The following is a 256,525-nucleotide window of genomic DNA, read 5'->3' on the forward strand; positions in this document are numbered from 1 at the left end:
GTGTGGGGTGGCATTTCTTTGGGGAGCCGCACAGCCCTCCATGTGCTCTCTAGAGGTAGCCTGACTGCTATTAGGTACCGAGATAAGATCCTCAGACCCCTTGTGAGACCATATGCTGGTGCAGTTGGCCCTGGGTTCCTCCTAATGCAAGACAATGCTAGACCTCATGTGGCTGGAGTGTGTCAGCAGTTCCTGCAAGAGTAAGGCATTGATGCTATGGACCGGCCCGCCCGTTCCCCAGACCTGAATCCAATTGAGCACATCTGGGACATCATGTCTCGCTCCATCCACCAACGCCACGTTGCAACACAGACTGTCCAGGAGTTGGCGGATGCTTTAGTCCAGGTCTGGGAGGAGATCCCTCAGGAGACCATCCGCCACCTCATCAGGAGCAGGCCCAGGTGTTGTAGGGAGGTCATACAGGCATGTGGAGGCCACACACACTACTGAGCCTCATTTTGACTTGTTTAAGGACATTACATCAAAGTTGGATCGGCCTGTAGTGTGGTTTTCCACTTTGATTCTGAGTGTGACTCCAAATCCAGACCTCCGTGGGTTGATAAATTTGATTTCCATTGATCATTTTTGTGTGATTTTGTTGTCAGCACATTCAACTATGTAAAGAAAGGAGTATTTAATGAGATTATCTCATTCATTCAGATCTAGGATGTGTTATTTTAGTGTTCCCTTTATTTTTTTGAGCAGTGTATTATTCTGAACTTATATCCATCTTTTTTTTACAGATATCAGAATATGTGTGCTGCCATTTGGATGTATAAATTGCACTTTTTTGCATTTTCACAATTCAATAGAATGAAGGCTTCACAAATCTGAAAAATGATAGAAATATACCAATTACCAAACTTCTACAGTGTTTTGTTTCTAGCATAAATAACGCCCATAGAGCTTAGTTTTGTATGTAGTTCATAGTAGCTCATTGATTTAGAAATATTTAAAGCAAGCTTGTGTAGCTTTTGCTAAACTGTCAATGTGACCAATAGTTGACAAATAAGGGAAAATGGGAAATGCTAAAATATAGTAAAAGCAGCACAAGTAGAGAAGCGACATCAAGTCTGCACACTGACTCAGTGATGTTTGTTATGCGGCAATAGCTACCTAAAGTTGCTAACATTACTATGGAGGTAACATTAGCCAGCATAAGGTAGTGATCATACCAGACCAGGTAAAGCTGTAGCTCCTGAGTGTATTGAATTGCACAAGAGCGCGTATGAACGTATCTTTAAATGTGTAAGAGGAAGATTGTTATTTTGTTTGTGAAAAGCCACAGTTTAAAACCGTAATTTCCAAATAATTTGACCAGACTGTCTTTTCCTCTTTGCCTGTTTGAAGAGAAAGGTTTTAATCCCATACATTTGTTTAACAAAGTATAGCTATTTATTGTTCAATATTTTGTCATTTTAAGAAATTATACTATTTTATAACAGGCTTTACAAGGTATGTGTAGTGGTGACATTAAAACAGGGTTGTAAAATAAAATGTGGTTTGTAAATCTCTTCTGCGACATAGCAGACAATATTTACATTATTACTTTAAAAATATTACTGTAAAATAATACAGTAGTACTTTTAAAAGATCCGTCTGTGATGTTTAATATTAGCATGCATCTGTCCAGGTCTGCATCTGTGCTATAAGAGAATAAATATGAAGGATACCTCTAAGATTTACATGTTGCTATTGGAATGCATGTGAATGGCATTATATTGTTATATTGTCATAATATTATACTGTTCATCTATTATTGACCAATAACATTATGACACAACATGCATTGTTATAGATCTATGACATATTGCCAAATCATTTGTATGTAAATATGTCAAGGTCGGGAGTTAATTTGACAGTTTGTTTCACAATCACGACATGTTCAAAACTTTATTTTCTATGCAAGTATAACATTAGATTAAATGTTATAAAGGTATCACTTATTGTCAAAGTTGTAAATGTTGTAGAAATGTTAAATGTTATGGGCAACATTTCAAAAATACTATGACTTTATGGTCAAAGATATAATTGTTATAAAGATATAATATTATGGTAAAATCTTTTGTTATGGAACTATAACAATATGGTCAAAACATTATGTTATAATAACACACATTCAAATTATAAATCTTTAATATGACGAATGTGATAAAGAACATTTTTATAAAACTTTGAAACTGTATGCTACTCATATTTGCAACCATGTGTGCGACCCCTGTGCAGACACATGCAGCAGCAGTGAAGCGTAGTGGAGGGTGTGTTTGTGTGTGTGTCTGTGTGGTTTCTGTGCAGTTTCAGCCTGACCTCATCCTTCCCTTTCTTACGCTGGCAATGTACACAGAAAGAACTCTTTCTTGAACATCTGAAGAGTGCAGAGTGTAATACATTATAGGTTCAGGCATTAATGATTATGCAGATGGTCATTATTGCGCCTTGCCTTCTACCTGATTGATTGATTGCTATGACATTTTCTGCAGATATTTGTCTGGGATTATGGTTTAGATGGCATCAAGGTTTATATTAAATAATATAATAATTATTATTATTATTACTATTATTATAATATATAATCGTATATAAAGTTATATTCACCTCGGGGCACCACTCGAAACTAGAGAAAATTGATAGTCAATTAATTTTAAATTAAATTTACTAAACTATTTGGAATTTTGTTAATAATTGAGTTCTACACACCGGGAGGTTGGCAATATTTTCATTCTTATTCAATATTAAAAGAAACCAGCATGTATATACACAAGCATTTATTTACAAGGGAAACAGAGCAAAAACACACAGGATGAAACTAACTAAAATGCACTAGGCTAAGACAAAGAGGTTTAAGCATGTGGTCAAACAAAGAACAAAGATGCAGGGGAAGCTTTAAACTTCCTCCTGCATGTGTGTTGGTTTAAGGCCATATCAAAATATATTTTTGTGTGTGATCTTTGCGGAGCATAGAGACACTGTTAGCTGTTAGCTAGTGGCCATTTAGCAGCTAAAACGCCAGATATTTTTCTTAAGAGTTGGTGGAGACCAAACCAGAGCTAAAAGGAGAGTGAATATTTGGTTAGGGTTGGACACCAAATGAATGATAATGTTGCTCTGTATCTGCTGAATGTTTAAAAAAGCAAATGTTTGCTAACATGTTCATGCCGAATCAACTTAACAGTATGCTCAATGGTGCAGGCCCAAAACCAGTGATAACACCCTGTTATAGTTCCTAAGCCTATCATTGTCTGCTAACATTGGCATGCTAACAATATAAAGGATGTGTAGAATGAGTATCATGAACAATTTTAAATCTTCCGTAATTATCTGTTTTTTTACGAGACCCCCTCAGGCCACTAACATAGCCTACCAGAACTCAGGAATCACAACCCAAGATGTGGGGAGAGAGTTCACTGCATGCTGAAGTAGTACGATGACCCTGAAGTGCAAACCACAACAGCAAATCACAATACACAACATTATTTTGCACATCACGACAGCAAATCGCACAACGCGACAGCAAATCGCCACAACACGACAGCATTGGTTAGACTGAAACGGAAAGGGTATAGGTACCAATTGCCGGGCCCCAGCCCAACAACGTCTGCAATTTTTCACCCTGAGCCCAACCGGAGACTGACATCTTTAACTTCTCTATGATGTGAGCTCTTTGTGATATAGGAAAACACATGCTTCTCGTTGATACTCTGCATGGTCAATTGTCGCGTGTATGGTTATTCATGCGTAGCCTAAATGCCTATTGCATAGGCTAGCCTGTATAGTGTATAATATATACAATATTTATAATACAATCAATATAAAATGTATATGTCATACAGTAGCCTATGTGTGTTCTGTGCGTATAGTGGCACGATAATGCCTATATAGCCATATCTATAAAAAAAATTCCGACAGGTTTGCAGACCTTTAATTTCAGTCCCTCATGGATTCACTAAGTTTATACTTCTGCTTGAGCACTTGCTACATAGTGAACTGCCCTGAATTGCTGTGGTGTTGTGGCGAATTGCTGTCGTGTTGTGGTCAGTGCTTGAAGTGGGTCGGTACGCTGTGGTACACAGTACTAGCACATTGACATTTTACTCTTTGGCGTACTTAGTGAGGACTCGAGCAGCTGCGCTCTGAATCAGCTGCAGCTGTCTGATGGATTTCTTAGGGAGCCCTGTAAAGACACTGTTACAGTAGTCGAGTCGACTGAAGATAAATGCATGGATAAGTTTTTCCAGATCCTGCTGAGACATAAGTCCTTTAATCCTTGATATATTCCTTAGGTGAAAGTAGGCTGACTTTGTTATTGTCTTAAGGTGGCTCCTTAAATTCAGGAGTCCATGACTACACCAAGATTTCTGGCTTGATTTGTGGTTTTTAACATTACAGATTGAAGCTGAGCACTGACTTTCAGTCATTCCTCCTTGGCTCCAAAAACAATAACTTCAGTTTTATCTTTGTTTAATTGAAGAAAATTCTGGCACATCCAATCGTTGACCTGTTCAATACAGTCACTCAGTGTTTGTATGGGATCATAGTCCCCTGGTGATATGGTTATATAAATCTGTGTGTCATCTGCATAATTATGGTAACATATTTTGTTGTTTTTCAGAATCTGCCAGTGGAAGCATGTAAATGTTAAACAAAAGAGGCCCCAGAATGGAGCCTTGGGGAACTCCACACTAAAACTGAAGTTGGGAGGAGTAGACTCGAAAAGGACAGCTGCACTGTTATGTTGGTCCAACCAAGTTTCAGTTAAAAACATGAAATTAAGATTGTGAGTGATTATAAAATCATTGATTAAAAATGTGCTTCCTGCCAAAGACCTAACGTTTAACAAAGCTAATTTTAGTGTGTTAAAAACATTATCTGGCCCATTTTTTTCGACAGGCTGCGGCTGACGAGGAATTTAATTTGCAGGATATGTTGAGTGCTTCCTGTTCCTGAACACGTTTGTCGTTCTTTTTCTGTTACCTGTCAAGACAGGAATGGAGAAGGCTACCAGCACACTGGGTCCCGGCTTGTCCTGGGAATTTTCCTTGTAGCCTGGACCCAGCACATATCACTCAGAGCTTGCTGGGCTATGAAGGTGCGGGGAGTAAGGTCCCAGTTCGTTCATGTGATCAGTGAACTCCAACAGGGGGGAGGGGGAAAAAGGGTGTCTGGAGATAAATGTTACCTAGATGAGAATTGGGGGACGCAGAAAGTAAAACAGGTTGGAGCTGAACAATTTTACTCCTGACTTGTTATGGCGAAGTCCATCTGCCAAAGATGTCTGCGGTCCCACAGAAAGTAAAATTTTTTGATTAAATGCACTGAATGGACAGTACATGCCGTGTTCAATGCCATCAATCTGCTGAATCTCTCTGCTCCTCTTCGGATTGGCGGTATAGGCTACTGATAAACACTTCAACATTCAAAGAGCTGACTGTGTTCAACAGATTATTAAAGTCCTCTTTCAACACTTCAGACTGTTGCTTCACAACATCATTGGTCTCTATGTGCAGTACGATGTTTTTCACAGTAGGGGATACAAACATGTATTGATTTTACTTCACTATTTAATTTGCTGTTATAGGCACTTATATTCATATGCATAGGGACATACACTCACCTAAAGGATTATTAGGAACACCATACTAATACTGTGTTTGACCCCCTTTCGCCTTCAGAACTGCCTTAATTCTATGTGGCATTGATTCAACAAGGTGCTGAAAGCATTCTTTAGAAATGTTGGCCCATATTGATGGATAGCATCTTGCAGTTGTTGGAGATTTGTGGGATGCACATCCAGGGCACGAAGCTCCCGTTCCACCACATCCCAAAGATGCTCTATTGGGTTGAGATCTGGTGACTGTGGGGGCCATTTTAGTACAGTGAACTCATTGTCATGTTCAAGAAACCAATTTGAAATGATTCGAGCTTTGTGACATGGTGCATTATCCTGCTGGAAGTAGCCATCAGAGGATGGGTACATGGTGGCCATAAAGGGATGGACATGGTCAGAAACAATGCTCAGGTAGGCCGTGGCATTTAAACGAGGCCCAATTGGCACTAAGGGGCCTAAAGTGTGCCATGAAAACATCCCCCACACCATTACACCACCACCAACAGCCTGCACAGTGGTAACAAGGCATGATGGATCCATGTTCTGATTCTGTTTACGCCAAATTCTGACTCTACCATCTGAATGTCTCAACAGAAATCGAGACTCATTAGACCAGGCAACATTTTTCCAGTCTTCAACTGTCCAATTTTGGTGAGCTCTTGCAAATTGTAGCCTCTTTTTCCTATTTGTAGTGGAGATGAGTGGTACCCGGTGGGGTCTTCTGCTGTTGTAGCCCATCCGCCTCAAGGTTGTGCGTGTTGTGGCTTCACAAATGCTTTGCTGCATACCTCGGTTGTAACGAGTGGTTATTTCAGTCAAAGTTGCTCTTCTATCAGCTTGAATCAGTCAGCCCATTCTCCTCTGACCTCTAGCATCAACAAGGCATTTTCGCCCACAGGACTGCCGCATACTGGATGTTTTTCCCTTTTCACACCATTCTTTGTAAACCCTAGAAATGGTTGTGCGTGAAAATCCCAGTAACTGAGCAGATTGTGAAATACTCAGACCGGCCCGTCTGGCACCAACAACCATGCCACGCTCAAAATTGCTTAAATCACCTTTCTTTCCCATTCTGACATTCAGTTTGGAGTTCAGGAGATTGTCTTGACCTGGACCACACCCCTAAATGCATTGAAGCAACTGCCATGTGATTGGTTGACTAGATAATCAATAGAAATTGAACAGGTGTTCCTAATAATCCTTTAGGTGAGTGTATATAGCCTATCTGTATTGTCGTAAATAACAAATGTTGTACATGATTGAAATTTAAAGCTTTAACAGTCACTTGGTTAAGTGGTTAATATCCAGTTACATTTTTTTTCAATTGGTAACAAGCATCGTTCAATACTGAAGCCACTTTTTCAAAACTTTTCATTCAGTCTGCATTAACAACATGCATCTTGGCCAAACCATTCTCACCTCCAAAACTCAGTCAAACCACCGAAATACTTGTTCAACCAAACACTGGCTCAGTTCTCAGTCAGGAAGCATTTTTTTCACTCATAGCACACAGACCTACATAGCACTACACAAATGATGAACTTTTACCTTCAAGGTTTGAATGGTTTTTCACATAAATCGGTATGTCATTATAAAATAAGAATAACACATTTTTACATTATTGACTGTACTATAGTGTAATGTAACAAGAAAGAATCAGAAACGCAGCAATTTGCTTCAATATTCTTTATTTATTTTTATTAGTAATTTACTACATATTCCTGAAATTCCAGTGTTGCTACAGTTTTTTTGATTACACACTAACACTGGTACTTGGGACACACAATGATATACATGCACACTTCCTGCTTTACACTCAGATTGCAGTTCTAACCTACATTTTTTTCAAAACACTACACAGTTCTCTGCTCACATAGACCTAAACATAAAATTAACTGTAAATATTCTGCTTTTTTAAATGATTTCCCATACATTTCAGCCTGGTTGCTGCAGAATTGCAGGAAATTTTCCATAATTCTATTTTGAATGTGTTTTTAACTGTTTTGGACACAGGGTATTAGCATAGTGTTTGGTCCACATACACAGTGTTATTTTATAAAATGTGCCTGGTATCATTCAGCAGCAAAGTGTCACACTTTTATAGAATTAAACTGGTAACACGTTTCATTTATTCTTTAGAAAGCTATTAAAGCAAAAAAAGAAAGAAGCCAGAAACAGTTTAGGTGGGGGTGGAGTAAGGTTTTGAAGTATTTACATCAGAACTCCTCCCCCCCCCCGGACAGAAGACAACACAGCCAGTGATGACGCAAGGGACTCCTCTCTTGTCTTGTCCTAGTTTTGTTCACTAGTCAACTTCAGCTCCTCTCCCTCTTGCTTGTGGGCCAGAGGAGGGGAGAACATACACCCCACAGATCCACTGAATCTTGAGCCGCAACAGAACGTGCTGAAGGCTGACATCCAGCCAACTTTGAACACAAGAACTTTCTAGAGGGAACCCTGCTCCGGACAGCTGCTCACTACCTGTGTTTCTTACATTACAAAAGTTAGGCGAAGTCTGAACTGTGACGGAATCATGCACACCTAACCACTTGTGTGAAGATGCTGCTAACTATCTTATTGTTGAACTGAATTAAATATTATGGTGGACAATCCTTCTGTTTTACATGCATGTTTGTGGAGGACTGTGAGGAGATATTTACAGAAGTGCACAAAAATACACGCATGGGACTGAGCCTGTCTTCCACAGAATGACGTCCATATAGGTAATTTTAGCCGCACAAAATTACGACTGATGTTTACGTTTATTGTTGCAGTGACCTCTAGTGGCCATAAAACGCAGACACCATAAAGTTGTGTTGCGGTGATGGTGGGTCTGGTGGATGGATAGACAATAAGTAAGCTGCACGGTTCCTGTGTGAAGCAAGATTGATTCGTTTTTTAAATAAAGTTAAATAGCGTTAGCTACGTTACCTTCGTAATGTTAGTGCTAGCTAGTTGAATATATTAGTTTTTCACAATTGCTAAGACACATTTCTTGAAACCTTCACCCATTTTCTCAAAACCTTAAACACAAAACCTAATGTATAAACTACATTCACAAAACCCCTGACTCTTCTGGCAAAATCAACGTGATCTGTGCTCAAAATCAAACAAAGCTTTCCGAACATAAACACAGCCAGTCAATATGTAAAACACTACAGAGCATTCTTTAGACACTACATCAAAAAATTCAGAACACAGCGTCCAAGGCATGTAGTTACAAACAAAAGATATCTTTTTTTGTGTATAGAAAATATTTTAAAAATAGTATAGTAATCACAACTTAGTCCAGTGAAATATTGTAGACTGTACCGCAAGTAATACAGTATTGACTGTCTGTGTATTCAGCACAAAAATAACCCCTTGATGCCTGAATTGTTTTTCAATAAAATTTTTTTAAAAATTTGTGTTTTCACTTGCTTTCAAGCTGATGTTAAATTAAATGAAGATTGTTCATTTGTCTACTGAGCATAGAAAATAAATCAATTCACATATGATGCAAATTAGCGACAACAGGCATAAACAAGAAATCAGGGCTTGCAAAAGGTTGCTAGGTACGTATTGTGTGACGTATTGTGTATAACATACACAAACAGGGATTGGGGCAATCCATGTGCTATCTTGGCTTGCAGTCTGAAAGGAAGAGGTGTGATGCAAATTTGCGACAATCGGCGTCGAGGGGCTAAAGAAAACTCTAAATGAAAAGGCCATTACACGCAAAATTGTTGCACAGCTGCATAATCAAAGTCAATGAAAGATTTATTCTGCCTCAGCATCATGTCTTTGTGTTGGGTCCATCCAGAGGACTTAGTCCACATCACATGCAACCTCGTCCCTTGCCAAGCAAAGGGGGAAAACTCCTCTGGTGAGCTGGATGCAGCCTTACTGTAACACTCCACACCTATCTCACCACAAGCCAATTCCATTGCCTGTAAGAGATTTTCCCTAGTACAGTAAATCAATTTTGGTCATAGACCTTCCACCACCAGCAGGGTGCAAACTACGGGGGAACCAGGGGGAGCATAGCTCCCCTCACAGTTTTTTTCGAATGCTAACAAGTGTTTACCTAAACTTAAGATACTTTATCGAAACTCTTAACACAGCAACACACCTACCTCACACAATTAGCCAAATAGTACATTTTCTGCTCAAAACCACATTTTTTCACTAACTCTACATTTCAAAATGTAAAAAAATGTTCTCTACATACACAAACTTTGTCAAAACACAGCAAACCTGACTCAAATCAAATCATCCTGTCAAAACACTAGCACAATCATTTTCTAAATACAAACAGTTGATGGCATTACAAAAAATGCATTGTTTCAGCTCTACCTACATAGACAATGTGAAATCCATTGTTTTTTGTAATTCAGTTTCCTTTTACTGTAAACCACCCTACATTTGGCTTGAAGGGTCAAATGTGTGCATTTTTGGCAACAAACTATGTAAAAGTGAATGAGTCATCTTTACTTCATAGAATGTAGTAATATGTAGTAAAATGTAAGTGACAGAATTACAGAAGTAAAGTTTTATTAGCACCATGAAATTGCAGCCAGGGATCAACATGTGTAAAAATTCTGTCAAATTCGTTTATGTTCCTTCTCGGCCGCTACGCTCCTCCAACGAACGCCGCCTGGCCCTGCCATCCCTTCACACAAAGCAATCCCAGTCCCTGTTCTCATCTGTGACACCACGATGGTGGAACGAGCTACCACACGCCATCAGAGCAGGGGCGTCCCTCTCTAACTTCAAGAAGCTCATAAAAACTCATCTCTTTTGATAATGCTCCCTCTTACGATACCGCTAACCCCTAACCTCTGCACTTTGTGTGTGTCCCTTTTTTGCAGTCAGGTGTGCAGGAGCCTGTTACCAGCTGCCAGCCATCAGCCTCATTATGCTCTGCCTTTTATACTTGGTTCCTGCTTTCACTCAGCACCAGATCATAGACTCATGTTACTAGTCAGTCATGTTCAAGCCGTTCTAATCTAAGACTAGTTCTTGTGCCTGTTCCCTGCTAAACCTGTTATTCTGTGCAGCAGATATCCCTGCCTGGCCCTTCTCCTGCTACGACTCCTCTCCTGCTCTTGCCCGCCCGGGACTGTGGGCCCATGGCCCGCGGACTTCCATTTTCCCGGATTCCCAGCCTAATGCTGCCCCTGGACCCTCCACTCTCTGAACCCAGCCTCTCACACCCAGCATACTGTTAATAAACCCTGTTTCATTCACCACCTTTGAGTCTCTGAGTCTGAATCTGAGTACTGTGTTCGAGTCTGAAAACCAGCCACAGCCTTATTGTTAACTCTTACTTCTTTCCCAAGGTATTTACCTTATTAATGCTGGGTGTGCTAATAGCTCTTACTTTTTTTTCTTAAATGTAAGACTCTCTGGATAAAGGTTTCTGCCAAATGACTAAATATAAATACACAAGTACATTGAAACAAAAAATATATTATATATATATATATATATATATATATATATATATATATATATATATACATATATACATATACACAGAAGGGAAGGAAACTGTATGATTTTGTGTTCATGCTTTTCCGGTTTAGGTCCGTTTTCGGTTCTGTGTTTCTGTGTAGCCTTATTTTATTCAGTCTCATGTTCATGTTTACTTAGTATCTGTTTTGTCTCTTATCTTGGTTCCTTGTTCTGTGCCGTAGTTCATGCCTTAGTGTTTACTTCTGGTCTGTAAACTTCTGTGTTAATTTGCCCATGTATGTTCCAAGTTCTGTTTTATCCCAGCCTGCCAGTCTCTCAGTTTCCCCTCTGTCTCTCTGCCTGTCTCATTAGCCTCATCTCTGTCACCTGTGTTGCTCCCACCCTGCTCGTTAGTCCTTGTGTGTATATATGCTTGCTTGTTCCCCTTCGAGGGAACTCGAACTGCGTCGGTTACGACACTATGGGAACGCCTCTAGACGAAGCAGGTCTGAACGTGAATGAAATCATTCCAATCCTACTGGCTTGTTGCTAGAATGGTAAGGTGTGACGGAATAACCGGAGGAGTATAAAGCACACCTGTACACACTCATCATTAGCTTAAACTATGAAGCAGGCGCTTCAGGCAGGGAGAGAGGTGCGGCGGGCCGACGCAGTGTCTCGTTCCCCTTCTCGGGGAACCAGGGTTACATACGTAACCCAAGACGTTCCCCTTCGAGGGAACTTGAACTGCGTCGGTTACGACACTATGGGAACGAGATACCCACTAAACCGTGCCGAAAACCCCGCCTGCCCCAGTGTGCAGTAAAGTGGCACGACTAAGAGGAGAGCGCACGAGTGCCAGGTGCCGAAGGAAGGTCAAGACTGTAAAACCGAATGAATGTGTGCGGAGTGGCCCAGCCAGCCGCTAAACAAACATCCTGCAAAGAGGCCCCGGAAAGGAGGGCTCGAGAGGCCGCCATGCCTCTGGTAGAATGAGCCCTCACAGCCACAGGTGAAGGCAAACCGCGCACCTGATAGGCCAGGGAAATAGTCTGAACAATCCAGTTGCTAATAGTATGTTTGGATGCAGGGAGCCCGGCCCTGGGAGACCCAAAACACACTAGCAGCTGGTCAGCCTTCCTCCAACGGGAGGACCTCAGAGTGTAAATACTCAGTGCTCTGACAGGGCAGAGCAGATGAAGTCTCCCGTCCTCCGCCGTCACATGAGGTGGAGGATGAAATGCCGGCAGCACTGTGGACCCTGCCGCACAAGAAGGCACTTTAGGGATGTATCCTGGACGAGGGTGCAGGATAGCCCTAATATTCCCCGGGGCAAACTCCAGGCTTTGCGGGGAAACCGAAAGCGCTTAGAGATCCCCCACCCTCCTCAGACAGGTGATGGCAAGGAGAAAGGCCATCTTGAGGGTCAAGTGCTTAGCCTCAGCTGACTCCAGGGGTTCGAAGGGGGCCTCAGCCAACGCCCCAAGAACCACTGCCAGATCCCAAGTGGGAACCTTGGACCGAGTCGCAGGTCTCATCCTCCGGGCACCACGGAGGAAACGTACAACCAAGGGAAGTTTCCCCAAGGACCCCTCCCTCAGAGGGGTGTGGAAAGACGAAATAGCTGCCACGGGACAGCAGGTCTCTCCTCAGGGGGACCCGCCACGGCGGGCCGTCCAGGAGCGACATGATGTCCGAGAACCACACCCGGGTTGGCCAGAACGGGGCTACGAGCAGTAGGCCAACATTGTCCTGGCGGACCCGCTCCAGAACCCCCGGGAGCAGAGCGACTGGGGGAAAAGCGTACAGACGTAGCCTCGGCCACGAATGTACCATGGCGTCCAGACCCAACGGGGCTGGAGGAACGAGAGAAAACCATAGCGGGCAGTGCGTAGTCTCTTGAAACACAAACAGATCCACGTCTATGGGGCCGAACTCTTCGCACAAGAGCTCCACCACTTCGGGGTGAAGTCTCCATTCCCCGGGCCTCAGCCCCTGCCTCGACAGCAGGTCTGCTCCCTGATTCTGCGTCCCCGGGAGATACATCGCCCTGAGCGATAGTAACCTCTGCTGGGACCACAGGAGGATCTGACGCGCCAGTCTGTCCAGAGGGCGCGAGCGCAGACTGCCCTGGTGATTCAGATAGGCCACCACCGCTGTGTTGTCGGAACGAACCAGGACGTGGTGGCCTTGGAGATCGGTCAGGAAACTCCTTAGAGCCTGGAACACCGCCAACATCTCGAGACAGTTGATATGCCACTCGGATTGATGCACCTGCCAGGATCCCCTTGCCGTCCATGACCGCGCCGTCCATGACCGCGCCCCAGCCCGTGAGGGAGGCGTCTGTCGAAATAACCAGCCGGCGACAAGACCCTCCCAGCACGGGCCCCTGGGACAGGAACCAAGTTTCCTTCCAAACTGATAGGGAACGAAGACACTTGCGCGTAACCCAAATCAGACGGAGAGGATTTCCCCTTGGGGAAAAACCCTTGTTCCTTAGCCACCACTGCAGGGGTCTCATGTGCAGCAGTCCAGATGGTATTACGCTGGATGCAGCCGCCAGGAGAGCCAACACTCGTTGAAAGTGTTTCATAGTGATGGCGTGGCCTAACTTCACCCCTTTCACGGCAGCCAATATGGTGTCGACACGTGCCGGAGACAATTGTGCCCGCATCATTGTCGAATCCCATACAACCCCTAGGAACGTAGTCCATTGGGTGGGCGCCAGCACGCTCTTCTTTGCGTTGAGCCTCAGCCCTAAATGCCGCAGATGAGCCAGAACGACATCTCGAAGTCGAACCAAGCCGAGCCAACTCTCGAGACTGGGCTAGGATGAGCCAGTCGTCGATGTAGTTGAGAATCCGGATGCCCTGGAGCCTCAGCGGGGCCAGTGCTGCATCCATACACTTGGTGAATGTGCGAGGGGAAAGTGCCAGGCTGAATGGAAGAACCCGATACTGGTAAGCCACACCCCCGAAGGCGAACCTCAGGAACTTCCTGTGAGAAGGACGGATGGAGACGTGGAAATAGGCGTCCTGTAGATCTATCGTGACGAACCAATCCTCGGATTGGATGTGCGACACGATGGCGGGGATGGTGAGCATCTTGAACCTGAATCTCCTCAGAGACCGGTTTAGAACCCGCAGATCCAAAATAGGGCGCAGCCCTCCGTCCTTCTTGGGGACTATGAAGTACCGGCTGTAGAAGCCGGTGTCTCTGTCTGGGGGGGAGACACGTTCCACGGCCCCTTTCCTCAGTAGAGTACGAACTTCCTGTCCCAACACCGGACCTTGCTCCGGGCGGACCACAGTCCAAACCACCCCGTTGAATTTTGGAGGGCGGGTTTTGAACTGTAGTCGATACCCATCTATGGCAGTGCGCAGGACCCACGGAGAAATGTTCGTCAGGCTCCGCCAAGCCTCTGCAAAGTCTGCCAACGGAACCAGCCCCTCGGGGCTGGTGGTCGGTGTCTCGTGTGATCTTCTGGTGGACCCCTGAAGCCCCAGAATGGCAGGGGAGAGCCGCCAAAGATCCACGGTGAGTGAGTCGGGACACCGCCCGACCGCAGACCCTCGGGGGGCAGAGATCGGCGTGGAGGTGGCGCGTGGTGCTTAAGAAACCTTTCATCAAGCTTACCACAAGCCTGTGGTGTCTGCTCCTCCTGTGGCCAGTTGATGTTGAGCTTAGCCACGGCTCTAGTCACCACCTCCAGCAGCTCGTCATAGTCGGGCGCAGCCTGATGACGTTGCCCCGACACCCGGAAGTCATCGTCCATTACGCCGAGCACGTCCACCTCCTCGGAGTCGGATTGCTGCAGCGTCTCCGGATCCAAACCGCAAGCGGGAGAAGCCGAGAAACGGACTCCCGAACGAGGGAAGGAAGCGTCGGAGCCAGCGTATGAAGGTCGGGAAAAAGCCTCAGCCGTCCCGAAATCCTCCGACAGATCACGCTGTGAGCCCCATGAGTGAAGCCGCCGGGCCGCCTCAGCGCCCGGGCGTGCTCCATCCCCAAACATGAGACACACATCTCATGAGAATCTCCATCCGAGATGTACCGAGGGCAAGAAAAAAAACACACCTTCTGTACATCTGATTGCCGGACATGCTGGTAGACTTCTTCTTCAGGTAAGACATACTGCTTGTAGGACTGGAGCTTCTTCAAACAACATACAGAGCGCCTGCTGAATAGAAAAAAGCTAATGATGAGTGTGTACAGGTGTGCTTTATACTCCTCCGGTTATTCCGTCACACCTTACTGTTCTAGCAACAAGCCAGTAGGATTGGAGTGATTTCATTCACGTTCAGACCTGCTTCGCCTAGAGGCGTTCCCATAGTGTCGTAACCGACGCAGTGTCTCGTTCCCCTTCTCGGGGAACCAGGGTTACATACGTAACCCGAGACGTTGTGAGTGACCCGAGTGGTTGTACTTTGGATAAAAACACTTACTGGTTCAGCTACTCCTCCCTGGCCCAACTATTCATCTCCCTTGTTCAGACATTATTCTTTCTTTCTCTCCTCTTCTGTGTTCTGTATCCACATTGATAAACTCAACTCCAGAAAGTTGTGTATTTAATTGAAAGAACTTCAACACCTGTCTCTGGTTGAGATTGTAATTAGCGGTGGTTGATCTATTTTACCCAAATAAGAGCTATTAGAGCAGAATGCATTATACATTATTTTGCAATCACGTGCATCACAGTGCAAAAATAGTTCTTGTGAGTGAGAATGTATTTGAGTCTTGCAAAAAGAGGGATTGATTCAACAAATGGGTTTGGGCCACTGAGCATTTGGTTCAGAGAATGGGGTTAAGTGTTTTATCAATCCTGGAAAAACTATAATCTTACAGTTTATCTCGATTGCTTAAACACATTAATTGAAATTATGCCTTGTTTTCTTGAAACTCTAAACACAAATCCACAACTTCTCACCCAGTTCCTCAAACATCCTATTTTCAGGTCAAAATGAAGCTCTTCACTCAAAACCATTCAATCTTGCTGAAAAACCAAATTTTGCCCTCAGACAAAACACACAAGTCCTCAGAAACACACACACCAGTTTTACACACTGGTGAGATAAATTGAAAACAATACTACAAAAACTGGTTATTAGTAATGTTGCTTGTGGTTCTCCCCCTCAAAAACCTTTTCACATGATGAACACAACAAAAGAAATAAACATTTGCACATTTTTAATTCCTTAGTGTGCTGTACAGTACAACACACCAAACAACTAATTATTCTGCCCCAGTGTCCTGTCTTTGGTCTGGGACAGGCCGGAGACTATTCTCCTTCACCTCCTCCACTACCCTACTCCCATCCCCTCCTCCAACTCCTACTGTTCCTCTTCCTTCACTTCTTCCTCTTCTCCACACTGCTGTTCCTCCTCCTCCTCTCTGGTGTCCTCTACCTCTTCCTTCTCTTCTCTCTGGATCCATTGTTCCAAAACTGAAAGAACTGACTCTGGCCCTTTTTCTATCTATTGAAGCTTCTGATTGGTGTGTTATCAATTCTGACTGTTTGTGTTTCCACCTGGGTAGCTGTGTGCTAACTGAGCTCAACCTGTGCTGATTGAGTGCACAATATTGACTGTCAGTGCTTTCTCAATGACTCCATGGTGTAGGCAATGAGAAATAAGAAATGAAGGGATTTGTGTGTAGAGTTTTGGTTTTGAAATCTTAGTTCAAGGGCCTGCTGATAGTTTTTAAGCAACGGAGAAAAACTGTATAAGACCTACAGTATGTTGTCATTTAGATTGGAGGACTTGATGGGATTAGAATTGCTTATCCAACCTTTAAATCTATTAGACTATGCTACAGGTACATAGCATTTTCTCAACATTTCTTATTTCATAAAACAACAAATCACATATAGAAAGACACGCTCATCTAAATACTATGCTTGAGTGCAATTAAGGTTTAAGTTGCCCTTTAAAGGGAATGTTGTTCAGCAACTTAATTCTCACTCTTTACTTTTATCACTTGGTGAAGAGAAGTGATATTATGGTTGGCTAGATGTGAGATTTTAGGGTTTATTGGTTTTAGCAGATTAATAAATACAGTCGTCAGTTGCTGATAATGAAAATGACTGTGTGTGAAAACCAAAGTGTTCTTTGTGTATTTGTTTTTGTAACAGAATCCTTCCTCTGGATGCACTTATGATGTGATGTGATGTGTATGTGTATGTGTGTGTGTATGTGTGTGTGTGTGTGTGTGTGTGTGTGTGTGTGTGTGTGTGTCTTGTCAAAGTGTGCAAATAATCCAGACAGAAAGAGGACTTTAAATGTGTGTGTATGAGTAAATAGGAGCCCCTTGAACAATTGTGGAATGTGTATATTCTGGATGAGAGAGTGTGTGTGTGTGTGTGTGTGTGTGTGTGTGTGTGTGTGTGTTATGAGAGAGGTAGAATATGTATATACATGTGAGTGTGTGTGTATTAATCTTGGCAGTATCAGCTGCTGCTGTCATCAAGCAGGAAGTCACATTAAACGTGGGTCGTGCCAGGGTCAGAGGTCTCATTTGAAAAGGAGATTAAGGGAGATGAGAAGAACAGCATGACCGAACAGAAGCAGGGAGGAAACTGCTGTGTTGAAACTGCCACCCATTCTTTGGCTTTACATCATCAAATATTTACTAGATTTTCTTGTTTTTCTACTGAGTTCAAAAACAATCCTTGCACTTCATGTTTTAAGGGAGTTTGGAAATAATAGAAGCAGAACATAGTTACAATAAAAGATAGTAAATAATAAAATATACCTATTTGATTATATTATTGAAAAATAGCACCAAGGGTTAAAAAAGCCCCTTGCATGTAGCCAAAGAGAAAAGATGAACAGTGATGAAGCACTCAACTGTGTATAAAAAAGAAAAAATTTATTTCTTCCTTTGTTATTTATTACATTTCTAAAATACAGAAGGGTAAAGAGCAACTTATTGGAAGAAAGCCTTGGAGATTAAAATCAGTTCTTCAAATGATCAACACCAAAAATGTAATCCCAAAGGGAACAGGAATCACTTATTAAAATAAAATGCATTATGTTGAGTGGTAAGAGATTTAAGGCCTCAGTGTTTTGCTTTCATCCACCATCAGATGACACACACAAATCCAGATGAAGACATACAGTGTGACACCTCCTTATCCTGATAAAGTAAACACCACACTGCAACATCAGATTTAAGTGGATAACTAGATAATACCAAATTATTATTTAAAAGGAATTAACAAGCAAAGTAAAATAAAGTGTATGTTGATCTTGTGGGTTTTCAAGACCTTAACTAAAGGTTTCTTCCCAAATTCCCCAATAATCATAAGCGTGAATGTGAGTGTAAACGATTGAGTGAGCCGGTGTAACTGTAACTACTGGGTAACAGTGTAAATGTAAATGCTCTGTATTTGTATAGCGCCTTTCTAGTCTTTGCGACCACTCAAAGCGTTTTTACACTACATCACATTCACCATTCACACACTGAGCCTAAGTGCTTAACCATCATTCACTGGCGGAACAGCCACCAGGGGCAATTCGGAGTTCAGTATCTTGCCCAAGGACACTTCTACATGCAGCCTGTAGGAGCCGGGATTAAACCGCCGATCTTTTTATTAATGGGCAACCCGCTCTATCTCCTGAGCCACAGCCGCCCCATTGTGGCAATGACAAGATAATGACACATTAAATTTCCCTTCTTCAGTGGTGGTATTCAAACTCTTTACTTAAGTTCACACTGAGAAAGTAAAAGTCCTGCAAAACCTTACTTTAGGAAAAGTATGTAGAGTAATTTCAGCAAATGTACTTAAAAGTAACTTAAAAGTTCCAAAAGGACTCATGGTGCAGAAAATTCTTCCTGTCAGTGTTTTTGGATTAACATAGATATAAATAAAGATTCGGATAGATTGCAGTGTCACAGTTTGCATTAGTTTACACAACTAAAATAAACATACAATTACAGTTATGAAACATGCACAGCTTACACAAAACACACGAGGTATGTGGCAAACAAGCATGTTGTTTCCTGTAGCGGTCCTTATTACTGCGGAGCTGAAGGAGTCTCTGACCGAAGAGACTTTGTTGTCTGACCAGTAGTTCATACAGAGGATGTGAAGTGTTTTCCGTAAATTTAAGCAGATTGTGCAACAAACATGCAACAGGATTAATATTACTGCTGCATTAATGTGCATGTTGCATTTTACTGCTGTATACGTTTGTGCTCATTTTAATTAGGTTTAACCTAGTTAGTTTAATCTAAGGCAATGCATCACAATCTATAAGGTCATCATATATTTGTACCACTGCAGTCCTGTGAGAACCATGTATCTCTAAAAAGTCACCTTTTCATGAGCTCAGAAACACAGCCCTGTTTCCAGCTGATCTAAGGTTGATTTTAATAGTTTATTTAGATCAAGTAGTAGGATGCTTTTCTCAAGTGAACAATTCATCCTTCAGTTTATTAGAAAAATTCAATTTCAGAATCACCACATTTGTAGATACATGGTTTTCACTGGAGAGGAAAGGTGTGAAAGATTGTAAAAAGTAACTAGTAATTAAAGCTGTCAGACAAATGCCTCTGAGATGTAGTGTGTAGGAGTATAAAGTAGCATACAATGGAAATACTCAAGTAAAGTACAAGTACCTCAAATTTGTACCTAAGTACAGTACTTGAGTAAATGTACTTCCACCACCGCCCTTCTTTCCTCAAGATGGTGATCAAGAAGATGAACAAGGTCTTACCCTTACTTCAGTTAGTTGCTTTGAGAGGTCATTATTAGGCAACTGGGAAAACTGATGCAAACATGGCATGCCTGTTCATCTGTCCTTTATGAAAACCCTAGAGTTTATAAATTTAACCCAACAATTCATGCTAAAACGGAGTGTAACAGTAGCACGAGTAGAGGGGAGTCATTAAGCCATTAAACTCACTCAATGTCAGTTACAGAGCAATATTTATATAAAGTTGGCTAGATGTCTGTGAAAGTGATAGCTATCCAAAGGATGTTAAAGTCAAGAGCAACTGGACTTGGTTGAAAGTACTAGAGGACGTTTTGTCCCTCATCCAAGAGATGTAAAAACTCAACTGAATTTGTTCAAGGTTCAATGACTGAAACTGTTCCCGGATGAAACCATTGGTGTCCTGTGGTGTGACTTCCTTGTTCACCTGCATCCCCACTATAGAGGCATTAGAAACCGTAAGGAAACGGCTTCTACGAGACAACACCCTGGACAACAGAACCAGCCTCAGCCCTGACCAGATCTGTAAATTAGTCAGCCTCCTACTTCCAGTACAACGGAGGATTCTACAGACAGAAGCATGGCTGTGCCATGGGCTCACCGGTATCCCCGATTGTGGCAAACATCTACATGGAAGAAGTGGAGAATAAAGCCCTCAGCTCCTTCAGAGGAACAGCACTGAGCCACTGGTACAGATATGAGGATTTTCAACAAACACCACAACCCTGTGTTTTTTAAACCCAAGAACACACTAAGACAGATGCTGGTCCACCCCAAAGACCGCACACCCAAACACAAGAAAAGCAATCTAGTGTATGCGGTCCAATGCAGTGAGGAATGCACAGACCTGTATATTGGGGAGACTAAACAACCACTACACAAACGCATGGCTCAACACAGAAGGGCCAACTCCTCAGGTCAAGACTCTGCTGTCTACTTACATCTGAAGGACAGAGGACACTCGTTTGAGGACCACCAGGTGCACATTTTAGACAGAGAAGATGGATGGTTTGAAAGAGGTGTCAAGGAAGCATCTACACCAGGGTTGAGAAGCCATCATTGAACAGGGGAGGGGGTCTACCCCACCACTTATCCCCCACTTACAATGCTGTCCTTTCATCACTTCCCAGGAAACTCAACAAGCATTTCCACTTGGCCTCAGGTGAAGATACCAACAATGGTAGTTCAGAGCTGGCCTCAGGTTGTTCTAATGACCATGACGACTGTCGTTACACAGCCAGGAGCACTAACAAACCAGCGGTATCAACGATCTTGGCCAGCGACCCCACTGAGGCTAAATAGACTAGTCATTTCAGAACTGAAGAAGTCCTTTGGATGAGGGACGAAACATCCTCCAGTATCTTCAACCAAGTCCAGTTGCCCTTGACTTTAACCTTCTTTGAATACCTAAAGTTGGCTAAAATGAGCTAACATTAGCCACACTAAATTTTCACTCAGATAAGATTAAGGTTGTAGCAGCAAAACCCCTGAGTGTATTAAATTCCACAATAATTCAATTGTTTATAAATTTATTTCTTATTTGTAAGAGGATTAATGTGGTGTTTTGTACAGAGTCTTATTTTAAAACATTAACAAAGTGCTTAGAAATAGAGTTTATTTTTTAAGTTTGCACGTTGAAGTTTGTAATGTACCTGGAAACTGCATCGGTTTATATTGTCAGGTCTGTGCAGGCTTTATTAAATCTTAATAAGGTTTCTGTCTGTAACCTTTTCACAAGCTTTGAGGAAATAAAATTCATGCCAGAGATCCGCCGTTCTAATCTAAGTGGATGTAAAAATGTACAGAAGATGACAAGAATAAAACTTAAAAACACTTTATTATCCATGAAAAGCATATGCCTTTGCCAGCATGCTAGATTTCATATTACATCACAACTTGACAATATCTTTAGGATACAGCCATGTAAACAAAGGTTCTGTGGTCACATATCCTATTTCATTCATTTCTTATGTAAGTTGATTTAAGTTGACCGAAGGTGGCACATGATGAAATGGAACGATGGTCAAGGTGAAATGGAAACCATACTGATAGGGCACAAACCAGCACTGGCCGAACTGTCATGGTGCTGTGATGAACAGGGGATCTTTGCTGGACGCCTGTCTGTCCCCCCGTGTATTCAGGTACAATCCCCCCACAGTGAGCAAGTAAGAATACTATGAAAAGACAATGGTTAAATGAAAGGTCTAACACTGGCTGGTTTGTTTTCACTCCAGCTCCTCTGACACAACACTAAATATACACACAGGGCCAGCTGGCCTTCCTACCAGACTGATTAGTTACTGTAACTGCAGCTGTACACCCACAGCCTAGAAATACAGTAACTAGAAAAATGTAATGACAGGCACTCTTCAAACTCCATCTGGGAAACCAACCTCAGCTGTTTACATCTGCGTATTCCCTGCCCCTCCCTCTCTGTGGCGCTTTCTTTGCTTTGGGTAAATTACAAAAGTCAGAAAACTAGAGCAAATGTTACAACAATAAATGTTTAAACTTTTGTGATGGACATGCTACATACACACTGTTGACCAAGATTGGCCACAATTCAACCATTCCGTTCATTTTATGGAAACCATGAGCACCAAAGTATAATCTATTCAGATTTACTGGCATGGTGAGAAGAAAAAGAAGTGGTGACTCCTCACCTCTGAAGTGGTCAAGTGCAAATGTGTGTCCATTCTTCGATTACTTACCGTATTTCCCATCTTTTCTGAGAAAGGGCTTTGTGGGAAAGGAATTAAAGGCCTGTCCCATGTAGACATCTGTCCCAAATATAGGCAGGGTGAGTTCAGTGATTAAAGCAGATAAAAGCTTGGGCTATTAATTGAAGCTATCAGCTTTGCCAATGTTTCATAAGGAAGAAAATGCTTTCAGTTTGTTTCTTAGACCTTAAGGATACACACAAGTAACACTGAATGAAAAAATAACGTGTTTGGCTTGTTGAAATGAAAAAGACAAGAAAAGTTCTAATGTTGTGTCCCTGTGTAAAGTGTTACACAATGGATGCAAATGTATGGAATACGGAATGTCTATCCTCTTTTCATCTAGAAGTCAGGGGTGGTTACGTGAATGCATCCAATCAAATGTGATTTGGGGCAACGAGAAAACGCTCAATATATAAACTGCATTTGAGTGTTAGCTAGTGGGTAGTTAGCTGAGCAAGGAGTTGTGGTGTTTTTGATCATGTAAACTCTTTAGAGGTTTTAATATAAAATGAAACTTTACAGGATCAAATAAGTCAAACATGAAAAGCTCAGATATATCACTTTCCAACAATGTGGTTAGCACATAAGTTTGTTCAGGTTCAGGTGCTTGATCTTAATCTAAACTTCATCTTAAGCAATTTTTACAAATAAAAAATAAAATAAGTTTAGGATAAAATATAGGATAATACATTCAGATAGCCTTAGGTCAATGGTAGGCAGCAAAAGTAGATTACAGCAAAAATGAAACCAATATATTCAACACAAGCAGACACCATCAGATGTCCTAACAGTAAGCTGTATGCCTTCATGTATTCAAATTGGATGGCTTTCTGTTTCATCCATCCCATCACCCTGTGTGTTTTTCTCATACCCTGAACCCGACCTCAACTGCCACAGACTACAATTTTCTTGAGATTAACATTACTTCGAAATGAAACAGTGAATGCAGCCAAGACGGTCATTAAATCCATTTCCCCTTTCAGGCACGGTGGACATAAAATAACTCATTGTAGTTCTCGCGCTAACCCAGAATATGATCACATGACTGTGACTTGTACTGACAGCACAGACGTAGGTTTTCCTGCTCTTGTAAACCTTAGTTATTTCCTACGAATGACATGTCAAAATAATGTAAAATAACAACTTGGAATAAAAAGTAGTTGTGAGGTCTACATGGAAAGGTTTATGCTCTTCTAGAGGACTTCCTGAATGAGCCCTAACCTCAACCCTATGAGATGGGGAGCAGCAGTGTTTGTTACAGACTGAGCCTCCTGTTGATGCTGACAGGAAAGTCACTGGACGGGACAGGTCGGTTGAATGTTTGGGTTAACCTTAGGCTGTGAAGTACTATAATAAATGTAACTTGAATATTCTGGAATTTTCTACTCATGTATTTACACTGCAAAGACAAAGAAGGGAAATGTCTTGCGTAGGCATGTAAGTTATGACTTCGATATGTAGTGTAACAAGTGGTGTAAGGTCAGTGCGACTAAACAAAACTAAGAGACAAAATATTAGTTTCCATATTGTTGTGCATACATGTTGACACTGGTTACTATTAAGACATGGTATTAATATGAAGAACTACACATTAAATAATTTTCTTGTTGAAAAAACTAGCTCTACTGCGTATATGAGACAAAGCAAAATCCTTTCCATCTTACACGAATGAAGGAACCATAGCTAAACAAAAAAAAAAATACCCCAAAAGATAACATCAGACAGACTTCAGATTGCACACATCATATTTTATTTAAATTACATTATAATCTGCACAAACTAATTTTCCTGCCAACATTTAAATAAAAGCTTCAGTTCCTGCAATATTTTACTACACAGTTCAGTGTTGTTGCGGAGCAAATCGTTTTGCTAATCATCATAATGTTTGACAGATATTGAAGTTGCTTCTTTTGGGTGAAAAGTTTGCTTTTAAGAACTGACACATTACTAGACACCCATTGTTCCCAACCCACCAGGAGGGGCTCCTGGCTACAGCACGGGACTGGCAGCTAAAGGTTGAACTTGAGACAGCTCATCCCAGACACAATCTTAAGGACTACACCCATGCTGCGTTCCAGACTGCTCGGTACTCGGATATTTCCCAGTTGAAATTTTCCGACTTCCGACCTGAAAGCGTTCCAGGTGCATGATGGTTCATGACACCGAAAGTGAAAAAAACCCTGATGGTTCTTTGTCAAGTGGACACACAATGGAACCCTCAGCAGCGCTCTTGGTGTACCTATAATGACATTGGCAATATATTTTTTACATCAATTTACATTCAGAACAGGTTTTACACGATATTTTAGGATGTATTATTTTAATAAAATACAAGCAAATATACTTTTTAGTTCTTAGTTGGAATAATTCCGAGTTCTGAGTCGCATGGAACACAGCATTAGGCCAGACATGGCCCTGGTGTCGGAAACAACAAGACAAGTGGTCTTGCTGGAGTTCACTGTTCCCTGGGAAGACCAGATGGAGGGGCAAGTCTGAGGGGCTGCAAACCAGGGGATGGAGGGCCCAGTGGGAGTCCATCGAGGTCGAGTGAAAATGCTTCGCAGGCTAGTCACTCTATAGGGGACTCAACCCCAACCCATCAGGAGAACCATTAATAACATCTGAGAGGCCTGATCACTCCTGGACCTGGGCAATGGTATCTGATGTTGAAAGACCCAAAACACATGATGAAGCCATGTAACATCGCTGATGATGTGTCCGAGTTGCACTGAAAGGTGTTAAAATCAGACCAATGAATGGTCAGTGTTTAGAATAATATACATCAACAAACTCCTGAACCTCAAGACCAACTATGTAAACTGAGCAAAAACTGACTTTGCTGGATATTTTAGGTGAAGTTTGAGTCAGTTTTCCCAGTTTTGACTGGGCTGTCATTGGTCTTTGCTTACAGTTTACAAAAAGCACCCATTTAGAACTGGTATTAACATACGATCTGTACCTGGATGCATTATCTGGATAATGACATCCGATCCAATAATTAAATATTAAATCACCCGCAGAATGTAATCTAATGGCATTCTGATCCCAATACATTCTAAATGCATTTACACTTGCATTAATATGTTCTTCCTTCTCCAGATATGATATCCAGATACAGACTGCAACTCTTGAGCACCAAGGCGCGGGAATTAAACTGCATATATGCCTGCGTTCAAAGTGACAGTCGTGGCAAACACAAATCACTAGCTACATAACTGCCTTGGTGCTTCATTAAATGCTCGAGATTAGATCAGAGGATCTCTGGCACGGCAACCATGAAGCTTAACTGATCGAGACAATGTCAAAATGAAGAAGCAGCCTGGTACACGAACTGTTAAGATACTTGGGGACTGACGAGCAACTGTTAATGTTTAAGACCCATTAATGTCATTGAGCCCATTAGAGGCATAAAACATTGCCAATCTGTGCGAAAGATCCATTTGGTCACACATCATCGGCTAGTTCCTGTCAGCAACAATACAACGAATAACCTCTGCCATTCTAAAGTGTATTTTAAAACATTTCTGTTCTTTAAAGGCATCAAAGTCATACCAGAACTCTGATTTATTCATTAGCGAGGCGGACAGAGAGAGGGAGAGGGAAAAAAGAGAGCTGGTTTTACTTGAGTCTACTTCACTTTGTCACTGGTAGTCAAGGAAGAGGGCTGAAAGGTAACCAAGGCATCTAAAATCTCACTCCCTCTCTCTCACACAAACACACACACACACACACACACACATACAGCTCTCTTGTCATTCTTTTTTTCTCTCTCTCACTTCCTTTCGGCAGTCTGAGTAGAGAGGTAACACAATTGCACCCAGTGGAACATTGATTGATTGTGAGTCTGTGTATGTGTGCCTGTGCATGCTTCAGTGTGTTTCCCTGTCTGGTGCTACATTCTCAGGGCTCTAAGCTTAATGAGCATTCACAGCTATTTGGCCTCAGTCGCCACACCGGTTAGCATCAAGGTTATATTAATACTCTATCTCACAGATGGGCAATTGACTTGAACTATCCCTCTAGACAGGAGCAGTCGATCAAGGGTTTGGAGTGGCGGAGCCCAGTGTGACTTCCAGTAGTCTGGTGATGATATCAGAGTGTGTGGGGTGAAAGGTCAAACCATCCACTTCCATGGCCAGGTGACCAGTTTTTCCACTTCTAATCCCAAAACGCACCAGAGTGGAAAGGATAGACTCCTCCTGAAGGAGACAGAGAAAGAACAATGTGTGTAAATGGCAGCTCTAGAGATCTGATCCGGTAGAGACAGAGCTGTACTTTCTAAACTCATGCTCTAAATATAAAACATTAAGAGAAAAACACATGCAATTATTTCCCGAATATACCCCGAATTCGAATTTATATCAGACACACAGAAACTCCCCTATTTACTGGGAGAAATGCCACAATGCCAAATAATTGCAGCAAAATATGTCTCCTCATGCCATGAACAACCAGTGGAAACTCAGAATGGACTCATAAATATATTAAATAACTGTTCTGAAAAGTTTTAAATTATTATTATTTTCACTGTCTCTTATTTTGTTTTAGTAATTGTTCCTTTATTTGTTCTTTTTTTATTTCACATTTGATAGATTTAAAAAAAAATTTTTGCCTATTAATATACACACACTCACACACACACATGTTTATTGTTTTATTGATTTATTTTCATTTTTAATATTACATTTTTTTTTAACACACACTCCCACTTTACTGTTTTATTTACTTTATTTTATATATATATTGTTATTATTTTTGTTATAGTGATTAATGAATTGTATAAAATTTAATTTAGTTTTGGCAATCTTGCTAGATTGAATTGCATGGAATTTATCTGCAATAGGTATACTTTTTTGTTTGATTCCAAAGGTGGCATCAAAGGAAGCAGTTAATTTATTTATCTTTAAAGCTTTAAAGCCACTTGGATGCAGCAGGAACAAGATGAAAATCCAAGGAAGGTTAAATCAAGGGCAACTGGATTTGGTTGAACATACTGGAAGAAGTTTCTTCAGTTCTGACTGACCGGTGGGGACCCCAAGCTATTTAACCTCTGTCGGGTCGGTGATGGTGATGGCTACCGCTTGGTTCGTTGGTGCTCCTGGCTCCTTTATCCTTCGTGTGTTGTGTAGAGGTTGTTTATTTCTCCCAATATGCAGGTCGGTGCATTACTCACTGCATAGGACAGCATACACGAGATTGCTTTTCTTGTGTTTGGGTGTGCGGTCCTTCAGTTGGAGCAATATCTGTCTTAGGGTGTTCTTGGGTTTAAAAAACACAGGCATGCAGTAGTTACAGCACAGACCACAACAACTGTCATTACAACAGTGTAGTGAACTTTCTAAAGTAATTAATATTAATACTTGGAATATTAATATCAGAAGGTGTCGTTCAAAAAGGGGGCAACACTGAGTTTGGGAAAAGAAAATGAGAAACTTTGGGAAATATTAAACTATCAATTTGTTTTTCACTTTATTAATCAATCTCATAAATAAGGTGGAAGTTCTCAAATCAGGGATTCAAACTCTGTAAAGTAGTCCACACAACAACCAGAGCATGAAGGTGAATATATATTTATTTCCAGCCTATGGTGAATGCAAGTGAATAAATAAAATAAGGGCTATATGAACAACAATAAATACAACGAATGGTTAACAGAGGTTAACAACAGGGCTGACATGACGGTTATGTGGCTAAAGTGAAAAGAGTGGATTTCCGATGGAAACAGGTGGATGCAAGAAGTACTGTATATCTAATATATACAGGAGATTTGAATTATTGTACTTGGTTTAAAGCAAATTAGGACACGAACCTATCTGACCACAGATGAGTGCTTTGCCTTACTGTTTTGCAGTTTCTCTCAGCGGTCTGTTCAAGGGCCTGAAGCTGTCGTGACTCCAATACGCTACACAGGAGGGCTTTCACCAGAAGACACTGGTGGTTAGGGAGCCAGTCCGACTGTGGATTGTTCCAAGGGTCCCTCATTGGAAACGGCTGAAAAAGTCTTTTCAAACTGTCTCTTAACAGTTTCGTTAGCAGGCAATGGCTCTTCAGCCCGTGAATCAGAGTTGAATGTCTGATGTCAGCTCTTTCTACTGGATCGGTTATGTTAGGCCTACTTGTTTGATACCTTTGGAAAGTAACTTGCTGGTCCCACAGTGTTAAAAGGTGAGACAGTGAATACAAAAATACTTTGAAATAAGATTCTCAAAACATGAGCAATAAAGGCGAAGAAAAGTTTAAAACAAAAGTAAAACTTTAAAGATAATTAATGGATAAGAAATATCTTATTTATTAAGATAATGTGTGAGTGAATGATGAAGAAAGCATGAATTTAAATGCTAAACAAATCAGCAACATTATGTAGTTATTTCAGCATCATTTTGATCCATTTATTGCAATTTAACCACAGCAGAATGTTTATTTTGGGTCCATAGCCCTGTAGTAAACCAGATAAAAGGCGAATATATATTGAGTGTTAACTCAAGTTTAAAGAGTTGCATTCAATACTACAAATTTGATAAGCCACCTAAAAAAATAAACACTCAGTGTCATCAATTTACATACCCCCTAAAAATAAATACGTGCAAACTGGAAAAATTATTTACAAGCACAGTGTGCGAGTAAAGATTAGCATAATCCCCCTGGCATATCACCTTACATCCCTCATACCACCACAGTAGAATGTCTCATTGTTAATCCTGCGCTTTCATTAATTTGTAAGTTAGTCTTCTCTTGTATCATGTCTTATCAAATCTTTCTTTCCCAAGCTCATAAAAGTGTGACAACTAAATAGTTAGGATCCTAGTTAAAATATTATTGCCACAACATGTTGTGAATGTATTCCTTCATGTTAAATGCTTACATTTTAAGTTAACCTTGCTTTACTTTCTGAATTGATCTTCTTTTCCATTTTCTTTCTTACGGGTATTAGAATTTGTTAGGGCTGGGAACGTTAACACATTATCATCACATTAACACATTAATTAATATACGATAACAATTATTTTATCTCTAATTAACGCAGTTTTTATTATTATTATTTTGAAAGTCCGTTGCTCGCTGGCTGTGAATACACATCGAGTCAAACCACGGGTCACAGGAGGGGTGGGATGTTGATCAGCCTGCAAATCACCCACCCAAACAAGCAGTGGAGGGAGGCTTCGGCAGACTAAGCTGGATGATAAACAAAAGCAAGACAAGCGATCAAATGCCATAGTGAAGTGGAAGCTACACACTGCCCACCTTGTGCTCAACCACTTCACCTCACTCTGACAGGGACACTTGCTACTGAACATAGACTGTTTCTGCTGATACCTGTTCAGAAAAAAAAACAAGAAAACTGGACTCTGACTTGTTTTAACAAGCTAGATAAAGGGTAATGCCCTGGCAGTGGCAAATAGCTTTGGTTTTAGATTTGATTTGATTACATAAATGTTTAAGTTGAGATTGAGAAAAGAAATATTTTATTGCTACTGTGTAAAGTGAATACTGCTGTAAAAAACAAAACAAACCCTTATTTGTTTAGTGTTTGCAAACCACGTTATTAAACTTTTGTGAATATAGTGGTACATTTAAATTAAAAGTGCGCAATACACTACTTTAGAATGCATAATTCAATTTTTGTGCATAACAGTGCGATTAATTGCTCGAAAATCATGCAATTAATCACGATTAAAAAATTTTAGCGTTGCCCAGCACTAGATTTATATTTGACCCCAAGAATACTCAGGGATGTTAAGTTTTGGAAATTCCTTTATGATGAAGAGATCCTCCAATTTCTAATGTTACTATTTTGTTAGGAGTTTATTTGTGTTTTATATTTATTTTTCTTATTATCATAATGAATTATTGATATAATTATTAACATACTTATAAGTGATGACCCGATCAGATATAATGAATGTGTTTTATTGAGAACAAACCTAGGCCCAATCTGAAACCGTCTACTGTACTAGTAGTACGTACTGATTTGGCCTAAATGTAGTATGTAGTATGCAAACAAACGCTAAATCTGCAGTGCGCCAAAATACCTGGATGTTGTATTGATTCGGAAAAAATCTCCAGTATGCATCGGACCAGTCTACCTCACGCGCTGTGTCCCATAATGCAAAGCATTAGAATAGTAACAACAACCGATCTTTTCTTTAGAGGCCAACAACAGAACTTTTTTTTTTTTTACAATTTTTATTTGGTATTTATCACTAAATCCACTTCTGAGAAGTTTTGAGGCGAGAAATCAACTGTAGATTTCGAATATTGGCAGTTTTAAAAAATGTATGGCAAATTGAAAATGTGCTCAAATGTTTTCGGAGTTGAATGACAATCAGTTTCGTAATTACATTTCACAGATAAACATTTAGTCATTAATTCAGTTTACACTTTTATTAGAATGAATTTGAAACAGTATAGGGAGAGGGTATTTTCCATGGTCGTTAGGGTTTTTTTATGATCCACCTCTGGTGAACGTTGCACAAAGCTGTGCAACAGAAAGAAGGGGGCTTAGATGTTGTCTGGTTGGTTAGGTCTGAGTGTGTGTGTGTGTGTGTGTGTGTGTGTGTGTGTGATAGTGTGGTTCCACGGGATCTTTTTATGGTCCTTTCAGAACAAAGATTATCATTATAATCAAGATAATCATGATGAACCTCAGGGTCATGCAGAGTTTGGGGTCCTAGAGAATAGTGGGTCTAGGGTCTGTGTGGTGTCAAAGCAGACACTTTAACAGTCTCTGGGTGCTCTTTTTCAAACCAGCTTGATGAGCATTTGATTAAGAGAGCTTCAGTTGCATTCCATGTCTTTTGATGTAGAGCCTAGTCAAGCCTCCCCCCCTCTTACTGAGTTAGGGTCAACTTTGGCTCAGGCAGTGTCTCTGTCTTTTGGGAGTGAAACTCACCTGCTTTATGGATTATAACTTCAAACAAGTCCAGTTGCCCTTGATTTAACCTTCCTATTAGTTTTAGTAACCTATTATTTGTATATAGAGTATCTAACTTTATCTTGTTACTTTTTATCGGTAAGAAAAACTTATATCATGCAAGGACATAAAATCGTCTGCTTTCTACATAATTCACATCTTAAAAATGCACAAAACTTAAATTAAGAGGATGTGAGAGAGCAGTGTGTGTGTGTGTGTGTGTGTGTGTGTGTCTCTGCGTGTGTCTGCGCACACGTGGTTGTCACCTTGTCCACAGATGGCAGGTTAGCAGTCCAGTCCTGGAGCTGTTCTCGGGGGGTTGTGTGTTCCAGTCCAAGTCCTTTCTTTAGGTATCGCTGGTGGGAGGGACAGGTGTGAAGCAGGTAGAGCCCACAGGCTACAGCATATCCTCCCCAGTTAGACACCCCTGCCGGCGGGAGGGGTGGGGGTGAGAGAGGGAGAAGGCAGATAAACAAAATACCTTCTGAAAAGCTAATATTTGGCTCTTAAAAAATAATCATGGTGATCAGCCAATGGCAAAATGTACTGTAGCCTACGTTAATCCACACCTGTATTTTATTTTATTTTTTAAATAACTAATAAAAAGCAGAAAAAGACATTATCATGGCAATAACTCCCGTTAAAATGACATGATGTTTGCAAGAGACAACTGAAACTTTAGCATACAGGCAAAAAAAACCCTATAGCTGGCATCTCATCTGTCACTTTTTAAATCAGCATCTAGCAATGCATCACATAAACAGAAAGCTGAATATGTCATTTCCTTATCATTTCCTCTGTCTGGATTTATTTACTGACATATAGTGTTAGCTCGGTATGTGAATTTCAGAGTATATTTAGTGTGTATCCATACCTGAGCAATGTCATGAGCAGTGATGTTAAAATCGTAACCTGCATGTTAACAGCCTTTCTGTGCTGTATGCACCCATAACAACAGTAAAAGCATAATCTGCAGTGCTTGCTTTGTACAGTTATTATAATGATTGTCCACACCAGCAGTGATGGCGTAGTCAGCGGGAACATCACAGGCTATGAGACTCCCATTCGGCATCAGGGTTGTCACCTTTTCCTTCAGCTTACCCATCCCCAACTCATTTCCACCATCACCGATTCCTGCAGAGACATAAGAGAATATCTGCTGTAGCATAGGGGATACGGGCGACATTAAGAGTATAGTGAGCAACAGACATACTCATATTCATTTCTTTCATCTCAAAATACATTCAAAATAGTCAAGTCAAGTCAAGTTTATTTATAAAGCATATTTAAAAGCAACCAGAGTTGACCAAAGTGCTGAAAATAGGGCTAAGAGTCTGTAGTTAAGCCTGTCCAGATGATGAATATTCAGTTTGTGTGTAAAAAAGTAGTATCAATAGCAAGCTTATCAACAGTAAAACATTTGACACATGCGTAAGGCCACTGAGACCATCTTACACACCTTTATATCACCACGCCTGGATTACTGCAACAGCCTTTTTACTTGCTTGACCCAAAAATCTATTAATCGACTCCAGACTGTGCAGAACTGAGCTGCCAGGCTTTTAACCAGAACAAAGAAATATGATCACATCACCCCTGTTTTAGCTTCATTACACTGGCTCCCAGTGTGTTTTACAACAGACTGGGAGGAATTTTATTGATTACTTTTAAAGCTCTTCATTACGACGGAGTATTATGGTCACATTGAGAAGGAAAAAAAATTGGAGATTATGAGAATAAAGTTGTAATATTATGAGATTAAAGTTGATGGCGATGGCGCAATGGATAAGACACATACCTTTGGTGTGATAGACCCAGGTTCAATCCCCCACTGTGATCCACCATTGTGTCCCTGAGCAAGACACTTAACCCTTCGTTGCTCCAGAGGCGTGCGACCTCTGACATGTATAGCAATTGTAAGTCGCTTTGGATAAAAGTGTCAGCTAAATGAATAAATGATATATTACGAGAATAAAGTCGTAATATTATGAGAATAAAGCCTTGCAGTCGACCACTACCAGCCATTTCCTCTTCCACAAAATAGAGAGAGTTTCTTGCATAGTCTTTTCAAAGTCCTGATACTTGATATGATATGCTGATAATTTGGTTTTGTTATTTGTGAAACCTATATTGAAGTTTAACTTCAAAACATTCTCTAAGTTCCTCATTTTGGAAGCGGCAGGCTGCTCTTCTGACATTTCCCCTAACATGTAGCTTAAAAATACAACTTTATTCTTGTAATATTACGACTTTATTTTCATAGAGCCTGGGTGATATTGTAGGGAATTTAGTGAAGAACTTTGTAAACGCTTTTTAGCATTTATTGAAAATAAATATGTTTCTCTTTGGATGAACGCCCTAGGAGAAACTAAAAGGCTTTTCCAATTTGTCTCTGTCTTCTTCCCCTCTTCTAGACTGGTAAGTCAGTATTTACTTACTTTAACATCCACACTGCCTACATTAACACACCTCAATACAGATAACCAGCTACGGACTAGGGAACTTGTGAATCTGGAGTTCGAAATTCAATACAGAGGGTCAGGCCAGTACCTAGTGTTGAAACTAGCTTGTTATCAGAGGTCGCCTTTTTTGCCTAAGTGGTATCTTCAAACACAATGTGCTACGGCCCCCCGGAGATGGTGACCCGAGAGAGCGGGGTTCCTTGCGGTGGGCCACTTGTCGCTACACTATTTTAATTATAACTGTATTTTATTTTCATAACTTTCTTCCTGCTTTTACAGTGTATCTTATTTTTTTTTGCTGTGTTTTATTTTCTTTGCTCTTGTGAAAGCAATTTGTAACATTGTTTTAAAAAGTTCTCCATAAATAAAGATTATATTATTGCTGTTGTTTTTGTTGTTGCTATTATATATTCTGTAAAGTAAAGGCAAAGGGGCCAATACAGTTTGCTCCTCTCAAATCATTTTATAAGAGCACTCCGCCAATACACCATTGTTCTACTGTAACACAGTCAGACTCATAATGGACAGTTTAATAAAAAAGATCTAAATTGATGCAGCAGAAGCAGAGATACGCTTATTTTTTTCCCGTTTATTTTATTCCACGCATTCCTGCTCTCCTCGTCTAAACCTGGCACCCACATTAGCCACAATGCAACTCGGGTGTGTTGTGCAAGTAGCAGATAACGTAGCCTGGAATGTCTGGCCTCAAGGAGAGATGAGGAGTGAGCTTTTTACATCTTTTATAGAGGCGTATAACATGCTGAATTATTAAGGTACATGTTTGGAATCCTGCTTGATTCATTTACTTGATCCTTAACTTTAACGCATGAAGCAGGACAAATAATTGTATGATTGCATTTATAATGATATACCATTATACACGAGTGTGACTGGTTGTTTGTCTATGTGTGGCCCTGCGACGGACTGGCGACCTGTGCACCCTGCCTTTTGCCCGATGTCAGCTGGGATTGGCTCCAGCACCCCGCGACCCTGTATGCAGGATAAGCGGTTGACGATGGATGGATGGATGGATGGATACCATTATACACATAATATTATTATGTGATGACTGATATGTGAATCATTTTGTGTGCTAATAAAATAATTAACATGGTATATCAGTTACTGCTTCCAAGGTGTATTCCTAAACTATAGTTATAAAAAGGTAATATTAAAGTAATATGAAGACAATAAAATGCATGTTACCTACCTGTAGTGGTAATTCCTGGTATATGGTTGGCAGCAATAAACAGGTTATCAATAGGATCCACCAGATGTTTGATGTTAATTCCTCTCATGTTGTAGTAATTTCCATCTGTAGCACGTCCACTGCGCTCTATCGCCACAAGGTGGTCGTACCTGGTATTAAACATTACAAGCACATTGCCTTCACACTTCTGAAGCAGAGACACACACTACACTACTCAATAGACTATGAAAAATATGCAGATTACACCATGGTTCGAATTACAGGGGGGATTGGGGGGGGTCTGACCTCCCTAATTAAAGCTTGGACCTCCCCAAAAGAGGCAAAAACAACAGTTGAGGGGGGTCTTCCTTACCTGTAATAGTAAATATTAAAATATATTTCCCATATTCATGACTTAAATTCAAGAATCTTGAAATACATTTTCAGACACCCCAAAGATCAACCATACGTTGACGTTAGTTGAACATCTTGTCTGCCCGCGTCACTTGCAGTGGCACAGACTGTAGGTTAATATCAGCAGTTAATCTAGCTGCTTTAATGCACTTAACTTTTCTATCCTTAGAGTTTCGTGATTAGCATTTATTTTACTTAAAATGAGCTATGTGAGGTTAGCTAGCTGACAGCCCACCCTGTCATTTCATTACCACTATTTCATTTCACATATGTAATTGTTAGCTAACACTGGTGCTCAGGCATGAGCAGTGCAATTGAGAATTAGTTATTGTAGAAATACTTTTTGACATCAATATAGAGTTCATTATTTCATCAAGTCTTTTGGGATTCTTTTTACAATAAGGATTAAGGATTAATAAGGATTCAACATGTTTTCACTCTGGAATTTAGGAGTTCTACCTGGCTAGGTCAATGTTAAAATCCAGGTTTGTGTATTCAGTTTCAGTTTTATTTATATAACGCCAATTCCTAACACTGCACTTTTCATATAGAGGAGGTCTAGACTTTATGGTACTGTTTATTATTAGTTACAGACCCAACCTCCCCCTATTCTCCAACAATGTATGACTTGTACTTTATTGAATGCGCATTACATTGCATTCACAGTCAACATGAACAAGAGGAAAGGAGATATTTGCTAAAAAAGAATAAGTTGAAACGTACTTAACTTAAAATGATAAGAATTAAGAATTAGAGATGATAATGCAGCCTGTATTTTATGATAGTGTCTTTGGTTCTGGTTCAGCATTGTGCGGGTCTGACTGTCTGGCAGTTTTGCTCTTGAATACTTGTTGACTCCTGACTACAAAAGTTGTTTTGTGGTATGGGGAACCTATCAATTGGTATAATGAATTTGATTTATCATCTACAGACTGCAGACATTAGTTAAATATGCAAGGATAATGATAAGCATTGTAAGATTTTAGTTCACTGAAGCACACGCCGGCACTGTACTGGGTTTCCTTTATGACCTGGAAAAAAAGTTGACCCCCCTGGTCTTCATTGTATAATTTGCAGCCTGGATTACACGTTCACTGACTGGCCTATTTCTTTGTATAGGTGTACGGACTTAGCACACAGGTTGGATTTGGAGAGTATACGGTCTGGGCTTTAACACCATCATAAAGATAGAGCTTTTTATTGTCTGCATTTATTGTTCTCTTCAATGATTTGTCTTTAGATTTGAGTTGTTAATGTAGACTTACCAAGACGGAAATAGTAAAAGATTAATGTTTGTAATGATGCTGGTAGTCCCAACTGCACAAGACATTAAAGTCCAGTTACACTGAACAAATATCTATACTAAGGACACAAATTTAAGTCCAACCCACACTAATCTAGAGTCAGTCACAATTTTTTTCTAATAGGGCTAAAAGGTCCTTAATTGTGTCTGTATGTATACTGCAATCACACATGGCAGGTCAGTTAACCTGGGCTTGCTGGGGTCTCCATGGTGGCAGAGGAAGTGCAGTGCAGAGCCTGGGCTGCTGTCTTCAAATGTGACCAATGGGATGGCAGTTTTCAGCACACCTGAGGGTGGAATTACAGAGTTATTAAACCAAGTAGAAGCTTTCTCTTTAAAATTAAAAACATGTCAACAGCAATGATGAAGGATAATTCAATTATTTCAGTGGTAACAGATCCTGGTGGTGGAAGAGGACACATTGCTCATCAGGTTACACAGATTTTAATTGAAACTCTTTCCCACCTGTCTGCACAGCTTCATCAATGATGGCCTGGTTCATCTCCAAGGCTCTCCTGTCTGTCACCATTGACACCTGTTTCCCTAGCGACAGCAGCATGGTTGCCATGGCAATGGCTCCAGGTGGGCCGTCAGTCTCGTCAGGAGGGCTAAAGATCAAACACCAATAACAATCATATTTTGGAGTCATGCTTTAAGACACTGACCCGATCTCAAAGTTATGTGCGACACTGCTTCCTGTTTCAGCTGAATACGCTGTTAAGGTTGTGTGTTTCCACCGCTGTTTGGGGCAGTTTGATCCGTCAAGACAAGTCAGGCTCACTGCTAATTCCCTGCTGCACACTCCTCATCAGCCAGCGTTCACTTGTGGGAACTAGTTCTGCGTTGTTTTCCCATGAGGCACTGCACCTGATCTACCCCTGTTCTCACATTTGGCTCACAGAGTTAAGAGATGTTATGCTCTATTGGCGTGACACAAAACACAACCTTGGCACCAAATAAGATCCATGCTGAATAATTTACCATGCAACAAAGTGTTTGTGCAGTGTAAGTTGAGCTGCAGGCTAGCATAATAAATGGGGAATAGGATGATGTATCATAAGAATACTTAGATGATATTGAGAACCACTGCTTGACAGTATGTAAATATATGTGTGTGTCAGGTGTATGTGTATGCGTGGGTACCTATGCATGTAGTGTGTGGGGAAGCCGGTTGTTATGGCAACGGAGGAAGCGTGGGAGAGCGCCAGACAGGAACGCAGAAGTTCATCCTGAACAAATAAAGCTCTGATCCCTCGCTGACCTGGTGACAGAAAACGACAAACTCACATCCACCTCCAACCAGCATGGTACTGACACCAAGACGAAGGACAACACTTAGTGGCTTTCCAAACGTGACATGACCCCTGAACTCTCCATCATCCCTACATTCCTGCTAATAACAGAGGCTCTCAGAGACTTAAATACAAACGTTTAGGGTGAGAAACATCTTTATAGCTGGACATTGTCAAACACGTTTACTTCTCTGTTATTTTTCACACAATAGATTTAGATTTTTTTGGGTTCTTCATTTTTGTTTAAAAACGGAGTTTTAAAACCAATACGATCTCCGTCCACACCAGCGTTTTAGCTGAGTATCAGAGTTGATCTCTGTCTATATTCAAACGACTGAAAACCTGAAAACGCACATCAAGTGGCCGTTCACGTACACTGGGCATGAGCGTGCCGGTGTAAACACTGCTAGTGTGGCATGTAGATTGAAGCCTGTTATTCTGCTGCTGAAATACCATTTGAATCAGATAAATCACTGCTTATATGACATCACTCTTTGCACATGTTTACCTGGGTCCTCTCCAATAATCGTCTCCAGCTGTCGGATTTTTGCTGTGGCCCTCCGAGATACTAAACTGTACAACAAGGGATTGCGGGACACCAGAAAGCAGAGGGGGATCAGTTCAAGATTGGGATCCGTGGCGGGAGGGTCTACGCTGTCAGAGGGAGGAGGTATGGGGGAAGAAGGGGAGGAGTCTGGGATGTCAGTCAGGAACATACAGCCTGGTGAGTGACTGAACGCCAAAGAGGGCTCTGGAAGGAGACAGAACGAGACTATTATGCTCGATCACTTTTTAGAGTCTATGAAATTGTAGAGGAGGTTCTGCAGCGAATACACAACTATCATCAATAATTATGATATTGCTCACTGCTGCTGAGTATTGCTTCTATAGCAGTCACTCCACAGGCCCAGAACACCGTGACATCACCAGGCTGCAGCTCTACTCGCTCCCCATAGTCTGGTCTGGACAGGTTCTGTATGCCTAGGAGAGCTACAAACAAAAATAATGCCAAGTGATGTACTGCTAGATCAAGGTTACTATCCTGTGTAAAGTGTGTGTGTGTGTACCTGGGTCTCCTATGTGTACAGGAGCTCCATGTGCTAGCGGGCTGAGGTGAGTAGCTTCTACTGCTGCATCCAACATGCCAGCTGGAACAGCACGCATAGTGACCACTAGAGGGCAGCTGAACACTCCGGCGGGAATACAGGGAACTGCAGTCTGGACACACACACACACACACACACACACACACACACACACACACACACTGTGAGTACAATCATGTTTTGTTCCTTGGTTCAAATTCATTACACTTGTTTTTATCCTATTTCCATAGATTCTTTTCACAATGTTTATATAATATAAACTACAGCTGAAATAATTAGTTACCAATTGATTGGTGAAATGAAAGATAAATAATCATCAACTATTTTGATAATTGTGATTAATTATTTAAGCTATATTTCAGGTTAAAAAAAATCCAAATATCCAGTTTGGGTTTTGGACTGCTAGTCAGACAGAACATCGTAAGATGTCACCTTGGGCTCTGGAAAGTTGCATTTTTCACTTTTGAAGGACCACATGTTAAATACATGAACTGAGAAACATTAATCAATAATCAAAAAGCAGAATAACATTTCCTACATTACAACTGTTATATCATTTGTAATATCCACACTGGTGTGGTGGTGGGGCGACGCACAAAGTTGAGAAAGTTGGATGTGTCCAAACAGGGTAACAGTGTGTAATTCCAAATGCTTGATGGTTGACAAAATCCAGAAGTGTGAGAAGAGAACTGCAGTACATTAAACTACTTCTGGTGTTGCATAGTGTCACAAACTTTGAATCTCTTTAAAAGTTACATCACAGCAGTTTTAATACACAAACTCATTTGGCCAAGATACGTAATTACATTTGACAGAATATATCCACAAATCTCATTACAAATGTACATCAAGGAGGGGGAGATCGGGTGACAGTGGTGTGACGCTCTAGTTCATCTCTACCTTCTAATCTACTATGGTAATCATACAAAGATGTTACAATTAATTTGCCACACTATAGGACCCTTGTAGATATTTGTAACATACCCTATACATGCTGACATTTGTGCCCTGCTCCACGTTCCTGACAGGGACTCCAGCTTTCTTCAGTCTGCCCTCAAAGCCAAAACTGCAGCCCAAATAGAAACACACCATGTCTGAGCACGGGCCATGTTGCACAGCCTGCTGCTCTGACGCAATCCTGGGAGCACAAGAAGGAGAAGTGAAGCTGGTAGGGTCACAAAGTCACGTCAAGATGGGAAAATCATGGGAAATCAGTCTTGTAATTAACTATCAAATACAGAAAAAACTGTACTGGACATACTGTATGCTCAGAGATTCCTTTGATGCTCTCTTGGGTGGTTTGTTCAAATATTAACTGAATTATAAATGTAAAAAAACACTCATTCTTAAGTTTGACTAGGGGTGATATTATTTTGTTGACTTTTCCCCAGGTACAAATATAACAGAAAGCTATGAACATATATCTTTTTCCATTGAGTTAATCCCAATTAAGCTCTTCACATCCCAGTTTCCCCTTCATGTTGGAACTCAATCAAACTGCTTTAAGTGTGATCCTCTAAACTGCACTAAAAGAAGTGCTTGTCTGTTAAAATACCTTGGCGGAGAGCTGTAACTCCACAGACTGGAGACTGTCTTCACCAGGACACCCTCTTCGTACACACAGTACTGAGAAATATCTGTCCTGAAGACACAAACACACGTCATGTGTCATGGTGAGTTTTGTTCGGCAACAATAAAGGGAAGCACAGAGATGTAAGGTGGGAGGATAAATGCGAGGGATTCCATAATGCCATAACTTACCACACAAAATTTCATATCTAATTGGGTGGGATGTATATAAAACTTATAAGAACAATTCTATATTCAGTACTACCTTCATTAAATAACCGAGATGAAAAATGTGAAAATTATTTGCAGTGGGATGTGACCTTCTCCACACTGCTCAAGGTGGGTCAGTAGCACGAAAGGCCAATTTCTGTGAGGTGGATGGGGATCTCGTTGAACAGTGGTGGAATACATCTTTACTATGGTATGGTGTATTCTATGGTGTGTGGAAAGTATTATGTCAATGTTCTACATTTGATTGGTTTAACTCTAACCCACATGTTTAGAGTAAAGGCGCTGCTCAAGATATTATTGTAAAATTCTAACAACTTTTAAAAATCATTAGCAGGCAGCTGCCGTAACACACAAAAGTCAAAAACATCAACCAAAACTGAGTTAATGTATAATGTGCTGACATTTGTTTATACAGGGGTGAATCATTCCAACCACGGCGGGACAATCATTCATCACGAGGAACGGACAGAAGTAGATTCACCTTAAAGCTTCTTGAACTGATTAAAGGAGACATTTTGGATTCTGCTCAATTCCTGACCTTCTCTAGATCTCTGTGGGAGGCAGTTTCTGCTATTTCTGAATGTTTTATTGAACACAGCATGATAGGGGTGGGAATCACCACGATACGAAATTATCACAATACTTATGTCACGAAACGATATTATTGCGATTTAAAAAATATTATGATATATTGCAATTTTTTACCCCCCCGACTGATTTTAATCCTTTAGTACCAAAAAGTAAAATTCTCATGTACAATTTATATAATAAAAGATCGATGTTTGACGTCCGTGTAGCGATACAATATTGCCACAGAAAATATTGCAATACTATGCTGTATTGATTTTCCCCACCCCTACTGCATGACTAATGTACAAACCTATTGTCATACTGGAGGAAGAAGAAGACGAACACAAATTGTCAAAGAATAATGGAAATCTGTGGGATGCTTGCTTAGTCAGTGGTGTAGGCATGTTTGTGTGTGTTTGTTCTACCTTATGTCAGCATGTTTAGCAAGATCCGGACAGGAAGTCTCTCCTGATTTGCTGCGATAAAGGAGTGGCAAAGGGGCGGGATTTCTGTGACATAAGGCTTCAAAGTCATTGGCCAGATGACTGGGCAGGAGGATGACATTAGCCTGCAGGTATCCTGACACAAAGACACATACATTTATGTATGTTATAATAGAAACAAAACAGAGAATATTATTTAGTCCAGTACAAGATTTCATCTCCCATTTCTTCAAATGCTTCTCTAGTCCCCAAGGCAAGTCTTTCTATTTCTTCATTTGCAATTACCAGAACACTGAGGTGCCCATTTATGCTGCAACAAATCGTTCAACAAGATGAAAATGGGTTCTCCGTGCATCTTCCAGCAGTATGCAGCTGGAGGACAGCAAACTTCCAAAGAGGGTGCTGGAGCACACTGACTGATATACAGCCTCTAATAGTGCAAAGAGATCAACATTTTAACACTACTGTGTCTTCATCAGAGTCAGATTGGACATCTGATAGTTGGTTGAACAGGATTTCAATCTATTTGATAATGGATCCAAGGTTGCGAGCCGTTTCTATGCGCTATTTGGACCCGGAGGGTTGTGGGTTCAGCCCAAAAAGTTGGCTTGAGCCCAGCGTCTGTGTTCAGTTCATCCGATAACTAACAAACCTATTTTTTGCAAATGTATGACTCAAGTTTTTAAGTTTTTAAATTTACCGCTTTAATCTCTCGGACTAATTTTCTTGTACTATTACCCCCCCTCCCCCGGCTCCATAATTTTGTCCTGATACACATTTTGATGGATTTGCTGATTATAAAGAACTAAACTGAATTGTAAATTGAGCTGAAGTTTGTGGTTTTGCTCGGTACAATCATACCTAGACTTGTACTTGTACTTTAATTTATAGAAAAAAATTGCAATTTAAATTGCAATCTACGTAGACAAAGCGCATTTTTATATGTTCCTCTAATTGTTCAGCCCTACATTTTTACATTATTGAAAATTCCACAAGTAAGCAAAAAATATAAGTGCACGGTTAAGGTGTCCTATACAGCCCTGTGGGTGATACACTGGATCTTACCGCTAGCTAATCCAGTCGTCGTTCTTATTCTGGGATCTTCCTGCCTGATCAACAGCCTCAACTGAGCAGGACTCAGAGAATTAAAATTAGTCCACTGCTCCATCATAGCCCACACACTTCTGTAAGCCAGTTACAGCAACAGGTGACTGAAGTGGTGGAAGAGAGCTACATAGTATATGGCCAAACCCTGCCTATTGAAGACTCAGGTTACTCTGACTTGTTTCACTAGGGTTAATGTTCAAGTGAAGATGACTTGGGTTTGGTTAACCTTTGGAAGGCAGAGGAGGAGGCGTGAGACAACGAAGCAGAGGGATGGAGTCACAGAGAGACAGTTGAAACTTTGGGTCATTTTGGTGCTTGTGATACATAAGCTCACATTTTATTTAGTTGTCTGTTGTACTTGGTCAAGCTGCCATGTAGTATTTGGGACTCACTTGACTTAAACATACAGTTTATGAGGATGTGAGATAATCAAAATAAATGAAAACAAACCATATAATTGTCTTATAAAAGAGTGAGAGAAGGGATTACTTAAAATACAATTTAAGGGAGTCAAGTTTTAAGGAATTCTTACTATTAATATGTTGTTAGGATTTTTTAAAAACTGCCAATTCATTTTTAAATGCTCCAAAAACAGGAGGAGATCTACATATATGAGCTGAATCATACTGTTTCCAAGATATTCAGTAGGCCTTTATCAGTATTAGTGGCTCTCATGTACTCCGTTGTATTGTAATGACCTAATGTCATGTTCTATAGATGCCTGTAACAACTTTTGATTTCAAAAATGATTAAAAAACACATAATTTCCTTCCATTTCACTAATATTGAACCAGTAATTGTACTTGCAACGCACCAAAGCCTTAAAAACTAAATAAAGTGCTTGCTTCCCTATAATTAGACACAATCCCATACAAAGGGACATAGTATGTATCTGTGTTTGTATACCTGAGTCCATGGCAAAGTTAGAGACACTGAGTCTCTGAAGGAACTTCTGGTGGTTCAGACAGCAGTCAGCATGTTTCACCTGGACATCCACAAACATATAAAGACAACAGAGTTTGTGTCCAAAATGATCTTTTTTACATTAGTGCCGCAGAAGAAAAAATATAACTCAGGTTCCAAAAGAGAATCTTTACTTAAACTTCAAAAGAATACAGACGAGAATACAGATGGTTATGATGAGCATTCATGCAGCATGGTGATAAACACACCCTCAGGTTGAGTCAGTATTTCTCTGCATCCTAAGAGCAGAAGTTTTATAACCTGACTAACACAAATGTTTATCTGAGGTGACCCGAAGGCAAGATTAAGAAAGAGTAATACAGAACTGGATTCTGGGCTTCCCTGGATAAAATACTGCAGTGTTACCTTGGTTGCTGTTAGAATGACAAAAGAGCAAAAGTCGGACAGCGAATGAGATTCTAGAGCAAGATGAGTTCCCATGTGAGTTAAGGTGTGACTACTCACAGCGCAGACCTGTGCTCTCCTCCCAACACAACAAAACGTTTCAGTCAGGGATCTGTTACTCTCTGTAAAGTAGTTTGTCTCAGCACAGAGCTTAATGACATACGGAGAAGCAGAGAATCTGCTGGCCTTGATTCAAATTTAGACTGTGTACCTAAACGCTGTCCTGTAGGGAGACTTTAAATCCCGTGTGCATCTCTTCACACCACTGAAAAGTTTTTTTTGTTTTTGTTTTTTAATAAACTTATTCCCCAACTTCATTGAACATTGAGAAAATTTTACAACATTTTAGAACATGATATTAATTTATTACAATATCACTGAGAACGTGACAGCCAAAAATACTGACAGAAGCAAATCATTTAAATAAAATAAAATAATCAAGTAGTTTTAAGGAAGTCTTGCTATCAGTATGTCATTAGGATTATAAACTGAATATCTACATGTGTGTAAATAATATTTTGTCAGCAATATCAAATTGTTTACAAGATATTTAGTATATCAGTATTTATGGCTCTCATGTTCTCAGTCATGTTTCCTACAGACGCCTGTTTGAACTTTTGACTTCAAAGTTGATAAATAAACTTAATTCCCTTACATTTCACTGCCATAAACACACGCACACTGGCATTGAGGTTCGGGTGGATGCACAATGAGTGGCGTTCCCAAACAGTGTTTAGAAACAGCAACTGAAAACGCCCTCTGGTGATCATTGTTTACAGGTGCATGAAACAGAGTTCACAAACGCTGGCTGCAGTTTGCAACTGCCTTTATAAAGCCAGCTGGCGATCTAAAACTATATTAACCAATGTATAAACTATTGAAAGGCAGGGGAAAGGAGATAAATAATAACACTCTTACCTGAGTCCTTGGCAGAGTTTGAGATACTAAGTATCTGAGGGAACGTCCGGTGACTCGGACAGCGGTCAGCATGTTTCACCTAGACATCCACGCACATGCTTTGTCAGAAAACACAAAAGACAACATTAGAATAAAATACAAATAAAACTATTAGGTAATACATTTACAGTGCCAGTCAAATCTGTATGTCTGATTAACTGTTCAGCCTACTGAATCAATTATTTATTATGTTTGTGTGTGTTTATTAATACTGTGTTTAGTAAAAGTGATTAACAGGAAGATGGAACATGGAGACATGAGGCAAGAGACAGAAACAACAGGAAGGTAATAACCAAAGTTCCCTGAATATGTGTTTAAGGAAAGTGGAAGAGAGAGAGAGGGAGAGATAGAGTGTCTGGGTGGAACCTGGACAGCTTAGGACACCTGGGTCAGGCCAGAATAATATTCATTAATGTATTAATGAGATATTGCTAATTAATTCTCCTTTGTATCCATCTATTTGTCTTTTTAGTTCAGTATTGTTTTTGCTGTGTCCCTGCTTTCTTTGCTTTCCCCTGCTTTAGGCCCAACACCAGATCTGAAGGAGGTCGCTGGTCTGATGCAGATTTGAGGCGTGTTCATTTGGGACTGAGGAGCCACCACCAGGGCATATATATGCTGCCTATATACAATCTGAAAAATCATTTTTCTGCAAAGTCATCACGTAATGCATCAAACATGTCTTTATTTAAACTGTCAAAGACTTGTTTCCTTGAAGTTTGCTGAAATTTTCAATAGATTCCTCTTCAGAATGACACTGTCCATGTAATATTTGATGTTATTTTACTGCACAGTTACACGATTTGGGGAAAAATTCTAATTATGATTTTTTCTGCCAGATATTGCAATTACGATTCGATGTGCAATTTTTTTGTTTTTTGCTAAAGTTCACTTCAAGCAGCACGGAGTAGATGAATCCATAGGCATAGAGAATCCAGTCGATTTTCAAAATAAAACACCCTTCACAAACAATTCTTTCACTGTGGCTTAATGGCATGAACTAAGCTTCAAGGATAGTATCCTAATCTCTCTCTCTCTCCATTGTCCATTGTTCTAAAACAACAGCTAAGCAAAAGTCACATGTATCAATTATCATTACGTCAATATACACTCACTGGACACTTTATTAGGTCCACCTGTTCAATTGCTTGTTAACACACATAATCAGCCAATCACATGGCAGCAACTCAATGCTTTCAGGCATGTAGACGTGGTCAAGACAACTTGCTGATGTTCAAAGCGAGCATCAGAATGGGGAAGAAAGGGGATTTAAGTGACTTTGAACGTTGCATGGTTGTTGGTGCCAGACGGGCTGGTCTGAGTATTTCAGAAACTGCTGATCTACTGGGATTTTCACGCACAGCCATCTCTGGGGTTTACAGAGAATGGTCCAAAAAAGAGAAAATATCCAGCGAGCGGCAGTTGTGTGGATGAAAATGCCTCGTTGATGTCAGAGGTCAGAGGAGAATCAGCAGACTGGTTCCAGATGACAGAAAGGCAAAAGTAACTCTAATAACCACTCGTTACGACCAAGGTATGCAGAATACCATCTCTGAACGCACAACACGTCGAACCTTGAAGCAGATGGGCTACAGCAGCAGAAGACCACACCGGGGGCCACTGCGGTCAGCTAAGAACAGGAAGCTGAGGCTACAATTCACACAGGCTCACCAAAACTGGACAACAGATGATTGAAAAGTGTTGCCTGGTCTGATGAGTCTCGATTTCAGCTGCGACGTTCAGATGGTGGGGTCAGAATTTGGTGTACACAAGATGAAAGCATGGATCCATCCTGCCTGGTATCAACGGCTCAGGCTGCTGGTGGTGGTGTAATGGTGTGGGGGATAGTTTCTTGGCACAATTTGGGCCCCTTAGTACCAATTGAGCAATGTTTGAAGGAGACAGCCTCCTTGAGTATTGTTGCTGACCATGTCCATCCCTTTCTGACCACAGTGTACCATCTTCTGAGTTCACTGTACTCCAGCGGCCTCCACAGTCACCAGATCTCAATCCAATAGAGCACCTTTGGTATGTGGTGGAACGGGAGAATCTCATCATGGATGTGCAGCCAACGAATCTAGAGCAATACCTGATGCTATCATGTCACTATGGACCAAAGTCTCTGAGGAATATTTCCAACACTTGCAGTACTGGCAAGGCCATTTAGTGTAAATTGCTGTGTCAATGCATTTTGACTTTGGAGGTGAATTCCGCTTATATTTCCTTGTGTACAATAACGTTAGAGTCTTGAACGCAAACTAAAGGACAGTAATGTGAGACCAACGTTACTGCAACGTTTCTGGTCATAGTCAGGAACATTTTGGGGAAAAAAACCCTTGTGCTTCTCAGCAAACCAATGATGGCAACAGTAGCGTTAGAAAACAATGTCAGAAACGGTTGCTGAAGCTGAAGTGCGAGTCTTCGTCCTTTTTGTCTGTTCCAATCACCTGCAACGTTAACGTTACTGTTATAACGTTAATAGCTCAAATAGACGCGCATCAAACTCCAAACGACGCTCACTTGCCGCAGTCTTCTGGCCTCAAAATGCACAGGCCAGAAGTTAGCTATACGGTAGTTACATTTATCCATTTATCCCTTCTTTTTTACAGTCTACGATTCGTTCATTTCCTATCCGATGTAGGAATCAGCCAGTAATTTCCCACCAACGTTTTCAAACGCACTGCGCACTTTCGCTAAATATAAGTAGTACCGTGATTCGCTGGCTTCTAAATAACTCCTTTCCATTTACCGCTGTTTATCCATGTCTTACCTTACAAAGTGTTATAGCAATGTCCTTTATGAAAGTTGAGAACCTATGTGAAGTTCAAAGACATGTCACTGCCTAGACAGGAACATGTTTACAGAGCGACGGAAGTGCTACACTTCCGGTCTGCCTTCATAATAAAAGCCGCTTATTGTCGAACGTGTAGGCAATATTTTTAAGAAAAAGAATAGGGCAATTGAACAGTTAACATCTTGCTGTTATATTGGTATATCTTATGTTAGTTAATTTAGAATAAGCCTGTGCAAATCTGTGGACATTTTACCTCACGACTACCTGATTGTACTGCTGTTAATGAGGAAATGCTTAGGAACATAGTTGTGAAATTAAACCCCTCTAGGCCTACCTGTTCACTTGATCCCATCCCCACCTCCCTATCTAAGTCTGTGTTTTATTGTCTTGAGGTTGAAGTGCCTGAGATGATAAATCTTTCTCTGTTAACCTGTTTTTCCCACAATACTGAAAACTGCTGTTGTAACCCCTGCATAAAGAAAAACAACCATGTCCTGTTAAAACTCAACAACTACACCCCAATCTGAAATATTTCCTTCCTAAACAAAATGTTTGAGGATGGTTTAGTACCAGCTAACTGAGTACCAAAATGGCATATTTCAGACATTTCAGTCTGGCTTTTGCCCCCATCATAGCACTAAAACAGCACCATTCAAAGTATCAAGGTATCAAGATAGTTTATATATTATACAACACTGAAAATTTGTAGTCAAAGTTTTAAATGATTTGAGAATTAAAATGGATGATGAGAAGCTCTCCATATTAGTAGCTACTCCTAGACTTAAACCAACCAAATCCATGCTTTCATAACCAGCAGACTCGACTATTGCAACGTACATTTCTCTTCTGAAGTCCATAAATAAGATATATAAACCATTCAGAATGCTGCAGCCACGGGTATGTCAAATATGTTCCCAATAGACCCCTCAGATCCTCTGGTTTTCTAGTAACCCAGGTGGTAAGGACAATGATATATAGAGAGTAGCTCTAGTGTATTTTCTTATATTGACAATAATATTCATTTTAGTTCTCTCTTTTGTGCTTAATTATATATTATTTATCTTTTTACTTTTCTTTATTCTATTTCTAATTCTCATTTTATTTTCTTAAGTTTTACTTTGCTGCAAAGCAATGCAGAATGTGTTTTGGGTACATGGTTATGTTGGAATTTTAACACAATGTCAAGCACCTTGTATTGTTATTTTGCACGAAAGGCAATACACAAATAAAGTCTGATTGATTGATACACACACATAAGGAAGAGAACAGCAAAAAATAAAAAAACAAGTGAGAGGGTTAGAATTAGAATGTTAGAATGCAGCCATCATTCCCACTCACCCCAATCTGTGATGTCTATTTGTTTCTACTTAAAAGAAATGCAAAATATTTGCCAATATTGTTATTTTCTTCTTTTCAGAAACACATAACATAAACAAAGATTATCTCTCCATTTGTTATTTGGAGTCATGAGACCACCAAGACAACATGACATAATGCAGTTTATAAATAGTACTTTGAATTTGATTTGTGGCATTCCAAACACTTGTGTTGCCAACATGGAGTTGCAGAGCGCCCTTTGGTGGACAAACTATGCAACAACAACACTCATAACATGATTGAAAGATCGGTCTTCTGTCTCTCAGTTTCTTTTTTAATTATAATTAGATCAATAAGTCATTTATCGGCTGTTATAAACACAGATACCAAAATATCTGCAATAATACTGACACACAGAATTACCACTGCACTACACTACATCCACTACATTTTGAAACAACCTGCCAGAGGAGATCAGGCTTGCAGAGTCAGTTCCCTGTTTTATCTCACTTCTTAAGACACATTGTGTGATGTCTATTTTCATTATTTCACTTATTTGTTTCTTTTTCATTGTTTTTTGTAAAACACTTTGTTTCCTGTATTGAAAAAGCTATTAATGTTATTATTATTATTATGTACTGTACTTTACCCTTATATCTACCCTTTTATCGTTTATTCTATAGGTACTTTAAACTACATTACATTCACCCTGGTTGCACTTTGTGACCTATTCAGTCTGTCATTAAGTCGTCAGAGTAAAACACATGTGCACTTATCAGAAATATAACAGTAGCAAAGTGACTCTGTCCAGGAAAGAAATTACAGCCCAACACTCTCTGCACCTTCACTTAAAAAATTCCTTGACTTAAAAACAACAACAATGTTGAGGCCAGAAACAGGACAGTTTCACCACTGGGCTGTTTGGTCCTAAACTGAAGGTCTTCCAGCAGTCCTCCCTGAAACATACCATAAATTGGAGAGAGGTCCCATTAAAATAGGCTTTAGTTTGCATCCCCAAGAGAAACATCTATGTGCCCATTTTGTCGCAACTGTAACGACACTGATGCTCATTTACTTGGATATAGTGAATCAAAGCATTCATAAGATTTGTTTCATCAGTAGTTTCTCTATAACCACAGTAATGCTAATAATGATTAAATCTAATTATAAGTTGATTATTACAGTACCACAGACTGATTCATACAGAGAATGGTCCAAAAAAGAGAAAATATCCAGCGAGCGGCAGTTGTGTGGATGAAAATGCCTCGTTGATGTCAGAGTTCAGAGGAGAATCAGCAGACTCGTTCCAGATGACAGAAAGGCAAAAGTAACTCTAATAACTCGTTATAACCAAGGTATGCAGAATTTCATCTCTGAACGCACAACACGTCGAACCTTGAATTCAAAGAATTTTAATTAAATACTAAAGTACAGAGAAAAGCAACAAGAACTCCAGTATCTGAGGTCTGGGGACACCTAGAAATCCTCACTAGAAACCGCTATTTACCCACCCATAACCTTCAGTGCTAGTCAGAGTTTGAACTTTGAAACGACCTCACAGGCTTTGCTGTGTCTGCATACCTGTATAAAAGATCTGGGTAGATTTGTTGTTGTATTGGTCAAGACTGAGACGGCTGAAGAACACAGAGGGAACCCTTTTATTTAACCCATGATGGGTTACAGCAAGCTATGTCTGATACTGCTGCTGAGCAGCTACACGGTGGCTCGTAAGTAGTATTCCGTTTTGATTCAAAGTAATTGGATTACTAATTAGTATCGGATAACATAAGGCATTTTTTGTCATGATTTGTCATTTGGTTTTTATTTTGAGGTAGCTACTATACAAAGGCCTATTATTATATTTTGATTGTCATGGAGAAAGCACAAGTGTTAACCATGTGCCTTTCCTACTATAATGAGTCAGTGGCAGAGAAAATGGTCTGTTTTTAGTCCTTTTGAATTTAATGGCTCCTGGATATGACAATATTTGCTCAGTTTGCAGTTTAACAATTATAATTTAACTGCATGTGCAAAGTATCCGCTGGCATTCAAGCAAGTAAGAGAAGTAAGAGAAAAAAAGAACATGAACAAGAGCAGAGGGAAAAAGGGGAAATATGGAGGGAAAGTTAACAAAGAGCCTAAAAAGTCCCACCCTTTCACCCTAACCCTCACAATTCTGCTTACGCTTACTCATAAAAAAAAATGAGGGTGTGACCAGGATTATACACTTATTAAAAGGTTGATACACAAATAATGTATACTTGATGTTTTACTCATTCATTCATTGCAAGTTGCAAAATAGATCAAATCAACGCTTCATTCTAAGGTTTGTAAAATCAGCTCCATGTTATTCCTCAGTGCGTTTTGCTTTAGCTGGTGAAATATACTCTTGCCCTTGCCCTGACAATTAGACAATTTCTTAGAATAATTCTAATAATAATTCTAATCAATATTGTCTATTAACTGTTTATTCATAATGTATGTGATCCTTCACTCTGTTTTGTGTTTCAGAGGAAGGCATTGACAATAATGAACAAACTTCAACATGTCTGTGTAAGTTGCTATCCACACATCAGTTAGGCGACATTCACACTAAATGTCCACTACTTAATCAGCAACAGCTAACAAGCTTTAAAATCCTTGTTTTTGTCATCAGTATTCTGTAGTATTTTAGTAAAAATAAGAATGATGCAAAAAGCTTATATTGTACTTTTGAATGGGTTGATAAGGCTCCTCTGGACTTTGTCAGTTTCTCCAAGAGACTGGATAGTGTGTGTACCTCTAGAAAGAGCTGAGTGTGTATGTGCATAGTAGATAGAAGGGGTTAAGTGGTGGTATGTTACTGCAAACAGACACATTGACCACTTAACAGATCGATGGTGGTTGTGCTAAACTAATAAACACATGACCTGTTTTCTGGAGACAGACCAGGAGCTGATGAACTCTATCTCCATGCTGCTTATGAATGAGTACAATAGCTGCTGTTCACTGCTAGGAATATCATTTTGCTACCTCTAGGCCGGAAGGTCTGCTGCCAAGTAATGCTGTGGAACCTTGACAGTTTACTTATGATTCAGGAGGAACAGAACGATCCTATAGGTTTTATGTAGGAACATGACCTCATCTTTAAAGGCAGTGTTTTGTTGAAATAATTTGCTCAGCACTTTGTACATGACAAAGATCTTAGAGAGTCAACATTACCAAATGATACCATCATCTTATTGCAGTGGCATCCAGATTCAAGGCCCATAAGAAATATGTGTACCAGTACACCACAGAGAGCAGAAATGGTGTGATGGGCACTGCCAACCTGAGGAATGGCCCTAAGGTCTCTTGTCAGGTACGTGACTGTCTGTGTCCCACTTTGTCAGTTCACTCCATAACAGAATGTTCTTATCTGAGCTCCCTCCCTGTCTCTCCATTGACCCTGTGTCTGCTGTCACATATCTTTAGGTAGAGATCGAAGTCCCTATGGCGTGCAGATTAATCATGCACACCAAGGACTGTGCTCTCAGTGAGGTGTCCGTCATGGATCCCCAGGGCCAGCCGGTCTATAGGCAGTCCCCCGGCTCCGAGGCCTTCCGGGCTGCCATGGAAAAGTTAGTGCATCTGATCTGATACACCTGCAATAACATGATGATGTCTTTGTAAATTAAGATGAGAAACGAGTCAGAGTTTTTTGGTGTCTCTGTTGAGCCATGACAAAGCAACATGGTTAAAAAAGAAAAGAAAAGCAAACTTGAAACTCTATACAAGTTCAATCTCAGCCTGAGGCCCTGCAGGGCAGTTTGCTGCTCCAAAACCTAGATTACACGCCATTTGAGGTATTTGCCAGACTTGGAACAAACTGGCTGAGAAGTTTACACTCAAAACATTATATTATCTTTAAATTTGTGCATATCAAATATACCATCTATATTTTGTGACAGTGAAAACAATGTGACACTGTCAAAGGGGTCTCTTGTAGTGATATACCTACAAAGAATTAGCACCTGAATCTGCAGCTTACTGAGCATTTTAGTGAGCCTGTTCAGCTCACAACATTACTGTTTTGGTTCACTCTCACGGCATCATTTTCAGCCGCATCATCCGGCTGCAAAGCTCTTAAAACCCAAGGCTAGAGACCAGTTGGTGAACATAGTGGTGCATTTAGCACATATAATGTTTCCCTCAGCTGTTGGTAGAGGCCAAAAAACAGAGCTAAAAGGAGAATGAATATTGCACTCCAGGTGAACAGAAACACTCCAAATGAATGATAATGTTGCTTCCATAACTGATGGATGTGTAAATAAGCAATTGTTTGCTAACATGTTCGCCATATCAACTTATGGAAGGCCAGGAGGACACTGCACTCTGCAGTAGTCTTGCACAAAAAAATATATAACTTGATAATTAGTGAGCTTTTGAGGTACTGCTAGATAAATTTTTCCAGACAGATCCAGTATAACAAGACCTTTTCAGACCGCCAACAATGGAACTGAATATAAATGATAAATGGATTGAGCATTTCTTGTCTTCTGACCCCTCAAAGCGCTTTACACTACATGTCAACCCATTCACACACATTCACACACTGATAGCAGAGGCTACCATGCAAGGTGCCAACTGCTCATCAGAAACTAATATATTCACACAGACATGTCTGTTTACTGCAAGATATTACTAAGCAGTTTGCCTTTTCTTCATCCAGGAACCCTCTGAAGTTCACTGTGGACGAAGTCACCAGTATCCAACTTTACCCTGAGACAGACGAGCCAGCCAACATCCTCAACATAAAGAGAGGAATCGTATCAGCACTCATGGTGCCGGTCCTGGAGGATGAACAGAACAGCCTCATGGTTAGTATCGTCTCACAATGCAATGCAGTGGCTTGTCTACAAAAGTATCGGGAAAGTACAGCATGGGCCAGTAGATGAACACGCGTTTATAACAGATGTACATTTAATGATCCGCTTGATGATTAATGATGCGCTTACATGTGGCTTTGTCTCCTGTGGTCTAAAGCTAATAGCCAAGAGCTAAATCCCTTCTTTTTTTCAGAGCACAGTGCATGGGCAATGTTTAACAGACTGGACAGAACAGAAGGATATCGCCACAACTCTGACACTGTCCAGAGATCTGTCCGAGTGTGACCACTTCTACAGCAGGGAACTAGCCAATAGCCCCCTAGCCCTGCTGCAAAATCTGGTAAGTACCAGCCCTCTATAGTGCCTCTAGCACTATGCCCTGTGACTGGAAGACTTTAATGCCATTTAATTGTGTGGTAAAGGCAATATGACACTGGGCTACTTTCTCCTATGTACATGGAGGCCAAAGGTCAGGAAACTCGTGACACGTGATCATATACAGTACTTCAGGAGAGGGGGAGGTGGGAAACAACCTCTTGCCAGGGAACAAATATGAAAATATGAAAGAGGTTTAGTTTCTTGCCACTATAATCTCTGCTAACCATTAATGGGAAGCTATTTTTACAAAATCTAAAAGTTGGTTTAGACATTGAAAGCCATAAAATTTGTCAAAAAATGTCATATTGTGCTGTGGTCCAGTTTTTGTTTTGAGGTTTGTCCTGTCTATCATGCACTATAGTCCAGTAAGGCAAGTCCCTAACAATGTTTGTTGTAATGGCAAAACAGTTAACTCAACTATTACTCTACTGATAAATTAAGATTAATACACTGTTATGGCATTTATCTTCTATGTGAAACGAAAAAGAACTGGTTCCATCTGTGTTAACTGCCAATCGTCATACATAACGTGTTTTACACTACGTAAAAACGCTTACATTTTTGTCATTTTGGTGCATAGGCTGCCAGAGCCATTTATGTCACACATACAACCATTGTGTTTTTTTGTTTCCAGCATCGCCCCATGTCCAAGCTGATCAGAAGCACTCAAGATTGTAGCTACCAGTTTGATAACAAGGGAAAGCACATCACAACAGCCATATGCAAAGAAAAACACATCTACTTGCCCTTCTCCCATGAGTAAGCCATCATCTGAGTGCATGTTTGTTTATAGTGCATTGTTTTGCCCCTTGCATCACATTCTAACCTGCCTTGCAGGGACAATGGGATATCATCTGTGGTGACCCAGGAGCTCACCCTTCAAAGCTCCAAAAGGATCAACAACAGAGTATTTGGTGAGTGATTATTTCAAGCAGACCTGCTGTGCCTGGCAGTAATAGTTTAAGTTCACATCTCTTATTGCTAAATGCAAACTTAATGCTAATATGTACGTACAGAGGTGAACCCCAGCCAGAGCAAGACACTCCACTTTGAAGACCCTGATGATAAAGCTCTAGTCCAGACAAAGGACACTGTTCTGAGCACCCTGCGGGACCTTGTGGCTTTGGCAGACACAGATCAGGGTCAGAAGAGGACCAGCCTTTTTCATAAGCTGGTGTCCAGCCTGCGCGTCCTGAGGAACGAGACCCTGAGCCAGACAGTCACTGAGATGCTGGATACATCAGCCTGGCTCACCTGGCAGGCCTTGTTCCAGTGTGGAACCCCAGAGTGCACCAGTGGCATCCTGCAGGTTATCAGGACCACTGATGGGGTGTCACTAGAGGCGGACGCTCTTGTCTATGGGCTGAGTCTACAGGCTAACCCTGATGCTGCACGTGTCCAAGACATGCTCAGCATGGCTCAGTTTAAACAGAGCAGGGCAATCATGTATGCTCTAGCCAACACAGTCAAGAAGTAAGTAAAGTAGGTTTCTTTAAGACCGATAATTATGACACAAGACATAAACGTTAAATGTTTATGTCCTGTTTTGCTTTACTAAAGTTAATGTCTTAGCCAACTTTGTAACTCCTATAGGTGACCACTAAAGGCAAATGTAACTTTTAAACACAGTCTTTATCCAAATTAGATTATCTGATCATACCTTCTCTGTCTCTGGTCCACAGGTTCCATAAAGCAGAGGTTACTCCAGTGGTCAACGATGTGTCAAAGTTCATGGAAACACTCTTAAATGACTGCTCGGGAGAAATCCTTGATTATGACTCTGAAGAGATTCCCTTCCTTGTGCTGAGGGTACCAATTCAAGCATTTCACTTTATATATATGGATTCTGCGATGAGTCAGCTCTTCTGCAATCTGGATCAGGGGGGCAGTGCCCCAAATTATTATTTTTCTTTCTAATCTCCAGGTTGTTGGTGTCATGGGTCAAGCCATGCAAGCAGTCAGCCCCAGCCTGATTTCCTCTATTATGCGGTGTGCTAAGAAAACAGACATTCCACTATCGAACCAAAAGGCAGCTATACAGGCCTTTAGGTTGATGGATATCAATGATGAGGTATAATTATATCACACACACACACACACACACACACAGTAGGGTAATGATGACCACGGCATATTTCATGAGAATTAATTGACAAATCGACTTTTTAACAAACGTACGTACAAAAAGCAAAAAAGAGCACAGAAGACTTGAAATGAGTTACTGAAACTGGAATATTGTGAAAATGTACAGTATGCACATTTTTTTGCAAGCCGTTCTTGCATGAACAAAGCACTGGTTACAACCAGCCAACCCAGTAATTTGCCATTTGGTCGGCAATAGGTCAGAAACGTTCTCATGGAGGTGTACCAGGACGCTCGGAGCCCTGTTGAAAAACGTATCACAGCCTACCTGATTCTGATGAAGAACCCAGACCAAGCCCTGGTTAGAGATGTTGTGAGCAGTTTGGTGAACGTGAGGGAGGAGCAGCTCAAGAGCTTTGTGGTCTCCCATCTGACCAACATACGCAACTCTGATGAGCCACACATGCATCAGTGAGTAATTAGCCAGCAATGATATTAGCTAGTTATTACCTGTCCAATAAATGAGTAGTTTACATACATGTTCATTTTATTTATAGATTCAAATGTCTACTTTTGTGGTAAAATGATGATGCAATTAAATGTACAACATAAATCCCATTACATAAACACAATAGTCCATCAAACTCCAACTCCAGCTGTAACTCCAGGGTGGTGAGAAACTTGGGTGTCATGATTGATGACCAGCTGTCCTTTTCAGACCACGCTGCTGCTATCTCTCAGTCATGCCGCTTTGCTCTATACAACATAAGGAAAATCAGACCCTACCTCACTCAGTATGCCACCCAGCTTCTGGTACAGGCCATGGTTATCTCTTGCCTCAACTATTGAAATGTCCTCCCAGCAGGTCTTCCAGCTTGTGCGGTGAAACCACTAAAAATGGTTCAGAACGTCTGGTTTTTGATCAGCCCAAAAGGACTCACGTGACTCCATTACTCAGTGACCTCCACTGGCTCCCCAATGAAATTCAACTCACTAATGCTGCATACAGAGTGACTACTGCAGTACCTATACTTCATAATACAGGCCTACGTTCCTTCTCGGCCACTATGCTCCTCCAACAAACCCTTCACACAAAGCAATCCCATTCCCGACTGAGAGACAGAGATAGAGAGATCATTGCTTATTAGGCCTACGTGATTCAACATTTCCCTCTCTCACACACACACAGCAGTCCACTACTTACCCCAGATGTCTGTGATATTGCAACAGGGTGTAGGCCTACTCACACTAGGCAATCCGTTAAGTTTCTGTTATACGCACTGGTTGTCCCCGGCACACAGTAGCAAGCATATTATCATTTGTAGCGCTGCTAATTGTAGGATGCATAAAGAAGCCAATAACACTAAACAAATAAGCTGCAGTCAGTACAGAGTAATACAGTAGGCGATAGTTTATTTTCGCAGGTCGCGGTCTCAACCTGTTCGGTCAAAACTGTACGCACGATAGTGGCTGATGGTGGAGAAGTGCAGCCATCCTGTCAATCATGCGATGTGCAGCGTAGTTCATTAGGAAAGTTTATTCATTTAAGTCTGTCTATCTCGTTTAATGTAAATAATTAAAGTAGCCTACTAATTACTATGAAAAATACATTTGTGATTCAAAATAATGATTGTTGATAAATGAATTAGAGACCCCCACAGATGCAAGATTTTACTGCTTCCATGGGAGTTCAGACCCTCCTTATCGGAGATGAGCTCCCACTGGCTCCCACATAACTCGAACCCGGGTTGTAGATCTCGTGCTGTATTTATGCTTGTATGCTGTTCTTCAAATGTAAGTCGCTTTTTATATTAGCCTCCGCCAAATGATATGTAAATGTAATAGTCAACCATCCACCTAGCACCAAACCGCAGACAGACAATGGCACAGACAAAGCTGGAAAAATTCAAACAACTAGCAGCTGAAGAGCCAGATTTTTTCCCTCAGAAGTCAGCAGAGATACAATTGAGTGAATATTGGTATTACATTTATATGTGGCCAGAAAAATTACTAAAAGTTATTCTAATTTTGCTGTGTTTCTGCTTTACATGGGCAATATCTTGCTAACCTATTGACCATAGCAATTTTAAAGGTTGAGAAATTGTTTCAGAAGGTTTTGTCATGTTGTTTCTGACCCTTTCTGTTGTTGTTGTTGTTTTGGAACTGTGCCATCTTAGTAAAACCTTGTTTTTTCTCTTTACTAAAGATTCAGGGAGCACATTGAGTTGGCCTTGAAAGATCAGCTATCACCCACAAACAAGGTGTTTGATGGCATTTCACGCAGCTACAAAATAGACTCTCCATTGGGCTCAATACAGAGCAACATCATCTTCGATTCCACGGACACCTTACCTAAAGAGGTGATGCTGGAGACAACGCTAAAGGTTTTTGACTACAGCTATGACATCTTTGAGGTATGTTTTCAGTTTTGTGATATGTGGTGAAAACACGCTTTGTAAAGATTTTTAAACTCTAAATATCTCCCCTTCAAGGTCGGTGTTGAGGGAACAGGATTTGAACCGACAATTGACGCTCTCTTTGGAGAAAAGGGTTTCTTCCCCGACTCTATCTCCAAAGTCATGTACTGGGCTGGTGACAAAGCCCACATGCTCAGAGAGGTTTTGGCCAGAATCACCCCTGACAGAGAAAGAATGAAGAGACAGGTAAAATGACTTTTGGACACATATTATACATATTTTGCTTGTTTATGCACATCAATAAAACCCTGCCTCTTCAATTGGTATGGAAGCTTCATTGCAAATGAATGGCCAGTAACTAAGACACACACTTTAAAAATCTCTCTAGGTCTCACAGGATCTCCTGAAAGATATCACAAACAGTGTACAGAAGCTCATGGACGAGGTGCGTTTCTCTCCAGCCCCTGAAGCCATAGCCTACCTTCGGCTTCTGGGAAATGAGATAGGCTACATGAAGACCAGCGAAATGAGAAAGATGGTTGAGACTCTATCCATGTACTACCATGTGTTCATCAGGATACTGCCTATGAAGGTAAGGCCTATTGTTTCCTGACAAGAACTTGGCAGGAGAAAAAAAGAAAAACACATGCCTTTTTACACCCACAACAAAAGTGGAATTCATTCCCAAAAATGTCAAGGTACAATGCTTAGTCAAGGTACAAAATTTTAAAAGCCTTTGTTATATTGGCAAAGTGAATAAAAACGAAACCACCGTGTGTATTGACCGTACACCATTCTTCCTCAGGGTCGCGGGTTTATTGAACAAGCCTTTTTACTTTTGTCTGAGAAAACCAAATTATCCATAACGCTGATAGTCTTCCTCTAACACATCTGATTGCTTTGGGTAACCTACTCATAAAAAGATACACTTCATATGTAGCTGGTAAATGATTACACTAACATTAGTTAGTTCTTTGGTTAGGTTAACTAAGCTATCAGCAGCCACATCTCAATGTTATGAGCCATGCTAGCAGCTCTGTGATGCTGTATTTGGGCACAGAGGTGCTTTGAGCGTAATGCTAACGTCAGCATGCTAATATGATTATTTAAGTAGTAGTGTTGTTGTGTTCATATTCTTAGCATAGCATGTCAGCATGCTAACATTTTCAAATTAGCGCTTAGCACAACAGCTGAAGCTGATAGCATTAGTTTTGCAAGCATTTGGTCATAAACCAAAGTACTGGACTTATTAAAATGTTGAACTGATGATGGCATAAGGGATAGTCATCATGAAGTCCATGGGGACCATAAATGTCTTATAAAATATCATAACAATCCATCCAACAGCTGCTGAAATATTAAGTGTTGGAAAGACCAACTGACCCTAGAGAAACGGCGCTAGCTTGGCTGAAATAAAAGAAGTTAACATTAAGTTAGAGCGTTAATGATTAAATAGTATCCCTCAATTTGACAGTGGACTTCCATGATATAATTTAATTGTATGGTAAGATGTCTGACTTAAATGCAAGCGATATTATCACATAACATGTTCTTTCCAAAAGGTCTTTTCTGCATTGACATCTAGCACTGAAAATGAAGTCTTTGCCCACTACATCTTCATGGAGAATGCCTTCTCTCTACCCACTGCCTCTGGCTTCCCTCTGAAGTTCTCACTGGCTGGTGTGTTTGCACCTGGTGCCAAAGGAGGCCTCACTTACTCACCCGCTAACATGATGGTAAATTAGCGTCTCTTCATCTTGTATAATAAAATTAGAATTTGTGTATGTCCGCTGTGCATTACTGTTACTACAGCTATTTTGTTGCATCCATCTCCATGCAGACTGACTTGTCCTTCATGCCTTCAGTTGGGCTAGAATTCATCACCCAAATGGGTGTGCACATACCAGACTATGTGGAGGCTGGGCTTGAGATGCACACTAATATGTACCATGAGAGTTCCCTCAATGCTAAGGTCACCATGAACAGAAACCAGATGAGACTGTCCATCCCTGCTCCTAAGTCAAACACTCAGTTGCTCAGCATTAGGTTAGTGGCATGTGTGTCAAATGATAAAACTCTTGTGCAACTCTCAGTGATTGTTCTCCCTCACTACTTCATAACTCTCCTCTCTCTTTTTGAAATACAGCAACAAGCTGGTGTCAGTCTCCTCTGGTCAAACAAAAATACTGCCATCTCTGGTGGAGGACCGGACTGACTCAACTGACTGCCAGCCCCTATTTAGTGGTCTGAAATTCTGCACTATAGTACGTTACTCCAATGCTTCTTCCACAGAGCAGGCCCCATATTACCCCCTGACGGGAGAAACCAGGTAAGAGTGAGCCACATTAGCAAATCTGACTTGAACCCATTAGAAGGGATGTAAATAGTTACTGTGGTTGATCGATATTTTGATTACTCCTTACTTACTAGATAGTTAGCAGATTTAACCAGAGAGCCAGATTCAATGAAAACTGTGTTGTTTTCTCAGGTTTGCAGTTGAAATCCAGCCCACAGGGGAAGTTTCGGAGTACACTGCCACCATCACAGATGAAACGCTCAGAGAGGGTAAAAAGAGTCGTCATAAAGTAGAGTCTCTGAAGCTAACCCTGAAAGCAGAAGGTACATAAAACAACGTGTGTTTGTGTGTGCATGCATGTAAATGTGTAGCTGTCAGGCCGGTAAGGGGAAGTGTTGGAATATTTTAGCTTTAAGTTAAAATTTGTAAATAAAAAATAAAAATAAATTAAAAATGTAATGCTGCTCTGTCTGCGGTTCATTGTTGTCATGGTGTGGTAGCACTGCTAGTCCCTTCCTTTTCCTCTTTCTCCCGTAAATACTGGTAGATATAAACACCAACCATCAGTGACCACGTGCACACCTGGGCTGAGTTCAGCACAGACAAAACATTTATTTCAATGGAAACGATTGGGGCAATATGGCATTATATGGGCACCTTTCTTAACAGTTGCCACTGTTCCTGGAGATAAATACTGACTAATGAGTTTCATTTCTGCTGTTACTAGGTGATGATTCAACAGAGGCGACTGCATCTCTGAAATATAACCGTAATAAGAACATTCTCACCACTGAAGTTGTCATTCCCAACTATGATGTGGAAGCAGGCATCAAGCTAGCTGTAACTGACAGTGATGCTGAAGGAAAGAAGATGAAAGGTATCACCATTGATGTCACCAACAGGAAGATCCCACAACTGACTATTGTTGGACGTACACGGTACATTGTTCTATAAACATCAGTCCTTCCTCTGAGATATAATGCTGTTTCAGCTGTGCTGTCTGGTTTCTTGAGAGTTCTTGAGAAGAAATAGTCTCAAGAAACCAGGCAGGAAATGAGTGGTTGAAAACCATCACAAGAAATTAAAATAATTAACAAACCTATTTGGCGTCTTAGCAACCTACATTTCCTTGTTTTAAATGTAGACTGGACAAGATGAAGGATGCCATGCTGCAAGTCCAGATGGTCATTCCCTCTCTGAAAACTGAAGCCTCTGTCACTGCAAACCTGAAGAAAGATGAGGTTATGCTCATGGACTTAGAGACAGTCATCAACCTCCCTGAGACATCCTACCAACAAAAAGCTTCCCTCAAATACGGTAACTGTCAGCCATCACTGACATTTTCAACATAGAATACAAATTTAGAACATTAATTAATTTGTATATTTATGAGTGCATTTGGATTTTCTCTTTACAGATAATGACAAGTTTGAACTGGAACTCAAATCGGATTTGTATTCAGAGATTCAGAAACTGATCCCAAATGTAGAGGATCATCACAGGCATCTGCAACAGCTCATTGATCATATGTTGGACCAGAGAGTGACAAAGACTGATATGAAACTGCGTCACATAGTCACCAAAGGAATCGAGGTAGCACTTTGACATTTGACACAATAATTATCACCTTCTTCAAGAAGCTTTTAAGTCCGACTGGTCTTTCTGTTTGTCTGATTTAATATGATACTTCAAAAGTTAATTCACAGGCCATGGACATACAGACTAGTTTTTGGTGTGGATAGCGACACCATGTGGGCATTTTTATTTAATTAGCATTTTATACCTTTTTATACCTAGATTAATGAGGGAGAGTTTAAAGAAGAAAGAATCAAAACCATTGCAGCTGAACGAGAGATATCACATTACATGCATTCTTCTTCTTTGTAAAAAACTGACAAACAAATTCCGAGATTTGTGCAGTCAAATGTAATCTCACCCTGAAGGCAGGTCATATATGGCTGGACAAACTGACAGAACGCCTCCCTTATCTTGCAAACCTGCGAAGTAAGAGGGGCATCTCAGATCTCACACTGCCGGCCCTGCCTGAGAAACTCTTTCTACAGTCGTAAGTGTTTAGTATAAAGTTTAGGAACATCACTTGCTTTCCTATTCACATTACTGGGCATAAACCCTAACTCAATAGTTGTTCTGTCCTCTGATTCCCTATCCATGTAGGGTTTGGTTATATATTATTCAGATGCAAAGTCCAAAGTTGGAACAATATTGGTTATGCTTTTTTGTTTTTTTACCTCGACAGTGACAGCTTGTTTCAATACCAGTTCAACAAGGAAAAGATGTCCATCTCGCTTCCTCTACCACTTGGAGGCAAAAAATCAGAAGAACTGAATATTCCAACCACTCTGTCTATTCCCCTCATAGATTTGCCAGTGATAGGCTTATATATCCCTGCCAAAAACTATCGACTACTATCATTCACTATACCGCCTTCTTTGGATTTCACTGTCCCTCTTCTTGGTCTGGCTGAAGCATCCACCAAGATCAACAGCAACTTCTACAGCTGGGAAGGCTCCATCTCTGGGGGCAACAACACTGTCGATGTCCCCAGCTACATTGTACAGTATAGGGCCATGGCTCAATCACCTTTCAACCTAATGTCATACAAGCTTGAAGGTAAACATTATCCTAAAATGTCAGTTATTAATAGTTAATAAATAATGATGTGGGCTGTTGTTATATTTGCTCAGTAAAAAAGTGGCATGACAGGTAGGGGTGGGAATCACTATACCCACGATACTATATTATCACAATACTTATGTCACGATACAATATTATTGTGATTATAAAAATATTGCGCTATATTCCAATTTATTACCTTTTTTTAACTTCAAATTGTGTCCCCAAAGGAAAACCCTTTTTCTATTGGACTGAAAAAGCAACTGATTTTATTATTATTGTACCAAAAAGTTAAATTCTCATGTACAATTTATATAATAAAAGATCGATACTTGACATCTGTGTATCGATAGAATATTGCCACGGGAAAATATCGCAATACTATGCTGTATCGATTTTTTCCCCCACCCCTAATGACAGGTAAGATTAGGACGGCTTTGTGCATATTTAGTTACTGATAGTTGGTCAAATTTTAGTTATTTGGTGAAATTGAGCTTCTATCTGGAAAGATGGAATCTGGAGCACATGGGTACAGTAAGAGCTTATGGGGTGCAGCAAGTAACATTTTGACATAAAGCATGTGTTAATCAGCGATTATTCTGCATCTTTGCCTGTATTGTTACAGAAACTGATAATGGTATAAATTCTTTCTCTCTGTTCCAAGGAACTGGGATGATGTCAGGAAGAGCTGATGACAATCTCAAGTATCTTCTAAATAGTTCCTTCAGCCACAGCCTCATTGACACAAGCTTCAGTGTCATAGAAACGTTAAGAGTAACAAACAAATTGAATGCAAGAGCCAACTATAAGATTGAAGCCTCTAGTCCAGTGGGACTGCAAGCCTCTCTCTACTACTCTGCTCAGTCAACTTCCACACTAAATTCAGACGAAGTCTCAGGAGATGGCACCGTGGACGGATCGCTTAAATTAGGTTCATTCTACACCAATACCTCATACACCCACAGCTACAACCTACGTCCACTAGATAGAGAAGGAAGAGGAGAGTCCACCCTGCACTTCAACTCGCCATTCATCCAAGTTCACAACATGATCCACGGAGTCTACGCAAAATCTGAGTTGAACATTGTGTCCAAAACTAATGCCCAAAAGGACATCCTCAAGCATGTAGCAGAGCTCAAGTACAAAGATTCACAACTGACCCTAAAGTGCAACGCTGTTGCCACAGCTGTGGGTAAATCACTCAATAACAAAGTTGAGCTTGGTGTGTCCAGCCACATGGCCATCCTCAGACTTGAGTCACAGGCAGATGATGACACAAATAGGGCATACTCACTTATAACAGGATCTCTGGATTCAAATGGGCTTAAGGTAAACTCTGAAGGTTCCCTCACCTTTGACACAGGTCTTCGTGGATTGCACAAAGCTTCTTTTATGGTTGGCAGAATTGGTCTGACCACAAGTGGAACTAACAGCATTCAGTGCAGCACTATCACAGTGGAGAATACATTCAACGGTGCCATAGACCACAATGGAGCAACCCTGGCCTCCAAGACCAAAGCGATGGCGGAAGAGAGCAGAGGAGAGCTGAACATTGAGGGTAAATTCACAGCAATGGAAGCCTCTTTCAATGGTGCCCTCAAGGCCCATGCATACGATGCAACCACAAGAAATAACATGAATATTGTACTGAACCGAAGGGCTCTGACCTTTACTAGCAATACCATGGGAACATTGAAGCAGATCAATACAGAAAATAGCCACACACTGACCCTCACTCTATGGACCCTTGCCCTCCACTCCAAGACTAACAGCTTCATCTGTGAAGACATTTACTACAAGCAAGACACCAAGGTTGATATGAAGCCATTTGTTATGTCGTTAGATATGACAAATGACCTCAAGTTTTATGATATCGGTTTGAACAATGAAGGACACATTAAGCTTGAGCCAATTAAGGTGGATTTAAGTGGAAGTATAAAGGGAGCGTATGGAGAAAAACACAACATTAAACATACCTATGAATTCACCTATGAAGATTTTGCGGGTACAGTGAAATACAGCACGTCCGGAAATGTAATGGAAGCCCAAGTAAATCACAACTGTGAACTTGAGTTTGCTGGACTGTCCTCCAAGTCAAACTGTGAAGCACGGATAAATTCTGAGACTCTACGTTTTGACAGCAACCTTCGCACCTTTGCACTGCCTTTCAGCCTCACTGTTGATTCTCTTGTCAACAGTGATGGAGAAATTAATCTATACGGGAAGCATACCGGACAGCTGTACAGCAAGTTGTTGGTTAAAGCAGAGCCCCTAGCTCTTGCATTCTCACATGACAGCTTGGTATCAACTACAAAAATGCTTCCAAGTGGGGAGTCTTCCGCTAATTTAGACAACAAATTGGATGGCCTCCTGACGCCAAATGACCAATCTCTAACCTGGAAAGTAAAATCTAAAGTGAACAACCACGCTTATAACCAGGACATCAGAACGTACAACGATCCAGAGAAGATTGGATTTGAGTTTTCAGGAGTAATGTTAACGGACATTGTCAGCAAAGTGAGCAAAAATAATAGCTCAATACCAGAAATACAAGAATTCAGTGTGGCTGGTTTCTTCAAGTATGACAAGAACAGTGACTGTCATATAATTGAGATCCCATTCACCAAGAGCTTTCCTGCTGCTTTTGAGCAGCTCAAGAACACACTTGTACAAGCCTTAGAATCGCTTCAACAGTTCATCAACAATTTAGAAATTAATCAGCTAATCACTGACTTTAGAGCCAATTTAGATCGGCTGCCAGTGCAGCTGCGTGACTTAATGCGAGAAATGGACTTGGAGAGCAAAGTGAATCAAGTAAAAGCAAAACTTGATTATTTAATCAATGAATTTGATGTAACAATGGATGACTTGGAGGTTGTGATGAACAGCTTGAGAAAGAACTTGGAAAATACTGTGACGGACATTGCCACCAAAATTAGACACCTCATTCTTACAGTGAAAGACTATGTCAAGGCCGGACACCTTGCTGACAAGATAACAAATGTACTTTCACAGGTTGGAATTAAGCTTCAGGCATTTAATGAGAAGTATGAAATCAAGCAGTCACTCGTCAAAGTACTTGATGCCATCGAGGACGTCATCCGACAGATTGATTTACAGAAGCTCACAGAAAGCAGTGCTGCGTGGCTGCGAGAGCTTGATTCTAAATATGGAATCTTGGAGAAAATAAAAGACAAACTGTCTGAAATTAAACAGGCCATTGAGAACTTTGACGTCAACGTGTTTTTCCAAGATGTGAAGGATTACCTTCTCTCAATTGATTTTGCGATGTATGTTGAGCAGCTATCATATAAAATACCCTCTTCAGAGATAGCAAAAGTGATTGAATCTATGAATGATGTAATTGTTAACTGGATTGACGAATATGAAATCCCCAACAAATTCAATGCAGTGTACTTTTACAGTAGGGATCTTCTTTTACAATATGAACTTGATGATAAAATTAAAGAATTAATGGATCAGGCAGTGATTCTTATCGAGAAATTAAAAATTGAAGAGACAGTGCAGTCAATGGTAGATGCTCTGAAATCTATCAACTTTGAATTTGTTTATGATAAGATTATGCATTTCCTGTACAATGTGACAAGCCAGCTCAGAGCAATTGACTTTAAGAAAAGCATTGATGAACTTAATGAACACATTTCTTCAATGCTTAAGTCAATGATGAACTTTGACTACAGTGCATTTGTTGATGAAACCAACAAGAGGATTATTGAACTAACAAACTATATCAACAAGCAGATTAAAACATATGAGATTGTACAAAAAATTGAGGCCGTAAGGGCATTTTTCAGAGAGATCCAAAGTTCCATCTTCACATATCTGGATGAACTCAATAACACAAAGGTGGCTGACGCTCTAAAGAACCTAAAAAATGTGATTGACACCACATTTTACAATGACATTAAGCTAAAAGTCCAGGATATCCTTGAGGACATGAGACAAAGGATCCTTGACATGGATATCAGGGAGGAAATGTACACTTACCTCCAAAGAGCAAGTCAATCCTACAGCAACATGGTCGCCTACATTTCTGCGCAGTTCAACCAACTGATAGAAAAGATCAGAGAAGTGGTGAAGGAAGAGAAACTCACCCGGATGAAGCAATCTATAGATGGAGTTCTGGGTGCACTGAAAAGAGCTGAGCTTGAAGTTCCCACTTTTACTGTACCTCTCACTGATATTGTCATTCCTGCATTTACAATTAACCTGAACAAACTGCAGGAGATCAAAATCCCAGCTCAAATTTCAGTCCCTGAGTTCTCCATCCTTAACTCCTACACAGTTCCTGCCTTTACCATAGACTTTGATGAGATCAAAGCAAATATAGTTGCGATCATAGACAACATCAGAGAATTTGAGATCCAAATGACTGACCCTGAAGAAATATTTGGTGACCTGAAAGTTCTCTACCTGTCTGAACTACCAGATCTCACCTTACCGGAAATAACTCTTTCAGAAATAAAATTTCCAACCATCAACATCCCCAAATTAAATCTAAACAACTTTGAAATCACAATGCTTCCAATTCCAGAGATCAAATTGCCTGAGGTTGCCAGTGACATTTGTATTCCAGTTTTTGGCAAACTCCATGGAGAATTTAGACTAAACTCCCCACACTACACACTTGTAACTACAGGGAAGATTGAGAACTCAACGTCCAATCAAAAAACCCAGCAGTTTACAGCCACTATTACTTCTCATGCCAAATCACCCATTGAGCCCCTTGAATACACCTTTGAAGCCACTGCTCAGTTGGAGTCTCCCAGAATGAAGAAGTTGCTATTCACAGAAACAGTGAAAGCTACACATATGGCCTTTTCCATTGATCATGAAGGGTCCTTGACACTCACTGGCTCATCTGCTGAGGCCTCTGCTAAGACTACTTCCAAGGCCACAACCCAGATGTACACAGCAGACTTGGCCAATAATATCTCACTTACATTAAAGAGTGGAATCTTTGCAGCCATAGACACAACCTACAACCACAACTTGGACATCCCGTCAATTGAAACTTCAAGTCAGGCATCAATGAAACAGAATATGGCAGCCACAATGGAATCTGGCAGAATTACTGTGACCAATGAAATTACTGGTAATGGAAAGTGGTCCATTGAAGACTACTCTGATGAAGGTACACACAAAAGCGAGGCGGAATTTAACATCAATTTTAACACCGCCAATTTACGTTTTGTAGGAGCAACAGAGTGCAAGGCTTTGAAATCGAAGCAAGCACTGAATGCTGAATCAGTGATCTTAAGCCATATCATTGTTGAAGCGAGGTGTGAAACTGAAGTTCAATCTGTCAAGAAGAGTGTTGTGGTTTTAAATGGAGAGGCTCACATTGGGGACTTGAAAGTTGTGCTGACAGCCTCTCATGAGACTGAATTCACTGGAAGTTTGACTGGATCCATGGACAACTCATTGGAATTCATGGCCCATCCATTTGAAATTGTACTCGATGTTAAGAATAAAGTAAACTCAAAGATTTTCTTCCCCCTTAAACTCACTGGTAAAGTGGATCTCCAGCATGATTTTGGTGTCATACTAAACCCTGAGAAGCAGCGTGCTTGTTGGTTTGCTTTGGCAAGATTCAACCAGTACAAGTATAATCATAACTTCACAGCAGAAAACAATGAAATGAACATTTTCTTTCACTCATTGGCTAATGGAGAGGCTAATCTGGACTTTTTGACCGTTCCTCTCTCTATCCCAGAGATAACAGTACCTTATTTCGAGATTAAAACCCCCGAGGTTAGAGACCTCTCTCTGTGGGAAGAAGCTGGATTCAAAATGTTGCTTACCACTCCTCAACAGTCATTTGATGTGAACCTGAAGCTTAATTACTACAAGAACCCTGACACACACAGCTTTGAATTACATCTTGAACCAATCTACAGTGCAATCAGTGACAATGCCAACATCATCAACGCTCAATTTGAACAATATAGAGACAAAGTAGTTGCACTTCTAAAAGATTCGTACAACAAAGCAAAATCGCAGTATATCAAACACAAAATTGACACTTCTAGCCTGCCTCCTAGAATTTTCACTGTCCCTGGATACAAAATCCCAATATTAAATATTAAGGTTTCCGCTTTCAGGGCTGAGATGCCGGCTTTTAGCTACTTTGTTCCCAAGGAGGTCAGTACACCAAGCTTCAAAGTTCCAGCACTGGGCTTCTCTGTGCCATCCTATACCCTTGTGCTACCATCTTTTGAGTTACCTGCCATCCATGTTCCACAAACTTTAAGTGAAATAACGCTGCCCACTTTTACACTACCAGGCATTCAGAACAACATTGTGATCCCAGCCATGGGTAACATAACCTGTGACTTCTCCTTCAAATCCCCTTTGATTACCTTAAGTGCTAACATTGGGCTTTTCAACCAGTCTGACGTTGTTGCTCGGTTCGGTGCATCCTCAACATCTGTGTTTGACACTTTGAACGGAAAAATTGATGGCACCACCAGTTTAACAAGGAAGAGAGGAATAAAACTGGCCACCACTGTGTCCCTGGAGCATGACAATGTGGAAGCAAACCATGAATGTGCGATCAGTCTCACCAAAAGGAGCATGGAAGCTTCTCTAGTCAACACTGCAAAAATCAATCTACCCTTCCTCAATCTAGAATTTGATCAGGAACTCACTGGAAATACCAAGACCAAGCCAAATGTTGCTTCCAAGAAAAAAATTAAATACATGTTTAACTTTCCTCTGATTCAGTCCATAGGCAAAGGAAACCTTGATATGAATTGGTCACTGGAAGCACTCTCTTCCTATGTATCACTGGAGACCTCAACCCAAGGGAAGTCAGACATAACGATAATGGATAGTTGTAACTTTGCTGGAGATCTAGAAAATGAGGCCAGTTTCTATCTTAATGCCAATGGCCTGCGTTCAACTGCCAGGACTGTCTTGAACACAAACATTGACAAACAAGGTAAACAAAAACGAAGTTCAAACAATAACATCTTCCAGTTTGACTTGAATAATAACTTGGCTCTCGATCTTTATTTACGGCGTATGTTTGCAACAGTTGATTACACAAGCAATAACAATGCAGATTTTGCATCTTTCAACACAAATGGAAAACACATTGTTAAAGGAGAACTAGAGTTTGTTCCTTTGACTACCTTCAAGACTACAGTGAACATTGATGCAAGTCAGCCAAGTAGTTTGGGTCATGCTGGACTAGTTCAGAGCTTCAGCCTTGCCATCAGCTCGGAGAAACAGTCTTTCATCTGGAGTGGTGAGAACCAGCTAGCATCTCTCATCCAAACTTGTGATTTACTCTTGTCCAATGATGAATCTGAAGTGCGCATGGACCTGACTGGATCAGTGGAAGGCCACCTAGCTTTCGTGAAGTCAATTAAGCTTCCTGTATATCAGAAGACCCTCTGGGATGTGCTCAAGTTTAATCAGGTCACAAAAATGGACGACTTACAATCCTTTAACATCTCTTCCAGCATTGTATACACAAAGACCATGGATGGCCAGGAGTATATGATACCATCTAAACTTTTTGAAAACGGCGTAACTTTTAGCATCCCTGAGATTAGCATTGCTGTGCCTTCTTGGGTAAAAGAAATTCCATACTCAATAAGGAACATAGACATGCAATTTGAAAACTCTGATGTCCCTGATCATCTTACATTCCCCCCTGTAATATCAGTTCCAGCCTTTGATATGCCATTTACTAACTTGCACGTGGAACCCTTTACAATTGATCCTAAGAATCTTAACATCCCTAAGGTAATCACCACCACAGCCTTTGATATCATGCTGCCTGGCTTGCCAATAATGTCAGTGCCCAGTTACGATGTTAAAACAGAGTATCTACAGGGGAAAATGTCATTCCTTTCATTCAAGATGCCACAATATATAATCACAGTCTCATCTTTCACGCTACCAAAATCCTTCACCATTGGAGAGCACACCATCGGCATAAATGAAATTGCAAGCCAGATTTCAAACTTTGAACTCCCAGCTGTCGTCATTCCAGAGCAGAAAATTGAAATCCCTGAAATTGCCCTACATCTGCCTTCAAGTGTGTATATCCCAGCTTTTGGAGCCCTCAGTGCCAATCTGACAGTTTCCTCCCCTATTTACAATGTGTCAACAACTACCAGCCTTAAGAAAAGGGACTCTAGCTTTGTGACTTCACTGAATTCTGTCTGCACTTCTACAATGATCTTCTTGGAATATGACCTCATTGGTAAGACTGGCACACTACATTCTTTGATCCGACTATTTTGCATAAATTGCCAGATCTAAGACATTGCAATATATATAATATTTTATTTTGCTTATGTCCCCCCAGCCAGTACAACCATTGGATTTGATAATGGAGTAATCATTATAAATGGGAAGTGCAACTTGATTCACAATGACATAAATGTCGACTGGCAACATAATTTGGCACAAAACCTCAGGTAAGTGTGTAGAATGCATGAGTGTTGTCACAATACTGGAATCTCTAACTTTGATTTAATACCTTGAAAAATATTTTGTTCGATACCATTTTTGATACGACGGGAGAAAGTTGACATTGATTAATTAATATAATTAGCCTACTGAATTCATCATTCATTCATCAACATATATTGGTAAGTAAAGTTAATAGTACTGTGTGTTAAGCAGTACAGCATCAGTTAGGCAAGGATTGTACTTTCCGAGGGTACGAGGGTCCACGTGATGAAAAAATCGTCATCAGAGGGGGCACGCGTAGGGTCTGTGCAGATGCCTGCGTGACTCTCGTTTTTTGTGACCGCGCGCCAGGTCTGCTTGGCGAATAGCGCTACCAGGGCACCAACCGATCTATTGTGTAACCAGCTGACTGCAGAAAGTAGTGTAAACAGAAGTGTCCACTCCCGAGTAAATTCGAGGCTGAGATTTTAATTTACCTCTGACCTTAGTCAAAATATTTCCTATCAATTGAAACTCTGCTGTCAAGTCTGATAGCTCTGAGGGCTTAGATTAGCTTAGTTTTGAGAATTGTAAATGTCTGTTAAGCAAACAGGACAACTATTTTATCAACAACAATTTACTGGGACGTCTAATTTAATACTTTAGTGGTGTTGAAAGGGGAGACATCTTCCAGGTTCTTTATAGGGGAAGGCGTGTCGGTCCTGCAGGTCCTTGCTTTTCCATTAGCACCACGCTGTAACGTCACTTTTATATGGAGTGAGTTCAATCAGAAAACGTTTTGCACATGTTTCCTTGAAACGTTGCGCAACATTTCAAAACGGGCGTCGAGGTACGTTTTCTGCCGTTTGGTGGGCGTGTCACAGGTGTTACTCAATCAGGGGCGAGTTCAATCTCAAAGCGTTTTACACCGGTTTGCAACGTTTTCAGATTGAACGGCATGTTTCCCTGAAACTTTGCGCAACGTTCTGCAACGGGCTTCGAGGTATGTTTGCTCCTGTTTGGTGGGCGTGTCTCAGGTGTTACCCAATCAGCTGTGTAAAGTTTGTAAAAATAACAGTGTTAAAAAGGCAGGAAAATGCAGTGCGCTTGCGTACACAACAGGGTGTTCAGGGGAACACCGTTTCCGTTGAAAAAAACGTTTCGATACGTTTTGTCTGCGCTGAACTCGTCCCAGGTGCGACAAGAGTGTAAACACAGCAGTGTAAAAAAGGCAGTAAAAATCTGTGTGCTTGCGTTGCCTACACAACGGGGTGTTCAATGCGTTTATAAAACTGTTTATGTTGAAATAAACGTTTTGCTGCGTTTCTTCGGCGCTGAACTCAGCCCATGGCCTTGCTTGTATCCTTTACCAGCGTCCAATCACAAGTGACGAGTACTAGCCAATTACAGCCCAGTAGGGCGGCACGAGCGAATGAGACGAGAAGAAAGCGCTGTGAGTGACAGGAGGCGGGGCTGTGTGGGCACTGCAGCGTTGTGTGTATCAGGGGTGAGTTCAATCTCAAAACGTTTTGCACCGGTTTGCAACGTTTTCAGATTCAACGACATGTTTCCTTGCAACGTTGCGCAATGAGCTTCGAGGTATGGGGCCTTTCTCATTTCCCAAATTTCCACCTCCTCGAGCATTTTAGTCCATCCCACCCAAGATGCGAGCTCGAGGAGTCGAGGAGGAGACGCGAGGAGAGAGGAGTCGAGGAAACACGCATTTAACGAAATGAGATGTCCTTTCCTCTGACCCGTCATTTTAAAGCTACGTCCATTAAATCTGACCTGTTGCATCATCTGTCCACTGTTAGAGCTGTGATCTCTGTCAGAGCAGCAGAGCAGCTTTTGGCACTAAAGGCTACAGATCATTTCTTCACAATCCAGAAACATGTCTGTTAACATTAGAACATGTAGAAACATCTCGAGGTTCCAATAAACATTATCTGTGGAAAACAGTCAGATTACAGCAGCCTGATCATTCACTGTACTACACAGTAGGCCAACCACTTTTTTGCGGTGCGCCTTTTGTCTGTAAACAGGAGATCATTTCAACCCTCGGCTGCTGTCAGTCATTTAAACGTTTCCATCCGTGCAGTAATGTCACAGCAAATATCACGAGACAAAACAGAAAAAACCTGCAGTAATAAACTTGACAGGACAGAGAGAGGAAACAGAATTAAACTTTCAGCTTCTATAATCCTTTTGGTTAAAGGATTTAACTGTGTTATCTGATTCCAACCCTTCCTGATCTTTTCCTTTTTTTGGTATCAGTGTAATAGTTGATTCATTCACGTGTGGGGAAGATCTCCATTATCAAATGCCTGCCAAAACATTTTATTTAAGTAGGGAACCAGAAGATAGCTGATCTTTTAGATCCATTTCTAAACCCATCCGGCCCTGGGGTTTGTCCATTTTTCAAAGATTTCATTGTTTCTGTAATTTCCCCACGTTATCTCTGCTCCCACATGCTCAGTTTTGTCTTAAAAGGGTAGGAGATCTGCTTAGTGTTGTTACAAGTTAAGGTATTTTGCTCTTTAAGATGATGTCCTTGGTTAAGCAAAATAAATTGACTTACCCTAAAATAAATATGACATTTTTCCCTCAGGATGAAGCGCCAAACCTCTTTGGTTGATTCGATGTAAGTTCTTTTACTCAAAGGATGATTTTCTGCTTATGTTAACAATTTTCAAAAAAGTTCTCGCTAAGGGGGTTCAACAGAAAATACATCTGCTAACAACCTTTTCTCTGTTTTAAAGGGAGTCTCATCATACTCTCAATGTTGACATCACCAGCCGAACATTTGATAATATGAGCTTCCGCTTTGCTTCCCGCAAAGATGGCATCTCTGCATCAGTGTCTTCTCCGTCCTCCGGTTTCCTGGGATTGCATTTTCAGCGCAGGTCTCCATCACAGTTGTATGGGAAACTGTTCAGTCGCTACCTGGTGAGACACACTCTTCTCTTTATTTGTAGATCATCTACAGATGGATTTATACTCTGAATTACAACTTGACACTGCTATTATTCTAATCAATTTCTTTCCTCAAATTCAGTCTACTCCTGAAAAGGATACTGATGTTTTCACTGGCAAAGCCACACTGAGAAACTCTCAGAAGTTAATCTTACAGACGTCATGGAATTGGGAGTTCCTCCATGATGTGATTGAGGGGACCAAGGACAGGATTCCTGCTATGACCAATGCTCTACTCAAGTTCATTAACAAGTATCACACCGCCCACTTTGGCTTTGATCTCAACCGTGGCGGCACGAAGCTGAAAAACACAGTTTCCAATATCATAGAGAGAGTCTATTATGAGGTTCCTTTGTCTTTCGACACGCTGCAGAATTCAATTGAACACCTCAGCGATCAAGGAAAAGATGTGTACAGGAAGGCTTCAGACGCCTTGATGTCCACGAGTGTGCAGGATGTTATAAACACGTTAGCTCATAAGGCTAGACAAATCTTGAAACAAAGTAAAGAAAAGATTTATATCTTGCTAGATGCAGTTAAAAAGTTCTTGAGTGACACAAAGTATACAGTGCCCGGATCTGAAGAGAAGCTTTCGAGCATGGAGATGTTCCAGCGAGCTCGTCGGACTGTATCAAGAGCCACTGACAGAGCGATCCAAAGGTTTACTAGCCTCATGGAGAAGATTTCTATATACATCAGGGAAATAGAGTTTACCATACCTGGAATTGATGTCGTTGTTAATGGAAATGAGATCATGGATAAAGTCACGTCTTCTACGAGATCTGTATATGATCAGCTAAGACATTCAGTGCACAGGGGGTATGATTTGCTTCTCAAGACAGTTAATGATCTCTTCCAGGTGATTGCTGAAAAAGGTGAGAATTTCTTCAGCTACCTAAAAGATGAAAACATGAAAATATCTTCTCAAGTTGATACTATCCATGCTGAGGTTCTGCAGTCTTTCAAACAGCATGTTCAGGAGGCAAAGAGATGTGTGGCTGAGTATAAAGACTTTACCAAACTGAAGATTCAAGGGGCTTATAATAATTTAAGTAGAGAGCATGTAAATAACAGTACCAAAGAGTTTATCGGTATTTTGCAATCACATCTCTACGGAGGACTCAATGAAAGCGTAAGTCTAATGAAAAGGACATCCCAAAGCACAGCACCATACATTAGAGTGAGCAAGAATAAGATGGACATTGAAATTCCTTTACCCTTCCTTTGGAGGTCTTTCAGTGAATGGCCGACACAGTCCAGGCAGTGAATCATGCCTGTCCTGATAAAGTGGTTTCATTATGGCTGACTGAATTATGTTTAAATGCCCAAAAAAAGTGTTTTAAGGTCTTTTAACTCACATAAAATACAGAAGCTTTTCTTCTGTGAGATTTCTATGAATTTGATGATTTATAAAATTATGACCTACTAATGTTTTGCATGTAAGTTGCTGTTTGATGATGGTGTCCAATTAAACAATACTGAAAACAGATGTTTGTGTTTTTAATACGGTCTCAACATTTACTTAGCAAAGGGAGACATTTGTCTTAAAGAAAGTGGTGACAGGTTTAGTGCCTAACCAAACTGTGACAGTTTCACAACGTTAAACGTGTTTCATACAGACGCTCAAGTGTATGCAGACAAAGCAGCATCTGTATTTGACGGCCTGGGATGAGAACATGTTGCTTCTGCCTAGCTTTACCACAAATCATCGTTAGACCAGTCTCAATGTGCCCCCTAAGCCCTGAACCCTCACAAATTTATATGACGTCACCTGCAAGGGCTCAAAATGCTATAAATAGGAATGAGACAGCACTTTGCGACATAATCATGTTACCTTGATGAAATTGAAATATGTAGCGCACTAAGTGGGTTTTGAACTTTTTATGTTATGTTATTTACTATCTTTGTGGCAAAGGCAGTTAAGGGGCCGACTGCTTGATTTATATGTCTTGCAGGTTCTTGCCCTACAGAGTGGTTATCAATAATCATCATGCCATCATAGAACAAACATCACACAGTTATGGCTATATAAGCCATCAGTGTTAATGTCAGGGTTGGTTGCTCCATCCATGCTTGTTGTTTACTGTTCTTCTTCTTTCTTCTCTTTTGGCGGGTTTTCTGGGATTTTTCTCTCGCTTCCGGGCATCCCTGGTTACTCCCGTGTTTCACATCACAACGCTATGAACTGTGGGCAATTCCCTCAGGCAAAGTCTGCAAAAATGCAGACTTAAGAAAAGGGTGCAAAAAGGGCACAACATGTCTACGAGAGAGCCCTTGCACACTTGACGATTTCACAGTGGGACAGTGGCCTCAAAGTCTGTGAATGTGGACATCAAGATTCATTTTCATTCAGAAAACATTTCAGTTGTTTTAGTATTTCCTGAAAGTATTTCAGAAATGATTGTGTAATTTATAGGCTTTATTTTACACAAAATATTCATGTAATTTGTTATTTGATAATTATTTATGTAATATTAAACACTATGAAGCTCCATCTAATATACATGCAAAATGTCCTCTATTGTATTAGTAGTATTGTAATTACTTTGGGGGTAGTAGTATAAATACTAGTAACATATCTAACACTATATTACATATACATTCAGTATATAATAATATATAAAATACTACTTTTATGACTATTAATATTATATTCATGTGGTTTTCTGTTCTGTGTGGTATTTTGTTATAGTAATGTATATAATGTAGCTTTTTAATTTCACATCTCAAATTTCTTTAATTTATCTTGTTTATTTATTCCTCATATTTATTTATTAATTTCTATATATATTTCAAATAGATCCTTTTCTTCTTTCTTACAACTTAGCCTGTTTCTACTGTAAGATATTAATTTCCTCTCCTTATCTTATCTTTCAATAGTTCTATGTGAAAGAGTAGGCCCACTCCTACAGAAATTATAGAAACACTGACAATGTCCCCAGATCAGGCCAATGGTTTTAACCAAAACCAGATGTAGCCTTAATAACCTCATAGCCACAACGTATAAAAGCAGCAGCAGTGATTTTAACAACAACAAAAATACCAGTAAATGATTATTGTTTATTGATCGGATCCAGAAGGGTATTAACAGTCAGTAATGATATGCTGTATATTGCAGTGGCTGAAGTCACTATGCAGTGTGTAGGTTCCTGCTTATATATCAGCTACTGTATATGTTCTTATATGCCCTTTCCTTCACTTAGCAGTAAGGCAGCTGTAAATTAAACTGCTCTTTAACGAAAAGATGACAAGTATTGTGGGACGGCCGCTGAGCTGACCAATCAAAATCCAGCAGTGTGCGAAGCAGGAAGTCCTCACACTGGGCAAACAGGAGACACAAATCAATAGTGAACATATCATCTTAATCTTGATGCCGTTATTAAGAGGTAAAATATATTTTGGTATACATTGTACTTGTCAGATAGCGGCTATCTGAACCAGCTACGAGTAGTCAAGCTAATGTCACTCAGTATCTTGTCATTTGAGATAGTGTAAGCTATTGTCAATGCTAGAGCGTCTCACACCAAACTACATTTAACGTCTGTCAATTAAAAACAGATTCATATTGGTAGTGGTGCTTACGTCATTAAAAACGCTCAATTAAAATTCGTTTATTACAATAAGCAGACATTCTTTCATTCGGCACCAACAAATTAGCAATAATTCAACCAGTTCAATTAAAATGGCAACTTGTAGTTACATTTATGTTAACTTTACAGCCTATTTGATCGCCTTCTCACTGTGTTCTTTTTTTTACTTGAAATATGTGTATGCTATACTGGTGGAATGTTTGTTTTTAAATTATTTGTATTATAGTTTGAGAGAAGCTATTCTTTGAATATGACTCAGCACAAACGCACCACATGCACGACTCGCCTTTTAACCTTTGACGTGGATGAAAAGCATCACCTTTGGACCTTTTGTCGGGTCCTCAGTAGCTTCCACAAAAGCGGTTGCTGACATAACATCATTTTGGCCCAGTCCAAAATCACAGATCATAACTTAAACAGTGCACAGAGGTTGTCATGCAAAGCAGTTAATAACCCAAACAAAACATCATAGTGGGTGGCATTATTCCTATTATGTGGTTTCCCTCATTTCTTAGTTTGTTTCAGTCTGAGTAATGTTTTGAATAGATATTTGCTTCTGATATATCAGAATCATATATAGGCCTATGTACAAACTTTTAAATCAGTCGCTCTCCCCTTCCACACTCACTGCGCTTAAACACAACATGCATCTGTCTTCTCTGTCTTTTAACTGCAGCTCTGCATCGCGATGTAACATTGTGTATTATATATAATACTAACTATTAATAATTAAGTTTTTAATTTTGAAAAAAATTTACAAAGGAAAGTTTTCAATTCAGGTTTGTATTTCATGAAACAATTTGTAGTTATTACACTACTACACCGCCATTACATTTTTCCTGTCGTGCTCAACCTAAAGGCAGCTCGTGCGCCACACTTTGGGAATCGCTGCTTTACAGAAGGGTCTGCTTTTCAGCTAGCTTGGTTAGTTTTTCCATAAATGTGTACAGAGCAATTTCTGGATCATTTTCCATACACACACCTGACCACTGGTCGTCTTTAACCTCCTTCACAAACATGTCTTGATTAAAGCTCCTAAAAGACCGGCAGAGATAGACCTTTCTTCCAGGCATAGGTGTCTTGATGGTCCTTGTAAAGGCAACTGAGTTGTAACCTCTGCAACCTGTGGCTAAAGATTCAAAAAGATACTCAATGGAACATAAAATGATAATATTGTAATTGTTCTTCATATGTTATCCCTCTTTTCCTGAAAGTTAATCAGATGGACAACATGGTAACAGACAGGAGGGATGAACCACAGACAGACTTTATGTACTGCTGTGGAGCCATCACGGAGGTTCTTAAATTTGGCTCTTGTCAGCTACACTCCGGGCACAAGGTGCTTTTTCTCATCATTCCAGGTGAGTTGGGCTAATATTCTATATTCAAAAATCTGCACCACTCAAATACAATATCAGTCTTCTAGAGGGAGCCCTGTGTTAAAACCTTTATTATTGTTGTTTATACAGTGCTTGCATGGTGCATATTTCTAAATAATATCACAACAAACTAATGCACAGAAGCCCTGGTGCTAGATAGAATTATTACAGCATAGGAGTACTGATGTGCACACAATCAATACACAGAGAGTGGTTGATAGGAGTAGGTAGGGGCCAGACAACGAAATTTGACCCTCTGATACTTAACAGGTTAATCTGACCATGACTGTATCAGTTGGTATGGTCAATAGCAGTTTGCAGCAGTTCAACTTATTTTCTTTTTAGGCAGAGATATTTTAAAAGTTAGTCCTAGATCACACTCTTCTCTGTCGTAACGGAATTTATATAACAACCAATCATAAGTAGTTAGATACACATGTACACTGTTATTAATGTAACTGTTACCATTCAACCACAGTTAATGTTGAATTTCACTTTATCATGTTAACATACTGATTCAATATTCCGGGGATATAACAGGGAGGAGGGATTTTTGAAAGGTATCATGAAAGCTTGACAATTTGAGAAACAAGCTTGCTGGCAGATCATTGGTTTAAATAATCAGGTTTTTTGAAAAATCCAGGCATTGAAAGTGGAAGTCCACTTCCCCCCCGCTTTTTGTTATATGGGGAAATGCGCTCATTTGTTGTTGTCTTCCTTACAGGTAACCCAGGTGTGGTGGGCTTCTACAGAACCTTCATGCACACACTTCACAGTATGTTTGGACACCGCCACCCAGTGTGGGCTGTAAGTCATGCTGGCCACTGTGTCCCACCAGACTCCATGGACATGGTAGACGGTACAGATTCTTCTCTGGTTCTGTTCACTTCAGGGTTACCACGCTGACTTAGTTACTAATTATGCCAGTTGAAATAGGAATGTTTATCACACCTAACATATTTGAAAATCGGGAGTTAATGAGTAAGTTAGTCAGGCTAGTTGAACATGGACACCAAAGAAAATCTTGAAAACAAGGTCATCTGATACTGTGCATTGTATATATTATCCAGAACATAGAGGGAAAGGTGTAATGTAAATGGACTTGGGGGGGGGGGGGACATCTGGAGGACATCCACATCCAGCCAATAAGAGCAGGCAGCTACTTTTTCACCGCAGAACACTAAACTCACCTCCAGCTCTCTCTGTTGCTCAGACAGTCCCTGCTACCTGCATGAGCTAATCTATTTTTTCACCCAGATTCTTTGTCTTTATAATTTTATAATCTTTATAATAACAAACAACAGCTGTTTCATGTGTAGGTTCGCATCATTTCCCGTTTCACATTTCATGTGTTTTCTTGACAAAATGTGGTTTGGAGACCGGCCGTTGGGTGACGGAGCCGCGGTCAGTTCGTGTAGTGTGTGACCCCCTGTCACCGATCAGTCATGTAGTGTGAACGCCACGACTTCAAGACTCCCGTCACAAGACGGCAAGTCATGTAGTCTGAACAGCACGGCGATCTGCCGACGCTGTAAGGTGTCTAGCCTGCACGAGCCTTTACAGAACTCCCTATCAATGACAGAAAGCCTTCTGACACAAATGGTAAGAATTCTAAAAGCATAGCATTGCTAACTGCTTTCACATCTACATTGCACAAGACAAAGCAGAACCTGGCACAGGCAGATTTCATACATCCCGGTAATGCTTGCCCATAGCTCATTTAACAGGACATTCAGCTTTTCAGCCTCTTTTTCCTTAAATAATTACACTTTGGCATCAGAATGTTCTGTTCTGACCTAACCGTCCAGTCCAGTCATCTGGCCCCTTTTCCCGAATGCACCTTAACACCAGTATCACAGGCAAAGGACTCAAAAGCAACTTTATGTGTCAAACCATTATGTCTGAAAGTGCAGCAGCCTCAGCACAAGTGACTTTACGTTAATAAATGTAGGTGGCAACATTGCTCGGCAGATAATTTTAAAATGATCCAAAACCATTAAATTGGACAAATTGTCAAATGTTTTATTTTCAAGAGCCGTACACCACCGGCTAAAATGAGTTACCAACTCCCTCGCAGCACCAGTGTTCACAAATTCACAAAACAAGGCCCACAGCCTACTAATCTACAACCGATTTCCGCAGTCACGCCAACACTGCAGACTGGAGCCTAGAGCTGACCCTGAATAGTCAAAGATTTGATGCTTTGATGGTCGGAGCCTCATTCGACTGTCAGTCTCACAGTCAAAGCTTCGCAGCGAAACAAGGATTATGCCATTTTGGCGATATGGGGGTGCTCAACGTCTGATTTTACATAGAACTACCAGTTTTCTCCCAATAAGTTAATATACAGCCTATTACAAGTTACATTTCAATGTTTAATGCTGTAAATAAACATGTAAATAGAAAAAAACTTCCAATAAATGTTTTTAAAGTAAATAAATCCAAAATTGTCTTCAAAAAGCCTCAGTTTAGCTGGAAATTTAAGTTAAAATTTTTTATTTTTTTTATACAAATACCTACACAGAAGCCGAGGACGATGTGTTTGGTCTGAACGGGCAGATTGAACACAAGCTGGCCTTCCTCAGGAAACATGTTCCCAGAGAGACCAGCCTGGTCCTGGTGGGACACTCCATCGGCTGCTACATTATTCTGGAGATGATGAAGAGAAATCCTGAACTCAAGGTTAGTTGCTGTATGTCTCTTTCTTTTTGGGGAAACCCATTGTTTCACATTGTGACAACAATTAAACATTTAACCTCCAAAAGCACCCAGCAGATTAAAAGACATGACTCCCTTTTTAGATTCATTTTCCAAAATCCTTAGCTCAGTGGCAATATTTTACCTCCTGATTAACCTCCAGGTCTGATGTCCTGTTAATCCAAGACATGCTGAAAAGTGTAACCTCTTTATTTTTGATTACAGATTATAAAGGCCGTCATGCTGTTTCCCACCATTGAGCGCATGGCTCAGACTCCTCAGGGGAAGGTCATGACTCCTGTTCTGTGTCACATGCGTTATGTGGCCTACCTGCCTCTCTTCCTGCTCTCGCTCCTGCCTGAGGGACTGAAAGCCGGCCTTATCAAACTGGTGTTTGGTGGCATCCCCTCCCTGGACCACACTGTGGTCCAACCTACTGTAGGTCTTCTCAGTGGAGACTGTGCAGGTTAGTTGTGCTTTGTTCTTTACTCCTCATGCATATAATGTTCACTTTTTTAAGAACGTTTTATAGTGATATTTAATCCACAGTTGGTGCAATCTTATTGTGCCAGTAAGCCGTTTTTCAGACGGCTTGTATTCCAAGCATGTAATGCTCACTCAATGCACACTACTGAGAAGTCAATTCCTTTTACACAGTTGTAGAATGTGCAGTGTGGTGTTTGTGGTGTGGTTCAGTGGTCCAAAATGTTTAAAGGAGAGGTGAAGCGACAGGAGAGGAGCTAGATTCACAAAGACAAATCCAAATGTATGTATATATATGTATATGTGTCTGTCTGTCTATATATGTGTGTGTGTGTGTGTGTGTGTATATATATATATTAGGGCTGGGCACGTTAACACGTTATTATTGCGTTAACGCATTAATTCTTTAACGCCGACAATTATTTTATCACATGTTAACGCAGTTTTTATTTTATTATTATTAGTTTGAAAGTCCCTTGCTCACTGGCTCTGAATACACATCCAGTCAAACCCTGGGTCACAGGAGGGGCGGGATATTGATCAGCCTGCAAATCACTCACCCAAACAAGCAGTGGAGGGAGGCTTCGGCAGACTACGCTGTCATCTTTTTTCCATATTTTTCCACCCGCAATCCATTATCGCAGCAGCAGGTGAGCCGCTTGCTTGTTCATTTGAGTTGCTATCAAACAACTCAAACAGCCGAAACCAACATCTGCACCCTGTGTTCAATGCTGCTTTAACGTTACCTGGTCTGTGCTTGTAAAATATCCACCGCCACTTGTAACGTCATTTCAAGTTTTTAACCGAGTGAAGTCTGTGCGAGTGAACACACGCACCGACCCCGCTACTCCACCCCCCCCCATGCCATTGTCCATCCCGATGTTTCAATGTAGTTTTGTAGACATCGTCCCAACCCTACTGAACAGACTGTTTCTGCTGCTCCCTGATAAAAGATACCTGATGCTGATACCTGTTCAGAAAAAAACAAACTAATGGTTACTTGTTTTAACAAGCTAGATAAAAGGTAATGTCCTTTAATATTTGATTTGATTACATTAATGTTTAAGTTGAGATTTATAAGAAATATTGTGTAATACTGTGTAAAGGGAATACTGCTGGTAAAAAGCACTTTATTTGTTTAAAGTGTTAAAAAAGTGTTTACACTTTTGTGTATATAGCATTACATTTAAATTAAAGTTGCGCAATACACTACTTCAAAATTATTCAATTTTACGCATAACAATGCGATTAATCACGATTAATCGCAAGAAAATCATGCGATTAATCGCGAAATTTTAATCGTTGCCCAGCACTAATATACTATATATATATATATATATATGTGTGTGTGTGTGTGTGTGTGTGTGTGTATACATGTACATAATCAACCTCTGTCAACATGTCTCCTATTATTTGCAGGATCCTCCATGAAATGCATATATAATAAGGAGAGAGACAGAACTTGCAAACACAAATGACACACAAACTGTGTCTCCAGCCCACTGCGTCTGTATCTCTGAAATAAAGTAATGACTACACTAGTGTAATTTTATTTCTTTTTTTTTAGCCAATGCTATGTACATGGGCGGTCAGGAAATGAGAAAAGTTCTGGAAAGAGACAACATAACGATAAAGAAACATCTTGAAAAGGTAAGAAAGACCTTCCTACATGATTGCCTTATAAAAATTTACTGTACCTAATACTACTGGTCAATATTTGATAACATAAAGACAGTAAGCTTGCTTGAATGATCAGTTAAGGCTTTACTTGTGACATGTTCTTTTTAGCTGTTATTCTGTGTTAAATCTAGACAGGACAGTAAACTAACTATTTTTGCGTTTTCATTTTCAGCTTATATTTTATTATGGAGCTACAGACCACTGGTGCCCTGTTCAGTATTATCATGAAATTAAGGAGGACTTCCCATGTGGGGATTTCAGACTGTGTGAAAACGGGTTCCGCCATGCCTTTGTCCTGGATGCAGGAACAGAAGTTGCCAAAATGGTGGCCGAATGGATCAGTGGAGAACTGAGGACATGAGTTCATTCTTCTCTTGCCATCTGTCTGACATGAACGCTGACTTTTAGCGTTCAGACGATATCATGGAATTGAATTGAGAAGAAATATCAAATATTAATTATTATTATTTATTTTTATTAATTAAATATAAATACAATGTGTTTATTGATTAAAATGGCATTCTTTGCATAAGCACAACAAAAACCCAAATGTGACATGAAAAATGATGATAATGTGGTTTTATTCATTTATAAAACTGCTTTTGTTACAGAAATGATCCAAAATCTATTTAAATGAAAACATATATTTTAGTAAAACCCTGAACAGAGTGCTGTCTCCAAAGATGAAATAGAAAAACCCTCAAAGGCACTACTGTAGCACTTCTCATGTTAGTACCTGACAAGTGGGATTATTTAAATTCTATTATGTTGCCATTTTGCACTGATGCCAATTTTTTCCTCACATATACAATAATGTGTACATTTGGATTTAAGTATTCCCATGTATGATGACTTGAACAGCATACTGTATATAATGGGGGAAATACATGCCTTATTTTTCATCTATTGTATTTTTCATTGCCTGCCCTCTGATGCGACTGTGCTGTCAAACATCACAGCTGTCATGATGATTTCCTATTCTATTCTTACTGTCAATGTAGAAAGTCTGGACGATGGATGGTACTGTGAACCTGCTGCCCAGACCATGGTGGTCCGAATCTACCATCAGACATTATGGATCTCCTTGGTCTTGCTCTTCCTCCTCCTTTTACTCTCCACTCCACTCCTATGTTGGCAACTGTTGCTCCAAAACAAAAGAGCTCACCTGTGGCCCTTTTACAGTTTTGCTATGGCTCTGATAGCCTATTAAACAAATGTGCAGCATGTGTTTGCCCATGTGAGGGGTCAGAGTGGACGGCAATGAATTTTAAGTTTAGCATTGTGAATGGCAAATTTTTGATTCATTAATATTGTGCCAGATGTAGAGATTTGTGTGTAGTGGTTTGAACAAAGTGTGGTTTAGTGTTAAGCAGGACATTATGACAAGAGGTTTACAACCTCCTGTCATCATTTGTTCAGCAAATCACATTGTATTATATATATTTACATATTTATTGAGATACTGTAAATTGTGTGACCTATGGGTAGCCTTCTTAAGTAATCTTAAATGTTTTCTCTGTAACACTCATGAACATGCCAGAGTTAAAGTTTTGAAAACAACATTTTAGGTAGTCTCTATTAACTGGAAAACTCTGCTACTCTGTCTCATGCATTGAGTCAGATGGCAGCCTCTGCTCCCAATGGTGGGGAAAATGATGAGATGCACTGCCGAAAATTACTTGGATATAAAGATGAGGGCTATATTAAACAAACCTGGGTAGAACGCCAATGCTGCAAAGATACCTGTTCAAACAAGGGGAGAAGCAGAACGTCATATTACCCTAACTCTACCTAAAGATTGGATCCGAATGAAATGATTGGCTGGGCTTATGACAGACCTATGCCACAGATACCGGATTTTTTTCTTTTTTGTGTCAGCATTTGATTTATTGAGCCTACCTCAGCTTTAAAGGTAATTCTGAAGAAATCCAACACCAGGACAAAAACCATGATCTAGAGCGAACAACACAGCAAGTAATGTAACTAACGTTAGCTAATTTGTGGGTTAGCAAACTGCTAACATCACAACAGCAGCATGTCTTGGTGAACTAGAAAGTAAGCGGAATATCTTTGGGCGGAAAGAAATATGAGTCAGAGCTGGAGAGAGGAGTTTGTTGTGTTGTGGTAATATTAGGAAATAAAAGTCTTGCTGGCAGTTCCTCTACGTACAGAAAAACTCTTCTCCCTTGTTTCTACCGGTGTTTCCTGAAACAATTCGCCTCATGAGATTTCAGAGCGACAATTGTCCTTGAGCAAGACTTCAGTTTCTTGTTAAAACAAAGGGTGTCCCCAGGAGTCACTTGTTGTCAGGCGCCTTGCCTGGTGGCAAACTTAGAAGCACTTTTTGTGGGCATAATTTTAACTTTTTTTGTGTATGTGTTTTTTGTGTTTCTTCTAGCGAGTGTATCTTACTCTTTAAAATAATGTTTATCTCTGTAGGGATCCTTTTTATAATGTTGCCAGATGCATTTAATATCAATCTGAGCGTGTCAATGGTAAAAACAAGCACTTTAGTGGACGTACTGTGACAGGATACAATTGCTGGTGAGGATTTCGTTGCAGCCTGTTTGCCCAGTTTCGACTACAGCGTGCTAGATTAATAATGGACCAATTTTAAAAATGTTGTCCCAGGTTTGTTGTATCTAAATCTGTTTCATATAATATTTTTGTCTAAGTGCAGTGAATTTATGGGTGTGTTTAGGTTTGTGTGTGGATATCGCCATGCACATACTTGGACTCATCCTAATTTTATACATGCCTTTGTCCCTTTTTTCTTTTGTTCTATACACAAATCACAAATGCACTGAAAATTGTTGTTTATGAAAAATGCTAATAAAAAGTGTTCTGAAAAAAAAAAAAAAGTTGTCCCAGTAAGTCATGTAGACACAAAACCATGAGAAAATAAGATTCAGGTTGAAAAAAAAAACTGAAGGTCCCCTTTTAGTTTCACTTTCAGTTTCAGGCCGAGCTATTACATCGGTGCCATCGGCGGCATCTCTGAACATGTGCCAGTCTGTGCACCTGAATCAGTTCTGCAGAGCTAGTGTGGACAGATGTGCACAGCAGGAGGAATGCAGGAGAAGCAAAGAAATATGGTCTGAAATACCAACATGAGGGTGCATGGCTTTGTAGCTGCCAGAAATGTCTGTGCATGGTCCAGCATTCACAGACATTTTCTGCAGAAATGCATTTGTGTTGTTTTCATTAGTTCTTTGTCAGTTGTGGTGGTCTGGTTTTATTTGTGTTGTATGTGTGGGTGGTTTCAGTTTATGTTTTCTTATGTAACCATGGCTTACAAGCCAAAACATATGAAACTAAAAAGTCCCACAAAATACTAAATGATCTCATAAGCACATTATGAGCCCTTTAATGAATAGATTATCTAGAAAGAGAACTCTAAAATGTATTGTCTTTTTAAAACCATTCAAACAGGTGAGAGATGAAGGCCAATTTATACATCTGCGTCGTGTCTCGCTATGCTTTTTCCAGCTTGTCCTTCTTCGCCGCCATTTTACAAATTCTCTTCTCTCGTTTCTGCATGTTAGTAATTTCACCAAAAGTAACTGCCGTTCAACATCAGTCAGCTCCAACGTTTCAGTCACCATGGTTTGTAGCCTACACCAATGAAGAAAAAGAAAATCCACACAGTAGGCTACTACTCGACACAGAAGTTTAAATTGGCCTTGATTAGGAACGTGACCATACCTCTCACCTCACATTGCCACACAGGAAGCCTTCTCTGAGCAGTCAAAAAGCAGGCTCAGTCTTGATATCTCTTCTTGATGTCATGTGATAAAACACACCTGAGAATAATAATCTTCACCTGCCCCATTTACACCTGGTATAAACGTGTGATCTGTATCTGTATAATGACATCCAATCTATGGCTCTTTGCATTTACACCCGCTATTAAAATAATTTGTTATCTACCGATCACAAAATGTAAATTTGTTAGACAGGCTGGAGGACTTCTCAATAAGCACAGCGCCTCCCAGGTCAAGGAAAGCAGTCCCAAAAACTGAGGCCATTCGTTTATAAATCCCTTTTTGTGAAGAGAGACTAGCAAACAGCTGCTCCTACTTGTAGCTTTTGCCTGGCTAGTCAGCAGGAAGAGTCAGCTGACCTTTCAACTTGCTGGGCGGATTTTTGTCTTAAAAAAGGGGGTCTTGTTGAATGGATTGCCTGACACCTGGCTGAGCGCCTATCACAAAAGCGCGCCTGACCTCCTCCAAATACCTTAAAACCAAAATTGTTACATTAAAGACACTGTTTCATTTCTGCTTCATTCTGCTAGAGTGCACGGTGACAACAATGAATGAAGTGTCACCGCACTACTTACAGATGTACCTATTCACACTTCACATGTGAGAGTTGCAGCAGGTGGTTTGTTTCATGTCTCTACAGTATCATCAGAGTCACAGCTATGTCTCCTCTTCCCATTCCCTCTATCTGCTGCTCCCTCATGGTACCCCACTGTCCGGCCTGCATTGGTCCTCTGGTGAGAAGAGGGTGTTTCTGGAAATCTCTGCCCAGGCCCCAGGACCTGTCTGACAGTCATATTCACTCTGGAGCTCTGGATGTACCTGGAGCATACCGCCCAGTCCTCCTCTGACACTGGCTCCACCACAGTGTTGTCCTGCAGGGCTGAGGCCAGGCTGCAGCTTTCCATCTCTAAAGAGATATGTCCCTGTGGTGCTGGAACAATGCGTGGGACAGCATGGTAAAGGAGGCGGCTCTGTCCCGACATCACCATCATGTCCCCACTGTGCATGTACATAGCAGTGGGGGGGTCCTGTCTGCGGATGCCTCCCAGGAGGAAGATGGCTGACTGCCCAAAACTATCAGAAAAGACAACAAGGTATACAGAGAGGGAGCTGGAATGTTTGTCTGTAATTACCAAGGCAGTGAAGACTTTCCCAACTGACCACTAACTCATACTGGTTGATTTCAATAATGTCCCCTTGCTATATATAAGGCCTAGTTTTATTCATGCATTTTCTTTTATAAGAACTGGTTTGTCAGCTTATGGCATCAGTTTGAATCTGAACACTCACTCAGTGCAGTTACCTTTACTTTCCACAAGTTGGCAGCCAATTCTTTATTCGGTCAACTACCGCGCAAAGATGACTAGGAAGCCCTGTCCTTCAATAAACCAGTTTGCTACCTGTCATAAAGAGCATCAGTAGCATGGCGATCACAAAGCGAAAAGAAGAAGACAGTTTGGAGATATTCCAACGTGTCCTGAGGCAAAGAGGAGAGAAAGCGACTCGCAAATCCTGGTTTTAACTGCCTGAATTGCTGGTACAATAAACAAATATCAGAACTTAGTAACTACACTGGCATTCTAAAGATGTGTTAAAGAATTCCTTCCTCCTTCCTTCCTTACCTTTAAAGGTGCCGTAGAATACTCATTTTCAGATTCATACTTACATTTTGGGATTCTACTAAAAATGTACTTTAATGTTTTCAGTTTTTTCTGTCCGTTTTTCAGGGCTCTTCTGCATGCGTAAGATTTACATATGAAGGAGGAAACAATAGAGACTGAGGCTCACGGTATGTCAGTTCTCTGTACTGAACTCTTTTTTTCCCCCAACTATGCCAAAGAAAATACAGTTTTCCATTCAGCGGCACCTTCAAGAATGTTTTCCCCACTCACCTGAATGACAGCAGCGGTCGGCTGTGATCTAGTTCCGATTCATCCACGTGGATTCCCAGCGATGAATCAGATCGGTAGTAGTTGAGGATTCCAGCCTCTGCGTTGAACCCCCGGAACCCACACGCAGCTGTTATTTGCGAGGACAGCAAGTGGAGATCAGCTGGGAAAGGAGTGTAATGGTTGGCAGAGTAAGTCTGTGAATGGAACAAGGTACAATTGGACCGTTACACAAGTAAAGCTGTAATAGGCTGTGAAACATTAAATAACGTGATGTTTTCCCAATATATACGCAGACGAGATAAAAAGAGGTTCACCAAACCCAGCTGGACTTTTGTTGTTTCACGTTCAGTATTTTAACTCCTTAGCCACTGAGGTGCCCCTGAAAGTCCTACTGTTTCTTAACTTTGTTTAGTGCAGCTACTCCCCTAATGTCCAGCTGGATATACTGTAGGCTATATACATTTAGAAAGGTGTCAGCAATTTTCTGGACATTTTAGTGTTTACAGAGCAATGACTATGTGGCACATCTCATGGATGGCTGCAGATTGCAATGGGCTTTCATTTTCCAAGCGTGTTATGCCACTCAGGACTTTACATCCTCATAAAGAAAACTAAATATTTTAATGTTTGAGAAATGTGAAAGAATTAAAATCTTGTGAGAAACTGCAATGTAGGTATACTGATGAACTGTATCTTCATGATCAGAATATATGTATCAATTAAATCCTACCTAGAGGGTCCCCTAACGAAGCAGGGTGCGCTGCTTACCTTGGTATCCCAGTTGTAATGATATCCCAGAGTGACCCAGCGCAGCCGCTCCAGTAGAGTCTTGGGTCCTCTCTTCCCAGAGGGAGGAAAACTGTGGAGGGGATTAAACACAAAGCACACTTTCAGAGGCAGGCTGCTGGGAACCTGGCACTAAGCATGGAAACTGGATGTGGTCAGAAATGTAAGAGTATTCTATGCAGAGAAATGGTCACAAATGTATATTACATGATCTTTCTGAAATAAAAAACAAGATTTACAAATGCGTTCAACAATTTGTGCATAACTGAGTACTCACGAATGTGTGTTGCAGTGCACACATAGCAAGCAGTTTTAAACAGTTTTACAAATGCACACATCACAAGCTGAGTAGATAATATCTGACATATAGATTTTTAACTTGAACCTTAGAAATCTGACACTTTTTGCTTTTAAAAAGCTTCCTGTGTATAAAAAATTTCTAAACATATATTTGACATTCTTGTATTTATTTACAGTTGCCTGACACGCATGGATCAGGGTACATTTGTGCGTGGAGCAACGACACAGATCCACAAATGCTTGCTGTGTTTATGTGTTGGTGGAAAACTGGGACATCTGGGCTTTCTGTGCATTCATTTGCAATTTCAGAGTGGGAAAGACGTTTTTCTAAATAGACAGAATAGCTTATCAGAACACATACATTTGCCAACTATAGACTATATACAGTAGGCTTATAAATATATAGTTTAAATAAGCTAGTGCCAGGTGGTGGACTTCTGCTGGGAACAGCCAGGCCACTGAATTTGATGAATTGACTGTTCATCAGATCACAAATGAGACAAGAATTAGGTTGGAATAGACGCCAGTGGAATGTTTCTGGGGGCCGGCCTCACTGATTACTGTACAAAAACTTTAGGACATCAGTGTCATGAATGTACTGAGGCTTTGAGCTGGTGAAATGTAAGAAGGTCCAGTCAGTTTTACTTCAGGTTTGTGTGGCTGTTGCTTCACGCAAACTAAATTCCCAGGACGTTTTAAAGTAAGAGGACTAGTATAAGTATACTTATCAGTCCTGAGTTTTCTGTGGTTATTAAGTACACTAAGTGTTACATTTCAGATAAAGCAACATTTTGAAAGGAACAACTAATATTTTGGACATACATGTATTTTAGTTTCCTTTCTACACAAGAAGATACAACATCAATTTTATCTCTGTCTGGTAGATCTGTGATGAGATGAAAGTAGCTTAGCACAACTGGAAGCATGGGGAAACTGCAAGTCTAGCTCGATCAAAAGATATGCCCGAGCTAGGCAAGTAGTTTCTCCCTGCTTTTACCTAAAATGCTTTAAGTCATGACACAACAGCAGTTACCTGGCTCAGGTTTTGGGTCAGACAGATCGACTCAGAATTGTCAGAGGAGAAGAGCACTTGCTAATCTTACCCGAGGCCATGTACACTCTTGTCCCAGATGTCCTGGGTGTCAGAGGGAGACATGTGCATGTCCAGGTTGCAGACATTGGGCTTCTGAGGGTAGGTTTTCAAACACTGTCTGACCCAGAAGGGTTGGGAGCCCAGCAGGAACGGGTTAGAGATGAAGATGAACCCTAAAGAACACACAACGGTACAATACTGGGTCATAGAAACAGAAAGTGAAAAATCTTTAATAAGATGAAACCCGTGTTAAAATGCCAGTTGGCACCTTGCACGGCAGCCACTGGCATGTGAGGTAAAACGCTTTGAGTGGTCGGCAGACTAGAAAAAGCACAATATGAATGAAGACCATTACCAACCGAACACCTATGGGAGATTTTTGGAGTGACGTATTAGCCAGTGCTCTCCACCATAATAATCAAAACACCAAATGGGGGAATATCTTTTGGAAGATATTCATCCCTCAGTAGAATCTACACACTTGGGGAATCTACACCACGGAGCCCTGTTCTGGTGGAACAGCATCTTTCTGACATCCATAGGTGTTTTGCTCCATGTCAGTTTTCTCTCCAAAAAAATGCAGAATTCAGGTTTTGGTCTGATAGTGTGTCGAAATCTTGGTATGTGAGGTTGGTTTAGGTAAAGAGCAGCTCGTCTCCCCGTCTGCCCAGCGTTTACCTGGGTAGCCCTGCAAGCCGTAGACTCTCCAGTCTCTGACAGGCTTTAATCCAACCCTCGCAGCCTCCACATCACTCACTGCAGCAGGGTCCAACTCAGCTGGAACTATCTATCAGTCACACAGACACACAAAGGAACATCAATCATTAGCTGGGCTGAAGCGGCTGATGTAAACATTAAGTATAGGCTATGCAGACTTGCCGACCACAGAAACAGAGACTCTCTAGTTCAAACCAATACAACTGCTCTTTGCCACAAAGTCATCTTTTTACGAAACTTAAAACTCTACAGAGTCTGTGTCAGGGATGTAGATTAATGAATCTGTGGTTTGAGGCTATAGGCTATAGATTGTGCTGGGGTTCCATTATACAACATTTAAAAGGTGAATCTCATCACTTTTTCTACTGCAATTTATAAACTATTGCCCTCTCTCAACTTAGAAACTGAGTATGAATATGGTTACTGGGCTACTTTTACTTAAAGGTTCTGTATGAAATTCTTAACAATAATACAGCAGCAGACAACTACTCAATCACGTGATTCTTGAGAACTGTTCGGTCTTGTTTTCTTGGTCTGACATTTCCTACCTTGTCACTCGGCGCAGCTTTGGAGAAGTCAATAACATCAGTGAAATCTGGCGGAGGGTTTCTCCTCTTGTAAAACTTGAACAGTTTTCTAAATGCATCTTCTCCACTCTCCACCATGGAGGCTGCCATCTTGGCCATGACTTCTTCTTCTTCTTCTTTGAGGTTTAGCGGCAGCTTGGTGTTGCATTACTGCCATCTCCTGGCGAGGTCAATGCTTTTCCTGAGGCTTTGCCAAATCTGATCAAAGGAATGTTACAATATTGACAACATCCGTTAATCTCTTTCATAATAAATACTATTTATTAGAAAATGATGTGATAACAATTTTTTTAGGTCATTAATGACGAAACAATGTTTTCCTCTCTTTGTGAAAAGGAAGATTTTCAAAAGTGGACACCTTCAAAGTTCGATCTAGATTTCAGTTATTTCTGTTGTTTCCTAGAATGAAAGAGGTTCATTTCAAAACAATTAATGATATTTATCCATAATGAATTTTCAAGAGTAACATTTAATTTAGATAGCAATGTATGTACGTTTTCTCAGACTGATAGTGAATCTCAGGAACATCTTTTCTACAGCCGTAATGTTGTTTAAAAAATGTTTGGACAGAATATATGATTGGTTAGGTACAAAGAATGTAATAGCTGTTATTACCATAATGTTACGTTTGGGTGTTTTATGGAAAACAAAGATGTTGAGTTCTTGTGTAACTGAAATTGTATTTTCATTAAAGCAAACTTTTATATTCATAAATGCAGATTTTTTAAAGCTGCCCCAAATTTCTAGTATTTATAAATGATTTGAAGATTTTTTTTTTTTTTCAGTTGTTGAAAAAACTGGAACAGGAGACTCTGACGTAATCGGATGTAACTGACATTTCTGTTCCGGAGCTTTTTCGGCTAAATTACTTTAACAAATTTAAACGATATACATGAACTCGATTAAAAGCAGATCAGCACGCGTATCGAAATTAGACTTAACGTTGCTTTTCAACACATTGTTCCGTAACATAACTGGCCACTCTGCATCACGTGATTTGATGTCATAGGTCAGAGTGGTATACCAAGGGCGAAACATGGCGGCGACGACGACCAAGAAAGTTTTCGAGGTCTTCGTGTCTAAAATACCCTGGACTATAGCCAGCAGTAAGTCCATTCAGTTGTTCAAATTATCCGTAATAACGCGCCTGTAGTCACTCTCTTCATTTTGTATCCGGTGTTTTGCTGTAACGTCATGCAGCCGTCACCTCTGTTCCACTCAGGAGCCGATGCTGCAACACACAGCCTCTGCATGTGAGGACAGCGCGTGCTGTGAAAATGTCATTAAAAGACAAACTTAGCAGAGCTTTCCTGAAACACGTAGAGCCGTTTTTCTATTCGCTATCTAAAACATCGAGCAACGTTCACTCAGGGGTTTATACAGTTTGTGGTGGCGTTTAGCTGTAAAGTTACCGGTGTTATGCCGAGTTTTGCCTGCCTGCCGAGAATTGCGTGCACCTCCAAATACTGCTTTTAAACTCTATAATATTCTTTATGGGCTTCATCAATGGTGATAAATGATTCGAAGTATATATTTTATCTCTTCAGAGTCTTTAATATTTTAATACACTTAGTAGAAGTACCATTCCTTGACATTCAGTAAATATATGTGGTGATAATGCTGTTTGATCAATGAGCACAGCAAAGTGTCTGAGAAGGACCCAAAGAGGTGGATGCATAATTTGGCAGATCAAATTGTGTAGACTACCTGCCGAGATTTGCATCCACCTCTTTTCTCAGCATCAATGACCGTTATCACCCATGAGGTGCGTGCAGTTCTCGGCAGCCAGACAGAATTCGGCACAACACCGGCGGCCTCCAAAATTATGAGACACAGTTGAATCGACGTTTCTCTAAAACCCTTTACACCAGGGGTTTTAAAAAGTATGAGACTGTGGGCCTCCCCTTAGACAAAGCTTGGGAAAGGCGCCCCCCCCTTAGTTTACTTTGTTTACTTGCTCAGTTTCTCAATAACCTATGGGATCATGGTCATGTTGTTTGATCCCTAAACACTCAACAGTTGAGCCAAGATAGCCTAATATGGCTGTTTGACATAACTTCGGACCTCAGCAAATACATGGAAATGGTCTGTTGTAAGGCATTTACTAGTGTGACTGACTCCGATAAAGGACCAAAACAATTGTATTTCTGAACTCTTTCCACTCATAGTGATCTCCTTTTGATAACGGTATATAAATGAGCGGTAATAATGTCATAACACTCCTAGTAGTTCAGGCATGAAGACATTAGTTGAGTCAAAAGTAGGAGTCAAAGCAAACAAAACGTTTGTGCTGGAGAACATGACATGTTCTGTTTGTTTTTCAGAGGAGATGAGGGAGTACTTTGGACAGTTTGGCCCAGTGAAGAAGTGCCTTCTACCATTTGTAAGTTGTCCCAGCATTAGGATGACTGAATGACTTGTATATTTTTTTTGAGGGTGCTCTTCCTTCCAGCAGCCATTGAGTTCCTTTTTTTCCAGTATGGTGCAAACATTAACATACAGAGACTTAAAACTCTTTGAGTTATCCATCCCAGTGAACACCATGTTTGGTTTTACACCTGCAAACTCTTGCAGGAGTTGCGTGTGTGTGTTTGACTGTGTGCTGTGTGTTCATCAGGATAAAGAAACAGGCTTCCACAGAGGCTTCTGCTGGATCGGATTCTCAACAGAGGAAGGACTGAACAATGCACTTCAGAAGGACCCACACATGCTGGAGGGAGCCAAGGTAAAAGTAACATTCTCTCTATCACTAAGCACACGACCTTGTGGGCATTGAAGTCTTCATTAACACAACAAAAACTTTAGATTGCTGGGGTTCTTTAAAACATAATGCCTTAAATACCCAACCAGGGTCAGGGTGTGTGCTTGCTATGTCAGGTTCATGTCACTCTGACCTGCAGCTTGAACATTTCATTTTTTTTAAATAACATTAGGCCAGACCTGGAAATATATAACTGATTCTGCTGTTTGTTTTTCAGCTCCAGGTTCAGAGGAACAGGCGTCCGTTTGCGGGGCAGAAGTCAAACAAAGATAGTGAATATGACTGAAGCTCTGTGGTTCTGCCGTGTGGATGAGACGGACAGAGATGCGCTATAGTCATTCTCAGGCCCAGATTCACTAAGACCGCGTTTTCTTCTTCCTGCCTCAGCTGCTTCATGTGAAACTTTTGCACTTCTGTTTGGGCCATAACGAACACTTCGATCAGTACACAGCGATGGTGTGTATTACCAGAGAGCGTTCCTCGTACACCGTCGGTGAATTTGGGCCTGAGCGTTACGGACACTGTCTCAATGGGTTGTCCAGTAGTAATGTCTTTATTTATTGTCAGTGATAGTGTTGTACTTCCTGTAACCATCCTGTCCCACACCATCTACAGTACATACTTTAATGCTAACATGAAAGGTTTATGAAACATTCACACATTTCCAGTGTATGGCAATAAAAACAGTGTTTAAGACTTGTGTGTTATGCTGTATGAACACGTTCTCCACCACTGCTTTAGCCAATCAAGCCAAACAATGGGTTATAGCTGATTTGTGCTGGTTAAACCACCAGCAGACAAACAGGCTCTTTAATGGGTGTTGAGGTGAATTTTGAAGAAACTCATATTTTCTCTAACATCGGCTCTTATTAATCTTATGGTTCCTTAAAAATGACTCAACATGTTCAATAAAAGGTCATCTTATTACTCCTCTGGTGAAGCTTTTGATAAAGCAAGTCACAGATGTATAACAGCAATGCATTTGTTTCTGTGGCTTAATTGGATCTTAGTTGGCTTTCTTCTTTTTGACTTCTTGACATTGTGAATCTTTCCTTTGAGGTCAGACACTTGAGGAAAACTGCAAAGAAAGGAAGCTGTATGCACACTTTTTTGTTTAATCCTAAATCCTGATTTTAAGTCATGTTTTCCATTTCTTTCTTTTATCACACGTTGTTATCATAGACTGTATATAAAAAGGTTATCCAGCCTTTTAGTGTCTGTTTTGGTGGACAGCTGACCACCGCGTGTGACGCGTGTGGAAAAACGTCATCATGGTGGGCCGAAGTGTAGTTGCCGTCTATCATAAGCAACGACAGTCAACCCGAACATTCTCGCACTGACGCACACACACAGACTTATTGAGATGGAAACATAAAGGTAATCTTTAAATCGGAGCATCGGGTGAGTCCGGTTGCAAATTTAAATTTTGTTGCCGCCTTCATCTCCAGCAATACTACATTAACCAGAATTCTTCGCGCTGACGTCGAAAACTCGCTAAAAAGGTCGAAGAAAACCCGGTAACAGTCAGACAACGCGTGTGGAAACCGAAGACACTAATTAAGGTAGGTAACATTAGTGGTTCCACGTGTCCTTTTCGACAGCTGAGGGTTCCGTGCGGGTTTCTGTGGCAGGTGTTTGTCCGCTTAAACACGCGACCCGTCTTTGCATAACAGACGCATGAGGCGTTTAGGTAACGTTAACTAAACCGCCGCGTAACGTCACTCCACATTAATGTGCTCTTTTACAAACGAGCTTTGACTTGAGACGCCTCCAAACCACAGACTCTAAACTCGAACCAAGACCCAACAATCGGTGAACACGTAAATCTTCCCGGTTTCGCACATTCGGTTGTGCGCGAACACAGTTTGTGGGAGAGACCGGAGAACTTCTTGCTTTGACAGTAAATGACTGCCTCTAGCTCTTTTGGGCGAATGCCGAAGTGAGACGTGTGTTCTGGTGATGTCCAAAATGTTTTGTGTGCAATTTAAATACACCCAAGTGTGACGGCACAAGCAAGAAGACGAAAATTTTAACTGGCAAATGTATGAATGCAACATGGTCATCTTGTTTATTAACCCGTTCGTGCATGCATTATGCCTACACCTTTTCTCACTATCTTTTATTTTGAAATTAGCATCATGCATCATTTGCATTATTATGAAATATCTGTCTTGGTGATGTTATCAGGATTCCTTCAGCTTGGGTTTGAAGCAGTGGTGATGTGTTAATTTAATCTACACGTTCCTACTTGTCACTTTGATCATGAAGGTCACACAAGTCTATGAAGTATAGCGTTCAGGCTACAATATAGAATAGAACTGAGTATTGTAGTAGGTTATATAGTTTAAAGATTATAGACCCAAGACGAAACTGTTTGAGGGGTAGGACTGAGAGAAAACCCGTTTATCTGAGCTGTGATTTTGCCCTGATGTGTATAAGGGCATCTGTGTTCTGATTCATGTTTTCAGCACATTTTCTCCTAACCTCTGTCACTTTGTGAAATAGTTGTTACTCTTCATATTCATTCCTCCTCCCACAGTGCCTCTGATGGCTGGTCGACTCCTCAGAGTCTCTCTGACCACAGCTGTGTTTGCCTCTTCTGGGTTTTACCTCTATAACAGACGGCTGGACTTCAATGACCTCAGTGTCATCCGCTCCGGACGAGCTGCAGCCACCGTGAGTTACTGCACACCTCTACCCCGAGAGTCTTGATTTGGGGATTGTGGATTTGATGCACAGTTTAGATGTTTTATGTATTTGTCTCGATGCTTTAATACTTTGTTGGACATTTTGTCAGTTTTTGCACCCAGGGGCCTGTGCCTTGAGGCTTAGTGGTAATAACTCAGGGTTTTTTTGAGGTATCATGGTCAGGCTCAGTGATCTGGGCTAGATCACCCTGATAACCTATAGAGCCCGACCAGTTTATTGTTTTGCAGATTATCGGCCGATATAAACTACTTGCAGATATATCTGCATTGGCGTTTAGAACAGCTGATATATGACTATTAAAAAGAGAAACAGAGTCGGATCCTTCCCTCATGTCATGAGTGCTGCATAGTTTGCCCACCAGAAGGTGCGCTGCAGCTCCTCGGTTAACAACACTGCAGAACCACAGAACAAAACATCAGCTGACCGCAGTCTACCAGGAGCCACTGTGAGAGCTCCTGGGAGCTCTCACACTTAGTGTTTTAAAGAAGTAACAGAGTGTTGGGATAAACTATATATATATATATATATATATATATATATATATATATATTTCTTTTTTTTTTTTTTTTTTTTTTGCCTATTCAGGAGAGAGTCCTGTTTACCATTAATTAGGGCTGGACAGTAAAACAAACGTATCAAACATGAATTTGGACCTAATTGTTTTATTAAGATGTTTATTTTGGTGAGGAAAAAGGACTGAAAAAAAGCTTTTACTGAATTTTACTCGTGCATAGTTGTTGACAAAGATTTTTATCATAAGTGTTTTGAATGTTCTACTTCAGATCGACCTCAGAAGTGACCCATGGTTTGGCCTCAGGTGTTGCCCATAAAGAAAAGTTTAAATCACAATTAACCATCAAGTTTTTCCACTTTCACTCAGAAGCAAAAATCAGCCTTTAAACTTGAAAGAAATAACGATTTGATACTTAGCGTTATAATTAACGATGAAACTTTTTATCGTTTTTAACATGTTTGGCCGTATTGTCCAGCCCTGCCATTTATATTATAGCAGTGACATGAGATTTGATATATGGTGGTAGTCGTAGTAGTATTTTGGTATTTTTTTTTTTTTTTTATAGTTTCTGTTTCGCTGGCCCCCACAATACATACACTATTTAATGTTCAATTAGTAATGGTACTCATAAGGCTACATAATTTATAACAAATCCGATATTTGTAAAATTTTTTCTGTAGTTTTATACATTTGAGTGTTATTTATTGAAACTTTAACTTATTTTGTTATTTCTCTTATTTTATTTTCTAAGTACTATTTATAACAATAAAAAAGTTTCCTTTGAAACTGCATTATGTCATGGTATCTTGGTCTGCACGAGCCTTTACAGAACTCCCTATCAGTGACGGATAGCTCTGAAACAAATGCAAGCTAGACCTGTCTTACTTTTCCCTGTTACATCAATTAAGCCCCCTAAGAATATTCTACACTCTTCTACCACTCACCAGTATCCAAAAGCACACTGCGGTCTCTGTCTTTCTATCCCACTGGATTGGCTGCAGTTTAGACTTGAAACCTGCTTTTGGAGACTGGACATCTGAGTGAACAACATTCTGTTACTGCTGTCGAAGTTATGCTGCTTTTTCTTAGTTGTATAGTTTAGCCAATCCTCCATCCTGTCACTCAACCCTTTCAAATCCATATCATCCAATTTATAACAGCTGTTACACATTATAGCTGATACTGTCATTGTTATTCCACAGTGTGTCTTTTGCTCCTTTTATGATTGTTTGTACAGTAGTTTAACTGCTAACTCGTTTTTTTTTTAACACGTCACTGCTCTGTTTGTCTGCAGACGGCGGCCATCAGCTACGACTACCTGACCGCTTTCAAACATGTGGAATATGGCACAGAGGAGTACTGGGCCCTCAAGTCCAAGGTAGATAAACACGCAGGTGTTTTCCATACAGGAGGGGATACTTGTGATGAGTCAAGCTGTGGGCAACTGAGACCTTTCACCTTGCAGTGAAAGGGGTTGATGATAAGTAGGTGTGCACAAGCCGCAGTTCTAACAGCTCACTGTGGATGTTTCTTCTTGTTCTGTTCCATCCCAAATAGCGCAAAATATGTACATATCTTGTTGTGTAGACCAATTTTTATTGAGCAAGCTCTGTTAACTCAGCGACAAACAAATCACTTTAGCTATATTTTTAAATGTAAAGCATAATAAACTGTCCGGTTTGCACTAGCATGAAATTAACACCGCTCATATACAACTGTGATATGATTGGGGAGTAATAAGCAAACAGGCAGGTATCTGAACAAAAAACAACTATAAAAGTGTTGATAGATTTTTGAGTTTTTGCAACTTGGGGCAGAGGAATCAAGCTGTAAACACAACATTGATATATCGATACCTTTTAAACTAGATATGGGGACTGAGTGTTTTAGCATATAGTTGCGTCTTTCGACAGCCAAGAAACATTGTAATTCTTTTTGAATGTGTTTGTGTTCATCTGCTGAATCAAAGTCCACCCCGCACACCCGCTGCCTTTTGGCTCTGGTTTGGTCTCCACCAACTCCTGAGAGAAATATCTGGCTCTTACGCCGCTAAATGCTCCGCTGTGCTCACCAGCGAGTCTCTGTCTGTCTGCTGTCTGGTGCTGAGCAGGTAGTGAGCACTGAAAACAGCCACCTCTGCTCCTGGGAACCAGGGGCCTGTTCTACGAAGCAGGATTTGAGCTTATCCACATAACTTCTTGGTAAACCCTGGGTTTTCAGCACCACGACGGCGGTTCAGTTCTTACCGGGGTAGATCGCCGTGGTAACTTGCTGAGCGCCTAACCTGCTCTGGAGCAGGTTGTGTTCCAGATAAGAGGGGAAGAAAAAAAAACCCCGCCTAAAAACCAATCAGCTCTCTTGGAAAATGACATCACCATCTGTGGGAGATCCCACAGACTGTTTCATAGGCTGCTTTATGTTTGCTGCTGTGATACGGAGAAACTTTTGAGTTACGAAATCATCCTACAGAGACTGACTGAAGCACTAATGCCTTTTACTTTTAAGATATGCCACACAGCTTTGAATTAGCCTGTTTTTGTATATTTTATTTGTACCCAAGTCCGTTCCACACAGCCTGTCGCAACTGTAAAAATAAATGGGTGTCATTTTTCTTATGTAAGGATGAATATTATGAGCATATAGTTTGGCAGGCCTGTTGAAATTAAGTTTAATATGATGTGTTTTTTTTAAGGTTAGTATCTTATATTATAGAGAGTGGTGATGTACCGCCCCACTTTTTGCTGTTTGGACGCAGGTAATGTGGGGGGAGTTAAAATGTTGATCTTTCGACCACTATTTGAGCAGTTTGGATATTTTGTTTCGTTGCTTTTATGAAGTTAATTTAGAGCAATGTTTGGAACATTTGAGTGTTTTAGAGAAATTAATCCAATTTTTTTCAAGATTTCTTGAAATGAGTTGGAACGACCACTTATTCAATGCCTGAGGCTTTCAGTGTCGAAACAGACCCACAGCCGAGCTGAAAGAATAAGGCTATAATTGTCACGCACGCATGACACATCTAAGAAACATATTCAAATTATAGGCTAAGCCTGTTCATTTAGGTGTTCACACTGTCTGCAATATTCTGTCATCCTGCATGTTTCAGCTGCAGCTGTGTTACTTTAGACTATATCATTATTTGTCTAATATTAGGCTATAGTTTGCTCAGTTTTTCTAAAAGATGCTGCTCTGCTGCATGTAGACTTGTCCAGGTTTGTGATTCTTCATCTGCTGCTAACACCGTCGCCTTTACGTGAACAAGCTCATGCCTGGATAGGGAAACCCTGGGTTGACTTACCGGCTTGATAACCAGCTTCTTGTGACTGTTTATCGTGATGGCGATTGTTAGGGTTAGTGAAGCCAGATGAAAAAAAGATATCATGGGTATGTTGAACTGGCTTCTTGTACAGGCCCCCAGGTTGATGAAAGTGCTGAGAGTGAACCAAAACAGTCAAGTTTCCAGCCAGAAAAATCAAAACGATGAATTAAAAGATTCTAAAAAGCTTTGAAGAGCTGAGGGGAACGGCAGAGTAGGGGATACATCTCTGTGGGTTTATCACTACAGAAGACACCTTTCAGCAGCCCCCTGCGAATCCCACGTGCGAGGTCGGGCAAACGAGAGAGAGCGAGCGGAATAACACGCCAGCGGAGAGAAACACCAGCAGCAAGTCCCAGCCCGGCAGCAAACGCGCCGCTTAGGTCACCGTGCACCTGCCAATAAAAGTCCGCCGTCCCCCCAACCACCGGAAAAAACTAAGGCCACCGGCGCCAGCCGACTTCCCCCATGCCCAGCACACCAAACCAGCAACGAGGCAAAATCAACCAGCTCAGCTGCATGCCACCGACAACCCACCCACCCGTCAAGGGCCGAGAACTCCAGGCACAAGCCCAGAACAAACCGGAGCACAGCCCGCACCCACACTGCACATCCTGAAAACTAACTATATACCTCAGTATCCAGAGGGGTCCAACGACTGGCCGACAGAGAAATGGGGAAGCATGGATCCGAGGCCAACGAAGCAAAACAGGGACGCAAACTGGTCCCTCCAAGCCAACGAGGAGATGCCTCCCCCGGACTCCAATGCACAAACTAAACGCCCAGCAGCCATCTAGAGACCCTGCCCAGGGAAAAAGCACAATGCATCAAGATGCATCGACAATCGCCCCACAATCCCACTGCAGCCCTCCAAACCGCAACCGGATCAACCCGCACAGCACCCAGAGACCCCCACCCCCAGAAGCCAGGGCACCCCGCGACCCCCCCAAAGCGCAAAGGAAGCTGTACCCCCGCCCCGAGGAAGAACAGCAGAAAGCCGTGCCGGGAAGCTCCCCGCCGCCAGCCCAGCCAGAGGCATCCCTCCCCAGAGTGCAGGCAGTGCCAGAAGCCCCCGAGGCCGATCTCTTCCCTGGACGGGGGCCCAGCCCCCCCAGTCAAGCACCCCCAAGGAGGAGCACCAAAACCTACCCCGACAACGCCGGCCATGTGATTTTCACATTTGAGATTAACCTCAAGTAGACATGAGACTGTTTTTACAACATCAGATTGCATTATTATTCACAGTCCAATCCACCAAACAGGGTCATGTTTGTAGGGGAAATCCTACTAGTAAGATAAAGGTAATAACAGTAAAAGTCAGCTGATATGCATTGAGTGATTTGTGCTGGCGTTTGTTTAAAGGCCACCGCTCAGTCAGGATCACGCAGGAGTCTCTGCTGGAAAGGTCAGAGACCACCTGCTCTGACAAAAAGTGCAAAGAAGGCTCTGCTGCACCAAGCGAGCTGCAGTGAACCCTGAAGAGCATGGTTACGCACACACACATACACACACAGACACTGTACAGCCCCTTGGGCCCTGCTGGTCAAGCCTGGCTACACATGCTGATTAGAATTAATGCATGGTGCTGATTTAATACAGAGAGGAGGCTAGCCTCCTAATTATTATGAAGTCATAGAGGTGAGGCGACAGCACAGCGGCTCCACGCTTGTTTGGAGTCTTTATGCTGCTGACTTTTCCTGCAGTGTGATTGTGTGTCTGAACAGAGGACAGGAAGGAGAAATGACAGGTGACCGACAGGGAGGACAAATCACAGACTGAAAACTGATTCCAGTTGTTTACATACGATGGATTCTGAGGTGATGCGTTACGTGTTACACTAACCATTTACATGTGTAACCAAGGACTAAGTAATAAACTGTTTAATGTATGTTTAGCTATTTGCTCTGTAGCAGCTGAACCAGTGCTGTGTAATGTGCTACAGTAATGTGAGAACCTTTCAGTAATGACTCGTGTAATTGATTAGAATTTGAAATTCAGTAATCGGCATGTTTGCTGTCTTACTGGGAGTTAGACAGTTATTAATTCATCAGTATGACTTCTGTTATCTGAATTAATCAACAAATTAAACACCAGTTTAAACAAAAAGTGAACATTAAAACCTTCATGAAGGTGGTATTTATTAAATCTGTCAGGTTAGACCACGTCATACTGCATTAGTTTGAGCTAGCTGGAGTGTAAATATCTGTACAAGCAACAGACTTAATATTCAAAGCCTTTGTGTCAGATCATGTCAGCGTTCTGTGACCTCCAACTGTATGTTTGTTTGTTCTCACAAGGGGAACATTTGACTGCACAGTTAATGAGCTCTTGTTTCTGCATTTCATCTTCCTCGTCGTCCCGTTAGCGTGTCACCCTGTGTTCATCTCTCAGTGGAGCAGCAGTGCTGCTTTCAGCCTCTCAAGAAGAGCTTCACTCAAAAGCCACTTAAGCAGGCAGTCTTCCAAGCTCATCAAAGGCCGCCCCGAGTGAACCGAGGGGCCATTCACAGCCAATTAGAGAGTGGAGGAACATGCCCCGCAATGAGAGAACAGATGGACTTCTTTTTAGAGCCCGACCAATATGGGATTTTTGAGAAATAGACCGATTTTGATATTTGAGGATTCAGCCGATATATTTTTTTTCTTCTATTTATCTTGAGGTAATCCCTCATCAAGATAACATGACATAATGCAGTATAAAAATAAGGTTTTGTTACTGTCATAAATAGTACTTTGAATAAATGTACAGCTGATTATGTCAGCTGTGTGTTGTGGTGGATTTGTGGTGCTCCAAACGTGTGTTGCCAACAGGGGGGGGTTCAGAGTGCCCTCTGGTGGACAAACTATGCAATGACAACACTCATAACATGATTGAAAGATCCGTGTTCCCCCTCTTTTTTTTTTTTAATTGTCATTTATCAGCTGTTATAAACCGATTTATCTACAATTAGCTCATATCTGCTGATAATATCAGCACAGCGATTTATTAGTTGGCTCTTTTTATTTTTGTCTTTTTTTCAGCTAGATAAGTTCTGCTTTGATTTCCCTCAACCTCAGGAACATGCTGTTGCTCCACCCTACATTAAACACATATGTAACATAGCAAACACTTGATAACCAGTAAGAAGTTGTTGTGTGCTTTACAGTTTGATGTTTTCTGTTTTTAAAAAATAGAGCTCTCTACTTTTCTCTACTTCTGAAGACAAGTGTTAATAACTGTTCTATATGGCCACACTTGAAGGTGGGGTGAAAAATCCAGCTGTCACAGAGCGGAGCTTGTACATGGTGGATAACTGCACACACTGCAGTGCTTCACTTGCCAAAATACACATCCGGATTTATAATTGTTATGATTTTGCTTGGAAACAATCTGTTGTCCTGGGACTAATTTCCATGCCGGAGTGTGTTTGTTGGTTATCAGGACAAACGTCCCACCAACAAGTGGTTTTGACAGGACAGACTGAAGCAAACCACATTTCTGACCAAAACATTGTAGCTGTGTACTTGAGTGTTTAACTCAACATCACATTTGGGTCAGCAGGCTTGGCGACATGCAGATTGGGCTTAAAATCATGTAGCGTGAACTAAGCCTTCCTTACCTTATCAATGCTTCCGAGTGCTTTGTACCTTGTGCTCCTACAGACTCCAGGAAGGTTGCAGAAAATGGTAGCACTACAGGCTAAATGGTTCCAGGAGCCTTTGTGCTTAATCCTTCATAGCCCTCATAGCTCTTTAAGGGTCACAGGATCAGTTTCTTCATTGCTCAGAAACATGCAGCAAACCAAGCTGAAGTTGTAAACTAACATTGGCTATCTGAGTAAAAATACACCATCAAACGTAGCTGGCTAACAAACTATGGTTGCTGCAGAGTAAAATCTAGCTTACCTGTCCAGAAGCAGTAAAAGCAGTAAATGCGGTTTAGCATGAATCTTTTTCTGGCAGCTTTCTTTTGTTCTTTCTCTTCTTCAGCAGTCTTCATTAGCTCTCCTGAGGGGATAAAATGGGATACCAGAAAATGTAGTTTCCGTTTAGTGCACAGTGAAGGGACTCTGAGGCAGTGTTACTGATCTAACACTGGATTTTAGTGACTGCGGTCAGAATGTAGAGCTATTTAACACCTATTTAAACAGGAAATAACAAATTGAATGAATTTGGGCATTGTCTTCAATAATGTAAGTTGTAAGCACATATGATTGAATGGGCTGATTGAGGAAAAACCAAACATTCTCTGGTTCCAGTAGGACTGGGCGATATGGCCAGAAAGTCATATCCTGGTACTGTTAGGCAGAATTCCGGTATGAAATATATATCATTTCCTGTTCCATGTTTTTACTATTTTTAGTAACTTAGCTTGCTTCTTATTTCACCGTTTTAATTATACTTCATTCTTTATCTTAAGTATCGCTCACTTATTGAATTTGCCTCCTTCAGTTCTCTTCACACTCCTGACGTACCTCTGCTGTAAACGCATCAGGGTTCCCTGCTTCTTATGCCGTTTTTTCATTACCAGTACCAGCTCAACTCGCCTCGACTCTACTCAACTCGGTTTGGCTGTCCTCCGTTTTCCATCGCAGATAGTACCCAGAGATAGTACCCTGACCCACAATGTAGCTTGTCGTCATAGCGATGCCACACAACTGCCACGACGTAATGTTCAACGCGACCCACACACCAGCGACCGACAAACAGCTGTCTCTTGATTAAGTTAAAACGTTTCAACATTGCTCAGAATGTAAAAACAGATAAGACGGAGGTGATACGAAAAAAGTACCTGGCCGCAGGTACAAGTACAACTTGTCGAGCTGGTACCGTGCACTGGAAGGGGCTTTACCGTCTCTCTCTCCCTGTATGTCTGCTTCAGGGACTTTCTTCATCAGTAGTAGGCTGGGCTGTATAAAGTCACCGAAAAGGAACAGAACTCGTCTTCTGGACTTTTCCTCCCACGATTCCGTTGACAGCAGCAGCTGAGATGCATGCTGAGTAGGTGTATCAAAACAAAACCAACGTGGTAGCAAACGAATAACATCTGACTGGTGTGTTCACTGTCGCTTTACCTGGTCCCCTCTTGTAAAATATCCACAGTGTCGCGACTTGTAACGTAATCACTGAGTTTCTCTGATAAATGCTACAATGTGTCGCCTAACCTGGGCGGCCCGCCGAAGTAAAGTGTATGTGTGGGAAACACTGACTGAACCGTGTTTTTCTTTTTACAAGCCAGGGGTCTCATTTATAAAACTGTGAGTAGAAACCTCACTAAAAGTGTACGTGTGCCCAAAAAACAAAAATGGTGAACCCCAAAAAATATTCAGACTTATAAAACCGTGCGTACTCACACTTGTAAGCAAGTTCTCTTTATAAATCACAATCAACTTGAAATGTGGCGCATGTGAGGGAGCTCCATGTCCGACCCTTCAAACGCCCATAGTTGCCTATAAATGATCAGTGAAACGCCCCTCATTAATATTAATACGCACTGACTGCAGGAAGAAAAGGAGGCAAATTCTGAGCTATAAAACAAAATTTAACTCAGTCACACTGAGGTTCCTTTTGGTGAAGCTGAAGTTGTTTGGTGGGTAAAAAACGCACTTTCATGCAACGCTTGTGCACCGGAGGAAAGGGGGCACCGGAGCTCCACCCCATCTGCAGGAAGGGGCATCCCTCTTGATTAGTGATGTCACTGACCGGAGGGGGGGTACACACACACACACACACACACACACACAAGACGGGTTGACCCAGGTACTAATTTGGATCCCCCTGTTTGAAAAGAGAGTAAAGTATATGTATAGTAAAGTGAATGTTTTTAGTATTGGTCAGACAAAATGAGACATTTGATGACATTGCCCTGGGCTTAAAAGGTGCAATGTGTAAGATATGGCCAGCATTTAAGTTCAACATTCAAAAAAATGAACGAACAAGTAATAATTCTGATGTGACGGCAGAGACCTATGTATTGTGTTGCACAGACATCTACTGCAGTTAGCATACTAAACCAGCCAGCCTTTGCCTGTCCTGTCTCGTTATACCACTTTGTACCTCAGGAGGCGATATTCTGCTGGCATAGCTCAGGCCTCCTAGTTTCAGCTGGGAGATGTGTGACAGCAGTTTGCTATTCTTACGCTTATTTTCCTGATCAAACGGAGAAATATACATACACACATACACATTCTGAATTCAGGTTTCTCTCTTTTACTCCATACTAGCTCAATAGCCTTGTTAACTTATTGTAAAACACACTTCATTCAGCAGAAACAAAATAAAACCGGACCGCTCTGCTCCTCTGGCTTGGTCGAAATAAAGCCTTTATTTGCTGCGTTAGACGTAAAAATATTTTGGCCCCCTGCTGCCTCACTGATGCCCGATCTCCCTCTTGCTCCTATGGGTGCCACCTTGTGGGTGTTCAGAGCCACTGTAAATCACCTTGGTACTATGTTCCCTCTTGTCAAACTTGTCTCCGTTGGTCTTGGAGGCTGTGTTCCTGTGTATACAGTTAGGCTGCTAAACCCATTTCTGTTTCCCGCTTGCCAGACTGTAGTTCTGGATCCCATTCCAAGCTGTGTCCCACTCTCCCAGGGCCTGAAACCGGCTTTCTTGTGGTGGTTCTAAACTCCTGTGCACCAACATTCCCTCAGTGTTCCGTGCTCTCAGGTCAGCAGAATCCGCTCTTAATATGCAAAGCAGGTTGAGAAAAATGAGGCAAATTACAGCACCAATTACAAAGTAACTGTAAATTTCATCAATGCTAATGTCTGCGCAGCCCAACATTTATGATTGGTGGACTTTATAGGCCTATAGGGCCAACAGCACATGCACATCTTCTTGTTGTTGACAGATCTCAGGTCTCAGACTTAACAAAAGTACATACAGCATCAGAGACAGTCTCTCCCAAGTAGATTTGAAGATAGTGGTGGAGAGCATTGTTTTTCATCTTTTGGTCCAAAATCTTCCACAGGTGTTAAATAGGTAAATAACTTTGTGCTTCAGCTTCTGCAGGCACAGAAGCTCATTGTTGATGGTGGCACTGGGCTGCAACAACAGGTCCCATTCATATTGAATAGCAGCTTATCTGTCTGCATTTTTACATTAATATCCTAAAAGCCTTCAATCTCTTGGATGTGTTACCCAAACTGGATCGTATTACAACACCTCCAACCCCCCCCCCCAAAAAATGCAGCGTCTTAAGTAGTGCTGGCCAAACCAGAAGGGCTGTTTTCCTCGTTGGCAACAGTGACCCCAAAGTGATTTACTGCCAAAAATGCTGGCACAGTTCTTCATCCAGCAAAATTTCATGTTTAAATATGCATAAAGGATGTAGTTCAGACATGAATTTAAGGCAGGGAGAGTGGGTTTTCTCACACAGGCTGCTTCTGACACTGACACTGAGCCTGGAATATTTTAATGCTGATCCAGGATCATCATTGTGACACTGTGATTAGTTGATTGCAATGTTGATCCAGGAACAGGTCCTACTTGGCTAAATCATGTCGTGTGATGGGGTTTAAACCGCCTTATGGAACGGTGTAAAACCTTTTCAAAATGACTCAAATAAAGATGTTGAGATGAACTTGATATATTACCTCTAAATATCCAAATTTAATAATGGACATTCTGTCTCCCATTAAATTCAGACAGAACCCATTGCATGCAAAGCAGTATTTTGTTATGGCCTTGTGTAAGTGGCTCATCTGTTCATTCAGTGCTGTCTCTATTACCACTGTTACTTGCTATGTTGCTAATTGTTAAAGAGCATGCACTGCGTACACAATTATTGGGCAAGTGAGTATTTTGACCATATTATCATTTTTATGCATATTTTCCAACTCCAAGCTGTATAAAGTTGAATGCTTATTGGCTTTAAGCATATCATGTGATGTGTATTTGTGTAATGAGGGAGGGTGTGGCCTAAGGAGATCAACACCCAAGGTGTGCATAATTATTAGGCAGCTTCATTACGTCAGGCAAAATGGACCAAAAAAGAGATTTAACTGACACTGAAAAGTCCAAAATTGTAACATGCCTTGAAATAGCTAAACTTGTGAGGCTATATAAATAATACACATGCATGCAGTGGTACAGGAAGAAGTCCTCAGCATTCAACAAGCAAGGGCCTCAAAGATGCCTGAATAATGACCTGGCCCCCATCCTAGACAATACACCTCTTTGAACAGCATTTGGGATTAGGGAATTTTTTCTTGTTGAAGGTGACGGACATCAGATTAAGTGGTGTTGGGGGTAATAGAGGTTCTACTTTATCAGTAAAATACGATTCACAATCAAAACATCTCAGCATATTTAGAAATTTGCTCGTCTCTCTCTCCCTCACCGCGCAGCCCCGCCCCTCCCTGTGCGTCTGCATGCAGCCGTCTACTCACAAAGTCTCCAACAACATGGAAGGAGACACAGTGCCGGCGTCGACAATTTTAAAGACCTGGCTTGTAAAAAAATAATGGTTCAGTCAGTGTTTCCCACACATACACTTAACTTCGGCGGGCCGCCCAGGTATATTTGGCGACACATTGCAGCATTTATCAGAGAAACACAGAGTCATTACGTTACAAGTCGCAACACAGTGGATATTTTAGAAGCTAAAGCGACAGTGAACACAATAGTACAGCAATAATTCGTTAGCTACCACGTTGGTTTTGTTTTGAAAGGCTAACATGTGGCGCCGCTGCTGCTGTGAACAGAATCGCGGGAGGAAAAGTCCAGAAGACGAATTCTGTTTTTTTTTTTTTTTTTTCCCAGAGATGTATAAGTGAGTGACACTTAAATAAGGTGGAGAATTATAAAAGTATAATTAAAACGGTGAAATAACAAACAAGCTAGGTTCCTACAAATATTTATCCACCCCTTATCGACCCCTCCTGCTCCACACACACCTTGTTATAGGGGGTGACAGTTCCACTGCTCCTCCTTCCAAGGAATGTATCTCCTTTCCATGACCTCTCCATTACCACTGAGAACTTACGTTACACTGGAGGAGCAACTTTCCTTCGCTGTCAATGTCACTGCGATGACCCGCTCCAACAAAATCATCCACACAACGTCAGAAGGATGTGTTTACTCCTCAGCCAGGAGGCAGCGCACCTCCAGGTCCAGGCTTTTGTCATCTTGTCACGCTACTGCAACTCACTCCTAGCTGGTGTGACTTCATATGCCATTCGGCCTCTGCAGCTCATCCAGAGCTGGTTCTCAACCTTCCCTCAACCTACCCGTTCCTCTGCACCGTGCACCGGCTACTGGTGGCTACTTGAATCAGATTCGAGGCACTGGTACTAAGGCTCAGGCCCATCCCACATCCAGGACATGGTCAAACCATACATCCCGGCGCTGTCCACTACGTTCTGCTACTTCCAATCGGCTACTCCCTCAGTACGAGGGGGCTAGCTACCGCTCAACAAAATCACGAATGTTTGCGGCCCTGGCTCCACACTGGTGGAAGTAGCTCCACACTGACATCAGTAACAACAGACACTCTACGCCTCTTCTGTTGCAGACTGAAAAGTCATCTGTTCAGACCTTGGCCCTTTAAAAACAAACCAACAAAAACAACTATCCCTTGTTTCTAAATGTAGCCCTTGAAACCGTTCAGCACATTGATGATTGAAGTTGATGAACTTACATGATTCTTGCAGTTTTCGGATTGTACCCACATGGTTGAATGCACTTATTGTGAGTCGCTTTGGCTCAAAGGGTCAGCTAAATACATTTAATGTGATGTTTAGTGTTGCCGGAGTGATTGGGTGTACTGGATGTGACTGGCTTGGTTGAATTGATCACTACATCAACATCCTCACCATATATTATGCAGCATCCTCCCCATTATCCAGAAAACCCAGTTTAATGAACATTTTTCGTCATATTTTTAACAAAATGAACACTGGTCACATAGTTATTTTAGAGGATGGAAAGAGGAGGAGGGGCAGACGATCAAATGGTGACAGCGAGGACAAACAGATACTGATGTCTAATGATCCCCTCGCTTCCTCGGCTGTGTGAGGGGGGGGGGGGGGAGCAAAGAGCTGATTTGGGGAAGCAGTCATTTTGAAGGTGGCTTTTCATGGCTGAGATGAAACACAGAATAAAACGCAGATTCACCCGGCACATCTGCTTATTATTATGCAAATTCTCTTTCAACACCACCACAAGTTTAGAGATGATGATGTCATGCAGTATTTTAACCCCGCCTACCATCTACCAGTAATTAAGAATAACCTTTAAAACATTCACATTGAGATGAAAACGGATGTAAACTTTACCTTTGGACGGACTGTCATGAAGCTCCGTTTTAGAGCTTCAACACCTGTTTTGTGAGTTATTATGAAAATATTGTAGGGGGCACTCTTTAACTTTTTAGATTTTACTACAACAGACAACTGGTCCCTCACTGTCTCTCAGTGATATTGGGCCGCTCCAACGGTTCTTTAGCTCTTCCATCCGCTTTACAAGAAGCCCTCATGTTTGGTATGGCCATTGCAAAACAGGTCAACCTAAAGGAATGGAAGTCAGCTTCCCCTCCTTGCTTCAAGAGGTGTCTAAATGTTATGGTTTCCTGTTTACACCTTGAAGAAGTTCGGTTTTCCATGTCTAACTCCCAAGATAAGTTTAAGTTGTTTGTTTTTTTTGTTTTTTTGCTTGTATGATTTCCTAAAAATCTGCATAAATAAAATTTACCCCAAAAAAGAATTTATGGCTAGTCCCCCCACAAATCTGGTTTAAGCTCTGCCCATTTTGAACATAACTGCAGATTCAGATAATTAGGAATTAATTCAATACCTGGGGACTCCAGGTATTGAATACATTTTTTCAGCCGCTCGAGGCTGATAAGTTTTCTTCAACCAGGTAACAATACCCCCATTTTAAGTGACTTTTATTTGTGTCTGTTTACATTCTGCTGTCATTGCTGCAGACCTCTGACTTTGTGAACATTAAATAAAGAGTGAATACTCCCGACCTAGAGCATCTAGTATAATGTTAAAACAATATTTTAACTGTGCTGTGCTGGCAAGCCCACAGTAGGCTCACGGCACAGGCATGTCTGCTGGGGCGGTGACGTAATTCTGACGGCTCGCCACTACAACATTCAAGTATACAAGTGGTAGAGAGGAGATTAGTACGGCTCTCTACCTCTTCATTTAAGTCCCTTCTTAAAATGCACTTTTATAGTATAAAGTCAAAAGGGAGTATACTTTAAGTATAGTAGTTGTAGTAAAAATACTAATAATACTACTAATACTAACTGTGCACCAACCCCACTATTTAACACATTATATCAGACAGAATGCACTTCACCTCTTCCACCAGCAGATGTCAGCATTAACTGCATCCCTCAGTACACCAACACTGCTGTTCTCCCACAGGAAAAAGGGAGGATGCTCAGCTAAATGCCCGTCACCACTCCTCGAGCTCCGGCTCTTTTCAGAGACGCACTATGCCAATACTGGGGTGGGCTAGATATCTGCTGACCTTGACGAGCTCTTGGCACCAGCTTATCAGCCAAACAATTCCGAGGTGGGGAAAAATCCTTGAGGGATATGGAGAGGAGGGAACGTTTAACATTTGCTTCTCAGCTGCCTGCTGTAGTCAGATCATCACTGACAAGCTGATCTCCAGCAGCTGCCACAGCACGTCAGAGCGTGAGATTTGAACGCTTCAAGGAGTGGCCACTCAAACATGATGTGTCAGAAATAATAAAAAAAAAAAACAGAGCAGCTTTTTTATTTCAACCTGTACGCATTACACTTTCATATACAGTAGCTTGCTCAAAATGTTTTAACATACTTACTGCAGTATTGTTCAACATGAAATACTGTTATAGATTCTTTGAGAATGTTTAGCTGTTGACTGTGTTTAGTTGAGCCATAATGACTAAAATGAAATTGTAGACTAAGTATGGCACAGCTGGAGACGGAGAGAAAATGTTTAATGTCCTAAGAAATTACTGTTTGGATTTTTGGGATTTTACTCTCACCAGAGGTAAAGTCTGGCCAAATGTCCACTGCCAGCAAAAGGTAAACTTATTGTTGCTAAAGCTCAAAGTATTTTTGCTGAAGATGAAATAGACCAGGTACAAATAGTGGTTGATGAGATATTTCAAATGGGCAGCACTACAGTAAAAAAACAAAACAAAACGGGACATTGAAGTTAATTTATCCATAACAATACAGACACGTTACTGCATGAACACTGCAGAGAAATCAGAAATTATATATACAAATATAAAATGTTAAGTGTATTGTGAAGCTACCAGATATGTTGTCCTTATAGGGATATTATAAAAATCTTACACAGGATCTTCCCACTCAATACATTTTTAATACAGTGCTTTTCAGTAATAGAACTCAGACTCTGTCCTTAATGAAATAGCTACCGCTCTGTATATCATTTTGTCATCGTCTTGTTGTTCTAACTAAACGAAAAAGTAGTAAGGGGAGACTAACCTGCCCAACGCACTGGATGTCATTAAATCACAGATCCAGGGGCTACGTTTTGTAGTTATATGTGCAAGAAAACTAATGATTGTAGTGATGGATACAAAACATCCAAAACATTTCAAAGCCATACTACAAAAGTGTCAAACAGACACACAAAGGCAATCAACAGCAAAAAACAAACTGCATAAATAGGTTATAATAACTATACACTCACCGGATTATACCTGGCTCCCACGAGCTTTGAAAATCATTTGCAGCATTTTAGAAAAAAGGGTAAATGAATCAGGCTCTAGTGAAACTTTTTTGCACTTTTGAGTTCATGACTTTCTTCATCTGCACCACCCAGGTCCCAGAGGAATAACTGCGCTATTTAACTGTTGCGTATCAATTTTCATGTATGTATAAGACAAATCTGATCGTTGAAGTGGGGCTGTACTCTGATCCCAGTACGTTTTACACAAGCACAACCAAATAATTTGGAAATACATTTGTCATAAAGTCAGCTAATCACTTGAGCTTATTATTAATTTCAGCCGTGTCAGCCACAAGCCAACACCGTGTCCCGTCCACAACGTGGATGTTACTTTCAAAATTAAAAAAAGATCAGGGATGGACTATGATGCATTTTCACTAAATTAGTTTAAGAGGCTACATTTAGATGCCCAAAATAAAATATTGATGTCCAGAAAAGGAATTAAGCCAAGTGCTAGAGTAAGTACAATATCAGTTACTTAGCTTCATCCGCTTTTAATTTTAGCATTTTTTCTGATTTTCTTGTAAGGGAAACTGGCCCCATAAATGTCTGCAGAGTTTGTGTTGTTAAAAATTCAAATTAATAAAGAAAATATACTATACCAGAGGAGGTAAAACAAACTATGGGTTGCTTTATCAATTTCAAGTTTAGTGGAATCACCAGATTTACATTTCTTAAGGCTTTTCATAATAAAAACTAGAGGCCAACTTATGAAGGAGAAAAAGTAAAGCAGGTAAATGCTGACTAAATTGATGATTTGAAGCATCACAGCTCATCACAAGACCGCAGTCATCTCTTACTTGTTGCAGTGCTGAAACCGTTACCTCCGTTAGTTGACTGACTGAAAATGAAGGTTTAATCTATTTTGCTAAACAGTGAATGGTTTGAGTCAGTTAAGTGTGATTACCAAATATTGGCTGTGCTCTGCTTCAAATGTGAGCAATGTTTTATTAGGCTCCAGCCTGTAATTACAAGCTCCAGCAGGTGTCTCTAGAGTAGATTTTGATAGTGTAGAAAAAACGAGACGAGTGTCTGTCTGAAAGGAAGGAAACACACGGGCCTTTATGTTTCTGAAACGGGGCGCAAAGCAAAATCCCCAGGCACACACTAAGGATAAATTCTTAATCAGCAGGTGGAGTTGAGGTGAACTTTAGTAGTAACCAATCAAATGAGCTCCACACAGCCCCTTTAAACCATTAAAGGGAAACTTAGGTATTTTTCAACCTGAACCCTGTTTTCCCTTGTTTTTGTGTCCAAGTGACTAATGGGGACAACAATCTCTGAAATTGGTCCGGTATTGAGCTAGAGCGCTGCAGTCAGCAGCTGTGTGTCTGGAAAATGACGCTACGGAGATGGACCTTTTTTGTTAAAGAGTAAGATCCTTTTTGTTAAACCGGAAACAGCTGTATATCGCTCTCATCAAACCTTCCTGACTCCATTGACAAATACAGTAATTTTACAGATTGTCGCAGATCATACTCACCCTACCCGTATTAGGGTCACTCATGCATGCTTCATTTTGCACTGAGAAAAGTCCAACATGGACAGAAATATTTGCACTCTTGCACATTTCTTTTACTTGAAAGAGGGGAAAAAAAAGAATGTTTGTTCTCGCATGCTGCACTGTAACTTTTAACCTGACTACTGCACCAGAGAAGAAGACAAACAAAGGACTAAAAAGAAGTCTATTTTGAATGTTAAATGAATAAATATCATAGTTAGAAAGTCCATCTCAAACTCATTCATTGTGCCACCTACTGGCAACAGGAAGTAAGCCCTTTCTTATCATATCGACATTTTTACTGTGTGGTCCACACCTAATGTACTGTGATATTACAGATCATATAATAATATAATATCCGCCACATATGGGACACAAGAAGTGACGTTTAACTCCTTTGTGCAGTGTCTGAAATGCATTACATTTCAGAGCCGTGTCGACCGACCTATGGCAACTGTGCTGCAACGTGCGTGTAGGAGCAAGGGCCTATTCATCACTGCTTACAGCTTATTGCATTTCAATGTGAAGGCTGGATCCTATGTGGTTAGTTAACATTACGAAAAACTGACTCTGTATAGTTTTTCTAAACGTATTCTGCATTTTCACAAAGCTTGAAAAAAAAATTGTTAAACAATTTAGTTTACTGTTGATGCATTAGCAATACACAAGCTCAAACTGTCTACAACAGTATGATTAAATGATGCTGAATATAAATTCTGATAGTAAAGAAGTTATGTTTTGCACACAACACATAAGTTCTGTACAGTCAGGTAGCATTATTTGGATTTTAAATGTCTGGTATTGGATTGGTACTCTGCATCTACAGATGCACTGAGGTTAAGAGATCTGAATTTGGATTGTGAGGGAAAAAGTTGGGTCTGTGCACATCAAGTACATAATTCTGTTTGTATATTAAGAAATATGTTTTGAATTTCGAAGAACATACAGGACTGATGTTGTCACTAGTTCCCAGGAATTGTAAATTTTATTGTATAGTCTGTAGTGTAAGTGTGTGTGTGTGTGTGTGTGTGTGTATACTGTGCTCATGTGACCAGTAGCTCTGATGATCTTGCTGATCTTGAATATCCACTGGCTCGTGGCAGAGTGTGTTTCTGCCGTTCATGTGGCACTGAGGCACAATTACTGAAGCATGACAATAAAATGCAGAGCATGAAATTAACTGTGGCTTCCAGTGAAAAAATCCCCCCCACCGCCTCTCTTTCTTTGTTCCTTCTTCATTTTTATCCACGTGTGACAGTGGGTCCCATATTTTTGCTATGCCTCTGATATCACAGTGAAAGAAAAGAGCGCCATCACAGAAGCACAGTGAGGACTTACATCTACACTCGGCTGTGAGAGATAACAAATAGCTTGTATTTTTTCCACCTTGTTGTATTGCTGTTGGGCTGTGTGAAAATAAATAACACTTTTAATACGCGGAGGAGCAGAGGGACCTGAGCTGAGCCCCAGTCTACTTAGATACTGTACATTCTGTATCATTGCATTAAATGCTGAAGGATTTCCTGTGAATGGCTTTGCTAACTACTCGGGCTGCGCTGCTGTAATACTTGTACACGAGGCCTATTGACTACACAGGCTTAAATCTGCACTGATCCACACACAGTTCCCCCTCTCCCCTGTGACAGGCAGGCTAGATGAGCTTCAGTGAGCTGAGTAACGAGCTAATCATGAGCATCCCAATAATAAATAGGCCTTGTTCATAGTCCACTAATCCCAGTCATTTAGCCCTGGTGTGGCAGCAGAAATCAATTACTGCAGCTGGGCTCCCAGTATAGGACCCTGCTCTCTGCTGTCCAGCTGCACACAACACAATCGCACCTCTTGCAACACATTAAGACATAATCATTTATCTATTGTATATTTGGAATATCAATTACCTTAATAAATCAGAGATCAAAAACACACCAACTCAACATCTAGATGTTGTTTTAAACTAATGCTGTATTTTCTTCAGACCTAGCACTGTACACACGCAAAGGTCAATTTGCTTTTCATGATTAGCACAACTCAGTCTGTTTAAAATGGTTGTATAATGTCTTCTGTGGCTCTGGAAGAGTAAGACATCACATACCTTGAAAGTGCATTATAGGAAGGAATGTTTCAAAGGGGCGGCTATATGTAGTTTTTAAATGAAATGAATCACTGTTTTATTGCCTATTGGTGAATAGGTTGTAATCTCTAGGCCTGGTTATCGTTACTCGATACTTTTAAGGTATCATCCAAAATAGCCCAGTACCAAGTAGTATTGAAACTTCTCTAGTCAAACGAGGACTGCATTGATGAGCGATCTGATACAATTTTCCAATATCCAGTTATTTCAAACAATAAAAAATAGAAAATAGATCACCTTGCTTGTCCATAAGAACAATAAAAAAAATAATACCATTTTATTTAGCGTACTAGACAGCTTTTTTGTCCCTGTCCAGAGTTCACAAGCATCATCAAATCTTATTTATCAGTGATGTAAAACTTGGTTAATACCTCACATTTAATATAGGGCTGCACGATTAAATGATAATCGTTATTATTTTGATCTATATCATTTATTTATCACAATTATTCATTGATTTTAGGGACAAGATATTTTTATTGCACTTTCAAATAAAAATTTAAAAAATCTAAATAAACAGGCAACTGTTCTCACATCCATGATGTGCTGCCTTTCTGCTGATGTACAAATCTTTGCATCAAAATAAGACTGGTCCTTAAAGTGCATCGTCTCCTAGAAGCAAAATATAAATAACATTTTATCCAAAGCGACTGACAGTTGCACGCCTCTGAAGCAACTAGGAGTTAAGTGTCTTGCTCAGGGACACACTGGTGGATGTGTCACAGTGGGGAGTTGAACCCGGGTCTCTCACACCAAAGGCATGCGTCTTATCCACTGCTCAACCAAAAATATTGGCCAAAACATATTTACAGAGACAGTTTGCAGATAAAAAGCTCACATTTTGTACACAATCCCAACCCCTGCATCATAAACTCTGAAATGTGAACACTGCAATACTCAAGAAGCTTGAATGTGGTTTTAGCCAGAAAAATAATCAAAATACACGAACATGGACATGCTGGCTCTTTTCCCACCTCCCCTCCTCGATTTTCGCTTTTCGATAGATGACAAAATGACATAATACCAGTGGCACACAGTTATATAGTATTATTGGTAAAGTGTTGATTTTAGACTGCAAGAAATAAGCTAACGGAACAAAGCAAATGTGGAGCAATTTGTTTATAGTAGCCTATAGTGATGCAGGGCAGGAGCAGCCAGCTAGATTTGCATGGGCCGGCTGTTGTTTGCTTATAAGTACTCAGGTACATAGCTTCTTCACCCTCTCAGCTGCTGTAACTTAGCCTACATGACCCACATAATATACAATAATGCAACATAATGGTGCAGGACAACAACAAACAATGGAAGACACTTTCACCACAGTACTGTCTAACGTGCATGGATTAGTTCAACGTCCAGCTGAAATATTACTGTAACGTAACGTTGCAGTTTACCTGAGTTTCCAGCATGTTGTGTGGTGAGGTCACCAATGAGTCGATTTCTGTTTTGGCGACGTCAAGTGCTCGCTCAGCAGTTCATGCACGAGCACACGCTTGGTAAGGTAGTGGGTGCAATATAAAAAAGATCAGTTTATGCAAAATAAAGGATTACAAAATGTAAAAATCTTAAACCGCTAAGTGCAATCGAAGGCCATTGAAAACATGGACGTGTTGAGATTTGTCATAAATGTGTCAGTGAACATTTAAGTGAACGCGGAAGGCTTTTCCACAGTTTTGGAGCTGCAACTGCAATGGCAGGACCTCCCTAACCCTCCCAGTTGCTGTAATCAAGCTTTGAAGAGATTACTGGGATGGTAACAGTCATCTTATTGTTTGGAGAGAGCATAAAATTTAGCTGTTCCTTTGCTGGAAATGGCGACCTTTCACAACAGAATTTATCTGTCAAATTTCAGTGCAGAGTCAAAGATGATAACACCAAGATTCCTGGCATGGTATTTTTATTTTTAAAATGATTTTAATTTCCCTCATTCCTATAATAAATTGCTTCAACTGAGTTCATTCAAAATAATTGCAGTGATAATATTGATAATATTAGTGTTATATTCTCAATGTACGTCATTTTTAAACCTCACACAAATAACTCTGTGTCTACTGATGCTCACAAGTTCGTAAACATGTAAATCTTTTCTATTTTTACCATCGTGACCGTGGTATAATGCCACCAGGTTGCATTATGAGAATTGTCGGATGCAATTTTGTTAGAACTTGACTGATACAGGAAAAAACAGTTACAATATCTCAGCCTCTGCTGCACAGATTCCTTTTATAATCTGCCTCTTGTGAGTCCCCTAACATAATGGTAGTGAGCTACTTAGTCACTGCTGTGCGCCTTTAATTGAACTGTTATTGTACTGAATGATTATCTTTTACACTGTTCTCCATTCTACCCTTAGTCAAACTGTTCCAGATTTACATAAAAAAGCTCTTGATTGTACGTCACACTTTTAGCTTTAAATAAAAGTGTAAAAAGACTATACTACTAATAATAAATATCATTGTAAACACATTTGAGTCACAGTTGGCCTTGGGACTCTGAAGGTCTGCTTACATATTATTTGAGAATTGGAAATTGTGAAGTATTCAAGGAAGGTTAAAATCAAGGGCAACTGGACTAGGTTAAAGATATTCAAAGGTGTGTCGCCTCTGATCCGAGAGACTTCTTATTTTTGAGTATTTTGAGTATCTTAAGAAGAAGCCTCTCGCGTGAGAGGCGAAACATCTTAAAGTATTTTCAACCTAGTCTAGTTGCCCTTGATTATATTTTTCTTGGATAACTATGATCTGGATTACTGAGAACCTTCACAGACATATTGTGAACAGTGTAGTTCACCACTGTGAAGATGATGTAGATTTATTACAGGTATACTATGCAAATAAATTAATAATATTGCAAAAAATGAAAACGTAAGTAACAAAACTGTAGTTGTGTGCCTGGAAAAATATTTTATTAGTAGTGTGGCTGAGCTCATTCAACCTGTCTGTCTTGCACACAATCAGAGATCACAAAGGGAGGGGAGGAGTGATTCCTAGAAAACAATTTGCCATCTGTGCTTAATGGCATCAGAAGGCTGTCCACCAACCTGCACTACTGGGATCTGGCCCCAGGGCCAATGCTTTAATAACATGGAGTTAAAAAGAACAAGAAGACAAACACTGCTTTGAAACAGTCCTCATCAAGCGATATCCTACTCTACTCCGTTATGAAAATGTGCTATTTTGGAATTGACGCCACTGATGATTCACCAAATTGTTTGAGAAAATAGAAAATTCATTCAGATTTGTGCCTCGGCAGCAGTGCTGTCATGCACCACAGTGAACGTGGAGTAGTCGGAAGTCTCTGTGTTCTTTTGGATGACGTTCATTGATCGACCCAAATATTCTTTGGGTAACTGGTGATTTACATTTTGTGATTCCATCAGTTTCTGATAGTAGATCAGTCTGAAAGAAACAGTGTGCTCAGAAGTTAGGTTTGTTATTAATAAAAAAAAAATTAGAACTTAATTTTTCTATTAAAATATTTATTTTGTTGAAAAAAGAGGCCTGAAAAACGATTAACTAATCATATTTGTTGAAAACAATAATAGTTTTGAATGTTCTACCTCAGACTTGTGAAGTGATCCACTGTTTGGCATCAAGTGTTTGTCACATTCTGACCATAAAGAAAAGTTTAACCACATGTGAAACCATCTGGTTTCTTCAATTTTCACTCGGGAGCAAAAATCAGCCTTTAAACTTGAAAGAAATAACAATTGGACATATTGTGATAATTATCGATATCGAGTGATATGAAATGTTTTTATCGTGATAACATTTTTGGCAATATCGCCCAGCCCTACCCTTTTCATTTCTCATCGCAGTAGAACCACTTTTTAAACTACACTTTTGTGGTTTTAGGTTTAATCAAGGTAAAAGACCTTCACTTAGAGGAGGAGAGAGGCGGATCAAACGGCTTCTACCACTGCTACAGCGCCTACTACTGTGCTACACCAAAGCCATACTCTTACAGCAGGCCCAGTTCTGGATTTGTGGCGGTACGTCTCTGTCCCCTGAAACTGTTCATCAATACCATTACTAAATCACATTACCACAGTGTCCTTCTCATCCCAACGGGACATAACCTCCTGCTCTGTGACAACTGGCATTCCTGGCCCATCCACTGTCCATCCCTTCTCTCTGGCATCAGTGTGATAGAGGAAGAAGGATTTCTCTTCCTCTGACCACACCAGACAGGGATGAAGACCCCGTCCTGTTTTAAATCTTCTTTGCTTAACTTGAGAATCTGACTGAGCGAACTAATCGGACTAAGCATAACTGTTTGTTACGAAACGTTAGCCATGCTACTAGCCCATTTTGATGTGTATGTTGGGTCTAGTTCCCAGCTGGTCACTGTGTACACCGACCATAACCAGCTTGTGTTTTTAAACCAGATGTATAACAGCAACCAGCGCCTGATGCGCTGGGCACTCCTGGCCAAGAACTACAATATTTCCATCTTGCACAAGAAGGGAGTTGAGAACATCATAGACATCTTATCCCGTGGGTGAGACTGTTAGAAGCTGTAGTTAGTTTTATGTTACAAACCCAGGTGTTTAGGGGTTTGCTCTCATGGGAGGGGGTGTTACGTCCCGTAAGGTCCTGTGTTGGGGTAGTGTTTGTGGTCCGTGTGTTCTTTCTCGCGCGCTCTCTCTCCAGGTATGTGCCGTGACGTCATTCTCAGGGCTGCAGCTGCAGGTATAAAGGGCCCTCGAGGTTTGAGAAGAAGAAGTGTGTCGCCCGTCGTGTCGCCGTGTGTGCTGTGATTTGATGTACTGTGTGAAGCAGCGGGCAGTGTTGGAGAAGCGGATGGTGAGGTGTGGCGTGAAGTAGGGTTGGGCTGATAGACGATACCATCGTCCATTGTCGATGGCTGACAGACATCACGACGTTGCAAAAAAAATCTGAAAAAAAATTTCACGTTATACCACCCTGTGAAAGCAGCTTTTAATGACCATGAACATTCTTATTATTGTTTTTAAGTAACAATAACAATAAGTACCGGGACGTAACTATAACATACACTAACTGTAGGAAAACAGGATTCATTTCACTGGAATAGGTCTGTAGATGTAGAGGTAAAATACAGGGCTGACTAATATAGTCGAAGATTCGATGCCCTTGCGAAACAAGGATCATGCTGTTTTGGCGATATGGGGGTGCTCAACGTCTGATTTTACATAGAACTACCAGTTTTCTCCCAATAAGTTAATATACAGCCTATTACAATATACATTTCAATGTTTAATGCTGTAAATAAACATGTAAAAAGAAAAACAACTTCCAGTAAATGATTTTAATGTGCATGAATAAATTTAACATTGTAACCCTAACCCTGGGGCGTCAGTGCACATGTGTAGGCGTAGCCTATGTGTGTAGTGGCAGTGGAGGAGCACTTGTTGAAGAGACCGAGTCCCAGCTTCACCAGCGTTGTGCAGAGTTGTCCGCGCCCTGCGGGACTTTCCGATAATTTATCACCGTTGATGAACCACACAAAGAACATTATATGGTTTTTAAACACCCGCTACTTGAAATAGTCCCGCGAGGAACCGCGACGTGCATGTAGTTATCAGCAGCACGGCAAAAACTCTGCACAAGACCGGTGAATGGCAGGTGAGAGAGTATAGTGTCTCTGCAGTGGACAATAACTACTCCTTCTAGCCGCCTCCTCTGTAGAGCAACACGCTGCCTTAGTTCTGTTTTACTAATTATTATTAATATTTTTTATCGTTTAACTTTGTTCAAAATGAGATGAGGAGTCTCACTGCCTGAATCTGGTTTTAGTCAGCGGAAACAGGAGGGGGCAAAGCACAGTCCTGGGGGGCCTCCGGTGTTGCGCACAAGAGTTGAGGATGTGTTTCTGCCAATCTGAATTGACTGGGGTCTGTTTGTGAGGATGTCCAGTTGCAGAGTGCGATACTCTAGCCCAGAGTGCTACAGTAAGTTTGCCTATCAGTTTGACCGGGGAAACTGTGTTGATTGCTGAGCTGAAATCAACAAACAGAATTCTGATCTAGGCAGTGAAGATGGCTGCCTCTGTGGATCTATTGGTTTTGTCTGCAAAATGGTGAGGGCCCAGTCTGGCGGCGATGCTGCTGATGTGCTGGAGAGCCAGTTTTTCAAAGCACTCACAGGGCTGTAATCGTTTAGAATTTTCCCACCCCTATGGAGACCTGCACATCTGATTAAGTCTGTTGTTGAACGGCCTGCATAGTTTATGTTCAGATATTTCTCACTCCATTTCGTTCACACAATTCTGCAATGCTACAAGCTGAACTGTAAATTTCATTTTAGCATGAAAATTAACTCCTTCCCATCTTTCCTTCCTTTCTTCACTCCTTACCTCTCCTTTACCATTCCATTCAACCACTTCCTCCTTGCATTAGCTATCCTGTCAGTCTAGCACTAGCAGTACACACACACACACACACACACACACACACACACACACACACACACACACACACACACACACACACACACACACACACACACACACACACACACACACACACCTCCAGCCTTTTATTTACTGTCCTTGCCAACTGTGTGAAGAGGATGAGTGTAGAGAGCCAGAGGCATTCTGCACTGAGCTGTATCTCTGTGTTGTACCACAAATTAACCCGTGTGTCTAATTTGATTGGATGGCGAATGTGTGGAGATGGTGGGCGGAGGCCAACATCAGCCAATCCCTGAGCAGCGTACTTTTCCGGCTGTCAGTGAATAGCATTGCCATAGTGATGTCATCCTCTAGCTGTGAGCCTGCCTCCTCTGGACAAAGCATACTGATTACTAGAAGAGGGAGAGAGGAGTGATGATGAATCTGAGGATTAAGGTACGAGCCATGGGCAACAGATGCCAGATTTTCATTCTGATCAGCCCACCAAATCAGCTTCCAGACACATTCTGCCAGAAATAGCTCTGACATGCCTTCAGGTGATCTGGCAGTTTGAAGGGCGAGTTTGTTATTTTGATTTGTTTGAAAGACTATTAGAAATTATTTTAAACATTAAAGGTCCCAAATAATGCAAACATACTTTTATTTTGGTTTCTACTAGAAAATGTTTACATGCTTTAATGTTCTAAAACATAATCTTTCTCATCCTGTCCACTGCATCAGCACCTCTATTCACTCTCTGTATGAACACTCTGTTGTAGCTCCTGTCTCTTTAAGGCCCCCCTCCCTGAAAGCCCACTTTCTTCTGATTGGCCAACTTCCAGAAGCTTGCTGAGGGGCAACAACTAGCTTGCACAGCCCTAAAATGTGCGTGTAGCAAACGAGTGGAGACTTTTAGACATTGCTGCCGCTGTTCTCAAAAAAGGTTATCTTTTAATGATATCCTCAACATAAACACACTAACGTGTCCCTGGTAATTCAACAATATGGCCATTAGTTTTTATTCTCATGCCATTCTGAGAAATAAAGGGGTTTTGGATAGCCACCATTGTTATGGACAAAGCCAGATTTGCGCCAAATTTATATCAAACTGATTAAGGCTTTGTAATTAAAATTAAATCCTATCTTTGTTGACAAAATGTTTTTTATAACGGGAAATTGCTCATTTAATTGTAAATTGTGGCTGAGGATTTTTTTTTTTTTTTTTCAAATTTAAGTTGCTTTATTGGCATGACAGAACCTAAATAGCCTAAAGCAGTACAGACAATTAACTGTGTTAGCCTTTAATCTCTGTCTGGTTCAGGACACACAAACACAATAATGGGTAAGACTTCTGACTAGACAGCTGTCCAGTAGACCCTCACTGATACCCTCCACAAGGAGCGTAAGCCACAGAAGGTCAATGCTGAAAGGACTGGCTGTTGTTGGCAGAGTGCTGGATCAAAGCATTTTCATGGAAAGTTGACTGGAGTTTAAAGTGTGGTCGGAAAATTTCACAAGCAACTGGGATTGATAACACTGACAGATGATTGATCTTTGAAGAATTTATTTAACAAAAGAGAATAAACAGAGAAGTACTACACATATACAGCTGGTCCAGAGACCTGCCGCCTAGGGCAGCATCCGGCGTCTGGCCCAGAGCAAAGGGATGCATAATCATTTAAACAGTCTAGGTTTCTATGTTTTGGGGAACAGAGATCCTCTCTCGGCTTGAATGAACATTACAGGAGAGGAGAGGAACAACAAGAGAGGGAAAACACCAAAACAATCTCACAGCTCTGACCTAAACCCTAGTAAATGTGGACAGACTAACATCAGGAGTATAGGAGAGAAAAGGTTAAGGATAAAAACACAATCCTTATATATCTATAAGCCGTAACAAGAACAGTAATAAGAATAATAATATTAAAAGATCATACATAAAAGATTAAATGTAAGAGGACACAATTTTCTGCCATAACAATTAGCAGTAGATATACTATAATATGCAAATATTATTATATATTATAATTGTCTAACATGTAAACATTGTCTCTAATGTGTGGGAGGAATGAGTCCTGTAGATAGAATAACACGAGCAGCTGTAATACTTCTACAGATGAAACTTTTGCTACAGAGCTTTTTTATTTTGCAGCTAATACAGTACTCACATAGTTAGGGCAGTTTCTGAGGATCAGGAAGATGGATAAAATCAGGAAACATTATTTGACACAGCCAGGCCTCCCCTGGGGATCCTGTTCTGCCTTTTGACAGCCATGTTTCTTGGGCCAAGCTGTGTCCACTCAGTCTGTACATTGTCAACGTTTTCCTTATTTTTCCAACAGTCACCGTGGTCATGTAGACCTACTCTGCCACCAAGTAAGTCCGAGCAGAGCTACAGGACCAGCTGGCAGAGAGGATTCTTATTCTTATTACTAGTTCAACTCTCTGCACTGAAGGGGCTTGTACTGGCAGGAGTCGGGGTCACTATATAGGAGGTGTTTATAAAATTGGATGACTCACATTTGAAGTTCTTTCCTGCATTCGTTAAGTTGGTTTCCAGCGGCTGTTTTTCCCATGTTGTGAGGTCTTGGCTGGTTAGTGGACCCGCACGGCACTATATAATATTATTGGATGTATTATTATATTTAGAATTTAGACCCAGGTCCTGCTTGGGATGTCAATTGGAATTTCTTCTTGCCTACTTCTTCAGCTCATTCACAGCCATGCCAAAATGTCCTGTGAAATTGACGTTCAATCCTAAATATGTTTTGTATACTCAATTTCTTTATGTCTATAATATTTACTAGTGTGAATTTATTTTTCAGAGTTAGTTTGTTTTATGTCCGTGTTTGACTGTTTAACTTGCGGAAGCTGTCCAGGCTCTGCTGTAAGCCCTCTCTGGAGGGAGACAGGTCATAGCAAACATCAGACGTTTGACCTCTGTGTCCTGCGGATTCACACCAGGGGCTGTGGAGTTTTGCAGTTGTTCTGCAAATGTATTTAAACCTATGATAAGGATGGTTAGTCTTGTAGGTTGGGGCAACAACAAACAAAGAAAATGAGGCATCTCACAATTTTAGAGCTGTTATTATGAAACTAATACTCTTGGACCTTCTAGCAAATAAGTAAATATGGCAAATGCGCACAAAATCAGGTAAAAAGCATTTGATGTTCAGTGCAGTAAACTGTGTTCTGCTGTTGTACATTAGTTAAAAAAGACAACAAAAATATTTCAAGTTAAGACTTTAACTTAAGCGTAATTTCAGAATAAAAGTCAAAATATATGAAAAAAAGGTTTTACACGCTTTTGTATGCTTTTGTTCAATTTCATTTTTTTCCCAAAAATGTGAAGGGAATACATTTGAAATATAATGACCAACAGTGCTTAATTAAGAAATTTAAAATAAAATATGTTTTAATAAATAATAACAAATCAGTCAGAATGGAAGGGATGAGACGATTTTATCAAGTCTATTTTTTTATTCAAACTGTGTGATTGCCGTCAGAATTTTCCTGCTTCTGACATTTTTCTCATATTTAATTTGTTTATTCCCAGCAATGTAAGATTAAATTTAAAATGATGACTTTATCATAACTATTAATCTCAGTTTTTTCCATGTGGCTGTGTATATATAATTTTATTAAAATTAGGAATATTTGAAATAGTCTAATTGTTTTGGACCTATATAAAGTAGGTTTTATTCTGTGTGGGGTGGGAATTCGAGATTGAACCTCAAAATCAAATTTTTATAAATAATAACTGCCTGTGAATTTTTGTGAAAAACCACATTATGTTTTCTACCAATTATGTGTTTAGCTTTACTAGTCCATATGGTCAGACATGAGAAGGTGGCTGTGATGGTGTAGTGATGGTTTTTATAAAAAAGGTTTCCCAGTGCGTCTTCAAGCAGAAAGGCTCATCTGGTAATCTCTAGCGACTTGTTTCTGTTATTGCTTTGTCATAATTGCCCAGATGACACTCATGTCAAATGGTCCTATGAGAATATGCCCTGTGGGTGTGTGTGTGTGTGTGTGTGCGCGCGGTGGGGTGTATTCATGATGTGTGTAGTGGGGGTTACAGAGGTTAAGGGGAGCTAATTTCACGGCTTTTTATTTGCACTGGTCTCAGGAGAGGAGCTCTCTGTAAGCATTATCACTTCCAGCTGGTTCAAATGGGACAGACGGAACGGGACCAACACACACTCACACACACTCACACACACACAAACCATCCAGGGCTCTTAATCAAATAGTCGCTCTATTTTGTTATTTTGTTCATCTTTGCAATCTGCAGTATAACGTGCGTATTTTTATTCTCTTTTTAATTTCTTTTCTCTCCTCTTGAATTTGTGATTTATTTTCTTATTGACTCCTTAGTTAATGCTCCAGCATAAATAAAACATTTCAGACAATAGTGTTCTTTTCCAACTATGTGTCACGAGTTTGTTTTTGTCCCTTTCCTGTTTCAACATGACAATGCCCCCGAACGCTAATCAGCTCCTTAAAGAAATGGTTTTCTCAGTTTGGCATGAAAGAGCCTATGGGGATAAACTCTCACAGACCAGCCAGTGTTTTCCAGGTCCTCAAAGTTTTGATACGCCCATCCATTCTTGATCTACTCCCTCCAACTTTTCATATACTATCTGCTGCTTTTGGAACCATGTGATACGAAATCATTTGGATTGCAATGACCTTCGCAGCTTTTCCTAGCAGACCTTGAGACTTTGTATCCTGTTTCTGACTTTTTTTGTTTTTCTCTGTTCCATCACTTGCAGGTGCATCTTCGGTCAGCGGAGCGTCTTCGAGACTTGTGCTGTGCCAACCGGGGCACTTTCATCAAGGTGGGCCAGCACCTCGGTGCTCTGGACTACCTTCTACCTGAAGAGTACACATCCACGCTGAGGGTGCTCCACAGCCGAGCTCCTCAGAGCAGCATGGAGGAGATCCGGCAGGTCATCAGAGAAGACCTTGGCAAGGAGGTAAGTCTAGATGGACTGGATCTCTGCTATAATAATAAGGATTTTGTTAGTACTTGGGTGAGTACACAACAGATTCACTCGTGGTCCCACGGGTCTAACCCCGCCTCCTATGGACATGTCCTCCAGTGATGGCAGCAGGCACCACCCCCAGTGGCATCACCATTCCTAGCTCACATTACATTTCCGTTCCACGAAATGTCCCAAGCACCCGTTTCTGATGCGTAGATCTCGTGAGACTAAAACGCAATGAGATTTCTCGTACATTTATCACATTCTTTCACGCCACACATAAGAAAAACAGAAAAACAAATGTATAGTAATCAAGTGAACCCTCTCTCACGCTGTGAGTCCGTAGAGTTGTGACATGTGGTAACGTTTAAACTGAGGCGCAAAGGTGCTCTGCTTGGGACTGTGAGCTGCTGAAGTTAACGTGTGTGGATCTGTGGCGAGATTTCTGCATGATCGTAAGTGTTTCAGTTACTTTCATTTTCCACATCCTTGTCAGTCATCTTTAAATGCAGTCCCAAGCGGGTTTCTGTGTCTGTCAGTCAGTCTGAAGGGGATACTACCAGCGAAGCAATAACATGCACATCAGAGTGTAGGGAAGGTAGACTTAAAAATGCTTACGAATTCTCATTAAATGATGATGTTAATCTCATCATATTACAACTTTTTTCTGGACCCGTCAGACAAGTCAGATGTGTGGGAGAGCAGAACATGAGCAGAAAGCCTGCTGAAACACAGGAGCTCTTAAAGTCCAGGAGTTTCTAACTAATAACTTTTAACTAATAAATTAATTTATCATTGAAGTGAAAAGGTGCCACATGCACATTTAAAGACAATTTTTTTTTCATACAATTCAGCATTAAAGATTTCTTAAAAAATGGTGTTAAAATGTAGTCTCATCTCGAACTCGTGAACCCAATATTGTGTCTCGTCTCGTCCTGTGAGCTGTGTCTTGTCACACCCTCGTAATAAGTGATCACAAACTGTAAACAGTGTTTGAGAGGGACGGTGCAGTTAGTGTTGTAGTGTGGGGATGTAGAGAAACCCTTAATTATTCATTACTTATTCATTTATTCAGTAGCAGGTGTTCCAACTGGGAATTAAACCCTAGTCTCCCAAAGCATTGATCCAGCTGCCCTGTTTACTTGAAACACTAATCACCACTTTTGTGTGGCCAGGTAGCATCATTATGGGATGTTACCTGAAGAAGAACACTAAGCTTCAAACACATTGCGACCTGAGTGGCCCTGTTTGTGTTCTGAATGCTTTGCAGAGCTTGCGTTTAACTAAGCAGTTACATTTTTCTGCTTTTTTCTGTGTAAAATATCTGGAATATTTATTATATTTATTTGGAGTACTGACTGCTCCATTGTGTCTGCAGTAAAAATATGGAAACTCTTTTTATTCTTAATCTTCTTTTATCCCTTTTTAAAATCTAATGGAATTGTTTATTTAATGGATTTCCCCCTGTATTTAAGGTGGAAAAATCCTCTACAACAGTCTGTGTTAAGTCATTTAAAAAAAATTTTAATAAGCTTAATTTCCTAAATTACAATAAAGTTTTTTTGCTGAAATTGTTATGAATTATTGTTTTTCTATTATATCTGTAATAATCTCTGGTATTGCATTGGCAGCAGTACTGAAAAAATTCCGATGATGCCAGCTCTCTTCTGAGACAGCTTCATTAGAATTTTATTTCACTCAGCATATACAGAAGAGTTCATCAAACAACATTACTAAAAAGTTTTATAGAGAGCCTAAGTCACTCGATTTCCGGCCCATGGGACCTTCTTTCGGGAAAAATAAGGATGGTAGTCAATGGCAAGAGACAACTTTTCTTTTATCCCGTTAGAATTTAGCCTTGAATTACACATATGATGTTGGTCAATTTAAAATATAATTTTTCAAGTCAAGAAAGTCGCAATTTGTCGTAAAACGGTAAAGTTACGTGTCGTTTTGTGTGAAACCCGTTCACTGAGCTACATCTCTCGTCTCGCACTATATACGTCACCAACATGTTAGCGTGGTAATGCTAACTAACGTTCGTTGCTTGGTTGCTACTAGCTGGATAACTTAGCTGTGTTCCACGCAGAAATAAATCTCACCTGATGTGTTTAATCCAACGACTCTCAGTCCTTTTATCACATCATCCTCTCATGTAAGTTTTTATGTATTTTCACAGTATTACAACAAACTGCAAATTTCTTGACTTTAAAATTTATCTTTTAAATTGACAAACATCATATGTGTAATTCAGGGCACAATTCAAACAGGATCAAAATATTTGTTGTCTTTTCCCATTGACTACCATTTCCGAAATAAGGTCCCATGGTTGTCCACCACAAGGGGAGGGACTTTCTATTATTTGTCAAACTTAAGTTCCTAGTATTCTTGGAGGTCTGCAGAGAAAGAAAGTTTTTTTTTTTTCCTAATTAATAATGCTGTGGGAGCTTAAAATCATCAGCTAAACAATCAAGGTAAATGCCCAAAGCACTCACAGGTGATTCATACATAGCTAAGACAAAACATATGCTGTAATGCCGCATTAATTCTTTCTATTTTGTATTTATTTAATTCATTTATCTTTGTATTTATTTTGGTTCATAGTTTGATTGTTGATGCGTGTGCGCTTTACTGGAAGCGGAAAAATAGGCAAATAAAGCAGAAGTAGATAACTCTGACATTCTGTCCTCATTTCATTTTATAACCAAGCCATATTCCTGATGCAGCTGTTAATGCTCCTCTTAGTACAGAGCGGGGAGTTTGCTCTCAAACTAGTTGTTATGACAGCCTTTTAGAGCCTGCTGGTGGCAAGGCAATTGCTCTGTTATTCTCAGATACAGTACATTGGTCTTCTCCCTCTAACATCCATTCCCCAGCGTGTGTGTGTGTGTGTGTGTGTGTGTGTGTGTGTGAGAGAGTGAGAGTCTTGGCTTTGGTATATGTTGTTGAGTACATTACATTAGTACATCCAGGAACAGTGAACATGTTGCTCCCCACATGACACAGACCCAGTCTAGGCCAATCCATAAATGTTAGGTAAAATACAAATGAGACAAAATGTGTCAATCTGTTACCCAACCCTAACCTTGTTGCGTTAATATGCTGATATACACCATGATCAGGGATTTTGCCATGCGGTTTATACCGAGGTAATATCTGGGTGTACTGGCCATCATATGGGAAGTGTTGATTTTGTTTGCACTGATTTTGATGTTGAGAATGTTTTGTGGCAATATTGGATTTTTATGTGATGGCACAAGAATGTAGGTCATCTGTATGTAATTATGCACAGGAGATACTGATCCAAGCAGGAAGTGGCCACATCCTCTGTCTCATTTGAAACTGTTTGAACAAATTAATAATAATTATTAATACCCAGGAAGTCTTTTTCTAGCACACAGGCTCAGCAATCTACTGCATTGTATCACAGACTGGTCGATAGGCTTTCACACTACGCTGCTTTTAAAGTCTTCAGTAAGCAAATATTTTTTATGTCAGTGTAGATGCACTCTTTTAAATCGCTCATGCTTTCTAACTTTTCTGTGCATCTCTATGTGAAGATGATGACTTTTAATGGTCATCAGCTCTGTTGCAAATCAGCAAACCAAATGCGGTCCAATAAAAACATCTTCACAAACTCAAAATCACTGTTTTTTCTAGCTACATGCTGTGCTTCCATAGTGATGAAATATTAAATGATTAAATCTAGATTCACTGTAATAATGAATCATTTAATCATTTTTTTTTTAGACATAGCCTATTGTCTGAGTATCTAACAAATTATCACCAGGGCTAAATATATTAGAGTTTCTGCTCAGGCAAAGACAAATTAAAGTGAACTAGACCTTTTTTCTGTGTCTGTATAATGTCCCTTTTTAGTGTGGAATATCCCTGCTAGCGAGCAGTAGCCTGTCTGTTCACACCAGAAGGGCATCTCTCCATGACGGTCAACAAGCGTTTCTGCTCCTTTGCTCTTTTCTAATCAAACGTAGAGCTTATCTTTATAATAACCTTATGAATTAAGCTTGTTATGTGTTCCTGGATTACCAGGGCATCACTTCTTCTGCAACAATTAAGTTAAAAGGACCATTGCCTTGTGTGATGAATTGCGGAGGGGGGGTTCTCTCCTGCCTGACTGCGTCTGCCCCCATGGAGGGACAAAAATACATCAAAATGTATTTTAAAATAAGAGACTAAATTTCAAAATACTAAAAATACTTTTCTTCACCTGTACACTGACTCGGCTGATTAAGTGGATAATGCTTGAGAGCAGCCTGCCTAATGCGATAAATCTGACATGCAGCCAGTTAACAGATCAAATATTCACACATCCCTGTGATGAAAGTTAGTTTTAAAGTAACCAACAGTTTAATTTTGAACTAACAGTTTGCTGATGACTCATAACTGTATCCTAATCTAGTTAGCTGGTGTTTTGTAATGAAGAGCCTACTTTGCATAATCTAAAGCCGCGTTTTGACCAAAAGTACTTTAAGTAGGACTTTTTAGTCCCCGGATCTCTTTTCAAGGAACTAAAGGTTCCTTCAGCCCATTGTTGTGTGCGTTTCCACCGCGGTCTAAAGACCTGCGAAGATTAGGCAAGTTAACCAGCTGACCTATACGCCGTACAAAGCGATGGACAGGCATCATTATTTAATAACCACTATCCATGAGCAAGATTTATAAATGAACATCAGATTTGACTGGAATATAATGAAAAACTATAGGCTTTGCGTGACCATTAAAAGAAGCTTTTTTGTGTGGGAGTATAATGGAGAGACGTGCGATAAAGTTCGTTACAAATTTAATAACACACTGGATAAAGCCATCAAGTTCATAAAATAACTCCAGCACAGAGAAAGCAACACAAAAATAAAATCGTGACAGTTTGGAAGGTTATTAAAACATTTCCAGCTGACAAGAGCTGCAGATCAGCTGCAGGACTCACATCTGTGTCCGCCTGGGCGTTGGAAGAACGGGATGTTTAATAAGCTTTATTACCTGCTGTAATCAGCTGTTCTGCTTGTTTTTGAGAGGAGGAGGCCGACTTCGTCTCCGTGTAGAGATCTGCTGCCTGAACTCCGGACACAGTATTTAGCGTGCAATTTATGCTAAATATTGATGGAGAGCTTACCTTATTCTTTGTGTCTGGATCAGTTTTCTCTTCTGATCTCAACAAGTGAGGGCAAAATATTGCGTAGGCACCAATCAGGCAGCATTTTTATGATGTCATCACGTATAGTATCAAACTTCATAATGCAAAACACGGAAGTCTTTTGATACAAAATATGAAGCCATTTTCATCAATCCTCTAAAATACAAATTCCAAAATCCTATTTTGTATTTAAAATACGATATCATAAATACTGCCCATCTGTCTGTTCCTCTCTGTCACTCTGTTTAGACACAACTCACAAATATGTGGAATAAGTACGGAATTTAAAAATCATAGTAACAAACAGCAGTGATACAGTTTCTAATCTGATCTGATCGGGTATATTTTCATACTTAAGGAGAAAAAGAAGCAGCTGTCTCTGAGTCATAGACAACCAGGTGGTATGTTTCCATATATAAACATATATCAAATGTACACTCGCTGATAACTAATAATAACTAATGTGTATAATATCTAGTAACACTCAATTTGCAAGCTGTTTAATATTACACTAAAACTGCAGGGCCAACAATAGAAAATCACACTGCAGCATCCAGACATTTTGATTGACTCATATGCTGTATAATATGGAGGACTGATCCTGTCAAATTCAGAAATAAATACAGAAATAAATAAATGCTCATTAAATAAATAAGCATCCAATTAAATGTACAAAAAAATAAAGTAAATAAATGCAGGCAGTAATTAAATTATACAAGGAGACATAAATGTATCTAATCTATTTTAATTAGCTTCTTTACTTATTCACCTTTGTAATAATTACCTTATTTATTTATTTATTTATTTATTGTCCGTTATACTCTTCAACTTTATTTATTAATTACTTCTTTTTTAATGTATTTATTTATGTGTGTGTTTTAATATTTTCATCTGTTTTATTCTTCCGTTGCATTTTCTGCCCTATTTATTTCCCCAGTGGTATTTATTTCTGGGGTGAACTTCTCTGCTATTGGTGGACCAGTCAGACGGGAGAGCTCTAGGCCTACTCTACCTGCACACATCAACAAGCTTGTTCCTCACAGTCAGATGGCTTCCTTCAGTGCGATGAGGTGTTTAGAAACCCTATTTCAAGACAATACTACCAGCCATGTCTTCCTTCTTTTTCGTGTGGACGCTCTGCCCGACAGCGTTTACATTTAGCGACTTATACGGACACAGAACTGCAGGAAAGTGAGCAGTTGTTTCTGAGAACCACATGGTCATATTCCCCCTTACATGCCTTGTTGTTTATGTGTACATACAGAGGAAGAATGTGAGAACAGCACACATCTCATCGTTACTGTGTGTTAGAGCATGGGAGAACAGTGGATACTTTTAGTACAGCCCACACCCCTAATACTGTGTAACTATAACAAGTAGAGAACATTCAAAATTATTATTATTTTTTTTACAACTGTCTGCATAGTTTATTCATCTTGTGTAATGCATGAAAATAAATAGGCCTACTAGGCTCCTCTCTACTTTGATATTTAAGATTAGCTGCGTTTGATCCACCTTCAAACACATACGTGACATTACTGTATAACTTGCTCCAGCCTGCCTAATAGAAAAGCATTTTTGGGATTAACTGGGCTTTATTAGCTGCTGCAGTGCAGGATGAACTCAGAACAGACCCATTTCTTAACTTATTATTCTAAATCATGCAATGAAGAAAAAGAAATGCATAATAAATACTGGGACAAAATCTGTCCGCAAATACTGTACAGCATGTAGTCTGATGAACAAGACGTGTGTTATAGCTGACTTGGAAATGTTTTATACCACCTCAAGAAGGCTTCCTATCAGAAAGGTAGGAAGGTATTTCAATGTACAACTGCAGTACTTAAATCTAAGTAAAGTAATTTCCCTGACATTTATTTTACTTTTAATAGACACATGTAACAGGTTTTATCCTTCCCGTGAATATAATCCAGTTAATCTTATTTTCATACTGTATATCCGTTGTGTAATTTCATAAATGATGTTGTATGTGGTGCTCGCATCGCGTACTATTGAGACTTCATTGCACTCTTCAGATAAGACTCTCAGACTGCAACATGTGTAGAGAAACAGACAGAAAAAATACACTAACTCTGCCTGTCAGCTCGCTCTGCTCCGTTAAAACTGAATTTACCATACAGAATGGAGTTTCTAAACACCTCAGCGCACTGAAGGAAGCCTGTGTGAGGAGCAAGCTTGTTGATGTGTGCAGGCAGAGTAGGCCTAGAGCTCTCCCGTCTGACTGGTCCACCAATAGGAGAGAAGATGACCCCTTGAGACGCAGCACCTCCTCATTTGCATAATGAGGCAGAAATGCATACAGAAATGTAAAAAGGACAGGCAGAAATAAATAACAGTGGGGAATTAAATAGGGTAGAAAATGCAACAGAAGAATAAAAAATATTAAACAAACACTTAAATAAATACATTTAAAAAGAAGTAATAAATAAGTATAAATACTAAATAAGAGTATAATAGAAAATAAATAAATAAGGTAAGTAAAGAAGCTAATTAAAGGAGATATATACATTTATGTGTTATTGTATAATTTAATTACTGCCTACTTTATTTTTTGTGCATTTAATCGGATGCTTATGTATTTATTGAGCATTTATTTATTTCTGTATTTATTTCTGAATATGTCCTCCATAGTATAAGAAAAGCAGCAATATATGAATATGTATGTACACAGAATATTTCTTATTATCAACAGATTTAAACCAATACTTGTCAGTGGCATCAATTTATTGTTGGTTTCAATGTTTTCATGTGATTTACTGAGAAATTTAGAATATTAACTGCATTAGCCTTTAAATAAAAGAACAGTAAAACATTGTAGACTGCTGTTGGGAGGGGGGGGGGGCACAGTTTATAGGTACGATTGGCCAACAAGCAGTATTCAGGATTATCCAGACAAACATTAGAGGGACTGAAATATGAATTACTGCAACAACTCTCAGTAAGAAAAGTTACGCATTAATGGAAAGCATGCAGGATCTAAAAAGTTTGCTTTATAATTTCCTCCTATATTTTGTAAAACAATTACAAAGCACTGGCATGTGCTAATAAGATGAATATGAGCTGCAGTCACAGTCGACTCAAATTGCTCCCCTGTAATTCAAAGCCACTACGACAGAATGTTCTCTTTTTCTTATTCATGTTTTTTTTAATTAAGGTGTGCATTCAGTTTGATTTCTTCCTGTATCTGTGTGGCACGTCATTATCCCTGAAAAGATGGCAATATAGCTCGTCTGTCTTCAAAGGCAGCAGCAGAATGAATCAGCCCGCCTCCCTTTTGGAGTGGCAGTAGAAGAAGTGACACTGATGAGCAGCGCCAGGCAGCTCTGGAGTCGAGGGAGCAGCTTCAGCGTCATTTCTGTTCCTGTTTGGCTGCAAATGCTTCTTTTTTAAGCCGTGTTTGCATTCTCATGTCTGTTGGATATTCTCATATACAAGTAGTGAGTAGAGAGTGGTGTGTAGCACCATTTGTAGTGACATATGCATTCCCACTGTGCATGGCTTTGGAGAGCCTTGCCTTAGTTCTGGCTGTCACTTCCTCTCTACAGTGAAAATGCTGAAAGGCCAGCTTGTGCAATATGTAATTTTGCCAAACAGAATCTGTTTCCAAGCCAGACTTGACACTTAGTTGGTGATGAGGCATAACAAAAGAAAACATAAGTGCATCATGGGTACTTGGGGTCATGTCCAGACAGGGTGGCACAAGTGTAGGGACATCTGTGGACATGGAGATTCAGGAAGTGGCAGTATGTTCTGATAACCAAACTGAGGTAGTTCACCATGAGCCAAAAAATAAACCACGACGTGGAAACCTTCTGCCAGTGGGGTTAGGTTTGTAACCACATAGGCCACAGACGATATCCTGCTTAAAATATTAGTTTTGTTTTATTCATATTTTGGGACAATGGGATTTTTTTTTTTATTGGCCAACCTCTTTGCCAAGCACTTACAACTAGGTAAGTCTAACAGTTGAAACCAGCTGGGCTCCAGCTATGCGTATTAATTTAGAAATGACTAATGGGGACAATGTGCCACAGCCTTAGGCCCCATCCACACACAGTTTTAAAACGATTTTTTTTGTCATGGACCAATAATGAGCCAGGACTGTTTCTGGATGTAACACGGGAGTTAAAACTCCACAAGTGTAGGCTATAAGTGTTATTTGCACAGTACAAATATTTTAATAAAAATACCAACTCAAAAACTCTGCCAGTAGCATTGTGTTTCTGCTTTGCATGACTAATAAGACCCAATCAGAGAGCTAAGCGTGAGCGTCTACTTCATCGTTTCTAAAGTCCTCTATTTTTGCCCGTCTTCACTAAAACACTCTCTGGAGTTTTAAAATGAAAAACGGGGTCGGCAGCGTTTTCAAGCTTCTCCGTTTTACATCTTCGTTTTCGCCATTTTAGTTTTTGAGGTACAAACGTAGCAAAAGTGGTGTGGATAGGGCCTTAATCTGAATGGAAATCATGCACTGGTCAATCAGAGTTAAGGATATGAATCTTGTAAACAAGTAAGGCTGCTAACATATTGTCGCCATTTCTATATTTCTTAACATTGAGGGGTACTTGCATAACACAGATGGATGTGCAAATCCAAGATATGCAATACTGGTCAGATCATAATACATGATAAAATGGTTAATACAAAATAGAAATAGTTTAGCTATTTTGATCAAATGGAATTCTCTTTAAACCTGCAACCTTTGTGTAAAGAGATTTTGAGTAAAGTTCAAACCCATTGTCTTTCCCTGTGTAGTCAGTCTATATTATATATTGCAGCATACTATATAAATAGAAGAAAATGATTGAATATTAAAAATGTATTAAATTATTTATTTAAATAACTGCGAGTGTTGATGATAATAATAATGATGATAATAATAAAACGTTTAATGTATAGAGTGCTTTTCAAGATACCCAAAAGCAAACTACGGGAAAACAAATCCTAGACTAAAACTAAACTAAAGGGATAAAGTAGGTAGCTCTTGAACATCACTGAGCCGTCATTTACAGTGTGTATATACACAGATTCCTCCTTTATTACCAGACACTGAGCCTTACATTAAGAGAGTTGGACAGGGATGTTAGAGTTTTTACAGTGGAGACTTTAATTTCCTCTCCTCAGTAAAGTAATCTCTCTCATTTCTCCTCCTCTGTGCTGTAATGATTTATGTGTCTTCATCCAGCTGGGGCCGTGGCCGGCCGCCAGCAGCCAAAATGGCCCCCTATGCCACGCTGACACAGACACTGATGTGTTGTCATCCAATTGTGAGGCCTCAGGGGCCATTTTATTTGTGCCATAACTCATTTCAGGGAACGTATGTCACTGCGGGTCTACCCTCTGGGAGCGGGGCCCATGCGCATACATTACCATGTTTATTAACTCCACAGCTGAGATTAACATGAACAGTGACTCTATGGTAGGAGAGTGTTCGAACCAGGAGTTACAGGCCGTGCACCGGTAACACAACTGGAACTGCAAACACGGCAAACATAACAAAGAGGTTGAACCGTTAGTGCCAGCCCTTTTCTTCTTTTTTTAACATTTGCTAAAAATATGTTACTGTTTAAATTTAAATTAGATTCCTCAGATTTCTCTGCTGCTTAATGTGACAACCCCACCTGAGAAATTACACAGATTCAGATAGATTGTGTACAATACACATATCTACACACACATAACACAGGAGAGGCCTCAATAGCTTGTCTGTGAGTTTAACACTCTTAAAGCGCAGGTTACAAAACTTTTCCCAAAGCGTGCCTTTTTGTAGAGCAGCTGTCTTCATCTACGGCCAGATGAGAGAAGGGTGAAGCATGAGTTGAGAGGGTGGCTGGGATTGTGTACTACCCATGAAAACACTCTTTGCATGCCAGATCCCATTGGATGCTCATCGTGGAAAGTGGGTTGACACTGGTGGGTGCAGACAATTTCATTCCAGTTAGCATATTTGCGTAATGAATAACTCAGCTGTTCCCACACAGGATCCCATGCTGCTTGCATTATTCATCATCTGGTGGCATCTTCTACAGGGCTCAGGTTCAGCCTCTACCTGATGGGCCAACATCGTGTTCAAATTAGCCTCTTTTTGTTTTTCACCAGGTACAAGCAGCAGGGGCATTCCCCCGACGGTACAGTTTGAAGTATGAATATAAAGGAAGAGGTCCAGTCTTTATAAGAACCAAAACCAACACCAGCTAAGCATGCTCAGCACTACATTGAAGTATATGAAGAAGAGTGAAGCTAATACAGAACAAGGCCAGGTTTGTTTGTGAGTGCTTCCAAAATGAACCCACGACTGTAAAATGAACAGCTGAAATGAACTATGCTGTCAATTTCTGTTGAGGACAGCTTCCAGGAGCTTTTAACCCAGCACCTGTTTCTTTTATATATGTTGGATAAATGTAGAAATGTTAAAAAAACAAAAACATTTGAATCCTTGAAACGTAGTGCCTCAACCTGAGAGCCTATGAATATCATGTATTATTTCCAAACTTAAAAAAAGCTTGACAAAGTGAAACTGTGTTGAAGAAGCAATGTCAAGACAGTACTGCAGCTGTGAAGCCGAAGAAAAACTGAAATACATTTTTTTTTTCTTTCAAAATATGATGTGATATTCATCCATAGGAGCCTGGCCTTGCATGCTGCAAGATTAACATGAGGATGTTCCTGCTTGACTCGCCAGTAGCTGCAGGACTGAGCCCACTTACTGTGACATCCTCTTAGGAGGCTGGTGCTGATGGTAGCTGTATCCAGCTTCTTCTGGCTTTGACCCGCCCTCCTCTTTAGGTTTTATTTTGGTGGAAATTGGTGGATATTCCAGATTGTTTTGGTGGTGCACAGTTCAACAATCTCACAGTTGTTCCCTTTGTGGAGCTGTGCCTGGTGAAAGTCCGGGCCCAGCATCATTAGCGCTGAGAATAACACCAAATACTTCAAGTACATAAAGGTGATACAATGTGTAGCCTAAGCGGAAGCGGTGTTCTTTGTGCTGCACGCTGCCTTTTCTTGTTCAGTTAACAGGTTTTTATCCATAAGCCAGGGCAGCCTCAGGGCGGTGTGGAGGTTCCAAAGCATACAATATGTCTGTTCTAATGACTCCAGGTCCCTTGAGAAGCCTCTTTAACTTCAAACCCACACACACTAATTTATGTGTGTGTGTGTGTGTGTGTGTGTGTGTTCTGCGTGTCCACATAGACGAATGGAAGCTAATGAGGGACTTCCTCTGCTCAAAGGGCACTCTGGGTGCTAAATGCTCAGTGCTGTGATATGAGATTTGTGGGTGGGCAGAGTAAATCAAATGGCACCGGTATCTTTACAGAAGCTGCATCAAACCCCGAGCCTGTCTCTGTACATCCAGATTATAATAAATACAATGGCAGAATGTAGCCAAGTACATTTAAAGGTACTTGTACTTGAGGATTTCCATTTTATGCTACTTTTTTTCCTTCTATATATTTTACTTTTTTATCCACTACTTTTATTTGACAACATGAGATACTAGTTTCTTTGTAGATTCAGATTGTTTTCCAATATATATATATCAACTAATACATTATGATATATTATCATGGTGTAAGGGACCCAGCAGTATATAAAGGACTTAAAGTTTGCCCCATCGATACTACCTGCAACATTAGTGATGCTTACACATTAATGCATTACTAATTATAAGGAAATAAGAGACCGGTGTGCCCACATAGAATTTTATTTATATCGCACCAATTCCTAACAGAAAATATCTCATAGCACTTTTCATATAGAACAGGTCTAGACAGTACTTTTTGTAATAGTATTTACAGAGACCTAACAATTCCCACCATGAGCAAGCACTGGGTGACAGTGGCAAGGAAAAAGTCCTTTCAACAAGCAGAAAACTCAAATGATTGGGTTGCTAGAGAGAGAGGGAGGAGGTCAGATGTCAGACTTTTTATGTGAAGATGAAAACCATATTGTCGTCACTATACTGTTGCTGTTTACATTCCCCCAGACGCAAATTCAAAAAATGCACTGCAGCCTTATTCCCTGGGTGTATAGGTTTATGTGTACCTTGTCTATGTATAATAGACAAGGTACATTTTATATTTGACCCTGTTTTAGTAGATATTTTATTATCTGTGAAGCATGAAGGGACTACAAACCTTCATTTTGTTGTACAACCTTGTGTTGTATAATGATAAATTACTTTGATCCTTGATCTAAAATATATAACACACACACACACACACACATACAGGACTTATTACGAAGTGTTTTTTCACTGTGATGTTGCTACTTTTACATAAGTAAAATATCAGTGTGCTTTGTTCTCCACTGGATAAATATGCCGCATACTGTTATTAAAGCAGTTCTTTTTTTATCTGTACCTGGATCCGCAGTCTTTTCTCCCACTGTTCCCACTGCTGGTGTTCCTCGCTCTGTAAACACTGTCATGGGTTTGTTTTGGTCAGCTCCAAAGTCGAATACCATTTCCTTTGTTTTGTTAATACTTTCTTCAGGGAAATTACTCTTATAGCACAAAAGGAACTCATCAGTCTACCTTCTGTAATTCCGTCTTCCTGAATTAAGCACAGTGTTGCTCATCAGCAGGTTTTATTGTGATCGCTGCAGTTACTCCCACAGTTATTAGTATGTAGAGTGAAACAACCTGGGAGACAGTGTTTCCTTCAACTCCTGTGTTGGGGATAAGAAAAAAGACACAGCAGCAGTTATTCTAACTCCCTGCATCCTCCACCTGATTCTCATCTTAATACCCAGTAATTTTTTTTGAACATGATATATGGTCTGATGATTTTGAACAAAATTATAATGTTCCTGGCAGTCAACAAGATGAGAAAAGGAATTAACACAGTTGTCTGTAAGCAGATCCCATGAACAGACCCAAACCAACAATGTGTTAGTCCGTCTCTCCATACTTTCTGACTTCACTACTCAGGTCCGAGCCCACTGTTTCACTGAAACATATAAAAATATATTCCAATATCTCAGCACTTTGCTAAAACATCTGGCCACTGTAGTTCTTAATAAAACAATATTCAAACAGGAGGTAGTGCATTTATTTTCAGTGACCGATAAATACACATTTGGTTCTCTAGTGAGTATTTAGGTGCAGCGAGACGGTGTATGTGGGATTGAGTAAAAAATAAACTACAGTGTTCATGTTCATTTCTAGATGTAGTGTAAGTGTAATTTTCCTGATATTGGACACTGCAGTACACCTGAACACAATTCATACACAAGGCCTTGTTTTAGGTTTCGGACTTTATTGTCCCCAAACAGAAATATGTTTTCACAGCACTGTACACATCAGACAACAACAGCACACAGTAAGAACATACGATGACAGACAAGTACACACGCAGCTACGGCTGCGGGGATCGGGCTTTTCCCAAAGCTAGCCTTTCTGCGCCCCAGTGCTCTGTAGCTGCGCCCAGAGGGCCGTATGGTGAGGTGGTGAATGAGTGAGTTGCTGTGAGGTGACAGTGCTGCCACCCTCTGAGCCTATGAGACTGCCACTCACATCTGCAAAATTGCTGAAACAAAGGATGCTGCACATGGTGAATAACTAAAATCCCCATTGGCATTTTTTTTCGTTTTCTCGTTTTCTCGTTTTAAGAATTCTTGATGGCAAAGTCTTACAGTATGGCTTATGTGACCAAATATTTGTTAAGATCAATGCTTTTCTTTTGAATACAATGTTAAGATCACCAGTAAATGTTCTTAAAGTCAGTGTTAATTGTCACACTTTCTTTACAAGGGAGATATTTATGAGATACAGAAAGATGTCAGGATAGTGGGCTATTCCACTGTCTTCACAAAACTGAACAGTCTTTACAGTCTACATCTTTACATCAGTGCAGGAAATTGAAGTGGAATATTTCCCATGACGTGTACACAGATCATGTCTTGTAGTAGTACCTTATTCAGTTCAGTACTACTAGCTTTAGGTTTCTGCTTATAGGAGCAGGTGGATAACCTTATTATCCCAGTCCCTGGTGAGTCCCTGGTTTAAAACACAGGAAACCACCTTTGTGTTTTAATAAGGTGATTTTACTAACTTATTGGGCTAAATAATAGGGCTGCAACTAACGATTATTTTCATTGTCTATTCTGTCAATTTTTTTTCTCAATTAGTCGATTACTTGATCTGTCTATAAAATGTCACGTGTTATTTTTCCCAAGGCCCAAGATGTCGTCCACAAACATCTTGTTTGTCCACAACCCAAAGATAAAGCAGAAAATATTTGGATTTAATAAGCTGGAATCAGAAAATATTCTTAAAAAATTACTTAAACTGATTAATCGATTATTAAAATGGTTGGCGATTAATTTAATAGTTAACAACTAATTGATTAATCATTGCAGCGCTACTAAATAACAAAGTTGTAAAAGCTAGTATAATGGGATTCAGTTGAAGTTCCCTTTATGCTACTCACAAAAACAAACGTTATACAAAAATGATATACAGTAAATGGGTGAATAAAGAATAAGCCATAGAAATAAAACTATACTACATGTTGGAATGCTGCAGATGAATAATGTAGTCTCACAGCCTGGAGGAAGAAGCTGCTCTGAAGTCTGGTGGTACAACAAGAACTTGGCAGTCATTATTTCAAATATGCTGCGTTCCAAATCACATGCTTTTTCTTTATACTATTAGTACGTACAGCTGCTGCCCTTACAAAGTACATTGGGACATACTACTTTGTCATAACATTGCATTCCAAAAGCATGCTGGTTTGCATACTGCAAAATGTGACCAGATGCAGTAGGACATCCTGGCATTATTTGGCACACTGCATTTCACATAATATGTATTGGGACATACAAAATTTTCAACCTACGTACAATAAACCTAAACTCAACCTTTCCCGCACGTATGCTTCAAATTAAAGGCCTTCCGGCAGCTCAAAGGGCATTTTCAACCTGTTCCTTGTAGGCTTGATTGTAGAGGATGTCATCTAAAAACATTATTTGTGGTAAAAAGGACAAACAAAGAGTAGCAGCATGTCGCGTATAACATGAATTACATGTCCTGATGGAATTAGTGCTGCGGAAATGTATATTGAAATTTTCAAGACAACAGGTCTCAGAGGAAGTGTTCAGTTTCTATTAACAGGAAATTTAAACTTACTAAATAAGGTAATGATAAAGTATACTCATACAGTTACTTACCTAACAGTGAAATAAGAAATGATGGCCTCTCTCTCAAATGTAGATAAAAGGCTGTTTTTCTCTGCAGAGCTAAATAAAGGCCACTATTTGAGAATTCCCAGCAGTCATAGTGTCCGTTAAGTCATATTTGTCTGGTTGTCAGATCCCTCTGTTTCAGTCCCTCACCTCTCTGGTCTTGCTCTTAACACATTCTTGGCCCCCTCTTGGTCTCAGTGTTGGTTTGGTTTCAGTTAAATAGTTTCCATCACAAGTCTAATACCACACATCATCATTACATCATTGCACATCCATCAGTCCACCTCGTTTCAGCTGATTTGGTGTGTTATTGCCATGACAGAACAAATCCATACTTCGCCAAAGCAGAAAATAAGAGAATTAATCACGTTTATACCTACATGTACATCTCTGTATTTTATTTAGCATCCTTCAGTTGTACAGTACCTAATAATAGCTTCTAAATGGAGATGCTCAGATTGATGATCACACTCCTCTCCCACTCCCAACCCCACACCCCTTTCCCTCCCGTCGTCTTTATCATCCTCTATCCCTCATTTACCCTCTGCTCTCTCCCACCCCTTTCTTCTCCATCCCTATCTCTCTCCTGCAGCTGTCGGAGTTATTTGTCTCCTTTGAGGAGAAGCCTCAGGGTGCAGCCTCCTTAGCCCAGGTCCACAAGGCAGTGTTGCATGATGGGAAGACAGTGGCCGTCAAGGTCCAACACCCCAAAGTCCAGAGACAGAGCTCCAAGGACATAATGGTGATGGAGGTGAGTATGTGTCTGTTAAACTACTTTCAAATAAGTGGAGAAGTGGCGGGGTGTTGTGATGGCTCAGAGGTCCAAGACACAGACTTGTGACATACTGGCCTCAAATATTGATTACTGATGCATGTCATTCTTTCTCTGTCAATGACCTCACACGCAACTTGAAAAAAGTGCAAAAGACCCCTAAACTGGGAGATTCCAGGTACAACATCTGAGGTCTCTGTCCAGAAGAGTGCAGTGCTAGGAAAAGCTAAAATACTGCACAGACCCCCACCCTTGAGCTAGTGGACGACACACACCAGCATCCCAGCGGGGGGCGAGTGGAAGATTTTATATTTTTCCCACACACCTAGGCACATCAATGCAGTAATGAGAGTGATAAAATCAATACAGGTTAGTGTCCTCAGTGATCTTTGTATCCCAGGGATGTGTCTGTTTATCTCTTCCCTGAGGGGGATGAGAAGGGGGGAGGGGTTAGCAGCCCATGAACAGCAGACACACACAGTCCTGTGTGTCCTCGACAGAGCTGTAAATCCAATCTCACATTTTCTTTTGTTACAAGCTCAATTTTCTGGCTAGATATGTTTTATATTAACAACTTTTGTTTCATTATCTTCTCAGAAAGTCTAAACACTCCATCTAGGCTACAGCAAGTGTGAGGCCAGAATGAAGCTATCAAAACACAGCCCTATAGGCTAATGCATAATATCAAGGAAGCTCAGACGTATACGGTTGAGAAATTGGTTTAAAATGTTCTTCGACATATGTCATTAGGGTTTAAAGCAAAGGGCCTACACTACTGAAACTGTGTGTCTTAGGACCCCTGTGTTCAACTTAATGGAAATCAGAGATGTTTCTTAAACACGACAGTGTCCGGTTCGATGAAGGAAATCTGTGCAGGCATTCACAGAGGATACTTGTTTTGTTTGGCCCCACGTATGTGTGTAAACAAACTTTTTCTGTGATGAATTACAATAAGTCATGTTACAGATCGTGGCTGACGGATAGAGATCTGTCCTCTCTGCTGCGTCGTTTAACATCCGACGTGACGCCAGACTTTGATGGTCTTGCAAAGAGAGGTGACTGTCTCAATTGTTCCCATTAGGCTAAATGAAACGGCATTCCCTTTCATGACACACGCTGTCATTCATAAATAACTCACAGCTATAGTTAATTCTCATAGGTAAGTTACAATTACACAAGTAAAACTGAAAATTAATAAATGTATACATGTATGAGAAAATGTGTGTTTGTTCATAAATAGTAAATATTAGCCTGATCTTTTCTTTATTCAGTGATACAGGTCTGTGATGCAAAGGTATTAAAGTTTGAGTTAATACACAAGTAAAATCAGTTACACAAGGAATAACAGAACAAAAATGATTTAAGTCAAATTATACTGTATATATTTTTTCTATTGTATGTATTTGCTCATAATTAGTGTCATAATTAGTGAATATTAATATTTTCTTCATTCAGTGATGCAGGTCTGTGCACTAATGGTAAATAATAAACTGTGATAACTGTAAAGCAGTCCACCTTCTATGTTTATAACTTAATACAAAGTGTTTAATAAGTGACACATGCAGTTGTGCATATCAGACAATCAATGATGCTTTAGGGGAGCAATCACATGACAAAACATTATGGTATTTTGGTTGTAACTGGTGATTTTTATCAAACAGACCACAGAACTGTTCCTCGCCAGTATGTGCATTAGCAAATGTGTTGATGATGTGGTGATCACAAAGAAACTAATATCATTCCCCAGCCAAAAAGCCTGGCTGAATGGAGAGGTGAGGGCTCTATCCAGAGCCAGAAAAGCTCCCTTTTGGTCAGGTGACAAGGAAGCATACAATACAGCTAGAGCGAGACTGAAAGCTGGCAACACAGAGATGAAGCGGAGACATCATGAAGACTAGAGACAGACCATAACAAACTAGAGACCTGCGCGGGACTGTTTTCTTGTGACCATTATCGCCCGCTCCCGCAACATGTGTTACACTACTGCCTATTCCCACAACACGTGTATCCACTCCCGCCCGCACCCGCAAACACTGTGATATGCAGAGTAAAAAAAGGACACAAATGTTTGGGCTATGCTAAACGCCCGTGTGACGGAAACCAGCGAACCTCACTCCCGACACCTTGGGAGATGTACTGGCGCCTGACGTCAGTGGCCACTGGGTTTAGCTCCCTCGTCAGTGGGTCCGCTTCCCGTACCCAAAGTCGCCGGTTGGAGTCAGGCCTGTAAAGTATGTTCACGAGCAGTCGCATGTGCTCTTTTTAATCTTCTTTTCAGCTTCATTTGTTGACGTCAGCTCAGCATTTAGCACAATCACCCCCATAAGACTGATTGGCAAACTTAGCACTCTGGGCTTATGTACACTCTGCAATTAGATATTGGACTTCCTCACAAACAGACCCCAGACAGTTTGGATTGATGGTCACACCTCCTCAACTGGAGCCCCCGAGAGCTGTGTGCTCAGCCCCATCCTGTTCACGCTGTACATCCACGAGTGCATCCCCCGACATGTAGAGAACTCTGTTCTGTAGTGAAGTTTGCAGACGACACCATAATTATCTGACGATGTCAAATAAGAGTGAGACTTGATATCAGGAAGAAATCAACAATCTTGCAGAGTGGCACACAGAGAAGACCTACAGCTCAACATCAGGAAAACCAAGGAGTTGATGGTGAAGAGACACTCCCCAGTTGAACAGTTGTAGATTCCAGGGAATCAGCATCATGAAGAATTTCCACCCTGGTTAAGAAAGCTCAGAAACGGCTGAACTTCTTAAGGAAGCTGAAAAATTCCCATGTCGAGCTCTTGTTAACTTTAACAGAGGAGCAATAGAAAGCATCCTGACTGGAAACATCACTAACTGACATGCTGGATAACTGGATGTGCACTGCCCAAGAGAGGAGTGCCAAAACACTCATATTACTTGGATATTACACATATTGTATATATTTTGTATGTATATTATGTGTGTGTATGTATATGTGTGTATGTGTGTGTGTATATATATATATATATATATATATATTACTTGTAAATACTATTTAGTTTTCCTTTTTATTTCTTTATTTAGTGCTACCTTTCTGTTTTATTGTTTATATTTTCTTCTATTTTACATATTTGAATATCTAGGTGTCTGTAGCATAGAGGGATTACTACTGATTACTACAAACAGAGGGTTGGAGAGATGCAGTGGTTTTCAAAAATCCAAAAAGTTTACAGTATTCTTGTCGACAGGACAAACTTAGACTATAAGTACTTGGCCTAATAGATTATCTGAGACAAAGACCGACCCACCAGAAGAATAATGGTATCAGGTACGAGGCCTGAAGTAATCAAAAAATAAGCTAACTGAATGTGAAAAGATGAGGTTAAAGTTTGGGTTTACAGCCCTCAACAGAGGTAGACTGCCTGACTGTCAGCAGTGAGGTTATTCCAGGGGAAGGGGGCATGATAGGAAAAGGCCCTGCAGCCTGCTGACTTCTTTTTAACTGTGTGGACAGACGAAAGAGAGTGGAGAGCGCGGGATTGAATATTAAGTTTAAGGAGATCAGATGGGTATGAAGGGGCTTGGCCATTTAGAATTTTGTAAGTCTTCAAAAGCAACTTAAAGTCTGACCCGATAATGGATAATGAAAGGAAGCTAAAACTGGTGTAATATAGCAAATCTTTCTAGTTTTTGTTCAAATTCTAGCTGTAGCATTCTGAACAAAGAATCGAAATAATCAAGTCTGGATGAAACAAACGGGTGAGTCAGGGTCTCAGCATCAGCCATGAATTTGTTCTCAGCATCCCATCCTTATTAAGAGCAGTGGGAGCAGTAAGGGGTTCAGGGCCTTGTTCAGGGGCGCCTTCGGACTCAAATCGGCGACCCTCCGGTTCACAAGCTGCCGGTATTCTTCTCTGGTTCATTTACACAATAAGAGAACATGCAATGCAATTTAAATAAAGAAGGAAATCCCAAAAAATTTACATAAGCTAAAAAAAACAAGCTACTGATTACTGCATTATATTCCATTGTATTTTTATATTTTGAATTGTCACATGATCTTTAAATAAATAATTACATTTTGACCATAAATTGGTGCAGAGAATGTCCCCAGAATGCAGCAAATAAGATATTTCAGCATCAAATATTTCTTCAAAATAGTGTTAAAATATCTTCCTTTCTTATTCTCGTGACCCAGGTGTGTCATCTTACCCCTAATCTGAGCTGTCCCCACCACTTTTCAGCACAACGTGACGCTCTGTTGACAGCGATGAGCAAACATTTGAAATCTGTGTAAAACTCGTTCTGCATGAATGGTTGTGATTATTACAAATTAGTGCTTCGAATTTACAAATCAGAGACTAACCACCATGTACAGCATTTTTCTTGCACAATAACTTATTGAATGAAAACAACACGCAAAAATGAAACAGCTGCTTTATCCAACTGGAATTATTATTGTAGCCTACCACTAATAGGCTCCGGGGCCTTGACCTAATATATACTGCCATTGACAGAACATCACGGTATATGTACATTCCTCAGTAGTATGTGTTTTAGTGTACTTGAAAGTTAGACTGATCCTGATTTGTAATCTGAAGGTGTTGTTGCGGGCAGTCCATTGGCTCTTCCCGGACCTTGCCTTCATGTGGTTGGTGGAGGAGGCCAAGAAGAACATGCCGCTGGAGCTAGACTTCCTTAATGAGGGACACAATGCTGAGAGGGTGGCCAACATGCTGGCCCACTTCCCCTTTCTCAAGGTACATTTTCTTCTTTTTATAATAACAGGCTTATAGAGTCCTCAACAGAGGTTTATTTTGACCCTGTTGGTCCCATGTGTGCACACATACTAGTAAGCAGCTGATAATGATCTGAATCAATTTCAATTTAAGACCCTAGTTAACCCTAGTTAAAATTGTTTCTGATATAATGAGGTTGGGGTTCAGTAGCATTTTTATCCAATCAATTTCCATAATCCAATCTGTTAATCAAAATCAAATCCTTTTTTCCCCAAAATATATTGAATATTTGCCATTTAGTTAAAATGCTACCTGAATGTTGTGTACATTAGTCTTTGCTACTTTGATGCAAAATAAAAGTAATACATATGAAACATTTATGGAAAAAAGCTACATTTTGTTCCTCCCCTCCTCTGTCCCTCTCTCTTAGGTTCCCATGATCCACTGGCATCTGTCCACAAAGAGGATCCTGACCATGGAGTTTGCTGAGGGGGGGCAGGTCAACGACAGGGACTACATGAAGAAACATGGTATCAATGTCAACGAGGTACTGCTCAGTCTGCTCTCTGTAAGGCTGTGTGTAGGTTACAGAAGCTAGTATTGATGGATAATCGGTGCTCTCACACTCATGCGTGCACGCACACACACATACACTGCCAGCTTGTCTACACAGCCCACATAGCTCGGGCAGCGTGTTAGCAGAGCAGCAACAGTAGCTTCAGCCTCGTCTGTGTCCACACAGAATTACACAAACACGATTAGTGTAGCTCAGCACATAAAACAGAATAAAAAATACACTTTGCTCTCATTAACACAATAGCAAGACTGAAACGTGAGCCATCGAGGTCTTTTCAAACAAGAAGCGATTGGCGTGCCTAGTAATTAATTTTCAATGAGAGGAGAGCGGGCAGGTAGGGAGCGTGGGCAATCTGACAGGCTGAGCGACCTATGGGACGCAATCCCGTCCAACAGTCGGCTGTCTTACACACACATGTACGTGTGTTAAACTTTTTGCTACGCTTTGTGCAGTGCAAATCATGTGCCATGTGCAAAGCTAACACGAGAGGACGAGACGGTCCCAGAGCCAGCACAGCAACAGCATGTCTTGGTGAACTAGAAAGTAAGCTGAATGTTTGTGAGCAAGTCATTCAACATTAGCTGACACACAAATCATGCCTGGAATAGTGCGGTGTAGCACGGTCCAATCCGCTTTGTTTCACATTTACAGAGCCAGGGCTGTGTACAGATACTGTACAAACAGAATGTACAGCTTGCGGACCATAAGGAGATATTCGCTGAATTTGGCAAAAAGACTTTTGGATTAGATTGGATTAGAATCTCTTACTCAAGTGGGAAGCTTCTGGTCAGCGATCTGATGCGAAGTCCCTTAAACCTGTATTCTATCGAATGTCCTGCAAAAAGAACTCCGGCTCCATTAGAAGTATTGGTAAAATGAGCCTACTTCTCAGCTGAATAAGTACCTCAGTAAACACTTTCATAATGAGTTTAAGGTCTCAGTCGCTAGTTTCATGTCTTCTTCAATACAATATGATGATGATTTAGTAAATAATGGTCCCATTTATTTTAAAATAGACCATAAAGCAGAGTATGTTTCAGGGCGGGATTGATTGACGTGTAACCAGCGCCGTTGAAAAAGCTTATCAGGAGTTGTCCCTTTACTTTCTCTGGTGAGTGCATTTAGTTTTAAGACAAGTTCACAAGACAAAATTGTCAGCCCAGTTAAAATGACAGTTAACGTGAGTTAGAGTTGCACCTAGCTAAGAAAGCTAGCTAGCTCCGCACACGGCCGTTAGCTCCGCCGTATCGTCACTTCTGGGCGCTTCCTGGTTGCAAAAACTCAACATGGCGGCGGCCTTTCGGCCAAATTCAAGGCTTCAAAATGGCAGTCCACAAACTAACGGGTGACAAAGTCCATGTTTTTTACAGTCAATGCTCTTACCCCACCTCTTAAGTGGCTTCCGTAGACCACTGTATTGATGAAAATAGCATCATATCTGTTCTGTCATACGCAAGTGAGACAGACAACTGAAAAGCGTGGCGCCGTAAGAGCCTAAGATTGTACTAATTCGATATAAAGTGGTTGAAGCTACACTATTGAATGGCAATCAATCAAGTTGGGAGCCAAAACAATTGAAGCATACTTTTCTGCCTCAGACTTTTGTACACTGAGATCAGCCAGTAACTCACAAAACACATTTTATTAAAGTATTATGAGCAAAATGTACGTACGGAGCCTGCAGCCCTCATCGTGGCAACCACAAAGTGATTTTATTTTTTTTGCATTTATTTATCTAGTTTGGCTTTTTTGGTAGGGATGCAACTAATTAATATTTTCATTGTCATTTAAATAGTTTAACTATTGCCTTAAGTTATGAAATGAATTGTTTGGTCCACAAAATCAGGAAATTGGTTTTTGCAGGAGCTAAGATGGTTTTCAGATTTTTTGTTTCGTCTGAACAATGGACCGAAATCCAATGCTTGATAAATGACTTCAACAATTAATCAATCTATCATATTAAAATTGTTCAGTTTACTATAAATTGTGCCATACATGAGTATTTAACTCATAGTTACACGATTAGTAGCATTAAAATATCACATTAGACACATTATACACATGAAAGCAGCAGTTTTTCATGTGTAATATGACGAAAATAGGACAATGCTTTGCTTCGATTGTATTTGCATTCTCCCCCATAAAATTTAAGAAATCACTACATGCACTGAATAACTGTATTAATAAAACTCAGTGGTACCAGCAGAGTATTTTAGAATTGATGACACATTTTTTTGTAAGCTAGACACGCACTGGCAATTTTCCTGGCCGATTCCAATTTAGGCCAATTCTGATTTTCTTAAGAACTATAATTGACAGCATTCAGCAAATGTTTTTGTAAATTTTCTTAAATTGAAAATGGTTTCTTTCTTTCTTTAGCACCAGCATAAGCAAGCTGTATGTTCATAATAAAACACTGACTATTAAAAAAACAAAAGTACACCAGGTTACACAATCTACACATAAGTGCTCCCTTAGGGTTATGCTATTGCAGAGAGGTTTTTGTACAAATAAAATCCAACTGAAAATGAACTGCAGTAGCCTAGGCACAGTGTTTTCCACAGTACGTAGCTTACACAAGATGAATTTATCCAGGCTGCGATTTCCACTGGGATCATCAGTATGGTTGACTATAGACGGGTGAAAGAATTTTTGAGTTTCTGTTTGGAAAAACAAGTCAAGGGACATGTACCACTTGCTTTAGTAATTATTTTGTTAACTGAGAACAATATAATTGTACTGTGGGACAAGGATTCCACGGCAGTAGGCAATAGTTTTCTTCCAACAGGGATAAATATGTCTAACCTAATTTATTACGTAATTCTTGCCCAGTTATGATATGACATAGGTTTTACAGTAATATGCTTCAAATTCAGCCACAATGTATGGATGCATTGTGACAATCTGCTGTTGCGTTTTTGTCGGAATTGATCCCAATTTGCTTTGTTTGCTTTGTTGCACAGAATGTTTTGGACTGTTCAGTTTCTTACAGATTCTTATTTATATTTTTAAATGACAGTATGTTTACATACATTTTCTATCCTTATTCAATAAATGACTTCCAAGGGCTATGATTTTCCCAATTGTTATTGGACGGTCCATCGTTGGAATGTGAAAATGGTCTTAATCATTGCATTTGTGAGATTAAATATCACAAACGACGTTTCATATGCCCATCAAGATGATTAATATAGTGGAATTTATGTGCAAATTAGCCAATAATACTACTACTTGTTATGTATTAGACAATTGCAGCAATCAAGAATGCATGGGCGATTTCTTTAGCCATAGCTATCCGAACATGTTCAGACAGGTAGCTTACAGATCTAAAAGGATATAAATATTTCTATGACTTCCTGTATATTCTTTGAAGGCTGCTGGTTCATCTCGTACTAGCCTTGTGGCGGCGTTCCATACCAAAATGGCATGCATCTACTCACCAGTGGAGTGACAGCTGGTTAGCTTGCCAACAAGCCAAAAAGTCTGTTGTTCATAGTTTACCTGTTCGACAGAATCAGATTATTCTGCCACTCCATCCTCTACTCAGTAGTCCCACAATCAAACCGATCACAGCAATGCATTGGAGACTAGGGCTGGGTGATATATATGAATTCATGTGAGACAGCAGATGACCATTTATCTATAATTTTCTATCACTGCTTATGCTTATTTATATTTTTTATTTTTGTGATTTTCTTAGCTTAACCATATGAAGTTTGAGTACATTTTTTTTAACGTTAAAGTGTAAGTGTTTATTTTTCAGGAAAAACTATTCAGAAGTAGGTCTAATACATTGGTTCCAAACCTGGGGACCTGCTCTACTTCCTTTCGCTCTAGCCATAACTGCCCCAAACTCACTAAAAATCACCCAGAGGTCAGTGGATTAAAGCCATGATGTATGGCATTGGTTTCTAACCTGAGGGGGCGCCAAAGATCAAAGGGAGTTGCACGAGGATTAGTCTGCTCTGAGGTTGTGAAAATTGAATTTGCACATATTAACTGAAATCATGATAACATGCTTACTGAATAATTTATACAAAGGTCTGTATACTATATACAACTATTTAAAACAACAAAGTTTTTTTAAAGAAGATTTTTTTTGTCCTTGCTGAAAAATCCTCTCAGTCACTTTCGTCAGGTCATGTAGCTAGCTCATCCTCATTTTTCATGCAGTCATGGCATCCATTATTTTATGAATGAAACAACATGTATGTGAAATGTAAAAGTGCTAATGATTCTTCAGTATCACATAACAAAGTAAGGCTATACCTCGAGAGGTAGGTAGGTAGATTTATTTTGTCACGATACAACAGGTTATAGAGTGAAATTGAGTTTGTAACTCCCTTCTGCTACGTTACCTTAACATTCGGTCTAATTGAAAGACAGAAAGGTCTCGGCCATTGTGATTTGTGGCGAGAAGCTAGCTACTGACAGCATGACGCCAAGCAAAATGAAACACCAGGAAACAAAACACCAGGAGACTATTGGTAAAGGTCAGGATTGGAAAGGCAGTTGGCACTACCAAAATAGACATCAGAAATGGCCTGAGAAATATCAGCAAACTCTGTCACATTCGTTTAGACAGCATAGTCTGTGCAAAAACAAAGTTTTGAAAGAAAACAACAACACAGGGTATTTTAGTGAAGCCGAGAGAGATTTTGAGCAACTCAGGAATGTTTTGAAGCAGACAGAATAAAATCATTATCTTTGTCCGTTCTGACTTCTGGGGATAACTTACTTCAAGAAGAATTAGTGTATTTGCTTTCAAGTGCATGCAGGCATTTCTCTGCTTGACTGTGCACTGTCAAGCAGAGAAATGTATCTGTAGTTTTGGTTATCAAATCATTTAGTCTAATTGTGTGTAGCTTTTGTGGTGGTAGTAGGCGTTAATCTGATTGCAGGCTGTTCTTTTGGTGTCACTTGATTATAATGTAGTTAATCTATTCGTATATTCCTGGTAGACACATTTTATTCTGTTTCTGTTTAAGCTAGGGTTCACCTATAGTTGTAGCCAACAAATCTGAAGGCAGTGGTTGTTTTACCCAGTGCATGCTGACAGAACCACCTGACAAGCAGCTGAAAGAAAATGGTGGAAATCCAAGCACTCTGAGGATCTCCCTGCCTGTCTCTTCTCTCCTCTTTCTCCGCTTCCTTATCTGCACGTAAAAGCTCCTTCTTTCAATCCAAAATTTAATCTTCCCTCTCCAAAACCCCAAAACTCTTTTCTATCTGCCCTACCCTCCCTGACCCCCCCATCTCCCTCCTCCCTTCTACCAAGTGACTTTGTTAACTACTTTGTAAAAAAGAGAGATGACACACGCTTTTCATTTCCCTACCCACGTGCTGAGACCACCTGTCCTATAGTCATCTCTTCATCTCCTATTCTTACTTCCTTTTCACCCCTGTCCCCCAGTGAGGTACTAACCCCAGTTACCTCCCACTGCCCAACCACCTGCCCTCCTGACCCTATCCTAACTCATGTTCTCTAGTCTATTGCAACTGACCTCATTCCTTTCTACTTCCACCTCATCACTACCTCATTGACAAAGCAGCTGGAGTGAACCCTCTTTTGCCGAAACCCACACTCAACCCTTCTGATGTAAGCAGACCTTAGTCTCTTCAACCATGACCAAGACTGAGGAAGACCAGGGAATGCAGTTCTCATCCATGGCCTCTTCAGTACAATTAAGAACTCTGCAAGTAACCTGGGTGTGACACTCGATGACCAGCTGACCGTCGTTGCCCACATCGCTGCGACGTTGTCCTCCCGTATAGAGGGCTGTTGGCACAAATAATGTCTCAGAGATTTTGTGTGTAGATGCCATTAAAAAGAGTTCTGACCGAGCCACACAACACTATTCCAGCCATGATTTGTGTGTCAGGTAACATTAAAGTTCTTGTCCACAGATATTCAGCTTACTTTCTAGTTTGCCAAGACGTGCTGTTGTTGTAATGTTAGCTCTGGTAGCAGGAGAGCTGCGAGTATCTGTCTGGAGCTGCTGTGCTGGCTTGTGCAGCATGAACACGCGAAGCGAAAGTATCCTGGAGCACTGACGGCAGCACCGCAAATCTTGTTTTCTTTCTGTCTCCACACAAGCACGGCACGTAATCAGCACGAGGACACGTAGTCCGTTAAAATGTATTTTCTAAGTATTCATGTTAAAAGTAATTTCTACCCCGCAGCTGTCATGGCAACGTAACGTTACACCGTTTTTATATTTTCTGTTTATTTAACGGCCACAAATGAGCGAGCTGAATCTAACATTACAGACAATCTGTGCATAGTCGTTAGATTAATCGACTTGAAAAATAATCGTTATGTACAGCCCTAATCAATACACAGTGAACATCAGTACAGAGGTAAAAAACAGTGTTGTTTACTGATTGTACCAACCAAAGCTTAATATTGTTACAGTGAAACTGAAGCTGCAACCTACAACACAACCCACATAGCCTAAACTAGTGCCTCTGTTGCCTTTCTGAGTGACAAGCTAACAGGTAACTCAGATTTGTCCTAATAAAATACTTTAAGGGAGTTGTATTTTAAAAAGCCAGCAAGAGCCATACCTTATTCCATCTGTTGTGTTGAATCCAAAACCCTTTCTCACATTTCTTCTCGGATGGTTTAGTGTCATGATTATCCGTTCAACATGGCTTGCTAGTTTTCACCACTTTGCATTATTGAAGAGAACAGCCCAGTTTACTGATAGGATAATAGGGCATACAATAGATCTGAGTGACAGCCCAAGGCAGGCCCTGTTGCAGCTATACACCGAACTTTGTCTGCTTGGTTGACTGACACAGCTGTCTAGAAAAGAAGGCGCTTCTTGCTAGGTAACCCAAGGTTGGGATGATCTTTATTTTATTTCATTACAGGCATACTGGCTGACTCTCTGTAGAAAGTGTTGCATGTGGCTTGAATAACACACAACGTGAGGTTATCATAGGTGTCATAGGTAAGCATAGCATCTTGTTTTGAACCAATATCCAATAGACTCTTCACACATGTATAGAGGGGTGAACAATAACCTTTTTTGGACACTTAGTGAATCTCTGTAGGTCTAGGAATGCTGAATATCCCCAAACAGGAAGTACCCTTCAGATTGGTTTTGGTACTACATTATATCCATATACAGCTGTGTGCTGTTACCATCAACAATGCTGTGTAAGTCATCAGGAGTATCTGAGAATTTGTTCATCACACCTGGCTCATTTTATTATCATCACAGATTTTCTATGAAAATGATGGGTGATGGATAACAAATTAGTTTTGTGAAGATGTGCATAAATCATAATAACAATAACCAATATTGTCACACTTACTAAAGGTAAAACCTAAAAACAATTCTAAACGTGTGTGGGGGGGTAATTTATTAAAAATGTTTTAGTTCTGTTGTCTTCTAAATGAAAATGTTTGTATTTTTGTGAAAGCTTTTTGGATTTAACTCTTTGTCATCTTCCAAACAGATCTCAGAGAACCTGGGTAAGCTGTACAGTGAAATGATCTTTGTGCACGGCTTTGTTCATTGTGACCCACACCCGGGCAATGTGCTGGTCCGAAAGTGTCCCCAGAGCAGGAAGACCGAGATCGTCCTGCTCGATCACGGCCTTTATCAGGTGGGAAATCTCCAGGCTGCCCGCACATCAATAAAATACAATTTTTCTAATATTGCAGTCCATTTTTCATGCTGCTGGCTGAAGCCTTGAGTAAATGGGTAAAGCAGCAAATGCAGTCAAGATGCACATAAAAATGGATGCCACACACACTGTCACAGGCAAACACACTTTAAGTAGAGCTACAGCACGATAAAAGCTTTTTGATAAACAACTCATTTGATGTTGTTCTTAGCAGAGTGCAGTGTACTGGGTTTGAATTGGTGCGCCGCAGCCTTAATCACACTGCCGCATATGTGCACTCTCATGTTCTTCAACACACACACTCTTTGATTGTTAACTCAAACACCCTCTGGTCTGACATGAGTTTGTTTACTGCTTGCTTCTGTATTCATGAAGAGAATTTAGTTATGAAGATGCAACTTGTTCATCTTTGACACACACAATATATAAACACACACACAGACACAGATTTCCCTCTGACTATAATGGCGCCGATTTATTCCTAATGACTTCTAATTTCAGCTGTCATTTTGTTGTAGAATATTAATCCACTCCTCAAATATACACACACACAGTCATTTCCAGTGTTATTACCAGTTGGGTACTACACATTGCTTATATGTCCAACGTGTTGTAATTGGTCTGGAAATAGCGTGTTCTTACCTGGGGGTCTGAATGTGTCTAAAGTAAGAAATGTAAAAAGAAATACAGCAAATTTGTAACATAAATTCTAGGGCTGGGCACGTTAAAGTGTTATTATGTTATTGTCCCCGCATTAACACATTAATTAATTAACGCCGACAATTATTTTATTGCACTTTAACGCAGTTTTTATTATTATTGTTATTTTGAAAGTCCGTTGCTCTCTGGCTCTGAAACAAGCAGTGGAGGGAGGCTTCAGCAGACTACGCTGGATGCAGCGTGTGGGAGAAGTAGATAAACAAGACAAGTGAACAATTAAATGCCACAGTGAAGTGGATACACACTGCGTGCTGATTAGTATTTGGGAAGATGTTGAATCTTAGCAACGTTCTTAAAATCACAACATAGTCGCTTGGCCCTCAGGCTTGCTCTTTGCTCCAGTGATCAGACAGGGAGAAACTCCACGAGTAAACGGCGGGCGCTTTATGGATACTTACCATGGCAACAGCTTCTGTGCGCTAAACAGCTGTAGCCTATTTAACTTAAGTTAAAATTAAAGGCTTCACAACTTTACCTGATAGGCCTTTATCTAGTTTTGCGGGGATGCTCTGCCATGTGAATTCCCTCCTGTTGATGTCCTGATAACTATTTAGATTCTGGAAACTCACAAACAGTCTCTCTTCCAGTGATTTGTGCTCCGCGTCGCAAACAAAAAGACAATTCAACTTCGTCAGCAGGCGGGCGTGTGTGAGAGGCGACCACTTCACCTCACTCTGACAGGGACACTTGCTGCTGAACATAGACTGTTTCTGCTGCTCCCTGATAAAAGAAAAATCTTTCTGCTGATACCTGAAAACAGATTTATATATGTTGCTCAGAAGGAGCCTGATCATGCGATTAATCACGATTTAAAATTTTTAATCGTTGCCCAGCACTAATAAATACATTCAGAACATGTTTTATTAAGGCTGTTAAAAATTTAATGTTTCATCGTTGATGGTCCTTCTTGTCAAGATACCTAATAGCAGCAATATACTGTACTCCTATGGCCCATGACAAATACAATGTCAACTCGCAATAATATAAGAATTGAAAATTAGAATACTTAACCCACACAGAAAGAATCCAGATCAAGACAGTAGTTGTATGAATCTGTGCTGCTTTTCTTCAGGTGATCCAGTTTCCGGTGTTTGACCACTTGATGTGCTTGTATGAGTGGGCCCTCATTTTGTTTTTATTATGCATAAGGATGCACACGCTCAAGCATGCGGGTGGCACGGCTAATTAGCTGAACAGTTGGTGGCAGTAACATGCCGACAAAGGCAATGAAAATTACTAGCAGGAGCCCTGACCAACGAGGAATTCCTAGTGCACAGACAAGGATGAAAAATCTTGCAGTGCCAGTGTTCAGCGTTTCACTGGTTGTGGTCATTCACATAGCCACAAGTGTAGGTTTTAGAACAAATGCTTAGAAGCTTTAATAAAAACACTTGTAGAGTGAAATATAAAATAAACAAATATACAAAACAAATACAGTTTATTTTTCATTAAAGTAGATAAAATCCTTTTCACCCATTCTCCGCTCCCCTCTCCTCCAGGTCCTGCAGCCAGACTTCAGGTTGGACTACTGCCGGCTGTGGCAGGCTCTGATTAAAAATGAAATGTCTGGGGTGGAGCGTTACAGCCGCAGACTGGGAGCTGGAGATCTGTACCCGCTGTTTGCCTGTGTTCTCACCGCTCGCTCCTGGACCGCCGTCAATGCCGGCATCAGTTCTGTGCCTGTCACACACTCTGAGGTATGAGCGCGCACACAAATGTAGGATTTCTTCCAATTATACATTTAATATATGAGAGGTTCATGACCCAAAGCTAAATGGGAAAAAAAACAAAACCATAAAAACATAAACTAGACCAAGAGAAAGGTCTGAAGCCTAGGTATCTAGAAGCTGGAACAGCAACCAACACAGCCAATATAGTTATAGTATGTGTACAAGTTGGAAGAAAAAAAGAATTACAGTTACACATGCAAAGCCCAAGTCAAGCGCGAGCTGTTAAAACTGAAGCTTATGAGATCATCAGACATGCATGAGATGACGACGAAACACACGGTTGAAATGCATCTGGTGTAGACAGGATGACAGATCTGGAAAACTGGCGGAAGTTTCAGAACCTCTGCAAGAAAACTGCAACTTCCATGGCTAGATACCACAAGAGCAAAGTGGGAAAGAATGTTGTGACCCTTCATTTAAGCTTCGTTAGGATTTTGGGTGCAAATTTAGGCTCAGCTTTAGGCTGGCAGCTTAATATGTTGCCAGAACAGGTTTTTAAATAATTTAACATAATGCCTATCACTTAGACTAAAATGGGGCCATAATGCATCATTAAATATACATGTGTTAATTTCTGTTTTTGAAATTAATGATCTAAATTAATGTGTTCAATTTGACAGCCATGCCTAAGGCTCTGTGAAGCCACACATTTAGTGTGATCCAAGATATCCAGTGTTTAGCCAGTAATATTGATTAAACTGTCCTTTTCTCTGAGCTTCATTTTGAATATGTGGTGAACGTGAACACTCAGGTAGTAAGCTTTGAATGAACCATCGCTACATTGATGACTAATGTAGCTTTTTGTTTGGGGCTTGGAGCGAGTGATTGTAGTGCTTTTAAATTGGGTGCTTTTTGTGTGTTGCAGCTGCATTACTGATCTGACATGTTTGTCTGCAGAATGTGGTTTCAGAGATGTAGCTGCAGGGAATCTGGAGACAACGTGCAAGCATCGGTGAATGTTTGGGTTTAGTCAGGTTTGACCTTTAGTCAGGTGTGGTTGGGACTGGGAGAGGCTGCACTGAAAGCTGCCAGGGCTGGGAGGAAACAGAGCTGCTGCCCGAAGCAGGGACAGCTAGCAGCAGCTGGGTGAAATCGACTGGGTGAAATCGACCGCCACCCGCCCCGCCCCGCCGCTATCCGTTCAAAACATAGTCGGACTTGCCACTAGCAAGATTGCCCAGCAACATTGCTCAAAAAGTTGCCCCATGTATCATTAGCTTAAGGTGTGTGTGTCTGAAATTCCGTTCAACAGGCTACTCATCCTGGGACAAAAAAGAAACTCAGGCTAGGCCACTGGTAACTCGAGTGTGCTGTGATTCAAACATAGACAAACATTTACCTGTAGGTGCTCCTGTTTAACTATAAATAACTATCAATGCGTTTGGGAAATGACAGAAGGTTAGAATATACTGTTATGGAGCTAAAGGTAAAAAATTGGGTGCACCTAAATTTTGTGGTGGTGCACCTTAATGAAACATTTCGGACGCACCAGTGCAACCAATGCAAGAAGTTATTCTGGAGCCCTGAAATGGTTTTCCCAGATCGGTGTGAAAGAACGTGACTGGCCTCAACCTCATCCAACCCGTGGGATGAACTTGACTGTGAAGCAGGCCTTATCACCCAACATCAGTGTTGGACCTAACGTATGCTTTTGTTGCTGAATGGTAGCAAATAGTTACGGCCATGTTCAACATCTGGTGGAACGACTGAAACCGGAAAAGTGGAGGGTGTCTACATACCTTTGGCCATGTAGTTTAACAGGTGATTTTAGCAAATATACACTAATTTTCCAGCCAAGGAGGCCCAAATATTAAGACAAAACATTAAAATGACTAGAACTGTTATAGTTAATCTTTTTTTTCCCCAAGGTGAGACAGTTTTTTGAATCCATCAGCATAAAACTGGTTTGTGCGTGTTTGTTAAGTGTCCCATTAACCACAGGGATTCCACAATGCCATCTGTGTTCGATAGAGTTTATTTATACCTCTCTTATGCAACATTTTGAAGCTGGCAAAAGTACTACACAACAGTCTGCTACAGTGTGCCACCCCCTCACACGCAATGGGCAGTACACGACAGAATTTGGCAACGACCAATACATGAATAACTCCCTGTGTCGTTTTTGGTATTTCTGAACACGACATGTATATTTTTGGGGAATCATACGGTGGAGTTGACATCCGGACAGAGAAACCAATAAAAAGGTATTGTTAATATTCTTATGTTGAACGTGTCTGAACCTGTTTAATACACTACAGTGTATCACACAAAAAATAGATTTTTAGATATTTGAGTAACATTCATTATTGATGTTTTAGGGATACCAGTATTGAAATGACATCATTTTGGTTATATTTATTATTTCAAACAATGTGCAACCTTTACTGGACTCAGAATGGTTGGATTTTTCCAGACTGTCAAAATCAACTCTAAAAATATCTGTGTGTGTGATATAACTAAAATTGTACCAAAGGAGGATTAAATGATTTAATTTTAACATTGGCAGCCCTAGTCTCCCACATGCTGTAATATCCCACAGGAGAAAAGACAAGAGAGAAGAGTGTTCTGCAGTTCATGCTCCCAGACTTCAAGTTTTGTGTGTGTGTGTGTGTGTGTGTGTGTGTGTGTGTGTGTGTGTGTGAGGTGAGAGAGAGAGAGCAATTTAGCCGTGTGTGTTTGGAGAGGCAAAATTTTACAACACAGGGCTGTACAATGAAATGTAAGTTGTAGCCCCTTGGTGCTACACACGCACATAGAACATACTTAGACTAAAACTAAATAAATTGATTAAAGAAGAGAGAGAGAGAGAATGCTGAATTCTAAGGTAGTTGGCAACTGAACATGAAACACAAAGTCAAAAATCAGAGACTGTTGTGCCCACGTCTGAAGGCCACCGCGACCAGGGGTGGTAACACCCTGGATCATGTTTATACAGACATTTCTGGCAGCTGCAAAGCCCTCTGCTGCCCCATTTTGGTCCATCAGACCGATACCCTCTATACCGAAACACCAACAACATCAAAGATATTTATTTATTTATTTAAGTGATCGAGTCCATCACAGGCTACAAAAGCAGGCGCATCATGTCGTGCCACTCAGCTAGTTGATGTTAGTACTGACATATCTCACTGTCACAGCAGAGGGTTCTCACCTGCTTCAAGACAGCCTCCATCGTTCTTGTACCCAAAAAGTCTGCAGTGTCTAGTCTGAACCACTACTGCCCTTTGGTACTCACCCCTATTCCAATGAAGTGCTTTGAGAAATTGGTTCTTCAGCACATAAAGACCAATATCCCAGTCAGTCTGGACCCTCACCAGTTTGCTTTCAGAACCAACAATTCGAAAGAAACGCATTTGGGAAACCGCCGGTTTTAGGCTGGTCGGCGAGAGTTGAAAAATGTTCAACTTTGGGAAAAATGCTGTCACTTTTTAGCCACCCGTCCAGTCACAGTGCAGGAGGGGCGAGGAAAACACCACACAAGCACGTCTGATCTTGAACGAAACGATGTGCCTACTTGCCGAGGTGTTTCCTCGCCCGCAAAATCGCATGAGCCCACGTACCGACAGTCTGTGCTCTCATGTTACAGCCTTCTCTTCATGTAGAGTAACGGACAGAGCAAGTTGGCCTACATAGGCTACTTTGTCGTGACATTTTTACATTCAGTAAAATTAGGTAGCCTACTTGCAACATATCACCTCCACGGATATTATGTATCATAGCAACTACAGCGTCTCAAAAAAACCCCGCTGCACCTCCAAAGCGCACCCTAGCACTCCCAGCTAGGCGTTTTCAGAAGAGCAGGTGGTGTTTTCAGCAACACCAGCATTCTAAAGGTGGCAGCATTTGGTTTCAGTCTTTAGAATGTTCAGAAAACTAACTGCCAGTTCCACACTGCCCGACAGCAACTGATCAGACTTTTGTTGCCTATTTTGGCTACAGGCCTACTCTGTGTTTTTAGCAAGTGCAATACTACAACACTCCATATTTCAACTGGTTATAAAAGGACTGGGTTGGTTGGCACAGAGCAAGCAAAATAATGTCATAAGGATAATTGCAAGAGAGACACTTCTTAATTTATTCATAGCCTAACCCAGACATGAATCAAGTTAATTAAAGACTACTGCGGCCCATCGCAATATCAGCGCTGACCGCCACATACTGATTTTGTTTTTATTTTATTTTACTAGGCCTATTTAAAATCTTATTTGATTGCAGATCAGCACCGTAGCGCATTCGCGCAGCACATCCTCCCTCTCTCTCAATTCAATTCAGATTAGCTTTATTGGCATGAATGTGTAACAACAATATTGCCAAAGCATCATACAAACTACATAAGAACATTCAACCCTTTACATTTCATTAAACAAGTAATAAAAGTGTAAAGTAATTAAAGTGTATGTGTGTGTGTGTGTGTGTGTGTGTGTGTGTGTGTGTGTGTGTGTGTGTTAAAAAAATAAAAATATATTAAAAATTAAAATAAATAAATAAAACGGTAAGTGTATGTGTGTGTCCGTGTGTGTGTGTTAAAAAACTAGAATATATTAAAAATAAAATAAATAAAACAGTAAGCGTGTGTGTGTCTGTGTGTTAAAAAAATAAAAATATATTGAAAATAAAATAAATAAAATAAATAAAACAGTAAGCGTGTGTGTGTCTGTGTGTTAAAAAAATAAAAATATATTGAAAATAAAATAAATAAATAAATAAAACAGTAGGCGTGTGTGTGTTTAAAAAAATATATATTAAACATTAAAATAAATGGATAATAACGTAAACGTGTATGTGTATATTAATAGACAAAAACATTGATTAATAATAATAATTTAAAAAAAGAAAGAAATCAGTATCAAATGTAAAAACAAAACAATTACTAAAATATCAAGCAATCAAAATAATAATTTGAAAATTTGTACAATTATTTATCAGTGTGAGTTTCCACTGGTTATCCTCACTTCATGGCATGAGGAGACATATTTTGCAGCAGTTATTTGACATTCGGGCATTTCTCCCAGTAAATAGGGGAGTTTCTGTGTGTCTGATATAAATTTTAATTCAGGGTATATTTAGGAAATGTTTGCAAAGTGTTTTTGTCTTGGTGTTTTATATTTAGGGCATGGTGTAGCCTACAGAACATCCTCCACTGAGTTATTGCCTAAAACCTATAAGCACTTTTGAAAAATAAACTACAGAAGTAGTATGAAAGGGGACTGTTGCTTTATTGTTCTAAATAGACATTACATTGTTAGTGTACAGTTGTGGTTATGGTACTTGCTTTTATTTTATATAGTTCCAAAGCAAAAACCTTTGTTAAACAGTTAAGAGTCTTAAAATTTGTATAAATCAGTGAATTATAGGAGTAGCCTACGCTGTCTTGTCTTCTTCCCTAGTTTCCCCCTGGCGTTGATACTGGTGTTCATTCTGAATAGTAAACCTCGTTCACTTAATGGTAATGTTAGCTAGTTAGGCTGTGTGTTGGAGATCAGTAATTCACTTGAAAGATATTTAATTAGTTTAATGGGTTAATTAGGGTTAGGGGGTGACAAAAATAATCGTGACTAATCGAATAAATAATTAACAGATTAGTCGACTACGAAAGTAGTCATTAGTTGCAGCTCTACTGTGATTTTTCCGTTACAAGATACATTAACGTTTCACAAAGACATACCTTTGCTACCATGGACATAAAGTAATGCTTATTTGCACGTTATGATTGTCAGAGATTTATAGATGGCCTACAGGGCGTTACAGCCTTAACATGCTGCGTGCACTCCTGCGAAGGGCAATCACTTTTCGACGGATGATCACTTTTCGGCCCGACACGTGATCCAGCAGTTGGTGTGGGTTGGAGTCGGTCGGCGTTTGTCGGGGCCGTGTGCAAGCAGCTTAACTCGTATCCGCTAACTGGCTAACATTAGCTTTTCACAGATTGCGGATACAGGAAATGAGATTCCTCCGTTGGGTGGCTGGGCTCACTCTTAAGAGAGAGGGTAAGTAGCTGAGACATCCGGAGGGAGCTTTGAGTAGAGCCGTTTTTCCTTTGCATCGAAAGGAGACAGTAGAGGTGGTTCAGGCACTTGATGAGGATGCCTCCTGGGTGCCTTCCTTTTGAGGTTTTCTGGGGACGTCCAACTGGTAGGAGACCCCAGGGTAGTCTTAGAGCACCCTACAGAGATTATATATCATGATCCCGGCAGCAACAGAAAATGGACGGATGGACATTATTTAGTAAACAGACTAAGCTTGTGCGTGTGCATTTTTATGCATCACTATAATAGTTGTATTCCAGTGTGCGAATGTGTGTAGGTAAGGTGTACTCCTCTACCTTCCTCTGCCCCCCGCTATAGCTGAGATGAAAGCACTCCCATCAATCAAGACTATCTGTCTGTGTCATTTGTATTCCGTGTTTTACACACACACACACACACACACACCATTAGGCAGACGCCTTTCTAGTGCCCTCGACTTGAAGACACATGTTGATTATGTAGCACTCTGGAGTTAAGAAGACATTTTGAGACATTTCTGTGGCCACAACCACTCATGCTTTGCTTTGTCTTATCCCTCCTAGCATCTTCTCTCTTCTGTTCTGTGGTTTTCTCTCTTCTCTTTTTTTCCCCCTCTCTTCCACTCTCCTCCACTCTCTTATGCATGGATCATTTTTAAGTCCTTCTTCTACCAACTGATGATGCATTCCATTAGTGTTAATGCAATCACATGCACGAAGCAAATGTTGAGTGCTTTTAGAGCTGTGGATTTTTGCTGGCTTACTTTCATATGCAGGAATATTTCTCTTTTTAATGAATGTTTGTTAGTCAAAACTGTAACCAGGTGGTGATTGTGGTCAAGTATATTTTGGGTTTTCTGATCTGCTCCTTTGTTGTTAATCCAACCTCAAAATTTCCTACATGTTCATCTGATAAATTCAGCATTACACAGCAATAATTTTATCTGGCAGGCAACAGAGCCATGTTATACTAACAACTCTGCTGCTCTCTTTTCAAAAGAAATTCTGTTCTCATTCACTAATTCCATTGTTTTCAATTGCTGCAAAGCTTACATCAACACCAGGTCATAATCACAACTGGGAAACAGATTTCTCTGAAAGCTTTAGTATATGTGGCTTGATAGTCTCTACTGTCCATCCCATATGACGTGAATAAAGTGAGTGCTGTGGAAATGTACATTCTGATCAGTACCTTGAGCCATGATAGTGGCTCGTCCTTTGAGACAGTATTTGAGGACCTGCTTTTATTTGAAAATGTACAGTATTTCCAATGGACTAGGGTTTACTAGTTTACTAGGGATACACAATGAATGACTGATTTTTAATTCTCTGATTCTAATATTCTTAATTCACCTTCACACATTTTACAGTGATTAGGATAAAACTATTGGAATAAGCAATTGTGACTGCTTAATTATATTTTGGTTGTGATGGAAACATGGAACATTTACATAAGGCTATAAATAATGCCACAGATCTACCAGTCCTATTCTTCAAAGTATATCCCTAATTGAATACCAGTAAATGCTCTGTACTTGTATAGCGCCTTTCTAGTCTTTTTGACCACTCAAAGCGCTTTTACACTACATCTGCATTCACCAGTCACACACATTCATACTCTGAGCCTAAGTGCTCAAACAGAAACTAACATTCACACTCATTCATACACTGGCGGAACAGGGGGCAAATCGGGGTTCAGTATCTTGCCCAAGGACACTTCGACACGCAACCGGGGGCCAGGGATTGAACCGCTGACCTTCCGATTAACAGCCAACCCGCTCTACCTCCTGAGCCACAGCCGCCCCGACAAATAGCATTCTGGGTTAAACCTGCAGAGAGTAAGACGGCTGTTTCTGATGTATAGGCTATTTACCACCTTTCTGGAAGAATGATGAAAGTATGATCTTAATCTTAATGTGTTACTTCCAGGGAGCTGATAACATAAGAGTAAGTACAAATGCAGAATTATATTGAAATTCCACAGAGCCCTTGTGCCCTCCCCCTAACTTTTCAAACGAATGTTACATCCTTGAAGCCAACTAGTTGGTTTGAGCTGTGCAGGGAAGCGCTATATTTGGGTGCTAATGTTATGCATTAATAGAAACAAATGATTTTACTGGGGGAACTGATCAAAGATTTGGCTGTAAATTTCAGATGTTTCTTTTTTAAATTCATTCCAATGGGAGCGCCGCGTTTTTACTAGCTGGTAAAAATGCCATGAGCGTGACGAGGCACCGGGGGTCTTTTTCACGCGGAGCGTTTTATTCTGTCACTTTTTACCCAGCCGTCCAATCACAGTGCAGGAGGGGCGGGACAAACACCGCACCAAGCACATCCGATCTTTAACGAAACGATGTGCCTACTCGCCAAGGTGTTTCCTTGCCCGCAAAATCTCATGAACCCACGTACGGAGAGTCTCTGCTCTCATGTTTCCGCCTTCTCTTCATGCAGAGCAAAGGCCAGAGCAAGTAGGCCTCCATACTTTGTGGTGACATTTTTACATTCACTAAAATTAAGTAGGCTACCCTACTTGCAACACATCGCCTCCACGGAAATTAAGTATCATAGCAACCACAGGGTCTTGAAAAAAACCACTGCGCCTCCAGAACGCACCCTAGCGCTCCCAGCTAGGCGTTTTCAGAACAGCAGGTGGCATTTTCAGCTGGCAAAAAACACTTTGGTGGACACACATTACATTAAATAATTCCCCAAGAATGGAAATTCTAAACTTTTTATATTAATTGTATCCTATGTAGGACAAGATAAAATAAAAGTAGAAGTGTTTAATATAAATTATAATGTATAGTTATATCCTGTTTATGGTTTGTGTCATTCTATTCACCAGTAAGGCCTCATTGTATGTGTTGGTTTGAAGTGCTGGCTGCAGTTACCTGTTATGACCTGGTTACATCAGAGGGTGAAGTCAATTGTCAAAAAATCTACTTTAATGATAAGATCACAGTCCTCAGTACATATAATTGGCCTCCTTACTTCAATAGTGATAGACATATACAGGTGCATCTCAAAAACGTTGAATATAGTGTAAAAGATTTTTTTTCCGTAATTTAATTAAAAAAGTTAAACTTTGATTTATCCGTCCCCCCCAGGATTTTGAAGTGTTCGCTATCGCACCGCATATATCACCACAACTTTTCCGCAAATTTGACTTATCATTGTTGTTTCCTGCAAAACGTTGTCGTATATCAGCTTGTCACTCCCATGTTTACAAGTCGCAGCAGACATGTGCGATACCAACGTCTCACATTTGCCAGCAAAAAACCCAAAAAAACAGTATTGACCTTAAGCTGTTTTGCAAAACCTGCAGTATTGTGGTAAAAGAAGACTTTATAAAAGAAGTCATGGTTGACACACAAAGTTGCAGAAAGGCATGGAGGACGTCAGACAAGACAAACTGTCACACAGGATGTTCAGTTGCAAGCGCTGAAATAATCAAGGTAAGCTGGTTTAAATGTGCATGTTTAGGGTTAGATCTGCGAAATCCTGGAGAAACTATTTAATGATTCAACTATAATTCTACCATGAAGTTTTTTCACTTAATCCCACAATTCCATAGCAAAAAAATGTCCCAAAACATCGTAACTGTCATTGCAAATTCTTAGAAAAGCTGCCACAAAATCAGGCATTTTAGGCCACAACAATCACAAAGAAGGCCCACGAAATCCTGGAGGGACTGATATATGCTAGATTCTTTACACAGTTCATGGAAATCAAAATCCAGTATTTCAAAATATTAGAATATTTGAATAAAGATTTTATAATACAGAAATGTCGACCTAAGAAGAGCTTTTAATCTTTTCAGCACTGACCTTCTGTGGCTTTCCGTCCTGGTGTCAATGAGTGTCTTCTGGACAACTGTCATGATGTGGTTCTGTGTACTGAACCAGACTGAGAGATTAAAGGCTCTTCTCAGGTCGTTGTTATCAATTTTTAAACAGAAAAAGGCCTGGAATATTGCACTTTATGTAAAACGAGTCTAGACTATATGAAGGTTTCAATTTTTTAATGAAATGACGGAAATCAATTAACTTATTCTAATTATTTGAGATGCACTTGTACATAGCTTTTGGATTTTCGCCTATAACTCGTGTGTTTAAGTTTGTAAATCTGAAAGATGGATGACAGAATTGATAAAATCTTTGAATATTCATCTGTAAACATCCACTTCAAATGTTCAAATTTGGTGACATTGTGATCATTATTTCCAGAGATACAAGTGATAAGGCTGTGCCTTTTGGGGAAGCCTAAATTTTAACCATTTTCAGTTTTGGGAAGGATCCAAACATCAACCAAATAAACAAATTTTGCAGTAAAATATTTTTATACAACCATCCATTTCAACTACTAGACATAGTAAAGGTATGACAAACCATGGTAGTGCTTTGTTCTACCTCGGGTAGTGGTATCTCGAAACATTTCTGGGGGGAGATTTTCTTCTGTTATGGTGGAGAAGTTACCATAAATATTTGTAACTTTGACAAATTGTCTTTGCTATGCACACAACAGGACTAAGACAATCCTGACCTATGTTGCGATTCCAAACCAAAAGGAAGAGAGAGATTTGATTGTCAAAGCTGTATAAGTTCTGTTGCCTTTTTGTCTAAATGTATCAGTCTCCTAAACAAATCCTGGTCTGTGCTCTAAAATTGTTCAAGGTATTTTAGTCTGCTCTGCATTTTGAATGTGGGCGAAAAGTGTAGAAATCCTATTCTGGGAGCCTGGCGTCAGGACAAGGCCGTAATACCATCTGAAATTCAAGTGCATGTGGTTTCTGTTGTCTGCAAGCTGTCTCACTGTACTTTTTGTCCCAGTCTAGCTTCATGCTGTGTTCAATAAAGGGAGTGACAGTATGTCTGGAGATGTCATCCAGATAGTACAATGACTTGTCAGAATAAACCACTATGTATGTTTGACGGTTAATCCAAAGGCTTGTTCTGTTCTTTGTGTAAATAGTGCTTCCACTTAATATACTGTGTGTAATATAATGTACAGTGGTGCAAATTTTCAGTCTCTCCTCAAAGACATTCATGGTGTTACACTTAGCTGTACTCATGAAAATTGACAGTAGTTGTGTGAAGAATGGACTGTCTGAGAGAGTAGTTTAGAGCCCTCCTACTGTCACCTCCACACATCTGGCTAGTCTCTGTGTAAAGTGGGTTGCATTGACAGATTGTCTGTTTCAGGAAGTTACAAAAATTGTTGGATGCTGGACAGGTGTAGGGAGAGGGGATTCTTCCACATGCTGTTCAACAATCTGACAAACACTTCATTTGAAGCATACTGACTCCTGTAAGTTAATGTTCTTACCTGAGAAAACTGGCTCACCAATAATGGGGCCGAACAACCCCCACCCTGAACCAAAGGAAACATTTATTTGACATCTCCTCATAGTATTTCTGAATGAAACAAAACCTCAAAGTCGACATGTGCATTTGTTTTGTACAATTAACTTACTGTCTTACAGTTGTATTCTGTTTTCTCTGCAGAGAAAAATGGCATTTGTTATAGCAAATCTTACAATAGATTCTGCCATTCTTCCTCTCTCTGTCTGTCGATGCCCACCATTTTCTCATGCCTGCTGGCTGCGGTATGAAATCATCCTGCCGACTCTCTAATACACTGGGGAGAAAAGAAAAATCACCAGCAGAGATTCCACCTCCCCCCAACTGCATTCCCTTTGCCTTTTGCGCAGCTTATTATCGCACCACTCACAATACAATATGTCCTTATTGAAGCTTTCAGATGCAAATGAGAGCACTGTCGCCTTCTCTGTGTCCTGCTGACAGCTGTGAGGCCTGCTAACCAACCTCCTATAATTGCTACTAATTGTTATTCCCCAAGCAGGACTCAGCAGAGCACTTCAGAACGCCCAGCCCCCTGTTATTTTGACTGGGCGGGGGGTGGGGGGATGGGCATTTGTGATGGGGTATTGTGAGTTTATGTCTCTACCCGGGATTTTTTAAAGTAAATAAAGAAGAAATGGAGAGGTGTAAAGTAACCGAGGTGGGAAGCTATGAAGCGTTTACAATTATTCTAAGCAAATGAGGGAGGAAGGATTTACGCTACAACTTAATCTCCTACAAAATACATCATGTGCAACTGTTCTGCTTTGGCTAATTATTTTTAAGGGAAATGCTCTCTGCCAATACAGGAAGTAGTGTCAAACTTTCACACAGCAATTCACAGTAAGACAGCGGCAGGTGGCATTTGCCATGGCTGGAGGATGAAGCCAATGCAGAAGTTCCACAATGCGCGATAATACTGATGACCCCTAGATGCTGGCTCCCAACAAATCTGGGCTCCAGTTGACTCCCATTCAAAAAGTATAGCACAGCTTACAGCTCTGTCTGTGAAGTGCTGAGTCAGTATTTACTGTGTTGCAGTGTTAATTCTCTGATTCTAATATTCTGTGTTCGTCCTACAATGATGGGTAAAAATGTCTTGAATGAGCAAATATGTGCATTCAGCACCGATGGATGGGGTACAGGCCTAAAAGTAGCACGTACGAAACATGTATTACCTATGGCGAGTGTGGTGGTCGCTCAGAGAAGAGGAAGAGAGTCAGGGGTAGGAGCCATGTTGGCCCAACTTGGACTTATGGCTGCTACTAAAGGTCCGGTCCCTTTTTTTTCCCTCCTCCCCATAACAAAGCCTATAGCCTAGTAGTGTTCAGCCATTAAAACTGTTCAGATTTGTTTCTAATTGAAGAGTTGTGACATTTCTTTTTGTTTCTTAAAGTAATTTAGAAAAATATTTGGACTATTTTTTTTGTTTGTTAAATGAAAGTTTTTGGGGTTTTATGTTTTTAAACACTTGACTTGGCTACAATAAAATTCATAGATAGCCTATAAAACACTTCAAGCATATCCCAATGTTAGTTTTAACGTTTAATATCACTACCACAATAAAAAGGCATTTTTGACCGACCGAGGCAGCTGCTGCTCTCAACGGCGTGTGGAAAAACAAACGGGCTATACAATCCAAACAAATGACTAATTCTAAGAACATGCAGGTTGTCTTACTTAACAGTAGGGATGGGGATCGATAGCTGGTTCTAAAAGGTCCAAGCTTATCGATACAGCTATAGAGACTGGTGGGTATATAATGTAACGTTATGTCTCGAACGTAAAATGTGATTTAACTTGAAACGCGATGGATAAGAAAACTAATCTTTATTTATTGATGGCACCGAAACGCCGTATTAGACGGGCCCAGGACTGCTTATCAGCAGGCTGCAGCCTCTGCTGCTCTCTGTCGGCTCCTACACGCACACAGCGGCCAGAAGAGAGACGCCGCTCCGTCGCGGTGGAGACGGTGAAGTTAAGTTGGCTCCAAACTGCTTGAGTTGCCGAACTCTACGCTCGTTACTGCAAGTACGTGCAATAAAACCTTTTTCGAGTAAAAAGACAATACTTTATCAGTACACCTGTCTGTAAGGTAAACGTGTAGAAAGGGTTCATTTAAACTGCTCTGTCCACAGTCTCTCACCCTGTATGTTATATACAAGCACAGCTAACGGTAGCTTGGCAGTTAGCCAAATTTTACAAACAAGCTAAATAGAAAGCTGTCTTTCTGTAGTGCAGACTGGTCTGTAGTCTTAAAATTTGGCACATTTTTGTAAACTCAGCTGCTGGCTGAGACAAACCAGCTGTTCCTCCTTCTACCAAGTAATGTTACCTGCAGGCAGTGAATAACAGCAGAGAGGAGGAGGATGAGAAAGATGCGGACTGAGTTTTTTATTCTTTCTAAACGTCACTCAGTATTGTGGTGTCAGATATTGAGTTTACACAGTGACGTTGCTGTTGTAAACCTTAATGTTGTTGTACTAGAAACAACATTTAGTTGTATTTATTATATTAAATTCTAATCCTATAAGTAATTTAAAAACAACCAGGCAGCTAATATGCACACTTCAGTATCTGTATATTTATCGCAGGTCAACAGTGTTACCGCACACTGAATATTTTCCACATACCGTGCAGGCCTACCTCGTGCCCTGTGGGTCTGGTCTTACTAAATAACCGTCACCAAACAATAGTAGCCTAAAGCATCGATAGTGGTATTGATAAAGAATCGGATCGTTTAGCAGTCTCAATGGTCTCAATATCAATAAAAATTAACGATCCCCATCCCTACTTAATAGTGAGGCTATGCATCAAAAATCAAGGCTTCACTACAGAGCATGGCCAAACCCAAAGTCAAGTCCCAGATAAAAAATGAGACCGCCTCCTAACATTACAGTCAGAAACACAGCTAATTTTATACAGAGATCCTGCAAGACACACGGAAATAACAGCCGCCAATATGCCGCATTCCCACAACTGTACTGAACAATGGTTTATGGCATAATCCTGCAACCATGTGTGCCTACAACACCGGCATGCCAGCAGCGTGAAAGGTGTGTGTGTGTGTGTGTGTGTGTGTGTGTGTGTGTGTATAGAGGTGATTAGAGTAGGAGGAGACAGAGCAGAGGTTTCACCAGCACAGGAACCAGACTGTTTCACTGCTGCCCATGTGTGTTGGCTGTGAGACACAACTCTGTTGTCTTCTTACCAAAATAGGACAGAAAACAGGCATATTATTACAGACATTGATAACTTTGCGATACATCTGAAATCAGAGGGGAAATATGGCTATAAAATAACAGCTTAAAGACTGCTGACTCATTTGTACTGTCATAATAAGTGATGTTGTAAGTATGCTTCTTACACCCTTGTGAGAAAGATATCCATTGTCTTTTGACATCAAACCACAATACAGCCCCTTTGGGCATTTTGTGCCTGTGTGTGTGTGTAGGTGGATGATAATGTAGTAGAATCAGATGCTGTTTGTTTACTGCATCACTGTTGTTTGTTCACATCACTTCCTGTAGGCATGAGACAGGCCGACAGAGAGCAGAGAGAGTTTGTCTGTGTCAGGATGTTGACTAGCTGTCTGTCTTCTTCTGTGCCGATCAACTCTCTGTTTATCCGGACTGACAGTTTGGACAATGCTGCTTGTCACTCTCTCTCTCACACACACAAACACACACACACAGACAGGATGAAAAAATCCATATACAGGGCAATGAAAAAGTGTTATGTTTGTAGACAGTTTGTTCAAAATTAACTTCAAAGTGGATTTTTATTAATAAAATGTGAATATTTGACAAATGTGGATGCAAAATATGTGCACAGCCATGTGTAAGACACACACACACATAATGTCTGACTTTTTTCTTATGTCTCAAGATGATACATCTGCTCCCCATATTTCATACATCAAAGCGAAACGTGTGACTGGGACTGCTTTGTTGACATATATGAAGGGTGCTATCGAGCTAATTTTCCACACCAGTGCCCCACAACCATTTCAGACAACAAAATTCACCCCATCTGACGCGTGTGCCAAGTTTTGCGCCAATACGCCACCCCCGACCACAAATGTGACATCAAATCGAAATATTTACCTGTTCAACTATGGGTGCAAGCTTGGTGATTTTTTTGAGCACCCTAAAGGCATCAAACATGTGTAAATTGAAATTTACACAGGAAATCCAAAATAGCTGACTTCCTTTTGGGCAAAATCTTGACACAGAAATTTGTTCTTTAGGATGAGAGCAATGATCCCACCCAAATCTCATGAAGATCAAAGTAACTTGGTGTGCGTTTGGGAGTCTATGGAGCTTCCTGGCCATGCTCGAGCCCATCACTGCAGAACCATTCAGAGGTTTTCAGGCATCCTAAGCCACTCAAAAACTTATTACAAAGCAGAACAATAATGATACTAATAATATTTGTGTTTTTTAAAGATGTTTTTCATTTTTATATAATAATAATAATAATAATAATAGGACTAATAATAACAATTGTAGCAGTAAGTGTTGAACAGGAACACGGGGCCAGAAGGTGACTTGCAACTACAGATCCAGACTACAGCTCTGGAGGCAGAAACACCTGCAGAAAGAGACAGGGGGAGAGGAGAGAGATTAGAAAGCACAAAACTATGGGACCGGGATGGTGTCTGCCTCCTGAACCCAAACTGGGACCTGGTTCCACAGGAGAGCTTGATAGCTGAAATTCTATTTTTGGATCTCTAGGAACCACAAGTAACCCTGCATTCTAGGAGCACAGTGTTCTATGTGGCGCAATTCATAGTTTTCACGTGATGTCACATTCCAAGGAAAACGCTCCCTTGGAGGGAAAAAAAAGACGTTATTTTTTCCACTGCGCGCTAACCAGGAAGCAAGTGATGCACTTTGAGTTTGTTACTTTAGCATTGCCAAAATGCTGGATGGCTGTTTCGGATGCACTAATCGACGAGGAGACAAGCCTTAGCTGTGTTAGGTGAGGGATTCCCTACAAGGTAAACGTAAACATTACCACAGTCGAGCGCTGGCAGGGACCGGACAGTTTTTAATGGCGGAAATACTGCAGCGGGTCTTGTATATGGATCGCAAGTGCCCAACATTTGCAGTTTGCGTCCATATCTGTCTTTTTCTTGAGTTGAGAGGTGATCCAAATAAAATGTAACGGCTTTTGCGGCAGTCCCTACGGGAGAGTCAGGTGTGAGCCGCTAATTGGGTCACTTGTTTTGTCCTCCAGGTCACCACGCATGTCACATGACTGAAAACTGTGAGGTAAAACTATAAGGTACTATTAGCTCTTTAAAGTCCCCCTCCAGTGTATTTTGACATTTCTATGATAGCTAGTCATTTCCGTACAATGTTGATTAAGTCATACGTCATTCTCCAAGCTTGTGCAGGTGCACTGTCATGCCTCGTTAAAAAACTGTCACGCCGTCACACCTCGTTAAGTCAGAGCATCAAACCGATAAATATTGTTTAACCAATTTACTTAGAACTTACAGTAAGTATGTCTCTGTGTGTCTGATTGTTGGTTTGTTTTCTAGTTTAATTAGCTAAGTTAACTTAGTTGTAGTTATCCAGGTGTCGTTAGCTAGCATTGTTATTGCAGAAAGTTAGCTAACAGAGGGTCTTCATTTTATTTTTTAGTTTCCTCCTCTTGGTTTAGTGTGCTGTTAATTTTCATTATGGCAGCTGTGCGTGGTGCCTGGGCTTTGTATTGTGTTCCAGAACACTATGTGAGCAGAAGGATTTTAATTTCTATTCTCGATTTTACAGGGAGCTAGTGCAGAGAAACTAAACCACTGCTGTTTCTCAATACCGAGTTTGCCAAGTTGGGACTTCTGTACTTTAAAGCTTGGACTTGGCAAGTTCAGCTCGGGAGTACAAACTCAGAGGAACGGGAGCACGCAGTCAGACAATCAGCAATTGGAACAGCAGCGGACTTGATGACGGCCGGACCCGTTAGCGGGACCTCACATCAGCTCTGACTTGAGAAATCAACCACATATTTGGAGTTTTAACAACTATATTCCCGCATAAAAAACTCTTAAAACTACTATGTGACAGAAGAAGAGCAGTATTTCTCATTCGACATTTCCGCTTTTTGGCGGCGAAATGCATTCTGGGATATCTGGCTATCCAAAGTCCACACAAGTCACCACCGATGCAGGCACGGTAAAACGGGCAGAGTGAGAACACATCCAGGTATTTGACTGTACTTGGCTAGATGCAGACTTTTGAATTGGAACAGTACTTTGTCTGCGACTGATGGCATTTCACAAGTCCACAAGAACACAAGTACAGACAAGAACGCAGATTGAAAAACAGCTCAGGAGAAATGTGATCTCTCTTTCTGGTTCCTGTTCGAACATGTGCTGCAGCATTCTGGCTCAGCTGAGGAGTCTTGAGCAACTTTATACGAGCAGCCTGAAAATAAGGAATTGCAGTAATCCAGCGTAGAAGTAACAAATGCCTGGATTAGTTTTCTCACATCATTTTGAGATAGGATATTCCTAATTTTTGCAATATTACGTAGGTTAAAAAAAGGCAGTCCTATGTTGCAGGACATATCCAAGATCAAAGATAAGTCAGAGGCTCCTTATGGTGGTGTGGTAGGCCAGGGCGATGCCATCCACTATTGAATGAACAATTCAGATAAAACTAACATACTGTTTGTGCTTCTAGTCCGAGGTTTGGATGATATAAAAAGGTATTTCTCCACTTATGTTTCCAATTAACATGTAATTTCACAGTTGTTCAGTTCACTCCTGTAATGTCCTGTACTCGTACAGATTGTGCACCTCCTGATTTTACATTCTGTCTAAAGATGGCTAAATAAGTGTTTGCAAGATTGCAGTCCACTTTGTTCCATGACTAATAGTGTAATTTTGGCCTGTTGATGTGCAGCAGGGAGAGGCCTTTGAAGTAGAGGAGAGCAGGACACTGACGCTCACATGGAGACTCAAGCAGCTGTCTTCAATATCAAAGACAACAAATAGTCATCATGTCCCCTGTAATACTTTATTTATTTTTCTTTTCTTCTTTCCCTCCTCTCTCATCTGGTAGTTTAACAATATCAGTGACACAGAAGTAACGTGTCTGGATTTTGTGACTTTTAAACTTACCTTGTAGCCCACCCTCTCAGACTTAATTGCGCACTATCCTCAATGGCCACATCCAAAGACATTTACCATAAATCAAGAGATTATTGACATACAGTGGACATGTAAACACACACAAACACACTCTCTCTGTTGCTCTTTCACGCATGCAAACAGCAATCAGCACTTGTAGATCTCCATTACAAATAGATAGATAATTTTTATTGTCCCAGGAGGGAAATTTGTTTTCACAATCTGCAGGTGTTCATATACATGCACTCATTTGTTCCCCTTCCTGAATGCCCACACTTGCATACATGAGTACACACACTTACATACTGTATATACAAACAGCTTTACGTAGTATTCAGCAATGTATTTTATTTAGGGCTGCTATGGCAGAATGGACTAAGCTCCTGCCAAAGTGTGCCTTCCTCCATTTACATGTCCTGTTTTTTTGCCTAATGGAAGTAATGTGAAATGTAGATTGAGGGGGATCGGTGTAATTTGCTGTGATGAGTGCTATGCATGTGAAGGTTGTGTTGCTGAGGTCTGGTAGGTCAGACAGAGATGCTAATGATTTTTGTATGTCTGATCTTGCCAAAGCTCCCCGTTGGTGGAAACAGTCTGCATGGTGAAGAAGCAGGGGTAATAGTGCAACAGGCAGTGTCCAGTCCAGTACCGTGTGTGTTTGGTGTGTCAGTGACCAGTTCTTCTGTTTTTTTTTTGACACAGTGCAGGTTAAGTGAGGTTAAAATTATCCATGTAAAAGCTTCTTTTTTCTCAGTTTTGGTGTACAGGGCCTTTGACATGAACATACACTTGATAAAATTATTAACGCAACACTTTTGTTTTTGCCCCCATTCATCACGAGCTGGACTCAAAGTTATAAGACTTTCTCTGTGTACACAAAAGGCCTATTTCTCTCACATAGTGTTCACAAATCTGTCAAAGTCTGTGTTAGTGAGCACTTCTCCTTTGCCGAGATAATCCATCCACCTCACAGGTGTGGCATATCAAGAGGCTGATCAGACAGCAGGGGTAATGCACAGGTTTGCCTTAGGCTGGCCACAATAAAAGGCCTTAGGCTGGCCACAATAAAAGGCCACTCGAAAATGTGCAGTTCCATCACACAACTCAATGCCACAGATGTCGCAAGTTTTGATGGAGTGTGCAATTGTCCTACTGACTGCAGGAATGTTCACCAGAGCTGTTGCCCGTGAATTGAATGTTTATTTCTCCACCATAAGCCGTCTCCAAAGGTGTTTCAGAGAATTTGGCAGTACATCCAACCGGCCTCACAAACGCAGACCACGTGTAACCACACCAGCCCAGGACCTCCACATCCAGCTTCACCTCCAAGATCGTCTGAGACCAGCCACCCGGGCAGCTACTGCAACAATCAGTTTGCATAACCAAAGAATTTCTGCACAAACTGTCAGGAACCATCTCATGGAAGCTCATCTGCATGCTCATCATCCTCATAGGGGTCTCGACTTGACTGCAACTTCGCACAACCATTGAAGAGGAGTGGACTAACATTCCACAGGCCACAATAAATAACCTGTTCAACTCTGCGAAGGAGATGTGTTGCACTGCGTGAGGCAAATGGTGGTCACACCATATACTGACTGGTTTCGGGACCCCCCCCAATATAGCGAAACTGCACATTTTCGAGTATAATTTTGTTCAGTGTAATATAACAACTAAAGAAATAGCTTCTGATATCCTGCTGTCTGTCTCTCTTGGCAGGACGTTGAGATACGAACCAATGCAGCTTTATACCTGCCCCAGATAAGCACGCTGTTGAACCGAGTGCCACGGCAGATGCTGTTGCTGCTGAAGACCAACGACCTGCTGAGGGGGATTGAGACCACCTTACAGACCAGAGCCTCCTCCTCATCTTTCATCAACATGTCCCGCTGCTGCATACACGCCATGGCCAGGTCAGAAAGATTGTTTCTTTTTAAAGGTTTAATTTTAACGTCACGAGACATTTTGTTATCTTGTTTAAAGCCACAGTGAATAGGCAGTGTGAACGTGGCCCGACCTCGATCAGACCCAGCTGGAGAAAGCACTGCAGGGCTGCATGGCTGTACATGGCTTATTAGTGATAGCACTACACATAGCAGTATGTAGTAATAATTTTTGATTTAATAAGCTGTTGATCCAGTTGTATAAATATACCCTCTTTCTATGAATTCAAACTTTATACATGGTCCTTCTTCTGGGCAGCATGCATGTTAGGTGCGTATAAGAGCTTGCTGTGTCTGCTGGGGCTTATAATATAGTTCAGTTTATGAATCTAAAGCATCCTGCTTTTCCCTGCTCCAGAATTTCTGTCCAATGGATGGATGACTTAGCACACATGTTCTTACAAATTCTGGTTCACTTGTGTAAAAGCGAACCGCCCCAGCAACAAAAAAAATCAATTTGTTTGTGATGAGTAAACTAGAAAACTGTCCTCACTAGAAGGAACTGCTACAAAAACAGTGTACAGTAGGCTACTGTGGTTATTTATTTCTGCTGCAACTATTAAAGTCACATTCCTCCTCATTTAAAAATTTAAGATATCTGACTTTGGCTTTCCCCGGTGGCTGTATCAGATAACAGACACTGTGACGGACAGGAGTAAGGTCAGTTTTGTATGTATTCGTAGTGTAATGGTGAGACAGGAGATGTGACAAACTAAGCTGACAAGTAAGTGGCTTTGGAAGAAAAATTGGAGTTTACCACTACAGGTTGGGAGAGGTGAGATGTGGGCTGTCACTTCACTTTTCAGATGACTAAAGGACAATGCTCTGGACACACACACACACACACACATACACAGAGTGTCTCTGCCTTGCCTGGTGCTGTACTGCTGACAGTGGTAAAGCTTTTCTGAATAAGCACATCTTATAAAATATTAACCAACTTTAGTGCCATGGGATAGTAATGTAATACAGGCACCAGGGGATCCTGCAGTGCCACCTCGTTCCCACAACTCAACTGAAGCATTTTGTACTCACAGCTGCTCTGTTTCACTGTGTTCATGTGTTCATGGGCTGTTAGCAGCCAAAACCAGCGTCTCTGGAGTGTAACACCAAGTCCTGATATTTTTTAAATGCAAGATAAAGTGGACCAAGGTGATTATCTGTCTGCCAGCCAGGGCCTTTCTGTTTCCCTGTGTCTCCATGGGTTTCATTTTGGAAAGAGACATGAAGGTGTAGGGGTTTACTTAGATTGCGATGACAAGAACACTGAGTCCAACCCCAGGTTTTATTGACACGGTCAGGAAGCAGAGACAGTCTCTTCGAAGATTCTGAAGCACATGTGACAATTTTATACTGGTATCCAAGTCTTAAGACCACCGCCTCCCATCCCTATTGAGGCATATTTTGTAGGTTTGAATATACCTCCTTTTTCTCATACCAAGTAGACCTCTTTGAATCCCCCGCAGATAACATATACCATATCAAACACTTTGTATGCAAGGGTCTGCAAGGAGTCTATTGTAAGAACCACAAGGATACCAGCACACTAATAACAGTACACATGTCATGCATATGCACACACACAGATATCCATCACAGGTTAGGTCAATTAAAATTCCCATGGTTATAAATGTGAATGATTGTCTAGATGTGATCACTCTGTAATCTGATCCGGCGTACACCCTGCCTGTTTCCCATTGTGTGCTCAGATAGGCTCCAGCCTTCCATGACCCTTGACAGAATAAACGGTCGAAACCAAGGATGGAAAAATAAATAAATAAATTAATAAACCAATGATGGATGATAGTAATAAAGTTATAGTTAACAATCTTAAGCTCAAAAGTATACTTACTGGTTTTTCCTGAGCCTTCAACTGTTGTCATCGGATGAGCTTTGTTTGGGACACACAAGTTCCACACTTAAGTCATGCATAACAACTATAGCAGAGCTGATGAGGACAACCCCACCCTCTGAAGCAGGCAGGCAAGAAAAAAACTGATAGGAAACTTAAGTCTGCAGCGTCATTAATGGCCTCTCATGGCTGCAATGGTCATTACACCCTACCATGCAAAAGACAAAAAGACATTAACAATTATGTCAATTATTCTTCGAGCCTTGAAAACATTTTGGCTAAAATTCCGCAAAATGCAAAAGGGTTTATCCATCCGTTGAACATGGTTTTGATTGTTGGCCAAAAATTTTAACGCTTTTCTTCACCCAAATCACAAAACTGTAACATATAATGGTATTTACCATGCTGAGTTTTATTTTGGGTTTACGTGTCAAGGTTTTGAGATCTCTCTCGGAGATTTCAGCCACAACCCCAATACAATATTGGTGAATGGAATTTTTTTTGTGCCGCTCACAGCACTGAAAAATGACATTTGAAAAAGTCAACAGTCATTGTAAAGTGTCCCTGTTACTCTGGATAATCCTCACTATCAGCAGTTTTCGTTGGAACTACTTCTTACAGAATAAGTGGATTATCCAGTACATTTCTGTAGTTCCTGATGCTTTGAGCAGCTCTAACAAAATACCATTCACTAACACTGTGTCAGAGTGGTAGCAATCTCAAAACCTCAACACATAAAACAGAAACTAACTGCGGAGCTACATACATATGAGATTTAACATTTTCAACAAACAACTTATGTAGTGGCTAATAGTGACTCGTTAAACTTCAGTGTGTAAGATTTAGTGGTATCTAGCGATGAGGTTGCGAATTGCAACCAACTATCTAGTCTACTTTAGTCTACTAGTCTACTATCTAGTTTTGCCTGCAAAATAAAAGCGCAAGAACATTTTTTTGCAGCAATCCTTTATTTAGAGGTGAATTGAGAGTTTTTACTTTAAAAAGAGTATGTAGCCTTCTTGACATAAATTTGAGTCCTCCCTACGTGGGCTGGAACACACATCCTTCTAGGTGACTGACTGAGCAAACCAAAAACTAAAAATTCAGTTTAAACGTTATGTCTTATGTTCTCATCCACCATCTAATGGATAAAAAACATTGCTTCTATGCAAAGCTTATTTGCCGACCGAAAGTTTTCAGTATAATGAGCGTCTATTTGTCCTAGAGCGCTGTGTAAGAGATTATTTGGCCTTAAAACTGAAAAGTCAGATTTATTAAAGTCTTAAATCTCTTGGGTAAACCTACCGTACAAATTAGTTTGGAGCTTGAAAAGGGTTTACCAAAATCTTGTAGTGAAAGTAGTGAAATATATGAATACAATCAATGTAAAATAAATGTCTAAAATTTCATTTTGAAATATTGTTTTTTGAGAAGTGGAAGTCTGTTACTCTACTTCTACTAAATGACAGGAACAAGATAAAATGGGACTGAATAATGACGTTATACTACATATTGAGCTTAGTGGGTTTTGTGAAAATGAAACATGAACGTTACAACTGTTTTTTTTGTTTTTTTTTCAACCGAAGTATTTAATGTATAAAAAAGAAACTAAAAAACACACTATTACTACTACAATATTTACATGATGGGCAGGTTTTATTTTTTCAACTGTCATGCCATGCTGCAAAATAGTTTCTGTCCAGCTGCAGGCAGAGGGAAACATCACATTCCCTGCATTTCCACAGTGTGTCTTTTCGCTGGCCTTGGCTTTGGCCACCTCCTTCGACCCGTGGTGGCTCTCGCGCTGGGGCCTGCTACATGGACATCAGCAATAGGCACAGGAAGATGACCTGCAGGTGTCTGGGCAGGAGCTGTGTGGAGAGACTTGGCCACAGAAAGCTCTGCTTTTCATTGCTCGGCCAGACAGAGTTCCTTGTGAAGAATAAAGCTGCTGGTGGTGGCAATGTCCAGAAAATTATAAAACAGGTTTCTGTATCAGGGCTTTATGTTGTGCAAAGCAATACTGAATGAGCTGGTCTGGTTGATCAATTCCAACCATGTGGTCCTTGCAGGGCAGTCCTTGCACTTCTACCTGTTAAGTCCCACAGGCAGCAAATCTGCGCTCGTGGAGAGCCCTAAAGAGCTTAGGGGTTGAATAAAAATTGTCCATGTGGCACCCTGTGTCAAGGTAACCTGATTGACCAAGCATGCCCAGAGGGGATGTCACATTTGCCAGTGTAAATTGAAAAGTCCACTGTGTAGCCATGCCTTGAATCAGCCAAGACAAACAGCTTGAATCCCCACTTTGTGGGTTTTGCTTTTATTTACTGGGTCAACCCAGTTTTAGCCTTGGAGGCGACTATTCTTTCATCTACAGCCACTTCTCTGTGGGGATAATAAAATTACTTTGTCATGGTAGGCGGTGCCTTTTCTTTTGTCATTATGGACTTCCTCAGCAAGGTTGCTAAGATGAAGGTTCCAAGAGATTGTTGTCTGTCCTGTGGCATGATGTGAAATCTGAAAAAACACAAAAGCAGGCAACTCATAGTCATGACAGAGGGAGGTGTGAGACTGCTTCTCGTCTGTCCTGTCCACCACAGCAGCAAATCATACCTTGAACAGGTATTTCCAGTAATTTTACATTCAATATAAAACCACACACACAAAGTATGCTTACTTACATTATATTACTGAAATCAAAGCAATCAAACCCATCTGGCTCTGAAGCTCCACTGTCATGTCTTGTCGCTGCTTTCAAAAACCGCTGCAATAACTTTGCTAACTGTGAACTTACTCTGCGATTTTTTTGACCTTTCCGATGTTGATTGAATGAAAACTGCAGTGTTAGTCTACTGTCTAAGGTGAGCCTCAGCCTGAGTGTTTGTCCATTAGTTAGTTTCACACAAAATGTAGACACACACATCCACCAATTAGGTGCGGTGAGAGACAGTTAACGTGTGTCGAGCCTCCTAGCACTGTGTGACTTACATAGGGGCTTGTAAGAACAAGGACTCTAGTGGAGAGTCTACAGATTCAGACAACATCAGAACCATATTTCTGCTCTGTATTATTGCAGAGATATTTATAGAAACATTGACTAAACATTGAGTAAACTTGTTTTCTTTTTCTCATCTGACTTGGCCCGGCAACTTTAATGGCACTTAATGAATAATGGCCTGTAGTCTTGGCTCCTTGCTCAACAGCAACAGCGCCTGTTTGTACTAGTGACTAGCACTAGTACAGCCCTTTCTACCCTTCTGGATTCAGCTCTCATTTTACCAAAAATAGACAGTCAAAGAGGTCTACACTCTGGTTTACAGATGAAACACATGTTCTAAAGCAGGCTTGAAGCCCTCACCCTACACCCCACCCTCATATAATATGTTGAAAGCCTGCAGCATATGAAATGTGTTATGGATATGTGCTTTACCAGCTGCCCTTGCTTAGTCTATTATTATTTGCACTGCCTTGTCATAGAAGGGCTTTAACCGGAGCATGCGCACACATGCCTGTTACCATGCTGACCACGTCTACACGCATACTCTGAAAACATTCAGGCAGTCGATAAAAATCCCGAAGATTAAAGATATAACAATAAAAAAGGGAAGTGTCTGGTGAAACTCATAATCATGCGCATATCACCTTTTACATACTGCAAGTTAAATGACGTAGTTATTTTAACCCAAACCATAGTCTTTTCCTAAACCTAACCAAGTAGTTTTGGTGCCTAAACCTAACCAGATTGTGATGTTTCACTGTGTTAACCAGTAGTTTTATTTTTGTATTGTTGCTAACTTGACAGCAGAGCCCTACATGTGCAAAAGGGTACTCAGGGCATTAAAAAGCGACCCCAAAGAGTCCTGACCATTTTAGTGGGGCACAGCACATAAATACTGGGGCATGTGCCCCAGTCAAAAGGGTCTAGCGACGCCCATGCCTACAGCCGTGCAAATACTTTGCTTAATCAGTAACAATAAGCACAATCCAAGATTTATTTGTAGCTAAACTCACTCAAAAGCTGCCATCTGTCAGCTGCTCATTCTTCACGGCTCATGACTTCTTAGATCAGCAGTTCCCAAACTTTTTAGGCAACGCACCCCCCTTAGTGCTGGGCAACAATTAAAATTTTCAATCACGATTAATCGCATTGTTGTGTGCAAAATTGAATAATGAATTCTAAATCTAAAGTAGTGTATTGCCACTTTTAATTTAAATGTACTTCTATATACACAAAATTGCAATAACATGTGGTTTGAAAACACTTTAAACAAATAAAGTGCTTTTTACCAGCAGTATTCCCTTTACTTTAGTAGCAATAAAATACTTCTTGTAAATCTCAACTTAAACATTAATGTAATCAAATATTAAACCAAAGCTATTTGCCACTGCCAGGGCAATACCTTTTATCTAGCTTGTTAAAACAAGTTACCACCAGAGTCCAGTTTTCTTGAGGGGGGTTTCTGAAAAGGTATCAGCAGAAACATTTTTCTTTTATCAGGGAGCAGCAGAAACAGTCTATGTTCAGTATCAAGTTTCCTTGTTAGAGTGAGGTGAAGTGGTCGGGCACAAGGTGTACCAACAAGCGGGTGCGTTTCTCTGAAATTGTCGCGGTGGTCCTCGCCTCACGCACACATGTAGATGACGCGCAGCACAAATCATCGGAAGACAGACTGATCCTCGCTGTTTGTGAGTTTCCAGAATCTAAATAGTTATCAGGACATCAACAGGGGGGAATTCACATGGCAGAGCGTCCCCGCAAAACTAGATGAAGGCCTATCAGGTAAAGTTATGTAGCCTATAATTTTAACTTAAGTTAGCCTACATAAGCAAACTACATACATGTAGCGCATAGAAGTCGTTGCCATGGTTACCATCAACAGAGCTCCCGCCATTCACTCGTGGAACGCGGTCTTCTTCTACTCCTACTAGCTTCAGCCAAGAAGTCTGCTGAAGCCTCCCTCCCCTGCTTGTTTGGGTGAGTGATTTGCAGGCTGATCAACAACTCACCCCTCCTGTGACCCGTGATTTGACTGGATGTGTATTCAGAGCCAGTGAGCAAGGGACTTTCAAACTAATAATAATGAAATAAAAACTGCATTAACTTGTGATAAAATAATTGTCGCTATTAATTAATGCATTAATGCGATAATAACGCATAAAAATGTGTCCAGCCCTAATATATATATGTGTGTGTGTGTGTGTGTGTGTGTTTATGAGTAATAGGAGGTGCTGCACAAAAATATGCTCTTCAGTACAGCTCCTCAATCAAAAATGATTTTAATTATGCCTAGTAAAGAAAATTGAAAATCACTATGTGGCGGTCAGCGTTGATAATTATCCAAATGATAGGCTATTTATGGGAAACACTGCTTTCACTACCACCCCCCTTCACCCCCAAACAAAGGAGTTTCCCCCCCGACTAATATCATATTCATAACAGTAGCAAGGACTGTGTTTTTTACAAAGCATATAGCCTAGGCCTAACGTTTCTCAACCTCACCGGCTGAAATGAAAAAATAAAGCAAATAAATCCCGACTTTTAAACAGCTGTTTTTCTGCACATGTAGCCTATTTATAAGAGCAGTATTCAGTAGTAGTAGCCACTCTCTGCCGACGAGTCCAAAGCATCAGTGGCAGCAGCTGCCGGAGTTTCTTTCTGTAAGTTTCACATTGCTGCTTCAGCAGATGCTTCAATAAATCAGATGTTGAAATGTTCGCGGTTGAAAGTTTGTGCTGGTCGCACAGAGTTTACACTAGACGACAACGCCTCTCTCCCTCGTTCTCCTCTCTTCCTTTAGTTTTTGGCTATTAGCGGACATAAACAACAAAGGTGCTGCTGACCTGCAGCGCCGTCGTGCTTTCACGTCAAGGATGGTGCGTTCAGTGACAAGTAACGCAGCGTTACTTGGATTTGTTACTGTAATAATATTACTGTTTTAGAAAAGTAATTAGTTACAGTATTAGTTACTGGGAAAAGTAATAACATTACAGTAATGCGTAACACATTACTGCCCAACACTGGATAATGATTTGGATCATAAGCAAACTGGTGGAGTGCATTTGTTAGAAATCTTGATGACTCAACCCAGTACTTTCAAATTGTGCCTGACCCTTTCCTTGTTCTTCTTCTGCTCTGACCCACAGGTACAAGAGGAGTAAGGCTCAGTCCAGGTGGAGGGTACTGCAGATCACGCTGGCAGAGTCTCTCAACCTGTGGAGACTCAATATGTATGAACTGTTTCTGTGGACGAAAGGCTCCATGTTGGTACAGTGGCTCACTGCTCTGCTGGCATTTCTGCACTAAGACTCATCTGGACATCACACTGGAACATTAACAACAGGCCGGAACCGCTGGCTCTCGAGCATACTAACACATTTTGAATATGTGTTCAGACACACACGTACACACACTCTCTCTCTCTCTCACACACATTTACTTCCACAAATGGTAATGGCATAATTTGTAACTCTGTGGACACATACAAGGTCACAAGATGCTGATGTCTTTGGACACCAGGAGCAACCGTGGCTGCTGAAAATCTTTTTTGTTTTGTCCTACTATTTTGTCATGATTGTCACGTATGGACACAAGTTTTATGGTGATAACTTGAGCTTTGGTTTCGGGACTTAACAACTAAAGGACACCAACTCAGCCACAAAATGCGAAAGAGGTTTTGCTTTTGGAGGCTCACGATCGGCTGGCTCATTTGTTGCTTTCACGGCCCTCGGTGGCTTGGCACGCCACATGGCCAGCTCGAGCTGGTCTTTGCCAATGGGGATGTCTGAGTCCTCGTCTGTTTGGTGTTGCGGGAAACTCTTGCAGCAAACGGGCCATTATCCCTGGATTGGCTCTCTGAGTTAGGAAGGCTACTGGAGTTGTTCTTGATTCAGTTGACTAGCCTCCAAACGCTGTCCTTGGGGAGTAGGCTAGTGAAAGTTAATTCGAACTGAAATAAAGGCTTAAAAGAAACTTGGTTGTTTCTGAATTAAAAGTTGCGTGTGTTAAACGGTCTGATAACTTTATACAAACCAAACAAAAGGTAAATTCACCGAAGGTTCGCGGGACCTCGTGAATATTGCCAAATTTCTATAAGAAGAAAACTTGAAGTTGCAGAGATTTTCCCCGGGCCGAAGCTCTTGGATGCTGGACGTTGCTAGGAGAGGTCGCAGGAGCAAGCGAGAAGAGCAGAGAGAAGAGCAAATGTCCCTTGGTGCGTGTCCCCAGGTAGGAGGGCTTTGTTCCTCCTCCACAAAATCAACTATTTTCTTAAATACCATAAACAGTTACACCGTTATAAGTTATAACAACATTTCATAGTGATAATATTGATTGTTACATGTTCTTAATAACAAAATATCTAAGAAGGTGTTTAAGCATGGCATTGGTATAAATCACAGGCAGGAATGTTAATGAGCAAAAGTTAATGAAATTAACAGCACAGCAAATTATTTTCCTTATGGTTCCTTCTTTTCCACATAGTTGCTAAACAATAACGACATGGTAATAAAATACTCAAAACTGAAGTGGCCACTAACTAACTTTTAAAGATTATGTAACTAAACAAAGCTACAACTAGCTGCTTAGTTTGAGAAACATTATAAGAGAAACATTATAATGTTTCTCATTATAATGTTTCTCATTATAATGAGAAACATTATAATGAGAAACATGAGAAACATATTTCTGGCATCTGGCATTCTTATCAGTATTTACATCAGCGCGAAAAGGGAGAGGCAGTGTTTGGTGTGTGTGTGTGTGTGTGAGGGAGGGTCTCAGTTTATGCCTTTAGTTTATGACTGCTGAGGTCCTCACAGCCTGGTTCAGGGTGAGGTTATGTCTCTGGAGAAGGTTAAATTGTCATTTTGACAGTCAGGAGTAGAGTCAGTTGTCTTAACTCCACAGGAGATGGTGGTTTTGCTTGGTTGTTTACTTTTGGCATGAAATAATTAAATGTCCACTGGTTGGTTCACTACACTTGTGATACCATGCTTTCTGAGGCAGTGCAATATTATTGTTAGATTGTGATATTCAGTAGTCATGAGCTTTAGGTAATAGGGCTTAAATAAAATTATGTGCAACCTTTTAACCAGGGCTGCAGCTCTCAAACACCATGTCAGGGCTACGTCATCTTATACAAGGCGCCTTATAGGCAGCCCTAAAGTGGATAAAACAATACACTCCACCACGCAGAAAAGAAAGTGATGCAGCAAAGGCGAGAGAAAGAAACGTTAACAAGCAGACAGGTAGGCAGTAACATAGCCAGGTGCCAGATTAGTTAGTAACACGGCCTGAAAGGTAAGTTAGTCATAGACAAAGACAGCTATCCAGTCCGGCACACAGTTCACCTTTACCTCCATCTCATGTCCAAAGAGGCAAATTCAGGCACACTGTGTACCAGTAAGGTGATGAGGGCTGCCGAAAACCACATACTACGCTCGCATGATGAAGAATTAGATGAAATACGAGAGGACTTTTTTTAGTCCCTGCAGAGGTGATGTGTAGTTTAGTCCTGATAGTGTTCCTGCCTTGGTGATGTTGGACTCCTCAACAAAATACCTCAGAATCAAGTTTGCATCATCATTTCCTGGTTATGAATGCACTGAATGCTTGAATGTTATTCTTTTTATTGTTATTATTACGACATGTTAACTCTTTCATCGATACTGTTATTCTTCGGTCCTATACTGCACACTCATTCCGCCAGCACGCCAGTTTGTATTACTGTCATTTTTTCATTAGGTTTTATTTACTGAAGTGTTGTCACTCTGAAGAAATGGTTCTGTCTTCAGCTTTTACATTCCTGCTGACAATGACTTTATTTTCCTCAAGACACGCCTGAGACAAATGCTGGCAGGTTGCTCCAACCCCACTATGTGACATTGTGTGACTGACTGTGAACTGATTGTGTGACTCTGCAGAAAATCTTCTCTTCTCTGGCTCATTGCCTTATTTGAAATATTGTTTTCATCTTAAATTCTGTATTACCTTCTTCAGTGTCAACGTACTGACGCCAACCTCCCACCTGTTAAGATGGTGACATTACTCCTTTTTGGTGGCATCAGATCAGCCACTACCTGTGAGTTTTAATAGGTAGGCAGAAACAAAATGGTTCGATTTTTTTATTGTAATAGCCTAAATTAATTAAAAGGAAGCAAAACAATTAAGAAATCAAGTGTACAATGTAATTTATTGCATCGCTGTTTTACTTATCTGCCAAAATGTGGAGGAGTCACAGGCTGCTCAGAAGTTTACTGCTGGACAGCGCTCTATAATCTTTGAGGGAAATAATTCACTGCTGTTTTTGATGCCAACGTTTCTCTCTGTGGAACAACCTACTTGTAATCCACACTTTCTTGTACTGCCAAAACAGAATAGTTGAATTCCTAATATATACTTTATATATAATTAGTATGTAGTGTGGAACGGGGATGTAGCAGAAAGGACGGGAAAAACATGAGGAAAAAAAACAGTTTAGCCTTTTAAAGCTTTGGATGGAGAGGCGAAAAGAATCAAAACAGAATCAAAGTGAACAAAAAAGAGAAGAGCGGTTAAAATGAAATATCCAAAGTCTTTATCAAGTTTCTGGACACTTACATTTTGAACATACATGCATAAGAACATATGAAAGACATTGTTTTACTTTATTAACTTAATCTCCTACCTCATTCAGTTCTATACACCCCTACCATCAATTGCATGTTGTTGTCATGGCTTATTATGTATTGTCGTTTATGAACATTGATGATCTGTATTTAATAGTACAGATCATCTGGACAGAATCTGGGGTTGTTTTTTTCTTACAGAAATTGCCATTGGTTTTTGTGTTTGTTTGGGAAAGATCCAGAAGTAGTTTTTTTTATAATTATCCGAATAATAAAACTTAAGCATAAGTCTAGTGCCTGTCCATAATTTTTTTTTCAAGCCAACAAAACCTTGATTGTCCATTGATCCAGGCTAGCATCAAGCTTATTGGATTGTCCAATCAGTAGTTTAGTACCATCAAACTTTCAATAGCCCGGGCTTTTATTTGCTATTATCACTGAACTCACCCTGCCTATATTTGGGACAGGCCTTTAATTCCTTTTGCCCAAAACTGTTGCTCAGCAAAGATGGGATATAGGCTACTATCTATATAATTCTATTCTATTACTCATCGAAAAACCAACCGACCATATCGGTAAATCTGAATGAATAATACAGGCTGAAGATAATTGCGCGGGAATGATTGTCCGTGGCACGCGAGCGTTTGCCGTGAGTCACGTTTGATTACCTGCAGCCTGAGCAAATAAAGTGCCAGAACAACACAACGTAAATAACATCAGCTGGAAAGTAAGCACATTTACATATTGTACTCTTTACTCCACTATATTTATCTTACAGCTTTAGTTACTTTGTAGATTCCGATTAACAATGCAACACATAATACATAATGTTATCACTCCTCTGTGTGTGTGTGTGTGTCCATCAGTGTGTCAGCGTGTCCTGTAGCCCATCTTGCCTGTTGTTAGACATTGTGCTTGAAATAATCGAAATGCAGTAAAATTATTAAAACAAGATATTGTTTTCTCCTATTGGAATCTTAAAAGGCTCCAAATGGCTTCATTTGCATATTAAAATCATTCAGATGTTCTTCCAGCAGAGAATACCCCAGAACTCCCTGACTTTATTTTATTTTCATGTCACCTTTTTCACTACTCTAGAGTTTGCAGGTCTGACTGACACGGGGTTGACATGTTCCTTCATTACACACAGCAGTTTATTTAGACTTAGACTTTAATGTGGAATGAAAGAAGGCAGACATTATAGTCTGTGCACCTGGACAAGAAAGATGTTTTTTACAGTGATTCTACCAAATTTTATGGCAGATTTCCCAAATTTGTCAGATTAAGAAGCTCAGGGATCGGCCAAGGCTGCATGACACAACAGTTTGTCTCAACATCTGGACACTTTAAACATAGAGAAGATGGATGAAAAAATGGCTTTTAACTTCTCTTAACTTCTTCTTTTTCTGAAATTCAGCCCAGACCATGAATCAGCCTCTCATTTCCAGCCTCACATGCTATAATCCCTGCAGCAGCCAATCTCACAGACACACTCACTAATCAGGCTGCTCATAATTTGCCTCTCTGTGCAGTTCATCCAGCCAAAATGCACAATTGCAAAAATGTCCAAAAGGAGGCAAGTATTGCTGTTGGACATCCAAGCCAGTGTAATAGGTATTTTAACAGGATAGTGTCTGTGCTTATTTGCAATGCCCCATCAGGTGAATTTAAATTAGTTTTAGTTTTGTTGGCATATCCTCTACATGTCAGGGCCACATTTTCTACAGCCATGCTGTGAATTAGTGGATTTGACCAGGGTTGGACAAGCTTCAGGCACACCCAAAATACACACTGCTGATAATTCCGTCCACGTGTTTTGGTGATAAAATGTAAATTTTTCACCATCATCAACACATAACCTGCTTCCACTGTTTCCCAGAGGAGGAAGTGTTTTCTCAGCATGGTGTGTGTGCGTGTCTGATAAAGAGTGTGATAGCAGTAAAAGTGTAGTATAGTCTTGGTGTGTGCACATGAATGTGTGTTGGTCACATGAGGACCATCTATCTCTATCACACAGACCCACCCAGGCCTGCCATGGCTAATAAGAGCAGCTCTCTCTTTTTGGCCCTCTCTCCTTCTCTCAAAGAGAGAGAGAAAAAGTGAACACTTTGACAAGCCCTCTCTCCCTCCCTCCCTCCCTCCCTCTATGGAAGTAGTCTGGAGGAGGATGAAAGGTCAGAGTCAGAAAAGGTTTTAAGACAAACATTTATGGTGCTCAATAGGTCTTCACACATGTATCCCTACTCACACTGGCTCCTAAAGGATAATTCCAGTGTGGCTAAATCTATGAAATTAAGCCTAGTTAAATCAAATTACCTACATCATCAAATAGCATCTAATTTCTTTAACAATCACTCCATGTAGTCTTCCACAATGTGCCTAGTTGTGACTTCTCTGCCCTATCAATGTGAGTGCATAATCTGTCAGTTCACCCTGCCTCTCCACTGTGGTCCTCATGTATTTTTTCTTATAATTTTGAGCTGAGAATAGCAGCCAGCAGTCACAACTGTCACAGGAACTGACTGAAGTCCCCTCTGGAAGGTCCCCCATGAGCGTTTAGCTAGACCCAGAGGTGTTTTCAATATGGGTCACTTAGTGTGCTTTTCACTTGGTGCATTAAATCAGTGATTAATTAAGGGTATTTTTAAAAACCTATGCTGAGGTGTAATAGTGCTACCCTCAACCACAACCCATCAAATATCAATTTTTTTGTATTGATCACAAATTAAAATGACTGCAAATATTTTAGACACAGAAACTGTTTTTCCAGACTAGTAGATCCAGACAGTTTCTGCTTTGGGTAGAAAACTTGACAAAACTACAAAGTCTCTATTTTGTGAGTAAACCCAACTTTGAATCACTCCTCAGTGGTGCTCAGGTAATAGCTGGGTGAGTCTCATTTTGCCATGTGTGTTGAAGAAAGCCGCCGATCACCTGCACAGCAGCGTGGGTGACAGCAATGTCATTGTACCTCTGTTCCAGTGTGTTCCTCTGTTCAGGGTAAAAAATGAGGTGTCACAGTCAATTGGCCCACGCTTTTCACAATACAGCGCAGACCACACTCTGGCTTACTCGCCGCTGAGGTGAGTACAGGGTAAGTGTTTCTTTATTTCCCTCCGTCCCTCTTTCTGTCTCTCACCGCTTTCTCCTTTTCATTCTCTTCACAGAAAGTTCACTCACTTAGGCCTTTTGGTGAGTTTTTTTTGGTTACTCTGAAGTACTTTGCTCTAATTAAAAATGCAATATGCCAGTCATTTGAAATATATTAGTATAAAGTATTTAGACACTTGCTGTCTATCGGCAGAAGCTGGCTCAATTGATTCCAAAAGCACATTTCAGCTCCCTTGAAGCTTTCATCAGTATTCATAGCTTTCCCTTCTGTGTCTCTATGTCTCAGTCCAACACTTTGCTTCACAGCAAGATATTCTGACAACTTCTAGCCAAATTGAATTTAGAGAAGATACTTGTTGTGCCCAGAGGGATGGATATTGAGTTTGCTGACCTCCTGACCTGATCTGGAGGTTAGAAATTCTTTTTCACCACACCATAACAAGGTATCTTTCATGGTGTCACAGGCAGTGCTGTGGCTCTGAGGGTTTTCTCTTGTTTCTCCCATGTTCCCTTACTTTGAGTGGGTGTCTTTTGGGTGTGACGGCAATCTGGACACCTGGCAGAGTTTCACAACGGGCCCTAATCTACCAATCAAGTGATGGCTGAAGTCATGGGCTTCCTGTGACTCGTTGACAAATTATTCCTTACCATCTCGTGGTTGAGTACTGCAGGCCATCTCTAGTTTCTAGAGTATCTACGTAGTATCCACAATTTCTAGTCTCTTGTGTAACCATTGTTTATCTTTTGCTTCAAGATTCCCAAGTGTACGCCTGAGTTCTTCACTTCCTGGATCTTCAGCCAAACTTCTCTGGAACCTGGACCTCACCAGCTTCTACCTGCCTGTCCCCTGCTCAAACCAAGCCGTACCTGCCTTCACCATCGCTGCACATTTTTGTAATAAAGTCTGTTAACCTTATATTCCGTCTCCTGGGCCCTGTGTCCACATAATACAAGCCTTAACACATAGACTGATTTCCATGAAAATGTCCTGTGATGCCTTGCTGACCTGTTTGGTTAAAATAATAAATTTGCATACAATGTTACCATGTCATTTACATAAATTGAATCTAAATGCATTAACCATACTTTTGTGCAACTCCTCCCTTCACTACTGTAAATGATGGAAAAATTTTTAAATCTTTACATCTAAACATTTATTGAAAGTCACCTTATCTGAAAATATCCAAGGTCACCACAAATTTTTATAGTAAATAATAGTAGCATAGATTTATCTAAACACTTGCGCAACAACTGTCAAAATATTTACAAAAAAACCTTAAGTGTATTTTATGCAAATACACATATGTTTGCCATCCTATTAGCAAATATTGGGATAGAAAATCCTATATGAGCAACTTAACTATAAAATTCCTTCCTTTCCAATACATCTATTTTAACTCATTTTAAACAGTATTAACAAACATTTTCATAGAAACAGCATGCATCAAAGCAAAAACTTTCACCAGACAATGTCATGAAAATGACCTAATGGAAGAATGCTTTAGTTCCATCCTGGCTGTGGAACAGTGAAGCATGGGATATGCTCATGGGAGTTTGCCCATCCAGTCTACTTTTGTTTTGTGGACTTGGAGAAGGCTTACAACTATGTCCCCTGGGGTGTCTTGCAGGTGCTGCTGGAGTGTGGGGTTACCACGAACCAGTCGTACAACCGACCAGAGGCGCATCCTTATTCTCAGCAGGAAGTCAAACACGTTTTCAGTGAGTATTAGGCTCTGGCAGGGTTGTGATAACATACACATACAAGGAATTCGCTTTGGTATTTTGGAGCATTATAATAAAAATAGTAATTGGAAAATGTAAAGAAAGATAAAACAAGTACTGTAAGTCAAGAAGAATAAGATAATAATTATAAATATTGTTATTTTTATCAAATAATTAATATGTACAATATGACTATTATGTAAATAAAAGAGCCGTACAGAGTGCAGGGATGTGCTAAAGTTCACAGTAGTAAGTTTAGAGCGGGGCTCTTTCTGTAATCCACACTGGAGATGGTCTCCAGTGTCTTTAGAACTGTGGGTTCCAGGTTGTTCTGTGACAGGTCGCCAGAATGGTCAGTCTACCACCTGTAGGTGTACTAATCCCCACCGGAAATAAGCCCAGTAATGGTGGTGTCATCCGCAAACATCAGGAGATTGACAGACTGGTGACTGGAGGTGCAGCTGTTGGTGTACAGGGAGATGAGCTGAGGGGAAAGAACGCAGCCTTGAGGGGAATGGGTGCTGTTTGCCCAGGAGTTGGAGACTTGTCTTTTCAGCTTCACGTCCTGCGTCCTGTCAGACATGAAGTCTGTGATCCACCTGCAGGTGGACGCAAGCACACTCAGCTGGGAGAGCTTGTCCTGCAGCAGGGCCAGGATGACTGTGTTGAAGGCAGAACCGAAATCCACAAGCAGGATCCTGGTGTAGGTTTCTGAGGAGTCCAAGTGCCGGAGGATGGCATTGCGGACCATGTTTACTGCGTGGGGTCCAGGAGAGGATCAGTATTCGATTTGAGGTGGGACAACACAAGATAAGATTGCAAATAATATTTCATATTGATTGATGTAAACAGTATGGCAATAAAGCTTTTATTTTTTTATAATGTGCTGCTGGGAAAATACACCATTGTTTCTAGGTAGGGCCAATTTTGCTGGAGTAGGACAAGTTGAGAAAATAATGGTGTCAAAAGTCAAACTGGAAACGTTTACAAAGGTACACACAAGGAGGAGCATAAGAAGGTATGTGAATGAATGTAATACGGAATTTGATCAGTTGCTCCCTGGGATCAGCTCGGATTCACTTGTAATATGCACTTGGATTAACAAATAACTCATACTGGGTTTAACCCTTGTGGATTATAGTATTTCATTGAAAGGGACAGTGTGTGAGAGGACCTGAGGACATCTGGCTCAGCCAAAGGTTTCTCCAACACAGACTCCATCCACCACATCCAAAAATGGGCAATAAATTCGCTGAAGCTCATCTCTGATGAAAGAGCTCTGATTACTACAGCAGAAAACTGAATTTGCAAACAAAAAAAGACAAAACGCACCAACACACTGAGGCAGCCATCTGCTGCGCCATCTCGAAAGTATGCATGTTATCACTCCTACTTTCTCCTGTCATTAATCACATTAATTCCACATTATTGTGTGGAAGGTCAAAAGAGAAACATTTAGGAGTGTTTTGCGAAAAAATACTCAGTTCAGTTCATAGGACTTCCAGTCCTGAGATGCTTGCTAATAAATCATGACGCAAACAGAGTTTGATATAATGCCATTAACCTGCTCTGACCTCAGAGGACAGGGTTTCATTTCCAAACCAAATCCCTTTGGTTTGGAAATGAGTGTTTAATCCATTTTTGTATACAGGTCTTTGAAATAAGTTATTTTACACCAAGGTCTTCAGATAATGAATCTAGACGAATGTCACTGTTAAATTCATAATTAAAAAACTGAAGACAAATCACAGACGAGTTGTAAGCTTGGTTTTCGTCTGAATGGAGTTAAGGAAGAAGGAGCAGGGAAGATGTTGGGCCTCCCTCTGTTCCTCCTCACATTTAGAGGTTATTCACAAAAGAAGAAATTGCTTCAGCCAAAACACAAGGTTGAAAAGCATTTTTCCATTCTAATCATGGAAAAAACGTACATAATCTATCTAGGACATTCTGAAACTTTGAAGCATTTGATGAGATTACAAATATTCTCCATAGCCAATATCTTTTTGGCTAAACAAAGAAGATCTAAAATAGGGTAAGCAGATCTACATGCAAAATTATACCACATATTTGGAGTTCTAAACATCTCATAACCATAATCAAAGTTCAACTTTTAATGGCAAAATTGATAATCCAGATTAATTTGGTAAATATTGTTAATTTTAGATGTTTATCAGGATTAATTATTAGACCGCTTAACATCTTATATGTCAAAAACAAATTCAACCTAAACAATAAGTGGATGTTTGTTGTTACAGGGTTCTTGCACCTACGAGAGGGGGAGAAGTTAAAAGAAAAAAGGTTATGTCCAGCGTGTGATGAGTCTGCAGTGATGTTTCCTGCTCGTTTCCTGACTCTGGAGATGCATAAGTCCTGAAAGGAGGGCAGGTTGTCACCAATAATGTTTTCTGCAGTCCTCAGTATACGTTGTAGTCTGTTCCTGTCTTGTTTGGTAGCTAATCCAAATCGGACAGTGATGGATATGCAGAGAGCAGACTGGATGATTGCAGAGTAGAACTGGACCAGCAGCTCCTGAGGAGTCTAAATATAAAACATAGTAGAGTTATGTGTGATCTCGGACAGCCTGATAAGCTTTTCTGAAACTTCAGAATAGGGACACAACAGAAAGTATTTAAACTAAACTGTATATTAACAAATAAGTCTAGATTTGAAGTGTTGTACAGTAACATTTACAACCTACAAACACCAGACACTGACCATCCTGATTGTAGCTTGGCTTGACGAAAGTGCCTGAGTTTATCTCTTGCAACGTGGGCTGACGTGCTGCTGTAAGTGCATTGTCTCATTTGCTGGCATTTGTGTGCAGGTTGGGAAAACTTAATGACTAGAACAGACAAAGAGTAGGGAAAGGAAAACACAGGCAGGGACAGGGCCATCTAACAATCCTTTGCAGTGTTGTAAATACACAGGTGATGGTCATCCGGGCATGAACTCCTCCAGCGTCTGGAACTGTCTCTACGAGAAGGGGAAGTTTAGTTTCGAACACAAACCAAGCACAAAGCAGCATGCAATCAGGGCCACTCCCAGCACACCACCTTCCTATATACCCTTCCTGCAAAAAAGGGCCTGATGAGACTCTCTGGCCCAATCTCAATGTCCACACTCTCAGACGCACAGACTTTGTGGCACATTCTCGGTGATTCCCTCGGTGAGTGCTTAGGGCTGTCTCCTCTAAAGGCAATACAACTCAAACACATGGCAAAGACGGTAAAAATAGCCAGAAAGTTTTTTGGTGGTGGTGGGTTGGGTGTAAGGATAGTGAATTAGCTGCTTTTCACCCAGGAAACTGGCGAAACAAGATAGATTTGTTTTTTAATCAAGTTGTGTTGTAGCTTTAGCTACGTTAGCTTTGTAACGTAAGCGTTAGCTAGCTAGCTATTAGTCTTAATGGCGCTGACAGACCCACGTAGACCCTTACCCTAACTTTCACAGGTTTGTGTGTCTAAACCTAAGTCAGTGATTTTATGCATGTTGACCGGTGAAGCCAACAGGTGTGCAACAATCTGTGCTTGTAGTTACGGTTCACCACCTTTGTGTTGCTACAGTCTCCACGTGTTTGATTTCCGAAACATAGGTCCGATCACGAAACAGCATTTGAAAGTGTTGTGTTGGGAGGCATGGAAAACACCAACGGTATGGTTGCTATTTTAGGATACGCTCATATATGAGCGAGTCATATGGAGGTTGGTTAATATGACCTATGTTGTCGTTCAGGTCGGAGGACTTGTTGCAAATCCGCCTTATTAAAGAAAAAACGGTAAACAAACAGGCATGGAAGGAGCAATCAACCATGATGTTAACATGGTCAGAAAAAACATGGATTTAAGATCAGAGAAATGCAATCACCTTATTACACAGCTAGTATATTCAACTGTTTATTTAAATTTTTGCTTAATGATGCTGTTTTGACCAACAATAGTGCATTGATATGAGGGTTCAGGGCCTGCGGGTTTAGGGGGCGCATTGAGATGGGGCCTCTGACTCGCCCAACCAAGGCTCACAAGGAAAATAGTGGCATTCCACGTGCGACCCAATGCCAACTGTGACACTGGACACCTGCAGGATGTGGAAAATCATGGCGTCCATGCTGAAAAGGTGATGAATGAGAGAAAGGAAGAGACCAACGCCATGCTTCAAATGGCACAGCTGTGGACGTAGCAGAGGACAAAGTGATGAACTGACTAACTGAGGAGCCGAGGACAAACAGAGATCCACCATCTAACCCATGAACATGTGAGAACACCACTACCAAAACAAACACAGAAACAGACGTACACGCCACAGTAGCAATGACACAATAATTCATTTAGAACAGCAACATCAGAGTAAACCTCAGGGTTGGTATGCAAGATTGTCACAAGAAACATCACCTTAGTTGCAGGTGGAGCAGGGTTGGAGGTGGTTAGGTGGAGAAAAAAGAAGCTCCACAAATAATATGTTACAGTCCAGATGAGTTGTTTTATGTGTGAGTGGCTTCGTGTACTTACAGGGTCAAGACCTATCAATATAGACACTTGCTTTGGCAGCGAAGACACACACACACACACACACACACACACACACACACACTGACAACAGGAAGTGATCTTCATGACAAACACTTCACTGAATGGTTGTATTGGGCAAATAAATGTGCAGCAGCAGTAAACCTGTCTTCAGAACTATACAGAGATTATTGGTTCAGCTCATGTCTCTGGGGTCAAACCAACAGATTTGTAATGGAAAGATCTGGGTCGTTGGGTAGAGCAAAATGGTGCTGAGGGCTGGGCAGAGAAAAAACACCCAGGTGTAGAGTTCCAAAACAGGAGCAGATGATCATCGGTGGTGTGAGACTGAAACACTAAATGTCTTTTACAATCACAAACATTTAAACTACATTGTTGAACACATTTACACCTTTTCCATGAGCCACTCCGCAATTTTGGTGCACGTCAGTTAATAGTTACACTCAAAGTTTTGTTTTCACACAGACATGAGTTACGAGGGATGCCACACGCACTATGGGCAAAAAACAGATCCGATGTGGGGCTCATAAAGGGCCAATCTGATTATTGCCCATGCAAACAGCAGTATCCCCTGAAAGTGGAAGAAAAGCAGTAAATATCGTTTATCAGTCACTGTTAAAAGCCAACATTATAGTTCTATGCAAAACTTGTTCTCACTCCCTGACTTGTGACATATGGACGCATGGTCTAGACCCATTTTCAGTTTGTTACGCACTGGGGATCCTTGTATCATCGTAGTTCAATGCAGTGGGGTAAAGGTAAGTATATGATATTTAACAGAAAAGACTGAGTAAGGAGGTGGTTGGGGTGGATGGAGGGCCAGAACCAGGAGGTCCTGTGTGAAACAAAAAGTAATTTAGTGACGTGAGTTATGTAAGTTAACTTATGTGTTAACTGACGGACGTAGTTATTTTAACCTTAACCACGATCTTTTCCTAACCTTAACCAAGTAGTTTTGTTGGCTAAACCTAACGAAGTACTTTTTGTGCCTAAAAAAAAAAGCAATGCTTCACGACTTTGATAACGTGCCGTTTCAAAATGGCGATGTTTTGAAACGCTAGAGTTTTATTTTGAAAATCTAACCGGGCGTTGCACATTTATTGTTGCTAACTTTACCGGACATTATATATTTGTTGTTGCTAAGCATTGCTAACTTGAACATGGAGCCTTAAACGTCTAAAAATAACGCTAAAGGGGTACCCAGGGCGTTCACAAGCGACGCCAAAGGGTCTTGACCAATATTTTCAACTCAAGCAAGAAATTCGCATGGCGCTGCAGTCGCGATAGCCTATCAACGTTGAGATTGTCTGTACGTCACCGACGGCTTCAGAGCGTTGTGTGGAGAGGGCCAGGCAGAGCGGGGGATTGAAAATCTGCTGGCCGGCGAAGAGCTGCTAAACTTGGGAGAGAAGAGCAGAGCGGGGTGAGCTCGGAGTAAACTACTTTTATTAAATTAGCTTTTTACTTTAGTTTTTGGGATTACAACGTTGATTTATTTCACTCGAGCTTCTCAGCAGCTAGATTCCGTGCACATCTGGTTCTAGTGTTGTTGTTAGCGTCGTTTGGCACTACTTCATATTTATATAAAAACCGGATAAAATTGGACATTGGTGGGAGAAAAGAAAGCGAGGAGGTTGAACTACCTGGTGAGTTCAGAAAACATGTGACTGTAACTTTATTCCAGCTATCATTGTACTTTACTGTGACCAACTTAGTATAGCATAGCCCTGATTGATCCGAATTCCATTCAGAAAGCAAACATTTTAGAAGTTGTTGTCCTGCTGTTCTGCTGACAGACCTGACAAAGCATGAATTCATATGTTTAACAAATCTGCATCATATTGTAGTTATTTTGGCATCAGTTTGACCCATTTATTGCTATTTAATCACAGCAAAATGTGTACAGCGGTAGTTATGGCGAGTTGTGTTTTTCCGTGTTATCGCATTGTCTGTGAACATTCAGCAGTTGTCCAGCGATAAAAAACCCCGCGAAGAGCATTGCGTAAATTCGCGTTTGGTCTAAATGCCGCATAAATGAGTCCGTAGCCTGCTTGACACGCCTCTGAAAGAGCCGTCAGAGAGCGTTATTCCCCTTAATGTCCTCTGCCTGAAGATACTGGGGAATTGCAAAGCGTCCGTAGGTTGATGGATGTGGATCAAACACTGAAACAGTGCAGCACATGATCTGAGAAACATTCACTGCAGAATCCATTTGTTGAAGAGAAGTGGGATTGAACCCTCAACCCTTGGGTTTTGAGACCTGCACTTTACTGACTGAGCAAACCAAACATCAAGTCAATGCAAGTCAATATTACTGTTTATATTCTCATCCACCCTCTAATGGTTGAAAATATTGCTCTGATGCAAAACTTATTGGCAGACCCCTCCAGTATATTATTATTACTTATTCTTCTTCTAACGTACGTATTCAACATAGTGATGAGTGTCTGCACTGCCGGAATTATACCAGAAGTAGAACAAGAAGACTGTAGTTACAAAACGTGCTCTGTAGCGCTGTTTGTCCGTTTTCAGCTACTGTAGAAACATGACGACTTCCATGTTATGGAGATATAAATGGCTCATTATAATGTAATAAAAACATAATGATTTATTATGTAAGGTCTTTACACATCACTGAAAACATAGTTTTGGATCTTATATTGCATGTCTATTGATAAATCCTCAGAAACATTACACATTGAACCTTTAACACAGGTTTAAAGGAAAACCTGGAAAGCTTCATTTTTTTCAGGTGGAAATGCACTTCTCCAGTATGTAGATGATTTGATTACATCCTCACCATCAAAAGAGGCAAATAATGGTCAAAAAGCTAGTCTGAGAAATTTCAGTGGCTTTCAGAATAAGTGACCTTCCTGGGACATGTTATCACCATTAGAGGGCAAATCCAAAAGCTTCCAAAACCACAAACAAAGACACAGGTGATGAGTTTCCTAGGAATGTGCTTGTTTTGTTGAAATTGGATTCCGAATTACGCTGAAGTCGAGGCATCATTAGTGGTGGCTCATGGGAAATTTTAAGGACAAAGTGATTTGGACCGAGCAAGCTGAGAAATCATTCTTGGACTGCACACAGCGCCATGGACATTGGAGTTAAACTCTCTCACACAGACTCTTAACAAGAAAAATGGTCACATGACATTAGTTTTGCTACAAGAACATGTACGTAGACAAAAACCTGTAGCTTATTTTTCATGAGATAATAATTTGTTCCCACAAGATAATTAACCCGCGCACACAAGTTAAAAGTACTATGTTTTATTTGAAAACGTTATTTGGATTCATAAATCCATCCATTCTCATTCCTTCATGTGAACTTTATTCTTCGCCACGTGACTGTTCTCGATCACCTCTCTGACTTTCAGTAGAGATTGTTGATATTAAGGCCATGTGAGCTCTTAGAGACAATCACTACATCTCCTGCACAATACACATTGTTTAATCAATATGCTGAGACAGAGCTCTTTGGCACAGAGAGTGATAAAAGTGGACAAAGGAAAACGATCTGCCATCGAACCTGAAAGTCTATTGTCTCATTCTTGTGGTTTTCCTCTCCTTTTTTCTGTCTTTAGTCCATCTCAGCTTGCGGGGAGACAGGATATTTAAATTTACAGCAACATTAATGTAGTATTAATTTGATTGTAGTACTTGAACTTTACCTGTGCCATTAAAGTGTTATGTTGCCTTGGAGTTCGTACAGTAAAGACTACAGAGCGCACATTAAGATTACATTTATAAATGCATATTTTCTCTCTGTTTCAGTCCTCCATCCAGACTAAAAGGCCATTTCTTTCACCCCAAAATGAAGCTTTTCCAAAATGTAAAACTAAGTGAAGGAGAGATTTTCTTTGGTTGCTTCAGTACATACACTTCAATTTTTCACATTTCAATTGAATAACGCATCTTAGGAGATTTCATGGTACAGGATAGAAGGGAGAGTCTCTTTTGGTCTTGTCGCTTGATTGCTCTCAAAATTTGTTTATTTAAACAATCACCTATATTTTATGTTAGCTAATGCATAAAACAACATTTTGTATGACTTGTTTTACTAAAAGCTTCAGCATAATATTTTTATGACCTTATAATATGACAATAACAAGCGCCTCACTAAAAGTATGCTCAGAGTGGGAAGCACACTCCCTCGCACAGATCAAATATGACAGCGGATCTCAGGTGCACTGGGTCGATGCAAATGCTGAGCGGCAATGTGCAAACTTGAAGTAAAATCGTCACACTAAAGCAGTCTGATGGCAGTAAACTGTTTTACCGGTTATTATTACTATAAGTATTGCAGCTGGTTTCCACAAATGGTGCTTAGGGGCGTTACTTGCCGTCACCGTCATCAAGGGAGGATCACATACCAGCAAAGTGCTGAACAGGGAGCAGCTATTGCAGGGGTTCTTAACCTTTCTGGCAACCTTTTTGAGGATGAAAATATTACACGACCAGGTTGCCTCTTCACTGTAGTAACCAAAGACTATGCCACTTGTACATTCCTTGACATAATCATCAGCCCACAGATTGTGGTTGATTGATGATGATTAGTGACAGATTGACAATAGATCTCTGTAATGGATCACCGTTGATAACAAATTGGTAATGCAACTGCAAGTGTCGGAACTGCTTATTGCGACTCAGAATTGGTTCTCAGCGGGGTTCAGTGTTTGTCTGCTTGAGTGAGCTCATTAGAAAGAACTCAGAGCCTTTGTATGTGTGTGTTTGTATGTCCAGGGTGACACTGTTAGTATTGGACTTGCTGGATGAATTAACATTGCAGCGTAATCACTCTGCATTATGGTCCAGCTCAATAACTTGACACTGCAGGTCATTGGCGTGGCAAGCTGCTGCTGTCGATATGTGCTTCACCCACCCACACATGCATGCAGTAGATTCCCATTGTGACACACACGCACATATCTAAACACACACACACAAACACCAATACTTCCTGTGGGCAGGCATGACTTATATACTCTGAAGTGGCGAAGATAACACAGTGATGTGATCAATAGCACTTTGGAGGCAACCACTCCCTGTCCCTGTGCCCTAAGGATATATACTGTTTGAGGGCAGTAAAAATCCTAATGGATTCTCCCTCTCTCTTCCACTCTTTTTATTTCACCTTATCTTTATTACCAACAATGTCCCTCAGTGCTCCATCCCCTGCTGTAAAATATCTGTCTCTCTAAGGCCAACTATTCTTTGGAAAGAAGATGTTTCCATCCTCCAAAAAAATCCACTCAGAGCTCTGAGTTTATGCAACAGCTCAGTTTGTGACTATAGATGCGTCAGCATGTGCATGTACAGCATGTGGTTAGATAATTGAAATGGGAAATAGGACTGGATAGAGAGTCAGAAAAATCTATGTGAAGACATTTTCACTACAATGAATTGAATCAATTTAAACGTGTGCAGAAGAGCAGCCTTTAGGCAGCAGACTGATCCACTATCCATCCATTTTCACTATGGACTAGTTCCTATTCATGATTTATGTAAAAGGCCGGTAAACAACTTGCACAGGCTATCAGTCTATCACAGGAATAAGATGAACACATTCATGTTCTGTGAAACATAGCTTTAAGCAGAAGCCCACAGTTCACCACCAACCAGTTCACGTTACTAACAGGCTCTTTCCACTCAGCAACACACCCGCTGAGAATGTGATCTCACTTATTGGTTTGTGGACTACTGTTTTGAAACCTTGAGTTTGGCATTTTGGCCTTCACCATCTTGTTTTTTTGTAACCAGAAGCTGGGGAGGAATGAGGGGGGACATAGCCATAGATTTAAAGCTAAGTAGCTTACCAAGACGAGTCTTCATTATCCAGAGAGCCAACGTGCCTCCTCTTATGAAGCTCCAGCATAGCTGATGTGCTCCCAGGCCAAGAAAGGTTAGGTTTTCCAAATGCTACAGTTCAAGGTATAAGGTATTTTGAGGTATTGGGTCTTCAAGGTTTTGCCATAGCTGATGTCTGCTATCAAAGCAATCTGGCCGCGGGCCAGATATTATTGCCGTGGGCCGCCTATCCCCGACCACTGCAATACAGCATCTGAGCTGCATCTTGCAGTCCATGTCTCCCATAAATTACAGATACAGTGTGTCTCTCTTAATCATTCAGCACAGAAGAAGGTAAGTCTTGCCATGGTTAGTAAAGTGGTTTAAAACATTGCGTAAGATCAGGGAGTGAGCATACAAGTAAAATACAAGTTGCCACACGCATATACTAAAGGAATTCCCAATTGAAATACATTTGCAGAAAAAAAAATCGATATACCATCAATTTATTTCTCATATGTTGAAGTAATCCTAAAATAAATTTTATCTCCCAACATATAAACTCTCTATAAAGATGTTATTCATAGGAAGTATATATGTTTTTGGAACTGTATTGCCTGGGCTCATTGTTCCAGTGTTTACTCAATTCAAAATGTATTGCTTCAGTATATGTGATGAAAGGTTAGCCTTTACTTTCACACATTTGCCATGCTATTAAAACATGGCCTCTGGATGTCACACTGCCATGAGGACACAGAAAACCAGTCAGTTTTTGAACATTGAAAACCTGCTTCACATGTTCAAGTGTTAGGGAAGGTATAATGCTGTAGACCCAAGAGATGCAAATGGCTCTTGAGATGCATGTGCTAGGACTAGTAGGGGTGGGAGGGTCATTGGTTTCTCTTTCCTCTGCAGTGACAAAATAATCAGTGTGTGTGGCAACCACTTAAACACTACCAGGGATAGATTTAGCAGGGCTGTGTTCCATTACAGGCCTTGTATGTAAAATGTTCTGTGCAGCACTTATAGAAGGACCTGTTGTGTAACATACTTCTTTTAGGGTGTGATAAGCAATATTGTGGAACTCAAAATTGTGCTGGTTTAGGGTTAGGGTTAGGTTTGTATATATAAATATAAGTTCTCATGATTAGAATAAAAGGAGAAAATGTATGATACCCAATTCCCAGACTGGATTACTTTCTCTGGAGGCAGCATTACATGCACATGGTCAGAGATTTTTCATCCTTAAACAATTCTAGTTTCAGTTACAAAAACTCTCCTCCCAAGAAAAATAACAGCATCAGTCTTTTCAGCAAAAACCCAAAACATTTAAGTGACAAAGAACTCTATCTGCTGAAGTAATTATGAGTGGAGTCCATCGGGAACAAAGGACAAAGTAGTGTGACGTTATTATAGAGCCACAAAGTCCGCAGAGGGAGGAGGTCTAGCTGGTTGGTGGGTCAACAAAAAGTGAAACTTCTGTTCATTTCCCAATGACTGTCAACATCAAGGTGCTCACAAATGATGTTGTTCTGCTGAGGACGCTGGGACATCAGATCAATTAAAATTGGTACAAAAAATCACACATTCCTTTTTATAGTCAAAAATCATGTCTAAGTGAGTTTTACACATTGATTTAAAAGGAAAAGCAAAATGATATAGGATGTGATTATGTGATCATCAAGCCAAGGTGCAGGTTGTCCATGTTTGCAGATAACAAGGAAACATTGGCAGGAAAGCTAATGTTGGTTGTTGTTCAATGTCCATGGCTCTTACCCTGAATGTACATGGCATCCAGTTGTGTCGCGGTACACAGTTTCAGAAACACACCATCTGTTCATCAGCAGCCACATTAATGACAGAGTTTAGAGTTGTTGCCTTTTTGCATATGTGCATAAATACACATTAGCATCCCTCTCTCTCTCTCATACTACAAACACAAAAAAAAGTAGTTTCGCTGTGTATGTGTGTGGACAAAGTCAGAGACAAATTAATTAAACTTCTCGTTTAAATCAACTGCCAATAAATACAGACCTTTATATACATTCACAAGTAAATTTCACGCTTCGGAGACACTAGCTGTTCCAGCAAAAATAGAGCCGGCACATAAAAATGGCAGGGAAAAGCGCTGTGAGATGCTTTGGACACATTTGTTTATTTTATATTTAAATATAAAGAGTTCTTTCTTTACCTCAAGCACAGGACATACAGAGTAAAAAAAACTTTTCTGAGTTGTAGAGCATGAAGATGCATTGTTTGTTGGTAATGTTGCAGATGATTCTGTTTCGGCTGGACTTTTTCTATGTAGTGTCCTAATTGAGTGTAGTGAACTTCATATATTCTACTGCTAGCTTGCAGACACCAGTGATGTTTTTTTAGTAACATTTTGGCATTCAATAAAGGTTGTTTGAGTGGTTTGTGTACATAATAAATTACCTGAAAATATTTCAATATTAATAGTAATATTAACCTCGGGCTATAGTCAGAATTTTACAGTGTGACAAATTATTTCCACACTTCATCTATTTAAAGTCTCTTTAAGATAATATCTTCTGCAAACAAAATAATAATATGCGTGCATATGATAATACATTTTCTCCAACATAATCCATTTATATTTACTGAATTGTTACTTGTTTCAGTCAAAGAAGTGCTATACTGAGCAGAAGTCGTAAGAAAATGGTCGGGGTGCATTCAAAGCGCAGGACTATGACACCAGAGCCTGGGGTTTACATCCTGAGTGTGTGGTTAGGTTCAGGCAAGAAAAGCCCTATGGTTAATGTTAAGAAAAGATGGTGGTTTCAGGTAAATTCTTAAATGTTAACACATCCCGTCTCATGCTTCAAGTCCCTGTGTTTTCTTATTAATTCTAGACCAAGAGCTTTCTCATATCAGAACCAAAAGCTTGAGTATGTAAACATAGCTATCCAACATTACTGATGCACTGAGTGGAAAGCTAATAAATTATGTTAACAAAGTTTTGTAGATACATTTATTAGCACCTTTTCTTATTACGTTAATAGAACATTTAATTTGGCTGTCATCCAAACTTAGCTACTGTCGCAAATTAGTAGCATATAAATTAAATTTCTAGGAGACAGGGTTGGTTGTTGTTACTTGTTTAAAATGAATACATTTTTCATAGAATGTATAAGGAAGAAAGGGTTAGGTTCAAGGATGGCTGCAAGAAGGAGGGGGCTCCCAATGCCAAGAGCCGAAAGGTTGGACATGATGGCTCACCAAGGGTGAAGTAGGAAGGCCTGAATTCTCAGCTCCATTTATTGTATTGGCTGGAAGTATAGTATGGAGCAACTCAGGAGAGTGTCTGCCCTCATCAGGGTCAAGGAAAAAAGCTGATTTTGGCAGCAGGTCATGGGTATGCCTCCTAGCAGCCAGAAAGCACTCCTGTTGGCCTTTTTTAATTAAACATTTCAGTGGCAATTGAGAGCTAGGCCGAGGGTGGCGATGGGACAATGGATAAGACACATGCCTTTGGTGTGAAAGACCTGGGTTCAATCCCCCCCTGTGTCCCTGAGCAAGACACTTAACTCCTAGTTGCTCCAGAGGCGTGCGACCTCTGACATGTAAAGCAATTGTAAGTGGCTTTGGATAAAAGCGTCAGCTAAATGAATAAATGTACCTGGACAATGATGCAATGAAATACAGCAACGGTAAAAGCTCCGACAAGAAGAAGAAGAACATAAGATGGAAAAGGGAGGCAGGAAAAAGAGATTAATGCATTATGCAAATAGACAGACATAATTAGTAATGAGGTTGTTACAAACTGATCCATATCTATAGACAGAATATGGTATGTGCAAAGCCGTGCTGCATCATCCCCACCCCTCTACGTTTCCATTCTAGCTGTATAACAAATGTTTAGTTCTTTCATTGAATCTCATTTCATGTGGTAGCCCTTAGTATAACCAGAGAGTAATGAAAAGTGCATTGTTAATATATAGTTCCTCAAGACGGAGACTCACAACTCTTTGATCTTTTGGCGTAGAAAATCAGCAGCAGTACCTTGATCCATGATACATGATTGTTGGGAGGAACTAGTCATTTATACCAAGCTGTTCTTCTTTTAGTCTTTGCCCCATGCTAACAAGCTCCTGTTGTTTAAAATGTTCACATTTAGTGATGATCTGCCAGGGTCCAGTGGGCCTATTGGTAGAGTGGGCTGCCTCTGAGTAGGTCTTTCCCCTCCCGAGCCTATGCACTCTGGCAAATGTGATGTTGTAAAAGTTATTCTCTGAAATGTTAAGTTCTTGTTTTCAAAAGGTTTTTTAGCATCCTCCATGTTTTCTTTGTTGGCTTCTGTTACTCTTGTGAAAATAAGATTATCCCTCATCAGTCTAGTTTGTAGTCCTATACTGTTTCACTCAGCTGTATTTTACATGTTGAGGCTGGCAGTGTTTGTATGGATTATTTCAGTTCACCATTTTTATGTTCTGTGCCTGTGGACCATTTTGTTCAGTTCTGAAACTTTAGAGAGAAGATTAACAACAATATCTTTTTTGCCCAGTCTTTCAAGTGTCTTAAGCTCATGTTCTATTCTATTAGCATTATGCTGCTACGTTCTGTACCTGACAGTCCTGGGGTCTCATTTGTAAACGGTGCGTACGTACAAAACAGGGCTGGAAACGTGCGTACGCCACTTCCCAAGCAAAGGTTGTGATCTATAAAAAGCAAACTTGACGGGAAAATGTGCGGTCCGGTAAGTAAACTCTGAACCATGCGTACGCACATAAAGATCATATTAATTAATAGGCCTACTTGCATGCATTGAAATTTATTTAAATAAAGTGAACAGGAGGACAAATTATATTTCAATTGATGCCATTTTCAATGTGTCGAGCAAATAGGAGAGCACAGTTTCATGTATTGTTATTACATGTTTCCTTATCGAGGCAAGCGCTGTGCGCCAGCGTGTGGATGTGATGCGCATCCACACGATCATACAAGATTTGAGATATACATGGATGAGGTGGAGAGGCATGTGTGTGGTATGAGAAGAAAAGCCATTATTGGACAATCCAAGAAGCTACCCATGTGGTACACATTTGTAAAATAGAGTAAAGGAGATGCATTTTAAGTTAAAGCTGCACTAATCTAGATTTTTTGTATTAACAATGAATCAAATGACCATGGGTAATGTGAAAGGTTTTGCTGAAACACACAGAGAATTCATATTCACTGGCTGCAACAAAATAAAAGAAGTAAAAGTTGTTTCATCATCCTGCCTAGATTCTGACTGTGGAATTCATGTGGTGTCTTTCCAGATTTCAGCTGTTGAAGCTTTGGCCAGATATATACACATGGCTAGCAGGATGGACATTAAAGAGGACACGTACAGGAAAGTACCTTAATTTCAAAGAACGATTCAAAGGGAAGAAGACACGTTTAGAAGGGGAAAACTGACACTTGATGTTGAGGACTCTTGGAAGGTTTGTTGAGTTTTAAAGAACCATTTTCTCCTCTGGGACATTTTAAATCTCCCCTCTACCATCCTGTCAAATGTCTGTTCACTATGGAATAAAATGGACTTGCTGAATGGAATTGGCCTTCATGGACATTTGCATCTTCGCATTGACCTGGCTTGATGAGATGGTCTCTGATGTCGAGGTCAGCCTGAACAACTTCATGATCATCAGGTCCGACAGAAAGAGACAATCAGGGATGATGAAGGTGGCTGGGTCTGCATTTACATCAATAACAGGTGATGTAGCAACATCAAGGTGTGTAAGCCCAACCTGGAGATGCTGACCCTGTCCCTGCCCCCATCATCTCCCTAAAACTGTTGTAGTCTGGTATATTGCCCCCAACACAAACACCAAGGCAGCGGTTGAGAAGGTGCACTGAAAAAAAAAGAAAGAAGGTAAACTGTAAAAATGATCAAAGTGGTTCAACTTAAAAACTTAAATTCAATTGCTGCCTTAAAAATGTGAGTGAACTCAGCTTTAAGGAAAGCTTTGTTTCAACTCATGATGTTACATTATACAATTTGTTTAATTAATAATCATTTATTGATTGAACTTGATAGTGTTTAAATAAAACAACGATCTATATTACTTTGTCCATTCAAGGAAACTTGCATTCTCTTCTCTACAATTCTACACCCTTTCAACTCACATTTTTAAGTTCAGATAACTAACTATATAAGACATTTCAAGTTAGTTTAACTTGGAAATGCAAGTTCACCTGCTGCCTTGAAAATGCACGTTAACTTAACTTGAAGATTACCTTTGTTTCAACTCATAAATTCAAGTTCATAAAGTTGCTAGAACTACTGTATAGTGTTCTAGTTGTCTCAACATTGTTTTGTTAGTTACACAAACTTTTTTTAACTTCATACTTTTAAGTTATTCAAACTAACAGTTTCATGTTCAAACAACTTAACTACCTTTATACTATTTCATGTTAATAGAAGTTGAAGTCCAAATTTGTTGTGGTTGACATGTAAAAAGGGCCTTGCAGACACACCCATTAACTTCATGCACCGCATCGCAAGCTCCAGCGCACACCGCAGTCAAAGTTGAAAATAGTTGGCAGACACAGCAGGTATCGCCTCCTTTCTGGAAGGCCCTTAAGGCCGTGCTCAGGAACTCTTTTCACTGGTGACACTAGTCTTTTGCTGTTTACCACAAAAGTATCTATATAGTATCTTTGTTTGGAGTTTGATGTATGACTTATCTGCAGTGTATAATTAGTAGGGATGAGCAAGTACACCACTAACTGTATCTTTATCTTCTCAACAAATTCAATTTTCTGTAGCTGTACTCGGAATGGGTGGGGCTTAACCTGGCTGTGGGCGGGACTAACTAGAACTTATTTAAGTGTGAAATTGGTCGGGGTTAATCAGAAGTTGTTATATTTATTTGAAAACTATTTACAGAACAGCCTCAGAAATGAGCTTCAGAGCAATGTTTTTGATTACAATAGTAATTGATTTTTAAAATGGTTCCTATATTTATATTATACAATCCAAGGCTCCCTGGTTTGCACTGACTGGTGTATTTTTGATCGAGATCTGAATGATAGAGTTTCTGTCATTGTGGATTACATCAGCCTCTGCCTAAACAGCACCATTCCAGCGAATATCCAAACTTTAAACCTTGGATCCCTCACCTAATAACAGAGCTGGAAGGAAAAGCACAAAGGTTACAGGCTCAAAGACTGGGCTAGCCTCAAATTGGAAAATCATTTGCAGAAATGCAGCCCCAAATTTGCAAGGAACCTCCGCCGTGCTTCACTGTTGCCTGCAGACAGACTGTAGAGAGACTGGACCAAATCCTGAGCGCACAGCTGTTGTGTTCACTGGCGCTGACATGAACACCAACGTAAAACTAGAGGTCTTCAGTAAATGCCACTCATCCAGTGTGTTCTGGAGTCGTTTAAAAGCTGAATATGGAGGGGAACAAATTAGCTGTCTTTCAACTTTTGGAGGGATCTGATGACATGTGTCTGATTTAATTAAAAATATTGGGGGGACAAGTTTCCTTTGTCATGCATGACTGATAACAGGTGGTTGTATAAGTACGGGTGGTGTTAACCCCTGTTCAAAAATGGTCTCTTGCTGTCAGATGTGACTGTCTTTCTTGATCTTGCTTCGGCCATGCACTGACTCATGGTTGATGACCTACGACCTCAACAAGTGGATACTGTGAGTAGTTTTGGTCTGGTGTTTAGACAGCTGTTTCTGGTTTGTGGTAAGTGCTGACTCCTTGTGGCTTGAAGACTCTGGCTGTGACAGTCCAGACACACTCTTATGTCACTGTGTGATTTTCATCATCCACTCCTTATACCTGTCAGCCTGAAGTATTCTGCTGCACCTCCCTCTCTCTATCCTCTCTCTCTTCCAGCCCTCTAGCAGCTGACTATGGGCGTTCTCTCTTAGATTTGGCCACGATCAGCACAGCCAATCATGTGGTCACTATCAAACTTGAAATCTGTTCTCTCCTCCGCTGTCATCTGTCATTTCGGTACAAATTGCTGCGGCCCTCCTCCACGCGATTCACCTTCTGCTCATCAAATCCAAGCCCAGTTCAGGCTCAGCAGAAGTCTTTTCCTCATAACATCCAATTCCTCAGCATTTTCTTCATCCCTTCATCACTGCCACCAGTGTCTAGACTCTATTGTCATCAAGGTGGGGTCTAATCACCAAAGACTTTTTCCGTTCTCATTTTCATTGTATCAAATAAATTGTCATTGTTCACTAAGTTAAAGTCTCACCTGATTAAAATGAAGATATAGGTCTTTGTAATGCTCCTTTCAGCCTTCACATAGATCTAGTTGTCTATGTTAAGCAAGGTAAGTCTGTGGTAAACTGCTGTTCTGAGAAACACCTGCTCAGGAGGTACAGCAGGAGGTACAGCAGGTCGTCCAACGATCACAGAGTTGGCGATTTGATCCTCCTGTCCGCTTGTCAAAGTGCGGGCAAGGCAAATTGCTCATGATGGTTGGTCAGCACCCTGCGTGGTAGCTTGCTGTCATCAGTGCGGAAACCTTAAAACTTCTATATAAATGTAGCCATTTATCAGTCTACTTTTGTGTGCATGACACATCTGTTGTGTGTCAAACAACATGATGCACTGCGGCGCAGCAGGTGTGTACACGATTTGAAGAGTCGTATTACGATTGCGATTCGATTATAATGGAACAAATGCTACTTTGGGTGTACTTGCTTGATTATCAAGGAATGCACAAAATATTGACATTTTGAAATGTGTATTTCTCAGCTTGAACAAAGAAACAATATTTATAACAATAACAAGCAGCACATATTGGCACACTGGCACAGGCTCAGTGTACATCTGTCTGATGCAGAGTCTCTACCCACAACCTGGAGGAGGAACTTTACCAGATGTATTAAGGTAAGTTCAGGTGGCGAGTCCGACTATGTTTTGAACGATTAAGGGGTTACGGTAGGTTGTTGTCTTAAAAGTTACTAGCACAATGTTCATAAAACATTTTTCTCATTGCACGTTGGCTTATCTGTTTTTAGGGGCACATGCGAGAGCCCGGTATGGGTGGAGAAAATGAGCAGACAGCAGTGCACACACAGAAGAGAACGTCACATTTTCTTATAAAATCGCTCACTTTTTATGTAATCGCACATGACGACATTGCGATTGTGATTGCGATTAGATTAATCGTTCTATCCGCACTATCTGACAGTGGCGATCCAAGGGAAGGTCCTTTCATGTTTCTATTGTTGTCTCAGGTAATTTCCTTTGAAAGAAAAAGTCGATTTTCATGATTCTCTGAGAGTAGAGCATTAGACTCTCCTTTCCTCCTCCTTTTTTTGTCAGATAAAAGCAAATGTGCTCACAATGAACATAAGACACAGAGGTCTCCCGGAGAACGATGTAAAACTGAGGGCTAAAAAAATGACCTCTTAGGAAGAAGCAGCAGAAATGACATCAGAATCATCAGTTACTGCCACATCCTGGAACTTCTTCTGCAAAGTTCTGATAGAAATCATGGGGGATTATCTGTAAAAAAGGAGATTGTTATACAAGAAGTCTGAAACTGCAGGGGAAACCTGAGATACACCAACACGAAGAATTCATGGCTCAAATTTATTCCAGGGGCTCAAAGCCACTTCTCTTGTACCCATATAGCTAAATTGAACTATTAAATTAAACAGGACATTAATAATCCAGTTGCATGTTTTTTCTAAACTACCCTGTCTCCATGTTTAAGTAATTGTAATTGCTCTCTTCAGTTCACTTGCAACACTTATTTAAACTTGTCTTGTCTTTTTCTTTGTCTTCCAATTCAAGTAGTATGACATTCTTGTAACACACAAATGTCAGTGGTTGGATGAACAAATCACACGTAATGAAAATGAAGACGGAATAAAATTAAAGTTACATTTTGTAAAAATGGGGATTACACATAGGGATTACTTTAAGCACAAAGTTTCCATAAAACAGAAAGAGGAGTGCTATTTGCTGTTTAAGCGTTTCCTGTAAAAACACACAGCCAGGGAGGAATCTGTCGCAGATATTGATTGCCAGTGTAGCCAGTAGTTGAATGGGGTCAGGCAGACTCTGTGCGGATTGATTCCAGCTCTCAGTGAATGAACAAAGTCTGACCACTGGGAACACAGTACGAAGGTGGTTTTCTTTTCGGTTTGGCTCTTGTCACCGCGGGGCTGAGGCATACCGAGGCTCAAACTAACAGTTTCAGAGATTTGTTGCCCGCTCGCCTGCTGGGTCCCCTGACCTGAAAACCTAGTGTTTGAGTAAAGGTGTAAACCTAAACACACAGCCCGGTGCTCCGAGTTCCCAGTACGGGCAGAATGAGCTAATTTGACCAGTAGCTGCAGGCTAACTGAGCTAATTAGATAATGTCAGCTAGCTAGCGGCAGTTAGCTAACTTGCTACAGCAGCAGGTAAAGCGATCTGTCCATCTGGGAGTCTGTAAATCACAAAGTTGAGGCAGAGGAGCTGGGAAACATCAGAGAGAAAGCTAGGAAATATTTTCCATCAAATATGATTCAGTTTCAGCAAAATCAGTGAATGAAGTTGTACTTCACTGGAGCCTGGTCCCAGAAACACTGTTTTTCAGAAGAGTCATGAAAATTAAAGAAGCATTTCATTGGACACTAAATGGATGCAGCCCCTAGTGCAGGATGATTCATCAACATTTTAAAATTGTTTTCCTGGAAATGACACACTCTAAAATGTCTTCTATAAGACCTACAAAACAAATTTTTGTCATTGATGGGCCAGATCCTGTTGTACAGGCCCAGTGCAAGGCATCATATAAAAACATTTAAATATCGATCTTGATTTGATAATGGGACATTTTAAAATTGTATGTTTCTCTAAAAATACCCCAAGCAGACACCGCATCTTGCCTTTATTTACATATTTGGTATCGAAGTACTCCAAAAGTAACTAAAAGTAATCAGGTTACATTACTTTCATTTAGTGGTACTTGGATTACATTACGGATTATATTTTTAAAGTAACCCTCCCAACCCTGTTGGTTAGGTATCGAAAAGGTTGCGCCTCAGGAGGTAAAGCAGGTCATCCACCAGTGGTTCGCTCCATGGCTCCTCCACTCTGCATGTTGAAGTGTCCTTAGGCAAGATACTGAACCCCACATTTTTGGTATGTGAATGTTAGTTACATTCTGATTAGCATTTGGCACCTTGCATGGTAGCCTCTGTCATCAGTGTATAAAATGGGTGAATGTCATATGTATCGTAAAATGCTTTGAGTGGTCGAAAGACTAGAGAGAAGCTATGTAAGTACAGTAGTACCATTAAGTACCATTTACCATTCAAAGCACACTGTCTAATGCTTCAAGTCAGTGTTGACTTTTTCAATATTTAAACAAAACCACCATCTGTCACAAAGTGCTTTAAGTTGTCTAAAGACAACCATAAATTGTTTGTTATCTTTTAGTTGTCAGGAAAAGATAGTGTAGGAAAACAATTTAAACATTTTGCAGATATGTTTGATATAAAGATTTCTTTCTTATGTTATTAGAAAATACAATCCAGTAGGCATTATAGTTCCTACAAACATATTTGCTTCTGCAGATTAAGTTGCCCATGATAACTTTTATTGCCAGGTAAAAATAAATAATTAATTTCACTAATTTAAACAATTGCACAAGTATATAAATATGATACATAAAAGATACAAACAGAAGCTGAATGGTATTTTTATCATGGATTTAAATTTACCAAGCGGTACCAAAACACAGATTTTTAGGGTGCTTTCTGAGGAGCTCCAGGTAGTCAGACGATAGAAACTAAAAGCACATCTTCCAAGATCAGTACAAACTCACGGGACTTGAAGAGGAAGCCAGTCATTAGACTGTGTTTGATATGGTCCAAATGACCAAACTAGCATATAAGAGATGGCAACTTCCCAATGAGAGCCTTGAAAATAAACAAATACATATGTTTATCTTGTCTCCCAGACCGAGACCACCACCCAACTTTTTTTTGTACAAGATGCAATGATGAGTGCTATAAACACTGTTGTCAAACTGGCCTCCATTGGTCTTGGCGGCTGGGTTTCATTCCAGGTCCAGCAACTAGATGGCATCAGGAGAGTATGTAGTGTTAGTCCTGACTCACCTTCGTAGTGGTTTCCCTGTCGTCCAATTGGACTCCGTCTGTCTCGGAGGCTGTGTTCAGTCCTGGTCTGGCTGTTTTCACTGGAGGCTGCTGACCCTGGTTCTGTTGACCGCTCGCCCGGTTCCGGTTCTGGTGCCCATCCCAGCACTGTTCCCCGCTGGCATTTACCCCAGCTTTGGCGCTGAAGACCACTGTTCACATCCTGCCTTCTACTAAAAGTCACGGATGCTTTTTTAAAAACCATGACCATAACCTAAAGTATCTCTAGTTGTTTAATCATGACCAAACCTTAAATGAGAACAAAGTCTGTTTCCAGCTGTTGGGGAACATTTATTATGAAGCCTTTTGTGGGTCCAGAGGGAGCTGTGGGAAGTTTCATAAAGTGACATCATTGAGTCGGCTGCGGTCATAAAACACGCATATGAGTCATATTGGAAGTGTTTTGTTGTTAAGGTCAGAGGACTTTTTCTGAATGATTGTATAACTTTTCCCAAAACAAAAATGTATGCTGTCAGATTAATTTACAGATAGGGGCCTCAGCTTGATAATCAGTTAACTTAATAATTGAGGGTACTCAATCTGATTTAATAAATTGCAGAGGTAAACAAAGTGGAACAATTATTGTGCTGTCTTTAAGCTGCATTATACCTTATGGAAAAAATGTGCTGCCTACTGGAAAAGAAATATCAGCTTTTCAGCCGTAAACAACACTGATAAATACTGCTCAACGCTTATTCATGAAGGCTTTGTGATCACTTCTGATTTCAACAACAAAGAAATACCATTGGTCAGATCAATTCAATTATATTTTCACTTTTAATAAATCCACCCCTAACATGATATAGCCTATGACTGGAATATGACTTTCTTGAAATTTGGATTAGCAACCTGAGAAGAAAGTCAAAAACAGAATGAGACACAGGACACTTCTAGCTAGCTAGCCTGTCAGATTTCCTTACTATTAGATTTTATTTTTTCTCTCAATTTAACTTCTCTTAAGTCCCATCCCATGTAAAATTGAACCCTAGTATTTACTGAGTCCTGTAGCCTGCATCAATTGGATTATGTGTGAAATGTTGATGATATGATGAAATGATAACACATCTCATTGTGAAAAGACAATTGGTAGCAGATATATCTGAGTCTACAGAGTATGACATGATGATATTGCACTCTACAGCTCCTGGGGATAATTATTATCATTATTAGTAGTAGTAGTCCTAGTCTTAGTAGCCTAATAGCTATAGCTAATTTCAATTAGCATCTTGACAGCCGTTTTGTCCGGCTCCTGGGGCTTAATATTTGCTTCAAAAAATAGACCTTATCTAGACGTTGCACTATGTTGGAGATTAGTGTAGTTTACATAATAATAGGGCAATTACATAAAGAATGCAACATACATCAGTCAACTGCAGCTTTGACCACAGCTCCCAATTTGGAGACTTCATTGAAAACGCCATGGTGATAAACTGCAGTGCTGAACTACCAAACCTACTCACTGTCCTGCGCAAATCATGGAAAGTCCTTTTATTGGGAGCCAGAGCGCACTGAAGCGTACAGCCACGTGCGGATGTGTCGGCTCCGCTTACGAGCCTGTACGCCTTTAAATGGCGTGTGCTGGTGCTGGGCAGAGGGCGGACCCGGGTTGCGAGTGTGTGCGCGTTTGTATGTGCGCGTGCGTCTCTTGCCTGCAGCCGCTGCAAGTCGCACCGAGCTAACAGCGGCTTTTGTGCGTTTGATGCACCGTGATCGACGCACCTGTGAGGAACGCCAAACCCAGCCCGGTACCAGCCTGGTGCTCGCCGCTCCGCAACAGCGGACACCTTGCTGCTTTTGACAGCATCCTGGATTTTAAAAACTACGGCTCTGTGGAGTTTACAGCTGGATTTTAGCAGTTGGATACTCTTGGTGGTCTGTTTAACTAAGGTCAGTAGCGTCGTGTCCTACTACTCCAACCTGTCCGTGTTGTTTGTACGCGTGCAAAACCCTTCTGAATTTAATGTGGTGAGCAGAAACTGGAGCAGGTTCCAGAGGAAATATGAGGCAGGGAGGTTGGCGTTTCCACTCCTGACGCACAGGTACCGCGGAACTTGCCACTTTCACAGGACTTTTTTTTCCATAGTGTGAGCACCGGAACGGTGAATGTGCGAGCAGGTGTGCGTCTCCTTGAAGGAACAGCGGCGTTTGTGAGGTTGAAAATGGTAATCTATCTCTACCATGTTGGCCTCTAATTCCCCCGGTGGAGTAAAGGCACGGTGACAGGCGGGTATAGAATTACACACATCCCCTCCGCTCCCCTGTGGAGATGTTTACCCTACTATATTAATTATCAATTGTATTTATTTTATATTATCTCTTGCAAATACGGCCATGCATTCACACCTCGCTTGTGTATCAAACGTGAAGGGAATTAACCCTGAAAAAAGACCCGCGGGCTTTTTATCACCTTGTTTTTAGGATGATGAATAATGAATAACGTGAACGCCAGGTGTCCAGTGTCCACGCATTGTTCTCGTCTGCAGCCTCACGTTAAAATGTCAAACACATGCACCCTGTCACGCCGCGCACAACCCTCTCCGCGCAACAGACGGGGCTAATATACTCTTTAAATATATATGCATATTTTGATGTAATTCGAGCATTCAGTAGGCTATGACATGCAGTTTGATACGTGACCTTCTGTGTTAACGGAGACGGACAGCACGCACCAGCAGGCTGCACACCTCCTCGCCATGCAATAACCACCACATTCCTCCATTACCCCGCTTCATCTGTCTGTATTCAGAAATCCAGCTGCTGCTTGCTCTTTTCACACACATTTACCTGACGAATCAAACGGACACCTCTGTTTCCTCTATTTAAGAAATGCCTTTACATTACATCGGGTTTAAAAAAAATACAAAATAAATAAATAGGCATCTCAACATGATCTTTTCATATTAAAATTCGCTCGAAATAAATTAAATCAGTCCTGTGGCAATTATTAAAACGTGACATAAGACTCAGTATTTACGAGGGGGGGAAACAAAATCAAATTTTAATAAAAGGATGATTATGATTTGGTATATTTCGGTTCCCTGGTGGATCAAATGGCGTCCGCAGGGACAGCAGGGAGGTTTGCTGAAATGTGACTGCCCTGCTCCCAATAAACTGCATTTCATGCTGCACGTTGAGTTGACAAGTTTCTCCCTTCATCAATCCACATTTGAAAAACCACAGTCTGGGCCTGCTCTGCACACCAGGCTCACATCCATTTCAGACAGGAATTTTAATTTGAATGAGCACTGCCTTTTTCCCGCACATGTCATTTACACTGCGACGAATGCAGGATGTCCCATTTATACAGCAAATTTGGCAATTGTCATTGCAGGAAAATACGAGGCCCTGTGCAGTGCGCCATAGAAATCCACTACCTACCGCAAAACAAGCAATAAGGTGTACAGGCCTGCGTCTCCTGTCTGTCTAACGCCTTTTACTCTTAATATCTACAAGCTTGTCTAAAAAAAATTTATCAGCAGCTCCACTTTGAACTGATGTAAGGCAGTCTCAAGTGGTGCGAATTCTGAAAGGCAAGAGGATGACAATTCTATTTTTATTCATCGCTACTGCACACATTTCGATGTGTCGGATTTTAAGAGTTAATAGGATTAGACGATTCTTGTGCATTTATGCAGGGGGAATTCCTAATCAGGCATTTTCCAAAACGGGCTTCAGAATGGGCGTGACCCAGTCAGAGAATGCGTCTCTTTTTCCTGCAAAGGGCCCAAAGGTGCTTCATCACCTTCTTCTAAACTGCTTAAGACCTGCTTAAGATTCCCAAACATCAGAGCACTGAAAACAATTAGGCTACGTTTTATGTCTTATGTTTCGAGAAAGACAAATAAGTTTGTCCTTTTACGCTGGTCCAAATGATTGTAATGTGGTTTTACTCTCCTTTTTTAAAAAATGTTCTTTTTGGTGGTTGTTGAGAATTAAAATGATCTGGCTAGCCTAAATAATATTGAAATTGTGTGGTCACTATTGACTATGCTGACATTAAATCGATACAGACGATGGAATTTTGTAGGTAATTATGCTTATGTAGCTCTTTGGGTGTAATTTCGCCTACATGATGTATTTTTCTGCAAAATATGAAACCCTCTCTCGATTTAATTTCTCTTATCGTTTTCTTTCTCGCCCCTTTTTAAAGCTTGGGGTGGGGGTTGTTGAGAGTAGGATGGAGGCTGTTTTGGGTAATTTGGCTGTCCTGCTTTTTTTTTTTTTTTTTTTGTTCTGGTTGGCAGCCGATTAACTGTGCTGACAAATCAGGCGCAAAAAGCCAAGGGCTCTCAAGGTAACACTAATCCCTCTGGGCGGGGAGAGTCAAATATTACGCAGGATTTTAGAGAATGCTCCTTTCTTTAATTCGCTCGTTTTTTTGCGTTCAGACGGTGCCAGTCACTTTCGTTTCTTGTATTTTTTATTTATTTTTTAAACGTGTGACATTGCTGGGCCATAACTATGATCTATTCCTTATCTAAAGTATCTGCTGTGCCGTCTTTACAGACATCCATTTTAAATATTATATTAAAACAGAAATGAAATAGAAATGGAAAGAAAAATGACTCTCCTTCTTTTTTTTTTTATTTCAGAATCATCCAGGCCTAACATGTACAGGCGTGTGAAATCTTAGGCCTGCCGTTTAATTTCTGCTAATGGACCAATTACAGTATTGGCAAGAAGCAAGATCATTTTTAAAAAGTCAGAAACCACAGGGAAAACAAAACCGACATAAGGGGAAAAAATAAACGCCACATTTAGAAAGACGGTAGGATGTTGCATAAACTGCTGGTGTCGGTGAGGGGAAAAGGCGAGGGATTTGTGGGTGTGTTCGCTGGTGGAGTGTGTATGTGGAGCTGATGGAGAGGTGTGTATCCAGGCTTTAGTTGTTGGCGTGCATGTGTAATATTTTTGAGTGTCTGCAGTCATTTGTGCATGTGTGAACATTCATCAGTGTGGCGTGTAGGATTATCATTTTATTCTGTGTCTTCTTACACTGGTAAGGTGTGTATGCAGCCCTCGGTGTGGTGTGTACGCACATGTCTGCATGGTGCAGGCGTGTGTCTGTGTGTGCGCGCGCGCGCAGTGTGTATGCAGGCGTTTGTGGGGTGGTGGGTGCTCTCTAGCTGGGTGATGTAATGCCGTGAAGGGTGCTGCAGCAGAACCACAGCGCCCAGAGAAGGCGTGTCCTGTCTGCAGAGTAGCTGGATAACAACACGGTGCCCACGCTGCACCCGCTGCCAAAATAACACCCCCCACCCCCCACCCCCCCCCCACAAACACACCCTCCATCCTTCACTTCCGCTCGTCTTCCCATTTTACATTTATCTGCCTTTTATTAGTCTGTTTTTATTTCTGCCTTTTTTAAAAAGAAATGAGCAGTCTGAGCAGCAGAGGCGATATGGAAATTAAAAAAGAGGACTGATTTACAAATGGTGATTTTTTTTTTTGTTGTTGCTAAAAACAGGATAATTCTGCTATTTTAATAATATTTACGGATTTATTTGAATCAGCTGCTTATTTTTAATAATACTTTTAATCAGTTTCTTTAGTGTTCCTGTCCCTCTGCTGATGAATGTTGTCTTAAATTCTGGTGAGGTGGTGAAAAGGGAAAGAGAGTGTGCATCCTTGCCCTGTCCCCCTGTGCAGTGTTTAAAATCAAAAAGCATGATTATTAATATTTTAAAATGGCTTTAGTGACCAATCACTTTAAAAAGACAAAGCTGATAATCAACGACATATGTTTTAGTCAGCTTAGACTGCAACTGATATTAAAATGTTTTGCAAAATCCATTCTGCCTTTTTATCAGTGTTCTTTCTTTAAACAGTGTCTAAATAGAAGCATTTTTGCATCTCAGCAGATGTGGCTGAGGTATCTTGCCCTGACTAACCAAGCTATATGGAGTGCTTTTAAGGTTGGGCGATATGATGATGTATAGTCTGAGACAATATAAATGTGTACTGTCGGAGATTAACTGAGATACCTTTTAATATGGTAGGTATTTAAATCGCTGTAGTAGCCAAAGACATTCCTGTCTAGTTTCAATAGCTTTCTCAAAATTAGCTTTGGGTATTGAATTTTTTATCAATTCCAAATTTGCTCATTGATTCCATTTCAATCAATTCCCATTTTCTGGTCCATTGTTGTTGAAATAAAAAAGGCAGTAAAATGTTTAGATAACAAAATATCTTAATTCATTTAAGTATTTACTTTGTATTGTTTCATTTAAACTAGCAAATCCAACTGAACATTCACAGAGGAAATACATACACTGCAAACATATGATCCACAGTCAGTACATAGATTGTCTTGTGGAAGCTGTGGTATTTGACACTCCTCAGTTTTCTCTTTGGTCCTCTTTTCCTGTATTGCCAAAAAGAACTGTGTCACAGTTTGGTATCCCTGGCTCTTGATGCAGGACGTAGATGGCCTAGCAGATGTAGCCTTTGTGATAATAAAGGGTCATTGCGTTTAGGAACTGATGAGCAGAACTGAAACTCCAATTTTTTTATTTTTTTTTAACGGGTACCCGGTTCTTGGCATTTTGGTTTGGTTCTAATTTGGAACTGGTTTTCTGTTCCCAACCCTAATCAAAATAGATACAATCTATTGTTAAAGTGATGCACAGCGACACACAGTACACTCTGATAGAGAATGTTGTTCATATCACCCACCACAAGCCCAAAGACATCGGTATAAGCCTAAGATGGTGGGAAAACGTTGTACCCAGAAGGGTTTGTGGCTGACTTGAAGGGTGTGTTTGCATCCTGAAGAGAGAAGATGAAGAGTAGTGTTGGGGTGTTTCATGAGATGCATGAGTGGGAGTGGATGAGGTGGAACATCGCTCCCTCTGTCTCTGTCGCTCCCCCTCTCCCTGTTCTACTCATCTTTCCTTCTGCTGTCGCTCCCCCTCCCCTCCACTGTCAGGTTGCATGTCCTGGTCAAATGATTTTGGAGTGTACCACTGCCGCAACGAAGACGGGCAAAAGAAAATGGCACCTCTGTGAATCTATTGTGAGATGTAAGCGGCAGTGTCTGTGCATATTTGGAAGGCCTTACAATGAGCCATACGAGCAAATCAGAAAAATTGCTGCCTGTCCTTTTAAGATATTATCTGCAAGCTATGGAGGACATTTTGTCACTGTGTCTGGACAGCGATACTGTGTGTTTTTGTGTGATTAGGGCACCTGCTGGAAAATTACTATTAAGTGGCATCCATTTAAACACAAGGGACCTGCCAGTGGGCTGCTTTTATTTACATTTACACACACACACACACACACACACACACACACACCCCCTACGTCCCAGTCCGTGTGGTTGTTAATAGGATCCAGAGTGCCACTGCCTTTTGTCAGTATGTGTATGTGGACTCGTCCCTGTGGGGTTCGTCAAAGGAGCCTTTCACACAGAACAATGATCCATGCCGTTTAGCCTTTTAACCCCTGATGCTGCCCACACTGCAACAAAAGACAAACACACACATGTGTCGTGGCAAACTGAAAACCATGCCAGAACAGCCCTGCAGCCGTGTACAGTATTTATGCTCTTAAGTGTGAATGCACAGTACTGTAGCACAAGGTTTTGTGTGTATATCAAGGCAGTGATCTGTCTCTGATTAGCACAGACACCATCCAGCAGATATATTACTACGTAATGCTAAAGGACTTTTTTAAAAATACTGCTGCTAGAGACATAAGTCAAAAATGAACAAAAACAGAAACCTTTGTAAATTATTATTTAGGGAGAAGAGATAGCAGGGCTGACATGAGCGCTTAAAGGCCAACACTTATTTTATAAAATACCATTTTGATACTGAAAACAATTACAATTGTAAAAAGGAAGATATTAAGTATGTCCTGCAGCTAACTAGTGGGTGAAAAAAGTGTTTGGAAATCAACATAAAAGCCAGATTTTAAATATGTGACAGATTAGGGCAGTGTAAAACACTGTTAGCAGTCAGTATTTAATTAAATTACATTAAATGAATCAAATAAAACCAAACATTGCTTCAAAATGTCAATGAATCATAATAAATATAATAATCACAAACATAATTCCAATACATATTATGCATACTAGCTTTTTAAAGAGGGCCCTCTGTTATGTCAGAGGTGGATGACAATGATTGGCTGATATCTCCTATTGAATAGAAGGTTGATTAGCATTATGTATAGATTCAACTCTGAGGCACTGAAGAGAATGCTCTACTGAGGTTTGATGGACATCAACTGCTACAGTGTAGGCTAAATGTAAAATAGAGGTTAATACATCCTTTTGTTGGATTTTATTTTTAATTTAAAATTGAGAATTAATGGATTATAGACAGCCACACACATGATCGTTTTCAAAATAAACTGTTCTTGCTGACTAGCCACGTAGTGTTTCTCTCTCTCTCATTCCACCAGGACTAGATGACACACAAACACAAAAAGATCCTACATTTATAAAGCTATTTTTATGTATTAAAATATTATTTTAAACAGTTTGACAATTAATTAAACTAAATAAATTAAACATTTAGTTCTGGATTAAGAGGTAATATGCATTAAAAGTATAAAACATGTGACTGAATGATGAGTTCATTCTGTAGGTGACTATAGGTTAGAGATTATCATATAATCATCACAGGATCACACTGCATCGTTTAGCAGTTGAACAAGTTCTACATTTTGGGGTAAAGTCTTCTATGATAAAGAGCGTCTAAAACCTTGCTTGTTTTGATATTGCTCATGTCCAGTAATGTTATATGTTGAATAATGATAATTAAAAATATGATAAATGAGATTTTTAAAAATTGATTTAAACTTTATTTAATCAGGGATTCTCGTTTAGATTGAGATTTCCTTTTAAATAAAATTTAACAATCAGACAGCCACATTAATATATAAAACAACACAAAACGATTAAGATAATTGTGTACATGGGATAAGTATCCAAGAAAGGTTAAAATCAATGCTAACAATGGTCGTTCAGACTTGGTCTTATGTGACTCCACTGACCATAATGACTGTCTGTCGTTACAACCACCAGGAGCACTAACAAACCAAGTGGTATCCATCACCTTGATAACGACCCCACAGAGTTTGAATACCTGTCACTCCCGGCCAGTCAGTCAGGAACTGAGGAAGCTTCTTGGATGAGGTGCGAAACATCATCCAGTATCTTCAACCAAGTCCAATTGGTTTTAACCTACCTTGGAAAACTATGACCTGGATGACGGAATCTTCACAGACAGGGAATAAATAGCTCAACAAACATTGTAATCCCAGACCGTCACAATTTCACGCACAAGATTTCAGCATCTTAATAAAACACATGGTCACTATTTTGGGTAGGTTTATGCATCGACCTTATGATACAAAGAGCAATGGAGAGTGCGGAATTTGTCATTAATGATGAAGCAAAATGCACAATGATAAACAGGGTTTTAGCTGATGTAATGACGGGGCAGTGTTACCGTAAAAAATATCTCCGTAATGCAGACAAAACAGTTGACTGAACAAGAGTTTTATGGTTAAGAAAAGACAAAAAGCCTTTAAGGTCAGGATAGTCAGGAGACGATGTACTTAGCTGTATCTGCATTTAAAACACGTTTATGATTAAGAAGTGATAAAGTATCAAAGGCAGACTAAGGAGCCTGAGCTGAGAATGACCCCTGCACGTATAACATGGTATACTCTGCATAAAAATGTTTGGACTGATGAACAGTGTTATAATATATAATGTAAATAGTAATGTACCAAGAATAGACCCGTGTGGCATCCCATTATGGTTTGGACTTGCATTCGTCAGGTGGTCTACTCCAAATGAATGATGATCAGCTTTATAGCCTAGTAGGTTTACAAGATACACATACAAGGAATTTGCTTTGGTATTTTATAGCATAAACAGAAACATAGTAGGTAGAAAATATTAGAAGATAATAGAATAATGTTGTCGCTGTCTGCTGGATGTGTAAATAAGTAACTGTGGGATATGTAGCCTTGCTGAGAGCGGAACAGAACCGGTTCACAGAGCTGTTCACAGTAGTAGAACAACTGTGGTAAAACAGTCTTCACGATTAGCTAATCGCGTTCTTTCAAATGACAATTTTGATTTGAAAATGATTAATCGTTCAGCCCTAATTTAACCTGTGTGTGTGTGTGTGTGTGAGAGAGGGTTAGAATGTGGTTTGATTCACCTGAGAGACCATGCATGAAGGAGACAGGGGCCATCAAAATTGACCTATATTTGAACCTCCACTAAAAGACAGCTACCCTCCCCCCCCAAAATAAACACAATATTATAATATAATAATATCTGATTAAAGGAAAGCTTAGTTGTCAACAATTTTAATACCTTTGATCCAAAAATAAATATGCAAATTAAGTGGGGTTTTTTTTGGTCTCCTCCTAATTTTCCACTTTTACAAGTAAAATGATTTGTGTAGAAATGTACTTGGATAAAAGTAAAAAGTGAGTTACATTATGTTCTCTGAGTAAACTTTACTGTTACATTTTTAAAAGGGAAAGAGAGTAAATATGTACATGATGGTAATGATGGTATGACAGACCTTTAACTTAAAGAACACATTAAAACTACAAAAGAAAGTGCAGTAACTTTCTATAGACGGCACTTTGTGGCATATGTACGCGACTGATTATCAATTACACAACCACCTTCATCAATGTAACCTCACTAGAAATAATTATAAAAGAGTACAAAGCTCAGACAATTAAACAAAATGACTGAACATAAAAATGGCTATGAACACAAGCATTGTTAGACTACAGAAATTAAATAACCTACCAGTTGTTTCAGAATTAACAGCAGTGTAACACATCACCAGGACAGACATGGACAAACTATTAAAACTCCACAGTGGCTTCATGTAATGCACAAACACTCCACACTATGTTGCAACAAAGGTATTCTCCTTCTGGTGAGAGGAGTTACATCCATCGAAGAGAGTTTGTTGTTGGACTCGCCTGTCTGTGAGATTCTTTGAAGACATTTTTTTTTTTATTTCAGTGCACACACTCCCTATTCTGTCTTTTCTTACTGACATTTATAGAAAATATCTCTGACTTGTGGGTTAGCTATGTGTGGTGCTGTGGTCTTTGCTCTTAATATTCTTTTGTATAGAGTTTATTTTTTTATTTATTTTTTTTCTTTCTGAAAAGGTGAAACATCTTACTCAAAACACATGGTACCAATTCTGTCCATATGCTAAATAAGTATAGTCTACTGTACGTGTTTACACATTTTGATTTGGTTTTCAGTCCTACGACGGTGGTTGACTTCTTGCAGGGGTAAATTTCCATGGTAACTTATGCTGAACGGCTAACCTGCTGCAGACTAGGGGTCTCATTTATAAATGGTGTTTTATGTACAAAACAGTGTTTGAAATGTGCATAAGGAAAGGTTGTGATCCATAAAAAAAACAAACTTGATGGGAGAATGTGCGGTCCTCCACGCAAACTAGCTATGCATTCTGACATAAACTGGAGAAATGAGAAACAGCGACTCACATGGTAGAATGGTGAAACATTTGAAATGGATACTATTGTGTAAATTAATCAAAATATTACCTCTGAGTATTATAGGCCAATAAAACAATATAATTTAATAATATTAATTAATTTGCCAAACAGATGAAAGCTTTTCTGAATTAGCAAACACCTGTTTGATTTTTTTTTTCCCCGAATTGCGCAATAAAAAAAATCAACAAGCTCATTTGCAGCGCACACAAAAAAAACACGATTTAGGATTATAAACACAAACAGCACTATCTGTTTCTGCAAAAGAATGCAGGAGAACAAATTACATTTAAATTGATGCTGTTTTCAATGTGTCAACTGAATACGAGTGCAAAGTTTCATATTATTATCAGATGTTAGTTGCCTTATGGTACTTGAGCCAAACGCTGTGCGTTGCTTGTAAAAATATAACACTATTTATTAAGTAAATCTTTCAGTGTGCCGCTCAAGTCACATTTCTTTGTAATCATCGGCAGCCTCGTTAAGTGAGTGGAGTGTTTGTATAGCCTAAATAAATGTGCAAACAAGTGGAATTCATTTGGTTGACTCTCTTTTCAAACTAGGGAAGCCAAATTATGTCCCTGGGTCATCCCGTCCTCCACCTCCTTCACTACTCCAATGCCCCTTCCTGCAGATCGGTTATGAAGTGGTGGAGCTCTGGTGCCTTCTTTCCTCCGGTACACAAGCGTTGCGTTTTACCCACCAAACAACATGTTTCAGCTTCGTCTAAAAGAATGTCAGTGTCACACCGGGTTAAATTTCGTTTCGTAGCTTTTCTGTTAGAATTCGCCTTCCTTGGCTTCATGCAGTCAGTACGTATTAATATTGATGAGGGGCGTTTCACTGACCATTTATAGGCAACTATAAAGTGTTTAAAGGATCTGGCAAGGAGCTCGCTTCAATGGGTCTCTACTAGCGCCTCACCCTTTGCTTTGTGGGTGCAGGTAATGTGGGGAAGTTTTCAGTAGCATAAATATTGAGATTCAGTCTTTCAAACGCTATTTAAGCAGCTTTTATGGCATCGATGGATTTTGTGTTTCATTGCTTTAATTTAGAACAATGTTTGGAACACTTAAATAAATTAATCAGATTTTTGAAGTGATGACAAGGTCTTGAAAGGGAGTTAGAATGAGGCTTTTTATGACACTACGCCAACACACAGCAGAGTTGAAAGAAGAAGGTTGAATAAAGTTGTCATAGACGCCATAAGACATCAAATAAACGCATTCATAATATAGACTACGCCTGTTTATTTAGGCATTCGTGCTGTTGCCGATTGTCTATCTGCGTGTGTGAGCTGCAGCTGTGTTACTTTAGACTACGTTTGTTCTTAATTTCTAAATTATGATGCTCTGCTAGCAGCAGACTTGTCCATGTTTGTGATTGGTCATCTGCTGCTAGCACGCGTTCATGTGAGCGCCCTCATGTCTGGATTGGGAAAACTTGGGCTGACTTACCAAGTTGATAACCAGCTTCGTGTGACTGCTTTGATGACGATTGTTAGGGTTAGTGAAGCCAGCTAACCAAAAGATATGCTGGGTATGTTTAACTTGCTTTGTAGTACAGGCCCCAGGTTTGTATTTTATGGACGACTATCCATTAGGTCATTATATGGATAGAACACCACAGTATCATGTTTTCAATAATATCTACTCTTTGTGGAACCTCTCCTACCTGTTGAAAATGGGTGAAATAATCTCTGCTCACTTTTTAAGCAGATAGGCACCCTCATTGACTACCTTGACTGCTATGACGGAGAGCAGTTAAGTGAAAAATGGTCAAGACAGCTGAGGAGCTTGAATTATCTGAGAGCACCATGGGCATTTATAAAGCAGAACGAACTGGCTCTGCCTAGTAATGTGTCGGTCACAAACAAGTCGGCTTTATGAGCAGGCTGTTGTAAACGATGGGAGCTGGCTCCTGTTTGAGAGCTGATATCCCCATTTATTTATTTTTTGCAACAAATAAGAATATAACTTAGGCAGTGACCAGCAGAAGCTTTACTAAATAAAGAGCTTTTTGAGAGCCGAAAGAGCTGGCTCTCAGAAAGGAATCCCTGCAAAGACCTGTAATTCCCATTACTAGCTCCTACAAGTCGAGATGATTGGTCTGTCTCCTGACAGACGTGGCGGTATTGGAGCTTCAATGATTGGTCACGGCAGAACACGCTTCCTATAGTGAGATACTGAACAAGCTTGGAAGAGAACAATAAAAGCATGCTTGAGGAATCCAGGGGATGATAAAGAATGAAACAGTGGCAGTGAACTATGTTAAGAATAAACATTTTTAATAATTTGATAGAAAGTATAGACGTAATTCTAAAGGGGAAGTGGTTTTAAGGTGGATATTGTTTTGCAGTGTATCAATATTTGTTTAATATGGAAGTAGACTTTCAAATAAAATAATATTTAGCCACTGGATATTGCATCAGTACCTACTTGTGTACTTTTTGCCTCTTAGTATTCAACGGGATTCAGCAGAAAGCGGTCTCTCCAGGCTGGTTATCAGATAAAGGCAAGTCTGCCTGGCTGACTGATAGTCATGCTCTGCCATGACAATAATGAGCAGCAGCCGCTGACCGATAAGAAGGGGAAAAAGCAATATCACAAGCACTTTTAATTAGGATTGGTGACTGCCAAGAGTACAGTAAATCAGCTGTGAACAGTCCGCTAAAATAAAGTCAAACACTTCTTTCTACAAAACCCTATGCTTAGGATGAGATGTAAAAGGCACTTATTGTCATTTATAACACACATGACAGAATCCTACATAATAGTAATTTGTGGTAACTGTACCATCCATCTGAGGACATTGAGATTAATATGTTGAGAATTTGGGATTTTTTATTCTCTTCTTCTTTTAGTCCTTTAAATAAATACGAGTCATTAGTTCCTCAACATTTGTATTCTTGCCAGTGTTCAGAGTTGCTGTGCAGAAAGGGGAAATAAAACAAATGTTGATTTTTAAGTTTTCACATCGTACAGATTCCCCTACTTCTTAAACTATTTAAAAGCTCTGGATTATCTGAAAAATGTATTGTCACAAATATCTATTTTGAAAATGCATGGTTTTCAGAAGACGGGGACATTCCTGTTGGGAAATAGAATTTACAGAAAATTTCTCATTTATGAATCAATACATTGTGACAGCTTTGATTTAATTCAGATTTTTTAAATCTGATAATTGATTAACTGGATCAAAATGCTTAGAAGTCCTAAATTTTCCTTAAGTACACAAGAATTATCAGCAAAATATACTTACAGTATATTATTTTTAATTTGCACATTTATTTTTGGACTAATGTTTTTTTAATATTTTATTTATTCAGGGAAGTTTCACTGAGAGGAAGCCTCCCTTTTTACAGGAACACCCTGATCACATTCACATCTGGAAGCTGCCCAACCACAGTCTGATCTGCTGGGCCACTGAACAGCACTTGAAATTTTAAATTGTGGATAACCTTGCTTACTTGTTAACTAGTTGTCATGTTGTTGTGTTTTGACCAACCTTTTAATAAATTTTTCAAACCATTCCAACAAGGTGGCATAAACATACAAATATACAAATTATGCATACGGAAGTACAAAAAAGGGGGGGGGTTAGCAGTCATATAGACTACTAGAACAGTGTGCAGTGTGTTTGCAGTGTGTGTGCTTTTACAGTTATGACGAAAGGTAAATATTTTCTGGTTTTCCCTCTGATGTCCTCCGGCTGCTTTGCCTCAACTCTATAATTTATGAAGATTCCTGATGGACCGGTAGCTTTACTTGTTGCTAATGCTACAGCTTGCTAACCGCTAGTTGTTGCTAACAGTAGCTCCTGTTATCAGCTGCCTCTGAAACGGTGGTCCAAAGCTTCTGTACTAATGTTACTGGTGTAAACACCAACACAACCGGAGCACCAAGCTTGCAGTCCGGGAGGAATCTGCAATAGGATGGTTAGCTGATATATGAAAGGTAGAGTATTCTGCGGTTTTGCCAATGAGGGAATTAGATTGCTTTTTTCCCCAATACCTAAAAATGTATTAAGGAAAATCTGTGTAATCTTGCCAATTTACTTCCCATTTATACAGTTTCCAAACATGTCTGTGTTTAACATGCAGGTCATTCATGTTTTCCTGTATTAATGTCTCCTACTTAAATTTAACTGATCTGATTGGGTTTATCTGGCTTGATCGGTAGATGAATGTTTATGGGATATTTCATAATAATATTGCTTATTGCCTAAAAGAAGCATATAAGGTGAATATGACTGGTCCAATCACAGAACCTTGTGGAACTCTGCATACATGTAGGATAAGTAAAACTGAGATCGATCTGATAAATAGGACTTAAAACAGCTTAGAGCTGTTTCTTTGATGCCAGTTAAATGTTTCAGTCTCTGTAATAGGATGTGATGGTAAATTATGTCAAATGCTAACAAGTACAGGTACAAATACTTTGTCTGATGCAATTAGAAGGTCATTTTTACCTGTGCTGTCTGTGTGCTATGATGCACTCTAAAACCTGACTGACAAAAAATATTGCTATGTAGAAAGTCACAACTGATTGGTGACTGCACTCTGAAGGATCTTAGAGAGAAAGGGAAGGTTAGATATTGGTCTATAGTTGGCTGAAACCCCTGGATCAAGAGTGGGTTTAGAAGTGGTTTAATTACAGCTACATGAAAGGACAGTGGTTCTGTGGCCTGTTAATAAAGAAAGATTGATCATGTCCTGTAAAATGTGCTAACTAAGTGAAAAAATTCTTTAAGCAGCCTGTTTTGGACAGGGTCTAAGAGACAGGCTGGCGGCTTAGATGAAAAAATCATTGAAGTTAGTTGGTAAAGATCAGTAAAACAAAAGCAGTCTAAATATGTATCAGGTTTTACAGCTGTTTCTAAGGTTCCTGAATTTGAAGATAATTCGGTACCAGTTGAAGGCAGTGTGATAAATTTTGTATATAATTGAATTTTATCATCAAAAGGAGCTCAAGAAGTTATTACTTCTGAGGGCTGTAGGAATACATGGCTTAATAGAGCGGTGACTGTCAGCCTGGCTACAGTGCTGAAAAGAAATCTGGGGTTGTTCTTAGTTTCCTCTGTTAGTGGCCATTAATAGGCTACCCTGGTATTACAGAGAGCCTTCCTATTTGTTTTAAGATGGACTTGCTGGACTACAAGAGATTCTTCTAGATTGGTGGAACGCCATTTCCTTTCAAGTTACCGTGATGTTTGCTTTTATTTGCGGGATTGGTGGTTTTACCATGGAGCTAACCTTCTTTGTTTTATTAACTGTTTTCTCAATTTGGGAGGGACTGAAGTTATCATAGGAGTCCTCTGTTCTTTTAAGACAATGAATTAATTGGAGTATTAGGAATTCAAAAGTTATTAAGGAAACACTATTATTAATTGTTCAATTTCAATGTCATATGCCAGAGCAAGGTAGAAGGTGTGGTTAAGAGTGGGTTTATGAACACTCTGGCAGAAGCCAATCTAATAATAAGATAAAAGCAGTACTAAGGATATCATTGTCAATGTCCACATGAATATTAAAATCACCTGTAATAATAACTTTATCTGTGTTAAGGACTAAACTTTATAAGAACTCTGAGAAATCAGATATGTTCAGATTATGGACCAGGACCACAGTTCACTATAACAAATTCAAATGGCTGTAGTGTTTTCCAGGTTGGGTGTGAAAGACTAAGAACAGGGCTTTCGAGTGAGTTTTTCTTCAGTTTAGGGTTGCTTAATAGGCTTTAGTCAAAGATGGCTGCAACTCCACCTCCTTGGCCGGATGGTGCCATGAGGAATGTGAGTATTAATGTGACTTGGATTCCTTTAGGCTAGAATGTTCTTCATAACCCAGCCAAGTTTAAGTAAGACAAAATAAATCGGTATGATACTCCGATATTAAATCATTAACTAGTACAGCTTTAGATGACAGAAATCTTAATCAGAATTATTAAAGTGGTCGGGGAAGAACAGACACCGTCACTATGGGGTTTTGGGTAGGTAACTGCTCTAATACTGAGTCCGACGTCGTCTTTGCATACGTGCTCACCGACTCAACATTAAATTTAATCGGGAGTCATTACCACCAATGTGAATAACAATCTTACTATAATACATTCTACTGCTACACATATCCTTAGCTAGCAGCTTTAAATAGGATTCCATGTTGCTCGCACTGGCCCCAGAAGTGCATTTGACTATAGTTGTTGGTGTCATTAACTTTGACGTTTTTCAAGATAGAACTGCCCATAAACAGAGTTGGTTTTTCAGCAGGTGTGTCGCTGAGTAGGGTGAAAATGTTAGAAACGTGAACAGGTTGGTAGTGAAACTGTGGGCTTATGGTTAAGGCTATGCCCCCTTCTGACATTTACCCAGGCTCCCTAGTTTCGTGGCTGCTCAGGAGCTGCTGGGAACTGCAAACAGATGAAACATCTGGTCGGTCCGCACTGGCCACTGGGGGCAGGCTAACGACAGCAGCTAACGATTGAGTTTCCATGGTGCGTAGCCGCATTTCCAATTCTCTAAGCCTCACCTCCAACGTGACAAATAAACTGCATTTATTACATATACCATAGACGCTAAAGGAGGCAGAGGAATAGGCACCCCGTATCAACAGTAGCATGATAAATCAACAAATGTGTTGATCATGTAGTGATCCTGTCTATACCAGTGGAGCTGGGATGGAGCAGGTTAACAGTTTCAGGGTAGCTTACAAAGAACCTGTCATGTTCATCTCCAGCTCAGACAGCAAAGTTCCCTTGTCAGCTTTTACAGAGGAGCAATAGAAAGCATCCTGACTGGAAACATCACAAACTGGCATGAGAAGTGCATTGCCCAGGACAGGAGGGCTCTACAGCGGGTGATTTTTGTGTGCAGCACAATGGAACTACAAATGTAAACTTTGTTATACAACCTTGTGTTGTAAAATTACATTAAATGAAACCTTGAGTACTGATACTTGAGGCTTTTTTTCTCCCAGGTTACCTTCTTCACTTGTCACTAGCTTATTATTTATATTGTCCGCATTCATGTCATGTGCTGCTATCATTGGGTTTAACTGCAGGAAAGCACCCAAAGATGTGTTCGTTTCAGTCAAATTAATTCTGATGTACCCATCATAACTCTTTGCCTCTCTTTTTCTGACAGTGGTAGAACTGAGAGGCCAGTGGATCCCTTGTCAACTCCATTTCCCAGCGGACAACATGAAGGAGGAAATTCCACTCACCCTGATATCCAGAGAAGTCCATTCCATCAGACCTTGCACCATGAGTCTTGAAAACATCTGTTCTGAAGTGTAAAAAACATCACCACCTCCTCCTGTCCCCCTCTGTCGGTCTTCTCTGTAACCCATAGGAGGAAAACAACAATTCCTCCATTACTACTGGACATCTTATTGATGTGATTGACCTTAAGACTGTTAACCACAACGACTGTTATCTTGCTACTGCCCTTTTCCCTTTTTAAAAAGATATTTTTATGAGAAATATTTATCTTAATATACTTCGGTACATATTGTGGACACTGTGGATCCCTGAAATTCCGTGTAACCACCCTAAGATTTCAATCTGATTTGAATTCCCATCAGACACCTTCTTGGATTAATAAATTTTTTTGCAGCTATGGATCTTGTAGGCTTTTCTATCAAGCTGCAAGTGTTCCTCAGCACATGTCTGGGACTGGAATTTTTAGGTATACCAGGTCAGTGGGCACGCTACCTCCGCTGGGACGCCAGCACCCGCGGTGACCTCAGCTTCCAGTTCAAGACAGAGGCCTCTGAGGCGCTGCTGTTGTACTTTGATGATGGAGGCTACTGTGACTTTCTGCAGCTGTCGGTAGTGGAGGGGCGACTGCAGCTGCGTTTCAGCATTGACTGTGCTGAGACGACAGTGGTGTCTGACAGACGGGTGGATGATGGCAGCTGGCATTTTGCCACTCTAAGTAGGTATAACCTGCGCACAGTGCTGGTACTAGATGGCCAGGCCAAAGCAGATGAAGTGCGGCCTCAGCGTCTGTTCATGAAAATAGTCAGCAACCTGTTCCTGGGTGGAGTGCCTCAGGATATCCGCAGCGGTGCGCTCACACTGCCTACCGTGCGAAACATGCAGCCCTTCAGGGGCACAATTACAGACCTCAAATATGGCATCTCACAGCCCCTGTTCCTGGGAAGCCTTAAGGTGCCCCTAGAGTCAGAAGGGTGGTGCACTGTGAACCCATGCGAAAATGGCGGTACGTGTTCAGTGGTGGATGGAGAGCCGGTCTGTGACTGTTCCAAAACAGAATACATGGGCCGCTTCTGCAGTGAAGGTAAAGTATGCATTTAGCCATTTACCTTTTAAAGTTTCTGACAATGCTGTCATTCACCCAGACAGACTTTGGCAGGACTCCAACTGTGAAACACTCACTCACTTCAACTTTGATTTTTGCTCAGTTCTGTTTAAAATTTGTATTTATTGCGTTTCCAACTGAAGCCATTATTCCAAAATTGCCTCACAATCCATTGCTGTTCCTGGGGGCTTGATTTGAATCAAAACAAATTAGAAACGTGGCCAGTAAATCACAGGCCTTGGACCAAAGCCAGTTAAAGCTAATGAAGTACTAAGGGAAATGGCGGGGGGGCATCCAAATAATTTATCGGAAAAAAATGGCTTGACTGAGTGTTCTTTCACATTTGGAGAGCAGAACTCGTCCAGCTTAGACAAAGCATATTTGATTTGGTTGTTTTTCCCTTGTGCGATGATTGAGGTGATTTCACCTGAATTAATTTGTCACCTTATAGGCATGTTAAAGACCAATGTCATGATTTTGAAGTTTTCAGTATTCTTCACAGAACTTGGCTTTTTTTAATTCTCTATAAGGATTGTTTTTGCTATTACACCAGGTGTCTTGGCTCTGAGGCAGTTTGACTTTGTGGATTTGCTTGGCTCTCCCAGTGATTGCTATTGTGTTTGTGTGTGTGAGCTGTAAAATCAGAAAGCTAATCTGAGCACGGTTAGCCAGTGAGGTTCAGGTTAATGACATTGGTCCTGCAGGCAGTGATAAGGACGCCTATAGGGAGAATGGGGCCTCCTGAGCCCCCTTTCTTCACCCAATCATGAGATGGCAGGTGTTTTATATCACATCCTTTTGTGCTTACAATTTTGCCAAAGCTGTGTTTCAATCGCTCTACAGCTGGCTGTACCCAGACCAAAATTGATTCCTATTAAAAGAAAAGCCTTTACTCATTCCCTGCCACCATTTCGTCCCTGCAGGCACTTTCACTTGCTTTATGCTGAAACTGGATTTCTTTTGATTTGATAAATCTTTAGTGCAGAACATTCTGTGATAATGCCTGTTTTGTTGTGGCAATTGGTGAAGATGCAGTTAGCACATGAAATGCATCGAGACACCTCTGCTTTTGAAAAAAACCCTCGTCATGTACTTCATTATTCACAGTCAGTATACATACTTCAGGCTTCCAGGAGCTGAGGAGTACACAATTGGACTCCTTATGAGATAATCAATGGCACTTAGATGAGAAAGTCACTGAACTCTTTGTTTCCATTTAATGAATTCAGATCAGTGGTAATTTGTTTTAATATGTTGTATGTCTGCTATTTTTGTTTGACTTTTGAGAGCTCTTCCAAACCTCTCACAAATATGGAATTTACATCCCATTTGGGCTGATGCCAAATCCCTGGCACACAAACAAAAGGCAGGGCAATCTGAAATTTAAAGATTAGGTTTTTTATCTATTGCTGCAGGTGTTTCAAATAAAGGAGAGGATGGGGTGGGGCGTGTCTGTGCTTTTCCTCTTCTCTGCGTCTTTGTGGTGGCCAGTCTGCTCTGCTTTTGCTCAGCTGATTGATCGGATGGCATTTAACTGACATGGTGGGCTTCGGGAGTAGAAATGTTTACGCTTCAGTTCCTCTCTTTTAGTTGTCTTTCACTGCAGACACATGAGAACAGCAGAAAACATGCGTAAAGTATTAAAGAAATATTGCAAGCTCAGCCGGTACTTTTGTCACAACATCAGGTAATTAGAGGACTTGCTGCAGCTGCTGGCTGCTGACTGACACACAGAGCAGGATCATCCAAGCCTCTCGGATCCTCTAATCAACTGCTTTGATAAAGTTCATTGTTTTACCTAATGTCAAAGGCTCTTTCTATGCTCTTTGATTAGACAAGGTTAAGGCTTCCAGTTTCACAGCAGTGTGTGTTCTCCAGCTGGTGGTGGTCCCACAGCATGAAGTGAAATTTGGCTGTACTTCAGTCAAACTGTGGTGAAGTTCGTGATATCAGTAGCTGATTTGGTCTGGTAGAGGCACAACCCACACTGATGATGATTTATTAGCGCCACTTTTTTTTAGTCTCATTACTGCTGGCTTTGCACATACTGCCCCTGGTTTTCCTGCCAACACTGCTGTGAAACTAAAAGCCTAAAAGTCTAATATTAGGATGGCAGGTTCATTACACCCCATATTATGAAAGTGTTTGACAGAGAGACATACTGATGATTTTGCATAGAATTAATCCTATGGGGACCATGGGATTCATCTATTATGTTCAAGGTATATAAATGTTTCCCCCAGGAAGCTGGTTAGCAGAGCTGGTAAGTGCTGTGGATAAATCTGTGGCCTTTGCCGTGTCATGTAGCACCACTGCTGGTTTCCCCTGACACTTAATAAGCCTACTATTATGCTACATTATAGAATTTTGTTCATAGAAATTCTGACGGCAGAATGGGCGCCACCACTATAAAATGCTGTGGGAGACCAATATGGGTCAAGGGGGAAACTGTGACCTTAGGGCAACCAACATCAGTAGGAATCATCCTCTGGAGACCATGAATAAACACAGTAGAATATTTAAAACAAATGTATAATGAAAGCTAACAAATAAATTAATACAACAACAAAAAGCCTGTGTAAAGATTCGGTGCATTTCATTCATTTTTACACAGACCTATTCAATATCATGAAGGTTTTAACAGTGTTACACAGGACTACACAGACTACAATTTTTTTCCCCCAGCACCAGATAGAATTATGTGCTTCATGCTTAACATATATTCTGCCACCATTTTGAACTCATTTAGTTGAGAAGTATTTGAATATGGTGTTCTTAGTCATACTTTGTGCTGGCATTCCAGCTCTGCAACTATAGGCATTGCTACATATAGTATCCTCCCACTCATGCATCCTTTCACAGTTCTTTTCCCAAAGAAACGCGCACCACCTCACCACCCTCTAGCTCCTCAGCACTGTCATGTGTGACTCAGTAAGGGCAATGGTGACCCTTGTAGGTTGCTTTTCCCAACCTTGATTTACAACCCCCACATTGGGAACCGTTCCCCAGTGTTAATTTCCCTCTGCCTCCTGCAAGGCAGTGATAGGTGAGTGGAAGCAGGGAACTCAAGCAGCCCTGGGAGAATCTTAATTGTTGATTCCTATGGGATAAATAACATGCTTAATGAAGCTGGCTAAGGTGAACTGGTGAAGTACCTGCTTTTTTGAATACATCAGGGAGAGAATATGACATGACTAAAAGTCTGCAAAACATGAACTGTATTGATGAAAGGTGTATTTACATGGTTTTAAAATGATTTTGAGATACTGAGAAAAAGTCACATTGTTTCAGTTGTTAAATATTTAAAATACAAACTGTAAACACAAAGTGAAAAATATCCCATAAGTCTGTGAATGATGTGGAGGAAGGAAAACTGCTGTACAGAATCTTGTTCTATGTTTTCTGTGACACAGTGTCTCTCTGTATTTACCTGGTGCTATTTTATTCTGAACTAAAAAATGTAGGCACTATATTATGTAAATTCACATGTTAGAATTCAAATATCAAATCCAAATATAAAATAAGGGCAAAAAATGTAAGTCAGATTCTCAAAGGATAACACTGATTAGGGGTGGAATCACCTATACAGTACCACTTCCATCAGTACAACAACATATTTATGTTGTACCATTCTCTGATTTCTCTCTTTTTAAAACTAATATATTCCAAAGTCATACACGCATGAGAGAGAACTATTAAGATCAGATTTAGAAAATGGATATCAGAATTATTTTTTCACTAGGCTCTCAGGGCTTCCATAGTTTGCTTCGGTTTTCTGTAACTTTTTGTTTCCAACATTAAGTCCTTCAAATTAAACAACAAAATACACTGGTTATCCATGCCCTTTGCTAGAGGTCTGCCAACATCAGAGGATGTCACACTGCGCTAAATGTCAGGCTCAAACAGGAATCAACCCACAATCTCCCAGGTCTTTCCACATTATGACTTAAAAGCTCATGAACACACTCCAAGATCAATCCTGTCGGGCAAATTTATTTTTCTAAAAGTAGTAAAATTTAAGTATACAAATACTGCAAATACTGGGAATGGACAATAAGATACTCACCATATGTATGAGTTATTGTAAAATGTATACTTGATGAAGACCTTGAAGGTTAAAACACTGCAATTTTTGTGAACTATTTTCCCTTTGTATGCCACGGCTCCCACACAGTGGTAGGACAAATAACACCCTTCTCATATGCTTATGTTCCATGACATGTTGAGAAACATGCAGGTGGCCACTTCTGACCTGTGGCCACATGTTGGAACAGCCGTGATGTGCCCATACACTTCATTATGCTAAAATAGGAAGGTAATGTTGAAGGAGAAGTACCTTGCAGACCTCAGTCGTTTTTAGTGAATTTTTCCTCCCCGCAAAATCAACCAGTGGATTTCTGCAAATCCTGTTTTTTGTCAATCTAAAGAGTTTAAACCTTCCATAGGTTCCAGCTGTTTAAATACCCGTAGAGAAAGTACTGTATGCATACTGCTGTGCCAGTTTATCAATATCCGATTAAGACCAGTGCAAACAAGACTGTGAACTCCTGCTTTCTTTAATTAATGATTAATTGATTGAGTCAGAGGGAGTGAAAAACTAGCAGAATTGCTGAGTCTGATGAGTAGAATTGATGATGTTAGAGAGAGCCAGTGAAAAAGCTCCAGATCAGGCTGCTTCCCTTGAAGCAACTAACAGGGCTGGCGTCATTTGTACGCTTAGGATTAAAGAAGTAGTAATACGTTTGTCAACCTGTTCTCACTCCCTGACTCGTCACATCGACGCATAATCAATACCCATCGGCATCAGTTTGTTACGCATAGGGGATCCCTATAACTTCATAGTTCAGTGCAGTGGGGGAAGCCCTGTAGCGTCAGTTTTTGACGGGAATATATTTAACACAAAAGACTGAGTAAGGAGGTGGTTGGGGTTGATGGAGGGCCAGAACCCCGACTTTAAACCAGGAGACTGGGGTTCGTGTCCTGTGTGAAACAAATAGTCAACATTAAATATTTTTATTGTAGTTATGAGAGTTACGTAAATTGCGTAAGTTACGCAAGTGTTAACTGACCTACATATTTTAACCCAAACCATGATCTTTTCCTAACCCTAACCAAGTACTTGTTGTGTCTAAACCTCACCAAATTGCAACGTTTCACGACTTTAATAACGTGAATTTTGGCGATGTTTTGAAATGCTAGCAGTCTAACCAGGCACATTTATTGTTGCTAACTTTACCGGACGTTGCATATTTGTTGTTGCTAAGAGTTGCTAACTTGACCGTGAAGCCTTAAACGTCTAAAAATGACGCAAAAGGGGTACCCAGGGCGTTGCAAAGCAGTGCCAAAGGTCATTAACCAAGCGTCAATTTGTGATGAGTCTGGAGTGAGAATGTGTTGCATTTGCTGGGGACAAACCTCCTATTCATACATACAAGATCATTTTTGTTTAACCAGAAACGGTCGCTGTATTGCCTCGTCAAAGCCACCAGACTCCCTTGTCAAAACCCATAATTTTACCTCGCTGCCTCGATCTCTTAGTGGTTTTAATCTTTTAAAACCCCAAAGTCTCACAATAAACAAATAAAAATACCCCATCAAAATCACACGAACACAAAAAATAACAGACTGAGAGAGCAGCAGAGTAAAATGACTTTTAATCACTGGAGTTTGGTGGCTTTGACGAGAGCAATATAACGACGGTTTCTGGTTAAACTTTAAAGAAACAAGGATCCTTTCCATAATGTTGTCAGACACAATAACATTCGGAGCCTGTCAGTGGCAAAAACAAGCACTTTAGTGGACATACTTTTTCTGCTGCCTACCGCCTGCTGTACCTTCAATGCTAGACCAGTTTTAGAAAATTTTGTCCCAATAAGTCACATAGACACAAATGTGTGGGGTGAAAAATACTAATGGTTAACAATGGTTATATCTGCTTAATATGATTCTGAAATTGATGTGACCAAATGGAGACAACACAAAGGGTAATAATGGGGAAGCACATTTAAAGAAAGCAACGAGCCAGAACTACTCAGTAATATAATAGTAATATGTTGTAACAATATGGCAACTGTCAAACAATATACAAGTTCAATATTTGGATAGAAATATGGTGGTATATGGAAACAGGGTGACATTAATGGTATAATAACCTGATAATGATAAAGTAATATAGGTTGGCTTTTTTGCAATGAAAATGAACGCCATGAAAATACTTGGAAGTGAAACTCTGTACAGTATCACCTTACAACCAAAAGGAATGTTTGATTATTTTTATGATCATTGATTATTATTACATTATAATATAGTAATTATCAATTTTAAGTGTACGCAGTGACTTGTTACCTGGAAATACTTGTTAGCTTTTATATAATAACTATGAGTCAGAGCGGCAAAATGCTAAACTACCTTATTTTTAATTTGAATTTCATGGTAATATTCTCTACTTGCAGAGTGTAGTGTGACATATATTAATTTACGAACTGCACATCTATTTACTTCCTGTCAACTCAACATTACAGTTCACTTTTCACATTCAGGCTTTGTGCATATTATTAGTATTTACCGTTCTCTTTTGTATATAGTGTTTTAATAATTCTTTTAATGTGTTTATTACCCTTTGTGTTTGCCCCTTTATTATCCTGTTAAATATCAGTCTAATATTAACTGATACACCCATTGTTACTACTAAGCTATTTCCTAGCAATTACTTTCATAATTACAGAATATCTCTTAATTATGACCTCTTTAGTATCAAACTATTCCTCCACTATTACCATGTTATTACAGAGCTGTAAAGTGCTACCAAATTATGCTTTCTTTAGGCCAAACTATCTGAATCTAGACAGATATGTTGCACAGTTCACAATCAATAAGTCTCCCACTGAAAACTGTTTCATCAAATCACTATTGAGAAATAAATCTATTCTCTGATCTTACAGCACTGTGGTTAAGATTTGGTTTAGGGAAAGATCATGGTTTGGGTTAAAATAAGTACTTAGTTAAACTTAAGGAAACATCATGGACCCTTGCACCACTACAAATTACACAGATTAACAATTCTTGATTACAATGTTTTGCTAACCAGTTAGATAGAAATGTTTTTATGTGATTGCTACATGTACCTCCAGTAAAGAATTGTTACATTGCTAGTTAATAGGAACAAATATTGTGTAATAGGAATCTTCCTTTAAAAAAAATACACGAAACCTAGCTTCTCCAACCACGGTGGCTGGACTGATGTAGAAAATAATATGGGTATTTTTTCTTTAGTTCAAAGACACTATAAACTCAGTATTTCACTTTCACAACACCTCTGTTTGTCGTGCAGAAACTAGAAAAAACAACCCCTTTCAGTCTGTCTCAAGTCTCAGCACTATGCTGCTGTCACCCAGCCGACGATCTATCAGCTGTATGCCATTTACACCACAACGTGAGCAGATGGCTTTAGCCGCCCTCCCTGACTGTTTCTGCAGCCGCCCGTATGCTCATATCAACGTGAAACATAGCTGCTGGTGAAATCAGTCAGCAAGGAGGTTATAGCTGTTAAAATAATGATTCATATACTGGTTTACCTGCCATGTTAATAACATGTATAAAACAATCTGGTAAGCAGTGATGAAAGAAAGTAGAATTTGAAATGCATATTAATCACTACACTCTCCCAATTTATCCACCACATCATGAATCATCCCTTTAAGTAATCCACTTTGAGCCGTAATCCCTCGCTATCCTTGCCTCACCTTTTGGGTATTGAATTAAAAGAGCGAGTCATACTCTTACCTAGATTATGTGTCCACTGATGAATAAATAAGTTTGTCAAAGCGACGGTGAGTCACCCCAAAGAATGGTGATCTGATTGGATTTTATTTTTAGGGGGAACTTCAGAGGAGAGCTGGAGGATATGTATATTTGCTACATTCATAACACAGGAAAAAAAATGTTTCAGAGCCCCCTGATACAGTAATTGCATTGAGTTAAATGCTGGCTAGCTTGCAACTGGGAATTGTACCCGTGAGCATTCGATTGGTTTGTTGACTGGTTGGTACCTTATTAAATACAGTATATGTATGTGTTCGCTTGCCTCTCTCTGTGCATACACACACATCAAAGCCTGATTACTTTGGTGTGTGTGTGTGTGTGTGTGTGTGTGAGAGAGTAAGAGATAGAAACAGAGGCACAACACAGGGGCAGTAAATTGCCAAAGGAAATGGGTCAAGATAGAGAACAAAATAATGATGGAGCAGGTGGGAGGGCAAGTGAATACAGCTGATCATCAGGACAGACTGGGCTTTGAATGACGAGTAGGAGAGAGAGCTAGAAGATGAATTTGTTAATCTGATCTCTCCATCTTTTATCTACTCTGCCCCCAGTAATCCCTTCTGTCGTTCTCAGCAAAAATTACAGCATTGGTCATTTTGTCGAACACTTAACCTGACAAGCAACTATATGTTCTGGGAGTGAATGTCTATCTGGTGCAACACCTCATAGGGAAAAGGTGGACTGCTGTATTAATATAGTCCTGCCAGCAGTCAACATAGTTTGTTGTAATCTTTCCCAACCATAAACAAGTAATTTTATTTGCCTGAACTGAACCGGACCATAATTATAGCGATTGCACCAAGTTGGAAGCCCTTAAACCTGTATTCTATTGAACGGCCAGCAGAGGGCGACTCTTCTGGTTGCAGAAAGGTTGCAGAAAGAAGTCTGGCTCCATTAGAAATAATGGCACAATGAGGCTTCTTCTCACCTGATTTATTACCTCATTAAACACTTTCCTGATGAGTTTATGGTCTCAATCCCTAGTTTCATGTCTTCTTCAATACAATATGATGTTCACTACCATGGCAACCTGGCAATCAGGCTAGAGTGACTCGTACCCACGGCACTGTGTAAATTTAAGCAGCACCGTTGAAAAAGCTTATTAGGAGTTGGCTGTTCACTTTCTCTGGTGAGTACATTTAGTTTTAAGACTAAAGTGTTAAGTGCCCGGTTAAAATGACAGTTAACGTGAATTACAGATGCACCTAGCTAAGCAAGCTAGCTAGCTTCGCTCACGGCTCTTAGCTCCACCGTCTCGTCCAAATATGGTCACGTCCGGTGCCGCTGGTTGGCCAATATTTCCACCACGGATTATTTTTGCAGTTATAGGGGGAGCCCTATAACTGCAAAAATAATCCGACTGCACAGACACTAGGCTTGAAGTACATACACCTTGATCTGAAACCACAAAAAATGGTCATTTGTACATTTCTGCATCTTGTGTATTTACTCCTACACACAGTGTTCATTTCTGATTAAGGTGTTAGTATATGTATTTTTTAACAGGCTAGCAGTTTCCCTCTGCTTCCATTCTTTAAGCCTAGCTAAGCTGACAATGTCCAGATTTGTTATAGCATACAGACATGTGATTGATATCAGAGTCCAATAGAGTCATTCTGAGTACTGCAGGAGTTCTCCTACTAAAGACTTAATTTTTAATTGAGCAAAATTACTAATTATCTTTGTTGGTAGTAAACCTTTGCTTCAATAATCTTGCGTTATGTATGTGAGATTAACCAACTACAAGGATAAGATTTGTAAAGTTTAATGTATGTTACAGGTACAAGCATTCTCCACTTTTTATGTATATTTTTGTATTTATATTTATTATGTTCTCTTATTGTATGTGTTATATATTGCGTTGACCAATTGTGTTCCTTTTTTATCCACACCCTACATGTGTACCTAGCCACACCCCAAGTTCAATGCACTATTTTCATTCCCATAGGATCAGCAGCTTACAAGCAATAAAACAGGACTTGTTAACCTTTGAAGAGGGGGTGAACCGTATCATAGCCGTATCGCAGCATTAGGGCCACATGTAAAACATCTGAGTTTAAGATACTCTGAGAAACAAGTCTGAATTTTGAGTTTATTCTCAGAATAAATCCTCTTCAGCACTGTTTGAATGGGAGACTGCATGAGGCTGGTGTGATTGTTATTAACCCACCCCTAAGGTGTAAACAGGATCTTTTAAATATTAAAAAAAATTATAATTGGAGTTTTATATTACTTATTTTAACCTTACCTAACCCTAACTCTAACCTGAACCTTTAAACCAAGTCTAAACCTTCAGTCCTTTGAAATAATGAAGACCAGCCAAAATGTCCTCACTATAGTGGTTCAAACTGAAACTGGTTCTCACGAAGAGAACAATACAATCCCACATGTTTGTGTATATCCACGCTGAAAGCCACAATACACCGCTCCTCAAAACAGCCTCCACTATTATTTTGTATGTATGTATATGTGTCTATAAAAATCTCTAATAAATCAACATCTTCAGTAAGGTCGCTGAGGAACTGAAGCTTTAACAAGACATAACCGCGTGCACATCACCCAGCCTTGCTTTCCCACATGACCATTTGATCAACTCTCTTCATGTTGGAGCAAAGCTGACACGTTTTTTTGACCCCAGACAATTTATCTAGTGCCACCCTCAGGTCAAAATGTCCACTTGTCTACCACTTTAAATATGACAAAAGCGATATAAAATGTGGTCAGATTTTCCTACCGTTGTGTTGTGGAGATTCATTGTTTCCAGGGGAATCCTGGATGTTTGATGTTGGCCCCATGGCTTTAACAATCTTTATCCTTTTGCTCCATTACCACTGTGACTCTAAGAAAAGCAAAATCATCAGTATGGTCTCAACACTTTGGACAACATTTCAGACTCTAGGGACTGGAATGCAGACCTTTTAAATCTGTAGGTTTGTTCTTTCAGTCCTTGAACTTTGTCCACAAATGTCAGAAATCACTTAAAGGTTGAACTTTATTTTATCTTTAGTTTTTTTTTGTTAACTTATGTTTTGATTACTATGATTTAGCAAAAGTCCTGCAAATATTGATGAAATGAATTAACATGGCTGTACTGAAAGATACCAAAAATATTAAAGTGTGCTTCTCACTAGTGTGTTTATACATGCAGGGATAAGTCTTTTTCTTCACGCTGGATATTTCTGTCTGAATTTCATCTAATGGGACGGAATGATGGTTTAACTTGTCATTGCTGAAACCTTCTGCATTGTAAAGAACATACACATGGCTGTGCCCACTGCCAGCCCTTTGTATGTACAATTTGTTGTGAAATTATTGCATGACAGTCAACATGCAAGTAAGAAGAGTGTCTAATGCTGGCTTTGTTTGCTTGTTTTCTCTGTCTCCCTCTATTTCAGAGGTCAACAATATGCCAGGTGAGTTAAAATGGGGAAAAAATAAAACACAATGTAAATATATGGCAATTATTTGTATAGCTGCAGATTTCAGACAGGTTAGGGCAATACAAACATAGTATGGGCTTGTTGATTCTGCACTGTCAGACTACCGTGAACCACTCCAGCTTAAAAGGTAGACTCCCTGCTACATCAGGGTTTAACAGAATGACACACTAGACTGACTGGGCAAGGAAACAGTACTTACCTGGAAAGAAAATGTACCTGGAAAGTGATTATTAAAGCTTATTTTACAAATTTATTTTTATAAATTTAAAAGTTATTATAGATTATTATTCAAATGGATAGAATTCACCCATTCGCACTGGATATATTGAAAGAATCTGCAAAAGAAAATGCAAACGAATGCATGTTTTCACCCACAAGATTACTTAATTGAAAGAGCTTGAATCACTGGAAGACATTGTTTCATGTATACATTTGAGGAAGGTTACAATCTCCTTATCGCTCCACACAGATCTGATTTTTTTTGGACAGCTTTAACATCTGTTAGAGCTGGAGAACTGATTCAGGTGTAGGTTAAATTATTTTTTACCCTCCTCTCAATTTACAATAAGATAATAAATTACTTTGTAAATCAAATCACTACAAGATCATTGTTAAAGTGACTGTAATTGATATTTTCTTAATAACAATGTCTCAAATGACAATGTGAAGTGGGTTGCTTGTCGTGTTGACCCTACAGAGAACGACCACCTGAATCTGCAGTTCCTTCGGACTTTATGGAGCATCATGAGTTAAACTGTTCACTCATGGCTCTCGTGGCGTCGTTTTTGGTCACAGCAGACCGCTGAAAAAGCTGTCCCACTGTACACGACCTCACCAGGACCAAACAGCAGACAGAGATTAGCTGGTGAACATAGTGGATCTTTTAGCAGTTAAAAAGTCAGATAGGAGATGGTAGAGACCTAAAACAAAGAGTCTATTTTGGTCAGAAATATGACTCCATATTCATGAATTTGTTGCTCTGTGTCATATCAATTGCTGCAGGTTTAGGTCCATACAGCAGGTCAGTGATTGTGAGGTCTGTGAGGCTATCACTTCTACAGACATGCTGGAATTCCTTATGAAGAAGCCTCCTGCTCAGCCATAGGAAACTTGTGTCACCTGTTTGTGTGTTCTGATGTCATGCTTTCCCTCTTGGGGAAAAATATGTATCATCACAATACTAAAGAGTATTGAAACTAAGTGTTCCTTTCACTATTTCCCTTCCTTCTCTTTTATTTATCAAGGCCTTGCACATATGATGGCAGAACAAGGTATGCTTTTCCTTTCCTCTTTTCTATCATATCTTGGTTTTGTTTGTGATTCTAGTTTGGAGCAGCATGTTTTGGTGTTGGTGTGGAATGTATATGCAAGTGCATGGTTCTATATACATTGTCAAATACGTGATTTTATTATTCTTATATATTATGTTATATACTGCCCTACGAAGCCAAACACATTAAACACATTTGGTCAAAACACTGTTGCAAAGACTGCCATCTGACATTTGTTGTATTTAAAAAAAAAAAAAAAAAAATCAAAACAATTATATATTATATGCTCCCTGGCAGCATTCCCCACTCGATCCCTCGTCCCGTTCCTGAAAACCCCAAAGCTCCAAAGCTCTTGTGCTGGTGTTGTAATCAAAAGCAACACTCCCCCTCTGCTACTCTGAGCTCCAAGTCTGGGTAGAATAGTAGACCGACAACTGAGCTAACTAGCAAACGGCAGCTAGAGTTAGCAGCAGTACGTTCCAGTAAGGACTTCTGTGTTACAAGAGAAAAGGTCCGTGTTGCAACAATCTCCTGATACCTTCGTCCCGGTGACAAAGCTCCCGAATGGAGTTTGAGGTGGTGTTGTGTTTTTCTGCACTCTTCTCACTGACATACGGTTTACTCGACTATTAGGGGGCAGCCCTTTTACATATAGAAGTATGTACATTCCAAGGAAACAAAATGTAAAATTAGCAGGAAAGTCATACTACAGTAACTGTAGTCCTTAATCATTGGCCTCAAGAAGAGAGCTATTTTAAGTTAAAGCTACCTAGTGAGATAGCTACAACTCACTGTTTTTCCCAGTTTATTCTAATTGAAAAAGATATTTTAATCAACAAACATCATGGTTATTTATTTTAAACAAACAGGTAGAGCCTACCTAAATGTAGTTCTGATGGAGAATAATTAGCATCTCCTTACAG

At 40.3% G+C, this 256,525-nt stretch overlaps 7 protein-coding genes and 1 long non-coding RNA gene across 11 annotated transcripts; 6 read left to right on the forward strand and 2 right to left on the reverse strand.

Annotated features, from left to right (window-relative positions):
* Positions 1-24,205: 24,205 nt before the first annotated feature.
* dglucy (D-glutamate cyclase) lies at positions 24,206-48,293 on the reverse strand. Its single transcript, XM_038729661.1, has 16 exons — positions 48,171-48,293; positions 45,362-45,459; positions 43,982-44,060; positions 41,951-42,104; positions 40,711-40,797; positions 40,140-40,293; positions 39,117-39,267; positions 38,917-39,039; positions 38,558-38,800; positions 37,901-38,018; positions 37,223-37,365; positions 36,945-37,044; positions 35,062-35,210; positions 32,404-32,523; positions 31,656-31,816; positions 24,206-26,677 (listed from the first exon to the last, which is right to left on the reverse strand). Exons 2-16 carry the CDS (start codon positions 45,431-45,433, stop codon positions 26,516-26,518), a joined length of 2,016 nt encoding a protein of 671 aa, XP_038585589.1. The 5' UTR covers positions 45,434-45,459; positions 48,171-48,293; the 3' UTR covers positions 24,206-26,515.
* Positions 48,294-51,082: 2,789 nt separating this feature from the next.
* apoba (apolipoprotein Ba) lies at positions 51,083-77,057 on the forward strand. Its single transcript, XM_038729654.1, has 29 exons — positions 51,083-51,238; positions 52,023-52,064; positions 52,739-52,851; positions 52,965-53,110; positions 54,202-54,349; positions 54,552-54,698; positions 55,371-55,495; positions 55,574-55,650; positions 55,753-56,209; positions 56,419-56,545; positions 56,661-56,807; positions 57,078-57,289; positions 59,025-59,232; positions 59,311-59,481; positions 59,624-59,827; positions 60,798-60,971; positions 61,076-61,281; positions 61,382-61,564; positions 61,724-61,854; positions 62,259-62,469; positions 62,676-62,848; positions 62,949-63,124; positions 63,475-63,596; positions 63,789-64,162; positions 64,830-72,404; positions 72,510-72,621; positions 75,204-75,236; positions 75,355-75,541; positions 75,651-77,057. The coding sequence occupies exons 1-29, from the start codon at positions 51,181-51,183 to the stop codon at positions 76,833-76,835; spliced, it is 13,224 nt and encodes a 4,407-aa protein (XP_038585582.1). The 5' UTR covers positions 51,083-51,180; the 3' UTR covers positions 76,836-77,057.
* A 1,753-nt stretch (positions 77,058-78,810) lies between these two features.
* Positions 78,811-88,243, forward strand: ldah (lipid droplet associated hydrolase). The gene is made up of 7 exons (XM_038729668.1): positions 78,811-78,954; positions 80,373-80,519; positions 81,262-81,396; positions 83,062-83,219; positions 83,460-83,700; positions 85,285-85,367; positions 85,570-88,243. The coding sequence occupies exons 1-7, from the start codon at positions 78,939-78,941 to the stop codon at positions 85,756-85,758; spliced, it is 969 nt and encodes a 322-aa protein (XP_038585596.1). The 5' UTR covers positions 78,811-78,938; the 3' UTR covers positions 85,759-88,243.
* Positions 88,244-88,732: 489 nt separating this feature from the next.
* On the reverse strand, positions 88,733-94,673 carry alkbh1 (alkB homolog 1, histone H2A dioxygenase). Its single transcript, XM_038729667.1, has 6 exons — positions 94,498-94,673; positions 93,911-94,019; positions 93,243-93,405; positions 91,822-91,912; positions 91,054-91,247; positions 88,733-90,235 (listed from the first exon to the last, which is right to left on the reverse strand). The coding sequence occupies exons 1-6, from the start codon at positions 94,633-94,635 to the stop codon at positions 89,788-89,790; spliced, it is 1,143 nt and encodes a 380-aa protein (XP_038585595.1). The 5' UTR covers positions 94,636-94,673; the 3' UTR covers positions 88,733-89,787.
* An 813-nt stretch (positions 94,674-95,486) lies between these two features.
* Positions 95,487-97,993, forward strand: LOC119910859 (SRA stem-loop interacting RNA binding protein). Its single transcript, XM_038729669.1, has 4 exons — positions 95,487-95,642; positions 96,861-96,919; positions 97,154-97,261; positions 97,515-97,993. Exons 1-4 carry the CDS (start codon positions 95,573-95,575, stop codon positions 97,581-97,583), a joined length of 306 nt encoding a protein of 101 aa, XP_038585597.1. The 5' UTR covers positions 95,487-95,572; the 3' UTR covers positions 97,584-97,993.
* Positions 97,994-98,605: 612 nt separating this feature from the next.
* Positions 98,606-195,504, forward strand: adck1 (aarF domain containing kinase 1). 4 transcript variants are annotated; one of them, XM_038729663.1, is made up of 11 exons: positions 98,606-98,859; positions 99,837-99,973; positions 101,815-101,898; positions 131,302-131,505; positions 148,467-148,625; positions 153,236-153,394; positions 153,804-153,920; positions 161,418-161,567; positions 163,808-164,005; positions 184,260-184,453; positions 192,480-195,504. In XM_038729663.1, the coding sequence occupies exons 2-11, from the start codon at positions 99,845-99,847 to the stop codon at positions 192,637-192,639; spliced, it is 1,554 nt and encodes a 517-aa protein (XP_038585591.1). In that variant the 5' UTR covers positions 98,606-98,859; positions 99,837-99,844; the 3' UTR covers positions 192,640-195,504. The 4 variants fall into 4 exon arrangements, with proteins under 4 accessions (XP_038585591.1, XP_038585593.1, XP_038585590.1 ...); XM_038729665.1 differs by having other exon boundaries at positions 98,656-98,674; XM_038729662.1 differs by lacking the exon at positions 98,606-98,859 and adding an exon at positions 99,026-99,197.
* A 59-nt stretch (positions 195,505-195,563) lies between these two features.
* Positions 195,564-199,965, forward strand: LOC119910860. Its single transcript, XR_005445705.1, has 2 exons — positions 195,564-199,032; positions 199,804-199,965. It is a non-coding gene; the product is annotated as an uncharacterized LOC119910860 (long non-coding RNA).
* A 24,864-nt stretch (positions 199,966-224,829) lies between these two features.
* Positions 224,830-255,602, forward strand: LOC119910948 (neurexin-3a-like; the record flags this gene model as incomplete). The annotated part of the gene is given in 4 exon segments (XM_038729816.1): positions 224,830-225,115; positions 241,892-243,049; positions 254,287-254,304; positions 255,576-255,602. Coding segments are annotated over 3 exon segments (730 nt in total), but the record flags the coding sequence as incomplete, so codon positions are not given.
* Positions 255,603-256,525: the final 923 nt, after the last annotated feature.

The sequence above is a fragment of the Micropterus salmoides genome, unplaced genomic scaffold (assembly GCF_014851395.1).
Source record: "Micropterus salmoides isolate LMB-PRFRI ecotype aquatic unplaced genomic scaffold, ASM1485139v1 Ms_hic_scaffold_19, whole genome shotgun sequence".
Lineage (NCBI taxonomy): Eukaryota > Metazoa > Chordata > Actinopteri > Centrarchiformes > Centrarchidae > Micropterus > Micropterus salmoides.

What these genes read in the sequence shown, in the direction of transcription:
- dglucy (XM_038729661.1), bottom strand. Translation starts at nt 45,433, where the DNA reads ATGCTGACCGCTGTCCGAGTCACCGGACGTTCCCTCAGATACTTAGTA. An exon ending in TAACTTTGCCATGGACTCAG is followed by an intron (nt 42,105 to 43,981) that starts GTATACAAACAC and finishes TCTTTGTGTCAG; the next exon opens with GATACCTGCAGGCTAATGTC. An exon ending in GATTATTGGAGAGGACCCAG is followed by an intron (nt 38,019 to 38,557) that starts GTAAACATGTGC and finishes TTCTGTCACCAG; the next exon opens with GTCAGCGAGGGATCAGAGCT.
- apoba (XM_038729654.1), top strand. Translation starts at nt 51,181, where the DNA reads ATGATGGGTTACAGCAAGCTATGTCTGATACTGCTGCTGAGCAGCTAC. An exon ending in ACAGCTATGACATCTTTGAG is followed by an intron (nt 59,233 to 59,310) that starts GTATGTTTTCAG and finishes CTCCCCTTCAAG; the next exon opens with GTCGGTGTTGAGGGAACAGG. An exon ending in ACTCACCCGCTAACATGATG is followed by an intron (nt 60,972 to 61,075) that starts GTAAATTAGCGT and finishes ATCTCCATGCAG; the next exon opens with ACTGACTTGTCCTTCATGCC.
- ldah (XM_038729668.1), top strand. An exon ending in AGAGAAATCCTGAACTCAAG is followed by an intron (nt 83,220 to 83,459) that starts GTTAGTTGCTGT and finishes TTTTGATTACAG; the next exon opens with ATTATAAAGGCCGTCATGCT. An exon ending in TCTCAGTGGAGACTGTGCAG is followed by an intron (nt 83,701 to 85,284) that starts GTTAGTTGTGCT and finishes CTTTTTTTTTAG; the next exon opens with CCAATGCTATGTACATGGGC.
- alkbh1 (XM_038729667.1), bottom strand. Translation starts at nt 94,635, where the DNA reads ATGGCCAAGATGGCAGCCTCCATGGTGGAGAGTGGAGAAGATGCATTT. An exon ending in AAGAGTGTACATGGCCTCGG is followed by an intron (nt 91,913 to 93,242) that starts GTAAGATTAGCA and finishes TCCCCTCCACAG; the next exon opens with TTTTCCTCCCTCTGGGAAGA. An exon ending in CGACCGCTGCTGTCATTCAG is followed by an intron (nt 90,236 to 91,053) that starts GTGAGTGGGGAA and finishes CTTTTCTGATAG; the next exon opens with TTTTGGGCAGTCAGCCATCT.
- LOC119910859 (XM_038729669.1), top strand. Translation starts at nt 95,573, where the DNA reads ATGGCGGCGACGACGACCAAGAAAGTTTTCGAGGTCTTCGTGTCTAAA. An exon ending in AGAAGTGCCTTCTACCATTT is followed by an intron (nt 96,920 to 97,153) that starts GTAAGTTGTCCC and finishes TGTGTTCATCAG; the next exon opens with GATAAAGAAACAGGCTTCCA. An exon ending in ACATGCTGGAGGGAGCCAAG is followed by an intron (nt 97,262 to 97,514) that starts GTAAAAGTAACA and finishes TTTGTTTTTCAG; the next exon opens with CTCCAGGTTCAGAGGAACAG.
- adck1 (XM_038729662.1), top strand. An exon ending in ACTGGGCCCTCAAGTCCAAG is followed by an intron (nt 101,899 to 131,301) that starts GTAGATAAACAC and finishes CATCACTTGCAG; the next exon opens with GTGCATCTTCGGTCAGCGGA. An exon ending in GAGAAGACCTTGGCAAGGAG is followed by an intron (nt 131,506 to 148,466) that starts GTAAGTCTAGAT and finishes TCTCTCCTGCAG; the next exon opens with CTGTCGGAGTTATTTGTCTC.